Raw genomic sequence first — 246,595 nt, forward strand, 5'->3', positions numbered from 1 at the left:
TTCTTCACCCAGAGAGTGGTCAGTCTGTGGAATTCGTTACCACGGGAAATAGTTGCGGCCAAAACATTGTGGGGCAATTCTCCCAGCCGGGAGACTCTAGTGGAGGCCATTTCGTGGGCTCCCCGCTGGGCACCACGGCCTCCGCGTGTCTCCGGCAGCCAGATTTCCGGCAGTGTCAGCTCCACGCCGGAAATCAACGAAGGAGCTGCGTAATGTATGCAGGCCTTCATTTTAATAGAATTTAAATGCCATTAGCAGGCTCAGGACTGCAATCTCCAGGCCCGCGAGGGTCTCTCCCCCAACCCCCTCCCCCCCCCAACCAGGGGTATTTCACTCTAGACTCTAGCGGGGTTTACTGTAGCTCCCCACTTGCAGAAAGCTAGCAGCCCAACTCACTGAAGTGAACGGGGGGCAATCAAGACCCCCCCAGAAGCTTCAGAGGATGAGATGGATCATCCATGTGGCACAGTGGTTAGCACTGCTGCCTCACAACGCCAAGGATCCAGGTTCAATTCCAGCCTTGGGTGACTGTATGGAGTTTGCACATTCTCTCTGCGTCAGTGTGGGTTTCCTCCGGATGCTCGGGTTTCCTCCCACAGTCCAAAGATGTGCAGGTTAGGTGGATTGGCCATACTAAGTTGCCCTTTGGTATCCAAAGATTTGCAGGTTAGATCAAATAGCCATGGGAAATGTGTGGAGTTACAGGAATAGGGCGGGGGAGAGAGCTTAGATAAGGTACTCTGTCAGAGTGTTGGTGCAGACTCAATGGGCTGAATGACCTCCTTCTGCATTGCGAGGATTCTATGATTCTATTATTTCTGACTGAAGATGGTTGTAAATGCTTTATCCATGTCTTTTGCATTAATGTGCTGGGGTTTGCATCATTGAGGATGGAAATATTAATGAAGTCCCATTTGTTCACTATTCGCAACTGGAAAACAGAACTTTGATCTGATCCATTGGTCAGAGGATTGTTTAGCTTGTCTATAACATGCTGCTCCTGCTGGTTAGTATGCATTTAGTCAGTCCTACGTTGCAATTCATTTTATCCACCTTCAATCTCCTATAATTAACATCAGTTACTGTTTTCTATTTTTATTTTGCTGCCAATGCTCCCCAAAATTCCCCCTTCCATCTTCTGACCTATCCCTGGGTGGCTGCAGCCCTCTGTCCTCGTGTGCAAGCCGAGCTCTCACAGGGGTCTGGAACAATGGAGGATGGAGCAACTGCTGCCGCACTCACCTGACAACCAGGTGTGTGCACTGTCTAAGCAGTAAGGAAATCAGGCTGATTTTATTCCACCTCCCTAAGCCCTTCTTGCCAAGTTCAATTTTAGCTCTCTGCTACAAACCCGGCTGAGATTAGCTGACATCATCAAGACTCTCAGGAAGGAGAATTTCTGTTGTGTATGTGCTCTCCGCACGCAGGGTCGGCGCAGTGGTGTCAAAATCCCGTGTGAATCGGAAAGCACGGTCCACTCTGGCGTGAACGCGATTTCCGATTTCCATTGGCCCCCCCCCCGATGACATAATCCGATTCACGGCCATAATGGGAAAGAATCTGGGCGGCACGGTAGCACAGTGGTTAGCACCGCTGCTTCACAGCTCCAGGGACCTGGGTTCGATTCCCGGCTTGGGTCACTGTCTGTGTGGAGTTTGCACATTCTCCTCGTGTCTGCGTGGGTTTCCTCCGGGTGCTCCGGTTTCCTCCCACAGTCCAAAGATGTGCGGGTTAGGTTGATTGGCCAGGTTAAAAATTGCCCCTTAGAGTCCTGAGATGCGTAAGTTAGAGGGATTCGCGGGTAAATATGTGGGGGTAGGGCCTGGGATTGTGGTCGGTGCAGACTCGATGGGCCGAATGGCCTCCTTCTGCACTGTAGGGTTTCTATGATTCTATGAATCTGATTTTAATACATTTTAATAAATTTGAATATGATTAAATCATCCCCTCATCAAATTATCCCCCTCATTCACGATATATTCAAACCTCACTGATGTAACGTCACGTCAGTGAGGTTCTCGACAGGTTTTTTAAAATGTAACCGTGCAATTGCAACTGATATTCTCTGGCTCTGATTTGCAAATGGAAAGGAGTCAATGGCTAAAATAGATGGACTCAAGCTGCAGTGATAGTCCTCTGTCAAAGTGGCACCAGCATTAGGCAACCATTACGGGCATGTTAACAGCAGATGATTCCAATTAAAAATGGCCCTGTTCAATTGTAAAAGAAAGCCAGGATACGTAACCACATTGTGAAATAGAAACTATTGCGGGAGACATATCTGGTTGGTTTGTGGTAATGTCAGTACCAGAACTGTTAGGAAATTTGTTAGGAAATTATGATAAAATGGAAAAATAAAGAATCCAGCCATTGCAAATGTGTTTTGGTTGTTGTGTGGTTAAAGAAAAACAAGCTATTTTAAAGTGAAAATTGTAGTAAAAACAGGTTGGTGGAACTAGTTTTTTTGATATGCACATTAGCCTAGCAACACTATAAACAAGTGATTACCTAAAGCAAGATGGTGACAATGAGAATACAGTGTCAAAAGTTTAAGTAAAGCTGGTAAAATTTCAAAAGAGAAGATGGGGTGAATTTCACGCTTGCATTCTAAAAGGTGAATTAACGTAATAAAGGTAATTAAGAGTGAATTCTGTAATGTTAGTGTGCCTTTAAGAATTTTTTTTTTAATCATGTTCTCTGCAGCTTTGGTTTTTTCGTTGTTGCCGAACTGCTAGAAGTCCTTTGATCGCTGCTTCAATAGTTCAACTGGAGTTTTGTTTGTTTTTACTCTGGGCCTCAGGTGCTATCTGGGATCTTTTTAGGACCCTGCATTGTTCGGGGGAAGAATGATTGACAGGTCAGGTGAATGGAGCTCTTTCTTGGCTGTTGTTTTAGTCTGGAAGATGTTTGGACATCAGACTAAAAAACAGTGTTTCTCTTTCTCTCCCTGGGATTGTAAATTCAGCTGGCTAGCTAAAAGCAGGTTGCATGGCCTTCCTGGAGTGAAAGTTTTGCTGTTGATGGTTTGCTAGCTAGTACCTCGAGTCTCTCTCTCTCTCTCTCCCCCTCCCTGGTGTTTTGGGAAGTTGTTCTGACTTCAAGCTTGCCTGTGTGTGTGTGTGTGTAAAGCGAACTACAGCATCCAACCAAAAGACTAAGTTCCAGCGTCATGTGAGTATTTGAATTTTCTGTGCTAAGCCTGTGGCAAGGGTTTTGTTTATGGGATTTGTTTGGTTGGAACGGTATTTAGCTGTTAAAATTTATACAATATCATGGTTGTTTTTTCTTGTTTGAAATTGGTGTAAGGTATTGCTGTATGTTAATTGTATTCTTAAATAAACTTTGATGCTAAAAGCTCCCTAGTGGGTCAGTTGAATCATACCTGAAGTGAAACATCTCATGCTTCCCTTAGCCAAATTCAAATTGCAAAACTTATGATCCAAATGGGCTTCATGAAACGCTTTGGAGTTTCTGACCTGAATTATAATACGTCTAAGAAGGTTAGTTCAGATAAGGGAAAAACAGTACATCAGACGCAAGTTCACCCTATGTAAGGGAGCTGTTTTGAAACCGCAGTCCACAGCAGCAAGTTGTGTCCACTCCCAACAAACTGGAGAAAGCCTGTCTCTATCCTAAATCAGAAGCAACCCCAAAATATCTAAGTGCCTGGTGTGGTATCTATTGCTGGATTTTTCTTATATTTTTCAAACATACGGGATGTTGTTAGGGAAGGTTAAGCACTGTGGTTGGAAAATAGAGGGACTTGGAACTGGGTAATTTTAAAGATACATTATATAGCCATTAAATGTATTTCTGGTTTACTTTCTTGTGTGTTTTAATGTTCAATAAACATTTATTTTGTTTCAAATCATCACAAAAATGTCTGGGACATCCTTCACTGGTCTTCACATCTTTGCTCACATTATACCAAGTTGCAAGACACAGTTGCGAGCAGGCATTCCAAGCTTCCCTTCTGGAATTTGGAATACCATACAGTTTAACATCAGCTGTGCTCTTAACAGATTGTCATGGTGATCTATCCAGCTCATTGAAATTAATAACATTATTCTAATATAGCTGTTTTCCATTTTCTAAAAAAAACCCTAAATGAAAACCTATGTTTTTTTAGCAAGGATCAAATGCTTCATTAATCTGATGGAACAAGTTAACTGATGTCATTTTGACATATCGAGTGGAATTTTCCCGAGAAAACCGGTGCGATTCGCATTGGCAGCTCTGGCGTGAATCAGGTTGCCTTCTTCCTGCACATAGTCAATTGTTGAGAGAGGGGTAAGTTCTGCACCAAGTGGGTGAGGTCTAATCATGCCAGCAAGCCCAACTTCGCTGGGACTGGGCACTGTTTTTAAGGGTGCCCTGACCTCAAAGTGAACTTGAAGACCCTCCCTCCCTCCCCCCACGGACATTAGGACCACCCTCCCTCATTGAAGGTATTTTTCCACCTCCCCCCCCACCTTCCCCGGAGGGTGATCGCCAGCCTGATCTCTCCCACTCCCATGTAGATTGCCAGCATCGGGATATTTGGGCCCTCCAAACGGGTCCCCCTTCAAGCCCTCCCAACGCAGCTTCAACGCGATCTTCACCAGATGCAACGCAGCCGGAAAATTGCCCCCAGCGTAAATTGGTAAACTTGGATTTTTGTCCTAGATTTTAGACAACTCGACTTTTGAACTATGCAAAATATTATTGAAACCAAGCAGCCAGGTTAAGCAGTGAGCTCTCACTGCCAACAAGAAATGATGATTTCATAAATGATATGCAGCTAATTTTGGAATTAAGTTGGCGTTTAAGTGTGCAGCTTGTAAGCTGTTAGCTTGCATTTTTAAACCTTCTGTACAGCTCCTGGAACTCACCATTCGGTGAAGCGTAGCAATTTCCAAATGAATGGTTTAAATGATCTTCAATTAGACATAATTTCCTGTCATCTGATTTGTAATGTACCTGGTTTGACAGGAAAATGGCATGCCTTGTAAATATAAATTATGATAAACTAGTGTAAACAATGGGCAGAAGATGGGTGTTGCCAAGGTACACGTAACTATACAGGATACGGTTGTTAAATTGCTGTGACTTTTATCTGCAGCCTATTATCTTCTGACCTTTATGTGTGCATGTAGCACAATGAGGCAAGTTCAGGAGGAGGTGGCCTAGTGGTATTATCGCTACGCTATTAATCCAGAAGCTCAGCTAATGTTCTGGGGAGCCGGGTTCAAATCCCGCTACAGCAGATGGTGGAAGTTGAATTCAATAAAAAAAATCTGGAATTAAGAATCTACTGATGACCATAAAACCATTGTCAATTGTCAGAAAAACCAATCTGGTCATTTGGGGAAGGAAATCTGCCATCCTTACCTGGTCTGGCCTACATGTGACTCCAGAGCCACAGCAATGTGATTGACTTTCAACTGCCCTCCAAGGGAAACTAGGGATGGGCAATAAATGCTGGCCAGCCAGTGATGTCCATGTCCCATGAATGAATAAGGCAATTGGAAAACCCAGGGCAAAGGTTACATATTGGCTTGCAATCTTCCACCAAGAGGCAATCAGTGTTGGATTATCACTCTGCTCCAACTTTTCAACACCCGATGGTACTCTGCATTTCTGACCAGGTCTTCCAAGCCCAGCTTCTTCAAGCGTACAGGCTAGGAAGGAACTACATCCAATTCTGTAGCATCAGGAGGAAGATAAGCCAAACCTTCTTTTTATGACATTAGCAACGCAAAAGTATGTTTAAAGGCCCACCATTAATGTTAGCGAGTGAGTGACTGGGCAGCATGGTGGAGTGGATAGAGTAGGTGAGGTAAGTAGGTTAAAGAAAGGTTGAACAAGTTGGGCCTAAACCTTTTGGAGTTTTGACGATTGAGAGGTGATCTTATTGAAACATTTGAAATCCTGAGGGGATTTGACAGGGCAGATAGTGGGACGAAGTTTCCACTCATGGAGGAGACTAGAATAGTTTAAGAATAAGAGGTCTCCCTTTTAAGACTGAGATGAGGAGACATTTTTTTCTCTTGAGGGTTGTTAGTCTGTGGAATTCTCTTTGCCAGAGAGCAGTGGAGGTTGGGTTATTGAATATATTCAAGACAGAGTTAGACAGATTTTTGATAGACAAGGGGTCATCAAGGATAATGGGGGAGAGACTGACAGGAAAGTGAAGTTAAGACACAACCAGATCAGTCGTGATCCTATTGAATGGCGAGGCAGGCTGAATAGCCTACTCCAGCTCCTAAATCCTATGTCCCAATGTTTCCTTATAAATAAGTAGGTTGGCAGATGGGTGAAGTGGTAGGTGGGTATGGTAATAGGTAGGGTGGCAAGTGGATAGGATGCTAGATGGATAGGGTGGCAGGTGAGTGAGGTGGTAGGTGGTTAGGGTGGCAGACAGGCAGGGTGACGGGTAGGTGAATAGGATGGAAGGCAGGTGAGCTGGTAGTTGGATGGGGTGGCAGATGAGTCCGGTGGCAGGTGGGAATGGTGACAGTTGAGTGGTAGGTGGGCAGGATGGTAGGTGGGGAGGGACACTAAGCCACATCAGGAAATACTGCAGCAGGACATCGATGGGCTGGCAGAATGAGCTGATATGAGGCAGATGGAATTTCAATGCTGTGAGATGATGTATTTGGCACAAGGGTTAGGGAGCGGTACTGTAGACTTAATGGCACAGTACTAAAGAATGTGCAGGGAAACAAGGACCTAGAAATTCACATAGCTAGATCTCAGAAGGTAGTGGGGCATGTCAAGAAAGTAGATAGCAAAGCAATGGGATCTTGTGCTTCATATAGAGAGGGATTAAGGACAAAAATAAACAAGTTATGCTGAATCTTTAAAAAGAGCTGGTTGGACCACTACTGATATATTTTGTCCAGTTCTGATTACTGATCTTTTGATTTGATTTATTATTGTCACATGTATTGTATCCCATGCGCTCTGCAGACAAAGCATACTGTTCATAGAGTACATGTGGGAGAAGGAAAGGAGAGGGCACAGAATCTGAAGGAATGATGTGAATGTCTTTGAAAGGGTACAGAGGAGGTTGACCAAACTTGCTCCAGGGAGGAGAGAATTTAGCCACAAGGTTAGATTGGAGGATTGTTCTCCTTGGAGAAAAGAGAGTTGAAGGGAGATCAGATAGAAGTGTACAAGAACATGTCAGGTTTAGGTAAGGTAGACAAAGCAAATCAGTTCCTATTAGTTGATGGTAGGTGGGGTAGGAGACACAGATTTAAAGTTTTGGACACGATACTGGGGGGATGTGAGGAAGAATTTTTTTACGTGGTGAGAGGTAATGAACAAATGGAAGCAGAGATAATCAATGATTCTGAAAGGAGATTGGATGGACCTCTGAGGGAATCAGGGATAATGGGCTTATTGCTCTACAGAGAGCCCACATGGACCCAACGGGTCGAATGGCCTCCTGCTGAGCTGTATTGATTTTCTGACTCTGACTATATATCAGGAGAAATGACCAAAAACTTGGTCAAAGAGATAGGCATTAAGGAGCAACTTAGAGAAGAAGAGAGAGAAGGAGAGGCACGGTAGCACAGTGGTTAGCACTGCTGCTTCACAGCTCCAGGGTCCCGGGTTCGATTCCCGGCTCGGGTCACTGTCTGTGTGGAGTTTGCACATTCTCCTCGTGTCTGCGTGGGTTTCCTCCGGGTGCTCCGGTTTCCTCCCACAGTCCAAAGATGTGCGGGTTAGGTTGATTGGCCAGGTTAAAAATTGTCCCTTAGAGTCCTGAGATGCATAGGTTAGAGGGATTAGCGGGTAAATATGTGGGGGTAGGGCCTGGGTGGGATTGTGGTCGGTGCAGACTCGATGGGCCGAATGGCCTCCTTCTGCACTGTAGGGTTTCTATGATTTCTATGATTCTATGAGAGATTTCAAGAGGAAATTCCAGAGTTTAGCAAACTCCACAGTATCAACTAAGGGCGTAGACTGTAGATTAAAAGGAGAAAGTGTGAGATGGGGTACAAACTTCATGTTTAGGTTTTAAAAAGATCCATTCTTCGTATTTGGCTTCAGGGCAGCATTTCTAAGTTGAAGAATCTGTGTCCAGTAAATGGAAAATCTAGGCCCGGGATTTTCCGCTCCTGTTCATGTGGGTTTTGTTTGGCAATGAAAGCTTCCAGATGTCCATAGGATATGGACATTAAAGTGACCAGGGCACTTCAAAGGTTTCACAGTGAACAGACAGGAATGAATATTCTGAACTGGAATCTGCCGGAAATCAGCATGCTAAGAGTGATCGCCACCTTTCTCAGGGCTAGAAGTGGCAGTCCAGCCACGAGATCTCCAGCCACGAGATCCGCATCCCAGGGAATTGTCATAAGGTCAACCCCTGCCTCACCCCACCCCCCAGCTCAAGCCCCAAGTCCTTAGGGGGACACTTCCTCTGAAACCTGGCAGCGGCAGAGGGGAACATGGGCACAGCAAATATCTCCTTGCCACCCCCCGTTGGAGTCCAAAGTGCAAAGTCAGAGTGTCATTACCAGGGTGTCAGTACCATGATGCCTGGGGGCAGTGCAAGCTTGGCACTGCAAAGGGCCAGGAGCCTGAAGGGGGAGCTGAAGTGGGTGGGGCCTAAGGGGACCCCACCTCGGAGTATCTCTCTTGCAGAGGTGGTGGTCGGATCACCCTTATGTCTGCGTGGTGTTGGTGGGGTGGGTGGTTCTTTCAGTGGTGGGGGGAGAAGGTGCCCCTCTGTGCTGAGGAGTTGGGGGTGTTCCCCTTGTCAGCGGGGATCACCATGTCAGTTGTGGGAGAGGGGGGGTGTGCCTGTCTCCCGATCTCTCTACAACCAGGCTGGTCAGGGTGTTTTGCGGCATACATAAATTTAAATGGTTATGATGGGTGAATCCCACCGGACAGTCACTGCTAACGCCAGGGACAAACACTCCGGTTATCCCACTGGCAGGAGCACTTAGAGTGCAGACCTGAGAGTCACGTCCATTGGAGGTGGTCAGTATTGATCAATGAGAATAATTCTAAGGCTGAAATGCTACGATGTGTATTGAATGACTAAATTGGAACAGGCTTTTGATAGTGCGAGGAAAAGGGTTTAGAGCAGAAAATGGTCCATGTTTTAAAAATGTTAAATGAAAGGCACAAATTGTGTGGATATTTGAGAAACTCACTGGAAGTGCGATTGCAGGGCTAAAGCTGAATACAACATTAGTATGGCTGAAGTGAGGTGAATAGTGCCTGTTTTTTTCCATATAGAGTAGTTGATATGTGAAGTTGGCTCTCCTCTTAATTAAAATAATACCACGTTGATTAAGTTATTTAAGATTCCAGATGGGAAGAACTGAGTGTTTTACATATCTGCACAAAAAACTGATCAACTAACATGAGCCCAGGTTCATCCCATGGATCTCCTTTTTCTCTGCAGGATTTATAGTAGTCATTTTCCCCCTTTATCTCTCTTCAAAATAATTTATTCATCCACTTAGGGTCATATCTGTGCTCCCTGGGCTTGTCCTGCTTGTCCAGTATAATAACTCCAGGAGTCAGCTGTAAAGGAACAGAGCTTTATTGCACAAAATAAAGTAAAGTAAAGCAAAACCACAAGCCTGTGGTGAAGACAAACAAGTCCCAATACATCAATGGACCCACTCAGGGGCCTGCTTTATAAAGGGCTCGGTATACGAGTTCCACTTGATAAGGTAATTACCAATCACCAGGGAGTTTGTATTCTATGAGTCCTACAGGGAAGTCTGTCAGTGATTCCCTATGTAAGTCCTCGAGGTTATCACATCCAGTATTATTTTTCAAAGATACTTAATTTGTCTTTTCCTGGAATACTGATGAAACGTTTCTCCTGTCTGTTTGTTTTAATCCTTTTGAGCTTGGTCTTTTTAAATTTATAAACCTGGCTTCTTATCTTTGACACGCCTGAATTCCAAATCATGGAAGTTAATAATGTTGACGTCACTGTTCTGTAAAAAATGTACTGTACTTGATCTCGCAAATTGGAAATATTCTTTAAATGGCCTCTTTGTGCACATTTTTTTTTGTCTCTGCCTTCACCAATTTTGTATTTGTTCTTTTCTTGGATCTTATAATATCTTATCAAAAAATAGTCTGTACAGTTACTTTCATTTGGACACGTCACAAATGAATCACCAGTACCTTAACTCCCACACTTTCATTACCTGGGACTACAAGTTAGAAACTGGAAACCTCCTCTGCAGATTAAAGAACAGGAATGTTGTATTCTAATGAGACTGTCAGTACTAAACCAGCGTTCTGAAGGATGGAAATGTAAGAGCACTCCAGGCATGTTTACCTGGCAACCAGGAAGAGGCAAAATAATAAATGTTGATGTACTAAGCTGTACTGGAAATCCATTAATTAATGTGGTCTACTTGCATTTTATTACGTCTTTAACCTCTTGTTGTTTCAGAGGTTACATTATGGATTTCAGTTAACTTGAAATTCAATCAGTGATGAAGTTGTTAAAGGATATCAGGTCTCAAGGACTCTGATATGATCACCTGCCTACCTTTGAAAATGACTGCCCTGGAAATGTCTAGCACAACCCAGTAAGGCCAAAATGGTCTTACATGTCCGTGTGCATAGAATCATAGAATCCCTACAATGCAGAAGGAGGCCTGTCAGTCCATTGAGTTTGCACCCACTGTCCCACAAAGCATCATAGCCAGGCCCTATCTCCATAACCCCACACAATTACCCCACTAATCCCCCTGACCTACACATCTTGGGACACCAAGGGGCAATTTTGGCATGGTCAATCAACCTAAACTGCATGTCTTTGTACCGTGGGAGGAAATTGGAGCACCCGGAGGAAACCCCGTACACAGGGAGAATGTGCAAAGTCCACACAGTCACCCTAGGCCGGAATTGAACCCGGATCCCTGGTGCTGTGAGGCAGCAGTGCTAACCACTGTGCCACCATACTGTCCTCTCTTGTCATTTTAGTTGCCACATCAAGGGTTACATCAAGAGTTTCCATCAACTTGAAATTCAAACAAATGTACTTGTAGTTTACCTTAAAGATGCTTCTGGGTAAACTAGTATAGTGTCTCACCTCATTTCATTTCCTGAAAGCATTCACATAATACACAGCTTCATTGGGTACAAGCAACTCCATGAGATTGCATCTGAATAGCATATGGTCGCAGAAAACTTGGTGGTGAGAATCAGCAGGCTATTCAACTACAGAGGGCATCATGTCCTGAGTCCTGTAATAGTTTGTATCTGAAAGTCACAAGCCTGCCCTTTTGACAATTTCCTCTTGTTAGGGATGAGGGGTCGAAGCTATCGTGTTTTTCTTTTCACTGATCAGCACTGCGTACAATGATAAAACCGCCAGCTTTCCTCTGGCAGAAATCAACCAACTTCCCATCGGGTAGGCTAAAAATTGAATTTGGTTCCACCCTCCTTTATCGCAACATGGAAAATCACCTCCCCTTCCCCTGCCACTCACTTCCCTAAACACCAGGCGAGGGGACAGTTGACCTGCCCCCAGTGGACCTGCCTCCATAAGACCATAAGACATAGGAGCAGAATTAGGCCATTCAGCCCATCAAATCTGCTCTGCCATTCAATCATGGCTGGTAAGTTTCTCATCCCCATTTTCTTGCCTTTTCCCCGTAAGCTTTGATTCCTTTACCAATCAAGAACCAAACTATCTCTGTCTTAAACACACTCAATGCCCTGGCCTCCACATCCTCCTGTGGCAATGAATTCCATAGATTCACCACCCTCTGGCTGAAGAAATTCCTCCTCATCTCGGATCTAAAGGGTTGTCCCTTTACTCTGAGGCTGTGCCCTTGGATCCTAGTCTCTCCTACAAATGGAAACATCCTTACAGACATTTGCCATTGCCACACAGAGACCAGGTGGTGGTAGGAATTGCAAATGCAAGCTAGTCATCCTGGGGATTGTCATTACTCAGATTCTCTCTCTGCCCTCTGATTTCCCAAAGTGAATAGTTTTGCAAATTAATTATACAGAATTCAAACAAGCTGGCTTACCTTCTGCATGCCAAGGACACCCAATTATCTGATTAGTCACATCACATTGGCTATTCACTGCACGTTTCTGGCCAATCATCAGAGTCAAAAAGGTTTTTCTGTTCCCACTCCTGCTAATAGGGTTCTAAAATATTATCCATGGTGGAGATGGAGGAGAGAAGTGCGAGACGTTCGTTAGCCAAGGGAGCACAACAGTTGCCTGGCTAAATCAGAATAAAGTACAACATGACAGCTGCAGTTTGGGACCACCTTATAGAGTCATCGGCTGGAATTTTACCACCCCGCCCACCGCGGGAATCGGAGCAGGCAAGGGGCAGAGAATGGAAAGATCCGTTGACCTCAGATGGGATTTTACAGTTCCGGGGCGAGCGAGGCCGTAAAATCCCACCCATAGATTCATAGAGATATACAGCACAGAAACAGGCCCTTCACTCCAAATCGACCAGGTTTCCGAAATTGAACTAGTCCCATTTGCCTGCATTTGGCCCATATCCCACTAAACCCTTCCTATGTAATATGATCAGGAGAAAAGCCTCATAAACATCTAGCTATCTCTGCGGGGAAGATTGATGAGTCATTTTGTCATAGAGTCATAGAGGTTTACAGCATTGAAACAGGCCCTTCGGCCCAACTTGTCCATGCCGCCCTTATTTTTCTTTAAAAACCCCTAAGCTAATCCCAATTGCCCGTATTTGGCCCATATCCCTCTATACCCATCGTACCCATGTAACTATCTAAATGCTTTTTAGAATTTTAGAATTATAGAAACCCTACAGTACAGAAAGAGGCCATTCGGCCCATCAAGTCTGCACCGACCACAATCCCACCCAGGCCCTACCCCCATATCCTACATATTTTACCCACTAATCCCTCTAACCTACACATCTCAGGACACTAAGGGGCAATTTAAGCATGGCCAATCAACCTAACCCGCACATCTTTGGAATGTGGGAGGAAACCGGAGCATCTGGAGGAAACCCACGCAGACACGAGGAGAATGTGCAAACTCCACACAGACAGTGACCTAAGCCGGGAATCGAACCCAGGTCCCTGGAGCTGTGAAGCAGCAGTGCTAACCACTGTGCTACTGTGCCGCCCTATCTTTTTAAAAGATAAAATTGTACCCGCCTCTACTACTACCTCTGGCAGCTTGTTCCAGACACTCAACTCCCTCTGTGTGAAAAAATTGCCCCGCTGGACACTTTTTTATCTCTCCCCTCTCACCTTAAACCTATGCCCTCTAGTTTTAGACTCCCCTACCTTTGGGAAAAGATATTGACTATCTACCTTATCTATGCCCCTCATTATTTGATAGATCTCTGTAAGGTCACCCCCCAACCTCCTACACTCCAGAGAGAAAAGTCCTAGTCTATTCAGCCTCTCCTTATAACTCAATCCATCAAGTCCCGGTAGCATCCTAGTAAATCTTCCCTGCACGCTTTCTAGTTTAATAATAACCTTTCTAAAATAGGGTGACCAGAATTGCACACAGTATTCCAAGTGTGGCCTTACCAATGTCTTGTACAACTTCAACAAGATGTCCCAACTCCTGTATTCAATGTTCTGACCAATGAAACCAAGCATGCCAAATGCCTTCTTCACCACTCTGTCCACCTGTGACTCCACTTTCAAGGAGTTATGAACATGTACCTCTAGATCTCTTTGTTCTGTAACTCTCCCCAACACCCTACCATTAACTGAGTAAGTCCTGCCCTGGTTCAATCTACCAAAATGCATCACCTCGCATTTGTCTAAATTAAACTCCATCTGCCATTCGTCAGCCCACTGGCCCAATTGATCAAGATGCAATTGGAGATAACTGTCCACTATCCCACCAGTCTTGGTGTCATCTGCAAACTTACTAACCATGCCCCCTATATTCTCATCCAAATCATTAATATAAATGACAAATAACAATGGACCCAGCACTGATCCCTGAGACACACCGCTGGTCACAGGCCTCCAGTTTTTGTCTTTAAAAGTAATACTTGTTGCAAAAATATTTCCATTTTGTGTAAGATCAATAGGTCAGTTAAACTCTCCTGTGCCCTTGGGAAGTGCCAAAATTGGATTGGAGCTGGAGCAGGAGACCCCAGTGCTGTGCATCAACTCTGTTTAAGCAGAGACAGTGCTCAATTTTCCCTGGTGATATCGACTAAGATTCTAGGAAATAAAACCTGTGACTCAAAAGGGTTAGTTCTCAACCCTACAAACTAGGGTGGGCAGAGAAGGTTGCCCATCCATGGTAGAACACGTGTAATTTCCATCCCATTGGCAGTCAATCCAGTTTTCCAGATCAGTGCCTTGGCAGCAGAATTGAAAATGACATTGACTCCTAGACCAGATACATCAGTGATGTTTCAAGTAGATCAGTGTAGTTCTAAAAGGCAACTTGTATTTTCACGTAAAAATCTTGAATTGTTAGTAATACCACAACAGGTAAATGAAATGAAACTTTGATTCACTCTGATAATATGAACAAGGATGAGGATATTCTGGGATGGGGGAAGAAGAAGAAGTTTTGAGAAAACTTGCATGGTTCATTCCTTCTCTCTTACTTGTGTTCAGAAGATCAGATTGAGAGCAAGATCCAGCATAGGTCGCATGTCTGCTTTATAAAGATCAGTCTTGTGAGAACTCTGAACAGCTGGAAATTACCTTTGTTTTCCTTTGAAAGGACATCCAATGATTAAAAGGAGTTGATGATAAGAAATGTTGCTAATGGCTGATTTTGAATAATCTATTTACAAAGTCAGCAATGATAAAAATATATGCAAGAGGGAGTTGACTTGATCCCATTGGGCATTACAGAAAAATAAATTGCTTGCTGACATGGTCTGGTGTAAAATATAAGGCCTTGGTTTCGGTAAATGCAAACAAGGGACCATTGCAAGACTTTACACTTGTTTTGATTCTCCAAAACAATGGTTAAAAAGTGTAAAGGTGGCCATATTTATGTAATTTTGGGGCCCACCTATTAGTCCACCTTAAATTTTGCAATTCAGAGATTCAAGCTCATTTAACAAAAAGCCTGCTTCAAGTAACAGAACGGTAACTTTGCAATTCACTTGTGTAAGTGTATTGCAAGATCAACTGGAGACTAAGAGGATTTTAAGCTGAAGTTCAGAAACTGCCTGGCTGTGACGCATCACCGGCAGGCAGTTGGGCGACAGAATTTACCAGGGTAATCTGTGTGAAATACCAAAATGGCTGGCAATACTGCTGGAAGGAACTCCAAATGTATATGTGGGAAGACCCAGGCCCACATGTAGCAGAAGCACCTTCTGTATGTAACAGAGAGGCGATGCAGGGCTGCCACATTCTCTGTAAAGCTATCCTTGTGCTCTGTGCATCATCACATTGTGTCATGAACAATTAATGTAATCTTTATTCAGTACTAAAGCTTCACAGGGCACACACACATACAGCTTGCTGTAGACTTCAGAGATAAATATTTGTGTCGATCAGAATTGCATTTGCGGTGATTTTCTTTCACTTGTCCATTTATTTTGTAAATTGGTCAGACTCTTAAATACTTTTCTGGCTTCTCCTTCCGAGGTCTTTTGCTATTCTGCTGAATTAGTGGAGCCCTGGTTCTGTGGAAGAAACCAGAGTTGTCAAGGTGCCAGAGCTGCGTGTTTTCACATCTCCTGCCTGCCTGCCTGCTGCAGTCTGTGCCTTCTTGCATATTGTGAAGGCAGCTTCTCTAGCAGAAGGAGAACAGCACGGGGAGCCCAGACAGGAAAGGATATTGTTCAGGGGGAACTGCAGCAGATCCTGAAGAGCAGTGAGGAGAATCATCAGCATGGGAGCAGCTCATGGCAAAAAGGTACAGTCTTTTGTTCTTCATCTTAATTTAACTGTCTGCGTGATGAAAAGAGGGGTCAGAACTGTTGGCAGCTCATAAAACATTAGTAGCTTAGTCCCATATTTTATATGCTGAGTGTGAATAATTGCCTGTATTAAAGTTCAGTGCCAGCAGTTAAGAAGAAGTGATATGTATAGAACTGATTACTGTCTGAAAAAAGAGAAATAAGTTATGGCTTGCATTGCTTTAAATGCATTCTGTTCATATTCCTTCAATGTTATTTGAAGGAATATGAAGTTTACCATTCAAAATGTACATTTATTTTCCTGATCTATTTATTTCCCCATACTTTTATCTTATTTCCTGGTTTTGTGCAATGTACCAGATTTGATACAGTACATTGTATGGTAATCTGGAACAGTAAAGGCAGTAGGTGTCAAAAACCTTTGGTTAGAATATTAATAATCTAACATTGAACCAGTACTTGCAACTCTGATCTTACTAGCATAGATCTCGCTACAGTAGAGCTTCCCACAATGTTGCAATTGCTTAAGACAGTGAATTGCTGAACGATAAGGGCAGGAAGATCTTGCTGAGACAGTTGCTGTCCATTGGGCCAGCGGTAAGGATGTTATAGTTCTCCACAGGGTGGACCAGATAGACCAATGTTCTCTTTTGGATCACAATCCAGTGATCTTTTCTGGAGTTCTGATGTTGGCTAAGCACAGTACAGGTAGTCCAGGACACTCACACTCCAGGAGTGGGATTTTCCGACTGCGTTCGCCCCAAAGCCGGAAAATCTCACCTGAGGTCAACGGACCTTTGCATGGTCCTTGTCCCGCCCGCTATGATTCCCGTGGTGGGCGGCATGGGAAAATTCCAAAGCAGGAGAGGATGATTGGATCAGGTACTATGGTTCGTGTATATGAAACTGTTCCCAGCAAAGAATTAATGCTTTCAGAGGAAGGGAAAGGGATAACTGGCAGAGAAAAAAAAAATCCTGCTCCTTCTTTGTCTCATTCAAATAATTTGAAGAGTGCTACATGGGCCAGGAATCCTGCACCCCCCCCCCCCCCCCCAACTCCTTTTCTGGTGGGTTCCCCAGCGGTGTGGCTGGCGAACAATGCAAACGGTCATTGACTTTCACGGGACAGGAAATCCCTCGACCCACCAATGGCGAGTCGCCTCCACTACTGGAAAACCTACCATGGTGGTGAGGGAAGGGGTTGGTAAATCAGAAAATCCCAGCTATAGTTTTTGATACCTTTTCTGAGTGACTGTTCTTCCTGTCTAATCGTAAATGGTGAGTCTTGCAATGGTCATGAAACTATAGTAGAGCGTTGCATCCATGTTTGCCTGAAGTCAACTTTCCCTCAAAGGTCATTAGATAACAATAAGGAATGTCCATGTTTACTGTTTTCACTTCTTTGGGTTGAATCTAATGGCCCTGTCTGTCAGGCTAGCTGAGATCAATGAATTCAACACACAATAGAATGAACATTTGATCTTCTTGGGAGGTTATACCCATCAGGAAAGACTGAACAGGCCGAATTATTTTCTCTAGAAAACAGGGGGCTGAGGTGGGAGCTAATAGAGATCTTTAAGATTCTGATTTGATTGAGTAGATGTAGAAATTATGTTTGCACTTGTAGTTGCAAACAGAACGAAACGCCATGAATGTAAGATTGTCACTAATAACTCTAATAATTGGGGGAGGCGATGGCCTAGTAGTATTATCACTCGACTATTAATCCAGAAACTCAGCTCATGTTTTGCGGACCAGGGTTCAAATCAAATGGAAGGAATTTGAATTCAATAAAAAAATATCTGGAATTAAGAATCTACTGATGACCATGAAACCATTGTCAATTGTCGGAAAAACTCATCTTGTTCACTAATGCCCTTTAAGGAAGGAAATCTGCGTCCTTACCTTTTTCTGGCCTATAGGTGACTCCAGAACCACAATAATGTGGTTGACTGTCACCTGCCCTCCCAGGGTAACTAGGGATGGGCAATAAATGCTGGCCAGCCAGCATGTCCCACGAATACATTTTTAAAGATTTCCAGGGAAATATCTTTACCCATATGGCTAGAATGTGGAACCTGCTACCAGTTTCATTGCTCCTTCAGTAAATCGGATTTAGAATCCCATAGAAACCCTACAGTGCAGAAGCAGGCCATTAGGCCCATCGAGTCTGCACCGACCACAATCCCACACAGGCCCTATCCCCGTAACCCCATGTATTTACCCTTCTTATCCCCTGATACTAAGGAGCAATTGAGCATGGCCTAATCTTGCTACCACAAGAAGAAATTGATGCACATTCAGGATTCAACGCTCCTAGAGTTATGAATTCAGCATATTCCAAGACTCAGTGTGAGCAATTCCATGGTTAATCAACCAGTATATAAAAAATGCGGCGAAATTCCTCCATTGCCAAATTGCTGAAACCTGGATGTGCCTCTCTAAGGCCATCAAATATGATTTTTAAAAGACAGAAGAGCTATAGGTTCATTGCTGGCAAACTGGGTTAAAATACTGTCTTTCACCTCTGAGATTTTGGTTTAAATCAAGCCCACAAGTGCGTATAAAAGTTTCCTTTCTCGGTCAGCTGTGGAGCATCTTAAGTGAAATGAGTCTGGACAGTTTCATTCCAGTTACTAGTGGGCATGGCTCCACAATGTGAAACCAACTGTAGCTTGCCAAATTGGTGTCCTAATTCAGAGAGGCTCCAGTAGTGGCTCCGAGAAACTGAGGCATCACAACTGCTGCAATCTGAGTCTAGAATTACAGAACTTGTTACGGCTCGTAAAAGAAGCTTTGCTCTGCTCATGTGCTATTCAGCCTCTGATTTGTGAATGTTTGATGCTGACATTGTCTCATTAGCAAGACCGATATTCTTCATTTTGATGATCACAAACATTTAGCAAAAATATACACCAAATTTTTAATATAAACTAAATTGCATTCTACTATTTCAGCTTTCTCCAGAAATACCAAAAACTCGGTGTAGCACTGGTCCCGTAGATATCTGAATAAATAAAAGCGAAATACTGCGGATGCTGGAATCTGAAACAAAAACAGAAAATGCTGGAAAATCTCAGTAGGTCTGACAGCATTGGTGGAGAGAGAACAGAGCTAACGTTTCATGTCTGGATGACCTTTCGTCAGAGCTCCAAAGGGTCATCCAGACTCGAAACATTGGCTCTATTCTCTCTCCACCAATGCTGTGTCAGACCTGCTGAGATTTTCCAGCATTTTCTGTTTTTGCCGTAGATGTCCTCTTTCTAATTGTCTCTCTGTGAAGCATCTTGTGACACTCCTCAATGTTAGTGGCGCTATACAAATGTACCTTGTGCTTGTAAGTTGTGTTAACAATGGTACAGATGCTCTTAACTCCAAAATGATTGAATTTAGGCCTAATTCATTTTGGTGAATTAAACCCGTGAATTGATTTAACCCCTTCCCGCCACCCCCCCCCACACAGCTCCCCACCACACCCCCCCCTCCCCCCACTCCACAACATGCCCAACGAGAATATTAAAATGGAAACAGAGTAATGGCAGCTCAATGGCACACTCACCTCAAACAGTATTTTAACTTCTGGGTCTTGGGAGGATGCAGGCATGTTCAGTGCTTGGTGCCAACCTAATCAGTGGCACCAGTCACTCTCCAGGCTCGATGAGGAAACCTATGGCTTTCCCTGTTCTGGACATCCCTCCCATCTTGCCATTGCCTCCACAACCCCACTCTCCAAACTTACCTTTGCTGGGGACCATTCCTTAAGCCCATGGCAATGGTCTCCTGTCATATTTTCGTGCTCTGGCACATGGCACCACATAATGGATGCTGGATCCAGGTGGAAGCTAGGCCTCACTTAGTTCAAAAATTCCCTCAGTGAGCAGGGTTGAGCTTGACTCACTGACTCCTCACTTGCCCTTGCCTTCAGTGAAATAGGGGCTCTGAATTCTATTGTTTTGAGAATGAGTCCGTCAGAACCCAATTGATAATTCTTTAGAGTCTTTATCTGCTGCTGAATAAATCCCGAAAGGAAAATGTGCTCTGGAGAAAGGGCAGAGTGGTGACGAATTGCGCAACTCTTTCAAAGAGCTGGCACAGACACGGAGGGCCGAATGATCACCTTCAATATTGCATCTTTATTACAAATTAAGATGATTATTCTTCTAGGCAAGGGATGAGACTAGCAGTTGTTCAATTCAGTTATTTGCAACATGCAACCATTGACATAATTTAGACCAGTTTTCAAATGTTTTCCAAGGCACCACTGAAGGCATGTAAGCCTTTGAGAATTTCCTGACTCATATCAGTTCTGGTGAGAATGTGACAGATGTTCGCAGGCCTCCTGTGAAGCCGGCTGTTGAGAGGTGCAGCTCAGGTCTCCATGTATGTTTTGTCATTGTGGTAAAGCCCACAATCGACGGATGAAAGCAATAACTCAGTGGGAAACAAAGGCACGGCCTGTTTCTCGATCTCTTGTGCAGGAATGGGCAATGAAAACCTTTAACTGGAATGTAAAATGGGATTTAAACTTAAAGTTCATTGGATAACCAGGAGGGAGTTAAAGGAAGTAATGGAATCAGAGGTCAGATGATGTGTGTATATTAGTCAAGATTTGTTCCTGTGCTTTGAGGTAATCCAAACCCCATGACTACATTGCTGCTTTTAGCTTCCTCCTACTTAGCCACCTTTTCACTGAAAGATGTAAATCCGTTGAGACTCTGAACTACACAGTAGAAGAGGAAAACATTAAAGACAAAATTGAAAGTAATTTTTAACTCAAAATAAGAATCTAACAATTGAGGAATATTTGTGCCAAGGAACTGTTAACATTTTTTGATCAGTACATTATTGTATTAGCCAATTGTCCCACAGTATAAGCTTACAAATGTTTCATATTCACTGTAATTTGACTGGTAGAGAATGAATCATGTGTACAAGTATGTTAGCGCACTGACCCTCTGCTATTATTGTAATATTACTACTGACTCATCCCAGGTAATCAGGATAGTGCATGAGATCAATCTCATAAACATTTTTAAGAGTGATGCATATTCTAAATTTTAATCAACAGCAAAATGTGAAGTGTCCTTTTTCTTCAATGTTCTTCTGTAACTCGGCAACAGATTACAACTCTGCACCCTCCATTACTCTGTCCTCTCCATTACCCTGCCCATTACTCTGCACCCTCCATTACTCTGCTCATTACACTGCACCCTCCATTACTCTGCTCATTACACTGCACCCTCCATTACTCTGCTCATTACACTGCACCCTCCATTACTCTGCCCTGTCCATTACTCTGTCCTCTCCATTACCCTGGGCGGCACGGTAGCACAGTGGTTAGCACTGCTGCTTCACAGCTCCAGGGACCTGGGTTCGATTCCCGGCTTGGGTCACTGTCTGTGCGGAGTTTGCACCTTCTCCTCGTGTCTGCATGGGTTTTCTCCAGGTGCTCCGGTTTCCTCCCACAGTCCAAAGATGTGCGGGTTAGGTTGATTGGCCGTGCTAAAATTGCCCCTTAGAGTCCTGAGATGCGTAGGTTAGAGGAATTAGTGGGTAAATATGAAGGAATATGGGGGAAGGGCCTGGGTGGGATTGTGGTCGGTGCAGACTCGATGGGCCGAATGGCCTCTTTCTGTGCTGTAGGGTTTCTATGATTTCTATGATTACACTGCACCCTCCATTACTCTGCTCATTACTCTGCCCTCTGAAGTACTCTGCCCTCTCCATTACTCTGCTCTCTCCATTTCCCTGCCCATTACTATGCACCCTCCCATTGCCCTGCTCCCTCCTTTGCCCTGCTACATCCATTGCTGCTCCCTCCATTGCTGCTCCCTCTATTGCCGTTCTCCCTCCCATTGCCCTGCTCCCTCCATTGCTGCTCCCCCCATTGCCCTGTTCCCCCCATTGCCCTGTTCCCCCCATTGCCCTGTTCCCCCCATTGCCCTGCTCCTCCATTGCCCTGCTCCCCCCATTGCCCTGCTCCCCCCATTGCCCTGTTCCCCCCATTGCCCTGTTCCCCCCATTGCCCTGTTCCCCCCATTGCCCTGCTCCTCCATTGCCCTGCTCCCCCCATTGCCCTGTTCCTCCATTGCCCTGCTCCCCCCATTGCCCTGCTCCTCCATTGCCCTGTTCCCTCCATTGCCCTGCTCCCTCCATTGCTGCTCCCTCCATTGCCCTGCACCCTCTATTGCTGCTCCCTCCATTGCCCTGCTCCCTCCATTGCCCTGCTCCTCCATTGCTGCTCCCTCCATTGCTGCTCCCTCCATTGCTGCTCCCTCCATTGCCCTGCTCCCTCCATTGCTGCTCCCTCCATTGCCCTGCTCCTCCATTGCTGCTCCCTCCATTGCTGCTCCCTCCATTGCCCTGCACCCTCTATTGCTGCTCCCTCCATTGCCCTGCTCCCTCCATTGCCCTGCTCCTCCATTGCTGCTCCCTCCATTGCTGCTCCCTCCATTGCTGCTCCCTCCATTGCCCTGCTCCCTCCATTGCTGCTCCCTCCATTGCCCTGCTCCTCCATTGCTGCTCCCTCCATTGCTGCTCCCTCCATTGCTGCTTCCTCCATTGCCCTGCTCCCTCCATTGCTGCTCCCTCCATTGCTGCTCCCTCCATTGCTGCTCCCTCCATTGCTGCTCCCTCCATTGCTGCTCCCTCCATTTCTGCTCCCTCCATTGCCCAGCTGCCTCCATTGCGGCTCCCTCCATTGTGGCTCCCTCCATTGCTGCTCCCTCCATTGCTGCTCCCTCCATTGCCCTGCTCCCTCCATTGCAGCTCCCTCCATTGCCCTGCTCCCTCCATTGCCCTGCTCCCTCCATTGCTGCTCCCTCCATTGCCCTGCTCCCTCCATTGCTGCTCCCTCCATTGCTGCTCCCTCCATTGCTGCTCCCTCCATTGCTGCTCCGTCCATTGCTGCTCCCTCCATTGCCCTGCTCCCTCCATTGCTGCTCCCTCCATTGCTGCTCCCTCCATTGCTGCTCCGTCCATTGCTGCTCCCTCCATTGCCCTGCTCCCTCCATTGCCCTGCTCCCTCCATTGCCCTGCTCCCTCCATTGCCCTGCTCCCTCCATTGCTGCTCCCTCCATTGCTGCTCCCTCCATTGCTGCTCCCTCCATTGCTGCTCCCTCCATTGCTGCTCCGTCCATTGCTGCTCCCTCCATTGCCCTGCTCCCTCCATTGCTGCTCCCTCCATTGCTGCTCCCTCCATTGCTGCTCCCTCCATTGCTGCTCCGTCCATTACTGCTCCCTCCATTGCCCTGCTCCCTCCATTGCTGCTCCCTCCATTGCTGCTCCCTCCATTGCTGCTCCCTCCATTGCTGCTCCCTCCATTGCTGCTCCCTCCATTGCCCTGCTCCCTCCATTGCTGCTCCCTCCATTGCTGCTCCCTCCATTGCTGCTCCCTCCATTGCCCTGCTCCCTCCATTGCTGCTCCCTCCATTGCTGCTCCCTCCATTGCTGCTCCCTCCGTTGCTGCTCCCTCCGTTGCAGCTCCCTCCATTGCAGCTCCCTCCATTGCCCTGCTCCCTCCATTGCTGCTCCCTCCATTGCCCTGCTCCCTCCATTGCCCTGCTCCCTCCATTGCTGCTCCCTCCATTGCTGCTCCCTCCATTGCTGCTCCCTCCGTTGCTGCTCCCTCCGTTGCAGCTCCCTCCATTGCAGCTCCCTCCATTGCCCTGCTCCCTCCATTGCTGCTCCCTCCATTGCCCTGCTCCCTCCATTGCCCTGCTCCCTCCATTGCTGCTCCCTCCATTGCTGCTCCCTCCATTGCTGCTCCCTCCATTGCTGCTCCCTCCATTGCCCTGCTCCCTCCATTGCTGCTCCCTCCATTGCCCTGCTCCCTCCATTGCCCTGCTCCCTCCATTGCTGCTCCCTCCATTGCCCTGCTCCCTCCATTGCCCTGCTCCCTCCATTGCTGCTCCCTCCATTGCTGCTCCCTCCATTGCTGCTCCCTCCATTGCTGCTCCCTCCATTGCCCTGCTCCCTCCATTGCTGCTCCCTCCATTGCCCTGCTCCCTCCATTGCCCTGCTCCCTCCATTGCTGCTCCCTCCATTGCCCTGCTCCCTCCATTGCCCTGCTCCCTCCATTGCTGCTCCCTCCATTGCTGCTCCCTCCATTGCTGCTCCCTCCATTGCTGCTCCCTCCATTGCCCTGCTCCCTCCATTGCCCTGCTCCCTCCATTGCTGCTCCCTCCATTGCTGCTCCCTCCATTGCCCTGCTCCCTCCATTGCCCTGCTCCCTCCACCTCCCCAATAGATCCACCCTGCCCCCTTTACCTCACCAGCAGCTCAGAAGTGCTCCCTCCACCTCAGCAAATGTTTCTATCCATTTCTTTACATAAATATCAGCTCCAACACCTCCTGGAGAATTCTGAATTTCAGAGACTTTGTTCTGAAATTCTGATCTGAAATTACAGTCGCTATTTTCATGAAAGCTACTTTCAGGATTTATCATGCATCGGTCTGTGTATTCAGACTAAATCTGAATTCATAAATAAGGCCAGACCAATTACATTCATAACTATTAAATGCTCACTTTCACTTCCTGAAGTGAATCAGATATTACCCAATCTTGAATTGAAAATAAGGCTTTATAAATGATCAAGAAGGATAACATTAAGTTGTCTATTCTCTGCTCCTCCCATGGGAGGCACAGAACCTGTGTCAGGTTTGTTATTTCATCTGCCCCACCAGTGTTATTGTGCAAAGGAAAGGAATTTGAAGGTGATTTTAATCAGTACTTTCACTGTAATAGGAGCTGCATCTGAACTTCAAGTGTAATCAGGTCTTTCGATGCAAGGCCCAATTGCTTCAGTTTCTGTACAAGAACAGACTAAAGCTAACCTGAGAATGTACTTTGTTGAGCAATGTGAATCTTTAATGCAAACATTGTGTTCCTGGTCTGCTGTACTTGCAGGCACTGTAACAGGTAGACATTCAATCTGAAAAAATGAATAATAGGTTTGAAATTATGTTCAGAGGATAAAACACTAGAACTCCACTTAAGAGTATTACTGCAGACTTTGATTTAATTGCCTTAAAAAATGTCTAAGATGAAATACTGAACAAAAAGCACATCTAACAAGTTAATCCTTTCTCGATGGCACAGGCAATTAGTATTCTTTCTACTGTTACAGAAGGGGAACTTGTACAATATAAAAATATTGTTCTCCCATTTAAAGTATAACCAAATGTCAAAGACAATGGGATAGCTATATTGAGAGATGAATAAGATGGGATGTAAACAGTTTTTAAAAATTACATTGGAATGTAATTTTAATAATAGGCCCAGAGCTTTGCAATCCGCACCAAACGGAACAAGCAATAGATTAATATATGATGGGGAAATGCAACTTCAAAAATGGATATACCGCTGATGCGCTATCAATAAGGCGAAAGACTACCGATATGCCAATATGAGTGTAGGCTTTTATTCACAACAGAATCAGGAGCAGATCCCAACAAATAACCGACCTGGACTGAACAAGGGGGAGGAGACAGCCACCTTTATACTAGGTGCTGAGGGGAGGAACCAAACTGGAAGGGGATGTGTCCAGGTATGACAAGCACACACAACGGTGGTCCATATAGGACAAAGGCACAACTGAGGTCCACCACATTCACCCCTTCCTTTTAAAAAAACAACACGGGGGTGAAGCGGAAACAATATTACAAGTCCAGACAAACCGGTGGCTTGATCCGCCGTCGCGATCGTCGTAATGCAGGTCGCAGAGTCGTCCGAGCAGGGAGCGATGTCGGCCCAGGCTCCGTACAGTGAGCGTCGAGAGAAGGCGCTGGGTGGTGTGAAGCGGACCGATCCGTCGTCCCGTCCAGTCGTCGGGTACTGCGTGGCGACGGCTCCGGCGACTCAAGCGAGCTGTACATAGGGGCGAGAGGAGTGAGCAGTGGCCCTGGTGGCGTATGGGGAACAGTGGGAACCGGAGCTGGGGGGTGGGGGGCTGCAACAGGCTCTGGGCACACTACATTGGAGACAGGGACTGAGGGAGGAAGAGGCGTAGCAGTCTCCGAATGGACGACACCAGGGACCGTGGGGTGGAAGGACGTGGTGACCTCCGGGGCACCCGCGGGTGCCAAGTCACGGACAGAAACCGTGTCCTCCCGCCCATCAGGGTACGCTACGTAAGCATATTGGGGATTAGCGTGGAGCAGTTGGACCTCCTCGACCAAGGGATCTGCCTTATGGGTCCGGGCATGCTTCCGAAGCAGGACGGGTCCCGGGGACATCAGCCAATCCGGGAGCGAAGTACCCGAGGAGGACTTCCTGGGAAACGAAAACATCCGCTCGTGAGGGGTCGTATTGGTCGCTGTGCACAAGAGTGACCTAATGGAATGTAATGCGTCCGGAAGAACGTCTTGCCAATGGCTGACTGGAAGGCCCCTAGACCGTAACGCTAATAGAACGGCCTTCCAGACGGTTGCGTTCTCCCGCTCTACTTGACCATTGCCCCTGGGGTTATAGCTAGTGGTGCGGCTGGAGGCAACGCCTTTGGCGAGCAGGTACTGCCTCAGCTCGTCACTCATGAAAGAGGACCCACGGTCGCTATGAATATAGGCTGGGAAGCCGAACAGGGTGAAGAGCTTGTTCAGGGTCCGAATCACTGTAGCCGTGGTCATGTCCGAGCAGGGGAAGGCAAAAGGGAAACATGAGTATTCGTCAATGATATTCAGGAAATAAACATTGCGGTTAGAGGAGGGGAGGGGGCCTTTAAAATCAACGCTAAGGCGCTCGAACGCGCGAGTGGCCTTTACAAGGTGCGCCCTACCTGGCCGGTAGAACTGCGGTTTGCACTCAGCACAGACCCTGCATTGCCTGGTAATCGTCCGGACTTCCTCAAGGGAGAAGGGCAGGTTACGGGACTTGACAAAATGGAAAAATCTGGTGACACCCGGGTGACAGAGGTCGTTATGGAGGGACTGTAGCTGGTCTAGTTGGGCACTGGCACGTGATCCACGGGACAGGGCGTCTGGGGGCTCATTGAGCTTCCCGGGCCGGTACATGATGTCATATCTGTAGGTGGAGAGCTCAATCCTCCACCGCAAGGTCTTGTCATTCTTAATCTTGCCCTTTTGCCTGGTGTTAAACAGGAAGGCAACTGACCGCTGGTCCGTAATTAAGGTGAATCGTTGGCCCGCGAGATAATGGCGCCAGTGCCGGACGGCTTCCACGATGGCCTGGGCCTCCTTCTCGACCGAGGAGTGTCGAATCTCAGGGCCTTGTAAGGTCCGGGAAAAGAAGGCCACCGGACGGCCCCTCTGGTTAAGGGTGGCAGCTAGGGCAAAGTCAGACGCATCACTTTCCACTTGGAATGGGATGGATTCGTCCACAGCATGCATCGCGGCCTTCGCGATGTCCGCTTTGATGTCGTCGAAGGCCCGACGGGCCTCCTCCGCCAGGGGAAAAGAGGTCGATTTTAGGAGCGGACGGGCTTTATCCGCGTAACGGGGAACCCACTGGGCATAATAGGAGAAGAAGCCCAGGCACCTCCTCAGTGCTTTGAGGGTAGTAGGGAGGGGAAGCTGCATAAGGGGACGCATACGGGCTGGATCGGGACCAAGGACACCATTTTCTATCACGTACCCAAGGATGGCGAGGCGGCGTGTCCGGAAAACACTTCGCCTCATTATATGTGAGGTCCAGGAGAGTGGCCGTACGAAGGAATTTTTGTAGGTTGGCATCATGATCCTGCAGGTCATGGCCGCAGATGGTGACGTTATCCAGATACGGGAAAGTGGCCCGTAGTCCGTGCTGGTCCACCATTTGATCCATGGCCCGTTGGAAGACTGAGACCCCATTGGTGACACCAAAGGGGACTCGGAGGAATTGGTAGAGGCGGCCATCCGCCTCAAAGGCAGTATATGGGCGATCCTCCGAGCGGATAGGGAGCTGCTGGTAAGCCGATTTCAAATCGATCGTTGAAAAAACCCTATAGTGTGCGATGTGGTTGACTATGTCCGCGATATGGGGAAGAGGATACGCATCTAGTTGGGTATACCTATTTATGGTCTGGCTGTAGTCAATCACCATGCAGTGTTTCTCCCCCGATTTAACTACGACCAATTGCGCCCTCCAGGGGCTGGTGCTGGCCTGGATAATCCCTTCCCGGAGCAGCCGTTGTACCTCGGACCGAATGAAGGCCCGGTCATCCGCACTATAGCGTCTACTCTTGGTGGCTATAGGCCTACAATCCGGGGTGAGGTTATCAAATAACGGGGGGGGGGTGATCTTGAGGGTCGAGAGACTGCAGGTGGTGCGCGAGGGGCGCTGCTGTGACGGCGCCTTGCAGACGGAAAGCGGGGGTTAAGGGCCATCATACTGCAGGGTGACGCTCCTATGATGGCTGAGGAAATCTAACCCCAGCAGTACAGCTGCGCAGAGTCGCGGCAGCATGAGGAGCCGAAAACGCTCGTAGGCTGTGCCCTGTACCGTTAGTGTCACCAAACAGCACCCGAGGACCTCCACCGAGTGGGAATTCGAGGCCATGGAGATGGTCTGGCTCCAGGGTCGCACAGGAAGGGCATATTGACGCACTGTGCGAGGGTGTATAAAACTTTCTGTGCTCCCACAGTCAAACAGGCAGTTTTCTGCATAACCATTTACCTTGATCTCCATTATGGACTTGGAGAGTTGATGTGGCTGCGACTGGTCCAAGCAAATCGATGCCACTGTTGAATTAAAGAAGAATCCATCTTCGTCGCCGTCTGATGACGTCACGGATGAAGCTTCCTGCTCAGCTCGCCTTGATGCCAGTCTCAAAGATGGCGACTCCCGCACTTCCGGTGACTGCATCAAAGATGGCGATTCACGCGCAGCCGCCGCCTGCATCAAAGATGGCCACGCCCTCGGAGCACACATGGCTCCACGAGTCTTCGGAAGCGGCTTTGCTCGGCAGACTTTAACAAAGTGGCCTAGCTTACCGCATCCGGAGCAAATCGCGTCCTTTGCCGGGCAGTGACGCCAAGGGTGCTTAGGTAGGCCACAAAAGTAACATTTGGACCCTGCTGGAGCAGCCGTCGCAGTGGAGCCCTCGGTGGAACAGGATCCCAGGTAAGACCCGAGATTATGGGAGGCTGCTTCTAACGTTTCAGCCATCGTGGCCGTTTTCCGGAGGTCTAGGTCATCTTGTTCCAGCAGACGCTGCTGGATGTATGTAGACTCAATGCCCGCAACGTAGGCGTCGCGGATCAGATCCTCCATGTTCTGAGCTGCTGAAACAGCCTTACAGTCACATGCTCGGGCGAGGACTCGCAGGGCGCGCAGAAATTGGGCGCACGATTCTCCTGGCTGCCGCTTGCGGGTAGTTAGGAGGTGTCTGGCGTAAACCACGTTAGGGCTCTTTCGGAACTGCCCTTTTAGGAGTTTGATAGCGTCCGCGTAAGTAGCAGCGTCCCGGAAGATTCCATAGACAGTTTCGCTTACCCGGGCGCGGAGCACGTGGAGTTTAGCAGCGTCGGTGTCGATGGCCGTAGCGGTGTCGATGAATGCTTCGAAGCAGTCCAACCAATGATCAAATTTATCAGAGGCTCCAACCTCTTGAGGGTCTAATGCTAACTTGTCGGGTTTTAGAAACTGCTCCATACTAGTAACTGTTGTGAATAAAATTGATGCGCTATCAATAAGGCGAAAGACTACCGATATGCCAATATAAGTGTAGGCTTTTATTCACAACAGAATCAGGAGCAGATCCCAACAAATAACCGACCTGGACTGAACAAGGGGGAGGAGACAGCCACCTTTATACTAGGTGCTGAGGGGAGGACCCAAACTGGAAGGGGATGTGTCCAGGTATGACAAGCACACACAACGGTGGTCCATATAGGACAAAGGCACAACTGAGGTCCACCACAACCGCTGTGTTCAAACATAATAATGTCAAACATAATGCAGAACTGTTGCGGCAAGGGGTGAGAATTTTCCCAGAAATCAGTAAAGGCCGATGGCTGGCTGGCGGGCAAAGCAGCATTGAAGCCACCAATAGCAGTGGTGGCTTTCTCCACTGTATGGTGCAGCACTTAGAAAAAATGGCTTGAAGTTACGTGTTCCATGAGGGCGGCCTCTGATTCATAGCATCTTAGCCAGCCAAGGGTTGGGGTGCCATTTTAACAGGCTGCCCCAACACAGAGAGAACAAACCAGTTCACCATGGAACCACCCCCGCACCCCCCCCCCCCCCCCGCCCCCCCACCCTCCCCCAAGCTGGAATGTCTTGGCACAGTAACCAGCACTGTCCCCTGGCATTACCCTGGCACTGCCTGGGTAGTGCCTAGGCAATGCCAAGGGGTGTTAGGGGGCAGTGCCCAGATAATGCCAGGGCATTACCTTCTCCTCCCCCTGAGTGCTGCACTCGCCTCAGCTCCCCTGGAACGTCTGCTCACCAGGTGTACACCTTGGGAGACCAGTCATGATTCACGCTGTTCTCGTGGCACGCCACTGCAGATGGATTACTGTATGACCAGATAGTAAGGGTTTTTTTAAAAATCTACATCTGGTGCCCTGTCAATTAAAGCAGTCCAGCCGACCTACTCGTTAACACTCATTGACTGCTTAAGTATATTTCTTTTCATGTTTAAAGAGCCGGTAATTTAAAAAAACATAAGATCATGGCACTTAAACAGACCTTATCCACACTTCAAGAACATTTACTTCTACTCTATCTATTTGTGACTTGCACATTGCAGATAAAGCCCCTTCCAACAGCTATAATGGGGTCTGTTTGAACTCAATATTAGGTTCAAATAATCTTGCTGATTTGGGTTTTCCTTTCTGTGTGAATCATAACCCAGCTCCCTCTCCCTGCCAGAAAATAACTGGATCTGTCAAAAATAGGGGGCGAGATTCCTGCCTCAGAGTCCTGCCTTCTCCTTTTAATGGTCCGCAGAGTCTTCCCTACTCTGTGAAAATCCAGCCCATAGTGTTGATGTTATTGGACTCGCATTCCAGAAGCCAAGATTATTGACATGAATTAAAATTCCACGATGACAGCGGAGGGATTTAAATTCGGTTAGCAAAATAAATCTAGATGGAAAAGCGAGTATCAATAATGGTGCCCATATAACTACTGGATTGTCTCAAAAACCCATCTGGTTCACTGATGTCCTTTAGTGAAGGAAATCTGCCGTCCTTACCTGGTCTGGCCTACATATGAGTCCAGACCCAAGCGCAATGAAGTGGCCTGGCCAGGCATTCATTTATATTCAGGAAAGTGACTCACCAGCATTTTCTTGAGGGTAATTAAGGATGGGAAATAAATGCTAGGTTTTCCAGTGACACCCACATCCTCTGAATAAAATATATATCTAATTACGATCAAAGATCCAACAATTCATACCTCAATAGGAAAAATTCTGATAGTTTTAATGTTTTGGAGTAAAATCACTGTTGACAAAAGGTTGGACATTATCTTTCCAGTTGGGAAAATGCTACAATGGGAGCGATTTTGAGCCCACACTCTCCATGTGCGGGACTGCCGGCAGGGGCTTAAGATCCGGTGAACCCGGAAATGCTGGTGAGATCACAATTTCCAATTTTCGCCACCCTCTCACCAGCAACATAATCGATTCGCACCATACTGGATTACTAGTCCAGCAACCTGATCTACATTCATTTAAATAAATTTAAATATAATTAACCAACCCCCTTGCCAGACTTGCTCCCCCCTCACTAAATTTTCATCCCACACTAACGTCACATCGGCGAGGTTTACAACATGTTCACCCAGACGTGAACCAGTCGTGGGGGTCCCTCCAGGGCACAAAAGTCGGTATAACCCCCAGTGGAGAGGGGCATGGCCAGCTGTGTCCTGGCAATGCCCCCGGCACTGCTCCCTGCAGTGCCTATTGGACAGTGCCAACCAGGAAGTGCTAGGGGTGGGCCCTCGGGAGAGCCTCAGATATGGGGACTCATTTATTTTTGGGGGATGCCAGCAATGTTCGGGGGACTTTTAGACTTTTCAACTTTAAATTCCAGCTTTTTATTTGATTCAAATTTCATCATCTGCGATGCTGGGATACAAACCTGGCTCCAAGTTCTCTGATATATAGCTCAAAGTTTGCATTCCCAATGACAGAGGCAGTGGCTTGGTGGTACTGTTGCTGGGCCAGTAATCCAGAGACCAAGGGTATTCCTCTGGGGGCCCAGGTTTGAATCCCACCATGGCAGATGGTGAAATTTGAATTCAATTAAAAAGAAATCTGGAATTAAAAGTCTAATGATGACCATGAAACCATTGTTGATTGTTGTAAAAATCCATCTGGTTCACTAATGTCCTTTAGGGAAGGAATTCTGCCGTCCTTGCCTGGTCTGGCCTTAATGTGACTCCAGAGCCACCCACAGCAATGTGGTTGACTCTTAACCGTCCTCTGAAATGGTAATTAGGGGTGGGCAAAAAATGTTGGCCCAGCCAGTGACACCCACATCCCATAAAAGAATTTTTAAAAATTGAGGGTAGTCAATAGAAGCGGTATCATAGTTGAGAACCAAAAGGTCATTAACACCTACAAAGTTGGACTCCAATGGGATTCATCATCAGCAGGACAAGAGGAATATTGGGAAACCCACTGACAGAGAAGGAAAGAAGACTCAGAATTAAAAGAAGAAACATCAGCCCAGATTCTGCTGTCACACTCACCGTTATAGAGTCAACTTCAGCAACCGCACCTACATAAACACAGAAATCATGAAGTTGCTGTTTGAATAGGAATTCTCCTCGACAGGCTTCGTTCAATCAGTACCTCACCAAGAGACTAGATTATAATACATGCAAAGGTGTGAAGTTGCTGTAGTTGAATAATAGATACCTAATGAACATGCCAGAAAATGTTAGGGTTTTTTCCATACTAGAAAGAGCTTTTTTTAAATTAATTTTGTGGGACATGGGTGTCGCTGGCTGGCCAGAAATTATTGCCCATCCCTAGTTGCCCTTGGAGGGCAGTTGAGAGTCAACCACATTGCTGTGACTCTGGAGTCACATGTAGACCAGACCAAGTAAAGAAGGTAGATTTCCTTCCCTAAAGGACATTCGTAAACCAGATGGGTTTTTCCGACAATTGACAACATTTTCATGGTCATCAGTAGATTCTTAATTCCAGATATTTTTTATTGAATTCAATTTCCACCATCTGCTGTACTGGGATTTGAACCCCAGTTCCCAGAACATTAGCTGAGTTTCTGGATTAATAGTCCAGCGATAATACCACTAGGCCATCACCTCCCCCTAAAGAGTGAATTTTTAACAGCACATTCATTCTTAAATACAGCCAAACACTTCTCAAGCACTGAAATTTAATTTGTACAAATATGGAGTTCCATTCCTTCAGATTTTGATTATTGTTGGTGTAGTTGAAAATTCTGATTAATTCTAAATATCCAACATAAGGATAATTAGCAGCTAACATTTTAATATGTGGTTTGAGAATAATACAAAATATCTAAGTAACATCTTAATGTCTCTAAGAAATGTTTTTAACATGCCATTAAAATGAAAGATGTCAGCACAAGTCAGGCACAAATAATGCAACAAAGTAAATTACCAATGCATACCTAAGCCGGGGAAAATAAGTCCAATAGATAAAGGTGCCTTCAATAGAACCGGTTTAAATTGGTTAGAGAAAATGCTGAATCATAAGAAGCCATTTTTTAGGAGAGAACTTCTGTAAAACAGACTGACTAACAACAATGTTATATTTGAAGGTGTCAGAGAATTATTGATTGAAAGACATGCCATCAGTAGAGTGACAGATCAGTGAATGAATAAAATTGCTGTTAATTAAGTGCTGGGCAGATTAATCCGATAAAAAAAGTATAACTATTCTATTTTTTTGCATGAAATCGGAGATTTTTTGTGAAAGCCTGCTAGCTCATTAGCTGTGTAGGTGGAACTATTGATCTCCCATTTTGGCCAAAATGAGATTTGTCTTGTCCTAATTGTATGTTTGTCTGAATATTGTTAAGTTGTAATGTTTATGATTCTAACATTTCAATGTTTTAATAAAAACTAATTTAATTGAAGAATTTCATTGAACTGAATAAACTTTTTTTTGCATTTGTGAAATGAAATGTTTAATGATAAGTTTAATGATAAGTATCTGACTTGAGTTATTGGGGTGTAAAGGTATAGAAAGAAAATTGAGTTAAGAAGTTTGGGTTAAAATATGTTCATTCTGTCTTTAATGTCAAACAATATTAAAAGGTTCATGTTAGCTTGATGCAGTGCATATTACCTTTAAGTGGTGCTCTCCACTCACAATATTGGTTGTGTTAACATATTTAGCCAATAAACACTGTGGTTAATGCTGGCTTGAAAGTTGGCCTGTTGTGTATTACAATTAAATGGAGTGGATTAGTCACAAATCGTGATCCCGCGCTTGTTGAATTTAGCGCCCACAGTGTTTGAATCAGGAAGTTTGAGTAAGAATAGGAAACTCAATGCCAAATTCTGTACAGAATGTAAAAAAAAGGAAAGAAAGTTGGTTTTAAGAGATACATAAAGGAGAATAAAAAGTATAAATTAAAAATTACATTTTTCCCCTATCCCCAACTGTTGTGGGAAATTCATTTAGATGGCCTGATTAATTTAAAGCCTACACAATAATGCTGATGACCATTACATCAAAATGCTTGATGCATTGGGAAGCCTGCAAGAAAATTGGTAGTTAATGCAAAGGAGTAGGGAGCAGTCCCGTAACACCTTGGCATGGAGCTTTGTACAGAGCTTGGAAGTGGTGGCCACTTCTGTTCACATATATATGGATTCTACCATGATGCAGCATCTAATGACTGATGTTGGAGATTCCATTGTGGCAAAAGCAGCAGCCACCAAAGTCTGAGAAGAAGAAGTAGAAGTAGAAGCTCACATTACTACCATGCAAAGTCTTCCCCAAGCACAAGCATTCATAATAAGGAAGATGAATTAATGGCATAAATGGAGTTAAATATGTTAAATTTAATCGCTGTTACAGAGAGATGGTTACAAGGTGACAAAGGTTGGGAAACAAATATTCCAGGTTCTGCAACATTTCAGAAAGATAGAAGAGGAAAGCAGGAGGGATAGCCCTGATAGTAAACAAATATAATAAGAACAGTAGTGAGAAAGGATCTTGGCTCAGAAGATCAGGAAGTAGAATAAGTACAGTGGAGATTAGAAATAATAAGAATGAAGAACAAAGAAAATTACAGCACAGGAACAGGCCCTTCGGCCTTCCAAGCCTGCACCGACCATGCTGCCCAACTTAACTAAAACTCCCTACCCTTCCGGGGACCATATCCCTCTATTCCCATCTCATTCATGCACTTGTCAAGACGCCCCTTAAAAGTCACTACCGTATCCACTTCCACTAGCTCCCCCGGCAACGAGTTCCAGGCACCCACCACTCTCTGTGTAAAACATCTGCCTCGTACATCTCTTTTAAACCTTGCCCCTCACACCTTAAACCTATGCCCCCTAGAAATTGACTCTTCCACCCTGGGAAAAAGCTTAGAACCATAGCAAATTACAGCTCAGAAACAGGCCTTTTGGCCCTTCTTGTCTGTGCCGAACCATTTTATGCCTAGTCCCACTGACCTGCACTTGGACCATATCCCTCCACACCCCTCTCATCCATAAACCCGTCCAAGTTTTTCTTAAATGTTAAAAGCATTTACCACTTTATCCGGCAGCTCATTCCACACTCCCACCACTCTCTGCGTGAAGAAGCCCCCCCTAATATTCCCTTTAAACTTTTCTCCTTTCACCCTTAACCCATGCCCTCTGGTTACATTTTCCTCCAAATCATTTATATATATTACAAACAGCAAAGGTCCCAGCACTGATCCCTGAGGGACACCACTTGTCACAGCCCTCCATTCAGAAATGCACCCGTCCACTGCTACCCTCTGTCTTCTTTGACCGAGCCAGTTTTGTATCCACCTTGCCAGCTCACCTGTGATCCCATGCGACTTCACCTTCTGCACCAGTCTGCCATGAGGGACCTTGTCAAAGGCCTTACTGAAGTCCATGTAGACAACATCCACTGCCCTACCCTCATCAATCATCTTCGTCACTTCCTCGAAAAACTCGATAAGAGTAAGAAAACAATGGTGGGAGTAGTTAATACGCCTCCCAATAGTGGTTGTACCTGAAAGAGTATTAAGTAGAAAATGATTGGAACTCACAACAGAGGCAATGTAAATAATCACCAGGGGCTTTAATCTTCCTATGAATTGGACAAATGAAATTGGCAAAGGCAGTCTGGAAAATGAGTTTGTAGAATGTTTTAGTGACAGTTTCCTAGGACAATCTGTGGTGGGTCCAATTAGGGATAAAGTTATCTTAAACCTTGTGTAACAAGGCAAGTTTAATCAGTAATCTCTGGGAGAAAAATGATCAATTAAAATTAAATTTCATGTTAACTTTGAAAGCCACATTCTCCAGTCCCAAACAAAATCTTAAACTTAAATAAGGCTAATTACATAGGTATGAGAGGAGTGCTGGCTAGGGTTGATTGGGTAAATTAACTAAAAGATATGATAATGAAAAGCAGGAAAACAAAAAGAAACAATTCAAAATGTTCAACGAAAGTACATTCCATCAAAATAAAAGCAAATTACTGTGGATGTTGGAAAAATGCTGCTCAGATAAGAAGTCATAAGGACTCGGAACATTGGGTGGGATTCTCCAACCGTACACGCCCGTGAACAGAGATTAGGCTGAGTGCCAAATTCTCTGTCCACTCTGGAAGTGGCAGCGGGACATGAATGGCCAGAGAATTCCGGCCGTTAACTCTGTTTCTCTCGTCATAGATGCTGCCAGACCTGCCGAGTCTTTCCAGCATTTTCTGTTTTTATTTCACATTCCATCAAAAACTTGGGATACATCTCATCTGGGCCTGGGGATATATCCACCTTTAAGCCTGCCAGGAAGGAGTCTAATACCTCCTCCATCCCAATGCTAATTTGTTCAATTATATCACAGCCACCCCTCTCCCTGATTTCTATACCTACATCTCCATAGTGAACCACATGCAAAAAACTCATTTAAAAACTCACCTATGTCTTCCAGTTCGACACACAGATTGACAACAATTATGTACATTAGCACTTTTGTTCACTTCTGGAGGCCTTTGTTGACAAATATTTGCTGCCATAGTCTGTAGAAGGCCCGACTGATCCAATGTTGGATCTCCTCGTCAAAGATGATCTTTTGAAAGAGGGGGTTACCATGGTATCGGAAGTGCTCAACATATTTCAGACTCTTTCTGTCAAAGGAAATGGGAGGTGGATATTTGGCTGACTGGGTGTGGGATGATATATGATTTTGTTTTGGCAACAGGGCAATTTTCTGGTATGGAGAATTGAAGAGATTTAGAGAGGCTTGCAAATCTGGTGCAGAGTGGGCAACAATACTTTGATGGACTGGACATTGTGTCCAGATAGCCAAGAGACATGCTTCTTCCAAATTCAATGGGAGGGTCGAGGGACAAATGCTTGTGTCCTTTTTGAAGCCAATTCCACAAGCTTCCAGTTAAAACTCCAGCTCAATCAATTTCAATGGACTGCACACTGTCCAGATGGCTAATAAGCATCTGACCCACCCCCATACCAGCTCTTGTTTTCTCAACTCTCGAATAGCCAGCTGTCAAGGGAAGGACAAAGAAAACACTTCAAAGACACTCTGAAACTCTTGTTGAAGCAAAGCAGTATGGACATTAATGTTCTGGGAGGAGTTTGCTTGCCAACCACTCAAAACGATAGCAAGTTGTCCATCAGGCTGCTTTGTGCTTTGAGTCACAACATCTTAATGATGAAGCAGAATGGTGACAGAGAAAAGGAAAGAAAAGGAAGCAAATCCTGCACTCCGGATCCCACTATCTCATGGGACATCCTACCCCATACGACCAAAGATCTGTGGATCAATGATTGGGCTGTTTGGTCATATGAAGACCCATGGCAGACATCATCCTTGAATCAAAGGATGTGCCCAACGAATGATTCAGCATAATTTCCCTACTTTCGTACTCAGTACCTCTATTTATGAATCCCATATACTATGCTAACTATGCTCTCAATAGGTCTTGTTGCCTTTAAAGATCTGCACACATGGACCTCAAGGTCCATCTGTCCCTGCATTCTTTAGGCCTATGTCATTGAGTCTATACTAGTGTTAATCTGACTGACTTGTAGTTACTCGGAATGTCCTTACACCCTTGAGCAAGGCTTCATTTGCCATTTTCAAATCCTCCAGACTTGCCCTATATCTGGGGAAGATTATGTCATAGAGTCATAGAGGTTTACAGCATGGAAACAGACCCTTCAGCCCAACTTGTTCATGCTGCCCAGTTTTTACCACTAAGTTAGTCCCAATTGCCTGCATTTAGCCCATATCATTTGTCACTTGATAGCACTGTCAACAACAGCTTCCATCGTTTTACTGATAACTGAGAATAGGCTGACGGAATGTTAATCGGCTAGGCTGTATTTCTCCTGAGCTTTGTGGACACAACATATTTGGGCAATTTTTCATATTGTCAGATAGGTGCCAATGTTGTGCTGGAACAGGTTGCCTGAGGGCACATCTAGTTCTGCAGCATAAATCTTTAAGCATTACAGCCACAGCACCACTACCAGGATGTTTTTGTAGCCCAGAGGCTTTGCTGCATCCAGTAAATATTAAACTTAACCATTCAAATACAGTCTGCAAACTCTAGAATTTCAGAAATACAGAAATTGAATGGAAATACCGAAGCTTAAATCCAGTTGAACTGGCCAGAATCCTACTGGAGCAAATACATACATTGGGCAGGATTTTCCAGCTGCGCTCGCCCCAAAACCGGAAAATCCCGCCTGAGGTCATGGGCCTTTGCATGGTCTGCCCCTCCACCCCCCCCCCCCCAACCCCCCATCTGCTACAATTCCCGTGGGCGGGCGGGATGGGAAATGACCAAATGAAAGGCTTTGAAAACTAGACAATACCATAAATCGTCACTGAAAGTTGTGTTCCTGAAAATCACAACTTTAAGTGAAGCAACTTTAAGTGAATTGTAGGTTTCTAACCTACCCTTTTTTGATTTGATTTGATTTATTATTTTGTCGTTCCTTGCAGTCTTGGGCAGAGCAGGAGCCATACCAAGCTGTGATACAACCAGAAAGAATGCTTGAGTTAGGTTCCTTCAGACATTTCTTGTCCGGGAAAACCAAGGTGAAATACTGTCCTGTGCACGTGCAGCACTGTGCGTTCCTCGCTGAAATAACTTGAAAATTAAAATAAACCACTAAATATGAAAGAAATGGTGTATAAATTTAAATTAGGTAACACTCACTCTGGTGAGTGTTCGGCGGTCCCTCAGAATTGAGGATGACTCCAGTTGGGTGGGATCCCAATAGGGGCAGCACGGTGGCACAGTGGTTAGCACTGCTGCTTCACGGGACCCGGATTCGATTCCCGGCTTGGGTCACTGTGTGTGCAGTTTGCACATTCTCCCCATGTCTGTGTGGCTTTCCTCTGGGTGCTCTGGTTTCCTCCCATAGTCTGGAAGACAATCCAGTTAGGTGCATTGGCCATGCTAAATTCTCCCTCAGTGTACAGGCGCTGCAGTATGGCAACTAGGGGATTTTCACAGTAACTTCATTGCAGTGTTAATGTAAGCCTACTTGTGACAAATAAATAAACTTTAATTTTTATTTTACTTTCTGAGATAGCTGAGCAGTCCAGTTTGTGGTCTGCAGACTCTGCCACCTGTGGGGCAGGTATTGCTCGGAGGGTGGGTTGAATGAGGTGTTTGACGGTTTTTGTACCTTCTCCACCACCTTGACTTTACCCCTGCATGTTCCCAACAAAGTTGCGCTGCAGTTTGGTGCCTTCCCGAATGAACCTTTCCCCATTTTGGTTTGTCACCATAAGTAAATGGGAATGTTTACTCTCCTCCGGGATGGTTTGCGGACACCCCTAAAGCATTTCATTGAAGGCGGCTATGTTTGGCTGGCACCTCCATGCTCTCTCTCATTGGCTTTAAAATGGCCGCTCTGCCTCAGCTGCTGCAGGGTTGGACAAGGGGTGGACTGGTGCTCCAAAATTAATCAGAACATTGCCCAGTCAAGCTCCTGAAAGGTAAGTACTTTCACACAAATGAGTCCCGAGATGTGGAAAGTAATTTTACCTGTACGCAATAACAAATGCTGTGCCTCTCCCTCAAAGACTTTAAAATGGCCTCTCTGCTTCATCCGGTGTAAAGTTCCCCACACAGCAGGCACACCTGGGCTTCAAATTTAATATCAGCTTGCAGAGTCAAGAAATGGGCCTTTCCTTCACAGAATTGAACAGCTCAGGTTTCAACTTCAGGGTGATTTGCAAAAGAGGCAAATATGATGTGAAGAAAAAAAATTCTCACAGCGAGTCATTGGAGTCTGCAACGCACTGCCTGGAAATGTGATGGAAGCAGGTCACATCGAGGCATTCAAGAGGGCATTCGATGATAATTTAAATAGGAACAATGTGAAGGGGTACAGGAGTGGCACTAAGTGTGGTAAACCACTGTTAGCTTATTACCTGTATATGTGACATGCCTGGACACATCCCTGCTGACCCTACCCGAGATTCCTCCCTCCCCTGGTCCAGGTATAAAGGCGACTGCTCTCCACCTTCAATTACGACATGTTATACCGGCCCGGGAAGCTCAATGAGCCCCCAGACGCCCTGTCCCGGAGAATATGTGCCAGCGCACAAATAGACCAATTGCAGACTCTCCACAACGACCTCTGCCACCCGGGGGTCACCAGGTTTTTTCACTTCATTAAAGCCCGTCACCTGCCCTACTCCATTGAGGAAGTCAGGTCTATAACCAGACACTGCCAGGTCTGCGCAGAGTGCAAGCCGCACTTCTATCGGCCAGACAGAACACACCTCATAAAAGCCACCCGCCCTTTCGAACGCCTAAGCGTTGACTTCAAAGGCCCCCTCCCCTCTTCTGACCGCAACATATACTTCCTCAATGTCATTGATGAATATTCACGTTTCCCCCTTCGCTATTCCCTGGCCGGATATGACCTTGGCCACGGTCGTCAGGGCCCTGCACAGCCTCTTCACCCTGTTCGGTTTCCCTAGCTATATCCATAGCGACCGGGGATCCTCCTTTATGAGTGATGAGCTGCGACAGTACCTGCTCTCCAAAGGCATAGCCTCGAATAGGACCACCAGCTACAACCCCAGGGGGAACGGACAGGTAGAGAGGGAGAACGCGACAGTCTGGAAGGCCGTTTTACTAGCTCTGAGATCTAAAGGTCTTCCAGTCACCCGCTGGCAAGAGGTCCTCCCTGATGCACTACACTCGATTAGATCACTCCTTTGCACAGCTACCAATGCTACCCCTCATGAAAGAATGTTTGTTTTCCCCAGAAAGTCCTCCTCGGGGACCTCACTACCGTCGTGGCTGACGTCCCCAGGCCCTGTCCTGCTCCAGAAGCATGTGAGGGCCCATAAGTCGGACCCCCTGGTCGAAAGGGTCCAACTCCTCCACACCAACCCCCAATACGCCTATGTGGCGTATCCCAACGGGCGGGAGGACACGGTCTCTGTTCGAGACCTGGCACCCGCAGGTGCCCCAGGGACCACTACGACCCACAACCCCACCCCCCAACCCCCAACATTGTCCATACAGCACCAGGGCCACAGCACGCTCCCCTAGACCCCGTATACAACACGCCTGAGCCCCAGGAGCCGCCACCACGCACCCGACAATCTGAAGGGACTACAGACGACTCGAGCGACTACGACCTGGCGCCTGAACCAACACCACGGCCACCACAACTGGCACTACAGCGGTCGAAGCGGCAGATCAAGCTCCCAGAGAGACTAAATTTGTAATTCTGTAAATATCATTCCACCCACCTCACCCCCGCCGGACTCTTTTTTAAACAGGGGGTGAATGTGGTAAACCACTGTTAGCTTATTACCTGTATATGTGACATGCCTGTACACATCCCTGCCGGCCCTACCCGAGACTCCCCCCCCCGGTCCAGGTATAAAGGCGACTGCTCCCCACCCCCCTGCCTCAGTCTGGACCAGTTCATCGGCATGGGTGTGCTCCAAGTCTTTTGCTAATAAAAGCCTATTTGTTCTTGCATAAAAACTAGTCTTTGCTCGATTGATGGTGCATCACTAAGTCATAATGCTTGTTTTGAGAGCCAGTGCAGACATGATGGGCTGAATGGCTTCCTTCTGTGGCACAATTAGCACCTGACATCAAAACACCACAAAACAAGAATGTGAAACAATTGCAACATCACAAAACAACACAATGACACAAGGCAGCACAGAGCAATGGCAGCGACACAAGACAACTTGGGTCAGAATGTTACATTCCTGCACCAGTGGGTTTTAGGCTGAAGAGGGAGAGTGTGGAATTGAAGGGATGTGATTCCCTCGGGGTTTCTGCCGACCCTGACCGCACAGTGATTTTATACAGGGCCGGGACGCCCACCTTTGCTCCAATTGAGGTCCTTAAGTGGCCAATTAAAGGCCACATTATGGCTGCTTTCCACACAGTGACAATTTATAGGCTGGTGGGAAGTTTGAATATCCGTGAGGGAAGCCCAAATACAACAAAGATATATCTCCTGGTGGGGGTGCTCCTCCATCAGAAGCCCCTTTCAGACAACTCCCTCCTGAAGGTCTGGTGCCTCCAGACCTCCCTCCCCCGTGGCTCTCCCCTAAAACCCCGATCATCCCCTCACTCTCCCCAAGGCCTTTCCTACTCTCCCCACCCTACGATGCCTCGAACTTACCTGAGCCTCTGGTTCCTGGGCTTAGGTGGGGATTTTTCTATGGGCGCGAATAGTGACATGGGCACAAAATCCTGCAAGACCTCCAAACCTCGGGGGCAAGATCTTGTGGCGCGATTGTTCCCACTTCTCTGCCATTGACGCAATGAGATTCCCATCCAGAAAGGTCATGAACCTTATTTAAATAAATTATCATATCATTAAGAAGTTTCCCTGATGTATGGTCCTCCCTCGCCAGCGAGGTTTACAATCGGTTTGTAAAAATGGGAACCAGATGAGGGGAACCCACTGGGGGCGCACAGGTAAGTACAGCCCCAGGGGGAGTGGAAGATGGCCATGACTGGGCAGTACCCTGGCACTGTCCCCTGGCACCCTGGTATAACTCCCTGGTGTTGCCTGCTGCCAAGTTTTCTCACCTCAGCCAGCACTATGTGTAATGAGAAATTCCACCCTCAGTCTGCTGTCGTCTGCTTGAACCTCCTCTTCTGTCCATTGCGGCACTGTCACTGCAGGGACTGGACAGCTGCTGGCCAATCAGAATGGGCAGCTGGTCTCTAAGGCGGGGCTTCCTTCTGAGTGAAGCAAGTCCTGCCCGCAGCCAATCAACATCCTCTGGACTGTGGAGCAGTCGGAGTCGGCAGGAATGTGTTCTCCACTGACCCTTTGGAGGGCGGGAAACAAGACCCCCCCCCCCCCCCCCCCCACCACCCAACTGAAAAATTCAGGCCATAAAATCGGAACTGAATATGTAAGTCAGGAATTCCAACCCAAAAAATGGCACAACTTTAAACCGAAGCAACTTAAAGCGGGGAGCTTGCAGTGTTCACTGGATTAGAGGTTGTAAGAGAGGAAGCAAGAGTTGTGTTCAATATTTTGTCAAGGTTTCAGAGTGGAGATAGCGCAAGAGTATTTTCACCGGTAAATCCATAGGTAATAGAAAGACTTAAATTTGCCATTGGACCCAGAAGGAAAACAGGAAGATTAGAAACTGTCGCTTCATAGAAATTATCACCAATAGTTACTGAGGTTAACATGCAATATTTAAGAAGGAACTGGAAAAACATTGAGAAATATTAAAGGTGCAGAGAAATTGGATCACAGTAGCTGGCTTTGATGCAGAGCAAGTGCTGGCAAAGGCACAATGAGCGATAGAGTTTCCTTTCGTGTTGAGATTTCTGTGTGGGTGAGACACGATGCAATAACTGACTGATAGAATGTCAAAGGAATTCTGCCACAATGCAGTATTTCAGAGAAGTTAATGTCCATGGTAACGCCACAGCAAATTAAAAATGCAGCACAATGTCCGATAATAGAACCAAGACCATCATTTTGTTCAGACATGCTGGTTATTTGCTCGCAGACTTACTGATATGATTTGCTGGTGGGAAATTATTACCTCAGGACTCATAATGACCACGGTGAACTGCAAATAATGTAATCTCTGGCCTGTGTATTTATATGCAGCCAATTAGTTCATAGTGCCTTCAAGTGTCAAAGTGATGGGGTGAATTTATTAATATTAAACATACAAATCATTCCCCCTTTGGGAGGAATGTACCGTACTTTTCAACTACAACCAGGATAATTATTACTGAACTTATCTGGTTGGTTAAGACTAAAATATAAGGTGGATTTTCCTCGATGCACGTACATGTCAGAACCACTTCACCAGCCAGCAGGCAGACCGATTCCTTTGCCACACATGACACTCGGTTGGGGTGCTCCGACACCTCCATCCGATGTTCTCCTGCTTCTTGCAGCTTCCCTAGCAGCTCGTGGCTGCTGTGTCCCAGAGTCTAATCATCCTCTTCCCTAGAAGTCTTCCAAGTGTCAGTGTGCTTGGCTGACCTTTCTGTGGACTTGTGTCCATGCAGTGACCACCGGAATGTGAGACACAGCCTGGATTATATCAACTACCCACCGAGGTGTGTGTCTCTGCGCTGGTGAAGGATGCGGCTGACTGCTGTGATGCCGCTACAGGTGCAGTTTCTTCCTCCTCCCCAACGTCCTTGGTCCTCTCTAATGTCTTGCACATGTAAGAGAGAGAGAAGAGGGTGAGTGACTGCGTGATCTGCCTCCAACATGGAGGAACGCATGACCCTCAGGTTTCTATGTGGCTACATTTTGAATGGATCCTCACCGGAGTGAGGCTGCCTGCCAACCTCTCCATCCACACATCCCTGGTCTGGTTCCTCCCAGTTACAGCTGGGCTGCCCACCCCTCAACCTCAGTGAGGTTCTAGAGTGTCAGACCAGCCTCCTCCCTCCTCCTCTGTCTTCCGGTGCTTCACCTTGTCTGCGTAAAGAGGGAAGATGAGGTTGAGAGCAATTGGGTTTCCGGTATCTTTCTCATGCTTCCAGTCTTACTAATAACCCACTGAAATGTGTGTGCCAGGTGATTGTCTGGAAGGTTTCTGGGGCAGCAGCCTGTACAAAGGTGAGCCTATGCACATAGGGAGATAACGCTCAAAGAAACATTTCATTAGAGGAGCTTGCTGGTGTCCGCAATGCCTAACCCCCCCTCCCCCCACCTCCCCCCAACCAGCTCAGACCCCCAAACCCTTCCAGACAGCATCTGAGTTCTGTGTGTGGAAGGGTCAGGGACTTGCAGAGGCCCCTCCACCTATGGATTAGATGGACTGCCGCGCGGATATGAGCCATCACCACATAATGTTGAGTAGCTCCTTCATACATGGGATGCATGGATGCTGCTCTTGCCACTGAGGCCCATGTCCTCTCTACCATTCTGTGAGAGTCACTTACCCTGACAGAGCAAATGAGGTCATTTGTGTGTTTGCTACGTGCAGGGCAGTCCTCTGGTGGAGGCCCTGCTCACTGACTTCAGGAGACTTCCTCCAATGCTCGGTTCGTGTGACGGCTCGCCCTCCTGGCCTCCTGCATTAAGCAGTGTTTTGAAAGACGTGTCACTGAATCTGGAGGCCCGAGCTCCCTATGATCAGCGAGCGGGTCATCCCCTCCCTTCAACAGTGGCTAACTGCAATATCTGGGCACCTTTTAAATATGGTGCCTGGATATGATGGCGTGGCATGCACCATCCAGCCCACACCACCACAAAATATCCCCGACTGCATAATTAATTAAACCGGCAGCGTGCAATTTGGTGCAAATTCCCACCAGCCTCTGAGGCTGGAAACACTCCCGGTTTCCAGCTCCCGTCACAGGACTTTGTCCCAGAGTGGGAAATTCGGCCTGTGGCCTACTCCACAGTATTGTCTGAAAACACTGCAGCCTGGTGCATCGCCACAAAACAGAAAGCTCATTAAGACCCTTCAATTAGAAAAGAAAGCTGCAAATGCCAGCAATCTGAAGTAAGGACACAAAAGGCTGGACACATTACAGCAGGGCCATCTGTGTTCGAGGATTGCCGCATATTTCAGGTGTAACCCTTCATATTTCAGTTTTGATTAATGATTACATTCAAAACATCAACTTGTCTTTTCTGTCTCGAGATGCCAACATATTTCCAATGTGTCTCCAGAATGTCTCACTAATACCACTCGCTTGTCAATGTCCTAAAGCATTAGTCTGCTTTTGTGAACATTCTGCATCAATGCATGCTAACAGCTGCCACTGTCACAGAAAGGAAATGGGAATTGCCATTACAAGCTGCAGAGAAGGACAAGGGGGGAGAACACAAATTTTAAAATGCCAGGAATGTGAGTTCAATACTAATCTAACCACGGGGCTCAACGAATGTCCATAAACAGGCCAATAGAGCTCAGCTTTAAAACACACCATTTAACATCTCAGTACAGGCAGGAGATTGGACTTTGTTCTTGAGCTTTGGCAGTCCGGTGTAAAAGGCTATAGCTCAAAGATTGTACCGAATGTCGTCAATTCTGATTAATAAGAACATAAGAACCTAAGAACTAGGAGTAGGAGTGGGCCATCTGGCCCCTCGAGCCTGCTCCGCCATTCAATAAGATCATGGCTGATCTTTTCATGGATTCAGCTCCACTTACCCACCTGTTCACCATAACCCTTAATTCCTTTACTGTTCAAAAAATTATCTATCCTTGTCTTAAAAACATTCAATGAGGTAGCCTCAACTGCTTCACAGGGCAGGAAATTCCACAGATTCACAACCATTTGGTTGAAGAAGTTCCTCCTCAACTCAGTCCTAAATCTGCCTTCCCCTTATTTTGAGGCCATGCCCCCTAGTTCTAATTTCATCTGCCAATGAAAACAACCTCCCGGCTTCTATTTTGTCTATTCCCTTCATAATCTTACATGTTTCTGTAAGATTTCCCCTCACTCTTCTGAATTCCAATGAGAATAGTCCCAGTCTCTCCTCATAAGCCAACCCTCTCAACTCCGGAATCAACCTAGTGAATCTCCTCTGCACCCCCTCCAGTGTCAGTGCATCCCTTCTCAAGTAAGGAGACCAAAACTGTACACAGTACTCCAGGTGATGCCTCACCAGCACTTTATACAGCTGCAACATAACCTCCATTTTTAAACTCTATCCCTCCAGCAATGAAGGACAAATGAAGGATAATGATTCATCTATTCCAAGACTTCAATTCACGCTTGCTCTTCAGATAGTCAAAATTCGTTTCTGTGTGCTTTGAAGAGCCAGTAGTGACTTTGGCCTGGATGTTACTAAGGATGATAAAGTTACAACCCAGCTGATAATTTTCTGTTGCTAACAGGTAAACAGTTAACCGGGTAAGCATGTTTCTATCCAGAGGCTAATGCTCGTCCCCAATAAGGGACAAGATAGAATATTTGGGTGAGTAAATTCCCTGTCTGGTTGTTATTTTCTTCCCTGTTGAGCTCTGCCTGGGGGACAATTTTCACTTGGAAGGGATGATGATTTATTCACTAACTCTGGAGTGGATACTGACAGCCGAGTTGGTGAGGCTGGTGAGAGTATCCGAAAAAGACATTGTTCATATTACAGTTGCAAAGATTCCCAGAACCTATCACAATGCTATGGTCAGATTGATTCCGTCAGGAAGATAGATTTGATAGCACAGTGGTTAGTACTGCTGCCTCACAGCACCAGGGACCCAGGTTCAATTCCCGGCCTGGGTCACTGTGTGGAGTCTGCATCTTCTCCCCTGTGTGGGTTTCCTCCGGGTGCTCTGGTTTCCCCCCACATTCTGAAAGACGTGCTGGTCCGGTGCATTGACCTGAACAGGTGCTGGACTGTGGTGACTAGGGGGATTTCACGGTAACTTCATTGCAGTGTTAATGTAAGCCTTACTTGTGAATAATAAATAAACTTTTTACTTCAAAAGATTTATAGGACATATTTTAACCAGTGCACGCACTAGGTGAATCTGTTCACCTGACCTGCTGCCCAGATACTCTTTGAACAGACAGGCGGCCTTAGTTTACAATCTTACTTGGTAATTCAAACCTTCCCTCAGTTCCACGATAAAGTGATAACCCCGATACTCTGCTCAAGATCTGTAGTCGGCTTGAAGCCATAAACTTCTGCTTTCGAGATGAGAGTGCCATCATTTTGCTAAGCTGACACTCAGTTTCATTAAGATATATATATGGGACCCTTGTATCAGCTATATCTCTCCCAACTTCAGGGAGACTAATCACAGCAGCCAGTTCATTCAGAGGTCAGTGGGGCCCCTGGGGAAGGTGGGGCCTACACAAGATTGCTCTGCTGTTGGCTCCTCCATCATCACACTGGCGTTTTCACCTTCGCTAGCAATTTTCTGATGTGTGTTTTGAGATGGGGTGAATTGTAAGCTTCCTCTGAAGGTATTCTGCCAATTTTCAGTAAAAACATATTCTGTTCTCATCAAGATATGCACAGGATAGTGCCAGTATGTATAAAATATCATCCTAATCTGAGGCAATGGGCTGGAGCCATTCCAGACAATATCCAAATGTAAGGTAGCTACCTCAAACATCCAAATTTGAAGTCAATGAATATTAAATATTTTGTCATGTTAGTCTAAAATGTACCTCAGGGGATTGCAGTGTTAAAACTTTCACAGTTGATGTGTTTTGTCACCTATATTTAAATCTTGACTAAAGCTAACTATGTGCCTCTGGCACTTGATGGAATATTTTTACTACCAACATTAGTGGTAATTCCGAAGAGCTCAACACATCAGAAGGAGAGTTGTTCCTAGCACAGACCTATACGCATCACACTTCAGGCATCAACTTGGCTGTTTCAATCACCGTTTGGTGACTGCATTAGAATCATAGAATCCCTACAGTGCAGAAGGAGGCCACTCGGCCCAAGGATGCCCATACTGACAACAATCCCACCCAGGCCCCACTCCCACAACCCCAACCATTTACCCCACTAATCCCCCCGACACTAAGGGGCAATTCCGCACGGCCAATCCACCCAATGTGCACATCTTTGGACTATGGGAGGAAACCAGATCTTAAGGTTACCCCTGCTCCACCAGTGATTGGACACATTAATGTTATGGCATATTTGAAAGTTGTAACCTGGCATCTTCATATTTTGTAGTTTGGGAAAATGTTGGGACGGGGACGGTGGAGTCAGATGAACTTGCTGTGATTCAGTCTTCGCAAAGGCCTCGTGCATTATGGGTTTTTTCCTCCTTATGAAGGAGGAAAGCTCCTTAGATTTGCCGTTGATTCTTCCCAGCCCGCGGCGCTGCTCTAGCAGCGGGGCAGGAGACATCAATGGAGGCCGTTTCGCAGGCTTCCCGCTGGGCGCCCGGATCTCCACAGACTCTAGCCCAACCTTTATAGTGTCATCAGCTCTGAGCCAGAAATCGGAGCAGAGCTGATTTCAATATTTAAATTTGATTTTGCATCCAATGAGAGGGCCCGGGACTGAAGTCTCCGGGCCTGCTAGCATCTCCCCCGCACCCCCTGCCCCCTGCCAGGAGTGGTTCCCTCCAGCGGAGGCTTACAACAGCTCCCCACTAGCGAAGAACAAGCGGCTGATCCCGCTGAAAGGAAGAGAGGCCATTGACGCTCTCCCAGGATGGCGAGGGAAGCATGGGTGCACCCTGGGCAGTGCCAGCCTGACCCCCTGACACTGTCCAAGGGGTAAAGTGGCAATGCCCAAGGGGGTACCTTGACACTTCCCACCGGACATTGGGCAGTGCCAAGGGGCATGGTGGGAGGGGGTTTTGGGTCTGCCGGAGGGGGGGGCTGGACTACCAGAGGTGGGTTGGGGATCGGGGCTGGCCAGAGGTGGGGACATTGGGGCTGGCCCAGAGAGGTCCGAGAGGCCAGTTATCGGGTGATGGAGGAGTCGGTAGGCCAGCGACGCGGGGTCGCGGGGCTGACCAGCGATCGGGAAGCTGGCAATGCGGGGTTGCTGCGCCTCTCCAATGGGAATAGGCCCCGCCCACTGATTTTCAGAGGCAATCCCTCTAGGACGCTCAGCACTGCTCAGAGTGTGGGAGATTCATTCTCATGTCTGCGTGGGTTTCCTCCGGGTGCTCCGGTTTCCTCCTACAGTCCAAAGATGTGCGGGTTAGGTTGATTGACCATGATAAATTTCCCCTTAGTCCAGAGTAAATTAGCAGGGTAAAAATGTGGGGTTACGAGGATAGGGCCTGGGTGGGATTGCAGCCTGTGCAGGCTCGATAGGCCGAAAGGCCTCTTGCTGCGCTGTTGGGATTCTACGATGATTCTATGATGATTAACCCTGTAATGAATATAAGATAGATATTGTAAATAGTTTTAACTTTCTGACCTTGTATCGTAAAGTTTATCTTTGTTTGTTGAAAACCTTGGGAATATTGTGGCTTTATTCACTGAGCAAGTGTCGTAAATCCCAAACTTTGTCCTTAACAGATTGTACCAACAACTTTGGGGCTAAAGATCATAACAACCTAAAGAAAATCACGCAAAAAAACCCAGCGGGAGTCACTCCTGTTTTCACGCGAATTGGGGACTTCGAATTTTTTTGGGTGAATCCCGGCCCATAATTCTTCAAACAGCAACAAGTCACAATCAAACTGGTATGGAATCTCAAACAAAAACAGAAAATGCTGGGAAATTTCAGCAGGCTTGACAGCATCTGCGGAGAGATAATAGAGCCAACACTTCCAGTCTGGATGACTCTTCATCAGAGCGGTATTCAACATTTCAATTAAAAAGTAGACAGACCAATTTGACTCAAAATATTTAATATCCACAAGCGGGCCTGCTGTATAATTAAGGGTAATCCTATTAAAGTGAGGTGGCGTTTGAGGTCTTAGTGGCTGAACTGCAATTAACTCAATGCTTCCTTAAGTGACATGTACAGAAATAAGTCACTTTTCAAGAAACAAGGACCTAGAAGAGACTCCCATACTGCCTTTGAAATATTACTTAATGTATGTTCTGCTTTATTCATCTTCCTCTTTCACCAGTGCCACTGTTCTCACAAGCACTCTCTCACTGTCTTCCCCCCAGTCCAGCTTCCACAAATATTAGTACCAACACCAACAACCTTTACTCAATAGCTTGTATAATAGGCTGGGTTTAGTATAGCCTTTCACAGTGGGAAACATGGCGGCCAAGTCCCCTGCCCTGTGTCAGTCTTGGGGTGGGATTTGGGACCTGTTCTATGGCCTACCCATGGTGGAGATAGTGGCACTGTGGATTGAACCTGTCACCGGGCAGAGAACTGAAGACAAAATAATGAACACTCCTGCGTTATTATGCTACAGCAGACCCAGAGGATTATCTTGTCTGTCTGAGGTAATGTCCCTCACTTCAACTGAACATCAAATTCAACATTAGTATTATTTCACAAGATTAATCCATGTAACCAGGATTTGTTAAAGCTTTAGGTTGTTATGATCTTTAGCCCCAAAGTTGTTGGTACAATCTGTTAGGGACAAAGTTTGGGATTTACGACACTTGCTCATTGAATGAAGCCACAATATTCCAAAGGTTTTCAACAAACAAAGATAAACTTTACTATACAAGGTCAGAAAGATAAAACAATTTACAATATCTATCTTATATTCATTTCAGAGTTAATCATCATATAATCATCGTAGAATCCCAACAGCGCAGAAAGAGGCCTTTCGGCCTATCGAGCCTGCACAGGCTGCAATCCCACCCAGGCCCTATCCTCGTAACCCCACATTTTTACCCTGCTAATTTACTCTGGACTAAGGGGAAATTTATCATGGTCAATCGACCTAACCCTACATAACCCAGACTGTAGGAGGAAACCGGAGCACCCGGAGGAAACCCACGCAGACATGGGGAGAATATGCAAAGTCCACACAGACAGTGACCTGAGGCCGGAATTGAACCCGGGTTCTTGGCGCTGTGAGGCAGCAGTGCTAACCACTGTGCTACCGTGCCGCCCAAAATAGCATTGGTTCCACCATGGCTCGATCCCAGGACTTTCTGCGTGTAAAGCAGATGTGATAACATCTACACCATGGAACCAGATACGCAGATGTGAGGTACATGTGAATTAGCAGGTAAACTGTGGTCAAACACTTCACTTTGCATAATAAATGATAGATGCGACCAAAACAGATTCCACAGATTTCTCAACAATTCACTCAGACATCAGTGACACTGTCCATCAAGAATCTCACTGAAATTCTGTCTCTCTCACGAGGGATTTCAAACTTCATCTTTGAAAATCTCACCTTGGAATTCTCTCCAGAAGTCACTCCAACTCAGACAGCTTCCACAACGGCCCACCTTGCAGCCTTTCAATCTCGTCTACTGAGATTCCGTTCCCCTGGATACCCAAGTCTATACTCAAGCACCAACTCACAAGCAAAGTTTCAGAGTAGAACACTGCACCACCAAAGAGGGTACCTTTGCCCCAATGACCCAAAGCACCAACCTCCGGCTGCCCTTCTTGGATCTTCCAGGCTAATCCTGAGTCTTCTTCAATTCCCAAACTCAGATGACAACAATAACGGCCTACCTTGCGGGGTTACAATCTCATCTCCCAAGGTTCTGTTCCCCTGGATTATCAAATATGCACCCATGCATCAACTCACAAACACAACTTCAGATCTTCAGCCACGCCAAGCAGGACACCACTGCTCCAAAGGAGTATCTTTGCCCCAGTGGCCTGCAGCATAGAGTCACCAATCTTCAGCTGCCTTCTTCCCTCAAAGCCTGTTTCTCTGCTCCTCTCTTTTCCCTAAACTATACCAAGAGCTGTTTCTGCACCCTTTCCCTGTTCCCTACCTGAAACTTTCTTTTGGGACCTCTCCCTGCCCCCTGTCTCCTGCCTAGGACATTTGCCGGCAATGCGGTTCTGGGTCACCTGACCCAGCTTTCCTCTCTCTTTACATGCAGACACATAGGGCGGGATTACCCTGCCTTGCTTGCCCCGAAACTGTAGGAAGGATGTGAACCATTAGAGAGAATGCAGAAAAAAATCACGCGATGCATTCCAGGGATGAGAAACTTCAGTTGTACAGAAAGATTGGAGAAGTTGGGACTGTTCTCCTTGGAGAGGAGAAGGTTTAGAGGAGATTTGATAGAGATGTTCAAAATCTTGAGGGATCTGGTCAGAGTGATAGGGAAAAACTGTTCCCATTGATGGAAGGTTCAAGAACCAGAGGTAACAAATTTAGGTAGTTAGCAAAAAAAGCAATGACGATATGAGGAAAAACTTTCACACAGCAAGTGATTAGGAACTGGAATGCACTATTTGAGAGTTTAGTGCAGTCAGCTTCAACTGAGGCTTTCAAAAGAGAATTCGTTCATGATCTGATTCAGCAAAAAGTGTATTGCGACAGGGGAAAGGCAGGGGACTGGCATTAGATGAATTGCTGAGGGCCAGCACAGACACAATGGGCTGAATGGCATCCTGCTGACCTGTAACCATTCAGTGACCGGGATTTTCCACCCCACACGCAGTGGGTTTTCCAATGGTGGAGGCAGCTCACCATTGTTCACTGGCAAGATCTTCCATTCCTGCCAAAGTCAATGGCCATTTGCATTGCTCGCCGGCCAAACCACCAGGGAACATGCCCCAGGGGAGAAGGGGTCACCTTTGACAGGACTCAAAGATCCCATCAGCAGGAAGTGCTGGAAAATCCCAGCTTTTATGTTACTTATGATCATCTTCAAATATTGCATTTGAGATTGGACTTCAAGATAACACCCTTGACAGATTTGAGTCATCAAACGTGTATCCTAGAATTTCAAGCTGGAATCGGAATATGTCCTTACTGGCTCCGTACAGACATGACTGCATCACCAGCTCCTTGTTAATTGCCATGTCTACTTTTCCTTAAATTTATTGGCAGTTCATGCTGATGTGACTGTAATTCGAAATGCATTTTCAAATGCAAACCTCCACCATGATTTTGTCTTAAATGAAGGTTTTTACTGCAATTGAAATGAACAACTTTTTTTAAAAAAAACTTTACGTGTTTATTACTTATTGGGACAATTAAAAACCCCTTTGGTTGTTGCCAATAAACAGTCAGCATAGATATCTTGCCAGCAACTTTAATAAAGCATCTGAATTTCCCACTGTTTGCTGAATGCTTTAATTGATTATTAAAGTGCACAAATAGTTGCTTTTTTTTGCAGTAATCCAATTCTATCCTGTCACACAACATTAGTTTGAACGATGTCAAAGAAGATTCTAGTGTGCACCAGGCTGACAATTTATTTTCTGTGCTTACAGACTGCCAACTCGCAATGGCTTTAACTATTTTTAGACAAGTATCTTTAGTGGTCATAAAAGAATGTGAAATTAACTCTGGTTTCCTCCAACTTGCAAAACTGACGGAGCAACACTCCTCACTCTTGCCAATTTATTCTTCCTTTTCTCTCTCAAAGCCAATGACTCCTTTCTGACATATGGCACTGTAGACACCAGCGATCCTCCTGGCATCTCATTCCACTGGTCATTTATTCACAGGTGAGCCTTGCCAGCAGTTGTTGGAAAGCTCTTTAAGTGCAGGGAAGCATCACAGTCGCCCCAAATGTTTCTTTAGCTGACATCCAGAAGCTTGTAGCTCTAGAAGGGATAATTGAATAAAGATTGGCAACTGGAATCCTGGCCTATTCTCATACCCATTTTAACTCAAACGGGCCAACCAATGTGAGATCTGGCCAGGGATCAAATTTAGAACTTTCCTGGTCTGTATGGCGCAGAAATGTATTGGAAAAACATGCCAAGTATTGGGCACCACTCTGACCAACTTATGCACAAGGAACTCACAGCAATCTTTCAAATAAGGTGCCAGTACTTCAAAGACCCAGGGACAGAAATTTGTAGCTGCCTGGTTTTGTGCCTGAAGCAATGCAGACATAACATGCGAAAACTGAGAGGCCATAGGCTGCCCTGAAATTGGGCTTTGGGCATCATGTCAATAGCATAGGCAAGCTTCAGACACCTGCTATCCCTCTACTGGCACCTCACCAATCTCCTGGTCAAATCTTCCTCTCCCAGTGACCACAACATCTGCCTGAGGCTGCTCTGAAATGCCTTCACTTTGAAGATCTTGATGATGCAACAGTTGAAATGCTCCGTTTGTGTTTGCAAGTTCCACATGTATAGATAATGTATTCTTTTCTCTACTATCCGTGCTTCCCTACCTTTCAGGAGTCACGGTGCGAGGCTTTGTACATGATGTTATTCGTTAATGGAACACAAGGGTCACTGGCAAAACCAGCATCTATTGTCCATCCTCAACTGGCCTTGAGAAGGTGAGGCTGAGCTGCTTTCTCGAGCCACTGTAATCCATGTACATGCGCCCATCATGCTTCTGGAAGGAAGTTCAGGGATTTTCACCCAGTGACAGTGAAGGGACAGTGATGTAATTACAAGACAGGATGATGGGAGGGAACCTGCAGGTTGTGGTGTTTCAGTGTGTCTGCTCCCCTTGTCATTCTGGCAGATAGAGGATATGAGTTTAAAAGGTGCTGTCAAAACAGGCTCCATGTGTTGCTGCAGTACATGTTGTAGATAATACACAATGCTGCCATTGCTGTACAGGTAGTGAAGGAAATTAATATTTAAGGTGATGGAAGATGTGCTAATCAAGCAGGTTGCTTAGTCCTGGATGGCGTTGAGCTATGGGTATTGTTGTAGTTGCGCTCATCCAGGCAAGTGGAGATTATTCCTTGCCCTCCTGATCCATGCGTTGTAGATGGTGGACAGGCTTTTGGGAGTTTCCAGCCTCTGACCTGCTCTTGTAGCCACAGTATTTACATAGTTGGTACAGTTTAAGTTTCTGATTAATGGTAACCCAGAATGTGGATGATGGGGGATTCAATGGTGATAATGTTGAATGTCAAGGCGAGGTGGTTGGATTCTCTTTTGATGGAGGTGATTGACAGAAATGGTACATGCCACTTATTATCCCAAGCCTGAATGTTGTCCACAGGTGGTTGCATACAGGCATGGACTGTTTCAGTACATGAGGAGTTGCAATGGTCATGAACTATGTGCAAACATCAGCAAACATCATCGCTGGAATTTCCTTCCAAACAGCACTGTGGGTGTGTCTACACCAGATGGAAAGCAGCAGTTCACCTTTTCAAGGACAATTAGGGATGGTTAATAAATGCTGATCTAGCCAATGACACCCACATCATTTGAATGAATAAATTTTTAAAATCCCCACTTCTAATATTATGTTGGTGGGAAAGCTATTGATGAAGCAACTGAAGATGGTTGCACCTTGGGCATTCGCCTGACAAACATCTTCTACAGTGTCCAGGGTTAAGATGATATACTTCCAAAAGCCACAATATCTTCCTTTCTGCTAGGTATGACTCCAACCAGTGGAGAGTTTTACCCCTGATTTCCATTGACTTCAATTTTACCAGGGCTCCTTGCTGGCATGTTCTGGTCAAATGCTGGCTCAATGTCAAGGGCATTCACCCTTACCTGACCTCCTGATAAATGCAAATTACTGCGGATGCTGGAATCTGAAACCAAAACAGGAAATGCTGGAAAATCTCAGCAGGTCTGACGGCATCTGTAAGGAGAGAGAATAGAGCCAACGTTTCGAGTCTGGATGACCCTTCATCACAGCTGACCTCCTGAGTTCAGCTCCTTTCTCTGGGTTTGGAACAAGGCTGCGATAAGGTCCAGGAGTTGAATAGCTCTGCTGGAACTAATGTTGAATATCAGTGAGAAAGCTGTTGCTGTGCAAGTGCTGCTTAATCACACTGTCGATGACACTTTTATTTTGCTGATGTGAGGTGATTGATGGAGTGATGATTGGCCAAATTGGGCTTGTCTTGATTTTTCGGATAGGACATACCTGGGCACCTTTCCACATTTTCAGCTAAATGCCAGAAATGTCACTGCACTGGAACAACTTGGCTAGGTGCCTACCTAATTCTACAGTACCAATCTTCAGTTCTACCACTAGGATGTTGTCGGGTTTTCTGTATGAATGCTTTCAACAGTTTCTTCAAATAAATCAGTTTGGCTGAAGACTGGTATCAGTGATGTTGGGAACTCAGAAAGCTGAGATGGATCATCCACTCAGCACTCTGGCTGACGATGGTTGGTTGTAAAGGCTTCAGCTTTGTCATTTGCAATGATATGCCCCATCACCGAGGATGCAATGTGTGGAGCCTCCTCTGTGTAACATGTTCTAGTATCCACCACCATTCATGATTGGATGTGGCGGTACTTTGATCTGACCTGTTGGTTTGGGATCTCTTCGCTCTGTCTATTGCGTGCTGTTTCTGGTGTTTGGCATGCATGTAGTCCTGTCAAGATGGTATCTCACTTTTAGGTATGCCTGGTGCTGCTCCTGGTATGCCCTGCTACACTCCTTACTGAACCAGGGCTGATCCTCTGGCTAGGTGGTAATGGTGAATGGTGGTGAAGGATATGCCAGGCCATGATAGGGGTTGAATACATTTGATGATGGGCCACTTGCCTCATGGATGTCCAATTTTGAGCTGAATCTATCCCATTTAGCATGGTGGTAGTATCACACAGCACAATGGAGGGAATCCTCAGTGTGAAGATGGAACTTCTTCACACAAGGTCTGTACGGTGGCCACTCCTACCAGTACTGTCAGAGACAGGTGTGTCTGTGTCAGGTAGATTGGTGAGGGTGAGGTCAAGGTCAGGTAGGATTTTCCCTCTTGTTGGTTCCCCCCCCAACCGGCTGTGGGCCCAGTCTGGCAGATACGTCCTTCAGGACTCGGCCAGCTCAGTGAGTAGTTGTGTGATCAAGCTATGGTGGAGCTGAAGTGACATTTCTCATTCACCAATAAAATCTGGGAAACTTCAATATTTTACCTCTGGGAGCCAATAGAGGGCTGAACCGTAAGAGTTGGTGAGTTGGTTCCAACATGGATTGATTCCCCGCCACACTGCCGGCGGCATTTCTGATTGAATCTTATGCCTAATTAATTAAAATGTTATTCACACGAGAATCACGTCATTTTCACGGCATGCTCTCACTGATTCACCCACCCCGCCACCACTTAATCACGGCAATCACTGGGGAGAGCTCCATAGAAATGGCTCCCCAGCACCTGTTGCACATCTATCCCAGGGGATGGCAGTCAAGAAGTCCGCACCTCGCTTTTTGGATGAAGCCCTGACCAGACTGTTTGGTAGGTGTGCAGAAGAAGCGAGATGTACTCTACCCCCACTGCAGGACAAAGTCTTCCAGCCAGGTAACCACCCCCACCTGCAATGCAATGGCAACCCTTGTGAGTGCCAGCTCACTGCAAAAGAGGATGGGACAGCAGTGCCGAAAGAAGATGAACAATCTTCTTCATTTAGCCAGGGTATGTGAACCACTTCCAGTCTCTCTGTGGACCCCCTCTCACACCGCTTCCACCTCCAACTCCATCTCTCACCCAGCCACCTCAGGGGTTGCCAACACCGGGATGAGGCCCTCTTCCCACCTCTTACAATCACCATGTTCTCCTCCAACTAGCTTCCATGATCCTCAAATTCCAGCTCCCACTCGAGTCCCACACCTGCCCCATTTCTTCACTATCTTCCCCGTGATAAGTGCTTTAAAAAAAGGCTAAAAACATGCTTTCAACAATCAAACAACATACGGGGAAACTACAGATTTAAATCTGCTTTGTACATCACCTGTGTTGTTAAAGGTGCAATGAAAGGAGCTGTGGGAAAGGCAACTGTTCCACTGGTTCTGAGAGCAAGGACTATCATCAATATACTAGTGCGGCACGGTGGCACAGTGGTTAACACTGCTGCTTCACAGCTCCAGGGACCTGGGTTCGATTCCTGGCTCGGGTCACTGTCTGTGTGGAGTTTGCACATTCTCCTCGTGTCTGGGTGGGTTTCCTCCGGGTGCTCCGGTTTCCTCCCACAGTCCAAAGATGTGCGGGTTAAGTTGATTGGCCATGCTAAAATTGCCCCTTAGTGTCCTGGGATGCATTGATTAGAGGGCTTAGCGGGTAAAATATGTAGGGATATGGGGGTAGGGCCTGGGTGGGATTGTGGTCGGTGCAGACTCAATGGGCCGAATGGCCTCTTTCTGTACTGTAGGGTTTCTATGATTTCTATGATACTGTTGAAGTTGCCTTCTCATCTAACTGATGCTGTATCAAACCTAAAGTGCACGAGGAACATAGGAACAGGAATACGTCAGGCAGTATTTCAAACCTCTTCTGCCAAATGTTGATGTCAGGTGATGAAAGTAGAACAAATTTTTTTTATTGTTCTGACAACTGTCACAATTCGTTTCAAAAAGACTTTTTCCACCTCCTTCCTTTCCCAAAAAATGTTTCACCAGAAACTTCTGAAGATTGAATGTTCGTTCCATAAACACTCATTTTTATGGCCTTGCTGTAACTTTCGATCACAGAAAGAAATAACAAAAGAAATTGTCATCTTGATAGTTCAAGCTGGATACACAGAAGCTAATGATTCCGGATTGTCCAGTTTCCATCATTCCCCGCAATGGGACCATTATCCCAGTTCCATAACATGCTGTAATTATATTTCATGTTTACGGCTGCAGCTGCAGATCCAAAAATAATTTATTACAGGAAGTGTCTGCTCAACTAAATCTAAAATTATGCAAGTGTAACAAAATTATGTTTTATTTCTATGCCCTTAGTTAAATAATGTTTATGGAGTCATGTACCAGATACTAACAGCAGTGGTGAATTGGATAAATCAGAAGCACTGAATGTAGCTTTCTAAAGGTCATGAGTTCCGCATAAAACTAAATTAAGATATTTTCACAGATAAATGCCTCAATGTCACAAATCTCCTGATACTACGTTGCATGATACAATCAGAACAACACAAATGGGATCAGAGAACTCTCAATTTTAGTACAAAGGCTAATGGATCACTCGAATTTTGGGAAAGGCCTGATGTTTGGCCTTCTATATTTGTATCCGCACTATTTATTCCAGGATCTTGCCAAGCACTGTTATTTTTCTTCACAAAAGGTTCTTCTGTAAAGTTGCCTCGATCTTTTCTCAGATTACACCTCCTTAAAGAAGGTAATTGGAGCCGTAATGGATTGATTGAAAACAACAGGAAGCTCTGTGTGTTACTCTGCCTTTCCTCGAAGTAGCCTAACTGATCGACTTTCAAGTGAAGGTTGTGTAAGCCTGTGTACGACTGCATTATGATGTATCCTTACACCCAGTAAAGAAAGCATTAGCAAAATTGAAGAACCGATTGTTATTTGCCTATATGTAGCTGAATTCTGTTTTACTGAGGCCAGGACTCCAATTGAACAAAGGGAACTTGAAATAAAAACATTAAACACTTTAATTCTCAGCAGGTTAGGCAGCATCTGCAGATAGAGAAGCATAATTGCTTCAAGGAAACAATAGGGAGTGAAGCAACAGTGAATTATATACAAACATATGAATTAGCAGCAGGAGTAGGACATTCGGCCCCTCAATCCTGTTCCGCCATTCAATAAGATCACGGATGACCTGATTATGGCCTCACCTTCGTACCTACTCCATATGTCTTTTGACTCCCTTGTTAGTCAAGAATCTATCTTCCTCTGCCTTAAAATTATTCAGTGACCCTGTCGATACCACTCTCTAGGCTCACAACCCTCAGAGAGAAAAGAAAATTCTCCTCATCTCCATCCTAAATGGGAGAACCGTTATTTTTAAACTGTGTTCCCGAGTTCTGGTCTCTCCCACAAGGGGAAATATCTCCTCGGCATCCACTCTGTCATGTCCTCTCATGATCTTTTATGTTTCAATGAGACCACCTCTCATTCTTCTAAATTCCAATGAGTTCAGGCCCAGCCTGTCCAGCCACTCCTCATAAGCTAATAAGGTAATGAAATAATGACAAAGGAAAGCATATATGTTGCCTGACCTCATGAGTGTTTCCAGCTTTTTCTGTTCATATTTAGGACTCCAGCTGGATATATTCTGAGCAATTCAGATTTGGTATGAAAACATAATTTGCTTTAGATCTTCTATTCACTATAGAGGAAGGTCTCACTGCTTTTCCCTGTGTACATATATGAAATTTAAAATACTCAAACTGCTGAACATTGAACACTATTGTGACACAAGCTTTTGGAGCACTGCTCCTTCATCAGGTGACTCACCTGAAGAAGGGGCAGCGCTCCGAAAGCTCGTGATTCCAAATAAACCTGTTGGACTTTAACCTAGTGTTGTGAGATTTCTTACTGTGCCTAGCCCAGTCTAACACCGGCATCTCCACATCATTATTGTGACACAGGCAGCAACCAGCTTTTTCTGGGAGCCTTTGGAACATTTGATTGAGATGATCTCCAAAAATGAACTTGTTTTTTTGGATATGAACCCATCAAACTACCTTTTTTTAAAATTAATTTTGCACTCCAAAACCAATGCCAGTGCACAATCATTAAGCTTCCTTATGGAACCTAGAGGAAAGTCTCACCTCGAGCAGCTCCAAACCACCAGGTAATTGAACACCCAGGGCAATGATAAATCAGACTCGTAACTCATTAAAGTGGCACAGCGTCTGAAGACTCGCATTAGACTATGAAATGGTGTATCAGGGAGTTATTAGACTGATATGGAACAGATTGCAAGTATTACAATAACAAAGTACTTACAGCACCATTCAGCCCAACAGGTCTATTCCAGTGTTGATGGTCCACAAATTCCTCCTTCCAGCCCCTTCCATCTAATCCCCATAAACACATCCTTCCATTCTTTTCTCCCTCGTGTGCTTATCTAATTTTGTCTTAAATGCTTTTTCGCCAGGCCTTAACTACTCCTTGTGGAAGTGAGCGCCACATTTTAACCACTCTCTGGGTGAAGCAGTTCCTGCTGATTCTTTTAATTAGGGCCAATAGTCCCACTGAGGCATGGTGAAGATGGACAATGTCTCTATGGCCAGGATTTTATGCTTCGCTGAAGCGGGTTCTGGGGCGATGGTGGGGGGGCTGTAAAATTGCATGGATAGGATTCCCTCCGGCATCCCACCCACCCCAACCGTGAGCCAAAAGAAAAGCGGCAGAACACGAAGAAAAGGGGACATGTCCTCTCTCTGTCCGACCCCAAAAACCTGACTCAACTTCACAGTGCAGGGGCACAGCCTCTGGTGGGAATCTGGCCCTTTCCATTGTTAAGGCCCTTAAGTAGGCACTTTATAGCCAATCAAGGGCTTTTTCCCCCCCAGCCTCAATTCTGAGGCTGGCAGGCACCAGGTCAGAGCAGGGTGGGAATCTAGAAAATGAATGAATCCCCATCGCAGACAGGAAAACGGCAGGGGCCTTAATCTCAAGGCCCCGTCAGATTTGGGGCACCTTCCTTTCCAGGATCTGGGAGCTCTAGCCCTTTCTTCCCCACCTGACCTACCTCCCAACACCTAGATCTCCCCCTAGTATTTGTTTGAGTAATTAGACCTATGCATGGCTTCCTTCTTTTTATAACACAAATAACAATAGATTTCTCTGCCTGCAAAGCAGTGTACTATATTCTTAAGCTTTCCACAATGTTGACTTTTCTAGTGTTGCCAAGTATAATGAACAAGTTATCACACAATCAACGATATGTCACAAATGGAGGTCATGCAGCCCATTATGTTGGCTTGTTGAAAGAGTTATCCAATTCACCCCAGACCCTTGAGCACTGCAATATTTCCACTTCAGATATTCATCCAATCCCCTTTTGAATTTATGCAAATGTTGGCTCACAAAGCTGAATTCGCAAAGGAGTTGCGATTTGTGCCCCCAGACTATCGTGGTGTGGTAGGGTTTAAAGGGGCGTTACCCAAAGGCCATGTGATGGGGCCAGAGCCTATGTGCCGAGGCGGGAAGCTGAGCGAGGGCGCATACCCAGGTCGAGGAGATGCCAGAGTTGGAGCCAGGGAGGAGAGTTGTTCAGCCATGTTGTTACTTCAGTCTGATCTTTTCTATATAAAATGATATGCTGTTGGCAATAAAGCCTTTGTCAATTTAAGCCACATCAAGTTGGCCTCGATCTATTACATGTGGATATTTCCCTTACATCTTAATCATTTGCTGGTTGTCATTCTACACCTTGATACTTGTGACTGCTGTACCTGCCACGCTGTTGCTTATTTCAAACATATATTATTTGCACTAAACTATTATGTTAAATTAGATAGTATTTTTCATGTAGATGCCACATTAAGTAAATTGATCTGTCGGCCATTGTCAGAATTGGGACAGATACCCCATTTTTTGGATTCAGCTAATGGGCTGTATTGTTCATCTCATTTACATTACCTTCGTAAAATTGCTGACCTTTAAAGATTTCCCTGAGTTCTATTCAAATCAAATGAGTGAGACAGATATTTTTTAAATGTGTAACAGATAACACATGAGCCGGGATTTTACGACCTCACTCGGGCGAGGCTTGTAAAATCCTGCACGAGGCCAACGGAGAATTCCGTTCTGCAAGCCCGGAATCGGGGTGGGCGTGGCGGTAAAATTCCAGCCTATTACATAGAGTGAGATGCCAGTAATTATTTGGTATGTTATTTTAAATAGGAACAGGTAACTACATACTGGATTTGGAAACTTGTTTCACGTTTGCAAACAGCAGTAGGAAGGTAAATGTTTATTGAATTGAAGAGTGATGTAACTAAGTAAATTCCATGAGATGCAAAACTGCTGCAAGAAACCACATTTCTAGACCTCCTTTCCTTCTCTCCCTTCCCCTCCCCTCCATGTGGGTAGACACTAATTTGCACCATGTTTCACAGACCAGAACAACACAGAAGTTTCACTCAACTGAGACCATAGAATCTTCCATCAGTTAGAGTTTGTGAAAGTGAAAATGTGATTACTGGACATGTTTCCATGTTCCTTAGACTTGTTGCCTGTATTTTGTTGTAAAGGTTCTGTAAGTGTTAGAGGTGATAGGCATTTGGCCTTCCGGATTTTGGAAGATTTAATTCTAGTGTGTCCAGAGGTCTCTCCTATACAATGTGCAACCTGACATGTTGAATTCAGTCACATGATCTTGTTTGTGTTCTACTTTTTCAATTCCCACCATTCAATCCATGACCAGAAAAATATTTAGCCACAAACGTAATGATCTTGCATCAATGACTGGAAACATAATTCGGGACTATTAAAATGAATGTTTACCAAAGAGGAAGAGATGGGACAGTGTCGTGGGGTGGTTGTGGAAAGGAGGGAGAATAGGGGAAGCTGCTATTCACATATTGTTGGAAATGTCTCGCACATGACTCGCTGTTAAGATAATGACAGAAAACAAGTTTACATATTATATCCCTGGGACATTCCAAAACTTATTACAGCTACTTTTGCATCACATTTGGTGTTATGTAGGAAGAGACAAACCAAAACTGATTGAAATCCGAATCCTTATAGTATGGCTTGGTAGATAGGTGTCAAAACTTTGCTCATTGATAAAATATGATGACTCTATCGATTCTGTAGTATGTTTGTTCCGAGGGTATTCACAATATAGAATTCTGTAATGCAGAATCACCCTAATAAGACCTGTTGCCTTATCTCTCTCCCCTTCCTTTAAGATGCTTCTTAGAACTGATCTTATTGCAAAACATTCGAACATCTGTCCCAATATATCATGATATAGCTGGATGGAAAATGTTGTCTGATAACACATTTGAGATGTTATACTATGTTAGATTCTCTGTATAAATGTAGGTTCTTGCCTGTTGGTAGACTTCAAGATGAAGACATCAGGCTTGAGTTGAATTTTCTATAATGGTCTGGAACTTTGGATCTTTCCAAAGTTTAGTAATATTTATATCAGCAGCTCGGGTTGAGGTGGAGGCAAAAAGGCAGACCAAGACTGATAGTATGAAATAGAGAATAAGAGGCAGCCTCCGTGGTTGCTGGGGGAAGGATAACAATTCATAGCTAGAAGCCAAATGTGGGAATAACTCTGACAGGAAATACAAAATATGATTTTTTTAAATTCTAATTTCAATAAATATCAATGCTTTACTTGGTCAAGTGGCACTCTTGGTGGCAGAGTTCAGAAGAGAGAAATTTAATTAAAGATGGTAGGCCAAAATGTTGTCTGATTTCAAGAAGAAATTAAATATAGCTCTTGGGGCTAAAGAGATCAAGGGATATGGGGGAAAGGGGGGATCAGGATATTGAATTCAATGATCAGCCATCATCAAAATGAATAGCGAAGCAGGATTGAAGGGCCGAATGGCCTACTCCTGCTTGTAGTTCCTATGTTTCTATAGCAGTGGTTGTTGGCTATGCTCACAGCTGTAGCTTGTGGAGTGGGTTAATGGTTTGAGTTGGTGGCAGGACAGCAGATAACCAATGGAGCTCATATAAAGGGAGGAAAAGCCAGCCCAAGGCAACAGCTGGGAAGGCTGAAAAGCAGGATAAGGAGCATCAATAGGCTGGGAACTCACATGAGTGGAGATCAGCAATGGTTGACAAATAAATTCTCTGGTAAATGCTTTAGATTTCCAGGCCAATGTTTCCGTCCTTTCACGAAGGAACAGGTCACGTAGTAAAGTCATCTCAGTAATATTACATTGCTGTATATAAACTGATAAATAATAGAAATTGCATGGATTTCCTTACTTCCATTGAGTACCATGAAATGAATTGTTGATAGTAGAGATTGAGGTCATGGAGGGCTTGAGGATTCCTGGAGAGAAAAATGTATCATCTCTTCAGGACAAAAGATGTTACTGAAGGAGCTTGAATGTGGTTCAAAGATCAAACGATGTAGAATATAGAGGTACCTATTCAAGACACTGCACTCTGGGTAAGCAATTCCATTTTCTTTATCGACTTGTCAATAACCAGCTGCTCTTTGTGCGGCTGAAGTCAGATCACAATTTACACAATGTCCCATTTAGTCCAGTTGAGTATTCAGAGACATTGATCTCTTATCAAATAAAGTTAATGTGGACTTCCATTTGTGCTCAGGCAATAAACCCGGTGGTCTAATGACAGATATAATCCCCATTTCCACTATTGATCTTACAGAGGGTTCATCCATGTTACATTCTGGTTGAGCTCAAAGATGAACTGATTATTCAGACTGGTTAACACAAGTTTGATAGTTCCTGAAATCAAAAGTTGAAAAGATATTTGTGCTTCTACCTAATGTAAATCTTGTTCATTTTCTAGACATAGTCTGTATATTGGGAGGATAGTCGCGTATGCAGATGCTGTTTCTCACGTCTTCTTATGTGTACGTGCTTTCTCCTGACCACTTCACACATTCCTCAAAGTTACTCATTTTGCACCGCTGATAGGGTTTTTAAAATCTTATAGTATTGGTTTGAATAATTAGGCCAACACATATCTTCCTTCGTTTTATAACATAAACAGCAATAGATTTCTCTGCCTGCCAAGCAGTTTTCTTAAGCATTCCACACTGTCAATTCGAAAAGGATTCTGAATGCAGAACTAAATCCTCATGATAGGAGGCAGTAGAAGCTGTAAATGAAAATATTTACATAGCGCAGGGATCTGAAGTGTGAAATGGAGAGCAGGGCTGGATTATCTAACGGTGCCTTTCGGGCAAGCGTATTGGATTTCTGATTACCTTGCTTTGAATATTCATTATAGGATCATGGGCTGGACAACAGATTACAAAGGCAGGATTTTCTCTTGAAGTTAGATCTGCATTAATTTGACATTAATTTAGTTTGGGAAGATCTCAAATCTATACTCTCCAATCATGTGTTAACGACTGCTGTGCATTTTGAGATGGTTATATTTTAAGCTGTCTCCTTTAACTCCGGATCAGATGGAATAGTTTGGAGTTTGGTGTGTGATTTCCTACAGAGCCTACCTGGAGACAAGTCCATGTGGCCTTATGCTAAATCTGTCTGGAGACAAGCCCATGTGAGCTGGTTGCATGGAGACAATGGCCTAGGTTGAAACGTATTGAAAGTAAGGTGCAAGCTTTAACACCTGGACATAAAAGAGAAAGCTGCTGTTCTTACTGTGTAGAGACTCACAGACTCTCAGCACTCAATTTTTTTGCCTCTAGATCTTTCCAGGGAGTACCTGGGGACCTGTGCAGCATTTCACAGTTGGCAAAGCATCAATGCAAAGCATCATCAAAATGAGAAAGAACTAGAGAGACGGAGAATTTTAGAGAGGGAATTGCAGAGCTTTGGGCCTAGACTGATGAAGGTATGGCTGCCAATTGTGGAACAATTAAAATAAGGGATGTGCAAGGGATCAGAATCAAGGAGTGCAGAGATCTCAGAGGATCGCAGGGCTAGAATTCCAGTAGCATTAGTAAAGAAAAATTACAGATCCAATAGTCATAAGAGTTTCATAGCACAGAAAAAGGCCCTCCAGCCCATCGTGTCTGCACCTATCAAACACCTATCTATTCTATTCGCATTTTCCAGCACTTGGTCCGTAGCCTTGCATGCTATAGCGCTTCAAGTGCTCATCTAAACGCTCTTCAATGTTGTGAGGGTTCCCGCCTCTACCGACTCTATCTGTTGCAGTTCAAATGAGAGATTCATGGGAAGATTTCCCATGTCATTTGCTGAGCTGTCCTTGGGTATTGTATAAGGAGAATGCGATGATCTCTATGATCTGCGAAAGCTGTGCTGTGAGAGAAAGGCTTGGCCTGTGAGTCTAAATCCGGCAGCCCCATCACAAACAATGGATGAAAATTAAAAACAATAAACTGTCAACTCTTGGCATGAAATTCTCTTTGTGCATTGTAAGAATGAGGCATGTGATACTGTTGGATGAAAGACAACTAAATAACATCAGTCAAGTAATTGACATTAGGTGCAAAATTGGACAAAAATGTTACACATTTCCAACTTTAGCTTGCCTTTTTCTAAGCTTCATAGAAAGAGAGAAACACAGAAAGTAGGAGCAGGAGTAGGTCCTTCGGCCCTTCGAGCCTGTTCCGCCATTCATTATGATCATAGTTGATCATCAAATTCAATAACCTGTTCCTACCTTCCCCTCATATCTTTTGATTCCTTCGCCCCAAGAACTGTATCTAACTTCTTGTTGAAAACATACAATGTTTTGGCCTCAGCTATTTTCCGTGGTGGAGAATTCCAAAGGCTTACCCCTCTCTGGATGAAGAAATTTCTCCTCATCTCAGTCCTAAATGATTTACCCCGTATCCTTCGACTGTGACCCCTGGTTCTGGACTCCCTGTCATCGGGAACATCCTGCTTGCATCTCCCCTGTCTAATCCTGTTGGAATTTTAAACCTGAAAATATTTCCTGGACTAGTCAAATCTGACTGACATATTCTCTATGTAGCAAACAGTTCTGTTCACTGAGTCTACTTACTGGCCACTGACCTATATGTCTCGCACATTTCAGGGGGCTTTTCACCATTTTGCCTCAGAAAGGAATGAGGGGCTGAGGTGGGGCGAATGTTACATTTAAAGGACAGCACATTCTCCCAAGTTTAAGGTTACTCAGGCTAGTCCTAAAATCCTCAGTACTGTCTCAGCTAAAGTCAATTAGCCAACACACATCTTAATCTGTAAGGTTCGATTAACAGGGCAAAAGATAATAGTTATGTTTCTGTTATGTGAACAGTTAGAAATCCTGATTATGAAATAAAGAGTTTTTCTTCCCAGTTCCCAGTAGATGATGGGATAGTATAGCCAGTAGAGGAATACTGCCACTTTCCAATCAGCCACCCATTATCCTCCTTGTCCCATCTTCAGTTCCATTGACTTCAACAGAGCTGAACATCAAGCAGGGAGTTTTAATGGTGGCCGGTGTGATTCAAACCATTCAGGATGACCTGGTGAGTCCACAATTAATGGTTCCATCACAGCAGTGCTGTATGTTTTATAACTTGGAGCTATGCAGAGATAACACTGGTTTCTATGTGTTTAACAGATTTTATTTACTGTACAGTGGCACAGTGATTAGCACTATCACCTCATAGCTCCAGGGATCCAGGTTCAATTCCCGGCTTGGGTCACTTGGGTTAAGTGCGGAGTCTGCATGTTTTTCCCGTGTCTGTGTGGATTTCCTCTGGGTGCTCCGATTTCCTCCCACAGTCTGAAAGACGTGCTGGTTAGATGCATTGGCCATGCTAAATTCTCCCTCAGTGTACCCGAACAGGCACAGGAGTGTGGCGACTAGAGGATTTTCACAATAACTTCACTGCAGTGTTTGTGTAAGCCTACTTGTGACACTAATGAATTAAACTATGAACTAAACTGTGTTACTCTCGGTATACATAAACAGGCGTCGGAGTGTGGCGACAAGGGAACTTTGTTAGGTGCGTTGGCTAAGCTAAATTCTCCCTCATTGTACCCAAACAGGAACCGGAGTGTAGCGACTAGGAGATTTTCACAATAACTTCATTGCAGTGCTAATGTAAGCCTCCTTGTGACTAATAAATACATTTTAAACTTTATTTTAAAATGTCTGCTCCATCCTGCAGCTCCAGCTGCCAGCTCTTTGTACAGTTTGCTTAATTTTCTCTGAGTCTACACCCAGACTTAACTAATCAAGCGCAGTGAGCTTCAACAGTAAACAAACTCAAAGAATCAAACAGAACAATTGAACACTATGAGCAGTTTAAACCATGAGATGGATTTTGAATTCTGAGTCAGGAAGCCGCCTGACGGTTTTGTGTCCTCACCCCCACCTTGTGACTTTCTCAAGGACACCACAGTTTCTAAATGTAAATGTCCTGTTGACCCAGAGTAGTGTTCAGTGCTCGATTGGCTGCTGTGAAAGTGGCCTGGATGCAGGATACAGTCACCGAGGACTGAGTGGCTGCCAGGATTGGGCCGGCCGCTTGCTGTGGAGATGGCTGCTTAGGGTAAAATACAGGGCCAGGCTGGGGCTGCCAGGGATAGGGGGCAGGGCCAAGGGCACGAGAAAGATTTGATTTGATTTATTATTGTCACATGTATTAGTATACAGTGAAAAGTATCCTTTCTTGCATGCTATACAGACAAGGCATACCGTTCTAGAGAAGGAAAGGAGAAAGTGCAGAATGTATTGTTACAGTCATAGCTAGGGTGTCGAGAAAGATCAACCTAGTGCGAGGTAGGTCCATTCAAAAGTCTGATGGCAGCAGCAAAGAAGCTGTTCTTGAATCGGTTGGTATGTGTCCTCAGGCCTTTGTATCTTTTTGTCGCCGGAAGAAGGTGGAAGAGAGTATGTCCGGAGTACGTGGGGTCCTTGATTATGCTGGCTGCTTTCCCGAGGCAGCGGGAAGTGTAGACAGAGTCAATGGATGGGAGACTGGTTTGCGTGATGGACTGGGCTTCATTCATGATCCTTGGTAAAGAACAAGACTGAGAACGGACTGGGGAAGATTGAAGGGCACGAGACTCAGAGCAGAGTGGGGATAAAAGGGTGCGAGACCGAGTGAGACTGAAAGTGGAGAGGATCAAAGGGTGCAAGAAAGGGTGGGACTGAGAGTAGGAACTGGGAGGATCAAAAGTGCGAGACTGAGAGAGGAGTGGGGATAAAAGGTGGGAGAAAGAGCGAGCCTGAGAGATGAAGGATTAGTTGGTGAGTATTTTACTTGATTTCCTCATTTATCTTTTAAATAATAGTGCAATTTGTTAGTAACTGTAAGGTTTTCTTCACAATTAATTTTCTATAATAGCAGTAATTAAGCTTATCAGGTGCAGTATGATTTATTCACTAAAATAAACAAAGATAAATAAATAGAAATAAACAAAAATAAAATAAAAACCTAAAACCCAAATCAGTGCAATTAAGAAATGTGTAACTTTAGTTGTAGTTTGATAAGCACGGTAAATTGTAATATACCTAAGGTAAGCATAAATATTTTTTTGTTTCCCATTTGTAGTTGATGACAGTTTTATTATTATATATTAATTAAGCATTTTCTGTACTCATTATGGAATACTCAGTGTGTATCAAATGTATTTAATCTTATTCATGGGATCATGATTAGTAAACAAGTCCGATTTTAACCTTGCTGCCACTAAGATGAAGGAGGGCCACTCATGTAGCTCACACGAGCCAAGGTTGCGCAGCACTGATCTATGTAAATATTGACTGGTTTGACTAAAACAAACATTAGGATCATTCTTCGTTAAGTTTCTCATTCCTTTGAAGTGACAGAATCTGTATGTGGAAATGAATTGATCCCAGCGCTCAAATATATTTAAGATGGGGAGGATGGGGGGGATAATTCTGGCCTTTATCTTCTGAAAGTCCCGAACTGGTCTAACGTTTGTGAAAAGTGAAGAACTCCAGGCTACACGGCATTTTTATGACTCGACTTCCCCACCCCCATCACGTGAAGCTGGAGAAAGTCAAAATGTCAAGTAGATGGAAAATGCCACAAGATTGATTTGCGATAATGATGGAAATAGCATTATAAAATGTTAAAGTCATTTTAAAAAGCTTCTGTTTTTTTAAAGATGCTGAAGGTGAGGTGGAAGATGGTACAATAATGAAAGCTTAAAATTCTCTCTGTTGCTGCATTACAATGTTACAAAAGGCACATAAGATAAAATACCTGAAAATAATTTCAAACGGATAACACGTGCATGTTATGCCATTTTTACTTGCTTATGATAAATTCTTTTGCATAATTTATCAGAAGGTGCTACAACATCCAAATAATAAAAGAGCTTTCCTTTTAAGGGTATATATTGAATTGCGCAATCAGGGCTAATCAGTCTAATTCCCTGATTAAAATGGAAAAAAGCTTATGGATTTAACTCTGCTGATAGTTAAGTGCCTGAATGAGCATTAGTTCAGTAGGTGGTGCGAAGTTGGTTTGGGGGAGCGGTTAGAGGGCACAGGAAGTTTATTTCTATCTGAGGTGAGCATACAAAAGTCAGGGGGGTTGACTACAGAGTGAATAATGGCCAGCATTGGGATGTGGGGAGGACTGTGGCACCATGACAAGGTTGAGACAGACAAGTGGATATTCTTGTTATTCAGGATGAATAGAATCATGATTGCACTTGATCCAAGGTATTACTCATGCACACATCATAACCTGAACCGTCCAAAAATAACTTGAGTTCAGATCCACTTTGTAATTGGATGCATAAATTAGCTTATGGATAAAGTGCAAATAAATAGGGTTCTGACAGGGGTTACCTTTGAATGAGAATTCGTAACTCTTCGACCACTTTTGGTAGAAGGTTTAAATTTAGTGTTTGACTAACGACTGCCACTGCCATTCTGCCTAGTCTCCTTTGTTGTTGGTGCCTTTCCCCCTAATTTTCCACCTGCCCACAGATGCCACCACCCTGATAACGTGCTGTTTTTAAATGTTTATGAGTGATCAGATTTCTGCGTGGACTGTGTATTCAAGGTGTAGGAACAAGTAAACATTCAGTGCACATAAATATTTTACCTGCAACCAATGATTTGAATTTGTAACAGAGTAAATGCTCTACTCTCATTCAAAAGGTACAAAAATGGAATTTGGATTATTGTAATCTTTCAAAACTTCATAATCTTTACTATCAGATTAATGTATCTCTTTAAGTCTTGCATGAAGACATTTCAAAATATGCACATTGTGCTGCCTACTTGTCCCAATAGTCAAAGAAAATATTTCAATGTCTTTAGTTCTCTTACTACAATCCTGCTAGTCAGCTGCATACTGCCAGACACAGTGGGATCAATTTAATAGGTGCAATAGTGGCTCTGCCTACTGGCCAGGGAGCTGGTGGCCACCCCACTGTGGCCATTTCCGGGAAGCCCAAAGTGATTAAACCCCAATCTGGCAATTACCTGTCCACTATTGGGCCTCTGGAGGTGAGGATCCCGCCTCCAAGAGCTGCCAGCCAATCAAAGAGCCGGTAACATTTCAGACCCAGAAATACAATGGCTGCTGCTGGAACTGTAGTTGGCCTCGGAGAAGAAGTGACCATGGAGGCCCTGGAATCCAGCTAGGTAGGGTTGGGATAAGCCAGACTGGCTCTGCGAAGGTGCTCAGTTTGGCAGATTGGGGGCACCGTTGTCATTGGCAGGTCCTTCCTTTGGGCACAGGAGAAGGCCCCTCCCATCCACCAGCAGGCAGGCCTGCCAAAGTATACCTGGTGGTCTTCCCACATGGCATGCCCCCACTTCTGCCTCTCGCCAGTGGTAGAACACCAGTGATGGCAGTTTGAAGCCTCATCTGGCCCTTAATTGGGCAATTTAGAGCCTCAATTGACCTATGGAGCAGAAAGGCTGACCTCAACCTACCCCTGACTTAATTAAGGGAATCAATAATGTAATGAGTTCTCCATCTTGTGCCTTCCTCGCCGATTAAATGACCCCTGCCACCTCAACCACTTCCAGGTCAAATGCTATTAAATTCTGCCTGGTATATCTCCATTTTCTGAAAGTACTGATTGGAATTCACAGGCTGCTGCATCATTTAACCTGTGCCAAAACCATCAATTCAATACGTTTCCAAGGAAATTGTAGTCTATGTATTTACTGTGCAAACAAAACGGGCTCCATCATTTGCATCTTAGTGGTTGCTCTTGAGCAATGAAACCAACCAGATGTGTTCCAAAAATGTAATCAGATTTCTCTCTAATGTAGGCCACATTTGACCACATAGCAATTGTAATTGGATGGTCGTGGATGAAGGAAATATAGAATCATAGAATAGAATCATAAAAGCCCGACAGTACAGAAAGAGGCCAATCGAGTCTGTGCCGACCACAATCACACAGGCCCTATTCCTGTAACCCCAAGCATTTACCCTGCAAATCCCCCTGACACTAGGGTCAATTTAGCATGGGCCAATCAACCTAACCCACATATCTTTGGACTGTGGGAGGAAACCAGAGCACCCACAGGAAACCCACGCAGACATGGGGAGAATGTGCAAACTCCACACACACAGTGACCCGAAGCTGGAATTGAACCTGGCACCCTGGCACTGTGATGCAGCAGTGCTAACCACTGTGCCATCATGCCGCCCCATAAACTTGAAAGCTGCCCAAAGACTGGTCCTCAGCGATAATTAACCTAAATACAGCAAAGTGCATGACTGATAGGGTAAGGAGGTAGGCCCCAGTCTGCCTCAGTGGAATGCAGATCAAATCTTGTGAATCTGATCCACATGCTAGCTGTCTAACCAACTGAGCTAACCATCCCCCAAATATAATTATTGCTTACGGTAAACATCGAAGCAATGCGCAAGACTATCGAAGATTATATTCTTGACTACCTTCTCTTATTACTCCAGCTCTCCAGGGTTTTCAAACCAGATGTTGCTATTAGGGATATTTACAGCTGGTCATCTGGAGAAAAAGAAACGGATAAAATGAGGGAAGAAAGGTGGAAAAATAGTTTGCCGAAATTAATAAGAAATAAAAATTGGAATGTGAGTGCTTTCCGCTAACGTCCCTTTACTTTCAATTTCTTTTCACACTAGATATTTTATAAAATTAACTTCACTTGCTGTGGCTGTTAATGATATATTATCTGTATTTTTTTTAAGATTAGGAGTTTTCTTCCCTTTGGGAGAGGATGGAAATATTTGGTGCAGTGGATTATCTCACAATCTGGTCATCTTTAGGCCCTGGGTTCTAGCCACACTGGAGACAACATGGTCTGCTTTCTCATGACTCTAAAGAGTGAATTTTCCCGTTCCGCCCACCACAGGAATTGTAGCAGGCGAGGGGCGGACCATGCAACGGTCCATTGACCTCGGATGGGATTTTCCGGTTTCGGGGTGAGCGCAGCTGGAAAATCCCACCCTAAGTGACCTGGTTATGACTGATCTAAATCTTTGGCAGCAATCTCTCCAAATTAAATCCTAGACAGCAATAATGGCAATATTGAGAGAGATACAAGGAGGAATGGCGTACAATCTGAAAATGTCATGATGTTGCAATAGATATTGGGATTAAAACCCACTGATTCAACCTGAATGGATTGCCACATTGGATCCAAAATTCAGATCTTCTGAAAGCATGATGCGGATATTGAGACTGTCCTGCTGACCAAGAGATTGGTTTTCCGACACTGCCAGGCTTTTTTTCCTGTATCATTCTGTAATAGAACCATAGAACCATAGAAAATTACAGCTCCGAAACAGGCCTTTTGGCCCTTCTTGTCTGTGCCGAACCATTTTATGCCTAGTCCCACTGACCTGCACTTGGACCATATCCCTCCACACCCCTCTCATCCATGAACCCGTCCAAGTTTTTCTTAAATGTTAACTTTATCCGGCAGCTCATTCCACACTCCCACCACTCTCTGCGTGAAGAAGCCCCCCTAACATTCCCTTTAAACTTTTCTCCTTTCACCCTTAACCCATGCCCTCTGGTTTTTTTCTCCCCTAGCCTCAGTGGAAAAAGCCTGCTTGCATTCACTCTATCTATACCCATCAAAATTTTATACACCTCTATCAAATCTCCCCTCAATCTTCTACGCTCCAGGGAATAAAGTCCCAACCTATTCAATCTCTCTCTGTAACTCAGCTTCTCAAGTCCCGGCAACATCCTTGTGAACCTTCTCTGCACTCTTTCAATCTTATTTACATCCTTCCTGTAACTAGGTGACCAAAACTGTATACAATACTCCAAATTTGGCCTCACCAATGCCTTATATAACCATACCATAACACTCCAACTTTTATACTCGATACTCCGATTTATAAAGGCCAATGTACCAAAGGCACTCTTTATGACCCTATCCACCTGTGACGTCACTTTTAGGGAATTCTGTACCTGTATTCCCAGATCCCTCTGTTCAACTGCACTCTTCAAAGTCCTACCATTTACCCTGTACGTTCTTCTTTGGTTTGTCCTTCCAAAGTGCAATATCTCACACTTGTCTGCGTTAAATTCCATTTGCCATTTTTCAGCCCATTTTTCTAGTTGGTCCAAATCCCTCTGCAAGCTTTGAAAATCTTCCTCACTGTCCACTACACCTCCAATCTTTGTATCATCAGCAAACTTGCTGATCCAATTTACCACATTATCATCCAGATCATTGATATAGATGACAAACAACAATGGGCCCAACACCAATGTGTTAGTATTGGGCACATAACCCCACTAACAAGCAATTATGCCAAAACCACCAGTCAGCCTAAAATAACTCCTCAGAGGCCGGTGTCCCTTCACCAGATTCCCTTTATTTACAAACGTGTCTCCACTCCTAGGAGTGTTTCAGGTACAAAGTCAGAATCCAGAGTGCTGGTGGACCTGACACTCCTCATAATATACACAGGTGAAATTCCCTGATTGGGCAGGCAACCATTACCTCAATCAGGGAGCTCATACTCAAAGAGGCCAACCTCATGGGCCTCATTAAGGTCATTATACAGCCCGTATTTGCCGGCACATATTTCAGAGAAAGCTTTATAGTCATTTATTGTGAGCTTACTAAGTTATTATAAATGTTGATGATGGTGGAACGTTGATAAGTATAGAAAAAGACAGATTCTTGGTCGAAAATCAGGTAGTGAAATAAAATGAACAAGGTTATATACGGGTTGTTGATAGTGTTAGACAAGAAATGGTGGAAAGAGGCAGGAACCAATTACACCTGTTTCTGTGGTGTAGATTCTACGGCTCAATTATCTGGATTTCTGGATACAGGTTGCTGTGGCATAACGTGCATTACCGTTAAAGCAGTGTATCTTAAACTACTATCAATTATCACTCCCTTGAGACAGGATCTTGTGTGTTAGTCCCATGATTTGCAGACAATCTGCAAGTAGCAGTGATAGAAGTTAGATGTATAACATTCAGCTCCCAGTGAACATTATCTTTAGTCTTGCCTTCAAATAAGGAACCCGCATTGCTGTGTCACCAATCCTTGTGTATGATTGTATATTTATATCGAAAAGAAGTAAAATGTAACCTGGTGCGTTAGTATTGGGCCGGGTGGCATCCTGGTTCTGGAAGATTTGACTGAGTAGAATACCTCAACCTCTTCACGGCAAACAGAAAAAGTTTGGTATGAAAGTCAAACAACCAAGTGAAAAAAACACTTGTTCAAATCTGGGAAAGCTTAATTAGTCAAAGTCTAACTGCTACAAAGTTTAAGTGGGAACAGAAATTAAACAGCAGACTGCAGGTGGTCTAACTCTAAGTAGAACTCCACAGGCAGGAGAATTCATTGCCGCTGAGGCTAAGTATGGCAGGTTTGGCTGAAATGAAGAGATCCATCCACTAATAACTCATAACAGCTAAAAGGTTATTTTTCAGAAAGCTTTTTTCATTGTTTAATTTGCCCTTTGAAGCAAGCAGCTCCATTTTGTGCCAAAATTACTATTTTGTGAGTGGAGCTTAGAGTTAAATTGGGAAAGGTCAGAAAGATCTTAACTTCACCACCATTGCAACAAGCAGTAACCTGCTAAGGCAGTGGCTACCTGATAAAACAATTGCGACTTCATGACAGCTGAGCTAGTTGACTGAATAATCGAGCTTGTGGTAACATCTACCCCAATGGAAATGTTCCAAAACGACCTCTTGGACCAACACAAAGATTACATCTTGGAAGCACTATGCAAGATGGCGAGAAGTATGAAGCCATACTAATGGGTAGACAGGATCGACAGGCTATACATAATTCATCCACTATTGGCATGATGGCCAATATGGACAAGCCTAGTAAGCAATGCGGGCAGCATGGTGCCACACACGCACCCAGTAAATGCCCAGCTTTTAATGTTGTATGTAAGGAATGAAGCAACAGAGGACATTGGAAGCAGCAGTGTGGAAAGAAAAGACCAAAACAAATGGCTCAACATGATGAGGTCAGTCAGGTTCAGCTTTCCAACCAACTAAGAGCATGTACCAAACAATGTCAAGAGAAGATCCATGAAACGTCTGGCCAAGATATATGGTCAGGTGATGAGGCGACCAGAACACCAATACACGCAGTGAGTGACATTCAGCACAGTGAGCACCAAAGAATATATTGGCAGAGTGGTGCTGAGCCATGGCAGAATGCCACTGTCTAGGTTATGTATCCACAGCTGCTGAGTCAGCATAACCTAAATGCAAAACTGGACATCGGTCCAGGTGCAAACATTCCTCCGCTTAGCATACTGTAATGTATGCGCTCTCAGGAATGGGCAAGTGATGATTCAACCAACCAACACCAAACTCACCACATACAATATTCAGACATTCTAGACCCGAGATCCATTACACTCAATGTTGCTACAAAAACTCAACCTGGTTACTCTCCAATTTTTATATTGTGGGCACCACAAGGCCAGTGTTCTTTGGGGCTTACTGACATGCAAGAACATGTCCTGATCACCATCCATGGTATTGTCAGGACAATGATAAAGACCAGAGCCCACGTGGAGCACTATTGGCAACCACTGTGACTGCACTGGCAGATGATCACCTAACACAGCAATGCAGGTCATCAGCCAACCAACCACATGAGACTGTGTGAGCCAAGTGGATTCCAAAAGTGTACACTTCATCGTCGAGTGAAATCCATTCAGAATTACTCTTTGGCAGACAAGTGCGGACAAACCTCCCCCATCATCACTCACCGATACTTCCAGGAGTACATGATGCTTTACTTATAAAACAGGGGAAGATGAAAGATGCCCATGACTGGCATGCGGGTAATGAATTATCCAACCTGAACATCGGACAGAGAGTTTGATTCCAATACCCAACTGAGTTCCAGCAGAAATCATCAGAATATGCCCAGAACCAAGATCATAGCGAGTTCAAAAAGCAAATGGCACAACAATGCAGTGAGACAGATGGCAAATCAGAATAAAACCAAAAATAGCAAGCAGTCCTATAGCAACTAGAACATATACAAGATAAACAAATCAGCCATAACCAGCACTCTGAAAACATATAGCAGCCTCCAGCAACCACCGCAACTAAAGCAGGATGAATAAGCAAACCTCTGGATTTGTTCAGGGGTCTGTATATGTATATCATTGTTAAAGTACATTCAGGCACACTGTCATTTTGCTTTGCTGTCATGCAGTCTGATTCTTTGAGGGTAAAGTTAGAGGTAGAAAAAAAGAGGATGTTGTAAACTGATGTGCATGTATCTTAGGGAGCATATCTTAACCTAAAACATAGAACATAGAACAGTACAGCACAGAACAGGCCCTTCGGCCCACGATGTTGTGCCGAGCTTTATCTGAAACCAAGATCAAGATATCCCACTCCCTATCATCCTGGTGTGCTCCATGTGCCTATCCAATAACCGCTTAAATGTTCCTAAAGTGTCTGACTCCACTATCACTGCAGGCAGTCCATTTCACACCCCAACCACTCTCTGCGTAAAGAACCTACCTCTGATATCCTTCCTATATCTCCCACCATGAACCCTATAGTTATGCCCCCTTGTAATAGCTCCATCCACCCGAGGAAATAGTCTTTGAACGTTCACTCTATCTATCCCCTTCATCATTTTATAAACCTCTATTAAGTCTCCCCTCAGCCTCCTCCGTTCCAGAGAGAACAACCCTAGCTCCCTCAACCTTTCCTCATAAGACCTACCCTCCAAACCAGGCAGCATCCTGGTAAATCTCCTCTGCACTCTTTCCAGCGCTTCCACATCCTTCTTATAGTGAGGTGACCAGAACTGCACACAATATTCCAAATGTGGTCTCACCAAGGTCCTGTACAGTTGCAGCATAACCCCACGGCTCTTAAACTCCAACCCCCTGTTAATAAAAGCTAACACACTATAGGCCTTCTTCACCGCTCTATCCACTTGAGTGGATATGGACCCCAAGATCTCTCTGTTCCTCCACAGTCTTCAGAACCCTACCTTTGACCCTGTAATCCACATTTAAATTAGTCCTACCAAAATGAATCACCTCACATTTATCAGGGTTAAACTCCATTTGCTATTTTTCAGCCCAGCTTTGCATCCTATCTATGTCTCTTTGCAGCCTACAACAGCCCTCCACCTCATCCACTACTCCACCAATCTTGGTGTCATCAGCAAATTTACTGATCCACCCTTCAGCCCCCTCCTCTAAGTCATTAATAAAAATCACAAAGAGCAGAGGACCAAGCACTGATCTGAAGTCATTGATCTACTTTCTTAAAATGAATTTTGAGGATGCTTGACCAACATTTATTGCCCATCTCCGGTTAACCTTGAGAAGGGGCTTGAGGGCAGCGAGGAAAGCATGGTTTGGAGGATTGAGGGGATGATTCCATGGGTGTAGCAGAGGGATTGGAACAAAAAATGGGATTGAGGAAACAGATGTTCAGATTGGGTCAGTAATCCTGAGGCGAGAGGTGCCAATTGTGGATAGGGAGGCTTGTTAATGTGAGGGCGAGGGGTGAATGGGATGGAGAAACATTCATGGTAATCCTGGGTCACAAGTAGTGCTGAGAAAGCACATGTTTCTTCCACGCAGCAATCCTCACCTCCATTTAGCTGCCTGGTTTCCCAAGGCCTGGCCTAACCAGCCAGAATTACAACTAGAAAAATGATCAAATCTGAGGCATGCAGCCTTCGTAAAATCTTGAAATGACCCAGGCTTCTTCTCCAAGGCTCAGGGCACCCTTTCCCTCCATCCCAGCTTGATTTAAATCTTGCATGAATTTTTTGCATGGAACTTTAAGGAATGTTGAAAATATATGGAATGATAAAGTATCATGTTAATTGATTGCATTGCTGTCTTGTGTAGAAGTTTGAGTTTAAAGTTTGTGGGCGGCATGGTGGCACAGTGGTGAGCACTGCTGGCTCACAGCACCAGGGACCCGGGTTCAATTCTGGCCTTGGGTCACTGTCTGTGTGAAGTTTGCACATTCTCCCCGTGTCTGCATGGATTTCTTCCGGGGGTTCTGGTTTCCTCCCACAGTCCAAAGATGTGTAGATTAGGTTGATTGGCCATGCTAAATTGCCCCTTAATGTCAGGGGGATTAGCTGGGTACACATGTGGGGTTACAGGGCCTGGGTAGGATTGTTGTTGGTACAGGCTCGATGGGCCGAATGGCCTCCTTCTGTACCGTAGGGATTGTATTCTATGTGACCTGCAGCTGAGATGAAGGGCAGAATCTCTGATAACGATATGGGAGCAGAGGTGGGCAGACACATAATTTTGTGCCATCAACTGATACGCTGGTTTGTCAACATCGTTGTCAGTGATTTCGCTTGGGAGAGAAGGTTGACAAGACCTGGCAATGCACCTGGTCCAATTCAATGGCCAATTAAGCTTAACAAGATTATCAGTTCATAAAGGGCCAGCGTAGAAGTGTTGGATTCCAATAGCTGGTGACCGAGGACAATACTTTGGTCCTTGGTCAACAGTTTATGAAGTACTCTGCGAGGCCCTTACCCGCTGTAAATCTGCCCGCATTCCGGGGAGACCTCACACATTTCCAACACATGACCTGTTAAGTAGCCACATCACCCCGATATCACGTGACCACTGGGCTATATCTTTCCTGTGTAGGTTGGAATCTCCACATCATAGGTTGGAACAACCAGTGTGTGTGAACAAGTTATAAAACAAGAGTCTAAAAAGATGATTAAACATAAAGTCGGAGGAAATCCATGGGTGGCACAGTGGTTAGCACTGCTGCCTCACAGCTCCAGAAACTCGGGTTCGATTCCCGGCTTGGGTCACTGTCTGTGCAGAGTCTGCACGTTCTCCCCATGTCTGCGTGGGTTTCCTCCATGTGCTCCGGTTTCCTCCCACAGTCTGAAAGACATGCTGGTTAAGTGCATTGGCCATGCTAAATTCTGCCTCAGTGTACCCAAACAGGCGCCGAAGTGTGGCAACACAGTAACTTCATTGCAGTGTTAATGCAAGCCTACTTGTGACACCAATAAATGAACTTTAAATTTTTTTTAAAAGAGTTAAATGACTGTACAGCAATGTATATGGTGTCCATAATAAAACAGGGAAGCTGCAGACTATCATGGGAGGGACCAGACATATTAGGGATTACTGAGACATGGCTACAGAAAAATCAGGTCTGGGAATTAATCATTGCAGAGTATAACATTTTGAAAAGATAGAGAGAGAAACAGGGAAGTGGAGTTACTGTACTTATTCACGATAATGTAAGGGCAGTAGAACAAAGGGACATAGCTATCAGTAAAACCAAACATAATCCATATAGATAGAGATTTTAAAAAAAGGATTGGGGTGTAAGTGTCGAATACAGATCCTATAATGGTGATCGGGAAGTGGAGGAAGAAATGTGCAAATTAGGGAATTAAATAAAAATTTCGAATAATAATCATGGGGGATTTTAACTATCCTGATATTAATTGGATGGAAGAGGTATGTAAGGGGGATGAGGGAATGGAATTCCTATAATGTGTACAAGATTCTTTTCTAACCCAATATGTAAAAAGCCCAACCTGGGAGAATTTGCTATTGGATCTAGTAACAGGGAATGAGCCAGATCAGATAAGAGAAGTAAAAGTAATGGAACATCTGGACAATAGTGACCATAATATAATACACTTTAAGATCATAATAGATAAGGACATGAAATCAGGTTTAATAAATTGGAGAAGAGCTGATTTTGAGGGATTGAGAATAGAACTTGGGAAAATAAATTAAGCAACAATATTAGCATGTAATGATGTAGAACAAAAATGGGTAATGTTTAAAATGGCATTCAACATATTGTAGAAAGCAAATAGCCCACTAAAACTAAATATCAATGAGACTCCATCGATACAAAAAGACCTGGAGAGCTATTGAGGGTTAGAAAAGAGGCATGCATAAAGTACATAGACAGCAGAGAGATGAATGACTGGAGAGGACATGAAGGGATTAGGAGAGAAATTTAAAAAATTAGGAAGCCAAATAAGAATTATGAAATTAAAACATCAAGGGATATTAAAAACGAAGCAAAATATTTTACAGGCACATCAACAAAAAGGAAGGCTGAAATTGGAATAGACCCATTAAGGGTTTGACAGGATATTATCACATGATGAGATGAGCAATGAGATAAACTGCATTCAAATTAAAAAGGACTTGTGTCAAATAAACTAAACTGGATCAAAGAAGATAAATCTCCTGACCCATATGGATTGCATCTACACATTTTAAAAGAGAGGAAACAGCAGATTTACTACACATATTTAATGATTCATCCAAAAAATCGCTGTGCCAGAGGCCTGGTGGTTAGTAGTTTAATTGCTATACATGAGCAAGAGGGCAGACTATGTTGAGGGACTTATCGAGCTGTCATATCGGTGGTTATAAAAATAATGGAATCCTCACTAAAGGGGAGAAAAGAAATATATCTAGAAATGAGAATCATAATAATGAATAGTCAGCATGGATTTCAAAAGGGAAAATTTTGCTTGATCAACCTTATTTAATTTTTGAGGAGTTAACAAGAGTGAGTAGACAATGGTAATGAAGTAGGCGTAACTTGTCTGGATTTTCAAAAGACCTTTGATGAGGTGCCCCTTAAGAGGCTAATGAATAAGATCAGAGAATGTAGAGTCAGGGCACAAGTGGCTGAATTGGTTACTAGTTGGTTTGCAGACAAAAGCAGAGTGTGACAGTAAAGGATATTCCATTCGAAGCAGAAGGTGTTGCACTTGGACCTGCCCTGGGAATACTGCTGTTCACAACTTCCATCAACAATTTGGATTTTGGAATCAAAAACATCATTTCTAAATTTGTGGATGACACCAAATTGGATAGTGATACTGAGGAGGATTACAACAAGTTACAGGAGGACATCAGTAAACTTGCAGAATGGACAAATAATTGACAAATGAAGTTCAGCACAGACAATTGCAAAATAGTACATTCTGGAAGGAAGAATACGGAGGTCATTTATTAGTTGGTAAGTTTTAGTCTGGGTGGGGTAGAGGAACAAGGAGATCTCAGATACAAAGTTGCAGACGGGAATGGAAAATCTGGTGGGCCAGCCAAAAGTCCAATGACTTTCAGTGACATCAGAAAATCCCAACATGGGTGAAGCCAGAAAATCCCACCCTAAATACAGAATCATAGAATTCTTACAGTGCAGAAGGGGGCCATTCGGCCCCTCGAGTCTGCACTGACTCTCCGACAGAGCATCTTACCCAGGCCCACCCACTGCCCTATCCCCATAACCCCGCACATTTACCCCACTAACCCCCTAACCTACACTTAGGGGCAATTTGGCATGGCCAATCCTCCTAACTTGCACATCTTTGTGGCGCCACGGGTTAGCAAGGCCATTAAAAAGAAAACCAATTAAGCACTAAGCTTTATTTCTAGAGGAGTTAGAATGGTAATGCAGTAATAGGAAATTTATGCTAAACCTATCTCTAAACTTCAGAGACGACACTTTGAGTACTGTGACAGTTCTGATTACTATATTATGAAAAGGATAGAGAGACACTAGAGTGGCTGTGGAGAAGATTTACTAGGGTGATGCTTGGGTATTCATATCAGGAAAGGATGGACAGACCTTTGCCGGAATTTTACCGGCACACCCACCCTGGAATCAGCGGGCGAGGCTCGCAGAACGGCATTCTCCGTTGGCCTTGGGCGGGATCTTACAAGTCTCGGGCGGGTGAGGCAGTAAAATTCCGGCGTTTGTCTCTTTTCTCTTGAAAAGAGCAGGCTGAGGGGTGACCTGATAGAGGTCTTTAAAGTTCTGAAAGGTTTTAATAGAACGGATAGAGAGAAAAAATCTCAATTTCTGGAATTGAGCATAACCAGAGGCCATCAACATAAAATAATCATCAAGGAATCCAATAGAAAATTCAGAATATTTTTTTTAAATCCCAGCAATGGTGAGAATATGGAACTCACTATCACAGGAAATGACTGAGATGAATAGTTATAGATACATTCAAGGAGAAGCTGGACGAGCATATCAGGGAGAGGAGAATCAAGTTTTATAATTGCAGGCTTAGATGAGAAAACATGCAAGAAGGCTCAGGTGGAGCATAAACACTGGCATGCACTGGTTGGACTGAATGGCCTGTTTCTGTGCCATGTATCTGATGTAATCCTATCTATCAGTTGACTCATTATTACTTGGCTTGCATACAGAAACACACCTCTCATTATTTGTCTGTGGCGCAGAGATAAGCTCAGAGAAAGATCATAGCACAGCGAGGATAGGTTTGGATTTGCATATTGTTGTCAACAGCACACACACCCCCTGACAATGTTCTGAAATATTTTATTTACACGAGAAGTAAAATTGTGACTTGTTAATCAGTTATGGCTTATCCATTTATGAATCTTATTATATGTCACATATGGCCCAAACCAAGTGGAATTCTAATGTTGTTGCTGCATCACCGACAATGACACAGTAAATCTCCCAGTTCACCAGCAGAGAGTGGTGTTTGCAAAGCCAAAGGCTGAAATCTATCCTGGGTTTGATGTGAAAGCCACATCATGGACTGTGCTAACCTCCTCTTGGGCATCTAAAGTGTACGGAAATCCCTGATGGATACAACAGTTCTGAACTTTCAAGCATTCTGCATTCTCTTACTGTGCCTCTGGCAGGATTGGAATTCAGCAGAGCTGTAGCAGAAGGTTATAAACCTCTGTGTAGGCCGTTTGAGTCAAACAGCCTGGTTTTGTGCCTTTGATGAGTAAATTATATTACAAGTCACTGTTACAAAGTAGGTGAACAGCCAGGCATTGAAAAGAACCGGAAATTGGATCAGGAATTGGCTAGCGGATAGGAAACAGAGGGTGGTGGTTGATAGTAAATATTCATCATGGAGTGCGGTTACAAGTGGTGTACCTCAGGGATCTGTTTTGGGGCCACTGCTGTTTGTAATATTTATTAATGATCTGGATGAGGGTATAGTTGGGTGGATTAGCAAATTTGCTGATGACACCAAAGTCGGTGGTGTGGTAGACAGTGAGGAAGGGTGTCGTAGTTTGCAGGAAGACTTAGACAGGTTGCAAAGTTGGGCCGAGAGGTGGCGGATGGAGTTTAATGCGGAGAAGTGTGAGGTAATTCACTTTGGTAGGAATAACAGATGTGTTGAGTATAGGGCTAACGGGAGGACTTTGAATAGTGTGGAGGAGCAGAGGGATCTAGGTGTATGTGTGCATAGATCCCTGAAAGTTGGGAATCAAGTAGATAAGGTTGTTAAGAAGGCATATGGTGTCTTGGCGTTTATTGGTAGGGGGATTGAATTTAGGAGTCGTAGCGTTATGTTGCAACTGTACACAACTCTGGTGCGGCCGCACTTGGAGTACTGTGTGCAGTTCTGGTCCCCACATTACAGGAAGGATGTGGAGGCTTTGGAGAGGGTGCAGAGGAGGTTTACCAGGATGTTGCCTGGTATGGAGGGGAGATCCTATGAGGAGAGGCTGAGGGATTTGGGATTGTTTTCGCTGGAAAGGCGGCGGCTAAGAGGGGATCTTATTGAAACATATAAGATGATTAGAGGTTTAGATAGGGTGGATAGTGATAGCCTTTTTCCTCTGATGGAGAAATCCAGCACGAGGGGGCATGGCTTTAAATTGAGGGGGGGTAGTTATAGAACCGATGTCAGGGGTAGGTTCTTTACCCAGAGGGTGGTGAGGGATTGGAATGCCCTGCCAGCATCAGTAGTAAATGCGCCTAGTTTGGGGGCGTTTAAGAGATCCGTAGATAGGTTCATGGACGAAAAGAAATTGGTTTAGGTTGGAGGGTCACAGTTTTTTTTTTTAACTGGTCGGTGCAACATCGTGGGCCGAAGGGCCTGTTCTGCGCTGTAATGTTCTATGTTCTATGTTCTAGAACGTAAATGGCACAATACACAGAAAATGCTGGAAATTCTTGGCGATCTTGCAGCATCACTGAATAGAGGAAAACACGATGACCATTTCAGGTCTGACGACTTTCCATCAAAACTGATGAAAGTCATCGGCCTCAAATTTTGAGCCACACTTTCAAAAGGCCAATGGCAGTGGGGTGGGGGGGAGACCAGAGGTGAATGCTGGATAAGGTCTGGCAGCATCTGTGGAGAGAGAAACAGACGTAATGTTTCAAGTCTATATAACCCTTCTACAGAACTGTAGAGGGGTAGAAATAGAGTCACAGAAATATACAGCACGGAAACAGGTCCTTCGGCCCAACTCGTCCATGTCAACCAGGTTTCCTAGACTGAACTAGTCCCATTTGTCTGTGTTTGGCCCATATCCCTGTAAACTGTTCCCCTCCATTAATTGTCCAAATGTTGTAAACGTTTAAACGTTGTAACCTGCCTCTACCACCTCCTCTGGCAGCTCATTCCATATATGCACCAGCCATTGTGTGAAAAAGTTGCCCCTCAGGTCCCTTTTAAATCTTTCCCCTCTCACCTTAAACCCATGTCCTCTAGTTTTGAACTCCCCTACTCTGGGGAAAATATTTTGGGTACTCATCTTATCTATGCCTCTTATGATTTTATAAATCTCTATAAGGTCACGCCTCAACTTCCTACGCCCCAGGGAAAAAAATCCCAGCGCATCCAGCCTCTCCTTTTAATTCAAACCTTCCAGTCCTGGTAACATTCTTGTAAATCTTTTTTGCACGCTTTCCAGTTTAATAACATCCTTCCTAAAGCAGGATGACCAGAATTGTATACAGTATTCCAAGTGTGGCCTTACCAATGTCTTGTACTGTTGTAACGTAGCGTCACAACTCCTGTACTCACCGCCCTGTCTACCTGCGATGCCATTTTCAAGGAACTATGTACCTGCACCCCTGGGTCTCCCTGTTCGACAACACTCCCCAGGACCCTGTGTAACTGTGTAAATCCTGCCCTGGTTTGCCTTACCAAAATACAACACCTCACATTTATCTGAATTAAATCCCATCTGCCATTCCTTGGCCCATCGTCCCAGTTGATCAAGATCCTGTTGTAGTCTTAGAATGTATGAATTATATAGTTGGAGAGTTGGGTGATAGAGATGGGACAGAATGTAAGGACAGGGGTAGCAAAGGAGAGATTGACAAAGGTGCCATGGACATAAGACAAACCACCTAACTTTGTGTCATCTGCAAATTTGGAAATATTTATTTTGGTCTCCAAGTCATTGATATACATTGTGAACAACTAGAGCCCGAGTACTGATAGTCCCCCAATTGTCACCATTGCGAATGGCCCGTTCATGCCTACATTCTGTTTTCTACATGTTAACCAATCTTTAATGCTTGCCAGTATCAGAGAAATCATAGAAACCCTACAGTACAGAAAGAGGCCATTCGGCCCATCAAGTCTGCACCGACCACAATCCCACCTAGGCCCTACCCCCATATCCCTACATATTTACCCACTAATCCCTCTAACCTACGCATCTCAGGACACTAAGGGCAATTTTTAGCATGGCCAATCAACCTAACCCGCACATCTTTGGACTGTGGGAGGAAACCGGAGCACCCGGAGGAAACCCACGCAGACACGAGGAGAATGTGCAAACTCCACACAGACAGTTACCCAAGCCGGGAATCGAACCCAGGTCCCTGGAGCTGTGAAGCAGCGGTGCTAACCACTGTGCTACCGTGCCGCCCAATAAAGTATATTACCTCCTAACCCATGTGCTTTAATTTTGCTGACCAACCTCCTGTGAGGGACAACATCTTCTGAAAATCCAAGTATATTACATCCACTGATGCCCCCTTATCAATTCTGTTAGACCACACCCGGAGTACTGTGCACAGCTCTGGACTTATTACCTAAGGAAGGACATACCTGTCCTGGAGGTGATGCTGCAACGTTTCACTGGATTAATTCCTGGAATTAGAGGGTTTTCTTGTGAGGAGTGGCTGAGCTGAATGGGCCAAACCTCTCAGCGGTTTAAAAGAATGAAATGTGATCTCATTGAAAAATATAAAATTCTGAGATAGTGGATGCTCTGTTTGTAATTTTCCAAAATTCCCTCGATTCTGGAACGATCCCATCAGATTGGAAAATAATGACTATAACTCCTCTATTCAAGAAAGGAGGGAGACAGCAAGCAAGCTAGTTACATTCTGTCACATGGCAAATAATAGAATGTATTATTAGGAGGCTATTACAGGGAGCAGGTGGGCACTTAGAAAATCTGAATACAATCAGACAGCGGCAACATGATTTTGTGAAAGGGGAATTCTGTTTGACTAATATATCAAAGTTCTTTGAGGAAATAATAAGCAAGATGCATAAAGGGGAACCTGTAGATGTGGTGTACTTGGATTTCCAAAAGGCATTTCGTAAGATGCCACACTGAAGGTTACTACTGAAAATCAGAGTATGTTGTTAATGGATAACTATTACGATCCTTGGCCAGACCACAGGACATTGGTAGAGATCCAGCAGGGGACCAATAACGTTTTGTTTAAAAATATACAAAGGTTGAGATTTAAGACACCTGCTTTTGAAATAAAGCCACAGGATTCCACATGTTTTGAATAAAAGCAAACTTTATGTCCAAGTTCAGAAAGATAAAACAATTTACAATATGTACCTTAGATACTCCAACATTCACAACTGCACATATCATATTATGAAGTTACTAAAGTTTAACCAAAACAAAAGTCAATACATGTATCAAGTAGGATTAGCAGGATTCAAACAGCACAGAATTATCAGAGGTAATTATGTATTTCGTCTTGGCAAAGAATGGTTCATTCAAGTCCACAGCCTAATTGTCGTCCTTTTCATTAGCTGTAGAGGGGGAGGCAGTAGCGTTGTGGTATTGTCACTGGACTAGTAATTCAGAAATAACCCAGGGTAATTAATGCTCTTGGGACCTAGGTTGGAATCCCACCACTGCAGATGGTGAAATTTGAATTCAGTAAAATCTGGAATTAAAAGTCTAATGATGACCATGAAACCATTGATGATTGTTGTACAAACCCATCTGGTTCACTACTGCTCTGGAGGGAAGAGAATCTGCCACCCTTACCTGGTCTGGCCTACATGTGACTCCAAATCCATAGTAATGTGGTTGACTTTTAAAGTGCCCTCTGAAGTGGCTGAGCAAGCCAATCAATTCAAGGGCAATTAGGGATGGGCAACAAATGCTGACTCAGCCAATGTGCTCATGACTCTTTTCATGACAAAGTTCTAACAGTTCATCAGTCTTGGTTTTTAGTTCCGCATTCAACCGACAGATTCTGATTCACCAGCAATTCGTTTTCCTGTTCAATACATCAGAGGCTTCTGATGCTTGAAGTTCATCAAGTTTCAACTGAAGATCTATCTTTGTCAAATTTGTTTCAATGAGTTTATCATTTAGACATTTCAAGTCCTCATTCTACATCCTGTGACCAACACTCCAGCATTCTCACCAGCTTTCATTTTTCACAAGCAAACTCGTTTCTCGCGTGTGAGAGTTGGTTCTCTAACACTGATCAGTCTTTCCTTCAACTGCTTATTATCGGCACCAAGTTACTCGTGGTTGGTCACAGTAATTTTTCGGAGTTTGGTAAGATCAGCATGATCAAGTATCTGCTACAATACAGTCATCACCAGGTTACTATCTCCACTAGCCAAATCATTACCAATAAAACATTTACCCCTTCCATAGGTCATCAAAGAACAATTCCCACTGTAGCAATTTCATTTACTAAGTCACTTCATAAATTTAATTTACACAAGGACATAGGTTCATAAGTTTCATAACTATCTCCTATTAATATCTTTTCCTTTATCAATCTATCCCATGCACTTTAATTTTACATGCTAATTTCTAATGTGGGACTTTGTTGAAAACCTTCTGAAAGTTCAAACAAACCACATCCACTGGCTCCCTCTCATGAACTCTACTAGTTACATCCTCAAAGAATAGTGGTATCATAGAATTCCTACAGTGCAGAAGGAGGCCATTCAGCCCATCGACTCTGCACCAACCACAATCCCACCCAGCCCCTACTCCCATAGCCCCACATATTTATCATGCTCTTCCCCTTGATGCTAAGGGGCAATTTAGCATGGCCAATCGACCTAACTCGCACATCTTTGGACTGTGGGAGGAAACCGGAGCACCCGGAGGAAACCCACGCAGACACGAGGAGAACGTCAGACTCTGCACAGACAGTGACCCAAGCCGGGAATCGAACCCAGGTCCCTGGAGCTGTGAAGCAGCAGTGCTAACCACTGTGCCACCATTTGTCAAGCATTATTTCCCTTTCGTAAATCTATGCTGACTCTATCCAATTCTACCCCTGTTTACCAACAGCTCTATTATAAAATCTTTCCTTCAGTTCCTCCCTCTCACTAAACCCTGTGTTCCCCAATATTTCTGATATGTTATTTGAGTTCTCCTTTGTGATTTGTTCTTGTTGGCCTGTGCAAACACGATGGGCCGAATGTCCTCTTTTTGCGCTGTAAAATTCTATGGCCGGAATTCTCCCGTTATGCACGCCCCATCGCTACTACCGGCAAGGATGGAGAATTTGGTGCTCAGCCAAATCTTCATTCACTGCAGTGGGACGGGAGAATCCCGGCTGGAAGCAAGGTCAGAGAATCCGTCCCTATGACTCTATATCTGAAGCGCTGTGTACATTTTGGGCTCCTTACTTAACAAGGATATAATTGCATTGGAAGCAGTTCAGAGAAGGTCACTCAACTGAAACCTGGGATGAAGGGGTTATCTGATGTGGACAGGTTGGGCCTGTATCCATTAGTGTTTAGAAAAATGAGAGATGACCTTATTGTAACATGTAAGATCCTGGGGGACTTGGCAGGGTAAATGTCAAGAGGATTGTGGTAAACCACCGTTAGCTTATTGCCTGTGTGTGTAACATGCCTGGACACATCCCTGCCGGCCCTGCCCGGGACTCCTCCCCCCCCTGGTCCAGGTATAAAGGCGACTGCTCCCCACCCCCCTGCCTCAGTCTGGACCAGTTCATCGGCATGGGTGTGCTCCAAGTCTTTTGCTAATAAAAGCCTATTTGTTCTTGCATACAAACTAGTCTTTGCTCGATTGATGGTGCATCAAGGATGTTTCCCCTTATAGGAGAGTCCAGAACTAGGGGGCACAGTTTAAAAAAAGGGGCCTGTGGAATTCTCTTCCGCTGAAAGCAGTGGAGATTGGGTTACTGAATATTTTTAAGGCAAAGTTGGATAGACTCTTAATTAACAAGGGAGTCAAAGATTAGAAGAGTAGACAGGAAGGTAGTGTTGATGCCACAATCAAATCAGCCATGATCTTATCAAATAACAGAGCAGGCTTGAGGGGCCCAATGGCCTACTCGTGCTCCTAATTGATATGTTGGTATGAGTGACTTTCTCCTTTTTCTAGGGAGTCTGGAACGAGAACCAGGATACAAAGTTTCAGGATGATGATTTCATACTGAAATCTCGAGCAACTTCTTCCCTCAAGACGATTGTGAATCTTTGGACTTCTCTTTCACAAAGAGCTGTGGATCTTTAAGTTGTTGAATGTATTCAAAGCAGATACCTATAGATTCTTGTTCTCTAATGGAATCAAAGGACATGGGAATTGGATGGGGAAGTGGGAATGAGGCCCAAGATCAAGGGGCGGTATGACCTACTCCAGCTCAGTTCATCTGAGCCTGCACATGGGGTCTCAGTGAAATACAAAATGACATCCCTGACAATGCAGCATTCCCTCGGTACTGCAGCAAAAGTCAACTAGGGTCAAAGTCTTGGGGAAACAACTGGATTCAACTCTATGCTGCAATGCAGCCTGTTATGGACAGCTTTAACACGCAATCAAAATTCAGAGTTGAGTGAATTTTAACAATTTGAACTGTGGTAAACATGAAAAATTAAGTTTGAGTTTTCCTTTTTGACAAGCAAATTCCTGGGAGGCAATTCTCCCAAAAAATTCAAAGTGCTGAATTTGCGTGAAAATTAGTAATACAATTGGCTCCCGCCAATTTTTTTAGCAGGATTTCCAGAATGAATCTCTGACCACTCTATGCACTGCAGAGTGCCCTAGCAGAATCCCCTCTGGAAATCATGGGATGGGGCCTATTCCCGCTGGAGAGGCCACTGCGCATTCGCTGATCTGTCAACGTGGAGATAGGCACATGAGCAGTGGCCCCGCACTGCCAGCCTCCCAACTGCTGGCCAGTCCTGCGACCCCCTCATCGCTGCCCCTCCAACCCCCACTACCCACCCACCCCCCCCCCCCCCCCCCCCCCCCCCCCACCCGCCGATCACTGGCCTCCCGGACCTCTCCGGGCAAGCCCCAATGTCCCCCACCCACCACCAGCCCTGATCTTCTCTCCCTAACCACACCCCCTCCACTGGAGGTCCCACCCTCCCACCCAGCAGTCCCCATCACCCCCTTCCCTCCCTCCCCCACCAATCCCTGCGCAGAGTGGCAGCTGGTTCCCTCCCCACCAATAGCCCCCCATAGGCCCTGCCCCCTTGGCACTGCCCGATGACCGATGTGCAGTGCCATGGTGCCCCTTGCGCAGTGCCGGGGGCCAGGCTGGCACAACCCAAGGGGCACCTCCCCCTTACCCCCAACCTCCTGGCGGGCCTCTATGGCCTCTATTCCCTCCAGTGGAGTCAGGCCGCCTGTTCCCCTTTAGTGGGGAGCTGTTGTAAACCCTGCTGGAGGGAACCACTCCTGGCGAGGATGGGGAGGCTAGCAGGCTTGGAGACTTCAGTCCCGGGCCCACTAATTGGATGCAAAATCAAATTTAAATATTGAAATCAGCTCCATGTCGATTTCCTGATTACTCCAACAAAACATAGCCGCGGAGATACACATAGGCCGTGGCGCCCAGCGGGGAGCCAGCTAAACGGCCTCCGCTAATGTCTCCTGGAGCATTGCACTACTAGAGCAGCACAGCAGGCTGGGAGAATGGCCCCCTGACGTTTCAGTATCTTGGAAAGCTGACTATGACCAAAGCAATTGAAGTATCTGTTCCAATGGTCTTTCATTTTCTGCTCCACTGTGCAGCATGCTTCTTGTCCAGTCAGGCGGAATTAATTTCTTGTGTTAAATGGTAAGCCGAGAATAGCCAAGTAATAGGATACTTCAGACTGCTTGAACTTACAGGACTGAGTGTTCAAAATGTATTAAGCCTTTTTATGTCTTTGTCACCATGCTGAATAAAAATGATTGACCGAAAGGTTAATGAGATGATACAAGATGATGCGAGTTTGAAAGCATTAATGTGTGAAGAGGTAAGATTCACAAGATCATGGGATTATTAAAGAAATTCTAAACCAAACATTGACGATTGAGGCAGCGCTTAATGTAATATTAAGAAGCAGTGTATTCGATTATACAGCATCATTCCCATTTCGTTTACAGTAATTTTTTTTTAAATGCTCAATTCATTAGTATGTTTTACAGCTATAGAAATTGGAATTCTAATCAGCTTAAGTTCAGCAAGGTTACAGGATAGACCAATGTTTTCTAAACTGAGATGCTGCCTCCAAGGTGTGTGAAAGACAAATTGGTTGTGGGTACAATAAAGTTGGACAAATTTGAAAGGTTCATTTTCTTCTCTTTGACTTTCACAGTTTGGTTAAAATTGCAGATGCGGAATGAAGTGTTTAGTTCTATTGATGTGGAATCGGGATAGAGTGACAATGGAACAGGAAAGATCAGCTTTGTGATAAGGTGCAAGAGCCAGAAGTGTTCCGTTCATTCTTTGTATCAGACAGTATCTATTCATAAAATCCAACAACTCATATTTTTACACGTGAAAAATGTTTCTCTTCATTTTAATCTGTTGCGTGAACTGGACTGTCAGGAGACTTTATTTAATAAACCGGATTTATTTTCCATTATTTGAGACATGCAGTAATATGACCTCCTATCAAAGAGAATCTGGAGTCCAAGGTGCTCTGCATTATATCTAATGACTTCTATCTGCAATGTAAGGGAAGTATTGTTCATCCACTTTCTCCCAAATTATTGTGCACCTAAGGTCATGTTTCAGCTAATGGAAAACACGGACTTGACTGTCGAGGTGTCTGTTGCACTAGCCTGAGAAGTAGCATTGGGAAGAGCTTGAATTCTAATAGACACCCAATGTAAGCATTATAATTGGCTTATATGATGATCCTTTGGTTCTGATGAAGGGTCATCTGGACTCAAAACATTGGTTCTATTCTCTCCCCACAGATGCTGTCAGACCTGCAGAGATTTTCCAGCATTTTCTGTTTTTGTTTCAGATTCCAGCATCCGCAGTATTTTGCTTTTATCTAGCTTCATAATCCACTGAAACCACCTTGACATACCTAAGCCAGAGTACAGTCATAACCACAGCACTGAAGAATGGTGACATGCCTATGACAACAACACAGATTACTCCAGAACCTTTAACATAACAAATAAAGTCCCAAAATGCTTCATCGGAGGGTTTGCAGGACAGGTGACCAAAAGCTTGGTCATAGAATTAGATTTTAAGCAGCATCTTAAAGAGAGGTAGAGAGACTGGGAGAAATAGAGAGAGAATTTTGATGCTTGCTGCCGAGACCATTGAAGGTGCAGCCATTAATGGTGTGGCAAAGGAAATTAGGATGCACAAGCACCCAGAATTAGAGAAAGGTAAAAATCTTAAACAGTTGTAAGAATAGAGGAGGTGACAGAGATAGGCAGAGGCATGATCATGGAGGGACTTGAACTCAAGGATGAGTATCTTAAATCTGAGATATTGCTGGACTGGGAGCCAGTCTGTGTTGGTCAAAGAGCATAGTGGGGTGATGGGTGAATGAGGCAGGATGCAAGATGAAATTGGGGCAGCAGAGTTACACTGACACTACCATTGGTGCAGAAGTCTCCATCTGCCTATCACTCCCTTCTTCCCATTTCTCATCTTGACCCCAGGCTTAATGTTAAACATTCAGGCTCACACGAGGTGGTGCCAACTCCAAATGCACAGAGAGTTGCAGTGGCTGACAGCAAAGAGCCCTGCCACACCTAACACCTAACACATTTTCTGAAACTTGGAAACTAGTCTTCAGATCCAATCCATTCGCCTGTAAGATCACCGATGGATGCTGTAAAAGAACACTAACAACCTCACAAAAATATCAAACTCGCACAAGCAGCCACTGTAATAGACACATATCGTTATAGGCATTTTTATATATACATTATACCACTTGTTGGTGTAGTTGTGGCTGTTCTCCAGCATGAGGCCAGTGGCTAAAGGTAGTGACAGACAGGACGCAATCATAGCCTGTATGAAGTGATGGGAAAGGAATGTTAACAAATGGGAATGGTGCCAGGTTGTCTGGGATAGGGAGTGAAAAGCATGAATAGAACTATTTGTGGAGTATATCAGAAAGAGATAAGAAAGTGAAGGCTATGTCTGACAGATTGGGTTACTATCGCTGAACAGAGATTGATGGCATTGCACAAATGTGCGAAAGGATCATCACTTGATGTGGTTACATAACAGGCACAACACGTTTATATGTTTATTAGAGGTAGCTAGGATGTGATTTTCTAATGGCACAATGTGAAGAAAATTTAACTCTCCCCAAAGTAGGACACCTAAAGTTCTGAAGGACTGCAATCTAGGTTTGTTCCAGTTAGCTTAAGAAGTCAAGACAATCATTCACATCAACTCCACAACCAGCTCAAATCTTTAACTCACTCATGCTCCAACAAATGTACCAAAACCTCAACCTAATGGGAAATGCCAACAACAACTCCCTCCAGCTGATGTGTCTGAAAGTGGCTGGACATGTTCAGAAAGCTGTTTAAAATAACATATAGGAGCCTTGGATTTGTAAATAAGAGGCATAGAATACAAAAGCTCGGAAGCTATGCTTTAGCTGAGCTGTAACAAGTGAATATTGTGCTCAATTCTAGGCACCACACTTTATGAACGGTGTCAAGGCTTGAAGTGGATTCAGAGGAGAATCGATTAGAATGGAGCCAAGGTGAGAGACTCCAGTAATGTGAAGAAACTAGAAAAGCTGGGATTGTTCTCTTCAGGGCAGAGAATGTTTTAGGTGACGTTTTAATAGAGGTATTTGAAGTTATGAAAGATTGTAATAGGGTAAATAAGAAAAAACTGTTTCCACTGGCAGGAGTGTCAGTAAGCAGAGGACACTGTAAAGTAAAGTTTATTTATTAATCACAAATAAGGCTTACATTAACATTGCAATGCAGTCACTGTGAAATTCCCCTAGACGCCACAGTCCAGCGCTTGTTCGGGTCAATGCACCTACCCAGCACATATTTCAGAATGTGGGAGGAAACCAGAGCACCCAGAGGAAACCCACACAGACACGAGGAGAACGTGCAAACTCCACACAAACAGTGACCCAAGCCAGGAATCGAACTCAGGTCCCTGTGGCAGCAATGCTAACCACTGTGCCACCGTGCCACCCTTTTTGGTCTAAGATGATTGGCAAAATAACCATAGGGAGATGAACAGCTCAAGGTGAATTTGTTGGAATTAGAAATTCCCATATGGACAAACTTGCCAGAATGAACTGTTTCAAATTGCTAAAAATTGGTGCTCTGGAGGCCACACTTTATTTTGGGGAAGAAATCACACAACCAGAAATTGAAGATGACGTTTTTGCTCTGGCTTTCAATGTAAGTTAGTTCTTTTTAAAGAATTTTTCAAGATATATTGGGGGACTGAATTTTCAGGTTCCCCAGAGATGGGAACAGGGGCGAAGGGACCCTGAAATACCAGCGCCAAAGGTGTCCCTGCTTCAAGGTGCCAATCCCTGTGTCAGCAATGATCACTGGTGCAGGTAAGAATAGGACAGAAATTCTGCGGCCATTCCCATTATGGCCAATTAAGATATTTACAAGTTTATTACAAGCTTATGGATGTGAAAGAGTGGGATATTTAAAGGGGCAGACAGGTTGTCAGTTTCAGAACAGCTAAATGGAAGTAGGTACACAGTGGGGAACCAGTCATGGCTATCCCAATGGCAACACTTAGCCCCATGAGTGGATCAATAGGGCAAAGTGGGTCTGGGCACTTGGTACAGGAATACCCTTGATGAAGGGAGAATGGACACTTAACGCCTGTGCTTTGAACGTGATTGGCACCCCTTGCTATCACCAGGGCAGAAGAGGAGGGGGCAAGGCTGCCAATTGGGCAGCCAACTGCCCAGAAGGTAGGCTCCAATTGACATTGAAGGCATGACTATCAGATTCTGGGCCTCAATGAGGCTGCCCAATGGCGATGAGGGGCAACACCCTTCGCAGGAAAGGCAGAACTTTGGGTATCAGGTGGTAATGGAGAGAAGGAAGGGCAGGAAGGGAATGGAAGCCAAACCCTCAACCGATCACTGAGAATGGAGCTACCTTGAGATGATAGAGGAACCAGTGCTGTGGGAGACAGCCACTCTCCAGACAGATGGTCACAGATTGTCCTCTCAATGAGAAAACCTCACACCTTGCATTCATGGCACAGGTCACCCTGTCTTGCCTGTAGCTGTCAAAGTCACTGTGGGCTTGAACCTCTTCACTTGTGCTTCCATCTAAAGGTCAACCAAGGACCTTAGTTGCATGTCAAAATGACTGCACACCACTGCATCTCGCTGGTCTCTGATATCCTCTTTGCCAGAGCTGGAGAGCACATTCATTTAATGTCAGATGCAAACTCAGGGATAGCTTTCACCATTTAGCTTCACCTCCTGGGCTGGATTCACATTATCCTTATTTTACCTTACAGCCTCTAGTTATGCTCTTCCCCAACAAGAGGAAAAATTGCCTCTGTCCAATCCATCAAAATCTTTCATTATTTGAAAAACCTCTGACAGGTCACCCCTCAGCCTTCTCTCAAAAGAAAAGGGACACAATCTGTCAATCTTTTCCTGATATGTGCTCCCACACATTCCTAGTCAATCTTGTAAATCCTCTCTGCACCCTTTCTACTGCCTTTTTACATTATGGGACCAGAACGGCACTCAGTATTCTAAATGTGACCTAACTAAGGTTCGATACAGGATTAGCAAAACTTCCCTACTTTTCAAATCTGTCCCTCTGGAAATAAAGCCCAGTGCTTGGTTTCTGTTTTTTTTATGATGTGGAGATGCCGGCGTTGGACTGGGGTGGGCGCAGTAAGAAGTCTCACAACACCGGGTTAAAGTCCAACAGGTTTATTTGGTAGCATGAGATTTCGGAGCGCTGCCCCTCACTCACCTTTATCAGTCACCTGATGAAGGGGCAGCGCTCTGAAAACTCATGCTACCAAAAACCTGTTGGACTTTAACCTGGTGTTGTGAGACTTCTTACTGTTTTTTTATGGCCTTGCTAACCTGTGGCACAACTTTTCGTGATCGATATATTTGTACTCCGAGATCCCTTTGTTTCTCTACCCCACCCAGACTCGCACCTTGCAAGTAATAAGTGACCTCCTTATTCTTCCTACCAAAATGTACTGCTCACTTCATCTGACTCATCTCCATTCCTGTTCACACTTGCTCTCGGTAAACCAGCTCCACATCAATTGAGGGCTCATCCCTGTAAAAATCCGAATTTTAGTCAGGTTCCCACTGGAAGCAGGTTTCTGACCTAAAAACAGACAGTTCCTGTCCACGGAAAATTCAGTTCCATGTGTTTGCAAAGTGGAATGAACCATTTTCATTAGACTTCCTTTGACTGTAGACAGTATTCAACAACTTGCTGTGAGTCATCATTCCCTGCTACTGCTATGAATGTGTTTAATTTTGTCTTTTGACATCTGCACAATGGGTCACAGTAGACAAGTATTTCTATGCACTATTTCATTTCATGTGTGTTAATAATTTATCACTTTGTCCCATAATCAGCAGAAGTATTTTTCAGCCAGGACATTAACATGATGGTATTAAATGTCCTTTTGTATATTCTTTACTATCCAAGATCAATTCAGAGAAATTATAGTCTTCAAATCTCTATCACAGTTTGGTTTGCATGCAAGTGCGACCTTTGCAATGGACCGAAGCTATACTGGTTTCGGTGGTCAGACTGAGGAAAGGTTTGTTCTGACCACTTTACATCCAACATGGAATCTGTACTTTGATCCAGTTAGACTGAGCTTGGTATTATTGACACATGTAAATCATCCCAAAATCTTTTTGAGGAACATTTGCCTAGAATTTTGATCGCTGTCAAAAATGGTGGGCAAGGGGGTAGACCTCATGCTGTACACATCTGTTCACATGTTCCCAGGCAGCACATCAAATCTGTGCTGGGATTCATTAAACTGATTCAAACGTGGAGCCAACTTTACGCTGTTCCTTGGCTGCAATCCAGTTTGGGGGGGCCTAATATCAGGCAACTCTGACACCACTTAAAGGCAGCAAGCACCTCTTAAGAGTTTAAACAGAGGGACACTTTGGCTGCAGCCAGGAGGCAATGCTTATGAAAAGAGAAACAAAATCTGCAGATCAAGGGCAGCACGGTGGCACAGCGATTAGCATTGCTGCCTCACAACGCCGGGGACCCGGGTTCAATTCCCAGTTTGGGTGACTGTTTGTGTGGAGTCTGCATGTTCTTCCTGTGCCTACGTGTGTTTTGTCCCACAGTTTGGTGGTTAGGTGCATTAGCTATGCTAAATTCTCCCTCAGTGTACCCAAACAGGCACCGGAGTGTGGCGACTAGGGGATTTTCACAGTAACCTAATTGCAGTGTTAATGTAAGCCTACTTGTAGCACTAAAAAATAAACTAAACACTCCAGGTTGTTCAGTGCAGCTTTGGACGCCCTGATTCAGGAAGTGGGCAGGAAGAAGATCCTGTTCCCAGAAGACAAAATGCCCTCCAAATAATACCTCCAGTGCCAGTGGGAGGAGGTCAGTACCAGGTGCTTAGTTCTCAAGACAATCTGACTCCATATACTTGGTGGTGTATTTCCCATTCATGGTGGTTGCGTGCACAAGACCAGCTGTATTGGATACTTTTGTACTTTACTTGTGAGACAGATCCTCAAAACTCATTGATGCTTGTGGCATTTGCAAATAAGAGACGGTAACTTACATGGAATGGCAATAACAGTCGGGTAGCTGCTTCACTCCTAGTGACTTACACTGAAACGTAGCTGCGCCTTTCTCAGCTTCTGACCCAAGCTGGGTGAGAAGGATGCAGTGCCATGGGTTCCTGAGCCCTTGTCAAGGACAGCTGAGTCAGATGGCATGCCCCCTTTTAAACAGCACCATTCGAGATGGTGGTGGGAGGATGGTCTAGGGTGGGGTGGGGATTTTGGCGCAGGGGGGCAGGGTCGGCAGTTGGGGTGTTGGGGGGATTCCATGGAGTGTCACAGGTTGGGGGGATCCCAAGGGGAGATTGGGGGGTTGGTCGTGGCTTGTTGGGGTGGTGGTGTGTGGGAATCAGTGTTAAAGTTACCCAGGCTTTAGGAATAGCTTTAATTCTTCTAACCTTTTCTGGGTAACAATTGTTGTAAGACGGTCAGAACCATCTGAGGTTTGTGATTAAAATCAGGGTTTTGGATGGTTCCCAATTCAGGGAAAGCGCCCAGTGGAAGTTTGAACTTGGCAGGCAATTGCCATGCAATCCTTATGTGGGATCTCCAGAGTTGAAGGGGTGAGTCCCCCAGCACATCGTTGGGGTCATAACAGCCTCTGGTCATAACAGCCTGGAGATTGGAAATCATTGGCTAATGTGTCTTATACCTTTACGGTGGTGTGGTGAACCATCGTTGGTTCCCACTGGATAGTACTGAGCCAGGGTCTGGCCAGTACTACAAGTATATATATATGTTGCTGTTGGGGTTAGGGATGGGTTGTTCTACTTGTTGCTGTTGGGGTTAGGGTTAGGCTGTTACACCTTGTATTATAGTTATTGTGGTACATCCCAGTCGGGCTCCGCCTCCTGGGAGAGGTATAAAGGTCTCTGCTCTGTCTGGGACCCCTCAGTCTGGGATCGTGTATATAATTAGTAGCTGCATTGTTACAGCAAATAAAAGCCTTTATTTCCTGAGCATCAAGCCTCGTGTGTGATAACGCGCATCAGGTGGCACCGTGGTTAGCACTGCTACCTCACAGTGCCAGAGAGCAGGGTTCAATTTCTGGCTTGGGTCACTGTCTGTGCGGAGTTTGCATGTTCTCCACATGTTTGCGTGGGCTTCTTTCCACATTCCGAAAGACGTGCTGGTTAGGTGCTTGGCCATGCAAAATTCTCCCTCAGTGTACTCAAACAGGCGCCAGAGTGTGATGACTCGGGGATTTGCACAGTGACATCATTGCAGTGTTAATGTAAGCCTACTTGTGACATTAATAAATAAACTTTAAACTTAAAATTTTAAACAGAAAAGCTGCGGTACAATATTACCATTCAGTGAGTTTGTAGATTTTTACTTGGAAAACTGTATTAACATACGTTTCCTCAAGTGTGTTTATTGACTGAGCTAAATACAAAAGATGATAGGGCTATCACCACAATTATATCACTCAGTTTTGAATGTCACATGTGCTGCATCAACCTGCCTGTTCACATTCCAGAAACTGATGGAATTGTTGTATATTTCCCGGTTCTCCAGGAATTTTGGATATCTAGTGCTTCCTAATAGTCCTACAAAAACCCAGCATCAGAAACATGAACTTCAATGACATGCCTCATTCAGTGGCCATTCATTTATTTACTTATGATTCCCACTATGCTGTAGCACTAACCATCCAATTCAATCACCAAGTGAGATGGAAGAGTATGGTTTCAGTTCGATGAAAAACAAGCACTAGTGCCAATAATGTTAAGGGAGCTGGAGACAGGGAAATGCCTTGTGAAAGGGAGCAGTGTCTGGCTAAGTATTGCCTAGCAACCACTCAAGTTGACACAATAACCCCACATAGGAAAATGGAACAATACAAAAGCTCTTTTGTTTATGTAGTTCAAGTTTTGCAGTGTTGCTATGAATTACGTAGCAATTCTTTAAGACTAAAAGGAACTTTCTTTTCAACTCTGCATTTGTATTGGCTATCTTGCTGTTTTCTTGGTCCCAGAAATAGTTTAGCATGCCCTAGGCTACTTCCAATAGCAACAGCGCCAATGTGACAGCCACTCAACTCTAGAATGACAAGCGTGCAGTGACGGCTAGACTGGTGCGACAACATGTCCAGACACTTAAATTCAGTGCATTTGAGATTCTGACAATGCAGATACCTTTCAAACGGAATAATTTGATTTCATCAGTTGCAAAACGTGGACATCACGACAATTTACTCATCAAAGCAGGGTCTCCACAAAGAGGATCGCAGGAACATTGAACACCCAAAGTGAAATAGTTGTTTTTGCCTGGTTTTTCCAGCATAATTTGCCTGAAGTCAGCCAAATCAGCACAAAAGCTTGAGAAACTTCAAACATAAATTATGTTCAGTGCAAGATTGAATTTCCGAGATCTTCTGTATTGGTTTTTTAAAAATATCATATTGGAAGCCAATTCTACCCACAGAACTGGCCGTGCCCCCAGATCAAGTTAATCACCTTGATTAAGATGGGGGGTGGGATGGGGGAGGAGGTGGGGTGGGGGAGGAGGTGGGGGGGAGGTGGAATCCTGTCCATTCAATTCTACGCTCCTCCCCACCTCAGAACTGCCTTCAGGGGAGCAAAATATTCTGCCCCTTGTCTAGCTACTATATTGTTGGCTACTGGACCAACCAAATAAAGTAATGTGTTAACCTGTTCAGCCTCTGTCTTTTTATCTAGACCTGAAACAGCCATGTATTGAAGGAATCTCTTTCTCCAACGTCCCCAGTTTTGCGACTCGCCTCGTGTTTGGATGAGTCTAAACTGGTCAGTGAGGTAGATTTTTGATTCATGGCCATTTAAATTGGGTATAGTTTGAAATGTTGGCATTGCTTCTTCTCAGTGAAGTTTCCTGCACTTTTCAGTTTTGGTGGGCTCTGGCAGTAATGGTGTTCATAGAACCCATAGAATCCCTGCAGTGCAGAAGGAGGCCATTTGGCCCATCGAGTCTGTACCAACCACAGTCCCATTCAGGCTCTATTCCCGTAACCCCATATATTTGCCCTGCTAATCCCCCTAACACTAGGGTCAATTTAGCATGGCCAATCAACCTAACTCGCACATCTTTGGACTGCGAGAGGAAACCGGAGCACCCAGAGGAAACCCACGCAGACACGGGGAAAATGTGCACACTCCACACAGACAGTGACCCAAACCGGGAATCGAACCCAGGTCCCTGGCGCTGTGAGGCAGCAGTGCTAACCGCTGTGCCACCGTGCCGCCCCAAATAATTTCTGCATTTTAACATTTTCAACAGCGACATTCTGCCTCGACATTTCTGAGTCTTCCCCACAGTATCGAAGTATTTTCAGGTCATGAAACCATTGACGAATGGCTTCTTTTTGGGTTATTTACTGCCAATTATTTGTTTGATTGTATTTTGTTTGAATTGGAGCGTGCTTGGCTGCCATGTATGTAGTCAGGCACCGACACAGAGCTCTGGTCACAGTGCGTTTTAAAATGGCAACTCTGACTGCTGTTGATTTAAAAGCTTCTTTAAGCCCATTCTCACCAAGAATGTAAGTTGTCTAGCTCGCCCCTGTCAGCTCTTCTGACTCTGCACTCTTTGGGTTTTGAAGCTGATCTTCCATGGGATTCAACTGAGTTTTCTGCTGCAGTTGAAGTTTTATTTCTGCCTTCCACTTCCAATTCTGCTTCTGAGTTTTTCTCTGTTTAAAGTTTACTTGTTAGTGTCACAGGTAAGCTTACATTAACACTGCATTGAAGTTACTGTGAAAATCCCCTCGTCGCCACACACCGGCGCCTGTTCGAGTACACGGAGGGAGAATTTAGCATGGCCAATGCACGTAGACATGGGGGGAACGTGCAGACTTTGCACAGGCAGTGACTCAAACCGGGAATCGAACCCCGGTCCCTGGCACTGTGAGGCAGCAGTGCTAACCACTGTGCCGGCCTCTGGTGATCACCTTCTGTGTTCCTTCACTTTTCATCAGGTCTGAATGCTGCTTTTTCAGTCTTCCGGGATTTACATTTTACCTCCAGTTTCTGTGAGGTTCTTAGCTTGTTCTAATAGCTGTCACCATGTTGTAAGACATGTGCAGTTTGGTAGGTCCCACAAAGAGCTTCTGAGTCTTGTATAGTTCAGCAGTAAGTGTTTATTAATTACTTGTCATGATATACATACATATAGTATAATGTCTAAGCAAGGAGCTGTCTCCATGCTTGCCTCTACATATGTCTCTGTCAAGTACAGGACTGTCCTCTAGATTCAGGTCACGTTGTTCCTTACATCACAGTGTGAGGGTTCCATACCCAATTCTATGTTAATTCCTTCTATCCCAGACCCTGATACCACAAAGAATGCTTTTAAAATGAAGCTGCTTTTTAAATACAAGGGCAATAATGCCACCATTTTGATATGGTTTCTGCTCTGTCTAAGACTGCAAGAAAGTACAAAGTGTCGTGAACGAAGCCCATCACTCAAACTAGCCTCCCAACCATTGACACTGTCTCCACTTCCAGCTGCCTCAGAAAAACAGCCAGCATAACAAAGGACTCCACGCACTCTGGACATACTCTCTTCCACCTTCTTCTGGCGGGAAAAAGATACAAAATTCTGAGATCACACACCAACGAACTCAAAAACAGCTTCTTCCCTGCTGCCATCAGACTTTTGAATGGAACTACCTTGCATTAAGTTGATCTTTCTCTACACCCTTGCTATGACTACATTCTGCACTTTCTCATTTCCTTCTCTCTGTAAGGTATTCTTTTTCTGTGTCGCATGAAAGAAACAAAACTTTTCACTGTATAAAGTTTATTTATTAGTCACAAGTAAGGCTTATATTAACACTGCAATGAAATTACTGTGAAATTTCCCTAGTCGCCACACTCTGGCGCCTGTTCAGGTCAATGCACATCTTTCAGACTGTGGGAGGAAACCGGAGCACCCGGAGGAAACCCACGCAAACATGGGGAGAACATGCAAACTCCACACAGACAGTGACCCAAGCCGGGAATTGAACCCAGGTCTCTGGCGCTGTGAGACAGCAGTGCTAACCACTGTGCCACCGTGCCGCCCTATACTAATACATGTGACAATAATAAATCAAATCAAATCACCATTTAATAATTTATTTAAATACTAAATGTTTAACTAAGATACTGACTACTGTACATCAATGAAACTAATAAATGTTTGTGTCTAATTTTTTAAGACTCATTTTCAACTGTTGAAAATTGGGTGATGCACAGATGATGGCCTAGGCACTTTTGCTAAAAATGCTTTTTTTTGTGCTATACCTATGTTCAACAATATTAACAAAGGTTATCACTCTTAATGATATCAATTCATTTTTTAATGCAAGGAAACCATGTCATTCCAAAATGCTGCCTGATCACAATGGCTCACAGAGGATTTTACATTCAATTAGATGCTAATGAGTTTGAGTGGAAACATGAGCAAAAAATTCAATTAAAAATTGGCCAAGCTAAAAATTGTGTGCAGTTCTGGTCACCTCACTATAAGAAGGATGTGGAAGCGCTGGAAAGAGTGCAGAGGAGATTTACCAGGATGCTGCCTGGTTTGGAGGGTAGGTCTTATGAGGAAAGGTTGAGGGAGCTAGGGCTGTTCTCTCTGGAGCGGAGGAGGCTGAGGGGAGACTTAATAGAGGTTTATAAAATGATGAAGGGGATAGATAGAGTGAACGTTCAAATACTATTTCCTCGGGTGGATGGAGCTATTACAAGGGGGCATAACTATAGGGTTCGTGGTGGGAGATACAGGAAGGATATCAGAGGTAGGTTCTTTACGCAGAGAGTGGTTGGGGTGTGGAATGGACTGCCTGCAGTGATAGTGGAGTCAGACACTTTAGGAACATTTAAGCGGTTATTGGATAGGCACATGGAGCACACCAGGATGATAGGGAGTGGGATAGCTTGATCTTGGTTTCAGATAAAGCTCGGCACAACATTGTGGGCCGAAGGGCCTGTTCTGTGCTGTACTGTTCTATAAAAAAATGAGTGCAATTTTCAGCACAATTTGCAATTGGATTGCAGATTGTACCCAAGCAGAAAATCTACCCCTTTCGCATTGGTTTTCCACCAGCTGTTGAACTTGGAAATGTTCAACGGACGTAATATTTTGGATCATTTATGGATGAGAGGATTTTAATCTGGGTTGTACTTAACTTTAATATTGCTGAAAAGAGGGTCATGTTCAAAATTTTGAGATACTTTGCTTTCCAAGGTAATTTGACATAGACTGGGCACTTTTCAGGTTCAAATGTGGTGGCCTTTGGCCCATTTGCCAGTTTGCACAATACACAGTAAACAATAATCTGATCAAGATACTCATTGCCCCACATGATAGCTTTGGTGCATTTTATTTCTGCATGAGGCTTGTAAGGTGAGCAAATGTGGGTGGTAAGGTGGCATAGTGGTTAGCCCAGCTGCCTCACAGCGCCAGAGACCCGGGTTCGATTCCCGGCTTGGGTTACTGTCTGTGTGGAATTCGTACATTCTCCCCACGTCTGTGTGGGTTCCTCTGGTTTCCTCCCACAGTCCAAAGATGTGCGGGTTAGGTTGATTGGCCAAGCTAAATTGCCCCTCAGTGTCAGGGGGACTAGCTGGGGTAAATGCATGGGGTTATGGGGATAGGGCCTGGGTGGGATTGTGGTCGGTGCAGACTTGATGGGCTGAATGGTTTACTTCTGCACTGTAAGATTCTATGATTCTATAAATGGTTCACCTTGTAAACAGGGCCCTAGCCATTTTTGAACGACAGGTTTAGCAAGTTGTTTCAAGTTACTATTATGCAGTGGATACACATGTCTGCTGTTAGATGTGGTTCTGTAATGGGGCAACATTTGCTGAGTGATCCTGTTTGTACTAATAGTTACACTAACAAACCAATTTAAGATTTGAATCAGTTGAGCTTGGCTTACTAAGAGTGACATATAGAACAAAGAAAATTACAGCACAGGAACAGGCCCTTCGGCTCTCCAAGCCTGCACCGACCATGCTGCCCGACTTAACTAAAACCTCCTACCCTTCCGGAGACCATATCCCTCTATTCCCATCCTATTCATGTACTTGTCAAGACGCCCCTTAAAAGTCACTACCTTATCCGCTTCCACTAACTCCCCCGGCAACGAGTTCCAGGCACCCACCACTCTTTGTGTAAAACATCTGCCTCGTACTTCTCCTTTAAACCTTGCCCCTCGCACCTTAAACCTATGCCCCCTAGTAATTGACTCTTCCACCCTGGGAAAAAGCTTCTGACGATCCATTCTGTCCATGCCTCTCATAATCTTGTAGACTTCAAAGAAACCCTACAGTGCAGAAAGAGGCCATTTAGCCCATCGAGTCTGCACCGACCACAATCCCACCCAGGCCCTACCCCCATATCCCTACATATTTTACCCGCTAATCCCTCTAATCTATGCATCCCAGGACACTAAGGGGCAATTTTTTTAGCATGGCCAATCAACCTAACCCGCACATCTTTGGACTGTGGGAGGAAACCGGAGCACCCGGAGGAAACCCACGCTGACACAAGGAGAATGTGCAAACCCCACACAGACAGTGACCCAAGCCGGGAATCGAACCCAGGTCCCTGGAGCTGTGAAGCACCAGTGCTAACCACTGTGCTACCGTGCCGCCCTTCTATTAGGTCTCCCCTCAACCTCGCTCCAGTGAGAACAAACCAAATTTCTCTAACCTCGCCTCATAGCTAATGCCCTCCATACCAGGCAACATCCTGGTAAATCTTTTTTGTACCCTCTCCAAAGCCTCCACATCCTTCTGGTAGTCTGGCAACCAGAATTGAACACTATATTCTAAGTGCTGCCTAACTAAGGTTCTATAAAGCTGCAACATGACTTGCCAATTTTTAAACTCAATACCCCGGCCGATGAAGGCAAGCATGCCGTATGCCTTCTTGACTACCTTCTCTACCTGCATTGCTACTTTCAGTAACCTGTGTACCTGTACACCTAGATCCCTTTGCCTATCAATACTCCTAAGGGTTCTGCCATTTACTGTATATTTCCTATCTGTATTAGACCTTCCAAAATGCATTACTTCACATTTGTCTGGATTAAACTCCATCTGCCATCTCTCCGCCCAAGTCCCCAACTGATCTATATCCTGCTGTATCTTCTGATGGTCCTCATCGCTATCCGCAAATCCATGAACCTTTGTGTCATCCGCAAACTTACTAATCAATCCAGTTACACTTTCCTCCAAATCATTTATATATATTACAAACAGCAAAGGTCCCAGCACTGATCCCTGGGGAACACCACTTGTCACAGCCCTCCATTCAGAAACACACCCTTCTACTGCTACCCTCTGTCTTCTTTGACTGAGTAAGAAGTCTCACAACACCAGGTTACAGGCCGGCATCTCCACATCATGACTACCATCGACATCGCAAACTGCCGGCTCCAACTTTAACCTGGTGTTGTGAGACTTCTTACTGTGCTTACCCCAGTCCAACGCCGGCATCTCCACATCATGACTTCTTTGACTGAGCCAGTTATGTATCCACCTTGCTAGCTCACCTCTGATCCCATGCGACTTCACCTTCTGCACCAGTCTACCATGAGAGACCTTGTCAAAGGCCTTACTGAAGTCCATGTAGACAACATCTACTGCCCTACCCTCAGCAATCACCTTCGTGATGAAAAACTCAATCATGTTTGTGAGACACGACTTCCCTTTCACAAAACCATGTTGCCTCTCACTAATACGTCCACTTATTTCCAAGTGGGAATAAATCCTGTCTCGAAGAATCCTCTCCAACAATTTCCCTACCACTGATGTAAGGCTCACTGGCCTGTAATTACCTGGATTATTCTTGCTACCCTTCTTAAACAAAGGAACAACATTGGCTATTCTCCAATCGTCTGGGATCTCCCCTGTAGCCAGTGAGGATACAAAGATTTCTCTCAAGGCCCCAGCAATTTCCTCCCTTGCCTCTCTCAGTATTCTGGGGTATATCCCATCAGGCCCTGGGGACTTGTCTACCTTAATGTTTCTCAAGAACCCCAGTATCTCCTCCTTTTTGATCTCAACATGACTCAAACTATCTACACATCCTTTCCCAGACTCATCATCCACCAAGTCCTTCTCTTTGGTGAATACTGACACAAAGTATTCATTTAATACCTCACCCATTTCCTCTGGCTCCACACATAGATTCCCTCCCTTGTCCTTGAGTGGGCCAACCCTCTCCCTGGCTATCCTCTTGCTCTTTATATATGTATAAAAAGACTTGGGATTTTCCTTAATCCTGCTGGCCAATGCTTTTTCATGACCCCTTTTAGCCCTTCTTACTCCTTGCTTAAGTTTCTTTCTACTTTCCTTGTAATCCACACTTGCTTCGTGTGTTCCCAGCCTCCTAGCTTTGACAAATGCTTCCGTTTCCTCTTTGACTAGGCTCACAATATCACTTGTTATCCAAGGTTCCCAAAACTTTCCATACTTATCCTTCATCCTTACAGGAATGTGCCTGTCCTGAATCCCTAAAACACTTACACTTGAAAGCCTCCCACATGCCAGATGTTGATTTGCCCTCAAACATCTGCCCCCAATCTACATTCTTCAGTTCCTGCCTAATATTGTTGTAATTAGCCTTCCCCCAGTTTAGCACCTTAACTTGAGGACTACACTTATCTTTATCCATCAGTACCTCATAGCTTACTGAATTGTGGTCACTGTTCCTGAACTGCTCCCCTACTGAAACATCGACCACCTGGCCGGGCTCATTCCCCAATACCAGGTCCAGTATGGCCCTGTCCCCAGTTGGACTATCTACATACTGTTTTAGGAAGCCCTCCTGGAAGCTCCTTACAAACTCTGCCCATCCATGCCCCTAGCACTAAGTGAGTCCCAGTCAATATAGGGGAAATTAAAATCTCCCACCACAACAACCCTGTTACTTTTACACCTTGCCAAAATCTGCCTACATATCTGTTCCTCAATCTCCTGCTGGCAGTTGGGTGGCCTATAGTAAACCCCCAACATTGTGACTACACCTTTCCTATTCCTGAGCTCTACCCATATTGCCTCGCTGTATGAGCCCTCCGAGGTGTCCTCCCAGAGTACAGCTCCTCGACACCAGATCTTCTGCTTCCCACTTCTTGGTAAATGTTGCTGGTCCAACTTCTCCCAGAATGCACCAGTGAAGTCCCTCAGCCACTTCTACCAGATTCGTACCAAGGACCCATTCTCTGTAAGCATAAGGAATATGTTCAAGCATTTCACCTTCTTTTGAAGTGCCCAGGAGTTTGGGAAGCCTATTGTTCCCTGTTGCTTTCTGCCAATCAGAGTTAACTTGCCAACCAATCAGCACCCTTTTCTCCTATAGTATAAATTGTTGTGATAATTTAAAATTTGGCATTCTTGCATTTGTCCTGATGAGTGCAAGACCAAAAGCTTCAGCAACATGTTTCTCTTTTCAGCACTATTGAAATGAGGTATCTGTTGCTAATTCAGATTCCTTCCTCTTTGCTACATCTTGTTCAAAGCCAATGATCAGTGATGATAAGCAGACGACATAGGCCTTGCATTTTTAAGTCTGCAATTTAGCCACTTGTTCCGTATTTTTCAAAACAAAAACTGCACACAGCCATCTAAAACTCTTTGCTCTCAAGACAAATCCACTACAGTTGCTATCTACCAGCTACACGTGCACAATGCTGATGAGAAAATAAGCCCAATAATTTTGGAGGAAGAACACGTGGGAGGTAAATTATTTGACTTTCATTTGAAGTGTGTAGACCTTGAATTATTCTAAAGAGACACAGAATAAAGCTAACTGAACCAACCATCTCTCTATCTACCCAGAACAAAATGTTAATTCAACTTGTACGATGATTTTCTCAAAACGGGAAATCAAGATCAGGTGGCAGTTTTTGTGAGTACTTGTACAGCATTGGTAGTGATTCCTTCAATAGCAATGAAACAGATGTGTTCTGTTCAGTAGTATAACTATACTGTAAACTTACCATCTGGATTATATGGCCTGATACATATCACATACATATTTCTAATAAATACACCAGGAAGGAATGAATTTAATTTAAGAACATCTATAGTTGTTCCCTTTCCATATTTTAGTGGATGCGATCTCAGTGCACAAACAAAGTGAACAATTGAACAATTGTCATATCTTCTACATTGTTGATTGTGATGAAGACAATCCTGATTAAGTTTCTTGTCATAATCACAAGAGGCATGAGTTCATTTTCCAAGCTTGCTCTTCTGGCAAGTAACCTGACCCACTCATATACATCTCAGAAAGTCATGAGCACATTTCATCACTGCTGTTCTGCGGGGGGAGTCATTCTATATTTTTCATTCAAGTTGAAGAATTCTCTTAACTGGAGCAGAAACTGCTGAAAATATTACATATTTGGCAGAATAGAAGTGGCAAAAAAAATTTAAATTACATTTTCGCTTTTTGGGGAGAAAATAAATTTAGTTCCCAAAAATCAACTCAGCCAAAATACCAATATATATATGCACATCCATCAATATTTTTCACTTTTTTTTCTTGCAGAAAGAATATTCTTTACAATCCAAGTCACAAAGTGAAAATAGACAACATATACTGAATGGCTCGGGTAAGCTCTCATTCTTAGTTATATTAAATCCAACTGGAACAAAAATATATAAGTGCAAATATTCAGACCGATTTTGGATCCAGATTAGAAATTATAACGAAATTAGATTAAATTAAGTGAAACACATCCAGATAACAGCTGTCTAGAATTCAACTGATTGGCTGTAGCAGGATATACCTACTAAGAACCAGTGGGGACCCCTTCAAGATATCGTATCGAACCACAAATAATCAAGGGGATGTTTGAATAACTTAACAATCGATATGCAAGTTGACAATATTGTAGTTCAAAATACACAACTTCAAAGCAAACAATACATTTAAGTGTGGAATTTGCGTGTCGCTGTTTCCGTAACTTCACGAAAACTGCAGGTTACCCACATAATGGGGGCCTGCTCCATTGTTCTGCAGAGAGGGGGGCAGCTCTGAGTGAGTCCCAAGCCAAACAGAGAACTTACACAAAGGCTGGAATTTTACTGCCTCGCCCGCCACGGGAATCGGAGCCGGTGAGGGGCAGACCATGGAAAAGTCTGTTGACCTCGGGCGGGATTTTACGGTTTTGGGACGAGCTAGGACGTAAAATCCCGCCCAAAATGTCTATCTGTACTCAACTGGTAGCTTCAATCTTGTCCTATTTTTAAACATGCAGGAAGGAAGGACATCTGTTAATGCTTGAGCAAACAATGGAGAAAGTTTGATGTATATCATTCCAGCTTTACATTGTACCTTTCCAAAGGCATAGGGTATTAGCCAGTTGGCCAGTGCTTGGCCAATTTTTGAAAGTTATGTCAGAAACAAGGCTACTTATGCACAATTAGGGTATTGTAACTGCAGCCATCACCAAATGTCGACTAATATCCAACCCCCTTCATTATCATCATATCAGTGCTATAGCATTCATGCTATAACATTCCTCAGCATATATGTGAATTCCAAAGAGCACAACATTCACCCTCCAACTCTATTGGAGGGTCTTGTAAGCTAGCCATGCTTAAACATCTCTTGCACGACTTTTCATCAATTAAGTTATTTCTTCTTTTTTAATACTTAGGACAACCAGAAAATTGACTGAAATCACTGGGATTAATTTGCAATAACATTTCTCCTTTCAATTTGTAGACAAGAAGATCAGAACATTTTTGTCTATTGTTTTACGTGATGACTTGCAGTATTTCATTTTCAAGGAAACAGCTTTCAAAGCTCATGTAATTCTGAAACAGTTTTTGGGGATGATGTAAAATCTGAAAATAGTTCATAATCCCACTATTTCCAACATAGATCTTCTCTAATAAAATTAATAACCAAAGCATAAGCTTTGGTCAGTCCTGCAGTGAACCATGGATGCTGACTGCACATGAGGTGACGTGTCCAGACAGATCTTATAGAATTAATCTCATTCCTCCGCTTTCTCCCCATTTTCTTCTGCTTCAGCTAGGAAGACTTATTATGTCTCTCCATTATCATATTCATCATCAAAGCCATACAATAAGGTATCATCTCACCGAGTGCTACAGTCATTGTAAAGATGTGCTGGTTAGGTGCATTGGCCATGCTAAATTCTCCCTCAGTGTACCCAAACAGGCATCGGAGTGTGGCAACTAGGGGATTTTCACAGTAACTTCATTGCAGTGTTAATGTAAGCCTACTTGTGTCTAGTAAATAAACTTTAAAACTTTAAGTTGGATAGAACAGGACTTGGAAGTTTCTGCTGTGGTTAGAATCATTAATATAGCTTTGGCACTGCCTCATACATCCACATTCCACAAGCTCAATGAGAGCTTCAGGTGCTTCAGATACAAGTTAGTACATGGCTCTGAATTTGTCAATTTTGTCTTGCTGCAGTGCTAATGTAAGCTGTGTGTGAGGATTCAGTATGCCTTCCAAAACACATGCGGTGTAGTTCACTGTAGAAAGCTGCAATAGAAGAGTACCAAGTGTTGGTGGTTGTTTACTGCATACGTTTCTTTTCTTGAAAAAATCCTACTTTTGACACTTGCCTTGCTATCCTTACTATCGATTTCTATGCATACGTCTCACATACACATTCAATTTTATTCACCCAAAAGAGTGAAAGAGTTTAAAAGTTAACATTTCCCAGAGAAGGTGGTGCTGGGACTTCTTGGTGGCACAGTGGTTAGCACTGCTGTCTCACAGTACCAGGGACACGGGTTCGATTCCTGGCTTGGGCCACTGTCTGTGCAGAGTCTGCACGTTCTCCCCATGTCTGCATGGGTTTCCTCCGGGTGCTCAACTTCCTCCCATAGTCTGAAAGATGTGCTGGTTCAGCGCATTGGCTATGCTAAATTCTCCCTCAGTGTACCCGAACAGGTGCGGAGTGTGGCGTCTAGGGGATTTTCACAGTAACTTCATTGCAGTGTTAATGTGGCAGTAATAAATAAACTTTAAACTTGAACTGATGCCATCCAAGTGATGAAAGTGCAGTTAAGTAGAGAGGTCCAAGGTTTTTGACCCATCAGTGAAGGAATAGCAACGTATGCCCAAGTCAGGATCTTGTGTGATGTGGCGGGGAACTCAGAGGTAATGTTGTTCCAGTTCTCCTGCTACCTTCTTCCTTCTAGATGCTGGAGGTGCTGATGAAGCAGCCATACAGGTTGCTGTGGAATATCCTGTAAATATTGCACATTGCAACATGGTGCATCGACAGTAGAGCTGATGGGTCTTAATGAATTAATGGATGAGGTTCTTCTGGTCATGCAGACTGCTTCTTCCTGAAAGGTGTTGAGCTTGATAAGTAACGTTGCAGCTGCACCCATCCGAACAAGTGACCAGTATTCCACCACATTCCTGATTTATGACTTGTATGTGTTATAGAGTCATAGAGGTTTACAGCATGGAAACAGGCCCTTCGGCCCAACTTGTCCATGCCGCCCTTTTTTTTAAACCCCTAAGCTAATCCCAATTGCCCGCATTTGCCCCTTATCTCTCTATGCCCATCTTACCCATGTAACTGTCTAAATGCATTTTAAAAGACAAAATTGTACCCGCCTCTACTACTACCTCTGGCAGCTTGTTCCAGACACTTACCACCCTCTGTGTGAAAAAATTGCCCCTCTGGACACTTTTGTATCTCTCCCCTCTCACCTTAAACCTATGCCCTCTAGTTTTAGACTCCCCTACCTTTGGGAAAAGATATTGACTATCTAGCTGATCTATGTTTCCAAAGCCTTGTCAACACAAACAAAAGCAGTGCATTCTATTTGTGTACTAAATAATGTGTCGGTGTAAATGACCTAGGAACACTTGTTAAAATCCTTTAATTTGGATTCAGACATATCGTTATTTCTATGTATATAGGGGTGCATGTATGTGGTCCCAGGGCTTACACAGAGGTGTATTGTTTGAATTGATGTGGTAGGCTATTTATGAAAACAATGACACTAAAAGCAGGTGCACAGGAGCATGCAGTTTCTGCATCCATCACTCACATTGCGCAAACCAGAACGATCTTAACTATTTAAAGGATTTTTTTCTTCTGCTCTCTGTTGATTTTCCCATAACGTTAGGGAAGGACAGAAAATCTACTCCCAACTAACTTCTGGGCACACCTTGACACATACCTGAATGACTTTGTCCTTAGCTTTTCCTGCTGTCATGTCTGGAATGCCCATGCCACTCACTACCATCACCTTATATCCTGGCTGAGATTGGCATTTCAAATGTAGGGATCATTAAAATAAATCTTCTTGTTAATTGCTGTCAATAAATTATTGCATCTTTTCAGATTGATGAATTGGTTGAAAATAAAACCAATTTTTTTCCTTAATCTAACCTGAAATTATCCAAATTTCATCTGGTCTTCAAGGATCCTTTGATATCTGATTTTGATTTGATTTAATTTATTATTGTCACATGTATTAGTATACAGTGAAAAGTATTGTTTCTGCACGCTATACAGACAAAGCATACCGTTCATAGAAAAGGAAATGAGAAAGTGCAGAATGTAGTGTTACAGTTATAGCTAGGGTGTAGGGAAAGATCAACTTAATGCAAGGTGGTCCATTCAAAAGTCTGATGGCAGCAGGGAAGAAGCTGCTCTTGAATTGGTTGGTACATGACCTCAGACTTTTGTATCTTTTTCCCAACAGAAGGCGGCGGAAGAGAGAATGTCTGGAGAGCGTGGGGTCCTTAAGTATTGTGGCTGCTTTGCCGAGGTAACGGGAAGAGTAGACAGAGTCAATGGATGGGACGTTGGCTTACATGATAGATTGGGCTACATTCACGACCTTTTGTAGTTTCTTGCAGTCCTGGATAGAGCAGGAGCCATACCAAGCTGTGATACAACCAGAAAGAATGCTTTCTATAGTGCATCTGTAAAAGTTGGTGACAGTCGTAGCTGACATACCAAATTTCCTGAGTCTGCACATCATTGTCAATGATACAGATCATGGTCATTTATGATATGCATGCTGCATATATTTTTTATCTTACAACATGCATAACTAATGTGCTTTTCTTGTGCATGAAGTGAATTTTGTTGTTAGAAGAGATTGAAGGTCAATGGATCAAACTTCAATAAATTAATGCTCTGGCACTTCACCATCTATTTTTAAGCAGAATTTGCAGGACAATACTGGTGTTTGCAATGCCTTTACAAGCCCATTGATAATTTTGTATGTATGCCAAATGTGAAAGTATGCAAACAGAATCCCCACTAAAGCAAATTGCAACATGAACTGTGTATGCAAAAGTGGGTTGTCATTTTGTTTACCTGTGTTTTTTTTTATTAGTCACTACTTTGTTTTCTTCAGCCTTAATGCTGTCCCAAGAGAAAATTGATGTCTTTCAAATTTACCCAGAGCTTTGTGGTTTCCAATTTTTCCCTCCTGATGTTCTCACTGTTCTGTTGTCAAATGTTGAAACTGAAAAATGTAAAAATATCTGGGTTTATAAATGTAAATAAACATTTAAAAATCTAAACTAGGTCTGATGGGGTGTGCATGATACCAATCGTGGATGACTGATGACTGCAGAAAATGGCAAGACTAGTAATTTATGCTAGCGTGGGAGTTTGCTCCAAACACTCCCTTGAATTCATGAGTGGTAACTCTGTCATTCTGCTGCTAATAACATTGGAGAAATGTGTCTCCACCTGCAGAGAAGCAAGCCAACCTCAGTCAACTTTGAACGTGAGAAACAATCTTAATTCCCTCGTGCCTTCCTGGCGAAGATGAAATAATTTCACAGTCAAAGTTGTTTTATGGACAGGCTCAATTCTTGAAGCTGCTCTTCTAACTGAGCACGGGCCGCAAGACCCCTGTTTCTGACGAGTAGCATATACAGGGTTCCACTCATAACAGATTGCTTCAGTTATCTCCCATGGGAAGATGGGTGACATCATAGCAATCCAGCTAAATTCTAAAAAGAAATTCCTGAGTCATCTCCAGATCTAAATAAGGAAGATGTAAAAATCATTATCCAACACTCACAGAGTACATATCTCCATTACACAGTCGATAAATTGTCCAGCATTTATCGACTGAACCTTGTGTTCACATGGTGCATGCAATATAGGAAATTTCTATTGGAAAAAAGTAGAGGAAAAAGATACAAAAGTCTGAAATCACTCAAGAAATTTCTTCCCTGCTGCAGATGCATTATAGAAAGCATTCTTTCTGGTTGTATCACAGCTTGGCTCCTGCTCTGCCCAAGACCGCAAGGAACTACAAAAGGTCGTGAATGTAGCCCAATCCATCACGCAAACCAGCCTCCCATCCATTGACTCTGTCTACACTTCCCACTGCCTCGGCAAAGCAGCCAAATAATTAAGGACCCCACGCACCCAAGAAATTCTCTCTTCCACCTTCTTCCTTCGGGAAAAAGATACAAAAGTCTGAGGTCACGTACCAACCGACTCAAGAACAGCTTCTTCCCTGCTGCTGTCAGACTTTTGAATGGACTTACCTTGCATTAAGTTAATCTTTCTCTACACCCTAGCTATGACTGTAACATTACATTCTGCACTCTCTCGTTTCCTTCTCTATGAATGGTATGTTTTGTCTGTATAGCGTGCAAGAAACAATACTTTTCACAGTATGTTAGTACATGTGACAATAATAAATCAAATTCATATTCAAATTCAAATCAGACTTTTGAACGGATCTACCATATATTTGCTGATCTTTCTATACACCGTATCAGTGACTGCAACAATATATTCTGCACCCTCTCCTTTCCTCCTCCCCTATGAACAAAATGGTATGTTTTGTCTGTATAGCATGCAAGAAACTATACTTTTCACTGTATCCTAATAAATGTAACAATAATAACTCAAATCAAATGGGGAGAGATGAGGGCACATAGCTATGGTGGCATAATTAAAAGAGGAAGCCATTAGCTTCTTTGAAAAGCTGTATTTTAACATTTTTAAAGTTGGGAAAGGGGTTTGAGGATACAATTCCAGGGTTGGGAGATTGGGAAGATGAACGGTATACCAGAGCTGGAAAAACAGAGGGTGTGCTCTTGGGCACAGAGTTGCCAGAGGTTGCTGTGGTTGGGAAGTCAACAATTCATCACAGAAATAATATGATGTGGAGATACCGGCGTTGGACTGGGATGGGCACAGTAAGAAGTCTCACAACACCAGGTTAAAGTCCAACAGGTTTAATTGGTACCATGAGAATAATAAGCAAACAATATGCCATTGATTCAATACCGTTCATATCCCAGAAGGAGATACTGCGATGTTCCAAAGTGACTTCTCAGATTCAAAGCTATCAATGATAAATTTTAAAAGGATATATTTAATTTCATTTTGTTGCATTTTATATGCCATTGCCTGACAGTTTTACAAACACAGAAAATGCTGGAAAATCTCAGCAGGTCTGACAGCATCTGTGGGGAGAGAATAATTCTCTGAGATTGCTGAGACCTGCTGAGATTTTCCAGCGTTTTCTGTTTTTGTTTCAGGTGCCAGCATCCGTAGTATTTTGCTTTTATCTTAGTTTTACAAATGATATGGAGATGCTGGCGTTGGACTGGGGTGGGCACAGTGAGAAGTCTCACAACACCAGGGTGAAGTCCAACAGGTTTATTTGGAATCACGAGCTTTTGGAGCGCTGCTCTTTCGGAAGATGAATGGTATACCAGAGCTGGAAAAACAGAGGGTGCGAGCTTGGGCACAGAGTTGCCAGAGGTTGCTGTGATTGGGAAGCCAACAATTCATCACAAATAATAAGCAAGCAATATGCCGTTGATTCAATACTTTCCATATCCCTGGAAGGAGATACTGCAACGTTCTAAAGTGACTTCTCAGATTCAAAACTTCTGAGCAGCCCTCTGAAAGCTCCTGATTCCAAATAAACCTGCTGGACTTTAACCTGGTGTTGTGAGACTTCTTACTAGTTTTACAAACGCATTTGGCCTCAGTAATACCCACTTCCGAAACATGTCTGTAGCAATAAGGAAGTGGCTGATTCGTGAATCTGAATGAAGCTAATGGCAAACAGCAGTTTGTTCACCTGTCACTTTCCACCACTCATCAACATTGCACGTGGCTCGGGTCAATTTCATGCCAAACTCCCGCCCACACAGCACTCTCAATGGACAGAGCGTTTAATGGACTTTCCAATTGGAAAGTTGCCAGAGACTTACGTGCAAACTTTCATTGGTTATTTTGATTATAGATCTTGTGCGTGCAGATGTGACCTGCCTCTTAACATGTTTTATTTACTCTCACTACAATAGTCAGTGACTTAAATTGTTACATTTCACTTATTTTGAATGAAGCAACAGAGATCTGTACATGTTGATGAAACAATGCAAGATTATTTTGTGGTGAATTCCAGGCCACTGAATTTAAATAGTCACGCACATTTCATCAGGTAATTTGTTTTATTGTATCTTGATTGAATACAATCGATGCCTGTTCGTTCAACTGTTACACAAAACGTTTCCGTTTACTGCAATGCTGTTTCCCGTAGAATCCGATAACACAGGGAAATGCCATTCGGTCGGCGTTAGCTTTTTTCTGTCCAATTTAGTTCCAATGTCATTCTGATAACCTTGCACATTAGATATTGCCAAGTACAAAGTTCGTGTGGAATCTGATTTCAACTCCCTTACAGGTAGCGTGTTCTAGATCTTAATTCTTTGAAAAAATTCTCCTCATCTTCCCTCTTGGTTCTTTTGTCAATTATTTTCAATCTAAGGCCTTTGGATAATTGACCCACTTGCCACAAGAAATGGGGCAACTAGAGAGAAACAATGAAACCCCTCATAATTCTGAATACCTCTATTGGGTCTCCCTTTAACTTGCTTTGTTCTAGGAAAATAATCCAAGCTCCTCCAACTTTGCGACAATTGACCACTCGTAATATCTAGCCAAACCTCAGTACCCACTCTGATCTTGCAAGCTGCTTGAAATCAGTAGGTGTAAGCCATTTGGGCTTTTGAGCCTGCTTTGCTATTCAGCAGGATCCTGGCTATTATCTACCCTAACTGCACGTGTGCTTACATTACCTTTTCTATCTCTTCATACCCAAAAATCTATCAATGTGTGCTTGAATATGCTCAATGACCAAGCATCCACAGCTCCCTGGTGTAAAGAATTCCAAGGATTCACAACCCTTTGAATTAAGAAATTTCTTCTCATCTCAATCCTAAATGGCTGACCCCTTATTTTGAGACTCTGACCCGGTGTTCTAGATTCCCCAGCCAGAGGAAACATTTTCTCAGCATTTACCCTGACAAGCCCATTTTGTACAATTGAGATTATAATGCTTCTCCATGCTGTTACTGCATCACTTGCCCACATTATATTGTATCTGCCATGCGTCTGTCCATTTTACTAGTCTATGTCACCCTGAGGTCTGCTACTACCATGGTTAGCGCTGCTGCCTCACAGGGCCAGGGACCGGGGTTCAATTCCAGCCTTGGGTGAGTGTGTGGGGTTTGCATGTGTCCGCATGCATTTCCTCCCATAGTCCAAAGATGTGCAAGTTAGATGCTAAATTGCCCATTGGTGTCTCAAGATGTGTAAGTTAGAGGGATCAGTGGGGTAAATTTGTGGGATTACAGGGATAAGGCCTGGCTAAGATGCTCTACTGGAGAGTCTTTGCTGACTTGATGGGCTGAATGTCCTCCTCCTACACTGTAGGGTTTCTATGATACCATGCTCACTTATTTATGATATTACATTGCCAAGTTTTGTATCATCTGCAAAATTTAAAATTGTACTTCCTGCAAGTCTCAGTTGTCTTTATATATAGCAGAAGATTGAGCCTAAGACTGACTTCAGGACCTTGCTACATATTTCTTGCCATCCAAAAATATCTGTTCTCCATTACTCTGTCTCCTATCTTTTGTACACAAGTTACCATTGTCCTTTTAATATCACGTTTCTTTTGAGGTTCTTTATCAATGCATTTTTAAAGTCAGTATATATATCTGCACAACTATCTTGAATCCTTTCTACAACTTCATTAAATTACTCAATCAGATTAGTCAGATTCAATTTGTCTTTAATCAATCAATTTGTGTTGGCTATAAATGAAAACAGAAAATGCTGGAAAGACTCAGCAGGTCGAGCAGGATCTGTGGCATTAATGTTTTGAGTCCATATGACTCTTCCTCCGAGTTGTGTTCTGTGTATCTGTGCTGGCTGTCCAGCATCTCTAAATAAGCTTCAATCATCACCATCAACAAACCAGAATGCATTGCAACTGACCAGGTGAATTATTAACTTTGAGTGATGCTAACCTATTTAGCATCTCTGTACCTGTTCCAATGTCATTCTGATAACCTTGCATATTAGATATTGCCAAGTACAAAGTTCGTGTTTTTATCCTGCCCAATCCAATATCTCAAACTCCCATCCTATATTCCAATATTGCCTCTGTCTTCACAAAATAAAGCATTTATTCAGCACCTCAGTAATGCCTTAAGTCTCTATAAGAACATCTCCTTTTTATTATTTTGGTGCCATGCAGGCTCCATTCCATGCTCCCCTCTGAATCACAGGGTTGCTGGTTCCAGTGTCAATACAAGGCACAAAAATCAAGGCTGACATTTCAGGGCAGTACTGATGGAGGTGCCATCTACTGGATGAGATGCTAAACAGTGTCCCCATCTGTTCTGGTTGTAAAATATCCCACGGTACTATTCAAGGAAGAACCGGGAAGTTATCCCTTGTATCCTGGCCAATATTTGTCTTTCAAACAACCTTACAATGAACTGTTTATCTGGTTATTATCACGTTGAAATTTGGCTGCCATATTTCCTACATTATAACAGTGTCTACACTTCAGAACATATTTCATTGTCTGTAAAGCACTGAGACATCTGGTAGTTGTGAAAAGTGCTATATAAATGTAACTTTTTTTTGGGGGGGGTGGTTTTTAATTGACCTCACCACTCCTTAAAATATATATTTACTTTCTGTATTTGCAAATTATTTTTGGGCTCCTTTTATTTCTGTTATCTGCTAATATTTTCTCTTATTCTCTCTCTTTGCCCTTGTATCCATTTTCACTCTTGTTCTGACGAAGGGTCATCCAGACTCAAAACATTGGCTCTATTCTCTCTCCACAGATGCTGTCAGACCTGCTGAGATTTTCCAGCATTTTCTGTTTTTGTTTCAGATTCCAGCATCCACAGTATTTTGCCTTGATTTCACTCTTGTTCTGTCTGGTTTTTAATTATCTATTCTGTGCCAGAGTTTTGAGAGAGAATATTTGCTGCAGTGATATTCGTTGGCTGCACCACTTTGGAGTCATGTGTGCTGCAGAATAATCTAATTCCTTTTGCCACAAATTGTGATATAAGTTTGGTATGATCAGGGAGCCCAACAAACTAACTGGTAATCATCTCCAAAATCAAGTAAAAACAATATTTTGTATTTCATCAGGATAGCCCAGTACAAGATTCCGGTTTAGTGGTTAAACTTCTTAAGGGCGATGTTAAAGTTTTGAAGCTTTATTGTAAACACATCCCTGTTGTCACAGAAACCAAAAAACAGTGTTTCTGTTGTTCCCCAAAGAGAGGCAATAGCAGCATGCTGGCTTTTTAAGAGGTTTCTATCTTCATTCACTGACTGGAGAATGAAGGCTATTTAATTAGAATCATACAGCGCAGAAATCCAAAGATGTGTGGGTTAGGTTGATTGGCCATGCTATATTGCCCCTTAGTGTCAGGGGGATTAGGAGGGTAAATATGTGGGATTATGGGGGTAGGACCTGGGTGGGATTGTTGTCGGTGCAGGTTCAATGGGCCAAATGGCCTCCTTCTGCACTGTAGATTCTATGAAAGAGATCGTTCAGCCCATTGTGCATATGTTGGCTCTTTGAAGTAGCTATCCAATTTGACCATTCCTTACTTTTACCCCACAAGCCCTGCAAATAATATCCCTTCAAACATTTGTTCAATTCCCTTTTTGAAACTTATTATTGAATCTGTATTAGTAGAAAGTACAAGTGACAAACCCATCATAAGTCATATTTTATGAAAACAGTGGAGAAGAACTAGAGTTTAGTGAATAAAAACAGTAAATGATGGATCAACTCAACTTGCCTGGAGGCCATCTGCGGAGGGAGAAACAGAGTTAACGTTTCGAGTCCATATAACTTTCTTCTGCAGAACAATTGTGTAGAAGAGTCGCATGCACTTGAAATGTCAAGAAGCTCAACTTGTTAATGATTTGGACTTTGGAATCAAAGACATAATTTGTAAATTTGCAGCTGACACCAAATTGGAGGGGATAGTGACACTGAGGAGGACTGCAGCAAATTACAGGAGGATATCACTTAACTTGCAGAAAGGACAAATAATTAACAAGTGACGTTCAATGCAAAAAATGTGAGGTAGGACATTTTGGAAGGATGTAAGAATTTGGTAGGATGTAAGAATAGGGAGGTCACTTATTACTTGAAAGGGGATCTTGGAGTCCAATTACACCAATCATTGAAAGTTGTACCATAGCTTAGCAAGGCTTTATTTTTTAAAAAAAACAAGAATGAGGCTTTATTTCTGGAGGGATAGACTTGAAAAGTAGGGATAGTTTACTAAACCTGTATCGAACCTTGGTCAGAACAAACTGCACTGTGTGCAGTTCTGGTTGCCATATTGTAAACAGAGGCACTGGGGATGGTGCAGAGAATGTTTATAAGGATTATATCAAAAATACTTGGGTACTCATATCAAGAAATGATTGACAGGGTGTGGGAGGTCATAAGGTCACATCTGTGCCGGTCAGAGATAAACCACTCAACTATTCTAGCCCCTGCACTCTTGTGCAGCAGACCTACCCATAGTGCCATGAAGATAGATGGCTGCCACTACTTTCCCCTGTACAGTCATCTCCGCCAACAGTATCCAAAATGGTATATCTGTTGGAAAGGGGATGGCCAAGGGGACTCCTACACTACATGCCTTCCTCGACTCTGCCTGGTGGTCACCCATGCCCTTTCTGCCTGTTCAATCTTCACCTGCTGTGTGATCACCTCACTGAACGTGCTATCCACGACTTGTTCAGCATCACAGATGCTCCACAGTGAGTCCACCCTCAGCTTCAGTTGGACATACTTCCTGCACATGTGGTCACCAGGGACAACTGAAGCTTCCATGATTTGCCACATAGCACAGGAGAAGCATATCACGTTTGTGAGCTCTCCTGCCATGAATACTCTTAACCCCTTATTTACACCTCTTTCTTCAACTAAAAAAATGCTTACATAAGAATGCTATCAACTTACCTCCCTTAAGTTAACTTTACTTCCCTTGCCCTACTTAGCCTACTTATATTACTTTATTATAATGACCCTGACTTCACTTATTTATGTTGTCTCTCAGTTAATCTCTTTTTCCAAAAAGGAAACACACACCTCCCTCCCATGCTTACCAAACTGCCACTTTCTGCTCATTGCACACTCTTGTGCTGGTTGCACAGAGGCTTTTCTTCATACTCCGGTGTTGGAGAAGAAGGCTGAGGGATAACCTAATAACATCGAAAAAGGTTTTCTTAGCGTGGATACAGAGAAAATGTTCATTTTTGGGGAGAAGAGCTTAACTAGAGGCCATCAACATGAGATAATCACCAAGAAATCCAATAGGGAATTCAGAAGCAATTTCTTTACCCATAGAGTGGTGAGAGTATAGAATTGAAGTGGTTGATTAGATTCATTGACATATGTTTTGGGATAGAGTGAAAAGTATTGTTTCTTGTGCGCTATACAGACAAAGCATTCCGTTCATAGAGTACATAGAGGAGAAGGAAAGGAGAGGGTACAGATTGTAGTGTTATAGTCATAGGTAGTATAGATGCATTTAAGAGGAGGGAAGACAAAAATATGAGGGCGAAGGGACTAGATGGCAGACTTAGATAAGAAAAGCTGGGAAGTGGCTTGAGTTGAGCTGGCATGGATGAGTTGGGCCGAATGGCCTGTTTTGTGCCATATATCGTATGCAATCTTATGTAACAGCTAGGGCTGTTCTCTCTGGAGCGGAGGAGGCTGAGGGGAGACTTAATAGAGGTGTATAAAATGATGAAGGGGATAGATAGAGTGAACGTTCAAATACTATTTCCTCGGGTGGATGGAGCTATTACAAGGGGGCATAACTATAGGGTTCGTGGTGGGAGATACAGGAAGGATATCAGAGGTAGGTTCTTTACGCAGAGAGTGGTTGGGGTGTGGAATGGACTGCCTGCAGTGATAGTGGAGTCAGACACTTTAGGAACATTTAAGCGGTTATTGGATAGGCACATGGAGCACACCAGGATGATAGGGAGTGGGATAGCTTGATCTTGGTTTCAGATAAAGCTCGGCACAACATCGTGGGCCGAAGGGCCTGTTCTGTGCTGTACTGTTCTATGTTCTATGTAAGCCATTTACTCACCCAGACAGCATACAGCTGTCTCAAAACTGGGCCCTTGTTGTCGTCAAAGTATTCAGGGTGACCTACTGGTATCTGCTTCACCTCCATAGGTTCACTCTACAAAAACAAGAATTTCAGTCTGTCAACAGCAGCCTTCTGTTACGTTGCCATGAGGTTTGACCAGCCAACAGTGGGATGGGGGTAGATGCTAGAGGCTGAATGTCACAGCTGTGGAGTCAGCCAGATGACTCCAATTCCTTTGAGCTCACCAGAAAATTTAATTTAAAAAGGAAACGTACCTCGCGTTTATCTTTTGGTGACTGCAGGAGCCTCTGAAGAATCCTGAATGGGCAGGCCTATACCTGCACCAAGTTATCAGATCAAAGTTCACAAAGGGGTCCTTCAATAAGTATTCAATCTCTCTCAAACATATTTAAATGGGTAAACACCTAGCTTTGGAGTCGTGCCTGGGCTGCCCATTTAGTAGTGAGACCAATACATACGCTCTTTCAAAGCTAAATAGGAATGCTTTGTGCCTGTTTTGCACCCAAAATACACTCAGTTCATTTCATTTTCTACCCTATTGTCGTCTTCAAGCTCAGTGAAAGTTATTTGCTGGCCGTTAAATTCTGATAATCGTCATGCCACAAGTGTAAATGACCATCCATGAGATTGAGTTGGCAACTGGTGTTAGAATCATTTACAAGCAAGTGACGATTGCAGAACCTGCCTAATTCCTACCACTTGTCATTGGCTTTGTTCAATTTTGCCTCCTTTGGCAAAACCCAGGCAGCTGAAACCAAAGTCCCATTTGTTGTCAACTACAGAATTACCTGAGTCAACTGTTACATGAGTAGATATTGACTTTCATTTATTTTTACACAGTGCTTTAGATTTTTACTCTTTCAGTGAGCCAAATAATCAAATACTGCAATTCAGACAAACTAATGTGTTGTGGTGAGGATATATCAATAAAACAGCTGTGAGAATGGGCAGTAACTATCCAGGTGGGGGAAATAGAATCATTCTGCAGAGAACCAAAAGTAACTTGAGATTCTGGTGCTTGTCGTTATATGTTTTATTTTTTTCTGTTTCTCCCATTTCTCGACTGCTTTCCCAGCGTGGCTTTTTTTTTGTTGCATCCTGTCATTTCCTTCCTCTCTTCCTGCTGTGTTATTTAACTTCTTTCTCCGACTTGTCTGTCTCCTTAACCCGTGCTTGTCATTTTTAATTTCCTGTTTGTATCGAACTTCTTCAGTGATTTGGAGATTGAGTGCCCCAAAGACAGAGTTAGCTGAATGGTTCCCCCCAGCCCCAGCAATATGTGCTGGATTTCAGATGGCTGCGGCACAGTGTCTCAGCTCTTAAGGAGGGAGATGGGCGATTGACACCTGGGGTCACCAAAGAGAAAGAAGAAAACCATTCCATCGCAAGATGCGGGCTGCAATCCAATGAAGACCAAATTAGGAAGCCAGGTTTTCAAACGATGCAAGATTCCGGTTCAACCAATACTAATAATTCCTGGAACATCCCAGGAAACTCCAAACATCTTTTTAAAGTAATGCTGTTAAATTGTCACTTGTGGAAGTCATTTGAAACCGAGCAATCTAATGGAAGAATATGTTAGTTAAAGAAACGGTGGCACTGTGGTTAGCACTGCTGCCTCACAGCTCCAGGGACCTGGGTTCAATTCTGGCCTTGGGTGACTGTCTGTATGGAGTTTGCACATTCTCCCCATGTCTGTGTGTGTTTCCTCTGGCAGCCTAACGGCTTTCTTGGACACACGCATCTCCATTAAGGACGGTCACCTCAGCACCTCACTGTACCGCAAGCCCACGGATAACCTCACAATGCTCCACTTCTCCAGCTTTCACCCTAAACACGTTAAAGAAGCCATCCCCTACGGACAAGCCCTCCACATACACAGGATCTGCTCAGATGAGGAGAATCGCAACAGACACCTCCAGATGCAGAAAGATGCCCTCATAAAAACAGAATATGGCGCTCGACTCATCGATCGACAGTTCCGACGCGCCACAGCGAAAAACCGCACCGACCTCCTCAGAAGACAAACACGGGACACGGTGGACAGAGTACCCTTCGTCGTCCAGTACTTCCCCGGAGCGGAGAAGCTACGGCATCTCCTCCAGAGCCTTCAACATGTCATTGATGAAGACGAACATCTCGCCAAGGCCATCCCCACACCCCCACTTCTTGCCTTCAAACAACCGCACAACCTCAAACAGACCATTGTCCGCAGCAAACTACCCAGCCTTCAGGAGAACAGTGACCGCGATACCACAGCAACCTCTGCAAGACGTGCCGGATCATCTCACGTGAGAACACCATCTACCAGGTACACGGTACCTACTCTTGCAACTCTGTCAACGTTATCTACCTGATACGCTGCAGGAAAGGATGTCCCGAGGCATGGTACATTGGGGAAACCATGCAGGCGCTACGACAACGGATGAATGAACACCGCTCGACAATCACCAGGCAAGACTGTTCTGTTCCTGTGGCGGAGCACTTCAGCAGTCACGGGCATTCAGCCTCTGATCTTCGGGTAAGCGTTCTCCAAGGCGGCCTTCACGACACACGACAGCGCAGAGTCGCTGAGCAGAAACTGATAGCCAAGTTCCGCACACATGAGGACGGCCCAAACCGGGATCTTGGGTTTATGTCACACTATCAGTAACTCCCACAGCTTGCTTCCTGGACTTGCAGAATCTCACTGGCTGTCCTGTCTGGAGACAATACACATCTCTTTAACCTATGCTTAATGCTCCCTCCACTCACATTGTCTGTATCATTAAGACCTGGTTGGCTGTAGAGATTCGCATTCTAATTAGTATACTGTAACTTAATTTTGTGTCTCTGTATGCCCTGTTTGAGAGCAGGTATCCACTCCATCTGGCGAAGGAGCAGCTCTCTGAAAGCTAATGGCATTTGCTACCAAATAAACCCGTTGGACTTTAACCTGGTGTTGTTAAAACTCTTACTGAGCCTAACGGGGTGCAGGGTAGGTGGACTGGCTGCGCTAGTGTCCCAAAGTGTGTAGGCTAGATGGATTAACCATGGTAAATGTGTGGGGTTACAGGGATAGGATGGAGGAGAGAGGACTTGGTTAAGATATTCTAATAGAGAGTCGATGCAGCCTCTGAGCCAAATGGCCTCTTCTGCACTGTAGGGATTCTGAGAAAAAGGGTCAGCACGGAGACACGGTGGTTAGTGCTGCTGCCTCACAGCATCAGGGACCCGGGTCCAATACCCAGCTTGGTCTCTGGCCAGTCTGCACGTTCTCCCCGTGTCTGTGGGTTTCCTCCCACTGTCCGAAAGACGTGCTGGTTAGGTGCATTGGCCATGATAAATTCTCCCTCAGTGTACCCAAACAGGTGCTGGAGTGTGGCAATTGGGGATTTTCACAGTAACTTCATTGCAGTGTTAATGTAAGCCTACTTGTGACACGAATAAATGAACTTTAAGACAGTGTGGTCCATAAAGCCTGCAGGAAAATAAAACTGGTTCTTGGATACATAATGTATCCTTTTTACAAAATACACTTGTATTCTGAAGTGAAATGGTGCAAGCTTTCACTCCCATTGCTATCAGCATTACGAAATCCAGAAGAAGCTAGCCTCCTTTGGGCTGCCTTGGAGCGGGCAGTAGGGGAGGCTGGAGCTATGTAGCAACATGTATCACGTGAGGGATCTTTCACGTCTTCAGTGACACAGAAGTTGAGCGTTGGGGAGAGGGCTGGAGTGAGTGTCCCAGAGAGCTGGAAACCATCAGGCATCTAACTTCTCCGAGTCAGTAGTTTGGGAGAGAGACGGAGCAGATCATTCAGCAAATTTTATAAAAAAGGACGACTCCAAATCACAGAGAATGTGGAACCAGGCGAGGGCTTCGGCTGGATTTCCCCGGGGGATGTTAGTTAAATCAGGTAAGACACACAAGCAGCGTGGAGGTGAGGATGGGCTAGTTTTTCACTCTTGTGTGAAAATAATTCACTGAATATTACTTTTCCCAGCTGGAGCATTCTTCGTAAATAAGCAAATTTGTTTTCTTCGACTGAAGTTTAAGGAATTGGTTGAACTTTTTAAGGATCACGAACAGTGCACAAATATTTATAGAAGTGAGTGGTTAAACCTGTACTGCGGAATGCCATTTTATGATGTAATTTACTTTGCAGTATCTCGTACACAAATAAGAAATGATTCTGATGTGTATTAAAAAGTGCAAACCCCACAGACTGTCTATTTCTAGACATGAAAGGGGAAACTTGTCTTTTTGTTGTCTTGCTGGCTTTGGATGAAAGCGACTGCATTCATTCCTATTCCCCAGTGGACACTGGGGACAGAAGCTCCTGCTGGCAGGACTGTATGTCAAGGCAACACCTTACAGTTAGTGCTTGTTTGCTCCCAGGCTGAATGACAAGGGAAACAAGTCTTAACATTGATTTGTGCCTGTGCGAGGGGCAGCTTCGGCTGCACTTGGAGAGGCTGTGTACATAAAAGTATAAAGCTGCTTTTCAGTGACCATGGCAACCCCCATGTTACATAAATGAGAACATAAGCATTTTTAGGGAAAATTGCACAAATAAGGAATTGAAGCGATGCTTTGTGGCCACATTTTCTGTTCTGAATCGAAGGTAGTTGAATTATCAGTGTGTGTGTGTGTATATATATATATATATATATGCTTATTGCATTTGTTTTCAAGCAAATGTGGGCAAATTGCAAACTCCATGACCATGTGACACTTGGAGAAAAAGCTCAACTTTATACAAAGCTTATTTTTGTGTGTGTTAACACAGCAATTGGATAATGGTGAATTAAGCAATGCATATTCATGAGGCGTAATCTGCTTTTAATTTCATTGAAGTGGAACGGTTCACACAGTTACCTGAATTGTCTCCGATAGCATCTCGGAGCCAAATGTTTGTCATTTGATGGGGAGTATCATTGCATGAACGGGCAAAATTGAGCTGGGGGAGAGTCAATTTAGCACTTTTTCTTTGTGTGGACCTAACGTCAGTTTAGTTATCAATCATCTCCAATTTGTTTTACGTTTTCACAAATTGGAAGGGCTCTGAGATGAGAGAGTGAGCGAGCGCCCATCCGATTTTCTTAATTGCTTACCTCTTTGCCCAAGAGATCCTTGGCAATGATGTGAATCCCTGGCAAAAGCTTGCTAGTTACTATGGTAATGAGCGATTTTGTTTTGTGTCCTCCCAGACTAAAATCCCTTTTAGTTAATAATGCGTATGTTTAATATCAATTCGACCACAGGACAGATATTAGTTTTAAGAGATTGTGGCCTGAAATTTCCCACAAGAGTCACAATCCGGAGATTTCACCCGAAGCGATGCCTATTCCATTCTCTGTCTGCCAAGTTACACTTGAATTTCCCGCACATCTTATTAATAGACACCCAATTGCAAAACTGAGCACATATCATGGAAAATAATAAACTCACGACATCACAGAACTGTCACACTGCAGAAGGAGGCCATTCAGCTCACCGTCTCTGCACCAGCTCTCCAAACAAGCATCATGATTGAGTGCCATTCCCCTGCCTTTTCCCTGTACCCCTAGTCATAGCTTGGGTATAGAGAAAGATCAACTTAATGCAAGGTAGGTCCATTCAAAAGTCTGATGGCAACAGGGAAGAAGCTGTTTTTGAGCCAGTAAGTACGTGTCCTCAGACTTTTGTATCTTTTTCCCAACGGAAGAAGGTGGAAGAGAGAATGTCTGGGGTGCGGGGGGGGGTCTTTGATTATGTTGGCTGTTTTTCCGAGGCAACGGGAAGTGTAGACACTGTCAATGTATGGGAGGCTGGTTTGACTGATGGACTGGGCTTCATTCACAACCCTTTGTAGTTTCTTGCAGTCTTGGGCAGAGCAGGAGCCATACCAAGCTGTGATACAACCAGAAAGAATGCTTTCTATGGTGCATCTGTGGAAGTTGGTGAGAATCATAGCTTACATGCCAAATTTCCTTAATCTCCTGAAAAAGTAGAGGCATTGATGGGCTTTCTTAGCTGTAGTATCCGCATGGAGGGACCAGGACAGGTTGTTGGTGATCTGGACACCTAAAAACCTGAAGCTCTCGACCATTTCTAATTCATTCCTGTTGATGTAGGCATAGAACATTACAGCGCAGTACAGGCCCTTCATCCCTCGATGTTGTGCCAACCTATGAAGCCAATCTAAAGCCCATCCAACCTACACTATTCCAATATCATCCATATGTTTATCCAATGACCATTTAAATGTCCTTAATGTTGGTGAGTCCACTACTGCTGCAGGCAGGTCATTCCATGCCCTTACTACTCTGAGTAAAGAACCTACCTCTGACATCTGTCCTATATCTCTCACCCCTCAATTTAAAGCTATGTCCCCTCATGTTAGCCATCACCATCCGAGGAAAAAGGCTCTCACTGTCTACCCTATCTAATCCTCTGATCATCTTATATGCCTCTATTAAGTCACCTCTTAACCTTCTTCTCTTTAATGAAAACAGCCTCAAGTCCCTCAGCCTTTCCTCATAAGACCTTCCCACCATACCAGGCAACATCCTAGTAAATCTCCTTTGCACCCTTTCCAATGTTTCCACATCAAACCCAAACAAAAAGTGCTGATAAATGTGTTCACAGTCACTCCTGACCTTCAACCCACTAATCAGAAGGTAAGGTTTCTCTCTCTCCGGCTCTGACATTTTTCAGCGTTAGAATTGAATAAAGTCAGCGAGGTTGACTTTTGGAAGCAGTATTTCTTTGAGTAGTAGTTCTTTGAGAAGGTGACCAAAGAGGTGGATGAGGGTAAAGCGGTTGATGTGGAGTAAATGGATTTCAGTAAAATGTTTGATAAGGTTCCCCACGGGAAGCTATTGCAGAAGATACGGAGGCATGGGATTGAGGGTGATTTAGCGGTATGGATCAGGAATTGGCTAGCTGTAAGAAGACAGAGGGTGATGGTTGATGGGAAATGTTCATCCTGGAGTTCAGTTACTAGTGGTGTACCGCAAGGATCTGTTTTGGGGCCACTGCTGTTTGTCATTTTTATAAATGACCTGGATGAGGGCGTAGAAGGATGGGTTAGTAAATTTGCGGATGACACTAAAGTCGGTGGAGTTGTGGACAGTGCGGAAGGTTGTTGCAGGTTACAGAGGGACATAGATAAGCTGCAGAGCTGGGCTGAGAGGTGGCAAATGGAGTTCAATGCGGTAAAGTGTGAGGTGATTCACTTTGGAAGGAGTAACAGGAATGCAGAGTCCTGGGCTAATGGTAAGATACTTGGTAGTGTGGATGAACACAGAGATCTCGGTGTCCATGTGCATAAATCCCTGAAAGTTGGCACCCAGGTTGATAGGGTTGTTAAGAAGGCGTACAGAGTGTTCGCTTTTATTGGTAGAGGGATTGAGTTTCGGAGCCATGAGGTCATGTTGCAGCTGTACAAAACTCTGGTGCGGCCGCACTTGGAGTCTTCTGTCTTCTTACCGCTAGCCAATTTCTGATCCATACCGCTAAATCACCCTCAATCCCATGCCTCCGTATCTTCTGCAATAGCTTACCGTGGGGAACCTTATCAAACACTTTACTGAAATTCATATACATCACATCAACTGCTTTACCCTTATCCACCTCTTTGGTCACGTTCTCAAAGAACCCAATAAGGTTTGTGAGGCACGACCTACCCTTCACAAAACCGTGTTGACTATCCCTAATCAAATTATTCCTTTCTAGATTATTATAAATCCTATCTCTTATAATCCTTTCCAAAACTTTGCCCACAACAGAAGTAAGGCTCACTGGTCTATAATTACCAGGGTTGTCTCTACTCTCCTTGAACAAGGGGACAACATTTGCTATCCTCCAGTCTTCTGGCACTATTCCTGTAGACAATGACGACATAAAGATCAAAGCCAAAGGCTCTGCAATCTCCTCCCTAGCCTCCCAGAGAATCCTAGGATAAATCCCATCCGGCCCAGGGGACTTATCTATTTTCACACTTTCCAGAATTGCTAACACCACCTCCTTATGAACCTCAATCCCGTCTAGTCTAATAGCCTGTATCTCAGTATTCTCCTCGACAACATTGTCTTTTTCCTGTGTGAATACTGACGAAAAATATTCATTTAGCGCCTCTCCTATCTCTTCGGACTCCACGCACAACTTTCCACTACTGTCCTTGACTGGCCCTAACCTTACCCTAGTCATTCTTTTATTCCTGACATACCTATAGAAAGCTTTAGGATTTTCCTTGATCCTATGTGCCAAAGACTTCTCATGTCCCCTCCTGGCTCTTCTCAGCTCTCTCTTTAGGACCTTCCTGGCTAACTTGTAACTCTCAAGCGCCCTAACTGAGCCTTCACGTCTCATCTTTACATAAGTCTCCTTCTTCCTCTTCACAAGAGATTCAACTTCTTTAATATAAACCACAGTTCCCTCGCTCGACCACTTCATCCCTGCCTGACAGGTACATACTTGTCAAGGACACGCAGTAGCTGTTCCTTGAACAAGCTCCACATTTCAATTGTGCCCATCCCCTGCATTTTCCTTCCACATCCTATGCATCCTAAATCTCGACTAATCGCATCATAATTTCCTTTCCCCCAGCTATAACTCTTGTCCTGCAATATATATCTATCCCTTTCCATCACTAAAGTAAACATAACCAAATTGTGGTCACTATCACCAAAGTGTTCCCCTACCTCCAAATCTAACACCTGGCCTGGTTCATTACCCAGTACCAAATCCAATGTGGCTTCGCCTCTTGTTGGCCTATCTACATACTGGGTCAGGAAACCCTCCTGCACACATTGGAGAAAAACTGACCCATCTAAAGTACTCGAACTATAGCTTTTCCAGTCAATATTTGTAAAGTTAAAGTCACTCACCTGAAGAAGGGGCTAAGAGCTCCGAAAGCTTGTGTGGCTTTTGCTACCAAATAAACCTGTTGGACTTTAACCTGGTGTTGTTAAACTTCTTACTGTGTTTACCCCAGTCCAACGCCGGCATCTCCACATCATGACTTTCGCTCCTATCCAGAATCATCTTTGCAATCCTTTCCTCTACATCTCTGGAACTTTTCGGAGGCCTATAGAAAACTCTCAACAGGGTGACTCTCCTTTCCTGTTTCTAACCTCAGCCCATACTACCTCAGTAGATGAATCCTCATCAAACGTCCTTTCTGCCACCGTAATACTGTCCTTGACTAACAATGCCACACCTCCCCCTCTTTTACCATCTTCCCTGATCTTACTGAAACATCTAAACCCCAGAACCTGCAACAACCATTCCTGCCCTTGCTCTATCCATGTCTCCGAAATGGCCACAACATCGAAGTCCCAGGTACCAACCCATGCTGCAAGTTCACCCACCTTATTCCGGATGCTCCTGGCGTTGAAGTAGACACACTTCAAACCACCTTCCTGCCTGCCGGTACACTCCTGCGACCTTGAAACCTTATCCATGACCTCACTACTCTCAACCTCCTGTACACTGGAGCTACAATTCAGGTTTCCATCCCCCTGCTGAATTAGTTTAAACCCTCCCGAAGAGCATTAGCAAATTTCCCCCCCAGGATATTGGTACCCCTCTGGTTCAGGTGTAGACCATCCCGTTTGTAGAGGTCCCACCCCAGAATGACCCTCAATTATCCAGGTATCTGAATCCCTCCCTCCTGCACCATCCCTGTAGCCACGTGTTCAACTGCTCTCTCTCCCTATTCCTCTCCTCGCTAGCACGTGGCACGGGTAACAAACCAGAGATAACAACTCTGTTTGTTCTAGCTCTAAGCTTCCACCCTAACTCCCTGAATTTCAGCCTTCCATCCCCACCCCTTTTCCTACCTATGTCTTTGGTGCCTGTGTGGACCACGACTTGGGGCTGGTCCCCCTCCCCCTTAAGGATCCCGAAAACACGATTCAAGACATCACGGACCCTGGCACCTGGGAGGCAACACACCAACCGTGAGTCCCTCTCGTTACCACAGAATCTCCTATCTGTCCCCCTAACTATGGAGTCCCCAATGACTAATGCTCTACTCCTTTCCCCCCTTCCCTTCTGAGCAACAGGGGCAGACTCTGTGCCAGAGACCTGTACCCCCCCCCCTCGCTGCACTGACTGCTTCTTACCCCTTCTAACAGTCACCCAAGTATCTTCATTTCTAGGAGTAACTACCTCCCTGTAGCTTTTATCTATAACTGTCTCTGCCTCCCGAAAGATCCTGAGTTCATCCAGTTCCAGATCCAGATCCCTAACACGGTCTTCAAGGAGCTGGAATTGGGTGCACTTCCTGCAGGTGTACATGGGCATGCTTCCTGAAGTATATGACTATCTCCTCCATTTTGTTGATATTGAGGAAGAGATTATTGCTGTCACACCAGTTCACCAGATTCTCTATCTCTTTCCTATACTCTGTCTTGTCATTGTTTAAGACCCAACCCACAACGGTGGTGTCATCAGCAAACTTAAAAACTTGAATATTTTTTTAAAAAATTGAACTCCTTGCTGTACGCCAATCTAACTAGAAAATAGATTTGTGTTTTTAAATAAGTTATCTTCAGTAACTTAAAATTGGATTACTTTCGGGTTCGGGGATGCAATGACACTGATATTAAATTGCTTATTTTTTTATGATTTTAGCTATATTAATCAAACTTTAAGTCACAATTCCTAAATATGTCAGGGAATATTTCTTAAAGAAAGCATGTATTTTGTTTTTGAATTGCTGCCTGATTAAGCTGGTTCATGGCAGATTTTGTGTCCAATAAGATTGAGCGGAAAATTGGGGGCCACTTTTCCAAATGGCTACCATTTTGGGGGCCTGTTGAGGAACACTGATCAGAGGAGCTTTGTTTTTTTTTAAATTGTTTAGCGTGACTTGCATTGATGCCACTCAAATGAACAGTGAAGACAAAGCACTCAAAGAAATCGCAGTGGCCCATTAGAGAAATAACCTTGTTCCTGGATACACCTGAAAATCTGGTCGCAAATCTGAGTGTCTCCCTGGGCAAGTGGAATTGCAGGAATCTGGTATAAGAGGCTCTCCAACTTGGGCGGGGCCATGACAACAAGTGGGAATGTATTCAGGTGGAGAGATAGTCGATTGTAAAATGTTTGAGTTGACTTGGATGTATTGTTCTTACAGGCATAACTTGTGCCCAAATTTCCACAATTGTTTAGTTCACAAAAAATATCAGGCTGAGTGCCCTTGGAAATTTGGATAACTTTTCAAAATGAAGCATCATTGCTGCGAACAGTTAGAATAAGGTAACATTGATCAAAAATTAAATGTAGTCGTAGAGTTTTACAGCACAAAATGAGGCCCTTCAGTCCATTGTGTCTGCAGGGAAATACCGTAGATGTTGGAGTACAAGTTGACCTATGAAGCCTTAAAATCCCTCCAATATGGGCGATCAACTTGCACAGTAAACATAAAAGTAAGCTGCCACCGTGGGTGGTCGGCATGTCATGAGCATCTGATGCAAAGGTAAGGTAAAGCCACCATAGTCCCAGATGACCATAGGTGGTGATTTAACCTGAGAATCATCACACCTCAGGCAAGGGGCAAGGTTGAGAAGGTGGGCCTTCATGAATAACCTCAGCTGGTATGGGAATTGAACCTGCACTGTTGGCATCGCTCCACATCACAAACCAGCCATCCAACCAAATGAGCTAACCAACCCTCATGATGCAAAGAGTAGACATGTCTTAAAATCCTGCGGTTCTTCGCAACACAAATATCACCTATTTCATGCCTTGCGTCCTTTTGTAAGTAAACTATGCATTTGTGGGATGAAAGATTGAAGCTGCCTAGAACTGCAAGGACAGCATGTTGTGGCTGATATTGTGACTAGTTTGCTGAGTGTATGCAAAACATTAATTTTGTGGCCGGAAAGATGGGATCATCTTATTCATCAGATCACTATTTGAGACGTAATAAGCATGATGCCACTACAGAATAATTACATGTAGCTGCCAAATCTTCAGTTTCCAGCTGGACATTGCAAATATTAAACTTATTCAACTGATCCCCTGATCTGGGAATTAAACTATCCTTACCCACAATAACTTCAGCCTGAATTCACAGGTTAGAGCGTTACTGGAAGAAGAAAACATCCATGAAACCTTTAAAATTGCCATACAGACACTGCTGCATTTTTGTTGCCATGTGTTCCTCCTCTGTGTCTTCACAGGATACTTTAGATTCCTGAAGGATGAGACCTGCATGAGGCACAAAAGCTGGCAGTATTAGCATGCGGCAGGATGTGTGTAATCTTAAATGCATAATAAGACATACACTTACCACGCCCAAGCACAGGGTCATGAATTACATCCTTAGCCTTCATTCACTAGCCCCAGGAATCCATGTAGGGGCCTTAAGGTTTTCATTAACTGCAGCAATTGCCGGTGCTCCCTCTAAATTTTCTGCACTGCACAGGCTACTAATTCCTCTGAGGGCTACTTTTTTAACCTATGGGTTGCTTGCATTTTACAAGACACTGAACTTTCCCAAAGTTGAAGATGGCCTGTTTATTTCAATGCGCAGTACATTCCAGATTGCTGCAAAACCATGTACACATGCACCGGCCCATTCCCCCTCTTCCCCAGAAGACTGCTTTCCCCTCTAGTCGTAATATAGCTCCCCTTCAATGGCTCACATTATACTTTCACCCTCGTGCATTCCGATCTACCTCTTAATTGTCCTTTTTATTTTCCTCCTTTACTCCAACCGGCGATCTATGTCAAAGTTCATGGGGCCTGGAGGACAGGCGCCTGTGGCACTTCAACACCCGTCTGTCCACGAAGGCTGACAATATTGGTAGATGGGTCTTGGAATTTTCTTAGCAATTTAATCCTTCCTTTTAGTTTGCTTTTAAACTATTCAAAACAGACTGAGTGGAGCTTTTTATTCAATCGTGGGACATGGGCGTCACTGGCTGGCCAGCATTTATTGCCCATCCCTTATTGCCCTTGAGAAGGTGGTGGTGAGCTGCCTTCTTGAAACGCTGCAGTCCATATGTTATGGGTTGCCGTTAGGGAGGGAATTTCAGGATTTTGACCCAGTGACTGAAGGAACGGCAGTATATTTCCAAGTCAGGATGGTGAGTGGCTTGGAGGGAACTTGCAGGTGGTGGTATTCCCATGTATCCGTTGCCCTTGTCCTTCGAGGTGAAAGTGGTCGTGGGTTTAGAAGGTGCTGTTTAAGGATCTTTGAATTTTTTTACAGTGACAATTTGATGCTGCTGAGTTGGATATGTACTAAAGGATGATGGTTCTAATTGAGGCTTATAAATGTTGCAGGTTGCCATTACTATCACTCTGCACCTTCCGAACTGGCTGTAAATGATGTAAAAGTAGGTTGAAATCAGGAGCAAAGCAAAATCTTTGGCCTTTTCCAAGTAGCAGAGGTACATCCACAGCTTGTTCACTCACAATGATGCTTTTAGTGTAAAAGGAAAGCAAAGAGAAATGGTTGGTGAAATTATACAGTTTGTCCTGCTGAGTGTGTGGAGTGAGTTGTAAGTCACCATGATGTTGACTATAACGCTACGTCAGCCTGTGAGAGCCAATACATAATTAACATTGGTGGGAGTAGATGTGCAGGCAGACTCTGCCTCCTCTGCCTTGTGCCATTTGGTGTCAAGGGCACTCTTTCCTGTGAGGAAGAAGGAAGTGGGTTAGTGAGAGTCTGTAGGTGTACAGTGCATTCCTGTTGTGGTTAAATGGCTGGTGTGTATTGTGCCACATAGGACTGGGGGAATCGGCCAGTCAGTAAGATCATGGCTGATTTGGTTGTGGTCTCAAATCCACTTTCCTATTTGCTCTGGCCCCCATAACTCTTGACTCCCTTGTCTATCAAATATCCGCCCAACTCTGCCTAATGACCCACCCTACACTGCTTTCTGAGGAAGACAATTCCACATGCTAACAACCTTTTGAGAAAGAAAATCTCTTCTGACCTCTTTCTTAAATGATAGACGTTCTATTCTTAAAATGTGGTAGGTGCCTTATTCTTAAAATGTATCCCTCTGGTTCTGGTCTCTCCCACAAGTGGAAACATCCTGCAGTAACTACCCTGCCAGATCCCCTCAGGATCCTATATGCTTCAATAAGATCACCTCTCCTTCCAAATTCATGAAGTGTGGACTAGAATAATGGTAAGCATCAGAGTCTGGGAAGAAGGAGGATTAATTAATTTTGGTGCAATGATTGTTGAAGAGTGAAAGAAAGTGAGGGAGGCGAGTCTTGTGTTTAGTGAGTCTGAGGTGGTGGAGGTGTGAATAGAGAATAAGAGAATAGTATTGTTACCATGACAGCTCAGATGAGGTCATTGAACTTTCAGCTTTGCAATCCTATCCTGAGAGCTAAGATCCCTGGCAATGATTATCTCTGCAATGTCTTCCCACTGGCAGTGGGAATGTTGCTTAGAGAGCTTTCTGCCTTCTGGGGTAAGAGGGTGCCTTCCACCCCAAGCCTGCAGAGCACCATCAGAAAGCTTGGTGCCCTCTCGGTTCTTGCTGTGGCATTTTCAGTGTACAGAATTTGATCTCTGGTATCTGTAGCTTGAGGACAGCTCTGGTGCTGGCTGCCTTTAAATGGCATTGGAGACCCAATGATAGGCCACTAACAGGCGTACAGACAGCAAATAGGCCATGGAGCACTGGCTGCATGCCTGACTCATGATGGTAACAGGCAGGAAGCATGAATAATACATGATGACGGGAACGACGCTAACATCCCCATTTTCAGGTTCAATCAAGTTTTTTGGCCAATGTGTTTTCAAACAGGTGTCATCAAAAGGCTTTGGCAACCTTTTCATTTTGGATCAAAAAATTTTGAGGAAGTGGTTTCAACTGATTTTCCTGAGCTATAGAAAGTGACAGAAAAATCACTCCAAATGATTTTTTTCTATTGAAGGCATATAGAAGTTAGGGGAGGCAGTGGCGCAGTGATATTGTCGCTGGACTAGTAATCCAGAGATCCAGGGTAATGCTATGGGGACTTGGGTTTGAATCTCACTGTGACAGATGGTGAAATTTGAATTTGATTTTTTTTAAAATCTGGAATTAAAAGTCTAACGATGACCATGAAATCATTGTCAGTTGTAGTAAAAACCCATCTGGTTCACTAATGTTCCATGAACGAATAAAAGAAATTGGGATGTGATGTAAATGTCTGTTCTTCTGAGGCGTCACCATTCGTAAGTATTTTAGCCAGCTATGAAAATGCAGTTATGTCTCCCATGCACTAAAGCTAATTAGAGGGATCATGTCCCAAAGAGATACTGTCTAAATGGAATTGTGTTTTGCTTTGCCAGCATAAATTGCATTGAAACATCATTGCATTTGTGTGCATAAAATCATCATGCGAAGATGATGCATTGTTTCATCTTGCTTCTTCCTCACTCACTCCCCTCGTTTGCTACTCTTTATTTCTCCATCTCCTTTTAAATAAGTTCTCAGGATCTCGGTCTAATCATAGTGCGCGTGTGCAGGGATAGATGCAATTGTTTGTGATTATTCAGTCTGCTGGATAAGATCCTAATCAATTACCAGGTTACGGTCACTATATTGTTTTGTTTGGCTGTTACTGAACGAAATGTATGTAACAAAGGTGGGGTTTAGAATTGAGTATTTTTAGCTAACCCATGTGAGCTATTGTGGTACTCAAACCTTTATATAATTAGCTGCAACAATACCTAGGAATGTACAAGACGTATCAGCCCATCCACTCAAACAGCCACTTTCTCCACTATTGTGGCTGCAGTGTGTGCAGGATGCCAAAAGTTACCAAGTCTTCAATGAGGAATGGTAACACATGCCCTGGTTGAGATGGTGTGTAACTTGATGGAGAACTTGGAGATGATGGTTTACCTGCTACTTTTGTCCTTCTAAGTGACCGAGGCTGCAGGTTTAGCAGCACATTTGTGCTTCTGATTTTTTTTTAAAAAGTGGATTTAATTTAAGCTTAACAGGAGATAGAAAACCACACACTCCTGGCAAAAGACATAAAACTTCTTCTGAGTGCAGCTTGATCGAAGACGATTCATCTGATCATAAATGTACCCGAGGTGCATTGAGACCCTGCCACAAGTTCAAGCATTTTCATAGAAATCATAGAAACCCTACAGTGCAGAAAGAGGCCATTTGGCCCATCGTGTCTGCACCGACCACAATCCCACCCAGGCCCTATCCCCATATCCCTACATATTTACCCGCTAATCCCTCTAACCTACACATCTCAGGACACTAAGGGACAATTTTAGCATGGCCAATCAATCTAATCTGCACATCTTTGGACTGTGGGAGGAAACCGGAGCACCCGGAGGAAACCCACACAGACATGGGGAGAATGTGCAAACTCCACACAGACAGTCACCCAAGCCAGGAATCGAACCCAGGTCCCTGGAGCTGTGAAGCAGCAGTGCTAACTACTGTACTACCGTGCCGCCCATTTTGCATCCATCACCTTGGAAAATTCGAGTGGTTATAACGGGCAGATGCAAATGCATGCTTAAAATGATCGCTTCCAAGAAACTACAGGCTCAGAAAAGGTGAGAAAAAGCAAACAAAACCAAGAATTTTTTTTTTGATACAACTAGAAAAAAGCTTTTGAATATGTATAAATTTTCAAGAATTAAGGTTTTCAATTCAAAAATCTTTCCTAAATCCCTTTATAAAAGGGTCTGTGCTTTAAAAATGAATGGTAGTACCCCTGCTGCTGCTTAGGAGGAATTAGCAAGCATTGAACATTGATTTGGATCTTCCACTCTTTGCCTCCCCTGCAACTTGGTGTGAGGATGTGGAGATGCCAGCGTTGGACTGGGGTAAATACAGTAAGAGTTTTAACAACAACAGGTTAAAGTCCAACAGGTTTATTTGGTAGCAAATACCATTAGCTTTCGGAGCGCTGCTCCTTCGTCAGATGGACCTGGTTGGCTGTAGAGATTTGCATTCTAATCAGTATTCTGTAACTTGATTTTGTGTCTCTGTGCCCTGTTTGAGAGCAGATTTCCGCTCCATCTGACGAAGGAGCAGCGCTCCGAAAGCTAATGGTATTTGCTACCAAATAAACCTGTTGGACTTTAACCTGGTGTTGTTAAAACTGTTACTTGGTGTGAGGGCAGGAGGAGGCCATCAGGCCTTACTAGCTTATTCTGTCAATCAGTGAGAACATGGCCTATTCCAACTCCATCCACTTGACTTTGTTCTATAACCTTGTACAGGCTTGTCCATCAAATATCTAATGGTGCTTTTAAAATTTAAATTATTAATTAAGCTAGCATCTATTGTTTTTTTTTGAGACAGTCCCCGCTCTTGGTGCGAAAAAGTGTTTCCTAACTTATCTCTTGAATGGTCTGACTCTGATTTTAAGCTTATGATCCCATGTGCTATACCCCCCTAAAGAAAAAGTTTCTCTTTATCTATCTTAGTCATTCTGTTCAAGATCTTTACATTTGCCCCCTTACCCTTTTATGTTCCAGAAAATGCACACCTTTCCTTCTAATTTAACACTTGGAGCCTGAGAAAAGTCATGATGAATCTGTGCAACTCTCTTTCCAAGGCCAATATATGTTTTCTTAGGTGTGGTAGACCATACTCCAGATGTGGTTTAATCAGGACTTTGTCCTGTTGCATCTAAACTCCCTCTCTTTTTACATTCCTACCCTCCAGTTAACATTCGTCAGCCCTAATTTTCCTTCACCACTTTTGATTATTCTTTGTACCTGATGAGTATGTTTTAGTGATAAGTGTACAAGGACCCGGTAATCTCTTGGACTGCCGCCATTCGAAAACTAATTGAACCTGTCCTCTCTTGGTCCGAAATGGATGAAGTTACGGACTCCCCGATGATTTCCCAGGTCTCCTAAGGGTGCCAGGACAGAACCAAAGTGAGTTATCTTTTTTTCAATAAAGCAGCCTTCTATCAATAACGTTTTACAATCTGGTGTAAATGTGAAAGCACCAAGTTCACTGGTGATTCTTACACCTGAGGCTCACAGGTGTAGCGAGTACTCAGAGCATTGTGGTTTCAGTTAACCTATTATGAGTGAAAGCATATCATTGTCAATAATGTTATTGCCCAACAAGGCAATCGTGTTCGAGCCTTACTAATCTGCAGGGCTGCAGATTTCAAACGCTTTCGTGGGGGAAAGTCAGGTACACCCCGTAATTTTTTAAAAAAGACACTTTTTTTAGTATTTTTTTAAAGAGACACTTATAAAGTTCATGGGCTCTCCCTGACTTTTAAAGCTACAGACCCTCAAAACTGTTCATATTCACTTAGTGTCGTCGGACTCACTACTTTAGGTTTAAAATCTATTCCCATTACTAAATAAAAATAGGATTATTTGTTGAATTGGACTTGAAATCAGTCTTGCCTTGGATCTAAATCATTGCCTGGATGATCCTCTGACAGCACTGTTCCTCAGTGCTGCCCTTTCCAGCGACGGATTGTACCACCCATCCTTCACTAAATAAACATTATTGTTGAAAGGTTCAGTATGACTAATAATAACTAAACCATGAAGTGCCAAACCTCCAAATCAAATACCTTTTGAAAGGTAGTGCCAGATTATACTGTTTCAGGGTGATGCATCTTCCGAAGAACTGGTCATTCCGGTATTGAGCATATTAAGCAGTTGAAAGCATTTACCTGCAACAATTCTACTGAACTGATTTACAGGAATGGAAACATATTTGCAAAACAAAAAGGCTATATCCATTTCTGAGTATTTTCGTAACACTCCTTCCACTCATTCTTACCCAATCACTTTTCTCCTCCCTCTTCTACTTGCACCCGTACTGTGACTGTATCATTTCATAATTAACTCACTTATGGGCTGTGGACACTGTTGGCTGGACCAGCATTTATTGCCCATCCCTATTTGCCCTTGAAGCTGGTAGTGAGCTGCTATCCTGAACTGCTACAATCCACGTGGTGTAGGTCCATCCCCAGTGCTGTTAGGAAGGGAGTTCCAGGATTTTGACCCAGCGACCGTGAAGGGATGACGATATATTTCCAAGTCAGGATTTTGAGTGGCTTGGAGGGGACCATGGAGAAGGTGGTGTTCCCATACATCTGCCCTTCTCCTTCTCGGTGGTAGAGTTTGCAGGTTTGGTGGATGCTGTTGAAGGAGCCTTGGTGAGTTGCTGCTGTGCATCTTGTACATGCTGGTGCGTGTTGGTGGTGGATGAGATGCCAATCAAGTGGTTGTTCATATGCAACTATTTTTTTTAATCATTCTCTTGTTTTTATTTTACCTTTTTTGTGTGTTTATACAGCTATCACTCTGTCGCTGTGTGAGGGTTCAGAAATTGTCATCTTATGGTTGTACAAACTTGGTTGGGCCAAATTCTGTTCTGAGGGGGGTCAGGAATTTGGAGCCTGGGCCTCTGATAAGGCGAGAATAAACTGAGGAAGAGTTGCATCTTCTGGCTGCATTATTTGATATTGCTGTGTTGTCTGTATTTATTACATATATATTGGTGTATGGGAATCGAACAGGAAGTGGAATTGAGACCACCACCAGATCAGCCACAATCTTATCGAATGGCAGAGCAGGCTCGATAGGCTGAATGGCCTACACCTGCTCCTAAGACCTATGCTCATATATATTCTGCCTTCTATTACTGATGTGTGTTTGTACTTGAATTATTGTGAAAATGAAATCTCTGAAATGGCTATAAGGTGAACAAGGCTGGGACTTAAATATTCAAGGGTATTTGACATTTCATATGGATTGGTAGCTCAGAAAGGTACATCTGTAAGTTAGAGTTGCGATGGGTGTAGTACTGAGAGATGATCTTCATTCAGAAGATCAAGATGTAGAATCAGTTTGGGTAGAGATACCTAAGGAAAGAAGTCACTGGTCGAAGAAGCTTATAGGTTCCCTAATAGTAGATACACTGCAGCACAGGGTTTAGAAGAAGAAATAAAATAACTTGTATGAAAGATGCAATACTGAGTGATCTTAATCTTCATAAAGATTGGACAAATCAGATTGGCAAAGTTAACCTGGAAGATGTGTTCATAGTGTATTTGGGAAATGTAGACAATGAGTTCCATTTAAATTTGGAACATAAACGGATGGCCTTTTTTCCAAAGCTACACCAGATAGCCTGTAAATCAAAGGAGAGTAGGGAACTAAAGTTTTCATTTTGTTCTCTCGGGGCACAGACCACATAGACACCAGACAGGACATTTGATTCAAGGTAGTCAATCTAATTGGCTAATTCCTGGATGCAGATATTAGGATAGATCAAATGTCATATGTGGCCTGTTCCCCAATATTTTGTGAGCAGGAAACTTTCTAATTTTGTCCACTTTCACTTTTGGAGTGTATTAACAAATCTCATTGTTGTGCTTTCCATGTCTGCAGCCACCTTTTTATGAATTTAATTCAGGTGTTATGCAAACTTAATTCATTATTAGCTAAGTTTACCTTCATAACATCTTGATGTAACTTACCACAATATTTGTTTTCTGGATTCACAGACTGTGTGGTTAGAAATGGGCACCAAAAAGATTATGGCTGGAATCCTAGGGCTATTCACGCCGGCGGGAGTTTCTGGTCCTGCTGCAGTGAATGAAGATTTGGTGCCAAATTTTCCATCCTCGCTGTAGTGGCAGCAGGGCATGAACTGCCAATATGATCGCGTCCAATTGTTGGATCAACTGAAACCCTTGAACATTGGGAAGACTGAAACTTACCATCCTTTGTGTCTGTTAATAGTTTTATCCCTGGCTGAAATAAATTGTTCACAGTTCTGCCAACTTGTTTGATCTGTCTGACTCAGATCATCACCATCAGAAGACCACTTCCGAACACATTCTGCTTCTGACCCTACCAAATCTGTGAATATCTTCACCACCCCAGAATGTGCTTTAGGAAGACAGTAGCTCTAAAATCAGAAGTGAAAAGGATTTTGTTGAATTTGGCAGAGTTCTGTTGATTACAATATACAAGTATTTAACTGAAAAATATTGCGGTTGAGTGATTTTCAGGGGGGGGAAGACATACATTTTTATAGCACTTTTTACAACCACCAGACGTCTCAAGTGTTTTACACTCAATGAAGGATTTTTTTAAAAGTGTAGTCACTGTTGTAAAGTTGGAAACACAGAAGCCAATATGCGCACAAGCAGCAAAGTGATAATGACCAGATAATCTGTTTTTGTCATGTTGATTGAGGGATAAATATTGGCCAGGACATTTGGGATAACTCCCCCGCTTTTCTTTGAAATAGTGCCAGGGGACCTTTTACAATCACCTGAACAGGTAAATAGAACCTCAGGTCATCTTATCTGACAGACAGTGACAAATACAGTGCTTCCTCAGTACAAGACAGGAGTGTCAGCTCTGACGAAGGGTCATCCAGACTCGAAACGTTGGCTCTATTCTCTCTCCACAGATGCTGTCAGACCTGCTGAGATTTTCCAGCATTTTCTGTTTTTGTTTCAGGAGTGTCAGCCTTGATTTTTATACTCAAGCTCTGGGTGGTATTTGAACCCTGCACCTTTTGATTCAGAGGCAAGGGTGTGCTACCAACTGAGCCATAGCTGACATTGTATAGTAAGGGTACAATATACTATTCTCAAAGTCTGCAAAATTCAGTTCAATTTAATTAACTTGCAATAGACTATGTTCTCTGTAGGTTGACGGACCTACAAGTGGACGATAGGGAATCTAATCAGTTTAATAATGCGGTTGATATTTAAGAAATAAATGTGTAGAGACTGAGTAAGTACATAAATTAGGTAATGATGCACCAGTACTGGCATAAAAAGGCTCTGAAAAAACACATTTTTGTTTTGATTTTTGCTTTGTGATAATTACAGGGGAAAACTTGTGGTTAGTGAGTTCAGTATTGCCATGCAAATTGCATTGTAAGGAAAAGCATCCATTAAGCCAAAGGCACAGCTTTCTTCTTGCAGATAGAAGCACTCTTGACATGCTCAACACTAAAACACCATAATGGAGAATGTTGAAACATCTGGCAAGTGCGATCGAGGGGTGGTGGGGGGGGATGGTTGTCAATCTCCCAAGTGAGTACTAATAACATAACATAACTTAAATAAGTAAACACTGTCAAAGTGCTTGTGAAATCCAATGTGAAGTTGTACTTTAAACTGTTGACATTTGGGTGATCTGTGAGGCTGTGCTCATGATTCTGACACGCATACAGAGAGAATGCTAAACAGCTGGAAAATGTCAAATGTTAGTTTGGAATTTAAACGTAAGTAAATGCGAAAACACCTCCTCAGCTGCCGTACGTTTTCCATCTTGATTACATTCTCAAGTTTGCATCACAGGATGTCAGCGTTATTTACATGTGAAGTGCTGCATATTATAATTAAATGGAAGGCAGAACCTAAACTGCAGGTAGAGAATTCTCTCTCACTCTATTGCGCACTCTCTCTCTCTGGTTGTCTTGTGACTGGTATTGGGTTTCAGGTTGTGTTTATTTTAAGAATGTTGTGAACAAATCACTTTGTGCTTAATTTGTTATGCAATTTCAATCACCACAAACTATTTTAAAAGCCACAAAGTTCCTTTCCAGCCCATGTTCCACACTCCAAAATCAGCAGACAAACTTGGTCCATATGCTGAAACTACCTGGGATGGCACAGTGGTTAGCACTGCTGCCTCAAAGCACCAGGGACCTGGGTTCAATTCCCGTCTTGGGTCAGTGTCTGTGGAGTCTGCGCGTTCTCCCGTGTCTGAGTGGGTTTCCTCCATGTGCTCTGGTCTCCCCCCACAGGCCGAAAGACATGCAGGTTAGGTGGATTGGCCATGCTAAATTCTCCCTCAGTGTATCCGAACAGGCGGCGGAGCGTGGCGACTAGGGAATTTTCACAGTAACTTCATTGCAGTGTTAATGTAAGCCTACTTGTGACACTAATAAATAAACTAAACTACATAACAAAGGCCTTTTTTTAAGCAGTCCCCAACTTTCAAAATCCATCTAATTTCTTTCTGTGGTGAAATCCCAAAATGAAGGAAATTCCGGGTTGATTGGTCAGCGTCTGTGAACAGGGAAAGGGCAGTAAACATTTCACCCCTGCCCTTTCATCGAGTGAAAATTCTAATGGAAGGTTATCGACCTGAAACATTCTGCTTCTCTCTCCACATACGCTGCTGGATCGACTGACTATTTCAATCATTTTTACTAGAACAAATTTATCCTTTTTACTTTCCATATCCTCCTGTCCCCACTCTCAAACTAGATGTTGACTCCAGCCTGGGCCCATGTCCCCGTGTGTCTCCCCACCCTCCAGCAATTGGCAGTGGGGAGTCCCACGTTGGATCCCTGTTGTGAGGATGTACAGGCATCACTGCCATGGTTGCTGCTGAATCCAGGTGATGGTAGGAATGGGAAGGTTATGAGGTCGGTCAGCGATTTCACAGGTTCAATTCCGGTCTCCGGTCACTGTCTGTGTGGAGTTCTCCCCATGCCTATGTGGGTTTCCTCCGGATGCTTCAGTTTTCTCCCACACTGCAATGATGTGCGGTTAGGTTGACTGACTGGCCATGCTAAATTGCCCCTCAGGGTAAATACATGGGGTTACAGGGATAGGGCCTGAGTGGCATTATTGCCGGTGCTGGCTTGATGGGCTGAATGGCCTCCTTCTGCATTGTAGGAGTTTCTTGATTCCTTGACTGCCCAAAGCAGTATTGAGTTCTTGAGTGTTCCTCAGGTGAAGTGTTCTCTCCAGGGAAAAACAACAGACCTCTACCTCGAGTCCTGGGTGTACAAAAAAATCAGAAACTAGATGTCGAAGCCTTCAGTTTAATTATGAAATACGTGACCTTGGCACAAATTTGGCTGCTTTATTCTGGGGAACTGTTCTGAATGAATTTCTGTAACAATTCAGAAGAAAACGCTTCAAACTCACTCTGAACCTCGCCTTAAAGCACGGCAGCATTGATATTAATGATGGGTAAAAGCAACCTGGCAATCAAGCTGCGTTGTGCTTTGAACCACAATGTCTTCATGATGAGGCGGAGCAGTGGCAGAGAGAAGGAACGAAAAGGAAGCAAATCCTGCACTCCGGATCCCACTACCTCATAAGATGTCCTGTCCCGTGTGCAGTGCTGGATTTAGGCATAAGCTAAACAAGCTACAGCTTAGGGCCTCACAAAATTTCAGAAGGTTTACAATGAAGAGAACATTTAAGAGCGGATACCAGAAAAGAAAAAGAAAGCACCAGCTTGAAGAGCAACTCAAAAAAATTACCAAAATCTATGAGAGAGATCAAGCCAGCCAAATGATAAATATATAATCAGTAAATGCATTCATTTGAAAATAATTTGTATTTTTCACTTTAAATACCTTGCTATTAAATAATTAAAAGGCATAATTATGTTTTCAATTTTTTTGTGGCGACCCAAGGTCCTGTTTTGGTACGCATCTTTGTGAGACCTTTTGGTGTAACTTTTTAACAAGGGGCCTCCAAGCTTTATATAGCTTAGGGCCTCAGCAAGTCTAAATCTGGCACAGCCATGTGCTCAAAGACCTGTCAGTCGAGAACAAGCCTGTTTAGTCACATAAAGACCCATGGCATCAACTGTAAACCCCTCACCTACCCTCAGTAACTTTTCACCTCTTTGTTGATTCTTTTGCCAATCTAACTCTCATTGCAAGGGGTCAACTTGTCAGAAATCTGGGGCTCTGTCTAAATGTTGTAAATGACTGAGGTCAGACCATTGTCCAGATTTGTGGGTGCAGTGATAGTGAAGATGGAACCAAAGTATACAAAGTGAAATAACTTGGTTATTCAGTTTGATGAGAGCTGTTTTATTCTTCAACATAGACAAGAACAGTTGTTGAATGTGATGGAAGGCTTGGATTGTTTCTTGACATTATTTGGAAACTGCTGGGATTAGAAATAGCGTGGCCCATTTCTGCCAGCATTTTTTTCTTGTCTGTACATGCAGTTGGCAAAATGGCACCACGTGTTTCCGATCATGTCTTTTGAGAAATGTACGAATGATGAATGTTTCTGAGATCAAAGCAATAACAACTCTGCTTTCCTTATGTTAAGCATTCTAAAAAGGTAGCAGTGCATAAACTTCAGAATCTGTTTTTGTAAATATTCCTGATGTCCTTCGATGGGCTGTCCTGCTTTCAGGGAAAAAGCCTCTGATACTAAAACTAGAGAGCAATTCCTGCACTGACCACATTGACATCTTAATCACTCAGTTCTTCCTATTCCTCTCCATGCAAACTGTTGTTTGGCCTTTCGCCAGGAGCCACACTCATCTGCCAGAGGTCAAAGAGTGCATTTTTCCCTTTGGCATTGGAACATTTTCGATCATCACAGCGCCAGGGATCCTGGTTCAATTCCGGCCCTGGGTGACTGTGTGTGCGCGCGTGGAGTTTGCACATTCTCCCCATGTCTGCGTGGGTTTCCTCCCACAGTCCAAAACTGTGCAGGGTAGATGGATTGGCCACACTAAAATTTCCCCTTAGTACCCCAAGATGTGTAGGTTAGATGGATTGGCCATGAGAAATGTGTGGGGTTATAGGGAGAGGGCCCGGATAAGATACTCTGTCAGAGAGTTGGTGCAGACTCGATGGGCTGAATGGCCTCTACTGCACTAAGGATTCTACGAGATTCCGAACAGTGTGATGGTTCTCCATTCTGCACTCACTGTCATCTGCACCCACCCCTCTACCCCTTCTTTCACGACTGTGCTGTGAAATAGTCCGACTTCCTCCCCCTGCACATTCTCAAATTCTAAAATGCTAGTATAGAGATTAGCACTTGGTGTGAGTGCAGCCAGTGGTGCTGGCAGCTTTGATGTTACTTGCTGCATTGGCTATATTTTGCTGCTTTCTGTCCCATTATCTGAAGTATATCTGAGTGCTTGATTACGCTTTGTCAGTTCACCATTGCTTTTGTAAGTAATGAAGTAGAAGGTTCTTTGTGTGGCAGCAGTGAGTAATTAATTGCTCTGGAGGATAAGAACAAGTTGGTCTACAACTCCGACATTTCTTTCACAGGATTATGCTGTCTGTCTCCATGTTGATGTAGATCAGCATGCTTCATTCAGTGGTTGTCAGGGGTTTCCTTGTGTTTCTGTTTGTCAATTCCATCGCCTATCTCTATCAAAATGATACTTAAACATTACAAATTCGTAATGAACTGTTACATCATTCATGGTCCAAATGCAACGAGACCTCTCAAATTAAAAAGAAACCTCACTATGATATCTTCTCACAATTGAGTGTGAGCACAAGCTAAGTGTGCCTTTAATTCAGGTATTGCAAACATAATTATAATCAGATTTTAAAAATGTGAATTCATCATACAATAGGTGCTGTGGCAATCGGTTTCTCAAGGAGCAGTGATATGCTTGACAATTGACTTTCTCACAACCTGGAAACTGGTTGGTAGATTGTCCTCTGCTCCTAAATGGTTAGTTTTGTTTCTCATACAATGGAGCAGCACAGTGGTTAGCACTGCTGCCTCGTAGCGCCCGGGTTTGAATCCCGGCTTGGGTCACTGTCAGTGCGGAGTCTGCACGTTCTCCCCGTGTCTGCGTGGGTCCCCCCGAGTGCTCCGGTTTCCTCCCACACTCCAAAGATGTGCTGGTTCGGTGTATTGGCCATGCTAAATTCTCCCTCCATGTACCCAAACAGGCGCTAGAGTGGCGACATGGGGATTTTCACACAATTACTTCAGTAAGCTTACTTGTGACAGTAATAAATAAACTTAAACAATGCTGTCCATAAAAATTAATGTTTTGGGATTTTTATCTCTTTTTGGCCCAATAGAAATTTTTTAGTATAATAATTTTAAAGTCAGATTCAGTTTACAAAAGGTTCATTCCCACAGAGAGAGGCCATTCAGGACACTAAATACGATTGCTTTGGTATGAAGTACCAGACCACCCTGGTTACAAAGGTCTGTTTATTTTTACATGTCATTTTGAATTATCAAGAAACAGGAATTTATTAACTTTGTTCAAATAATGGGCTTCTTAGAAAAGTTGGAAGCCAATGGAATAAAAGGACAGCGTTGGCTTGGATACAAAGTTGGTGGAGTGACAGGAAGCAGAGTAGTGGTGCGAATAGTTGTTCTTCAGATTGGATGAAATTGTATTGTGGTGTCCCCCAGGGATCAGTGCTAGGGCCACTGCTTTTTTTGATCGATATTAATAACTCGAACGTGCGCGTGCGCGCAGGGAACAGTGTTTCACTAATTGCAGATGACACAAAATGAGTATGCAGAAGGATATTGATAAACTTCCAAGAGGATAAATTTAGACAGGTTGGTGGAATGGGTAGACAGATGGCAGATGAAATTTAATGCAAAGTGATTCATTCTGGTAGGAAGAACGAGGGAGGCAATATAAATTTAAAGGATACAATTCCAAAGGGCATGTAGGTGGGCTTTGCAATTGGAGGCAACAGAATACAAAAGCAAGGAAGTTCTGATGAACCTTTACAAAAATACTGGTTTGGCCTTTCTGGACACCACACAACAGAAAAGATGTGATGGCTTCAGTGAGGATACAGAAAACATTTACAGGATTCTTTCCCTTTGTAGGATGTGGGTGTTAATGGCATTTGTTGCCCATCCCTAATTGCCTTGAACTGAGTGGCTTGCTAGGCCGTTTCAGGTGGCGGTTAGGAATCAACCACATTGTTGTGGGTCTGTAGTCACATGGATGGCAGAGATGGTTGAGAGGCGTTCATCGTAGAATCCCAACAGTGCAGGAGGAGGCTATACGGCCCATTGAGTCTGCACTGACAACAATCCAACCCAGGCCCATTCCCCATAACCCCACATATTCAAGAGGGACTAAACATAGTAGGGAGAGAGAAACTGGCCCGTGGCGGAAGGATCAAGATCTAGAGGAGACAGTTTTTAGGTGATTGGCAAATGAGCCAGAAATGACATGAGGGGAAAGCTTTATACGCAGCATGTAGTTATGAACTGGAATGCACAGTCAGAAAGGCTGGTAGAGGCGGATTCAATTGTGGCATTCAGAATAGAATCAGTAAGCACATGCAGGGAACATATTTGCAGAGCTAGGGGGATAGAGCAATGGAGTCAAATTAAATTGCTATTGCAGAGGATTGGCACAGGCTTGATGGGCTGAATTACCCCCTGTGCTGTAACAATTTTACAATTCTGTAAATAGCTATTGAATCCTGATGGTTTTCGTTCATTATATCCATAGGAGGAGGTAACTGACCATACAAGTGTCAAGTTTCCACACAAAGGGAATGTTTCATCATTAAAGGCTTTAGCTTTGTCCAGTTAAAAGAATAATCCCAATCACACAATTGCACTTGGACCTGCACCATAGTGGGAAGGGGTCAGGACACTTTGACCTCTCTCCCGGTGTCCCAGAGTCAGGGAGGGTCCTCGGGCACCTAAAGAGAGGAGTGCCGGTTAGGCACCCAGGATATCCTCCCAGGTCACTCTAAGGGTACCCTGAGGCTTTGTAGAGTTCCATTTAGCTCCTTGATTGTTTGATCCTCCTTCTTTGTTCACATGGTTCTGAGGATAAGATGGCCATTAAGACCAACCACACAAACTTAATGGATTCTTGCTTGAATGAGCTCATTGATAAAGAAGCACAGCTAGTTCATTGTGCATTAGGCTGTCAACTCCACCACTTAGCTGGTCCTGTTCTCCATGGTTTGAGTTGATTTCATTCAGTCCAAAATAGTTGTGCTGAACTCCTCTTCCTTGATGCCCTGAGACCTCGCTCATATTGGTGGGAGGGTTGGAGGCTAAATGTGATTCCGGAAAGTTGGTCTTCATGAGTGATCATGAAATGAAATGTGGTTCCCAACATAGCTCAACCCACCTTTAATCTGTCTGAGAACAAAGTTACAAACCAATTTTCCACTGGGGGGGGAGACCTACTCTTTCATTCCCACTGAATGTTGTGCCCCACCCTCCCTACCATTCCCATCATTGGCAAGGGAGGAAAATTCCACCCAAAATTTCACATTCAAACCACTGTTGACAGGAATTGTTTTGGAGAAACAGTCTTTGTGCTAACACGTACTGGTTGTAAGTCCTGCTCTTTGCAGCAGAGTGGGAAAGCACAAAGTGACCTTTCTATAAAGCTCTGACGATACGACAACTTTTATCCGAGGATTAACCTGACAGCCAATGGGCCACTTGGGAAATGCCAGAAACAAGTTGCCGAATTAGTTTTAAAGACATAAGGGAATAATGGTGTCAGTTGTAATCTTGCCTATGTTTAAAAATGGAGAATATTGTTTACAAGAAATATATTTTTACACCTCAGTACAAATAGTGGGTCGATTCTCACCCACCCCGCCCATTGGGATAGGTCCAAGTGGAGGGTTCACGTGCTGTGTAGGCTCGCACCCCATTTCCAATGAATTTGGGCACCTAAAGAGAGCCTGCTGCAGGGGCTTAATTTGAATGTCAGAGTCAGGATCTGAAGTCACCCTTGGGGTGCGCACATAATTTTAAATGCGCACTCAACTCAGGAATGCACAAAAGCAGGTAGGAAGCTGTGGGGCATTGTCTTGTAGTATCATAGAAAAAACTTTATACACCCACACCCTGACCCTGATTACTGACAGAGTAATTTTAACATTGGCTGATGACTTAAAGTGGGCAATATTTATTCAGCTGCCTGAGAGGTTTGCCTCCAATTTTTCCTTTCTGATATTGTTACTCCCTGGTTGTCTGAGACCTTGCACTGCTTAATCCAAATGTGTGTGCCACAAACAAGGACTGCATTTGGAACATGCAGATAAACTCACCAGCCCCAGAAAATATAAAGGGTCCTCCACTAACCCAGATACTTTATCATTGCAGCCTTGGCCTCATCTTCAATATGGCAGCATTTTTGCCCACCATAAAGATGTTGCCTTGATCACACACAATGTTTTGGCCAATTTTTTGGCCTTATGACAATTGGTACATATGTGGTTGGATCCCTGCCTTCTATTGAGATATCTACCAAGAGGACATGTGTTGCAACGTGTCCTGTTGGCTATAACAGCATTCCATGGCCAATGGTCACTGTGAAGTGGTTTCTTGTTGTCAGATATCGAGGAGGTTGGTTGGTTCTGAGATGAACTTTGAAACTGGAACAGGTTCAGTACTTTGGCTGCTTGATGACTTGCAGCTGGTTTCAGAGTCTGGTTCTCAGACTAGCTGACCACCGATGGTTCTTAAATTCAAAGATGGCCCAGCCTTTCTCTGATTAGTGTTCTTCTGCAGTCTCCCCAGGTTTCTTCTGGGTCTTGGAATAATAAAGAATCTCCATATCAGAAGCCAATTCCGGTCACATGACCAATAGCCATTGTCTAACCAGAATAGCTTAAAGCTGGCAGACCATTTATATCAGAGATAGATGGTGGTCTTTCACACTTGTGGATAACCAGTATCATTGGCTTTCTTCTGTTAAATTGCAAAACTGGAGGCAGTTTACTCAAAGCGCAGTGGTAAGTGTGAATTCCACAAGTAGCATTACTCCTGGTATGTTCATTCCAGGGAAAGATCCTCACTCATGGTTATTGAATTCAGAACTTTCTGGAAGCTTGATAGTCTGTGTCGAATAAACAAAGGTCACCTGAACCCTTGGCAGTCACCTTGACAGTTCTTTATTAGCCATTTTAAACAAATAAAAGAGAGTTCCAGGAGCTTCCATACAAGCTCAGTTCACGAGTGAAGTTAGGAGTATGATGTGCCTTTATTGGGCATGATACTGGCAGACAATTGTGTGGGAAGGACCATTGTTAGGATTGTAATGATGTACAATGGTCCATCCCTTTCTAAGTCTATGTATATTTAGGAGCTTGTTGGATGTTTTTCCCTGACAATATTAACACAATCACCTTTCGTTTAGCCTCCATGTACTCTGAAAGACACAGCAATCCCTCGGAGATCAGAAGTCTCATGGCAGAACCCGATTATTTTGACGATAACCCTGAGCTTATCAAGCCCAAGAAGCTCCTTAATCCTGTCAAAGCTTCCAAGAGTCACCAAGAACTGCATCGAGAACTCCTCATGAACCAGAAGCGGTAAGCAAACTGTCACTCATAATCTTTTTGGCTCAGCAAGACATTTTATGAAACTCTCTAAAATGATGGAGTCTAACATAGCACCAAGTAGGCTTACAGATGTTGGATAATGTATTGTTGGGAATTTTTTTTTTGAGACAAACATTCCAAGTTGCAGATCTGCCCAGGAATTTGTGTAATTCCATTGTGATCCTTTTCAATGGAACTTAAGATTTTATGTTTGTGTTGTACAACTTGTCTTTTTGACAGGTGCTCATTGACCTCGAATAACCTTTGACCTCTGATCTCTTTCATTTTATTACAGAATCTTGCAAAATATATTGTAAATGCTCTGATAAAGTTTAATGTGAAAACAATTGCAAAGTTGAACAATAAAAATAAATTCTTTTATGTAATACGGTACGGTAATACGGGGCGGCACGGTAGCACAGTGGTTAGCACTGCTGCTTCACAGCTCCAGGGTCCCGGGTTCGATTCCCGGCTCGGGTCACTGTCTGTGTGGAGTTTGCACATTCTCCTCGTGTCTGCGTGGGTTTCCTCCAGGTGCTCCGGTTTCCTCCCACAGTCCAAAGATGTGCGGGTTAGGTTGATTGGCCAGGTTAAAAATTGCCCCTGAGAGTCCTGAGATGCGCAGGTTAGCGGGATTAGCGGGTAAAATATGTGGGGGTAGGGCCTGGTTGGGATTGTGGTCGGTGCAGACTCGATGGGCCAAATGGCCTCCTTCTGCACTGTAGGGTTTCTATGATTCTTCTATGATACAAGTAAAATATTGGGAATATTTAAAATATTTGTTTTTGCCTTTCCTGGTTTTGATTCATGGTGTAGTATACATGGGATTTTTAAAATCCTTTCACAGAGGGGTAAGCAGCACTGGCATGGCCAACATGTTGTTCATCCCTAATTATCCTTGAGAAGATGGTGGTGAGCAGCTGCCTTGAACTGCTGCAGTCCATGTGGAACAGGTACACCCACAGTGTAAGGCAGTCCCAGGATCTTGATCCCGTGTCAATGAAGGAAGGGAAGTATGGTTCCAAGTTAGGATGCTGTGTGGCTTGGAGGGCAACAGTGTTCCCATGCATCTGTTGCCCTTGTCCTTTGAAGTGATAGAGGTCAGAGGTTTGGAAAGTGCTGTCAAAGGAGCCTTGGCGAGTTCCTGCAATGCATCTTCTAGATGGCACACACTACTACCACTGCATGCTAGCAGTAGAGGAAGTAAATATTTAAGATAGTGCTGATCAAGCAGGCTGCTTTGTCCTGGATGGTGTCGAGCTTCTCGAGTGTTATTAGAGTCACACACATCCAGGCAATTTGATGTGTGCTTTGGGGACTCCAGAGATGTTACGCACCACAGAATTCCCAGCCTCCTTCCTGCTCTTATAGTCACAGCTTTTACATGGCTAGTCCAGCTCAGTTCAATTTCTGGTGTGTGACTCAATTGTTATGCCCCAGCCCCAAATGTTGTCTAGGTTTTGCTGCATGTTGGCATGGACTGCTTCAGTATCTGAGGAATTGTGAATGATGCTGAACATTGTGATTGTACAATGAACATCCCCACTTCTGACCTGATGATGGAGGAAAGGTCGGTGGGCAGAACTGCAGAGCTTTGATCTGATCAATTGGTTGTTGGGATTGTTTTGCTCTGCCCCATTGCATGCTGCATATGCTGTTTAGCGTACAAGTAGTCCTGAGTTGTAGCCTCACCAGGTTGACGCCTCATTTTCAGATATGCCTGGTGCTGCCCCTTGTTGTAAGGTGTGAGGTCTTATTAAGCTATTCATAGTTTTGGATAGTTCAACAGTATTTATTAATTACTAGAAACTATATACATAGGTACAGTGAAGGTCCAAGCCAGGAGCTGTCTCCATGCTTGCTTCTATACATGGCTCTGTCCCACACTGTGCGCCCTGAGGTGTGGGTCAGGTGCTCCCTTACATCACTGTGTGGGTGGCATTGCACTTAGTCCCACAGTAACCCTTTGTGTGCCAGACCCTTATACTACACTCCAGACATAGCCAGTTGCACTCTTCTTTGAACCAGTATTGATTCCCTGGCTTGATGGCAATGGTAGAATCAAGGATACGTTGGCCATGAGGATACAGATTGTGGTTAGATACCATTCTTTTACTACTGATGGCCCTCAGCGCCTCATGGAAGTCCAGTTTTGAGCTACGATCTGTTCTGAATCTATCCCATTTGGGAGGGTGGTGATGCTGCACAACATGTGAAGATGGGACTTTATGTCAAGTATTGTGTGGTGATCACTGCTACCTATCCTTCCATGGGCTGATGCATCTGTGACAGGTAGATTGGTGAGGATGAGGTCAAGTTGGTTTTTCCTCTTGTTTGTTCCTTTGCTAACTGTGCCAGATGCAGTTTGGCAGGTATGTCCTTCAGGACTCAGCGAGCTCAGTCAGTAGTGGTGCTACTGAGCCATTCTTAGTAATAGAAATTGAAGATGGCCACCCTGATTACATTCTGTGCTCTGTGCTTCCTCCAAGTGATGTCCAACATGATTTGTCAGCTGAGGAAAGGCTGTAGGTTGGATAGAAACTAGAAGCATGAGGTAGGCCATTCAGCCCTTTGAGCCTGCTCCGCCATTCATTTTGATCATGGCTCATCATCGAATTCAATATCCTGATCCCGAGAGAGAAACTGCTTCCGCTGGGTGTGTGGGATAAGGGGGCATAACCTTAAAAATCAGAACCAAGCCATTCTGGAGAAAAGTTGAAATGAGGAAATACTACTTCACGTATGTGGTGGGAGAAGTGTGGCAGTTTCTAAACATGGTAATTGTTCGTAGGATTTGTAATTTTGTGATCGATAAATGTTTGCTTGGCAAGAATGTAAAACGACATGGAATCAGGGCAGGCAGATGGAGTTAGGATACAGGTCAGATATGTTTCTTTGGTGCAATAATGGCTGAATGGCCCACTGCTGTTCCTATGTTACAATGTCCTACTGTCTTTATAATTCAATTATTGATCATGCTCAGGTAGATACGTGTTAGCCATAGTGACAGCACATCCAGTTTGCCGAGGCTGACATTTTGGTAAAACAGGATTGACTGGTACACTGAGGGTGGTCATGATGTGGAGATGCCAGCATTGGACTGGGGTAGACACGGTAAGGAGTTTAACAACACCAGGTTAAAGTCCAACAGGTTTATTTGGCAGCAAATGCCACTAGCTTTCGGGGCGCTGCCCCTTCGTCAGGTGGAGTGGAGATCTGCTCACAAACAGGGCATACAGAGACACAAACTCAATTTGCAGAATAATGATTGGAATGCAGTCCTTACAGATAATCAAGTCTTAAAGGTACAAACAATGTGAGTGGAGAGAGCATTAAGCACAGGTTAAAGAGATGTGTATTGTCTCCAGACAGGACAGCTAGTGAGAGTTTGCAAGTCCAGGCAAGTTGTGGGGGTTACAGATAGTGTGACATGAACCCAAGATCCCGGTTGAGGCCGTCCTCATGTGTGCGGAACTTGGCTATCAGTTTCTGCTCAGCGACTCTGCGCTGTCGTGTGTCGTGAAGGCCGCCTTGGGGAACGCTTACGCGAAGATCAGATCTTTCTTCGTGTAAGCGTTCCCCAAGGCAGCCTTCACGACAACGCAGAGTCGCTGAGCAGAAACTGATAGCCAAGTTCCGCACACATGAGGACGGCCTCAACCGGGATCTTGGGTTCATGTCACACTATCTGTAGCCCCCACAACTTGCCTGGACTTGCAGAATCTCACTAGCTGTCCTGTCTGGAGACAATACACATCTCTTTAACCAGTGTTTAATGCTCTCTCCACTCACATTGTTTGTACCTTTAAGACTTGATTATCTGTAAGGACTACATTCCAATCATTATTCTGCAAATTGAGTTTGTGTCTCTGTGCCCTGTTTGTGAGCAGATCTCCACTCCACCTGACGAAGGAGCAGCGCTCCGAAAGCTAGTGGCATTTGCTACCAAATAAACCTGTTGGACTTTAACCTGGTGTTGTTAAACTTCTTACACTGAGGGTGGCACAGTGCTTAGAGATGCTGTCACTCAGCGCCAGGGACCCGGGTTCGATTTCCGGCTTGGGTCACTGTCTGCAGAGTCTGCACGTTCTCCCGTGTCTGCGTGGGTTTCCTCCATGTGCTGCAGTCTCCTCCCACTGTCGGAAAGACAAGCTAGTTAGGTGCATTGGCCATGCTAAATTCTCCCTCGGTGTACCCGAACAGGCGTCGGAGTGTGGATTTTCACAGCAACTTCATTGCAATGTTAATGTAAGCCTTCTTGTAACACTAATAAATAAATGTTAAACTTTTCAGCTCCAATATTTCAGTATCCTGCAAGCAGCATTTTCCTCAAGTGCAGACGTCAATTTTCACCAAGGTGACAAATCATATACCTGTCACCTCGGGAGACATTTTGCAGAAATGAGTCACTTACATAGGAGAGAGCTTTGGGTTGAAGTGTGGCTTGAAGAGACAAGGCCAGAAAAGTGCCTAGGAAACTGAGGAATATTGCTTCAAATAAATATCCCAACATCAACGAGCTAGAGTTAAGTATGATCAGTTTGTGCTTGTTTTCCAGTGAATTCACTTAGGATCACATAATGAGTATGGATCTTATCTATTCTGCTTAATTCCATGTCTGCTTGTTATGCTGATTTGCTCCTATTTATTTTTGGCTACGAAATTTTCATTAATGTAAAGCTTGAGTAGTCCTTGGCTTTTTGAGCCACAGGATGACTGGGTCGTTGGAATAAAGTGACGTTGGAATAAAATGATCTTGGAATGGAGTTTATGTTCACCATTGCTCCAATGTTGAGACCAAGGCACTATCAGAATTCTGTGCATTAAGACTGTGCCACCATCATCTGGAGAGAAACCTCCTTTTTGACCAGAGATGCACTTTTTCTATTCAGCTGTGAAACACCAGAGTGCTCAAGTGCCTGAGTTACGCATGGAACTAACTCTTGCCTGCTTCACTGTGTGCCAAAATCATTAACATCCAAAATAAACATGACCCATTTTGTTAATTACTGAGAGTCTGTAATCTGAGTTAGATGATTGGAAATCCCTCCTCTACTCTACTTTAATGAAACTCAAGGGTATGTGTGGACTTCAGAGGCGGCTAGAGATCAGATTGGCAGATCCTTAAATAGAGATTAATGAGAAAATACAGTTCAAAGTGATTTAATAGATTGAACTGTCAAAAGTTTACTTTGGGTCACGGTATTACAAGGTTATTTTGTTTCCCATTTTAAGCAGTGACCGAAGTTTGAACATTTTTTTGTTTAAAATCCTGGAAGTGGTTGTTATTAAATGTGTTTTTACTTTTGCTGGGATGTGTACTTTGTATCTTCACCTCTTCCCTTTTACTTTTAGAGTTTTGGCTTTATGATTAACAGGAGCCCAGGGGAAAAATAGCTAAATTGCACAAGTTCTTGTGGTTGTTTTCAGAATAAGCCTCTGTACTTCAGCAGTGTGTGAGAGTGGGATCTTATTTTAAGTCTTGTTTCTTCAACTCCTGACAAAACTAACCTTTTTATATCAGAGGGAAAAAAGTGACCTCTTAAGTTGCACTAGTCACTGTATTTTAAGCATCTTGATAGAATGCCTGGTACACTGGTATACAGTGGCACCTTGGTTTTTGACTAAATACTGCTGCTACAAAGCTTTGTCGATGGTATATCTACATTACACAGTGCATTAGTGAACACAGCCAGTTAGAGTATTCCGATTTTCGTCTGTATTGTGAGTAGGCTAATAAAGAGGGAGGAGGGGAAAAAAAATCTTGGCATTGAATTGAGTCAATGCCTTTTTTCCCCTTGGGACTTTTTAATTTTCTGTGCTTCTCAGCATACTACTAAATTCCCCAAGGCAGGTCAGTTATGGTATGTGCTGCCACTCCCCACACAAGAATGTCACCAATGTTTCCATTTCATGCATCACTTCTATCAAAGCTGACTACCAATAGCTGTTTTTACCCCAGTCAACTCCTGAGTAGGCACCATTTAACACTGGGTAAACTCAGCAGGATCAAATACATCTACATGGTTAAAAATCAGACCAATTTTACGGGAGGCCGGCGTGTGCTTTAATCCAACTGAACTGTCCTATGTGGCTGCTGCATGTTTTACCATTAGACTGATTAATCCATACGAGAAGGATCAACATTGGCTGCGTTTTATAGAACCAGTTAGTGCAACGTCCTACCAAATACTGTCGGCTTCCAAATAAAAGAACAAACTCTAGGATTACTCGGTGAGTCTTGCCGTTCAGTAGTGACGCCACAGAGACCAGGAAACTTTCACATTTAATGCTTGCTTTCTACTGAGTTAGTTGATCCCAGTAAGAAGTCTCACAACACCAGGTTAAAGTCCAGCAGGTTTATTTGGTAGCAAAAGCCACTAGCTTTCGGAGCGCTGCTCCTTCATCAGGTAAGTGGGAGTTCTGTTCACAAACAGGGCATATAAAGACACAAATTCAATTTACAAAATCTCCACATAGTTGATCCCAGACAGGATCATTAGTGGGTATGCTTTGATTAGTTTCTCTGCCTTTGATTAGAAAGGGAAATTGAGCCTTTCTCCCCACGCTCACTCAACACTTTGCATCCATTGGATGAGGACAGGATTGGACACATCTGTGATGACCCTGCAGTCGAATAGCCTACCTATAATTATCACAGCTTATTTGACAAATGAGAGGTTGTATTTGAAATTGTGTGCTGCTTGTGTGTGATTATGTTCCACATGGATGGGGTTATTTAATCTCTTTCTTTTTATTGGAGTGAGAGCACAAAGTGTTCATTTGCAGAAATAATAACTGGGAAGGATTATACCATCTTGATGGAAAAATACCAGATAAAATTTAATGCAGGCAAGTACTAAAGTACTCCACATTGGCAGATAAAATAAGTGACACACTTGTTCTATGAATGGGACTGAAATAGCTATAAATGGAGTTTAAAGAGACCTAAAGAACCTTAAACTCAGTGTTACAATCCAGAGCAGCAATCAACAAAGGCAATAAAATATTGAATCATACAGCTAAAATCATAGTACAAGGCAAAGGAAGCATGATCAAATGGTACAGTGCATTTAGCAGACTGCATCTTGAATACCATGATGGACGGTCGAGTCCTGGAAATGCAGCTGATCCTTGGTGTCAAAGTCCTGAGTTATTAAGAAGCATGGAAAAATTGCTTCTTTTCGGGCTTGATACCACGTGTCTGAGATGTGATCTCACAGAGGTATGCAAGATATTAAATGATGTGGAAATCGAAAATATTACATTGAGAGCAGAACAAGAGGATATGGATTCAAACAAGTAAATTACAAATTTATGGCTAATGTCAGCAGATTCTAGACATGAAGAATGATAATTGGAATGAATTCCAGATGGAGTAATATAGGCAAAAACTCCTGGATTCATTTCAGAAAGAATTGGATGTCGCAGTGTCTTTTGAACAGAATAACCTTTCTCATCCATTACTATCTTATGACTAGGTGTTTGTGTAACTAAAAAGGGGGAGGTTTAAATAACAAAATTTATTAACATGTTACGTTAAACCATAGAATCCCTACGGTGCAGAAGGAGGCCATTCAGCACATTGAGTCTGCACCGACTCCTCAAAAGAGCATCTTACCCAGGCCCACCCCCTATCCCTGTAACTCCATGCAATTACCATGGCTAATCCACCTAACCCGCACATCTTTGGACTGTGGGAGGAAACCGGAGCACCCAGAGGAAACACACACAGACACGGAGAACGTGCAAACTCCACACAGACAGTGACCCAAGGCCGGAATCGAACCCGGGTCCCTGACACTATGAGGCAGCAGCGCTAACCACTGTGCCACTCGAGGAATTCTTTTATTAACGATGAATTCTGTTTTGGAGGTACTCAGTGCAAAATGAAAGTTGCAATTTAACTCAATTTTGTCCTAAAATTGGAGTCTTTTTTGGTGCTTGATTATTTAAAAATCCATCCATGGGCTCAATAGAAAAATCTGTTTATTTATGAGCCTGCTAGGAAGATCTTCTGATATCATAATTTGCATTTTTTTACAGATTACAGAGCGTTTATCTCTAAATATGCAGGAAGGATTTGTTTGACAGATTTTTAACTTGTTTTAATCTCTGGTTTGCTGAGCCAAATGCCTAATTTCTTCCCATTTACTCAATTATAATGTGGTCTACTCAGTGAGATCATTTCAATGATAAATAATTGTTTGATTATAGATGGCACAGTGGTTAGCACTGCTGCCTTGCAGCACCAGGGATCCAGGTTCAATTCCGGCCTTGGGTCACTGTCTGTGTGGAGTTTGCACTTTCTCCCCGTGTCTGCGTGGGTTTCCTCCGGGTGCTCTGGTTTCATCCCACAGTCCAAAGATGTGCGGGTTAGGTTGATTGGCCATGCTAAATGACCCTAGTGTCAGGGGGATTAACAGTGTAAATGTGTGGGGTTATGGGAATAGGGCCTGGGTGGGATTGTGGCCTGTACAGACTCGATGGGCCAAACGGCCTCCTTCTGTACTGTAGTAATTCTATGATTCTTATGATAAATTAGTGAGGTGGGGGGGGAGGGAAGAGGAAAGCGAGAGAGCAGGATTATCCAACCTGAAGACCTGGAAGCCACATATCCTCTGAACTCTGACAATCCAGCCTTCAACTTCCTTCAAACTCAATAATTTGGATTTTCGAGGCCTGAAGGTTTAGAAAGGGCTGTTATTGGTTAAATCCTAAAATGGAACGCCAAAATCTGTTGACGTCAGCAATTTGGGATATTCAAATTAACAGGAAGATTGATTTATAAATTAAATTATATTTATTCCTTGTAGCTTCATGGTACACCTCAAAGTTGGAGACCCTTTGTGTGGAGGAAGGAACGATGACACGTTCAGGAGCACAATATACATGCATAACAGCCACTTTTTAGCAAGTTACTGGAGAATGTTCTGCATCCTCACGCAGGACCCCTGTAAAAGAGTCATTGTAAGAAGTCTCACAACCAGGTTAAAGTCCAACAGGTTTATTTGGTAGCACAAGCCACTAGCTTTCGGAGCGCTGCTCCTTCGTCAGGTAAGTGGCCTGATGAAAGAGCAGCGCTCCGAAAGCTAGTGGCTTGTGCTACCAAATAAACCTGTTGGACTTTAACCTGGTGTTGTGAGACTTCTTACTGTGCTTACCCCAGTCCAACGCCGGCATCTCGACATCAAAGAGTCATTGGCCAAAATTCTTTAACCTCGCCCATGGCTGGGATTCCCCAGTCCCGCTGCAGTGAATGGAGTTTTGACTGGCCACCAAATTCTCCGTTCTCATTGGCAGCGGTGGTGGGGCAAAAGAGATCGGAGAATCCCAGGCCTCTATCTACAGAATGGGAGGGGGGAAGAGAAAAGGATGAGGAATTAAAATAAAATTTGACGGCTAATCATTCACTTTCTAATAATAGTCAGCCGTTTATGCAGACTAAAATCATGCTGGTGGTGGCCGGACAGTGAAGAGTGTTCCCTTCTGCAGTGGATGGGAGCCTGCCTTTCCTAACTCCACAACAAATAATCTGTCAATCCAAATATGCTTTCTATTTGCAGCACTGTGCAAATAGAAGCAATGGGCATCTTTCAGTGTTGCATAAACATGCTGTGAATATTTCTCATTCCTCTTTTACCCTTTTGTCCATTTTGTTGCCTTTGTAACTAGTGCCCCTAAAAGGAAGCTGATCCCCCTCAGCTCACTGTTCTCCTCCAACTCTAATCTTGATGGTTTTAGAGCCGTGTTCAGCATCATGGCCAATATTATCAGCCCAGCCAGTTCCTTCAAACTGAGAAAACAAATCCTTCAAAGAACCTAATGACGTTCTTGCCATTACCCTTCAGGTTTATGCCTGCAAATTTGAGATGCACAACGTTTTGAGAAAATAGTCTGCATAACCTATCACTCCCTTTCTGTTTTGACCATAGTTCTACACTGATCCTGCTGGTGACGTTGCTGAGCTGCAAGTCAATTTTCAGTTGCACCATCAGCAGAAAGTTGATTGTAAAGGATGATAAAAGTTACAACATGGAGGGCAGCCATTCAGCCCATCATGCTTCTACTAGAGCTACATCTTCAACTGGCACTGACTATTCCAGCGCCATTTCCCTCACCCTTTCTTGCATCCTTTTTCAAATACTTAGCGATTAGGTGGGAAACTGATCAGTGGCTTAAGTGCATCATTGGAAGAATGGTGTGGGAATATAAAATCAGAAGAACAAGAAGCTGGAGTGGGCCATTTGACAGTTCTAGTCTGCCTCGCCATTTGATAAGATCGTGGCTGCTGCTCTTATCCCTCAATTCCACTGGGAAAACTGGAGCTGTTCCACTGGGACAGACTCCACTTGAACCAGACTTGTCCCAGTTTCCTGGTGAATTAACTAGGAAGGTAAATAGAAACTAGCAGCAGGAGTAGGCCATTCAGCCCTTCGAGCCTGCTCCACCATTCATTTTGATCATGGCTGATTATCGAATTTGATATCCTGATTTTTTTTTTCCCCCCTTCCTCCCCCATAATCCCTCGATCTCTTTAGCCCCAAGATCTATATCTAATTTCTTCTTGAAATCAGACAACGCTTTAGCCTCAACTACATTCTGTGGTAGTGAATTCCACACATTCACCACCCTCTGGTTAAAGAAATTTCTCCTCACCTCAGTTCTAAAACTCAAACTATGACCCCGAGTTCCGGACTCCCCCATCATTGGGAACATTCTTTTTGAATCTACCCTATCTAACCCTGTTAGAAGTTTGTAAGTTTCTATGAGATCCCCTGATACTCTTCTAAAGTCCAGTGAAAATAATCCTAACCGACTTTGTCTCTCCTCATATGACAGACCTGCCATCCCAGGAATCAGTCTGGTAAACCTTCGCTGTACTCCCTCTATAGCAAGGACATCCTTCCTCCAATAAGGACACCAAAACTGCACACAATACTCTAGGTATGGCCTCACCAACACACTATACAATTGCAGCAAACATCCCGATCCCTATACTTAAATCCTCTTGCTATGAAGGCCAGCATACCATTTGCCTTCTTTACTGCCTGCTGTACCTGCGTGCTTACGTTCAGCAACTGATGCACATGGACACCAAAGTCTCGCTGAGTATCCACCTCTCTCAATTTACACCCCTTAAAGTAATAATCTGTCTTCCTATTATTGCTACCAAAGTGGATAACCTCACATTTATCCACATTATACTGCAGATGCCCACACACTCTGTCCAAATCACGCTGAAGAATCTATGCATCTTCCTCACAGCTCATCTTCCCACCCACTTTTGTATCATTTGCAAATTTGGGGATGATACATTCAGTTCCCTCTTCCCTGCGGAACTCCACTAGTCACTGACTGCCAATCAGAAAAAGACCCATTTATGCCATCTCTTTGCTTCCTATCTGCTAACCAGCTTTCTATCCATCTAGGACGTTACCTGCAATCCCAAGTGCTTTAACTTTACATAGTAGTGTGTTATGTGAGACCTTGTCAAAAGCCTTCTGAAAGTCTAAATAAACCACATCCACTGGTTCTCCTTGGTCAACTTTGCTCATTACATCCTCAAAGAATTCCAATAGATTTATCAAGCATGATTTCCCTTTTATAAATCAATGCTGACTTTGTCTGATTATAGTCCAAATGCTGAGTTATGAAATCCTTGATAATGGACTTTAGCAACTTCCCCAGTAACAACATTAGACTCAGTGGTCTAAAGTTCCCTATTTTCTCTCTACCTCCCTTTTTTTAATGCCTCCACTTGGGGGAGCCCTTTCAGTCCTTGAGTGCGATGAGTCTGTTCTCTGGATTTGTAGTGTGAAGTGATCTCATTGAAATGTATAAAATTCTTAGTAGGCTTGACTGGGTAGATGGTGAGAGATATTTCCCTTGGCTGGAGAACCTAGAACTAATAGTCAAAGACTTGGGAGAATGGGTAGGCAATTTAGATTTGAGATTAGGAGAAACCTCTTCACTGAGTGTTATGAAGCTTTGGAATTCTCCATATCAGAGGATTGTGGTTGCTCAGTTGGACTATATTTAAAATTGATATTGAGGTAGCATGGCCCCTTTAATGGGCAATCCTTCGCAGGTCATATGACCAGGCCAGAACCAATGCAGCAAGGTCATACAAAGCTGGGCCTATTGGGAGAGAGGACGTGCATCCCAGCGCCTGGGAGGCTGCAGTTGGAGTCAGGGTGTTGTTAGTAGACCTGTATAGTTGTGCTGTAAACCCTTTTGTTTTATATAGTTCTTCTCAATCGATAAATTCTTTAGTTTGTTACTTGCCACTTCGAGTGGCCTTGAGTTATTACGGATATCTATAGATTCTTGGGCATCAAGGGATAATGTGGGAAAGTGTAGCTGATACACGAGTTTAGTTATGATCTTATCTTCAATGGTGGAGCAAGCTCCTGTTTCCTTTCTGCTTATAAAAATGATCCCATTTCAGAATATATCCATTAGCCTGAATGTTATGCTGCTGTTCTCCATTAAACATTGTTAATATTTTTAGGAGCCTTGTGCCCGATCCAGGTTACTTTCCTGAGTAGAGCTGGTTAAGCACGTCTTTGTCTTTGCCCCTGTTCATCGATCCATTTACAGGTTAATAAATCTCAAACATCGAGCAGGCTGATGTCCAAATTGGGGTGAAAGATTCAGCTGATGTTCAGTTGATAAAATACTGAATTAGTAACTGCGGACCTCTCTGGCAAATAAACAATACCCTGGCAGACCATGTAACTCTGACTGCAAAATACAAAACAAGAAATAAAATTGGCAGAATTCAAATAATATCAAAGATAAGTATGGTCCGACTTGCAAAGTCTGTATTGAAAATAATGATTTCAAAACTTCTCATGGCTGGAAAACAAATTTGAGAAGAAAAGTCTGTGTAAAATTAGACAATGTTTCTATTTGCCTTAGTTTGGCAGCTGTATGGCAAAGCAGATATTTACTCAACGGACATTGATATGGGAATTTCATAATAGCCAAACTGGAACAAGGGCTGAACCAATATGATATCTTTACAATAGACAAAGTTGCAATCAGAACAGAAACTGAACAGCAACACATGGGAGATCATTTTGGAAGAGGGCTTACTTTTCACAAAGATAAAAACATTGTAGATGCTGGAACTCTGAAATCAAGGCAGAAAGAAATGTTGGAAGTATTCAGCATGTCAAGGCAGTACATGTGGAGAGAAACATCGATTGAACGTTTCCAGGTTCTTTTTGTTTCAGCAGACTGGAAAAGGCTAGAGAGGTGATCAGATTTAAGCAAGTACAGAGGCAGGGAAAGTGGTGGTGGAGGGGTGGAAAGAACAAAAGAGGATTAGTAATAGATAAAGGCAAATTACTGTGGATGCTGGAATCTGAAACAAAAACAGAAAATGCAGGAAAATCTCAGTGGACCTGACAACATCTGTAGAGAGAGAATAGACATGATGTGGAGGTGCCGGCGTTGGACTGGGGTAAGCACAGTAAGAAGTCTCACAACACCAGGTTAAAGTCCAACAGGTTTATTTGGTAGCACAAGCCACAAGCTTTCGGAGCACTGCCCCTTCATCAGGTGAGTGGGAGTTGTGTTCACAAATAGGGCATATATAGACACAAACTCAATTTACAAGATAATGGTTGGAATGCAAGTCTTTACAGGTGATTAAGTCTTAAAGGTACAGACAATGTGAGTGCAGAGAGGGTTAAGCACAGGTTAAAGAGATGTGTATTGTCTCCAGCCAGGACAGTTAGTGAGATTTTGCAAGCCCAGGCAAGTCGTGGGGGTTACAGATAGTGTGACATGAACCCAAGATCCCGGTTGAGGCCGTCCTCGTGTGCGGAACTTGGCTATCAGTTTCTGCTCAGCGACTCTGCGTTGTCGTGTGTTGTGAAGGCCGCCTTGGAGAACGCTTACCCGAAGATCAGAGGCTGAATGCCTGTGACTGCTGAAGAGTTCCCCAACAGGAAGAGAACACTCCTGCCTGGTGAATCGAGCCAGTGTTTCACATCAGGAAGACCCTTCACAGAGCTGCTGAAATTTTCCAGCATTTTCAGGATTAGTAATAGGGTGGAAAGCAGGTGGGATTAAATGCCAAAAAGAGGTGATGGTGAAAGGCAGAAGACTGTGCTAATTGGATAAGTTTTTTTAAAAAAATGGGTGTCGAGGAGATGTGAATAGCTGCAGCAAAATATCAGAAGAGGGAGAAGGTTTGGGAAGTCTGACGAGAGGAGAGGTCCCTGTGGCCTGGAACTGCGACAAATGAAAGGCCGGTGGATCCCAGGAGTGCCGCCCACCTTGCCAGCCATGTACTGATACGGAATTCCCACTCCTTTGCACCTGTTACTAGTGACTATGGTACAGCTATTTCCATTGCCAGCACCTGCTATTCATGAGAAAGTAGGAAGCTTAGTGAAGGTTTAAGGTTGTTAAATTTGACTGTAAAGTACAGGGGATATAGTTTTTTCCCCAATAACTTTCCAAAGGTCCCCTGTTTTTTAGAAGTTATTAAATTCATACCAAGTTATTGTTCCACTCATGCAGACCGTTCTTCATTATTTTTGTCCAAGTAGATTTCCTTCATGTATGATTTGGGTACATAGACTATCAACAATTTCTATCAGAGACTTCACAACTGATAAATTGATTGGTGTCCTACAAATCTTGGTGTTTTCCATTCAATTGCAAGTACGGTAGTACAAATTAAACCTATTGGGACAGTCACCTACTCAATTTGTCCTTTATGTCAAGTTCATTCATCATTTGGGATAATGGTGTTGGATATCTCCAATTAGCTTTAAGATGTTCCAAAGCAAGGGACAAGATCTGGACAAGGCTACTGCGTTTTACTATGTAGCAGAGGTCACAACATAGCAATAATTTGCGAGGACATGGGGTAAGGATAGTTGCAGCATTGATGCAATGCACTCCCCATGTCAAATAGTCTCTTGACACAAAATCAGATAACTTTGGAAAAGGTACCAGGCAAATATTGAGCATTACGGTTTTGTAGGTACTGCAGAGGATTAATCGTGGGGCCATTTGACATTTGGTGATATGAATATGCCATTCAAATTGTAGTCATCCTTTGTTTCAGGTGCATGCATCAAAAATAATTCTGACAACCAGTCTCATTCTAAGTATAATAATCCTATGTAACACAAAATGCACATTTAAGTCAAAGTGGATACAAGACAATTGATAATTAACAATCTACATGGCATCAAAAGATATCACTTTGTGATTCCTAAACCACATTGGCTTTATTCCCTCTCCACAGATGCTGTCAGACCTGCTGAGATTTTCCGCCATTTTCTGTTTTTGTTTCAGCTTCCAGCATCCACAGTATTTTGCTTTTATCTACTAAATATTGATCCTTTTCGGTAGCAAGCTTTACATTCCTGTTATATAGAACATAGAACAGTACAGCACAGAACAGGCCCTTCGGCCCACGATGTTGTGCCGAGCTTTATCTGAAACCAAGATCAAGCTATCCCACTCCCTATCATCCTGGTGTGCTCCATGTGCCTATCCAATAACCGCTTAAATGTTCCTAAAGTGTCTGACTCCACTATCACTGCAGGCAGTCCATTTCACACCCCAACCACTCTCTGCGTAAAGAACCTACCTCTGATATCCTTCCTGTATCTCCCACCACGAACCCTATAGTTATGCCCCCTTGTAATAGCTCCATCCACCCGAGGAAATAGTCTTTGAACGTTCACTCTATCTATCCCCTTCATCATTTTATAAACCTCTATTAAGTCTCCCCTCAGCCTCCTCCGCTCCAGAGAGAACAGCCCTAGCTCCCTCAACCTTTCCTCATAAGACCTACCCTCCAAACCAGGCAGCATCCTGGTAAATCTCCTCTGCACTCTTTCCAGCGCTTCCACATCCTTCCTATAGTGAGGTGACCAGAACTGCACACAATACTCCAAATGTGGTCTCACCAAGGTCCTGTACAGTTGCAGCATAACCCCACGGCTCTTAAACTCCAACCCCCTGTTAATAAAAGCTAACACACTATAGGCCTTCTTCACAGCTCTATCCACTTGAGTGGCAACCTTTAGAGATCTGTGGATATGAACCCCAAGATCTCTCTGTTCCTCCACAGTCTTCAGAACCCTACCTTTGACCCTGTAATCCACATTTAAATTAGTCCTACCAAAATGAATCACCTCACATTTATCAGGATTAAACTCCATTTGCCATTTTTCAGCCCAGCTTTGCATCCTATCTATGTCTCTTTGCAGCCTACAACACCCCTCCACCTCATCCACTACTCCACCAATCTTGGTGTCATCAGCAAATTTACTGATCCACCCTTCAGCCCCCTCCTCTAAGTCATTAATAAAAATCACAAAGAGCAGAGGACCAAGCACTGATCCCTGCGGCACTCCGCTAGCAACCTGCCTCCAATCCGAAAATTTTCCATCGACCACCACCCTCTGTCTTCGATCAGACAGCCAGTTACCTATCCAATCGGCCAACTTTCCCTCTATCCCACACCTCCTCACTTTCATCATAAGCCGACCATGGGGGACCTTATCAAAGGCCTTACTAAAATCCATGGATACAGGCTATGTTATACAGGCTAAATAGTTTGTTAACAGCTGATTAAAGGAATTTCTGACTTACCACTGTCTGCCAGAGGTTTGTTCAAATGTTGCAGCATTTTAGCTTGTGTATTTTGTACTTCCCAGTGGTAGGGGGATGGCTCAATAGTGCCTGTGGTTGCACTGTTTCTGGATGAGGCAGTGGATGATCATTTGTGTGTTTTCCTTCATGTGTTTGTAAGCCAAATCTAGATTAATTATAATTTAAGAATTTGTGATACATTAATTTTACTATACAAGTTGTGTAATCATTATTTGAGCATCATCCCTCTGACTCTCACTCCCACCTGCACCATACATTTCTGCACTTAGGGGGATCTGGGACTCCAGATTCTCCACATGTGTAGCTAACTCCTGCAAAAAGAATATACTGGGAGTGAAATTTGTCTTGACTTTCCATGGATAAAACCACTGGAGATTTGAGAGCTAATGTAATCTTTCCTTGTGTTTCTCTTGCAGTGGTGTGAGTTCTGAAAACAAGCCAGAACTACAACGAGTGCTGGAATACAGGCGGAGAGATCAGCTGATTCGACAAAGAAAGGAGGAAGAAGAGGCACGCAAAATGAAATCGCCTTTTGAACTTCAGCTCCTGAAAAGGCAGCAAAGATTAGAGCAGGTTAGAATGAGCAGATGTTCTGGAGAATTTTGTTTGTTCAGTAATATCTGTTATCGCATGCTCATTCTCCAGACTGCTTGTTCAAAGTTAGGCTATGTGACTTTTTTTAAGCTGGAAAGCTGTATCAGTCTCATCAGGAAAACTAATTAATGTTATATTTCTGTGAGTAAATTGCATTGCTTTAGTATTACCCCAAGAAATCTAACTTGCCTAGTAATATATTGGCATGCCATGTTGATGGAACAGAATTGAATGTAAAAAATGATTTAGAAACTGTTTAAAACTAGCCAGATGGGCCACAAATGTTATTAATTGAACAAATCCAAAAAACTTGTTCAAAGACTTTTTTCCCCACCTACCCGACACTCTAGCCCCAGTCTTCACAATCCTCTGTCTTTCCTCCAAATTCTATTTGGTGCTCCTCTGCTCCAGGGCAGCACCTCCATCGCTACGATACAAGAGAAAGCAAAGGGGATAGAGACACAAGTGGAGAGACATATATTGGCACAGAGAGATTGGAGTGGGAGAGAAAAAAAATGAAATAAAGAGCAAGAAAAAAGATCGCTAGCAAGTGAATTGAGGAGGAACTTCTTCACCCAAAAGGTTGTGAGTCTGTGGAATTTTCTGCCCAGTGAAGCTGTTGAGGCTACCTCGTTGAATGTTTTTAAGGCAAACATAGATTTTTGAACAGTAAGGAATTAAGGGTTTTTGTGAGTGGGTGGTTAAGTGGAGCTGAGTCCATGAAAAGATCTGCCATGATCTTATTGAATGGCAGAGCAGGCTCGAGGAGCCAGATGGCCTACTTCTGCTCCTAGTTTTTAACTTCTTATGATATGTTTGCCAATTCGAGTATTTAATTGTTTACATGCCTTGGGTGGAATTTTGTGATGGTGGGGGCAGGGCAGGAAATGTAATGATCCATTCAGAAGTCGCTTGATTTTGGCAGGACATGAAGATCCTGCCGGTGGGAAGGTCTGTAAAATTCTGCCCAAAGACTCTAAAAGGATACAGGCACACAAGTTTCCCTGAGTTTTTACAAAAAAAAAGTCTTTATTGGAATTAACCTGCCAACAATAATAAAAACATTCCAATTTTCATGCACGCACACACCCACTCAAAGCTCACATTCATATCAATGTACAAATTAGGAGCAGGAATAGGTCACTCAGCCTTTGAGCCTACTCCACCATTGAGTAATGATGTGGACATGCCTGTGTTGGACTGGTGTGGGCACAGTAAGAAGTTTCAATATCAGGTTAAAGTCCAACAGGTTTATTTGGAATTACGAGCTTTCGGAGCGCTGCTCCTTCTGTGATCATTCAGTAAGATCATGATCGATTGGACGGTAACCCACCCCACATTCCTACCTATTCCCAGTAACGTTTCTCTGTCAAACAATAGGCAGGGCTCAAAACTTGCAAGTTGGATTGAAAGAGCGAGGGGGGACCCACACGGTCTTGCTTCTTCACCATCTGATTTGCTTGTGCGCTAGTCTGCAGAGAAAATAGGTATTTAAACACTTACGTCATTTTTAATTAGTGGTTTCCAGCCAGTAAATTCATGACGTCATTTTTCTTTCTTGTGAAGCATGAAACCCCAGTATAAGTTGAGGAGTGGGGCAACCAGCAGGGACCAGGAAGTGCAGGTTGGCAGCAAGTAACAGCAGCCAGGATGATACATGCACCAATAATGCATATGCGGAATCTTTGTCCCAGTTCACCGGTAGGAGAACCTGGGAGACTGGAAACTCTTGACTCAATCCAAAAAGATTGCAATTCCAGTTTAATCAGTTGCAAAAGCTCATCCAGTCACTGCAGCTTTTGCAGGTTAGGTGCTTGCTTGAAAGAAAACATCAAGAGATTGTTGATATTTTTGGCAACTAGCCAAAAGTAGAAAATGCAACAAATACATTGATTAGAATGTTCATTAGCACCTTTTTTTCATGGATATTTTCAACTAAGTTTATTAAATTTGAAAAAATAGTCCATCTCCTAGAGATTGTTCATATTGGCGTTTGTTCCCCAGGTTGGCCTCGGTTGAAGGGTGTACTAGAATCATTCAACAGCTTTCATAATTGACTGCAACTTTTTAAATACCATATCCCATAGATATGGTCACGCCTAGTGCAGTGGCGTTTTAACAGTTCAAAAGTAGAATGAATTTGCCTTATAATGCAGTTCACAACCATGCTTTTTACAGTTGGCCATAATAGGACTCGAACTCTCAATTCAAATGCCTCATGCCCATAGTTTGAAAAAAATAGTTCTTCAGAAAAAGTGATCAAACGTTGATTTGATAGAGGTATTCAGATTCACGAGAGGTCTGAACAAAGTAGATAGAAAGAAACCATTACCATTGGTGGAAAAATGCAAAACAGAATTGGCAAAAGAAGCAATGGCAACATGAGGAAAACCTTTGTCCACATGGCATAAGTTTAGGATCTGGAATGTACTGCCCGTGTATATGATCAATTGGGGCTATCAAAAGGGAATTGGATTGTTATCTGAACAGGGGAAAAAAAGCAGGGCTATGGGAGAAGGCTGGGGAGTGGCATTAGATATATTAACACTTCAAGGGCGAGCACAGACGCAATGGGACAAATGGCCTTCTTCCATGCTGTAATCAACCGTGATCAATTATTCTGATTTAGCAACAATATTCACTCCCTGAAATATTGGCCAAGGTATAAAATCATAAGCGTGGTGAAAATTAAAGAGGATTGTTACAGTTTAAAGTTTATTTATTAGTGTCACAAGTAGGCTTACATTAACACTGCAATGAAGTTACTGGGAAAATCCCCCAGTTGCCACACTCTGGCACCTGTTCAGGTACACTGAGGGAGAATTTAGCATAGCCAATGCACCTAACCAGCACGTCTTTCAAACTGTGGGAGGAAACTGGAGCACCCGGAGGAAACCCACACGGACACGGGGAGAACGTGCAAACTCCACACGGACAGTGACCCAAGCCGGGAATCGAATCAGGTCCCTGGTGCTGTGAGGCAGCAGTGCTAACCACTGTGTCACCATGCCACCCCAATTAAAATCAAATTAAATTGAAAGAATATTGAATATTTTTCATTTAAATTGCGGGGAAAAAATAAACTTGGTAGTTTTGGATTATGAGCAGGGGGTGATGCAGTCTGTTCTGGGAAATTTTCCAGTGTTCCCAATGGGTTAATAATGTTTAAAGTGAACAAAGAACAATACAGCACGGGAACAGGCCCTTCAGCCCTTCAAGCCTGCGCCGCTCATGTGCCCAACTAGACCATTTGTTTGTATCCCTCTATTCCCAGTCTGTTCATGTGGCTATCTAGATAAGTCTTAAACGATCCCAGCGTGTCCGCCTCAATCACCTTGCTTGGCAGTGCATTCCAGGCCCCCACCACCCTCTGTGTAAAATACGTCCCCCTAACATCTGTGTTGAACCTTGCCCCCCTCACCTTGAACCCATGACCCCTTGTGATCGTCACCTCCAACCTGGGAAAAAGCTTCCCACTGTTCACCCTATCTATGACCTTCATAATTTTATACACCTCTATTAGGTTGCCCCTCATCCTCCAGGGAGAACAACCCCAGTTTACCCAATCTCTCCTCATAGCTAAGACCCTCCATACCAGGCAACATCCTGGTAAACCTTTTCTGTACTCTCTCCAAAAGCCTCCACGTCCTCCTGGTAGTGTGGCGACCAGAACTGGATGCAGTATTCCAAATGTGGTCTGACCAACGTTCTATACAGCTGCAACATCATATGCCAACTTTTATATTCAATGCCCCGTCCAATAAAGGCAAGCATGCCATATGCCTTCTTGACCACCCTCTCCACCTGTGCTGCCACCTTTAAGGATTTGTAGACTTGTACACCCAGGTCCCTCTGTGTGTCTATACTCCTGATGGTTCTGCCATTTATTGTATAGCTCCCCCTTACATTAGATCTACTGAAATGCATCACTTTGCATTTATCTGGATTAAATTCCATCTGCCATTTCTCCGCCCAATGTTCCAGCCTATCTATATCCTGCTGTATTCTCTGACAATGTTCATCACTATCCGCAACTCCAGCAATCTTTGTGTCATCCGCAAACTTACTGATCACACCAGCTACATCTTCCTCCAAATCATTTATATATATCACAAACAGCAGAGGTCCCAGTACAGAGCCCTGCGGAACACCGCTAGTCACAGACCTCCATCCGGAAAAAGACCCCTCCACTGTTACCCTCTGTCTTCTATGGCTAAGCCAGTTCTCCACCCATTTAGCTAGCTCACCTTTTATCCCTGTGAGATTTGACCTTTTGCACCAGCCTACCATGAGGGACCTTGTCAAACGCTTTACTAAAATCCATATAGACGACATCCACGGCCCTTCCCTCGTCAATCGTTTTTGTCACCTCCTCAAAAAACTCAACCAAATTTGTGAGGCATGACCTCCCTTGTACAAAACCATGCTGTCTATCGCTAATGAGATTATTCAGTTCTAAATGTGCATATATCCTATCTCTAAGAATCTTCTCCAACAATTTCCCTACCATGGACGTCAAGCTCACCGGCCTATAATTACCCGGGTTATCCTTGCTACCCTTCTTAAATAACGGGACCACATTTGCTATCCTCCAATCCTCTGGGAGCTCACCTGTGTCCAGTGAAGAGACAAAGATTTCTGTTAGAGGCCCAGCAATTTCATCTCTTGCCTCCCTGAGGAGTCTAGGATAGATGCCATCTGGCCCTGGGGATTTGTCTGTCTTAATGTTTCCTAAAAACCCTAACACTTCCTCCCTTGTAATTGAGATTTTTTCTAATGGGTCAACACATCTCTCTGAGACACTACCAGTCAACATGTCCCTCTCCTTTGTGAATACTGATGCAAAGTATTCGTTTAGGATCTCTCCTACTTCCTTTGGTTCTAAGCATAATTCCCCTCCTTTGTCCCTGAGAGGTCCGATTCTTTCCCTAACAACCCTCTTGTTCCTAGAATGTATAAAATGCCTTAGGATTCTCCTTAATCCTGTCTGCCAAGGACATTTCGTGACCCCTTTTTGCCCTTCTAACTCCCTGTTTGAGTTCTTTTCTACTTTCTCTGTATTCCTCCAGTGCTCCATCTGTTTTTAGCTGCCTGGACCTCATGTATGCCTCTTTTTTCTTTTTGATTAGACCCACAATTTCACTGGTTATCCACGGCTCCCGAATCCTACCTTTCCTATCCTTCCTCTTTACAGGCACATGCCTGTCCTGCAGTCCTATCAACTGCTCCTTAAAAGACTCCCACATGCCAGCTGTGGATTTACCCTCAAAGAGCCTCTCCCAATCAACAGCCACCAAATCCTGCCTAATCCGGCTGTAGTTAGCCTTTCCCCCCAATTCAGCACCTTACCCATAGGACAACACTCATCTTTTTCCATTACTATCCTAAAGTTTACAGAATTGTGGTCACTATTTGCCACATGTTCCCCTACTGAAACTTTGATGACCTGACCGGGCTCATTCCCCAGTACTAGGTCCAGTATAGTCCCCTCTCTAGTTGGACTGTCAGCATATTGTTCCAAAGAACCTTGCTGTACGCATTTTATAAATTCTTCCCCGTCCAGGCCCCCAGCCCTAAGCGATTTCCAGTCTATGTGAGGGAAATTAAAGTCTCCCACTACAACAACCCTATTTTTTCTGCACCTGTCCAGAATCTCCTTACATATCCATTCCCGTGGGCTGTTGGGAGGTCTGTAGTATACCCCCAGCATAGTGACTGCGCCCTTCCTGTTTCTGAGCTCCACCCACAGTGACTCGTTACCTGACCCTTCCAAATTGTCCACCCTCTGTACCGCTGTAATATGCTCCCTAACCAGCATTGCTACTCCCCCACCTCTCCTAGCCCCTTCTCTATCTTGCCTAAAATACTTATACCCCGGAATATTCACTTATTTTTATTAGTGTCACAAGTAGGCTTACACTAATACTGCAATGATGTTACTGTGAAAATAATGTCAGCAAATCATTAACAATCCATTAATTCCTGATTTGGTACTGGCACAGTCGTTAATCTGACGTACAACTTTGGTACCAACTGTAATAACACTTTACAATTCCTGTGGTCCAATTGCAGCAAGTTCAAGCCAAGACATGCAAGAAAACCATAATAATTTTTACACAATGTTGTCTTGCAGTTGGAACGAGAACAGGAGAGGAGTGGCGAGGAACAGGAGAATGCCCCTGAATTCATCAAAGTCAAAGAAAACTTGCGGCGAACCTCTACTTTCAGTGCAGAAAAGAAAGCTGGGTAGTATTGAGCCCTCCTGTCCCAGCTGAATTTAACTGGTGGGTTAAACTTGGCACCAGTTCTACTTGACTGATTTGCTATGCCATCGCTATAGAGTTCATTTAATGTTCTTGTCTTTCTTCAGAGAATAATGAAATATGAAATGTTATTCAGCTGTGAATGATGGCTAGTCTTTTCCTGACGTAAAGAATGTTTGTTCCATGGGCACCTGCCAAATCTGGTCATTTGGTGAAAACACAAAAGTGCTATTTTACAGTGAAGATGCCAGTTTGGAGAACGGCACGGATAATAGGAATCCTATGAAGCTGGAAGGTGACTTTACTAATAGCGGAGTGCAAGTGATCTATCAACACTGTAAATTCATTACTCCCTGCTAAAACTGCTGACGTGAGCTGCATTGAGTTAATTATATTCTTGCAAACATTGCATGTGATGATGCAATGCACATAAATAACGTTTCATAATTAGAGTTTTATGCAAAGGTTCATCCACCTAAATAACATCAACTGAGATTCTGCAGTCATGACACTTAACTATTTAATGAGAACACAACAAAATGTTCTCTTTAACAGGATGAAATGGTGACATCGTCATGTTACGTTATTGGAGTTTGTCATCAAAACAAGCCTTTTGCCTGTCTTGTAGTTTGACCAGATTTTATGACTTGTATGTCTTGGTTTCTTGGTACAACTATATTTGAATTAAAAATGTTGCTAATGGAAGATTACATCATTGTAAATGCTGCATATATATTTTAATATTAATCTTGAGCTCCAGATCAAAACAGTAAAATAAATGGTTCATTGTAGTATTTTATGGATATATCATTTGTATGGACACGCATACAGCCGTCAGCTAAATTAACGAGAATCTGCCGGGAAGATTCGGAGCTGTGAGCTGCTAATTTTTAGAGATTGAGTTTAGAACAACACAATGTATTCTGGAAAAATATACCATGATTCTCAATGGAATAATCGTTACACGTGTATGGGTTAAAGTAATAAATAGGGTCTACACAATTATAACTTTTACAGTAAACAGAGAAACAACTGACCTACACACTTTGGAAACATGTGTTTTCCTGACAACATATTTAACTTTAGACTAATTTTAATTCTGACATTACTATCATAAGTTATTATCTCCATAGATGTCATCAATGTTGTCTTAACATATTACGCCTTAGAAAATCACAGAAAATAGCCTTACAGAATGTACAGAATTCCATGGAGTTAGCACAAGAAATATATTAACTTTGACCTTAAACCAGTAATCATTAAAAATCAGTGCTCAAGTGATTAATTGGTGCAGCATTTTTATATTCATATCCCTATGTTATATTTCACAGTACTGATTTCATTTCTGGTAAGAAGTAGTGTCAGGTCATGGAAACTATACTTACTGTTTTAAAAAAAACTCATCAGTTGGTTATGAATGTAACCCTGAAATCCTTTTAAATATATCTGAGTTTGGGTCACTCTTCGCTTTGCTCTCTGTATTAGATTCACTGGGTAATAAATTGAAAGGATTTCTTGTATTTTACTTGAACAGAATTGTGAAAAAAAAGTTCAACTTAGCTTACACTGTTAATAGTTTGCATTGTTTATAATGGTAACAGCTATCTGTATATGTTTTGGGAATGTTGCCTTTGAGATGTTGCTGAATAGGTATTGACTGTTGGGTAAGTTGTACCTATCACATCACTATATGAAACAATGGTTACATGTGTCTGATAGAATATGTCTCACAGCACTAACCTTGGAATGGAGTTTATTTTCTCTCACTGTTACTCATTTTTTGAGGAATTGTTACTTTTTTGTGTATATAAACATGCATATAAAATTCAAGTCAGTCTGTGATTATAAATACCCAGTGTAATTATCAATAACAGGAAAAGGGGGTAATGTATTCCGCTGTACTTTTGCCATCATAGGTTTGTGTCATTGTAACTTATAACTTTGAAATAAAACATACATATTTTACTTTGTGGAAAATTCTGGTACATAAATTGTGCAGGCTTTGCACTGTTTTTCAAATATTGCAATTACTGTATTGTTTGTGGAGGCTTATATATTCCAAACAAATTGCTGTTTTCGATTACAAACACCTTATGAGATTTTACAGAACTTCGAGCTGATGAAGAAGATTTTCCATCATTCAGCACCTAATCATATCCTGGGGTCAATCCAAATGATTTAACAGCCAATGAATTACATTTTGAACTATAATAATTAATGCAATAGCCAGTATGCACACAGCAAGGTACCAAAAAAACAGCAAATAACCAATAAATCTATTTTTAAAGTTCTATGAGCAGTGCCATGCGAACTTTTACTATAGAGGCAGATGGCGCATTGACTTAAGTTCTTAACTGAAAGAAGGCACCCTGAGAATGCAGCATTCCCTCAGAACGGCATTAAGATTGTGCTGTAGTTCAACAGAGGAAGTGAAACTCAGTCTTCTAACTATTTGTTTGTATATTTCAAAGCAATCTTATTGAAATCAATTTTAGCTCACTGAGCAATGTTACATTAATACAGGGCCACCTAACAAAGTTTAAAGTGAATTGTTTATAAATCATAATAGAATACTTTAAAGATGATACAAAATAGTTGATTTTGCTAATCTTGTATGCATTCCTTTTACTAAGTTGTCAGTTTTCCATTGGCAGTAAGTACAGAAATTACAGTCCAAACAGCAGCTGTTTGAAATAAATAAAGATTGTCTGGAAGATCGTCAGGGGATACTAGAGGTAATGGTGAGGGAACAGGAAGAGAAGCCATTGCAAGTAGTGTTTTGATTACAGTTAATTACATAAGACTAGAACCAGATGAGTGCACTCCTAGCCAGTTGGATAACATTCGAGGGATGCAGTGGTTAACCATGTCAAAAACACTCAAGTTGTGTGGGTTAGGTTGATTGGCCATGCCAGAAGTGTCAGGGGGTTAGCGGGGTGAATATGTGGGAATAGGGCCTGGCTGGGATTGTTGTACATGCTAGCTCGATAGGCCGAATGGCCTCCTGACGCACTGTATCATTCTGCATGAGATGGGTCCTAGGAAAAGGGCTGATAGTTTACCTTTTGTCAGTCACAAAGGATGTTGTTTGCTGATTTGGTACTGTGGCCGATGTTGAAAACTGATTAATTCGAGGGATTTGAGACGTGTTCATAGAATCCCTACAGTACAGGAGGCCATTCGGCCCATCGAGTCTGTACCAACAACAATCCCACCGAGGCCCTATTCCTGTAACCCCACACATTTTACCCTGCTAATCCCCCTGACACTAGGGTCAATTTAGAATGGCCAATCAACCTAACCCGTACATCTTTGGACTGGGAGGAAACCGGAGCACCCGGAGGAAACCCACGCAGACACGGGGAGAATGTGCAAACTCCACACAGCCAGTGAACCAAGGCCAGAATTGAACCCGGGTCCCTGGCGCTGTGAGCCAGCAGTGCTAACCATTGTGCCACCGTGCTGCCCATCTTTCGCACATTTCTGGCATAGCCTGTGTGAAACTCCGTGCTGGGAAGGGCACTTGTGTGGGCTTTTCATGTGTGCTCGAAGTATGCCTTCTTACCAGGTTATGACGTCAAATAGCTGTATTAACTTGGAACATGCAAATCCACTCGACATATTTGAATTTTGCTCACTAAAGAACAGTCCTACGTTTGGCAGGAGAAATGCACCGTGGTCATTTAAACTGACCTCTGCTATTGCAAGCATTCTGGAAGTACTTTGGAGTGCTTTAGGAGGTGTTGTGGTGGACGAGTTGCTGGATTTGTCAAGAATGTTGCTGCAAGCTTAGAGAGATAAGAATCATAGAAACCCTACAGTGCAGAAAGAGGCCATTGGGCCCATCGAGTCTGCACCGACCACAATCCCACCTCGGCCCTCCCCCCACATCCCCACATATTTACCTGCTAATCCCTCTAACCTATGCATCTCAGGACACTAAGGGGCAATTTTAGCATAGCCAATCGACCTAACCCGCACATCTTTGGACTGTGGGAGGAAACCGGAGCACCCAGAGGAAACCCACGCAGACACGAGGAGAATGTGCAAACTCCACACAGACAGTGACCCAAGCCGGGAATCGAACCCAGGTCCCTGCGAGCTGTGAAGCAGCAGTGCTAACCACTGTGCTACCGTGCTGCCTCTCAGAGGACAGAGGATATGATGATCTTTCTCCACCAAGACTGCAACAAATATGGGCCTGCAGTGACAGTCCATCTGGATCTGCTGTACTGCAGAGACGCAATGCCCACCAAGTTGGAACCAGGCTCCTCTATGCTCCTTGACGGTTTGTCTGGCAGCACAGTTGGTTGCACCCTTATTCTCATGTTCTCCTGAATATCATTCCAACAAAGTCCTCATTTGATCCCACTGGAGCAGAACTTATCTGCGACCTTGCCCTCCTGCGATCAGCCATAGATTATCCTTTACCCCGCTTTGGTTGAAGTCCACTTGTGTCCATGTGACTCACCATGTGCTGATCCCAACCCCAACCAGCCGAATGGTATGAGCAGTCCCAGTATCTGACTTGGTGGCTGAACAAGTCAGGCCAAGTGACGGGGTTGGGGGAGGGGATCAAAGGTTTATTTATTTAAAATCAACTTTCATCACAGCTAAGGGCTGAACTGGGGTAAAGTTTTAAAAATGATTAAAAATAGCAAAGTAGAACAACAATGAGCAGGGGTATCAGAAAGGGAAAGTTGGGATGTGTGGAAAGCAGCACTTTGATTGTCACACCAGCTGCAGCTTGTACATCATGTCAGACACCAGGATGAGGGTGAGTTGGCAGTTGGGAAGAGGCATAAATCAAGATCATACAGTTATCTGCAATGTTCTCAGCATCGATGGGCTGTGGGCCAGCAGTGCAGAACCCAAGGAGTACCATCTCTCTCAGACTCAAATTGTCCCTCACTTGTTTTGCTCTGCTCATGGCTGTTATAGGTAACCTTATCCTGTTGGAGAGAGAGATTTGGATGATGTGCCTGGCATAGTAGGAGAGAAATCGTGGGCCCTGGTGCTTCTCTGGTTTCCAGCTTGTTTCCATTGGTAGAGTGACCCTTGTTTGAAATCTATGAGCAGAATCAGCTTCATAGTTAAAAGATTAGTCCCATTTTTGCCGAGCTTGAACCTGATGAAAACGTGAGATTGACTGTGCAAACACCTGCTCTTTCAGACACTTTATTAGCTGCCTAAAATCAAAATCAGTTTCTTTAGCAAAATGAAACAACACAATCAATCTGGCAGTCAAAAGCACAGAAAAACAAAGGCGAGACAAGAGAACGAAGCTGAGCAAAAAGACAGTTTGTCATTTTATTTTTAGAAGTTCAAAGTTTTTATTAATCATCCAAAAGTATGGGTGAATTATCTACTGACTTGACAATTTCCAGAGATACCACATTGACTGCAAAAGTTGAACAAGTGGACTCTGAAATTACAACGGAACTACAAGGTGTTACTGATTCTGTTGGGGAGGGAAGAAATCTACCCTGAAGACATTGCCTTATGGCCAAAATATGTCTCACTGGGTATGGTAAAACATTTTGTACTAAATAAACTGAAAACCATAGGTAATATGGAAAATTTGAGAAAAGAGATTTTGAAGTTGAAGGCTGAATGCAGGTTAGAAATCTTCATCAGTTCCATTCTCTGGGGGTGAAGAGAAATGGGATGACTGAAATTAGAAATTGGTTGATTTCTTTCGGAAAGCTCTAAGGCAGTCTGCTGTTGTTTGCAAATTATTCCCTGACCCTGACCCTAGTAAAGGGAATCAAACATTCATCAACAAGGACTTCAATTGGAGAAATGGTTTAAGAGATTTTGCTGATACTAAACTTCCAAAGCGCATATTAAAGCTACGTGTGCATTCATTCAAAGATGTAAATTATCTGGAAGAATTGATTCTGCATTATCGGCTCAGTTTGAAAAAGAGTGTTCTTGTTGGAGGAAAATGCTGAGATGTGTTTTGATTTGTTTTATTATTGTCACATGTATTGGTATACAGTGAAAAGTATTGTTTCTTGCGCGCTATTCAGACAAAGCATACCATTCATAGAGAAGGAAAGGAGAGAGTGCAGAATGTGGTGTGACAATCATAACTAGGGTGTAGAGAAAGATCAACTTAGTGTGAGGTAGGTCCATTCAAAAATCTGATGTTGTTGATGATGTCTGTTGTTGCCATGATCAAACTGCTATCTTCTTTGGGACTACCTCTAAGAGCACATGATGAGTCATCATTGTCAAATCGAAAAGGTAATATTTTTATCTTGCTTTGAATATCTCAGTGAATTTGATGAGCTTCTCAAAGAGCCTTTTGAAAAGTTGTCAATACTGTAGCTCAGGGAAGACCAACTTTTCAATCCACCAGACCTATGAATACTTTACTCTAATAGCAGAGTGGCTGAGAAACCAATTCATGAATGAAGTTAAAGATGCCAAATACTATTCCATAATAGTTGATTCAACACCAGCTGTGAGTCATGTGGAACAATTAACAGTAATTTTAACATATGTGATCAGCAGTGGTGAACTTGTAGAGCAACTTCTTTGTTTTGTCCAGCTAAAATCACACCTGCTGAATGTCTGAAGACAAATGTTTTAGAAATCATTGAAAATTTAGGTTTGAACATCAAAAATTGTTGTGGGCAGAGCTTCAATAATGCAATAAATATGGCAGGAAAATATTCAGGTCTACAAGCAAGACTGAACAATGTAAGCCGCTGCGCATTATTCATCCCATGTTCCAGTCATTCCTTGAATTTAATCTGCAATGCTGCAGCCAAATCCTGTGAGGTGCTATACATTTTTTTGACTTTGTTCAAAGCCAAGTATGCCTTTCTTTCGTTTTCCACACATCGGTGGAATATATTACAATCAAATGGAAAACATTTGACAGTGAAAAAAATTCATGACACCAGGTGGTCTGCTCGTGCAGATACTGTTTTGGCTTTGAAAATGTCCTTCGATGATATAAAGGAAATCTTATTAGACATAGCCAAATCAAATTCAAAAAAACCATGTGTGAAACTAAAGCAACATCCTCAGGAGAGAAGTTTGAAAGGTGCAATATTGCTGTTTTTATTCTTTTGTTGAACCGTTTACTTCAAAGAATTAATGTCAGCAGACTGCTGCAAAATATTGATACAAATTTATTTATTTAGTTAAAATTTTATCATGGAAGTTGAAAATGATTGCAGCTAGATGGAAGCAAAAGCACTAACGCTAACAACAAATATAGGCTCCTCTGATATCAGATGAGAAGCGTATAAGACATAGGAAGTTATTTCTCAGTGAAACTAGAGACAATGAAATCATTTTAAAACAGGAAAGAGAAGATCATCATTGAGACTGTCAACGCTATTTGTGACACTCTAATGGTGAAATTGCAGAGTAGAAGTGAATCTTTGAAGAAAACTGTTGATTTATTTTGTGTGCTTTTTGACAGAGTCATAGAGTCAGAGGTTTACAGCATGGAAACAGGCCCTTCGGCCCAACTTGTCCATGCTGCCCCTTTTTTTAGCCCCTAAGCTCGTCCCAATTGCCCGCGTTTGGCCCATATCCCTCTATACCCATCTTACCCATGTAACTGTCTAAACACTTTTTATGAGACAAAATTGTACCCGCCTCTACTACTACCTCTGGCAGCTTGTTCCAGATACTCACCACCCTCGGTGTGAAAATATTGCTCCTCTGGACACTTTTGTATCACTCCCCTATCACCTTAAACCTATGCCTTCTAGTTTCAGACTCCCCTACCTTTGGGAAAAGATTGACTATCTAGCTGATCTATGCCCCTCATTACTTTATAGCCCTCTATAAGATCACCCCTAAGCCTCCTACACTCCAGAGAAAAAAGTCCCAGTCTATCCAGCCTCAAACCATCAAGTCCTGGTAGCATCCTAGTAAATCTTTTCTGCACTCTTTCTAGTTTAATAATATCATTTCTATGATAGGGTGACAAGAACTGTACACAGTATTCCAAGTGTGGCCTTACCAATGTCTAGCACAACTTCAATAAGACGTCCCAACTCCTGTATTCAATGTTCTGACCAATTAAATCAAGCATGCCAAAAACCTTCTTCACCACTCTGTCCACCTGTGACTCCACTTTCAAGGAGCTATGAACCTGTACCCCTGGATCTCTTAGTTCTGTAACTCTCCCCAATGCCCTACCATTAACTGAGTAAGTCCTGCCCTGTTTCGATTGACCAAAATGCATCACCTCGCATTTATCTAAATTAAATTCCATCTGCCATTCGTCAGCCCACTGCCAATTGATCAAGATCCTGTTGCAATCCTAGAAAACCTTCTTCACTGTCCACTATGCCACCAATCTTGGTGTCAAATGCAAACTTACAAACCCAGGTTGAGAGGTACGGATGAAAATGCTAAAAATCATTGCAGTAAGAACTTAAGTGAGTTCTACCAGGACATAGGCACAAATCTTTTTGAAGATGAGGTGAAATGATTCATTCATTTTATCGTTAATGATGAACTCTGTGCTTCGTGATCACCAGCTGATTTGCACAGACTTGTATCTGATGGTTTGCAGGCAATCCTTCTAATGTGGAAACCATTCTGAAAATACTTTTAACAATACCTGTCATAAATGTTTCCTTGAAAGTTCTTTATCTGTTTGAAAAGTTAAAAATTATTTGTGAAGTATGGTGACTCAGGAACATTTGACAAGTTCACAATATTGAGAATTGAAAGTGCGTCTTTACAAGATATTACCTATGATCGTGTAATTGATTATTTTGTAAAGGAAAAGTGTAGAAAAAAAGCTATCTAAATTGCCATGTCAACAAGGGATGAAGTAAGGAAATCTTAAAAAGCTGTCCTTCTTCCATATTCTCTTGTTTAAATTCTGTTTTTCAAAATGACCATTGCTGAGGTGATATAATGGCTGAAGCTGGTCACATGCTGGTGGCTCTAGTCAACATCACTCTCAAGACTGGACTTCTTAAAGTCTCTCGGACAAATAACGGAATCCTGCCAGACAAAGCCACCTGATATTGGACTTGGACTAATTGGACTCCACTCACGTGAATTTATAACAATAACTTTTTTGATTTTGTAAGAGGAAGTTCACTTTTATTTTTGGAGACTCTGTGAAATATACTGAACAGCAGTGTATGTATCTTGTTGATTGGAGTATTTGCTCCTGCACTGGCTCATTCTGAAGAAATCCTAACTGTGATGCATGATTCCTTTTAAATAAAGAGTTGCTAGGCAATGTTTTTACTAGCTGTACTGCAGTGATGTTATTGGCTGATTTTTCCATCTCGTTGCTCATCAGCAAGTTTCACGTTTGCTTGTCTCAAATCTCATATCGCAATATTAACCATCTTTACCGTCATTCTGACAAGAGGTGGACTTGGATTTCAGCAAGGCAATTATTCGCACAGGCACGTTTTTGCAGGTGAAAAAGCAGCGATCAAATTATGTATTTTTGTGACTAGTGCTTTTGTGTTTTGCAGGGCAAGGGTGGGGAGCAGTGAGGTTGGGGATGAGGGTGCAGAAATTAAGGTGAGCACAAGGCCTCACTAATTGTAAATCTGCCTATGGGTGTCTGTGTCAGATTCTGGGCATTGTGCTTTAAAGAGCATGGGAAGGTTTTAGAGAGGGGGCAGAATAGATTTATGGAAATGATGCCAGGGATGGGGGCTTCAGTTATGTGAATAGATTGGAGAAGTTGGGGTTGTTCTCTTGAGAGAAGAGTTGAGTGGCGATTTGACAGAGATGTTTATTGATTTGATTTATTTATTTGATTTTCACATATATTGGGATACAGTGAAAAGTATTATTTCTATAGACAAAGCATACTGTTCATAGAGTACATAGGGGAGAAGGAAAGGAGAGGGTGCAGAATATAGTGTTACAGTCACAGATAGGGTGTAGAGAAAGATCAGTTTAATATGTGGTAGGTCCATTCAAAAGCCTGATGGCAGCAGGGAAGAAGCTGTTCTTGAGTTGGTTGGTACGCGATCACAGGCTTTTGTATATTTTTCCCGACAAAAGAAAATATGTCCGGGATTCATGGGGTCCTTGATTATGCTAGCTGTTTTTCCGAGGCAGTGGGAAGTGTAGTAGAACATCGTTTTAGAAATAATCCAGCCACACTATTTTCATCTAACACCAACATTTGCTATGAGAGAGAAACACAAGGTTTGCATATTGGTCGTTAACTTGGCATCTTTTAATGGACAGCAGTTCAACACATGAGGTACCATTAAAAACAGCATGAAACTGTGAAAACAATTGATCTACCAACAAAATATTGATTACAACACAGGTCAATGCTCATGATCATGAACACTAGTCAATGACGAGAGGCTGTTCAAAAACAGATAGGACGATACTGTTCCCATTGACTGAAGCGTTGAGAATCAGCAGCGACAGATTTAAGGTGAATGTCAATGATGTGGAGATACCGGTGTTGGACTAGGGTTGTCAAGATGAGAGGCCAGATGGACCCCAGGTTATAGTCCAACAGGTTTATTTGAAATCACAAGCTTTCAGAGCGCTGCTCCTTCACCTGACGAAGAAACAGTGCTCAGAAAGCTTGCGATTTTAAATAAACCTGTTGGCCTATAACCTGGTGTCGTACGACGTTTCAACATCTTCAATGGTGACAGGAGGGAAAAAAAACTTCTTTATACAGCCAGGGCTCAGGAACTGGAAATCACCACCCAACTGAGGACAAGATTCAATCCTGGCTTTCAAATGGGAATTTTACACAAGCATTTCCAATCACTCCAACAGTAAAGAATGGTCATATTTACATTTTCCCTAAGATCAAAATTTATTATGACTTATGATTTGAAATGACAAAGTTGGCAGCGGGCTGTGCTGGAAAAGGTAAGGCGCACCTGGAATCCACATCTGGAAAAGGTAAGGCAGTACTAAGTCCAGAAGGGAAGGAGGCAACTTGTTAACACAGCAGCGGGCTCAGATTGACAGCAGCCACAGCCAATCAGCACAGCGACAGTGGGAGCAGGCACCAATCAGCGGGCGGCAGGGGCGGGCTCTCAGCGTTGCCCGGGCCAGAGTTCCAAAGGGCAGCAGCGCGCGCGATGGCGTCGTTAGCTTTCGACAGCGGCTCGCGCCCAACCGTTAACCCCGACATCGCGAGCGAGCGGGGGGATCCCACTTTCCCGCTCGAGAAACTGGTCAACCTGCTGGACGGCGGAGCGGGTCGCACCCGCACCAGGAGGGCTGTCGGTGAGTCCCGATCAGGGAACGTCCGCGGTCAAACCGACAGTTGCATGGCCAGAGTGTGTCCGTTTAAACCGGGGGCTGCGTGGCCAGAGTGTGTCCGGTCAAACCAGGGGCTGCATGGTCAGAGTGTCCGGTTAAACCGGGGCTGCATGGTCAGAGAGTGTCCGGTCAAACCAGGGGTTGCATGGTCAGAGTGTGTCCGGTCAAACCGGGGGCTGCATGGTCAGAGAGTGCCAATTTCACAATTACAGGATTTAATCCAAAACACTGAATAGACCTGAACTTTTCAGTTAAAGCCTCTAATTTGCCAGCTTGTCCCAAATCCAGTCTGGCAAAAACTCCCTTAACTAGATATTGGGAAGATTGACACAGTTGTCCTCTGTCCCCTCACTCCTGTCCCCTCGTCACCTCTCTCTGGAAGCTGTCTGCAATCTAACCAAATTGCTCCTAACCTTTATAGCCCTATTTAACCGCAACATGATAAGACCGCCTATTTTACTGGTTCCCAAACTGGGGTCCATGAACCAGTAAGACGTTTAACAACACCAGGTTAAAGTCCAACAGGTTTATTTGGTAGCAAAAGCCACACAAGCTTTCGGAGCTCTTAGCCCCTTCTTCAGGTGAGTGGGAATTCTGTTCACAAACAGAGCTTATAAAGACACAGACTCAAATTACATGAATAATGCTTGGAATGCGAATACTTACAACTAATCAAGTCTTTAAGAAACGAAACAATGTGAGTGGAGAGAGCATCAAGACAGGCTAAAAAGATGTGTATTGTCTCCAGACAAGACAGCCAGTGAAACTCTGCAGGTCCACGCAACTGTGGGAGTTACAAATAGTGTGACATGAACCCAATATCCCGGTTGAGGCCGTCCTCGTGTGTGCGGAACTTGGCTATCAGTTTCTGCTCAGCGACTCTGCGCTGTCGTGTGTCGCGAAGGCCGCCTTGGAGAACGCTTACCCGAATATCAGAGGCCGAATGCCCATGACCGCTGAAGTGATATTCGGGTAAGCGTTCTCCAAGGCGGCCTTCGCGACACACGACAGCGCAGAGTCGCTGAGCAGAAACTGATAGCCAAGTTCCGCACACACGAGGACGGCCTCAACCGGGATATTGGGTTCATGTCACACTATTTGTAACTCCCACAGTTGCGTGGACCTGCAGAGTTTCACTGGCTGTCTTGTCTGGAGACAATACACATCTTTTTAGCCTGTCTTGATGCTCTCTCCACTCACATTGTTTCGTTTCTTAAAGACTTGATTAGTTGTAAGTATTCGCATTCCAAGCATTATTCATGTAATTTGAGTCTGTGTCTTTATAAGCTCTGTTTGTGAACAGAATTCCCACTCACCTGAAGAAGGGGCTAAGAGCTCCGAAAGCTTGTGTGGCTTTTGCTACCAAATAAACCTGTTGGACTTTAACCTGGTGTTGTTAAACGTCTTACTGTGTTTACCCCAGTCCAACGCCGGCATCTCCACATCATGACGTCCATGAACCACCCAGGTGCCGTGGTCAACAGTAAGGGAGTGAATGACAGCTGCAGGTGTGGCCCGCACAGCTTGTGCTCTTGTTCCCTGTGCTCTTGTTCCCTGTGCTCTGTTCTCCAGGCTTGATGTGGAGATGCCGGCGTTGGACTGGGGTAAACACAGTAAGAAGTCTCACAACACCAGGTTAAAGTCCAACAGGTTTATCTGTCAGGCTTGAAAGCAGGCATTTGTATCTTGCTGATATTTGTGAAACTCTATATGCAGCACCTTCGTATGATGACTACTATATAGTATAACTTAGATTGGGAAGGGAGTCTGTGATTATCAATCCATTTGAAAAGGGTTCGTTCAATTAAACATAGAAACTAGGAGTAGCAGGAGTAGGCTATTTGGCCCTTCGAGCCTGCTCCGTCATCTTTATCATGGCTGATCATCGAATTCAATATCCTGATCCCCTCTTCCTGCCATATGCCTGCTGTGATAGTGGAATCGGACACTTTAGGAACTTTCAAGCGGTTATTGGATAGGCACATGGAGCACACTAGAATGATAGGGAGTGGGATAGCTTGATCTTGGTTTCGGAAAAGGTTTGGCACAACATCGTGGGCCGAAGAGCCTGTACTGTGCTGTACTGTTCTATGAATCTATGAATCCCTGATCCCTTTAGCCCCAAGAGCTATATCTAATTTCTTGAAATCACTCAACGTTTTGGCCTCAACTACATTCTGTGGTAGTGAATTCCACACATTCACCACCCTCTGGGTGAAGAAATTTCCCCTCGCCTCAGTTCTAAAAGGTTTACCCCTTATCCTCAAACTATGACCCCTATGATTAAAGTTTGAGAACCACTGGCCTATTTCAATCTCCATAACATCCACCGACCTTGCTAAATCACTCATCAATACCTTTGCTAATTCCCAACTTGATTGTTCCAGTTTTAAAAAATATTTTTTACTCCATCCTTAAAATTACAAAGCCAATGCTCAGAGTGGAGCAGGCAAATCCAAATCCATCCCTTGCTTGCTCCAAAAACCAAATTCAAATTAAATCCACTCGAGGTTTCTTCAAGAGACAAACAAGATCCAAGCTGTCTGACCAGTCTTCCATATTCTTCTGTCTGTAAGCCTGAGTCATCCAAAGTTTTGCTGTCCCTTTGTTAATCACACCATTAACTCATGTTAACTATGTTAATTGTGTTTCACTGAAGTTATGAGCATTTGCGGACTGAAAAATGTGCATTATAAGCAAACGATTCCTCAACTGCTGAGCACACTTCCATGTCTCCAAGTGGCAGGGATTGCAATCTAGGTAAAATGATGTTAATAAGGTTATTCTACAGACCATCTATTAAGGGAAGTGGAGGAAAACTCTGTAAGCTATCTTAACTACCCCCAAACAACTGGCATAAAGAGGGATAAGAGTTTTTACAATGTATTCAGGACACCTTTCATAGCCAGTATATAAGGAGCACAAGAAATGAATCAGATGAACACAAGAAATTGGAACAGGAGTGAACCATATGCTCTGCTATTCAGTACAACCATGGCTGATCTCAGTCAGCTCCACTTTTCTGCCCGCACCCTGTGATCCTTTTGTTCCCTAATGACCAACTATCCTTCTGTTTAGCTGGTGGAACTAATAATGGGAAATGAATCAGAACAAATAACGGATTGAAGCTTAACAGAACATACAAAATTTTAATTGGCAATGCAAGTTGAAGATAAAGGTTGGAAAAACATAAGTAAGGCAAAAAATGTAGTCGATTAGGGGAAAGAAGCAGATTTTGAGGAGACGAGAACAAAACTAGGGCCAAGAAATGGGAAAAAGATTGAAAAACAATCAGTGGGAACTATTTTTGTTTAAAGTGATCAACAAATTTTAGGAGAAATACATTCCACTAAAAAGCCAAAGAGCAAACTAGCCAATAATGAAACACCATGGATGAATAAAATGGTAGGGACAGAATTGAATCTAAAGAAGGCATACACTGAAAACATGGACAATAAAGGAGGAAATGGCAAAGGGAATACAAAGAGGTTAGGAAATAAATAAAATGAACAAATAGGAAGACAGAGAAACTACAAAATTATGTTATGAAGTATTATGAAAAGAAATAGTGAAATATCCTACAGGTGCATAAATAGCAGAAGGTAAAGCAGGATAGGGATGGGCCACTAAATGATGTACAAGATAAACTCACCAGTAATGGGGCAAAATGACAAAAGTATTAGAACCATTGAATCCCTACAATGCAGAAATAGGCCCAGCAAGCTTGCAGCAACTCTGAAAGAACATCCCACCCAGGCCCTCCCCTCTGTTCCATCTCCGTAACCCCACACGTTTACTACGGCTAATCCACCAAACCTACATGTCTTTGGACTGTGGGAGGAAACCGACGCAGGCACAGGGAGAATGTGCAAATTCCACACAGCCAGCCACCCAAGTCCAGAATTGAAACCAGGTCCCTGGCGCCATGAGGTATTAGATCATTACTTTTCCTCTATTTTTATCAGGGAGACTAACAAGGTGGACATTTTTGATTTGATTTGATTTATTATTGTCACATGTATTAACATACAGTGAAAAATATTGTTTCTTGCGCTATACAGACAAAATATACCGTTCATAGAGAAGGAAATGAGAGAGTGCAGAATGTAGTGTTACAGTCATAGCTAGGGTGTAGAGAAAGATCAACTTAATGCAAGGTAAGTCCATTCAAAAGTCTGACAGCAGCAGGAAAGAAGCTGTTCTTGAGTCGGTTGGTACATGACCTCAGACTTTTGTATCTTTTTCCCGAAGGAAGAAGGTGGAAGAGAGAATGTCCGGGGTGCATGGGGTTCTTAATTATGCTGGCTGCTTTGCTGAGGCAGCGGGAAGTATAGACAGAGTCAATGGATGGGAGGCTGGTTTGCGTGATGGATTGTGCTACATTCACAACCTTTTGTAGTTCCTTGCGGTCTTGGGCAGAGCAGGAGTCATACCAAGACATGACTTTAGGAGAAGAAATCATAAAAGATACAAGGACGTTTAAAATAGAAAGGGGAATATAATTGATATATTAATAAAAACCTAGAGACAGTGAAGCCCAGGGTCTGAGTGGATTATATCCAGGCATACTAAAAGAGGCCGGGGAACAGATAGTAGCATTACTATTGTATTTCATCCTGCAAAGCTATAGAATCCTACACTGCAGGAGGTCATTTGTCCTATTGAGTCAGCACCGACCACAGCCCCACCCAAGCCCTATCCCCATGCATTTACTCTGTTTAGTACCCCTGACATTAAGGGGCAATTTAGCATAGCCAATCAACCTAACCTGCAAACGTTGGACTATGGGAGGAAACTGGAGCACCCGGAGGAAACCCATGCAGACACAGGGAGAATGTGCAAACTCCACACAGACAGTGACCCAAGGCTGGAATTGAACCCGGGTTCCCGGCGTGTGAGGCAGCAGTGTTAACCACTGTGCCACCATGCCGCCAGGACAGCATGTTAAGTCTTTCTAGCAGTTGATAACTTTACCAACATATAAGCTAAATAAACAACTTAATAAACAAAAGTAAGCAAAATGCTGTGGATGCTGGAATCTGAAACAAACCGGAGAATGCTGGAAAAGGTCAGCAGGACAGATGCTGCCAGATTTGCTGAGCTTTTCCAGCATTCTCTGTTTTGTTTCAAATAAACAACTTGTCCTTTAGAACAGACTTTAGTAACTGGCATAGTCTTCTGCATTTATTCTGGTCCTCTGTTAAAAGTACAATTGCCAATCAGAACATCCTCCAGTTGTTTTTAGAGGCATCTACCTATTTGACTGTTTATGTATAATATTGAATACTTTCCTGCTCCTGCTCAAATGACCAGTATGCCCAGGCTGAAATTACCTGAAGGTGCAGGCACATTGGTTAATGAAGCTTTAATTTTGTTTGAGAAGTGAAAGCTGCAAGATTAATCAAGTTTAGTCAGAATACTTCATCTCCTGATTGGAAACAATATTACACAATTTCTTTTGCTTATTTAAGTATGGAATGTTATTATAGATGAGAAAAAATAACTTGTTTTCAATTTTTGTTTAAAGTTCGGAAAAGTATGAGGTTTCAATTCTTGGAGTATGGGAACTGCTTGAGCTAAACAGCTGCTGGAGGAGTGGAGGCTAGGGAAGAAAGGGAGGAGGGTGCAATAAACAATATAAAATATATTCCACAATTTTGGGGCTTTATGTATAATGAGTAATTCAGTATCCGTTTTGAACTTTACAGGAATTGATATGTTAATCAAAAATTTAAATATATTTTACTTACAATATTTTTCTTTGTTTTGTCAGACCATCTTGTCAATTCTGATGCTGTTTTCAACGAAGAAAATGTGTATTTCTTGACGCAGACTGAGCGATATGAAGCAGCTGTAAAAAGAGCTGTGCATCTTCGGCAGAAGATGAAGAAATTGGGCTGGACTGATGATGGGCCGGAGATAGAGTTTGCTTTTAGGTATTGCTTTTAAACAAAAAATGCCAATGTGTTCTTTGTAAGAGCCCTTTTACAGAAATTGTACTTTTCTCCTTCCCCAAGTGTATCACCCACAGTAAGAAATCTACTATCAGGCCTGCACAAGCTATGCATTGAAACAGGCCCACGGGAAGTACATGAGGTATTTGGACCCAAATATTCATATCTCGCTGTGGAAAAATTCCAGTCAGACACTGCTGAATAGAATCATAGCTAATATCAAAAATAAACCATATGGTAGAGTCTACAAGTTCAAAGACATTTATCAACACATTGAAGCATAGTTGCCATTCAATTTAAGGTCGAAGTGAGAATGTTGCTTAAAATATAAATGTATTCTTTTTAAGAACACTAAACCAATGGTGTATGGCAAGGTTCCATTTACTGAAAGACAGACCATAAAAGAATCAAGCTGTTTGACACTCAGTAATAGGCTACAATCTCAAGCCCTTATCTGCAGAGCGTGATGCTAGAGTCAACAGGTGGGAGTTATTGAGCTGGTTTAGCATCCGGGTCTTACTGAGGTCATTCATAAAGCAGGTCTTCATATATATACACTCAGGCATCCACTTTCATCTCTTCAGTTTATACACATCAGGTAATGGGCAACTTGATAATTTCTTTAAACACAGTTTCAGATGAGTCTGGTGTTTCTTTTATTCATTCGTGGGACATGGGCATCGCTGGCTGGCCAGCATTTATTGCCCACCCCTAGTTGCCCTTCGAGGGCAGTTGAGAGTCAACCACATTGCTGTGGGTCTGGGGTCACATGGAGGCCAGACCGGGTAAGGACGGCAGATTTCCTTCTCTAAAGGACATTAGTGAACCAGATGGGTTTTCTGACAATCGACAATGGTTTCACAGTCATCAGTAGATTCTTAATTCCAAATATTTTTTTGTTTTATTGAATTCAAATTCTATCTGTCTTTAGGGCCCTAGGAGGAAATGTGGCCTTTGGAGTCCACAATGGAGTCTTTATACCAACAATCACAGAACTGGGAACAGATGCACAGATTGCAAAGTGGGTTCCACTGGCTAAGGATTACCAGATTATTGGAACTTACGCTCAAACGGAGCTAGGCCATGGCAAGTGGACAATTTGATATACTTGAACACTGTTTACCAACACAATTTTATATTGCACCTTTGATTTAAGCTTTATAATTTTACAAAATCAAATTGCAGGGCACTTCACTGTTAAAATTTTAGTAAAAAAGTCAGCTGCTAAGTGAAACTTTGGGCTTCAGCATACTATGATTCAAAGCAGAGGTAGCAGTTTCTATTGTGAATTCCACACTATGAATTCTGATCTTGATTATGCAAGCAATTAATTACATTCACATTGGCTCCTTTTTGAAAGTGATGATTAACAAACAGATTGAAATTAAATTGTAAATTCATTAATTAGTAGTCTGCACCAGTAGCTGGTATCTAGCTGGTTCATAAATATTCATTATAATTGAGGTAGTTGGATATTATTCCGTTTCAATTGGATAAACATAGCTTTCAGTTCAGGATATTTAGTATGATCAGCACCTCTGTTGAGCAGTGTAACAAGCTTTACTGAACTCAGCAGTGCTGCTGAACCTGAGACAAGCATATTAACTGAACCTGAAATTTGTCTGTTTAAGTGATAACAACCAATAAGACTTTATGACAGTAAGGTAGTCAACCTTTTGTTTCCGACTGTGATCTCTTAAACTTTCCACATCATGTACCTGCTGTTTATTTTAAGGCACGTACCTTCGTGGACTAGAGACAACGGCAACCTTTGACGCTTTCAGCCAGGATTTCATCCTCAACACACCAGAAACATCCTCGATAAAATGGTGGCCTGGTGACTGTAAGCCTCTGAGATATCAATCTCACTAGACTTATAAGTTATTTATTTCTACCTATTTTTATACTTGACCATCGAATTACTTCGAGTAGAAACTTTAAGAAAATTAACATACATTGTACTCCAATAATTTTTTACATGAATGGGTTGTGAGATATTCCATGTTTTACAGCCTTACAGGTGCTACATAATTGCAAGATGTTGATATATGATAGGCTGGACCTTGTTGGAGCGGGGTGTCTCTCAATGCACGCTCTTAAATTAGATCTTTTTCTGCACACTTTATCATAATAGAATTTTACATCATTATTTGCTGAAAGTGCAAACTGATAATGGTGAGATGATGGAAAGAGGGTCTCTTGGAGCTTAGTGAATGACAGAATCAGTAGTGCATTTAACCAGTAAGATTTAAGTATTAAGAAAGGAATAATGAAGGAGAGTGAAATGGAATCAAATCTGGTACAGAAGAGAAAAAGGGTGGATTCAGAGAGAGAATAGAACCATAGAAAATTACAGCTCAGAAACGGGCCTTTTGGCCCTTCTTGTCTGTGCCGAACCATTTTATGCCTAGTCCCACTGACCTGCACTTGGACCATATCCCTCCACACCCCTCTCATCCATGAACCCGTCCAAGTTTTTCTTAAATGTTAAAAGTGACCCCGCATTTACCACTTTATCCGGCAGCTCATTCCACACTCCCGCCACTCTCTGCATGAAGAAGCCCCCCCCTAATATTCCCTTTAAACTTTTCTCCTTTCACCCTTAACCCATGCCCTCTGGTTTTTTTCTCCCCTAGCCTCAGTGGAAAAAGCCTGCTTGCATTCACTCTATCTATACCCATCAAAATCTTATACACCTCTATCAAATCTCCCCTCAATCTTCTACGCTCCAGGGAATAAAGTCCCAACCTATTCAATCTCTCTCTGTAACTCAGCTTCTCAAGTCCCGGCAACATCCTTGTGAACCTTCTCTGCACTCTTTCAATCTTATTTACATCCTTCCTGTAACTAGGTGACCAAAACTGTACACAATACTCCAAACTCGGCCTCACCAATGCCTTATATAACCTTACCATAACACTCCAACTTTTATACTCGATACTCTGATTTATAAAGGCCAATGTACCAAAGGCACTCTTTACGACCCTATCCACCTGTGACGCCACTTTTAGGGAATTCTGTACCTGTATTTCCAGATCCCTCTGTTCAACTGCACTCTTCAAAGTCCTACCATTTACCCTGTACGTTCTTCTTTGGTTTGTCCTTCCAAAGTGCAATATCTCACACTTGTCTGCGTTAAATTCCATTTGCCATTTTTCAGCCCATTTTTCTAGTTGGTCCAAATCCCTCTGCAAGCTTTGAAAACCTTCCTCACTGTCCCTAGAATAGGTAGGAAAAATAAGAGAAAAAATGAATCTCTCAGCAACAATTTCAAACACAAGGACGCATTAAATTGTTCTCTTTCTGGGCCAGAGAAATTGGCATTATCTGTTATCAACCTTAGTTAAAAGAATATTTATGCTTTAACTAGTGGACACAACTTTCCATGGTGAGAGTAATGGTCAATTGATGGGTAAATACAGCAAGTTCTTAAAAGGAACAGGAAAGCTCAGGGTGAAGCAAACCATGTTGAGCAAATTGACCAGTTTGGAGGATAAATATCAATGATCTATTCATTTGAAAAGTCTTCATGCAGTCTGTGTTTTCTACTCTCAGTGGGTAGGTCAGCGAATCATGCTGTGGTCTTGGCTCAGCTATATATCCAAGGAATGTGCCATGGAATGCATGCATTTATCGTTCAGATTCGCAGTCTGGTGGACCATTCTGCTTTGCCAGGTAATATGCTGCAGGTTTTAATTTCCTTTTAAAAGGCTCTTCAGCAATAAAGCCTGTTGTTTTGTTCTGAGAAGGGTGGGTTATAATGAACACTATTGTGATTGTTATGCTGATATGTATGGAACCATATAACATGCATACCACTTAAAATTTGTATAAGTAGGGGACACAGGCACAAAGTTGTGTACTCCTTGTTCCATGCCCAATACTGCGGTTGATATTTTGAATTAAACAAGAATATTGCTGCTCCTTGATTGTGATGTGGGAAATTCTTTTAGGTGGCCTGATTAATTTAAATTCTTTTCATTAAACATTTCATTTCACAAGGGCAAAAAAAAGTTTATTCAGTTCAATGAAATTCTTCAATTAAACTAGTTTTTATTAAAACATTGAAATGTTAGAATCAAAAGCATTACAAATTAACAATATTCAAGCAAACATACAATTAGGACAAGGCAAATGGGAGATCAGTGGTACTACCTACACAGTTAATGAGCTGGCAGGCTTTCACAAAAGATCTCAGATTTCATGCCAAAGAGCAGAATTGGTTATAGTTTTCGTTATCAGATTATACAGCCCAGCACTTAATTAAGAGCAATTTCATTCATTCACTGTTCCGTCAATCTAACAATGGCATGTCCTTCAATTAATCATATTTTGACACCTTCAAATATTGATCTGTCATTCGTCTGCCCGTTTTATGGAAGTTCTCTCCCAAAAATGGCTTCTTAGATTCAGCATTTCTCTAACTAGTTTAAGCTCTAATACCAAAAGACACCTTTATCTTTTGGTATTATCACCTGGCCTGGGTAATTTACTTTGTTGCATAATTTGTGCCTGACTTGTGCTGGTATCTTTCATGAATACATCTTTCATTTTACTGGCATGTTACAAATTCATTTCTTAGAGACATTATTAAGATGTTACTTAAATATTTTGTATTATTTTCAAACCATATATTAAAACATTAGCTGCTAATTATCCTCATGTTGGGTATTTAGAATTAATCAGAATTCTCAACTACAATAGGAAGTGCTTGTTGGACCAAATGAGGCCATTTTCTCATCAGCACAGCTGCATATTTGAGTGTAAACAAAATAAATCTGAATACTTATTAAAATTTGGTTGGTGAGAACAAACATTGTTCTAAATCTATGACTAAAATAGCCCCTTAACGTGCACAGAATTTTAACTGCCAAGGAGATTTGAGTGCGAGTGGGGAAGAGGGGTTAAAACCCCAAAATAATGGCATCAGGTTGGGAACCCGACTTATCCCACTCACTTCCGGGTTTAACCTGGTTGGTTTGCAAACGAGCAGGAAATCCCTGGTGATCTGTCAGGTAAATAATAAAAATATGTAAATTCCCAATTAACTCAGGATTTAACTCATAATTCTGGCTTTAACAGCCAGCATGTCGATTTCTGGAGTGGTGTGGAAATTTGCCAGGGTCAAGGCAAAGTGGAGTTGAGGGGTGGGGGGAGTCACGCTCTCTTTATATGCACCAGTTGCCAAAAGGTAAGTTTAAAATTCCAGTTTGTGTGTTAGGTACGTTGCTGAGGTCATGGGGAGAATTAGGTTCAGTGAACGTGTGAATACCCAACCTGATTCTCCCTATGACCTCAGCAACCACAACCACCTCTCCCCCAACCCCCCCCAACCGATATACTATTTTACCCACCTACCCACTTTCCTACCTGAAATGGCCTAGCAATCTATTTGGCTGCATTGTGTTCAAGAAGGTGGATGGACCACAACTTTCACAAGGACAGTTAGGACTGAGCAATAAATGCTGGCCTTGCCAACAATGTCCATGCCCCACAAATGTTTAAAAATAAATAAACACATGCTATGGCTAATGTATTATTAAAATTTGGTTCCAGGTGTCAAAATTGGAGACATTGGTCCAAAGATGGCATTTGAACATGTTGACAATGGATATTTAATGTTGCAAAATGTTCACATTCCCAGGGAGAACATGCTAAGCAGATACAGTGAGGTAAACAATTAAAGTTCTTAGCATAATTCTTAATTGGAGTTCTCTGTTTTTTAAAAACATTTGTATGTGGGATGTGATTGTTATTGGCAAGACCAGCATTTATAACTCATCTCTAATTGCCCTTGGAAGGTGGTGGTAAGTCACTTTCTGGAATTGCTGCATTACATATGGTGTGGGCACACCCATGGTGCTATTGGGAAAAGGTTTCTTCATACTTAAAAGTCTACATTATTAATTATCTTTCTAAAAATAAAAATGTGTAATGTATTCCTGTAAGAGCAGATTATTCTGCAAATATATTTCTTAAAAACAAAGTAAAATGAACAATTTATATATTTACAAAATGAATTACAGGCTATCTAGGTAGAAGGAAAATCCATGAATGCAGAAAATCTCCAAATAAAAATGGAAAATACTTTAGAAGAAACCTTGGCAAGTGGGTGCAATGCATCTTGAATATAGGACACACTACCACCATGGTGTGAAGGGTGTGCATGCTTAAGGTGGCTAATGGGCTGCTAATTAAGTTGACTGATTTGTTCTGGACCGGGTTAAGTTAAAGTTTATTTATTAGTGTCACAAGTAGGCTTACATTAACATGGAAATGAAGTTACTATGAAAATCCCCTAGTCGCCACACTGGCACCTGTTCAGGTAAACCCAGGGAGAATTTAGCATGACCAATGCACTTAACCACCTTATCTTTCGGACTGTGGGAGGAAACCAGAACACCCGGAGGAAACCCACGCAGACATGGGGAAAACTTGCAGATTCCACACAGACAGTGACCCAAACTGGGGTCGAACCCGGGTCCCTGGCGCTGTGAGGCAGCAGTGCTAACCACTGAATGTTGTAGCTGCGTCTCTTCAGGCAAGTCGAGGTTATGCCACCCCTACTCCTGACTTGTGCCTGGAGGTGAACCAATCTCCTCAATATCCAGCCTCTGACCTCCCCTACTAACCAAAGCACTGATGTGGGTCGTCCATTTGAGTTTCAGGTCATTGTAGCAACCCAGCATATTGATGTAGGGAGATTTCACATTGCTATAGAATGCCATGGGAGAGTTGGTTAGACTGTTTTCTTGTGAGAAGTGAATGATAGAGTGCTATTCTTCTGAACCTGCAGAAATAGTAAGGTCATCAATTCATGCTCTGCACATGATAAAAACAGCTTTACCTTTCAGTTCCACATGAAATACCAGTCCTGTCTTGCAGAATGTAAATAACTCGTAGGTTTCATCTTGCAGTATAATGTTCTCTATAGTTATAATTCAGGTCAGAAACTCAAGCGTTTTATGAAGCTCACCTGGATCATAAGTTTTGCAATTTGTTTTTGGCTAGGGTGAGCATGAGATGTTTCACTTCAGGTATGATTCAACTGACCCACTAGGGAGCTTTTATCAAACAAAGTTTATTTAAGAGTATAGCTAACATGTATATAAAGAAAATTAGCAATAACTTTTACAAACAAGAAAAAAAGCATGATATTGTATAACCCTTGACAAATATATGAAATGTTCCAATCAAACAAACTTTCTGATTCAAAACCCTTGCCACAGGTTTAGCACAGAAAATACGAATGCTCACTTGATGCTGGAACTTAGTCCTTTGGTTGCATGCTGCAGTTCTCTTGAGACACAGGCACACAAGCTTGAAGTCACAACAACTTCCCAAAACACCAGGGAGAGAGAGAGAAGCTATAGGTACTACCTAGTAAACCACCAACAGCAGAATTTTCACTCCAGGAAGGCAAGAAGCCTTGCTTCCAGCTAACAGCAGAATTTCCACTATCAGAGAGAGAGAGAAACACTGCTTTTCAGTGTGATGTCCACCCCCTTCTAAAGTAAAACTACAGCCAACAGCTAAACTGAAAATGAAACCTTGAATTCATGAGGAAAAAATACTGTCCAAAACACATGACCTGCCAACCAGTCTCCCTCCTAACAATGCAGGGTAATAAAAGAAATGCCAGAGTAAAAAGTAACAAAATCTCATTTAAACCATTGAAGTAGCAATAAAAAGGCTTCCAGCAGATAGCCTAGCAACAATGAAACCAAAAGGCCTACTTACAACTGCAGAGAACATAATGATTTTTAAAAAAAATTCTTAAAGGTACACTAATGTCACACTATTGATTGTTCCTTGTGCTTACTGAATTAGAAATATCAGCTTTGCATTAATGCCTGTTGCCATTCTAGGTTACTTCAGACGGCAGCTATATTAAACAAGGATCTGACAGAATCAATTACATCTCTATGGTGCTTACTCGAGTGAGGATAATATCAAGAGCAATTGTGCCTAATCTTTCTAAAGCCTGTGTTATTGCTATCCGATACTCTGCGGTGAGACGTCAATCAAAATTAAAGGCTGGGTACGTCCAGAGACAGAATGTGGTGTGATTTAATAAATATTGTGATGTGGGTTTACTGATATGTTGATTGTTAAAATGTTTTTGCTGCTGCTGATTTTACTTCCAAACTAAAAGTAGCATTACTATAGCAACATGGGCAAATTTTTGACCTGATAGTTATTTTGAATGAACATACAGGGTAAGTGATGGTGTGAGGGGGAGGGTTTCAGATTCATGGGACATTATGACCAGTTCTGGGGGAGGTGGGACCAGTACAGACTGGATGGGTTGCACCTGGGCAAGACCGGAACTGATGTTCTAGGAGGGAGTATTTGCTAGAGTGGTTGGGGAGGATTTAAACTAATATGGCAGGGGGGTGGGAACCATGCATGGAGTCGGAGAGGGAATCAAGGAACAGAACAAAAGACAGGGGAATAGGAAAAGTATGAGAGTAAACTTGCAGGAAACATCAAAACTTTTACAGTCGGTTTTTAGTTATGTGAAGAGAAAAAGATTGGTGAAGACAAATATAGGTCCCTTACAGTCAGAATTAGGGGAATTTATAATGGGGACCGAAGAAAGTGGCTGACCAACTAAATACATACTTTGGTTCTGTCTTCACAAAGGAGGACACAAATAACATATCAGAAATGTTGGGGAACATGGTTTAGTGAGAGAGAGGAACTGAAGGAAATCAATATTAGTAGGGAAATGATATTGGGGAAATTGATGGGATTGAAGGCCAATAAATCCCCAGGGCCTGATAATCTAATCTAAGAGCACCTAAGGAAGTGGCCTCAGAAATAGTGGATGCATTGGTGGTCACCTGAGATTCTATAGACTCGGGAACAGTTCCGATAGATTGGAGAGTAGCTAATGCAATTCCACTATTTAAAAAAGGGAGGTGGAGAGAAAGCAGGGAATTGTAGACCAGTAAGCCTGACATTGGTAGCGGGGAAAATTCTAGACTCCCTTATCAAAGATTTTATAGCACAGCACTTGGAAAATGGTAGAATTGGACAAAGTCAGCATGGACTTAAGAAAGGGAAATAATGCTTGACGAATCTACTGGAATTCTTTGAGGATGTAACTAGTAGAGTTGATGAGGGGAAGCCAGTGGATGTGGGTTATTTGGACTTTCAAAAGGCTGTCAAAAGTTCCACATAAGAGATTAACATGTAAAATTAAAGCACATGGGATTGGGGTAATGTATTGAGATGGATAGAAACTATTTGGCAGACAGGAAACAAAGAGTAGGAATAAATGAGTCTTTTTCTGAATGGCAAGCAATAACTTGTGGTGTACCATAGGGAATGGTGCTAGGACCCCAGCTATTCACTATCTATTAATCATTTAGATGATGGAAATAAATGTAATATCAAAGTTTTCAGATGACACAAAGCTGGGTGGGAGGATGAGCTGTGAGGAGGATGCAGTGATGTTTCATTGTGATTTGGACAAGCTGAATGGGCAAATACGTGGCAGATGCAGTGTAACATGGATAAAAGTGAGGTCATCCACTTTTGTAGCAAAAACAGAACAGCAGATTATTATATGAATAGCTATAACTTGAGGGGAATGTGCAATGAGACCTGGGTATCCTTGTACACCAGTTGTTGAAGGTAAGTATGAAGGCAGTAAGAAAGGCAAAAGGTATGTTGGTCTTCCTGCAGTTATACAGGGTCTTGGTGAGTCCACACCTGGAATATTGTGTGTAGTTTGAGTCTCCTTATTATCTGAGGCAATATGACCTATGGAGATCCATCAAAGATGCCAAAAGACAGTACTGGACCAAGCTAGAGTCCCAGGCTAGCCACACAGACTCCCACCAACTATGGCAAAGTCAGCAAGACCTAACAGGCTATAAGATGAAGGCATGTAGAATCGCCAGCAGCAATGCACCCCTCCTGATGAGCTCAACACATTCTATGCCCGTTTGAGCAAGAGGTCAGCGAGAGCACGCCCTCCACCCAGGAAGCCTCAGCCGAACCCGTATTTGAGGTCACCTTCACAGATGTCAGACCAGCCTTCTCAAAAGTCAACCCATGGAAAGCAACTGGCCCAATGGGGTACCTGGATGAGCGTGGACCAGCTGGCAGGGGTATTCTCCGACATCTTTAACCCCTCTTTGCACCAATTTGAGGTCCCTTTCTGCTTCAAAAAGATGACCATCATCCCTGTACCAAAGAAAAGCCAGGTAGCGTGTCTTAATGACTATCCGGTGACTCTGATATACATCATTATGAAGTGCTTCGAAAGGTTAGTCATGCCACGAATCAATTCCGGCCTCCCAGATTACCTGGATCCACTACAGTTTGCCTATTGCCGCAACAGGTCCGCAGCAGACACCATCTCCCTGGCCTTACACTCAACCCTGGAACACCTGGATAACAAAGCCACCTATGTCAGACTCCTATTTATAGACTACACTCAACCTTCAACAACATTATTGGGACAAAATTCCTCTCCAAACTCTGTGGCCTAGGGCTTGGCTCTCCCTCTGCGACTGGATCCTAACTAGACTTCCTAACCCACAGACCGCAATCAGGAAGGATAGGCAGCAACACCACCTCCATGATCATCCTCAGATGCGTACAGAGTGGCCAAAAATAGTGGAGAATTAGTGGATTGGGAAAGCTTTAAAGAAAAACAAAGAACGACTAAGAAAGCGATTAAGAAAGGAAAGATAGATTATGAAACTAAACTAGCCCAAAATATAAAAAATGATAGTAAAAGTTTTTACAAGTATATAAAAAGGAATAGAGTGGCTAGAGTGAATGTTGAACCCTTGGAAGATGAGAGGGGGGATTTAATAGTGGAAAACGAGGAAATGGCTGAGACTTTAAATAAGTTCTTTGTGTCGGTCTTCACGGTGGAAGACACAAATAGTTTGCCGAATATTAGAGATCGAGAGTTGGTGGGAGGGGAGGTCCTTAATACAATTACTGTTACTAAGGAGGTGGTGCTTGGTAGACTAATAGGACTGAAGGTAGACAAGTCCCCGGGCCCGGATGGAATGCATCCCAGGGTGCTGAAAGAAATGGCTGAGGTAATAGCAGATGCGTTAGTAGTAATTTATCAAAATTCGCTGGACTCTGGGGTAGTGCCGGCTGACTGGAAAACAGCTACTGTTACGCCGCTGTTTAAAAAAGGAAGTAGACAAAAGGCGGGTAACTACAGGCCGGTTAGCTTAACGTCCGTAGTTGGGAAGATGCTAGAGTCCATTATTAAAGAGGAAATAACAGAACACCTGAATAAGAATGGTTCGATCAAGCAGACGCAGCATGGATTCATGAAGGGAAAGTCGTGTTTGACGAATCTACTGGACTTTTATGAAGATGTCACTAGTGCGGTTGACAGAGGGGAACCGGTGGATGTGGTGTTTTTAGATTTCCAGAAGGCGTTCGATAAGGTGCCTCACAAAAGGTTGCTGCAGAAGATTGGGGTACACGGAGTTAGGGGTAAGGTGTTGGCGTGGATTGGGGATTGGCTATCTAACAGGAAGCAGAGAGTTGGGATAAATGGGTGCTTTTCTGGTTGGCAGTTGGTGACCAGTGGCGTGCCGCAGGGATCGGTGCTGGGGCCTCAATTGTTTACCATTTACATAGATGATCTGGAGGAGGGGACTGAATCTAGGGTATTCTAGTTTGCTGATGACACGAAGGTGAGTGGGAAAGCGAATTGCGTGGAGGACGTGGAAAGTCTGCAGAGAGATTTGGATAGGCTGAGCGAGTGGGCGAGGATCTGGCAGATGGAATATAACGTTAGCAAATGTGAGGTTATCCACTTTGGAAGAAATAATAGTAAATTGGAATATTATTTAAATGGAGAAAAATTACATCGTGCGACTGTGCAGAGGGACCCTGGGGGTCCTTGTGCACGAATCGCAAAAGCTCAGTCTGCAGGTGCAGCAGGTGATCAAGAAGGCGAATGGAATGTTGGCCTTTATCGCGAGGGGGATAGAATATAAAAGCAGGGAGGTCTTGCTGCAACTGTACAAGGCACTGGTGAGGCCGCAACTGGAGTACTGTGTGCAGTTTTGGTCCCCTTATTTGCGAAAGGATATATTGGCCTTGGAGGGAGTGCAGAGAAGGTTCACCAGGTTGATACCGGAGATGAGGGGTGTAGCTTATGAGGAGAGATTAAACAGATTGGGTCTGTACTCGTTGGAGTTTAGAAGGATGAGGGGTGATCTTATAGAGACATATAAGATAATGAAGGGGCTGGATAGGGTAGAGGTGGAGAGATTCTTTCCACTTAGAAGGGAAACCAGAACTAGAGGGCACAGCCTCAAAATAAGGGGGGGCCGGTTCAGAACAGAGTTGAGGGGGAACTTCTTCTCTCAGAGGGTAGTGAATCTCTGGAATTCTCTGCCCATTGAAGTGGTGGAGGCTTCCTCGTTGAATATGTTTAAATCACGGGTAGATAGTTTTCTGATCGATAAGGGAATTAGGGGTTATGGGGAGCAGGCGGGTAAGTGGAACTGATTCGCTTCAGATCAGCCATGATCTTGTTGAATGGCGGGGCAGGCTCGAAGGGCCAGATGGCCTACTCCTGCTCCTATTTCTTATGTTATGTCCTGATTCCTCCAGGACAAGTTGGTGATCTGGACATCTAGAAACTTGAAACTCTTGACCACTTCCACTTCATCCCCATTACTGTGGCCAGGGGCATGTCCTCCACTACGCTTCCTGAAGTCAATGACTATCTGTTTCATTTTGTTGACATTGAGGTAGAGATTATTGTCGTCCCACCATTTCACCAGATTCGCTATCTCCTTCCTGTACTCTCATCATTGTTTGAGATCCGACCTACTATGGTGGTGTCGTCAGCAAACTTGAAAATCGAATTGGAGGGGAATTTGACCAAACAATCATGGGTGTATAAGGGGTATAGTAAGGGGCTGAGGTCACAACTTTGTGGGACACCAATGTTGAGGATAATCGTGGAGGACTAGACAGGGTAGATGCAGGAAGAATGTTCCCAATGGTGGGGGAGTCCAGAACCAAGGATCGTAGTCTAAGAATATGGGGTTAACCTTTTAGGACTGAGATGAGAAATTTATTCAACCTGAGAGTAGTAAGCCTGTGGAATTCACTAGCAAAGAAAGTAATTGAGGCCAAAACATTGTATGTTCTCAAGAAGAAGTTAGGTATGGCACTTGGTGTGAAGGAGATCAAAGGACATGGGGGAAAGGCAGGATCAGGTGATTAAGTTGGATGATCATAATGAATGGCAGAGCTGTCTTGAATGGCCTACTCCCCTTATTTTCAATGTAAGTCTCTTTACAGAAGTGTTGATCACACCTGAAGAAAGTAAGAATTTTTAAGACCAGAAAAAGTCATGACGTTCAACAAATTCATTATTTGGCTGATTGATCAACCCACTTACATGCTTTCTCAATATATCCCTTCATCGCTTCTTTCCTGAAATGCATGTAACTGTCTTGATGCCAGTTACTGTATGCTTTTTCCTTAAAAACTTTTTTCTGGTACCATGCTACCCACCAAGTGGAAAACAATTCACCTGGCATTCTTTCTTGCTCCTAATTTCTTTATTTTGATCTAGGGTGCTCTTGCATTTGAAACATTATCGGAAATGAACACTATGGCTAAATCATTTTCACCTGTCATTTCTGTAATATAGAGAGCTTTAATTACAATTACACTCATTCTCTTTTTCCAAAAGGAAATAAATACAATTTTTGTAACCATTCCTAATATCTCATATTCCTAATGCAGTTTTCTTGGTTAGCCCATCTTTATACCATTTCATAGGCTGTAAAACCCTCCAATTTCAAATGAAACCTGGATACTACACCAGATGTGGTGAGACCAATATCTTATAGTAGTCTGTCTACACTGCTCCATCTCTGCTAATACTTGTACTTTTTTTTTTCCTCGTTGCAGCCAAGTTAAATAATGTTCACATTAGCAATACAACGACAAACTGAATTGTCACACTATTATGCTTAAAGGGAATTTGTTCAAGTGAGGGTAACATCTAACAAAAATCAAGCTAAGTCAAACATAAACCAGTTAAAATGGCAGATAATATCGGGACTGATTCTATTTTCTGTTTCTATAGCTCTTGGGGCTAAAGGGATATGGAGGAAATGTGGGATCAGGGTATTGAATTTGATGATCAGCCATGATCAAAATGAATGGTGGAGCAGGCTCAAAGGGATGAATGGCCTACTCCTGCTTCTATTATCTATATTTCTAACTTGTGTATTAACATTTCAGCTTTGATTTTGAAGTTGTGATCTGTCCTTAGTGAAATGGAAGCAAAGATTTTAGACTACCTGACCCAGCAACAGAAACTTCTACCTCAACTAGCAACAGCTTTTGCCTTTCATTTCATGTCCTCATCCTTGGAAACCTTTTGCAACCAAGTAAAAGTACAGATCAAAACCAAGGGAGATGTCTCTTTGCTGCCTGAGGTAAGATAATTTGTCTTGTTGCTCTACAGGCCGAGCAGCGTTTTCTCTGAACAATAAAGTGAATTGAAACAATTGCATCTGTAATACTGCCATTTAAAATAATTGGTTAAAAAATTACAAGCTATGCCACAATTTATCTTCTGCTGTACATATTATCTGTGGTGATTTCCTAAGAAATTGCTCATGGTGTGTCTGCTGCAGATGTGCTGTTTTATGTCATGTAATACAAACATACAAGTTCTGAGCAGGGATAGGCCATTGCTGCGTGATTTGATCGTGACTGAGATGATTGTCAGCCATGCCAAATGGCTGACATTTGTCATTCTATTTTTCTGTCTCACCCCTATAACCTTCGACCCCCCCCCTCCCCATTTTTAATAAAGAACCTATCAAATTCAACCTTTAAAATAATCAAGAACGCTACCTCCATTGCTTTCTGGGGAAAATGATTCTATACATAAATGATCCTGTGAGAAGGTTCACCAGGTTGATACCGGGGATGAGGGGTATAGATTATGAGGAGAGATTGAGCAGATTAGGTTTAGAAGGCTGAGGGGTGATCTTATAGAGGCATATAAGATAATGAAGGGGCTGGATAGGGTAGAAGTGGAGAGATTCTTTCCACTTAGAAAGGAAACCAGAACTAGAGGGCACAGCCTCAAAATAAAGGGGGGTCAGTTTAGGACAGAGTTGAGGAGGAACTTCTTCTCTCAGAGGGTGGTGAATCTCTGGAATTCTCTGCCCACTGAAGTGGTGGAGGCTACCTCGTTGAATATGTTTAAGTCACGGATAGATGGATTTCTGATCGGTAGGGGAATTAAGGGTTATGGGGAGCAGGCGGGTAAGTGGAACTGATTCACTTCAGATCAGCCATGATCTTATTGAATGGCGGGGCAGACTCGAGGGGCTAGATGGCCTACTCCTGCTCCTATTTCTTATGTTCTTAAAATGTCTCCCCATCTCAGCCTTAATTGGGAGACCCTTTTCTTTAAAACTGTGTCTTCTAGTCCTAGTCTCTCCCAGAAGGGGAAACACCTCTGTGTCCGCCCTGTCAAGCTCACTCAGAATCTTGTATGTTTTAATAAAATCATTCTCATTCTTCTAAACTCCAATGGTTACGGCATACAATATATCACCAGTGTTTGTGGCTTATGGTGACTCGAAATATGTGAAATAGCAATTTTGCTCCAACTAATATGGGAGGGTTGGTGGTGCTTTAATATAACACAAAAAACTTCAAAGTGGATTGTGTGCTCAAGTCCTGGAATGGAACTTGAAATCTGCGACTTTCCGATTTGGAGGATGGAATTATTGCACTGAACCCAAACGGACATTAGTAATAAAAGTTTTGGAGAATATTTGAAAAGAATACATAATGCATTCATTTCAACATGTTAACAGCATTTCTGGGTAAAGTAAAACAGGCTTAAATTTGCTGTGATGTGTCAAGCAGCTCAATTTTGCTTGTTAGAGAAATTATGTTTTTTTTCAGATACATGATTGGAACTTCACAAAGTTGAAATCATTTCAGTTTAGTGGTTTAGGCTCAGTTCCCTAAAGGACACATCATTGACCACACAGAAAAGGTGAAAGCTTAATGTTTGGAAGTGTTTAATTGTATCAGTCTTCATCTCCCAATGTGATGGACAGGATGCAGAGACTAGCTGATCAACTGATTCCTTTGGAAATTCATATGAAATTCTGTAGGTAGTTTAATTAAGAAACTTGCAATATTATAAATTCAAGATCTGGAAAGATCACCAGTAACTTTAATTTCAGAATGTTATGATGTACAGATCTAATCTGGCTCACTTTTTATTTATTTGTCCTTTTTTTTCCTTTTGACTGCATCTCAGAGTCTTTGACCTTTTCCTTGAGATTTAATTAAAAACAAAACTTGAATATTTTAAGAGTTCTCGGATGGGCTTTGGCTCATATGATTTTAGTTGTGTTCTCAATATCATGGGCAAAAAACCTCCTATATCTTAAAATCTGCTGAGGCAGTTAAGTTGTGTCAGAAGTTGAATCACCTCTTTCTGTCTAATTTGCAGTATTCCAGACTGAACTATTTCTTTCTTGGATTTAAGATTACCATTTGTAAAATGATTGTTCTTAATCTGAACGTATAATCCAGTGTGTAACGAAAACACAGAAAGATACCTTTTCATTTAAATTCATTTATTACATTTCAGATGTGGTAATTAAGATGGCAACTGCAGCAGTGAATTTGCCGTGTGTTTCTGAAAGACATTGATCATGAGAGAAAACCTTAAATGAGCATTTCATGTTTAAATGCAGAAAAATATTGATTTCCATTAACACATCTGCCAGTAAATCTAATATTGCTCACGATCTCATTCTAGAATATCTGAGACTTGCAGTAAAAATGCTAGAGATGTTCAAAATCATGAAGAGTTTAGACAGGTTAGATGGAGGGAAACTCTTCCCATTTGTGGAAGGGTCGAGAAACAGAAGATACCAATTTTGGATGCAGGCAAAAGAAGTAAAGATGACATGAGGAAAGACTTGCACAGTGTAATTAGGATCTGGAATGCGCTGCCTGAGAGTGTGATGGAGGCATTTCTAAATGTGGCTTTCGAAAGGCAATTGAATAATTATCTGAGGAGAAAAAGTTTGCAGGGCTCCGCGGAAAGTGGGGGGAGGCATGGGACTATTCAAGTTTCCCTTGCAGAGAGCTGACACAGACACGACAGGCTGAATGACATCCTTCTGTGCTGTAACCATTCTGTAATTCTAAATACTGTCCATATGTAGAATCAGTGCTCAAATTAAGGAGGATCCTAAGCTTTTAGTAACAACTATCCTGTCAGACTAGCATAGGAAGAAGTTAAAGTGATGTCCTGCAGGGGTCAGTACTTGTTTGTAAACTAGTTCTGCTTTATAGGAATGACATAGAGACTCAGAGACAAAATGGCACAAAAGGAGCCCATTCTGGCCCTCTGTAGAACAATCCAGTCAATCCTATTCCTTCACTATCTCCATAGCTCTGCAGGTTCATTTCCCTTAAATGCGCATTCAATTTCACTTTGAAATTATTGATCATTTCTGCTTCCAACGTCCACGTAGACACCAAGTTCCGGGTCATTACTACTCACGGGACTAGCTTAGGGGTTAAAATAAAGGGGCGGCATGGACAAGTTGGGCCGAAGGGCCTGTTTCCATGCTGTAAACCTCTATGACTTTAAGCTCTTCCACATTTCCCTGCTGCACCACTTGCCATAACCTTAAATTCCTTGTCCTTTTACCATCAGCTTTATTTTTGTCTACCTTATTTAAACTTGTCATAATTTTGTACCATGTATCAACTCAAATTTGTTTTTTTAAAATTAATGTCACAAGTAGGCTTACATTAACATTCAATCTTTAACACACCCCTCAATCTGTTGTGCTCCGGGAACAGCTCCAGCTTCTCCAACCTAACATGTAACTAAAATCCCTCATTCCTTGAACCTTCCTGCTGAATCTACTCTGCACCATCTGATAGACCCTCACATCATTCCTAAAGGGTAATGATCAGATCTGGACACAGTGCTCTAGTTGTGGCCTAACCAGAGCTTTATAAAGGTTCAGCATAACTTCCCTCCTTTTACTCGGTAAGAAGTCTCACAACACCAGGTTAAAGTCCAACAGGTTTATTTGAAACCAATTAGTGATTCCAAATAAACCTGTTGGATTTTAACCTGGTGTTGTGAGACTTCTTAGAGTTCTGACCCCAGTCCAACGCCGGCATCTCCACCTCATGGCCTTTTATACTCAACACCCATATTTATGAAGCCCAAAATTCCATATGGTTTGCTAACCACACAGTCAAATGTCCTGCCGCATTCATGATCTATGCATATGGACCTCCAGCGATTAGAACTCTGATGCAGAAACAAATTAAACGTTACTTTTTTGGTACTTTTTTGCAAATTTGTACAAATGAGAGAGGATGCAGTTAAGTCTTTTCAGAAGGATTTGAGTCAGTAATGCAATTGGCCAGACAAATGATAAATTCAAGTTTCTAATATTGCAGCATAAAGTCTTACTAATGGAAGTAGGTGCCATGTAAATATAATGGAAATTGAAAGACAATTAGGAGATGGAGATTTGGAAGGTGATCTAGGAGTAATAATAGATCAAGCACTTCTGAATTGAATTGAAACAAATGTTGGGATAGAAAGACAGAACATGACTATAAAACATATGATGATGCACTGGTCAAACTGCGTGCTTCCATTCTGGTCACCATCCTACAAAAAGGATGCATGCCATTGGGAGAAGATAGAGGGTACAATATGTGATCATTTTAATATGTCTGTTATGAAATTAAACCTGTGTCCTCATACATACCATATGATTAACAGTTATCTCTTTGTTATAACATGGGAGCTGAAATGCTTAAGACATTACTCTGAAAGGATGAAAACCCCATGACACTAGGCTAGTGTATACTCAATACACTAATAATCAGATTACTTGCTGCTAAAATTATATGCAAAAAAGAGACACAGCCAAACACGCAGAACAACAATGAAAATAACTTGGGATTTACATGCTGTCTTCACTGTACAACAATAAACAGGCAGCATGGTGGCACAATGGTTAGCACTGCTGCTTCACAGCACCAGGGACCTGGGGTCAATTCCCAGCTTGGGTCACTGTCTGTGTGGAGTCTGCATGTTCGCCCCGTGTCAGCATGGGTTTCCTCTGGGTGCTCCGGTTTCCTCCCACAGTCCAAAGACGTGCTGGTTAGGTGCATTGGCCATGCTAAATTCTCCCTCAGTGTACCCAAACAGGTGCCGAGTGTGGCGACTAGGGAATTTTCACAGTAACTTCATTGCAGTATTACTGTAAGCCTACTTGTAACACTAATAAATAAACTTTATCCCAGATAAATGGAAATTAGTTGAGGTGGCTGAATGTCTTAAAAGCGGAGACAGGGTGGGGAAGTTTAATGTGCATTGCAGTACCTAAGACCCATACAGCTAAAGGGACTGCTGTCAGAGTCTGACAGAAGGAGAATACACCATAGTAGTCCAAGTTCCTGAGGGTTGTAGCCTGTAGGTTAGGGAGGAGTGAGGCACGAGAGGGAATTAGACACGAGCATGAAAATTAAAAACTGGAGCTCATCAGGGACATGAGCCAATGCAAATCAGTAAGGTCAGTGTTAGACCTGGTACAGGATACGATATAAGCAGCAGCGTTTGGTTGAACTATGCAGTGGAGAATGAGATACCAGCCAGTCGAGTTTTATGAACAGTTGAGTTTGGAGGGGATAAAGAAATCGGTGAGGTTTTCGACAGCATGTGGTCTGAGACAGGGGCAGAGGTGGATGATATAAACTGAAAGTGGTCTATCCTGAACAACTTGTCTCTCAAATATCGTCATTAAAACAAATGATTTGGTCACTAATCTTTGTTCCTGGGATTTTATTTTACATAAATTGGCTGCTGCATTTCCTTATATTACTGTACTTTAAGTAATCCATGGTCTGTGACCCATTGGCTGAGAGATTAAATATTGGCCAAAAAAATACTTTCATGGGAAATGAAAACTGCTAATGTGGAATCCACCAACACTTGTCCAACTCTTAATTTCTCTGCAGCTCCATGCCTTGTCTGCAGGCCTGAAAGCAATCATCTCCGACAACTGCAGTGCTGGAGTCGAGCTGTGTCGCAGGGCTTGTGGTGGCCATGGTTACTCAATGCTGAGTGGTTTACCCTCTCTTTACACTCTGGTGGTAGCTTCCTGTACGTACGAAGGAGAAAACACTGTAATGCAATTGCAAACTGCAAGGTATGAGTGGAAACCGACTGTAAATATTTTGAGATTACTCTATAAGTCTGTGTCAAATAGAATCCCTACAGTACAGAAGGAGGCCATCCGGCCCATTGAATCTGCACCGACCACAGTCCCAATCAGACCCTATTCTTGTAACCCCACACATTTACCTTGCTAATCCCCCTGACACTTGGGTCAATTTAGCATGGCCAATCAACCTAATCTAGTATCTATTTATGTTGTGTCTGAAAGCATACAAATCTATAGAGAAATATATTAAATATTTAACAGCACAACTGTTGTAATTTGGAAGATTAGGTACCTTTGACATTCCAACCCACTGCATTTACAGTGTGCTGTACCATAGTTGGCCATATATATATCATGTAGAGATGCCGGCGTTGGACTGGGGTAAACACAGTAAGAGTTTTAACAACACCAGGTTAAAGTCCAACAGGTTTATTTGGTAGCAAAAGCCATTAGCTTTCGGAGCGCTGCTCCTTCGTCAGATGGAGTGGAAATCTTTTCACTGGATCCACTGGAGTGGATTTCCACTCCATCTGACGAAGGAGCAGCGCTCTGAAAGCTAATGGCATTTGCTACCAAATAAACCTGTTGGACTTTAACCTAGTGTTGTTAAAACTCTTACTGCATATATACATCACCCAGAGGAATAAACTTGCATCAACCCTTCAGTTCTTTATTCCATAAATTCTGGGTCAAATTATTCTGCAGTTGCAGCTCCAATCTATGCACAAGATTTCCTGCTTGCTTCTGCATCAGACTAGCATTCAGGATACTCTTCACTCCTCAGAACCTGCTGTTGAAATCTCGGTAACAGTCCAAACTCCAAGATTCCCTCTATTGACACCACAATCTCGGCCCAGTTCCAAGATCAGTGCCTTCAATCCAATCTTAGCTGTTGACAAGTTAGATTTTTGAGTCTGGCTTGGCCCCCACAGAAACCAAATAAAATTATAGGAAATGATGGACTTTCCAAATTGCTGTCTAGTAATGCTCAATTTCTGCTAGTGCAAATCTTAATGTTGACAGTAATTTATAAACTACAGTAAATCAAATACTGTCTCTGGTAGTGTAGTATTTGTGATTTCTTTTAACTTGAATGGATGAGGGCCTTAAATAGATTTCTCAAGTGGAGTTAGCTGTTTAAACATCTTAGCTATGTAATGCAAATAGTTAAAGCTAACTATTGTTGAAAGAATTTATGCAACTACCAGAGTATTTGTTAAATTTTATTCTCCTATTTTGGACCATAAAGAACTTGCAATACAATAATAACAAAAATCTGGGCACCAGAGATAAATTAACTTTGGAAATATATTTAATATACAAATTATTATAAGCATGCAAATACATTTGTTATACTCGCAATTAGGATAGCCATTTGGGACTAAGAGCTATACCGTCAATGATAGTTTATGATGAAGCAAAGAACACATGACTCCATCTTATATATTTTATTGAGATATGCCTATTTTGGTTGCAGAATATGATGCAATCATAGCACAATATGATATTCTTTTGTCTAAGCCTGAAAAAACAATTCACTGAAGTTTTGCATTTTGAATGGCCTGTCCTTGGTGTAAAATTATTGTTATCATGCACCATTGCTTCTCATTTTATCTAGCCTCAGTACTTTTCCATCAAACAACTAAATGTGAGGTCATCCATTTTGGTAGGAATAACAGCAAAATGGACTATTATTTCAATGATAAAAAATTGCAGCATGCTGTTGTGCAGAGGGATCTGGTTGTCCTTGTGCAGGAATCTCAAGGAGTTGGTTTGCAGGTACAGCAGGTAATTAAGAAGGCAAATGGAATTTTGTCCTTCATTGCTAGAGGGATGGAGTTTAAAAACAGCGAGGTTATGTTGCAGTTGTATAAGGTGCTGGTGAGGCCACACCTGAAGTACTGTGTACAATTTTGGTCTCCTTACTTGAGTAAGGATATACTGGCACTGGAGGGGGTGCAGAGGAGATTCACTAGGTTGATTCTGGAATTGAGAGGGTTGGCTTATGAGGAGAGACTGAGTACACTGGGACTGTACTCATTGGAATTCAGAAGAATGAGGGAGATCTTATAGAAACATATAAGATTATGAAAGGAATGGATAAGATAGAAGCAGGGAAGTTGTTTCCACTGGCGGGTGAAACTAGAACTAGGGGGCATAGCCTCAAAATAAGGGGGAGCAGATTTAGGACTATGTTGAGGAGGAACTTCATTCACACAAAGGGTTGTGAATCTGGAATTCCCTGCCCAGTGAAGCAGTTGAGGCTACCTCATTGAATGTTTTTAAGACAAGAATAGATAAATTTTTGAACAGTAAAGGAATTAAGGGTTATGGTGAGTGGGAGGGTAAGTGGAGCTGAGTCCACAAAAAGATCAGCCATGATCTTATTGAATGGCGGAGCAGGCTCGAGGGGCCAGATGGCCTACTCCTGCTCCTAGTTCTTATGTTCTTAACTATATTAATCCTAACTACCCTAATTTCCTCCTCTAGGCATTTTACAAGCTTTACAGATAGTAACATATGCTAACTATCCCATAGTACTCTAGATATGTCAAGTTGTCAACTTATCATGTTTTATGTTTCCTCATGCTCTGGTGGTGGGGCACAGATTGATGGAGGAATGCTAAGTAAAGATCAGGAACAGGGAAGAAGAGAAATCAGCTGAGCCATTGCTTTTTTAGTAGTGGAATTCCACATTGTGGAATTTTGGAGACATAGAATTAGGTTACCTCTCCAACCTGTCAGCTATAGAATGGTGACCAGAAGAAAGTACAGAGGAATTTCAAAGGGGTATAATTATTTTAAAGCTTTTTCTAAATAAACTGCTGAAGTAAAATCTATTAAATAAGGGAAGATATTACAACATAACAGTAACTGTTAAGAACTCTAGACCAAATGGCTCCTGTGCCAGTACTCTATAACTAAATTCACAAGTTTAATACAGCCTTTGGGTGGCACTCCTCTTTTTCAACCTGGACTTATGAAATCACCCCTAAGTGGAAGGTTGATTTTTGACATGCTGGAACTGATGTAATTTTTCTTCTCTACTTAGGTTTCTAATGAAGTGCCTTACTAGAGTAGATTGTGGTCAGCCTTTGCCCCAGTCTGTCTCTTATCTGTCTGAACCCATCACTCTTCATTGTTCTGCGAAGGAGAAAAGTGATTTCCTCAAGCCATTCATGTATGTAGAGTCATACAAACGGAGGGCACACAGGTCAGTAATAATGCTGTTGTGTGACTGAAATTCCTCCATGAAAAACCCCAGAAATTACAGAGTAGAAAGTGGATTCGGGGAAACAACCTTAACCAAGCTAGAAAATTGTAACACAAACTTTCTAAAATGATTTTTTGAACATAAATTTCTTTAAAGATGGATTCTGCAAGTATCTAAAAAAAATTCCACAAATGTTACAAGGAAGTAACATTCATTCCACACAAGTACCATGCAAAGACCATCATCGACATGAGAGAATCTCACCATCTCCCCAAGACATTCAAAACATTACCACCCTCATTATCAACATCCTTGGGTTTATCGTTGACCGGAAACTTAACTGGACTAGCCATATAAATACTCTGGCTACAAGAGCGAGTCAGAGCTAAAAATTATACGGCAAGTAGCTTACCTTACTCCACAAAGTCTATTTACCACCTAAAAGGCAAGAATCAAGAGCATAATAGAATACTGTTCACTTGCTTGGATGAGTGCGGCTCCAACAAGACTTGAGAAGATTGACACTATCCAGGATAAAGCAGCCTTTTTGTAATCAGCACCCCATCCACCACCTTAAACATTCACTTCCTCCACCACAAATATACAATTGTTCATTGTGTGCCATATAGAAAATGCACTTTAGCAACTTATCAAGGTTCCTTCAACAGCACTTTTCCAAATCCATGACCTCTGCCATCTAGATAGACAAGAATAGCAGAAGCATGTGAATACTTCAGCAAGCTCTCTTTAAGCCACACTATTCTTGGAATGGTGACTTGGAATGATATCATCATTCCTTGGCCGTCTTCCTAATAGCATTATAGATGTACCCACACCTGATGAACTGCAGCAGTGAATGTGGCTCACCACCACTTTTTCGAGGACAGTTGGGAACGAGCAACAAATGCTGACCTTGCAAGCAACACTTGCATCCCATGAAAGAATTATTAAAAACTAGAAACTCTTGTTCTTTCTGCTGCCAAAGGCTTAAAGTGCTCATATGGCATTATTTTGTCCAATATTTTAGCCATTTTATTTCCCAGTATAGTAATTAAATATTCAGGTGACCTTCAGGTCTACATTGGGAGGCAGAAATCTTTGCACATCAGCAATCCTGAAGAACATCAGGAAAGATAAAGTTGTGTGGCCATTTAAATTTAAGTGATTCCACTTTGGGGCATACATTTGTTTGTTGGTTTAGTAATCAGCAAAACCCAATAACTGGTAAGAAACTGGCCAAATGGACAGTGCAACATTACACCCAAACCTTATGTTTGATAACAATTGCATAAGGTTGCTTCAGGGAAGTTGGCTTACTTGCTATTCTGAATACTCCCCAAGGTAACAGTGTAATTTCCTTGTAGGAGATTGTGACAAAAGGAGGAGGAAGAGTTAGTATCAAAGAGTTCTAGGCATTAGAGCACATGCTGGACATTTATACATGTATTTTACGGACACAGCCTGCAGTGCCAGGTCCTCGTGTTGTAGTGTAATTCAGACTGCAGTCTGACTACACCTATGGATTTCAGCAGAAACTTGTATTTTATCTTGTATTCTTTCATCCATGAAATTGGACACTTCAAAACCAATCCTCATCACTAATATGAAATAGATTTGCTGATCGATAGGAACTTGTCATGAGGTGTCTTATCATATACGTTATTAAGCGCCTGTGAATGTTTTACAACCTTTTTTGAAACTTTTCTCAGCTATTCCTGCTTTGTTAAAAGCCTTAAATGCTTTATGTAAAGCTGTTTTTTTTCTGATGTAGCAGATAATACTTGACTAATTTGCTTTTGGAAAAATGAAAAAAAAACTGAAGAAAAATATTTCAAACATAAATTAATAATCAATATTGAAACATATTTAAAAACAAAAGAAAGAATTACAAAATGTTCCTCTAAGAGCTCCATCAATCATAGTTTCCCTTATTCCATATTCCAAAGTAAATAAGTGAACTTCAAGTTCTCTTCTGACCAAGTTGGATGCAAAATCTAAATATTATAATATATAAATGAAGTTACGACTCAGTTTGGCAAGACTTTAAGTGGATCTGAAGGGCCTTGTGGTTAACCGCAATTGGCATAGATCTAGTTGCATGAATCTTAGCCATAATTTATTTAGTCTCCCAATGCCTGCTTTAGTCCTGTTGACAGATCCTTGGATCTGAAAAATGATCTTATGTGGAATGTAGAAAGCCATTGACAACAAACGAGTAGCTGAAAACACTAATTGGGAAAGCTGGATGTTGTTTTCAACACAAAAGGCAGCATTGTGGTGACCTCTGTGAATTAAGTATGAAGGTTAAGGAGAATTTGAGGAGTGATTCAGTTGGAACAGGGAGCAAGAAGGCCAAGCCACATCAAGGAGAAATGACAATGATGGACCATTCTCAGTCAGAATTGCAAAATAAACAAAATAGTGATTGTGATTGGGCAGTGATTAACAGAAAACAAACTAACCCACTGTGATAGAACACATGCCAGATACTATGGATAGTGAAAACAGATATACAGTGTTGAGGGACAATGGTGGCACTTTACTAATGATTCATTAGATTATAGACTGACCAAATAAAGGTGTCTTCTGAGATCTACAAAATCTAATGACTTATTGAAAATATTCATAATTCAGCACAATTAATGTAATCCCAGGATCAGGTACCTTATCCAATTGAAGTGTCCATAATCTACTTAATACTTTTGTTATGACAAAACTTTCCAAGCAGCTATCCTGAAAGATCCAAATTATTCTATCAATTGGTCAAATTTGCAGATGTTAAGACAGAAGTCAATGAAGTATACAAATAATTCCAAAAGACCTTGTAACATTTTCTATAGGGTGGAAATTTTCTGATGAAATTGAATACATATAAAAGTAAGATGCATTCACATAGATTTTCTACTATTCTCCCAGTGCAATTTGGGAAATGGTTGTTCATGATTTTCTGTCCATTACAGTAAAATAGAAAATCTACTTAAACTTGATGAATGGCGTTGAACTAGCCAGGAAACAGCTTTATAACATCAGGCAGTGATAATAAGATCAGTACAGGCAACATCTAATTATTGCAAAGCAGTAATTATCAAAGTAAACAGAATAATAAATTATATTGCCAATACAAGTCGGATGCAATTGTGCTGAAACTGTACAAGGCTCCAGTCAAGCCCAGTGCTGAATCATGCATTTATTTCTAATTACCAGGACATAAGATAAAGTTTTGAGGCCTGGAGGAGGCACAGAAGAATGATCTGAAAATATTTGCACAATATAAAGATCCCACCCACTCAACTTTTACAATTTATTATTACAGCTGGGAGTTTTAATTTTCAGAGTATTGCTCACCATCGGGAAAGAAAAAAGGCTTGAATTTATATAACAACTTTCACAACCTCAGGATGTCCCAAAGTGCTTTACCACGAATGAATCACTTTTGAAGTGTTGTCACTGTTACAGCCGCCAATTTGCACACAGCAATATGATAATGAACAGATAATCTGTTTAGTAATGTTAGTGGAGAAATAACAATTGGCCAGGACACCAGGAGAGTTCCTCTGCTTAACCTGATAAGGCCTCAGTTTTAACATCTCACTCAAAAGATGACACTGCCAACAGTGCATCACTCTGTTGATACTGCACTGGAGTTTTAGCTCATACTATGTTGTAAAAGTTTCTGGAGTGAGATCAACGACTTTCTGTCTGAGCCAGAGATGACAATGAAGTGAGTTTCCAATTATGGACATGATAGTGACGACACCCTATGTGAATCCCTTCTTAGGACACCCATACTATAAATTAGAATTCATGTTATTGGAATTAAATCTTCATTCGGCTAATAGGGGATAACATGAATCCTCATATTCTAGGCTAACGTGAAGGGAACATGTTTGGAATTTCTTCTTCTGAAGAAAATCAACTCTGAGCTACTATATTGTAGGCATAATTAACTTTTGAATTAGTTTTTATTATAAAATGCTAGTCCATCTATTTTTTCATGTCTACATTTTATCCCATTTGTTTAATTGTGATATAAGGCACATCTATTTAATGTTATTCAGGGTGCTAGGCACTCAGAATCCTTCCCTAAATAATTTAAATAAATGCAATAACTTGAATGTCAATATCGTAAAACCAGCCTCCCATCCGTTGACTCTGTCTACACTTCCCGCTGCCTCGGCAAAACAGCCAGCATAATTAAGGATCCCACACACCCCAGACATTTTCTCTTCCATCTTCTTCTGTCGGGAAAAAGATACAAAAGTCTGAGGTCACATACCAACTGACTCAAGAACAGCTTCTTCTCTGCTGCCATCAGACTTTTGAATGGACCTATCTTGCATTAAGTTGATCTTTTTCTACCGCCTAGCTATGACTGTAACACTACATTCTGCACTCTCTCGTTTCCTTCTCTATGAATGGTATGCTTGTCTGTATAGCATGCAAGAAACAATACTTTTCACTATGTTAATACATATGACAAAAATCAAATCGTATTTAGTAGAGCAGAAATCACTTCTTTGATGTAATGAATCCATACCCTCCACAATACACTTTAAATAATATCTCGTGAAGAATCAATTTGTATCTTAATTAAGCTGCTTTTCAGCTTACTTTTGTGATCTATCTCTTTCAGGCTGATTAAGGATGCCGGGATCAAGTTGCAGTCTCTCCTTCAGTCTGGAGTTGAGCAATATGTTGCCTGGAATAGCACTTCTGTGCAGCTTGCAAGGGCTGCTGTTGTAAGATTATAGTTTAGATGTTCTCATTTCCTTGTTCAAGAAATAGACATTAATTCATCCATAATTATCTTGCAGTTAGATTTCCTTTTGAATCACTTATTTTTCTTGCATAATAATGGAATAATAAATTTTCTTTTCTACTTGTTGGATGCTGATGTCTCTAGCTAGGCCAGCATTATTGCCCATCATTAATTGCGCTTGAACTAAGTGCATTTCAGAGGGCATTTTTGAGAGTCAACTGCATTACTATAGATCTGGAGTCACATGTAGGCTAGACCAGGTAAGGATGACCGATTCCATTCCCTAAAAGGACATTTGTGAACCAGATGGGTCTTTACAGCAATGGTTTCCATCTTTAGACTTTTAATTCCAGATTTTTTTTTGAATTCAAATTTCACCATCTGTTGTGGTGAGATTTGAACCCAGGTCCCCAGAGCATTACCCTGGGTTTCTGATTTAGTCCAGCAACAATACCACTGTGCCACTACCAGCAACAGCTTTATTTATGACACTTGTATCACAAATTGATTTCACATGGCAGAATAAGAGAACTTTAAAAAAAACGTGTTGGAGTATGAGAGGGAAAATCACCAATAATCAGAACCTTGATTTGTTCAGCAAAAAGAAATGTACATTTCGATTTCATGCATGGGATGATCCCATTGATGACACTGGAGGAAATTCCCGAAGCAGATTAATTGATGCATGAAGTTTCAAAAAATGTATGAATGGTTTACTTCCTGATAACATGGGTAGTTTAGATTTGGACTACAAATAACCAAATCAATGCTGTTTTGCTACATAGCATCATATTATACCATCAAGCTTCATAATTTTTTCAACTTAAGATTCCACATCAGTGTCTTCTCATTTCTGTTTTTACATTTTGTGTTGATTTTATATCAGTATGAGGAGGCATTGAAGAAAAACATATAGCTTGGAACAAGAAAATTAATTCAGCTCAACAAACTTGTCTAGCACGAGATGCATCCAAAGAATTCTCTTTCTTTCTGTCAAACTTGATATTCCTTTATTGAAAATTCCTGCTTTTCAACTGGATCTTCCAGCACTTTCCTGGTAAAATGATTTTTTGTACACAAATCCCCTGGATCTATGCATTAGCAAAGGAATGAACTGCAATAGAACTAGTTCACCCAACCCTTTGTAGGGAGGAAATATATAATCCATTTTCAGGGTTCAGGGGCTCTGTTTTATCTATACGTGTTTTCTTTGATTTTTTTTTCAGGCTCACTGCCATTATATAGTTGTGAAGAACTTTGTTGAGAAAATGGAAGGATTAAAGTTTGAGCCTGAAATTCAGCAAGTGATCAAAATGTTGTGCGATCTTTACGCGTTGACTGGCATTCTGGATAATGCTGGAGATTTCTTATATGATGGTTTTATGACTGGAAAACAGCTAGACTTGGTGACCGCCTGTCAACTGGATCTTCTAGCTCTTGTCCGGTAAAATGATTTCTTGTGCACAAAGAATTTAAATGAGGAAAAATATTTGATTGCATCTGGTGCATTGTGCAATCTTCAATTAATAAGAATGAAAGATGAAGCAAAAAGTTGCTAACAATTGCAGAGCAGATTTTGTTATCGTAAACTACAATCATCTGTTTTTGAATGCGAATGATCAGATCTATTTTTCAGAACAATATGCAGAATATACCTTTTGCATCATCTCCTGTCTTAGAGCATGCTCAACAAATTGCTGCTAACTTAGTACTGCTGCAAGTACGATCAACGATTTCGTTCTGATGCATGCTTTATATTTGATAATTGAAAATGTTTAATGAATATTGCAAGATACAAAAATGTTATAAAAACAGTTCAGTATATGAGTTTAAAAATTTCTAGACAGTCCACTTGAAAACTGTTTGATCCAAAGCCTAAATTAGCTGGAATCTTATTAGTTGTATGTACAGTAGTAAAGTTTATTGGAAAAGCCAAGGATTTTAGCTTCAGTTTAATTTCATGTCTAACACTGCAAGTTACATTCACTTTCTAGAACAGATCTCTAGGTCAGAAAATCAAAATGTTGGCAAACTCACTTTGGAAAGAAAATAGTAGCACAAGCAGAACTTCTGCTCCCCTAGCCAAACTCTTCCAGTACAGTTAGAACACTGGCATCTACCCAACAATGTGGAAAATTGCCCAGGTATGTCCTGTACACACAAAGCAGGACAAATCCAACCCGGCCAATTACCACCCAATCAGTCTACTCTCGATCACCAGTAAAGTAATGGAAGGGGTTATCAACAGTGCTGTCAAGCAGTACCTGCTCAGCAATAATCTGCTCAGTGATGCCCAGTTTGGGTTTCGCCAGGGTCACTCAGCTCCTGACCTCATTACAGCCTGGGTTCAAACATGGACAAAAGAGCTGAATTCCAGAGGTGAGGTGAGAGTGACAGCCCTTGACATCAAGGCCGCATTCGACTGAGTGTGGCATCAAGGAGCCCTAGCGAAACTGGAATCAGTGAGTATCAGAGGGCAAATTCTCTGCTGGTTGGAGTCATACCTGGCACATAGGAAGACAGTTGTGGTTGTGGAGGGTCAGTCATCTCAGCCCCACGACATCTCCGCAGGAGTCCCTCAGGGTAGTGTCCTAGGCCCAACAATCTTCAGCTGCTTCATCAATGATCTTCCCTCCATCATAAGGTCAGAAGTGGGGATGTTCGCCGATGATTGTGCAATGTTCACCACCATTCGCGATTCCTCAGATAATGAAGCAGTCCATGTTCAACTGCAACAAGATTTGGACAGTATCCAGGCTTGGGCTGACAAGTGGCAAATAACATTCGTGCCACACAAATGCCAGGCAATGACCATCACCAATAAGAGACACTCTAACCACCGCCCCTTAACATTCAATGGTGTAACCATCACTGTCAACATCGTTGGGGTTACTATTGACCAGAAACTCAACTGGACTCACCACATAAACACAGTGGCTACAAGAGCAGGTCAGAGGCTAGGAATACTGCGGCGAGTAACTCACCTCCTGACTCCCCAGAGCCTATCCACCATCTACAAGGCACAAGTCAGGAGTGTAATGGAATACTCCCCACTTGCCTGGATGGGTGCAGCTCCAACAACACTCAAGAAGCTTGACACCATCCAGGACAAAGCAGCCCACTTGACTGGCACCACATCTACAAACATTCAATCCCTCCACCACTGACACTCAGTAGCAGCAGTGTGTACTATCTACAAGATGCACTGCAGCAATTCACCAAATTCCTTAGACAGCACCTTCCAAACCCATGACCGCTTCCATCTGGCACCACATCTACAAACATTCAATCCCTCCACCACTGACACTCAGTAGCAGCAGTGTGTACTATCTACAAGATGCACTGCAGCAATTCACCAAATTCCTTAGACAGCACCTTCCAAACCCATGACCGCTTCCATCTAGAAGGATAAGGGCAGCAGATAAATGGGAACACCACCACCTGCAAGTTCCCCTCCCAGCCACTCACCATTCTGACTTGGAAATAGATCGCCATTCCTTCGTAGTCACTGGATCAAAATCCTGGAATTCCCTCCCTGACGGCATTGTGGGTCAACCCACGAACATAGACTGCAGCAATTCAAGAAGGAAATCATAGAAACCCTACAGTACAGAAAGAGGCCATTCGGCCCATCGAGTCTGCACCGACCACAATCCCACCTAGGCCCTACTCCCATATCCCTACATATTTAACCAACTAATCCCTCTAACCTATGCATCTCAGGACACTAAGGGCAATTTTTTTTTTAGCATGGCCAATCAACCTAACCCGCACATCTTTGGACTGTGGGAGGAAACCGGAGCACCCGGAGGAAACCCACGCAGACACGAGGAGAATGTGCAAACTCCACACAGACAGTGACCCAAGCCGGGAATCGAACCCAGGTCCCTGGAGCTGTGAAGCAGCAGTGCTAACCACTGTGCTACTGTGCCGCCCGAAGGAGCTCACCAGCACCTTCTCAAGGGCAACGAGGGCATCGTCGGCTGGCCATCATTTATTGCCCATCCCATGTCCCACGAATGCATAAAAAGAAAAGTTAAGTTGTTGTATTATAGCTTATAGTAAGCCACAGAAATGGAATTCCAGACCTCAGACTGTAGTGAGCAATACCAATTGACAAGCTGTATTCCTAATATACATACAATGAATATATACAACTGTTTCTTACAAAAAATACTGTCTTTAGGAAGAATGCTGTCTCAATAACGGATGCGTTTGATTATCCTGACAAACAGCTGAATTCTGCTATTGGCAACTATGATGGCTATGTTTACGAACGCCTCTACGAATGGGCTCAGAAAGCTCCCACAAATGCAAAGGTACTTCAAGCTTCATTTGTTGGTAACTGTAGGACATACAGCATTCTCAGTGATGTTGCCTGGGAAGATTTCCTTTGAGCACTAACTGTAGTGAAATACGAGAAATCCGCTTCTTTTCCCAATCTCCCCTCACACTGCTGGCCTAGCCAATCACCTTCAAATCCCAAGAACATTTTCTTTTTAAATGTAATTTAATCCTCTGGTTTCTGAGAGTATAAAATTTAAAATATAAACTGCTACACTTACTAGAGGAAGGAACTTTGCATCTGGTAACTTGGGACTTTTGTACTATTTGTGTAAACCATGAAACGACTAACCAACATTAACTTAAGTTATTGAATACAAACGTTAACTGCCGATTTCACTCTGCATTTCCCCGCTAAAAATAGAGAAAGGGATTAAATCAAATTGGCCCAAGACAAATCTGATATAAGTTCTACTTCAAAATTTACATTATCTTGTCCAAACAGTGACATTTACTTTTTTTCCAGGCCCATGTTTATATAGGTATGACATAAATTAAGCTAATTTTATAAATGCGTAAGCGTTGACCACTAACAGCAAATTGTAAAGTCAGGTACATTCTTCTTGCAATTCCCCCTTTCGCTTTTGGCAAGTGCACATCTAAATACCCGGTTTGTACTGCTGGTGAGCCCAAATAATTACATAATATAGAGTATGTGGATTGGTAAGTTCTCCCCTCATCCCATAATATCCATTGAATGCCAGTTCAGACACCAGCCTTGTGACTAACACTATACATGCTGATTTGTATTTTCAAAGTCAGTATGAAAGAGAAAGAACGTGCATCTACATAATGTCTCATGCTGACGTGTTAAAGGTGCTTTACAGCCAATGAAATATTTTTGAAGCACAATCCTATCTGCTTATCTGGGCACATGCAGAAGCCAAGTTGTGCATACAAGTCCCATGAACAGCAACAAAATTAATTATCAGTTAGTTCGTTCTGATTGCACGTGTACAAGGGATAGATTGTGACTGGGATATTAGCAGAACTCTCCAATTTTATCCACTGGGCACTGGTTTTATGTCTCATTTGAAATATTGCACCTAACAGTGCAGCACTTCGTCAGCACTGTGCTACTATCACCTTAGATTATGTACTTAAGACTTGGGGTCAGGCTTGAATACATTGGTTAGTAATGCTGCCTCACAGCGCCAGGGACCTGGGTTCAATTCCCAGCTTGGGGTCACTGTGTGGAGTCTGCAAGTTCTCCCTGTGTCTGCGTGGGTTTCCTTTGGGTGCTCCGGTTTCCTCCCACAGTCCGAAAGATGTGCTGGTTAGATGCATTGGCTATGCTGAATTCCACCTTTGTGTACCTGAACAGGCACCGAAGCATGGCAACTAGAGGATTTCACAGTAACTTAATTCCAGTGTTAATATAAGCCCAAGTGTGATGCTAATAAACTGAACTCAAGACATTGAATCAGTTGGAGAGCTACCGCTGAGCTAAGGCTTATATTAACAAAAGGGAGAGAATTTGCAAGGCTAATGGAAAAGAGCCAATGAGTGGGATTAATAGCTTTCATTGATCAGGTATGGTGGGTTGAAAGTCACTACCTGTGCTGTATCATTCTATGGTTCAGTAAGGTTTTGCACTGAATTCCACTGAGTTACTTTCCCACTGCTAATGAGATATTTCCCACATCCTTTTCCTTTCTTGCATTCTTATCAGCCAGAGCAAATTACTTTTTATTTGCACAACCATAAATGAAATTCCAAATTATGTTGAACAGTAGATGGGATCAGCCAGGACATTTGCAGAAGGGAGAATTGAGAGATTTGATGGTGGTGCTCAAAATCATGAGAGGCCAGGACAACGTGGCTAGAGAGCAACTGTTCCTATTGGTGGAAGGATCCTGAATCAGAGGATGCTAATTTGAGGTGATTGGTGAAAGAAGCAACATGAGAATTTTTTTTTACACAGCGAGTGGTAAGGATCTGGAATGTACTACCTGATGGTATAGTTGAGACAGATTTAACCATAGCTTTTAAAAGGGAATTGGATAATTATCTAAAGAGAAAAGACTTGCAGGGCGAGAGGGAATGGTGAAGGAGTGGGCCTAGCCAAGTTGCTCTTGCAGAGCCAGCATGGACATATTGGATTTTATGATTCAAGATTCACAAAGGTTGTTCCAAAACAACCTTCAGTCTTCAGGTATATCCGTCAAGTAACATGGCAATCCAGCACTACCTGCAAGGGGTGGTGCTCAGGGTGCATTTTGATCATCACAGGGATACAGAACAATTTTTCAAGAATGTGCAATACTTGTGAGACGTTAGCATCACCTCATATTAAGTGTCACTGCTACATGTTTTTGTTCCTGCGTATATTGTACTTAAATGTAATAAAAGCTGCTACACATTCAACCGTATAAACTAGTTTCATGTGATTTTGCTCTCTGGATATGCATTTAAAATATTTTGATTTGTCATGTATTCATATACAGTAAAAAGTATTGTTTTTTGTGCACTATACTGAGCATACCATACAGTGAAGGAGAGAGTGCAGAATGTAGTGTTATAGTCATAGCTAGGGTGTAGAGAAAGATAACCTTAATGCGAGGTAGGTCCATTCAAAAGTCTGATGGCAGCAAGGAAGCTGTTGTTCTTGAGTCGGTTGGTACGTGTCCTCAGACTTTTGCACCTTTTTCCTGATGGAAGGTGGGAGTTTGTCCGGGTGCAGAGATTAAGATGTAGCAATTCTTTTAATTTACAGTGGCCAACATTTAAATAGTTTACTGATTTTGTTTCCACAGGTAAATCACGCATACGAAAAATACCTGAAGTCTCATTTTCAATTAGCACAATCCAAACTGTAATACTGTTCTGCATTGTTCTGCTAATTTTAGTGGTTAAAGCTATGCAAACAGCATGGAATACTAATCATAAATGGCAACAGGGACTATTAACAGCCAGATTTATTCACAAAAATTCAAGTATAATGCAAAAATCAGTAATTGATCTAAGGTTCAATGTTAATGTTTAACTTGTTTACAGATTGAATGTACTAATTTTAAACCTCAGTGCCTGGACTATTGCATTTATATATTCAGCAAATTACGGATATAAATGTATTATTTTGTGCTTAAAATTTTGCAAAATATTTTCTGCATCTGGACATTTTGCTAATGTCAGCCTTTATGAAAGAAACCCAGGAAGATGCTTTTTTTCCCATTACCAACAATATGTTTGAGAACTAAATATAACATTTAAGGCATATGGTTGCATTTCTCCCCCATCCCTATCAAATCTTCTCACCTGCATTTTATACTGGGTTATAGTTGCAGATACACTCGTCTTTTTGAAATATATTTGCAGACTGGAAAGATAGAATTCAAATTCTCCGATGGATTTAACAAAATTTCATTTGGTGAAATTCTAATCCTGCAAATGTATGTCAGATTGTTGATCAAAATGCCCAACCAACACTTGGGAGAGCGGATTCCTCATGCATGAGAGAACCATACAACAGACACTATCTGGATTGCATTGTAGAAATTTAAAACAGCACATCCTAAAATCAAAGAGGCAGCAGAACAGAAATTCATGATCCAATAATAAGGACAAAGTTACTTTTAGAACTATTTGGTTAATGTCGAGAACTAAAATGTCAATTCAATACTATATTAGGCGAGTTCTCAGTTTCAAATGTAATTGCAGAATTACTGTTTCTTCATGTGGGTTTACCTACACCTCAAGGATTGCAGCAGTTCAAGAAGGTAGCTCACACCTAGGGATGGGCAATAAATACTGGCCTCACCAGTGATGTTCACAACTATAGAATTCCTACAGTGCAGCAAGAGGTCACCTGGCCCATCGAGTCTGCATCAAATCAGGGGGAGGTGGTGGCGAAGTGCTGAAACCAGAAGTAGGGGGCATGGCCTCAAAGAGGAAGCAGATTTAGGACTGAGTTGAGGAGGAACTTCTTCACCCAGAAGGTTGTGAATCTGTGGAATTCCCTGCCCAGCTAAGCAGTTGAGGCTACCTCATTGAATGTTTTTACAAGGGTAGATACAGTGAAGGAATTAAGGGTTATGGTAAATGGGCAGGTAAGTGGAGCTGAGTCCACGAAAAAATCAGCCATGATCTTACTGAAGGGCAAAACGGACTGAGGGGGCCAGATGCCCTACTCCTGCTCCTAGTTCTTATGACTCCAAAAGAGCATCCTATCCAGATCCTTCCCTCCGCAATATCATTAAGGGGCAATTTTTAGGATTGCCAATTCCATTAATTAATTAAAAGAAATGTAAATCCCATTCAGTTCAAAATTCCAAACTTTATCAAATAAATTAGTTTGAATAATACTGCTTCACCTAAAAGAATAAATGAATTTACAACCCACTCTGCTCAGTAAAATTGCTGGTGGTGATAAATCTTCATTCAGAGTCTTTATCAGTCTTAAAATGACATTGGCTGTTATTTAAGGGTGAACTTAGCATCTTTTGTTTGCAACAAAAATTCTCAATTATTGTGGTCATGTGTGAATAAAATTACCCATCTTGGCTATACAATGCAGGTAATGACAAAAGGCTCATTAAATCTCAATGCTACAAAGGTTTACTCATGTAATGCAAAATAAATATAAACACATCTCTCTGTATAGTTTCTGTAGAATCATCAACTCAAATTAAAACTGTCACATTGCACAACTTGAATGTGAACTGTTTCTGAAAGCATTTTTGATTCTTAAAGCTTCAGTTAAAGAAAATGGAACATATGGTCTGATTCTGCACTGGAGCTAAAGGTGACCAGTTTGAATGCTGTAAAATTGAGAATTTTGCAAAGGTCAAACATGTTAAACTTGTATGAGTATCATATAAAATCTCCCAAATTTAAAAAGTCAGCTTGTTATATTAATTTTAAATACATATTACTGATCAGGTAGATTTTATACATCAAAATATTTAATTATACCACAAGAAACATGCACAAAGACTAGATTTTGATATATTCTAACATTTATTTCATAAGTACATGTAGGGAACAAACAAGGAAAGGCTACATCAATTTCACGTATTTTCCATAAATTTAAATCTATTATACTGTTAAAAAGTTAATCATAAAACTTCAAAAGGAATCTTACACATTTAATACTTCAACATCATTTGGTTACAGTATGCATAGGAATACTTTGCTATTTTACAAAATGTAACTTTACAATAGAAGTTGTAGAACTTAGAAATCAATACATGGTTACCTGGGTATTCAATTAAACTGTGCCATATAGTGATCCATTACAGTCCATCATGTGGTTACATGGTTTAGCATTGTAAAGATAGTCAATCTTCAATTTTTCGTGCCAGTCTACAAAAGGTCCAGTTGTGTTCCACAGTGTTCTCATTTGCTCTTTCACTCATATGATGTACCCTCGTCATTTTGATGGTAAAACCTTGCTTTGCAATGTATTCCATCAGATGAACACGAAGAGACACCTCCTGGTGATAATCACAGGGTCCGAATGTGAAGGACACCTGGAAGTCTCTGGTATCCATCATGTGTTTATTCCATTTTGTGAAGTGGTTTGAGATACCCTCCAGCAGCGAGTGAACTTTAGTAGTTATAGTCAGTTGTGTGATTATAACAGCTACTGGATTTGAATATTTGGAAAGCTTGCGGGTGCTGGACAGTTCCACCACCTCCTCAAATGTATCTAAGGAGTAAAGGGGCTTGGGGTCATTCAGATAGTGAATCAAAGGCTCTATCTGATAAAAATCAGCCTCTTTTCTCAGGAGGTCGATTTCTTTGAAGCCATGAGGTAATGTTAGAGCTGCAGTCCTTAAAAAATTCAAGATGTATCTGAAGAGAGGTCCATCTCTATCAATGAAATAGTTTCCTTGAGAGTCTTTGGCAGTGGGAAAATCTCCCCTAAACATTACTCCTAACATGGAGTCTGGATATCTAGTTAACGTAGATATTGATGTTGAATACAAGTGTCCTCCTACATTAAGGGTGACTGGATCAGCCATCTGAAATGAAAAAAACTGGGACATGAATAGTTATCCCACAAATGCTTTGTCCCTATTATATTCTAACAGTCAGACTGAACTGTCGTACCTAATTTATATAAAACTGAAACCTTTTTCAATGTGTTTAATTTATTCAACCCTCAAACGATATTTTGCTGGAATAAAAATCTCTTACCCACACAATTTAGGGAATCTGTGGTGTAACGGACGTCCCAAGAACAAAGAACGGCTAATATTGAAATTCCAACCATGGGACGCAACAAATTCACATTAAATACATCATTCTCTACCCAAACGCCGAATACAAATTCGTATTTTAAAGTTGTTTTTTCCACATCCAAACTCAAATATTAGTATGTACTATGCTCTCAAGACTGACAGACACAATTAGATCACTGAAACATACTATATTTGTTTAACATGCATGAGGTTACTTATGGAAAAATAATGTACCAGGGCATTAAAATGTCCATAAAAACAATACTGTGGAAATCTGAAACATAAACAACGTTCAGGCATATTCATCAATACAAATCATGTGTTCTTTTCTTCACTTTATCTCATCTTTAAACAAGACTGCTAAAGCCGAATGGGTGGGTAAACATTAATATACAATGCAAAATGAATCCATTTGCTACAATAGCTCCCTGGTTCAGGCATTGGGGGCCGGAAGGGGGGGTTGGTTCTTGGAGAGGAGTCTTTCAGATGTGAAACCAGCCTGTGTTTCCCAATCTGTTTTCCCTCCTGACATGAGCTCAAACATAAGACTGGGTGGGCGCTGAGGCAGCGGCAGGGACAAGGCTGCCCGCCTCTCGGCGTTACTGGCGGCAGCCACAGCCTCGGGAAGGTCAGTGTTCAGCGTCGGCCGGTCGAACAGGCGCCACGCAGCACCTCCGGCTCGATCCCGAAACCAAGCCCCGGGTCTCTCCGGCCACAGCGCGGCCCACTACTCCACACACATTCATCCACCCATCCCCGCGCGCGCCAACGAGAGGCAATCCTCAGTCAGAGTGAGGGCAGCCCCCGCCGCCCTGGCCTCACCGCCTGGCCCCAGTCTCCATTATCCATCCGCTCCACTCTCTCCGATCCAAAGCTCAGCACTCTTCCCCCTGCAGGGAGATCGATCTCTCCAAGCGCCAGCTTCGTGCGCATACGCAGGCGGCGAGCATGCGCACTGGGGAAAGAGCGAAGTGTGCCATTTTGAACTGGGCGCCGCCATCTTTGATAAAGGCAGCGCGGATTCACTTGAGAGAAACAATAAAAGCAGCAATTTGCGGGAGGTTCATCTGACAAAGGTTGTGGGTTTAAGGAAGGAAATCCAGAGATATTCAAGGGAATTTCAGATTTTAAAATATATTCTTGACACCCAAGTTTAATTTATAGCCCTGAAGTATTGCCCGAATGGCTCAGAAGCCTTCCAGACGCATCAATGGGACTAGTACAATGAATGGTCTAATATTTAAATTATTAAGGTAATTGGGCTCAAAAAGCCTGGGAAAACTGAATTAAAAGCTGGCCACCATACAAGTAGCAGACGGCAAACTGCAACAATATGCTTTCCAGATATCCAAGCAATTAAAAAACTATATTAACTTGGCTGCATTGAGAAGGCTACATCACTGAAGGATAGTGCAGATATTTACAGGTGCTAATAGCATATGCTCTTTTGCATTTAGCAAACTAAAATAAAACAATACTAGAAACATTATAATTATAACAGGCGATTGAAAGAACCTCAACGAGAAACTCTAAATACAATGTCATACCGTTATCTGTAGTTGTCTGATCTCAGACAAGCAACTGGCGAATGTGTAGAGTATATCAGTTTTACATCTACCAGATGATTTCATCCTGTTGCTTTGGTGATCCACTCATCCAAACGAGAAGCCTGCTCGAGTGCTTCTGAACCTGAATAAATTATAATATATTATTTCCTCTGCTTTCAAACCCAGGCATATAATTTAGAAACAAGATAAATATTAAGAAGTGCATTGAAATGTAATTGTAAACTAAGATTTAGATTTGAATATACTGCTGCTACATAGGAATGTAGGACTTAGGAGCAGGAGTAGGCCATTCTGTCCTTTGCCCCTGCTCCACCATTCAGTAAGGTCATGGCTGATCTGGCGATGGTCTCAACACCACTTTGCCATCTGCTCACTCCCCCATCCGCCTCACCCCCAATAACCCTTGACTCCCCAGTCTATTAAAAATCTGCCTTGAATAAAATTAATGAGCCAGTCTCCACTGTTCTCTGCATTGTGAATTAAATTGAAGAGAATTCCACATACTAACTAAAAACAAAATCTCCTAGTTATACGACTCAATGGAACACTGGTCTCAGCACAGTTCAGGTGAAGCCCATCCCAGTGATGCAGTTCCCACGACAACAGGATTATCCCCTTCCACTGCAAATTGCTCTCCAGCCCTGAGCAATGTCCTGAACCTTGCCAGCATGTCGGCAACACAACTATTTGGATTTACCCTCTTAACTGCAGAGAACTATGTCAATCCCTGTGACTATATTGTCCCCCTCCTGCTCCATTCTTATTAACCTCTGTCCCCACTCGTCTACCCTGCAACTCCCCATTCACCCCCCATAAGCTGCAAGAACTTCAAATGCATCAGACAATTGCAAGGGCTGAGGCTCCTCCACATTTGCATTTTCTATGCCCTTACCGGTCTCATTTGCAGCCACATCCTGTTGTCCCTGACCATTGACCAAATCAGAAGACTCTAACCTAAGGGGTTTGACCACCTTCTGGTACAAAATGTTCAGGTCACTTTCCCCCTTCCCGATGTATTGCAGTGTCTGCAGCTCCGTCTCCAGCTCAATTACACAGAGCCAAAGCTCCTCAAGCACTTACTACAGAAGTGTTTGCCCTGGGTCACACTGGTGTCCAGGAACTCTGACATTCTGCAGTTGCACCACATCACCTGCCCGACTATCTTCATTATCATCATAGAATCCCTACAGTGCAGAAGCAGGCCGTTTAACCCATCGAGGCTGCATCAACTCTCCGAAGGAGCATCTTACCCAGACCCTATCCCCATAATCTCACGTATTAACCCTGCTAATTTCCCTAACCTACACATTTTGGGACAGCTTGGCCAATCAACCTAATCTGCACATTTTACGACATTTTTCAGATATTAGAAGCATTGTGCTAGACACTTACAACGGTTGTTGTACACGGACGGGCCACTAACAATTCCTTGTGCTTGACAATTTAATTTCAATTAATTTGTACTGTATTTGTCCTGAATTCCCAAATCAAGGGTATTGTTGTACAATTCAAACTCAGACACCAAATAACTGGAAATTTCCAATAATTGGTAGGTGAGGGATTGCTATGCTGAGTTCCTACTGTATGGTAAAACTGAAATGTATAAATTCAGTCATTAGTGGTACCATGGAATAATACTTTGCTTCAATTTCTAAATCTGAAACCGGAACGTTGCATTCACACCGTTACCAATGCACCCAAAATTGTTTTTTCTACTTCTTCAGGTTTGCAGGTTATATCTTCATAATGGAAGATATAACCTACAAATAATTTATCAAATTACAAGGTAGCTTTTGCCAATATTTACCAACTTGTACATCAAGGGAATCTAGAAAATCCACAGAAGTGCAAGTTCCCTTTTTGCATGGAAGAAAGACTTCATCCCTCAAATCCTAGCTGCATCTGCGCACTAAGGTGGTGATAAGACAGTAGAGACCTGTCTTTTCTCTTTACAGAAAGTTTGGAAGGAAATTCTGAATTTACGGCTGAGGCAATGTTTGCAATGGTGGAGCATTGAAAACCAGGATGTGAGAAAGACTAGAATTAGAGGAATGGAGATATCTTAGAGGATTATATGGTTGAAGGAGGTTACAAAGCTGGAATGTGGCTTGAAAACAAGGATAATGATTCAAACAAGGATAATAATTCAAATATTGAGACTTCTCTGGACCAAGAGATGTTATAGGTCACTGAGCACAGGGATGCTGCGTGAATGTGACTTTATGTGAGTTAGGTGAGTGGCCACAGAAATTTATATGAACTAAAATTTCTGGATGATGAAAGTGGGAACTCACGCAGGAGGGCCAGGCCAAAATCCAGGAACTCATTCACTAACAGCACTGTGGGTATACCTACAGCGGTTCAAGAAGGCAGCTCACCACCACCTTCTCATGAACAACTAGGGATGGGCAATAAATGCTGGCCCAGCCGGCAACACCCGCATCCCATGAATGAATAGATAAAATAATAGATTTAGAAATGATATAGTCAACACATTTCCTTAGAGCTCCTGCACCTCAAAATTTGCCATGACACCACTGACTAGAAGATCCCACTGTGTTCAGCAGTTGCTGATACAGGGATCCCTGTTGTAAGTGTGGAGTCATTTCTGAAATCGAGGAGGATGCAGCTACTGAGGAGGATCTCGACCCCGGATTGATGAGTTTGCCTTTTGCAATTGCTCACCCAGATTCTTCACTCACCGAAGATCCAAGTGCCAAACTAAGACATTCCTTCAGGATCCAGAAGCCTCCTGACCGACTGAATTTGTGATGAGTTGTTCCTGGGGTGTCCCTGATGTCTTGTGGAGTTGTGCATGCCTATGTTTAATGACGTTCCTTTTATTCATAGGTGAACTCAGGAGTTTGTGCCGGGGGGGGGGGGGTTGGAAAGAGTGTGGTAACATGGTCCCCTTTAAGGGGTGATCCCTGAGGGTCACATGATCCGCAGGACCCTGTGGAGAGGCAACATGGGAAGCTGAGCTATCGGGTGCAAGGGCGTATGTTCTAGGTCAGGGAAGAATCTTAGTTGGAGCCAGGGAGGGAGACGTAGGCATGCATTACAGTTCTGTCAGAGCATTATTTGTACATAACATAAATATTGTGGGGAATAAACCCTCTATAACTTCAAGCCACAATGAGTCACCTTTGAAGTTATTACAGTAACTTTATTCAATAAAGATAATATGGCAGGGGAAAGATAGTTGAGGGTGCAGGCAGGAATTTCTGCAATTTTCAGGTGTAAAGAAAGGTTTCAAAAATAAAGTTATTTCAATAAATAGTCAGAAAATAGCCTCAAAAATAATTATTTCACAAAGTATAAGACATTGGCAAGATTGCATGTATAGACACCAGATACAGCTGAAGTTTACTAAAACCACAACTGAATGGCAAAAGTGCATTGGAAAAAAATGAATGATTAGGTGGCATCCCCATGGTAAAGCTTTATAAGTTATGTTGGTGGTCAAAATAGCCAGATAGGGCCTTTGAAAGAATTAACATGGTGGTCAGGATTGGTGAGTAGGGTATGTAAATATATATGTTTTGTATTTATTTTCATTAGTGAAGCTCATACAGTGCCAAATATAAATGCTATTGATATTGACTTCTTCACTGAAAATTTATAAATGGCCTTAGCTTGGTTTGAGGCACTGAGGATTGATCAGGTTGGACCTGAACAAAGAACAAGAACATAGAACATAGAACATAGAACATTACAGCGCAGAACAGGCCCTTCGGCCCACGATGTTGCACCGACCAGTTAAAAAAAAAACTGTGACCCTCCAACCTAAACCAATTTCTTTTCGTCCATGAACCTATCTACGGATCTCTTAAACGCCCCCAAACTAGGCGCATTTACTACTGATGCTGGCAGGGCATTCCAATCCCTCACCACCCTCTGGGTAAAGAACCTACCCCTGACATCGGTTCTATAACTACCCCCCCTCAATTTAAAGCCATGCCCCCTCGTGCTGGATTTCTCCATCAGAGGAAAAAGGCTATCACTATCCACCCTATCTAAACCTCTAATCATCTTATATGTTTCAATAAGATCCCCTCTTAGCCGCCGCCTTTCCAGCGAAAACAATCCCAAATCCCTCAGCCTCTCCTCATAGGATCTCCCCTCCATACCAGGCAACATCCTGGTAAACCTCCTCTGCACCCTCTCCAAAGCCTCCACATCCTTCCTGTAATGTGGGGACCAGAACTGCACACAGTACTCCAAGTGCGGCCGCACCAGAGTTGTGTACAGTTGCAACATAACGCTACGACTCCTAAATTCAATCCCCCTACCAATAAACGCCAAGACACCATATGCCTTCTTAACAACCTTATCTACTTGATTCCCAACTTTCAGGGATCTATGCACACATACACCTAGATCCCTCTGCTCCTCCACACTATTCAAAGTCCTCCCGTTAGCCCTATACTCAACACATCTGTTATTCCTACCAAAGTGAATTACCTCACACTTCTCCGCATTAAACTCCATCCGCCACCTCTCGGCCCAACTTTGCAACCTGTCTAAGTCTTCCTGCAAACTACGACACCCTTCCTCACTGTCTACCACACCACCGACTTTGGTGTCATCAGCAAATTTGCTAATCCACCCAACTATACCCTCATCCAGATCATTAATAAATATTACAAACAGCAGTGGCCCCAAAACAGATCCCTGAGGTACACCACTTGTAACCGCACTCCATGATGAATATTTACTATCAACCACCACCCTCTGTTTCCTATCCGCTAGCCAATTCCTGATCCAATTTCCTAGATCACCCCCAATCCCATACATCTGCATTTTCTGCAGAAGCCTACCATGGTGAACCTTATCAAACGCCTTACTAAAATCCATATATACCACGTCCACTGCCTTGCCCCCATCCACCTCCTTGGTCACTTTCTCAAAAAACTCAATAAGGTTAGTAAGGCACGACCTACCTGCCACAAAACCATGCTGACTATCACCTATCAATTCATTACTCTCCAAATAACTATAAATCCTATCCCTTATAATTTTTTCCAACATCTTGCCGACAACAGAAGTGAGACTCACCGGTCTATAATTCCCGGGGAAGTCTCTGTTCCCCTTCTTAAACAATGGGACAACATTCGCTAACCTCCAATCTTCTGGTACTATACCAGAGGCCAACGACGACCTGAAGATCAGAGCCAGAGGCTCTGCAATCACTTCTCTTGCCTCCCAGAGAATCCTTGGATAAATCCCATCCAGACCAGGGGATTTATCTATTTTCAGACCCTCCAGAATATCCTGCACATCCTCCTTATCAACTGTAATACTGTCTATTCTACTCCCTTGCAACCCAGTGTCCTCCTCAGCTATATTCATGTCCCCTTGCGTGAACACCGAAGAGAAATATTGGTTCAATGCTTCACCAATCTCCTCCGGTTCCACACATAACTTCCCTCTGCCATCTATAACTGGCCCTAAACTTGCCCTAACCAACCTTCTGTTCTTGACATACCTATAGAACGCCTTAGGATTCTCTTTAACCCTATCCGCCAAAGTCTTCTCATGTCCCCTTTTAGCCCTTCTAAGCTCGCTCTTCAACTCCCTCTTAGCCAATCTAAAGCTTTCTAGTGCACTACCCGAGTGCTCACGTCTCATCCGAACATAAGCCTCCTTTTTCTTTTTAACCAACAAAGAAACTTTTTTGGTGCACCACGGTTCCCTAGCCCTACCAATTCCTCCTTGCCTGACAGGGACATACCTATCACAGACTCGCAGTAGCTGCTCCTTGAAAAAACTCCACATGTCGGACGTTCCCAGTCCCTGTAATCTCCTAGTCCAACCTATGTTTCCTAATTCTCTCCTAATAGCCTCATAATTACCCTTCCCCCAGCTAAAACCACTGGCCCGAGGTTCATGCCTATCCCTTTCCATCACTAAGGTGAACGTAACCGAATTGTGGTCACTATCACCAAAATGCACACCAACTTCCAAGTCTAGCACCTGGTCTGGCTCATTTCCCAGCACCAGATCCAATATAGCCTCACCTCTAGTTGGCCTGTCTACATACTGAGTCAAAAAACCTTCCTGCACGCTTTGAACAAAAACTGACCCCTCTAACGAGCTAGAGCTATAACAATTCCAGTCAATATTAGTCAAGTTAAAAGAACAATACAGCACAGGAACAGGCCCTTCGGCCCTCCAAGCCCGCGCCGCTCCCCGGTCCAGGACCGAACCCCGAATCCAGGATCCCCGCCCAACTCTCCAGCCTATCCACATACCAACATCCCATCCACCGAGCTGTCCCTCACAGCCACGATGCCTCGCTCATCACAACCCATTAACTCACCCCCACACCCCCATTCCAGACCATGTGATCTCCAGGGAGAGGCGAAAACCCAGAGTGAAAACCCCAGGGCCAATATGGGGGAAAAAAAATCTGGGAAATTCCTCTCCGACCCCCTGAGGCGATCGAAACGAGTCCAGGAGATCACAATGGCCCTGATCGGAAAATGCTTCCCAACCCTAGTCATTTCCACTTCCACGAACACCATATGAATTCCCTGCCCCCGAGACAGGTTCCCAACTATCCGCAGTCTCGCTCTGTACTGGCACCAGCAAGATGATCATAGAATGAAGCCTTGAAACGAGAAACAAGGAACAATTAGCCCGCGCCGCTCCCTGGTCCAAACTAGACCACTCTTTTGTATCCCTCCATTCCCACTCCGTTCATATAGCTGTCTAGATAAGTCTTAAACGTTCCCAGTGTGTCCGCCTCCACCACCTTGCCCGGCAACACATTCCAGGCCCCCACGACCCTCTGTGTGAAATATGTCCTTCTGATATCTGTGTTAAACCTCCCCCCCTTCACCTTGAACCTATGACCCCTCGTGAACGTCACCACCGACCCGGGGAAAAGCTTCCCACCGTTCACCCTATCTATGCCTTTCATAATTTTATACACCTCTATTAAGTCTCCCCTCATCCTCCGTCTTTCCAAGGAGAACAACCCCAGTTTCCCCAATCTCTCCTCATAACCAAGCCCCTCCATACCAGGCAACATCCTGGTAAACCTCCTCTGTACTCTCTCCAAAGCCTCCACGTCCTTCTGGTATTCCAAATGCGGCCGAACCAACGTTCTATACATCTGCAACATCAGACCCCAACTCTTATACTCTATGCCCCGTCCTATAAAGGCAAGCATGCCATATGCCTTCTTCACCACCTTCTCCACCTGTGACGTCACCTTCAAAGATCTGTGGACTTGCACACCCAGGTCCCTCTGCGTCTCTACACCCTTTATGGTTCTTCCATTTATCGTGTAACTCCTCCCTACATTATTCCTACCAAAATGCATCACTTCGCATTTATCAGGATTGAACTCCATCTGCCATTTCCTTGCCCAAATTTCCAGCCTATCTATATCCTTCTGTAGCCTCTGACAATGTTCCTCACTATCTGCAAGTCCTGCCAGTTTTGTGTCGTCCGCAAACTTACTGATCACCCCAGTTACTCCTTCTTCCAGATCATTTATATAAATCACAAACAGCAGAGGACCTGATAACATTTGACTTCAAATGCTGTAGAAAATCAGAGAGTTACTATGCGAGCTATTTAACTTTGTGATCTGGACTAGTCTGAATTGACTGGAGAGAGAGAGCTCAATGCATGAATGCTTGTCCAGATGTAACAAGACCCACTCATTAACAGGAACATAGGAGCAAGCATGGGCCATTCAGCCCCTTAAGCTTGTCCTGCTATTATGGTTACTCTGTATCTTAACAGAGTATCTAAACTGCTCAGTTTTGCTCCCTATCCTACAAGTAAAGCTCTGTAATTTATGTTTTTTAGATTTAAATTACATAATTAAACTTGCATAATGAATTTCTAGCCATCTAACAATCTAATGATTCATGGTTTAAAATAAAATAAACTCATCTGATGAAGAGGCAGTGCTCTGAAAGCTTGTGTTACCAAATAAATCTGTTGGACTTTAACCTGGTGTTGTGAGACTTCTCACTTAAAATAAAATGCCAGCCAGCACTAATAGTTTTCACTTAAAAAAATAGTTTTACTGACAGTTAGGAACTCAAATGATAAGACATAGGAAAAGAAAGTAATACAATATTGAGAAATGATATGACCAAAACATTTTCTTAGACCTCCTACACTTCAAAATTTCCCACTACACCACTGGTACATGGGTGTGAGAGCTCAAGTGTGAGGGGGAAGAGAGAGTTTGTGCAAAGAGTGGGGGGGAAGAGTGTGCAAAGGGTGGGGGGAAGTGTGTCTGTAAGAGGTGAGGGGAGGGAGCTTGTGCAAGAGGTGGAGATGAGGAGAGAGCGTGTACTGTGAGAGGTGGGGGAAACGTGGGGGGAGTGGGAGAGTATGTGAGGAAGAGGGGTGTGTGCTATGAGGGGT

At 43.1% G+C, this 246,595-nt stretch overlaps 3 protein-coding genes across 7 annotated transcripts; 2 read left to right on the plus strand and 1 right to left on the minus strand.

The window, feature by feature from the left end:
- Positions 1-112,190: 112,190 nt before the first annotated feature.
- LOC144491562 (actin-associated protein FAM107A-like) lies at positions 112,191-182,610 on the plus strand. Of its 5 annotated transcripts, XM_078209543.1 has the most exons (5): positions 129,736-130,023; positions 156,952-157,126; positions 174,205-174,361; positions 180,516-180,666; positions 180,753-182,610. In XM_078209543.1, exons 1-4 carry the CDS (start codon positions 129,966-129,968, stop codon positions 180,630-180,632), a joined length of 507 nt encoding a protein of 168 aa, XP_078065669.1. In that variant the 5' UTR covers positions 129,736-129,965; the 3' UTR covers positions 180,633-180,666; positions 180,753-182,610. The 5 variants fall into 5 exon arrangements, with proteins under 5 accessions (XP_078065670.1, XP_078065669.1, XP_078065667.1 ...); XM_078209544.1 differs by lacking the exon at positions 129,736-130,023 and adding an exon at positions 112,191-112,254 and having other exon boundaries at positions 180,516-182,610; XM_078209541.1 differs by having other exon boundaries at positions 129,743-130,023; positions 180,516-182,610.
- A 9,049-nt stretch (positions 182,611-191,659) lies between these two features.
- On the plus strand, positions 191,660-235,101 carry LOC144491564 (peroxisomal acyl-coenzyme A oxidase 2-like). Its single transcript, XM_078209546.1, has 14 exons — positions 191,660-191,865; positions 197,675-197,837; positions 198,787-198,941; positions 199,591-199,698; positions 201,411-201,530; positions 203,412-203,527; positions 205,724-205,896; positions 212,152-212,317; positions 217,926-218,116; positions 221,184-221,345; positions 225,979-226,084; positions 227,331-227,548; positions 230,291-230,423; positions 233,205-235,101. The coding sequence occupies exons 1-14, from the start codon at positions 191,718-191,720 to the stop codon at positions 233,265-233,267; spliced, it is 2,022 nt and encodes a 673-aa protein (XP_078065672.1). The 5' UTR covers positions 191,660-191,717; the 3' UTR covers positions 233,268-235,101.
- A 15-nt stretch (positions 235,102-235,116) lies between these two features.
- Positions 235,117-237,560, minus strand: kctd6a (potassium channel tetramerization domain containing 6a). Its single transcript, XM_078209547.1, has 2 exons — positions 237,456-237,560; positions 235,117-236,414 (listed from the first exon to the last, which is right to left on the minus strand). Exons 1-2 carry the CDS (start codon positions 237,480-237,482, stop codon positions 235,728-235,730), a joined length of 714 nt encoding a protein of 237 aa, XP_078065673.1. The 5' UTR covers positions 237,483-237,560; the 3' UTR covers positions 235,117-235,727.
- Positions 237,561-246,595: the final 9,035 nt, after the last annotated feature.

Source organism: Mustelus asterias, chromosome 3 (assembly GCF_964213995.1).
Source record: "Mustelus asterias chromosome 3, sMusAst1.hap1.1, whole genome shotgun sequence".
NCBI classification, from domain to species: domain Eukaryota; kingdom Metazoa; phylum Chordata; class Chondrichthyes; order Carcharhiniformes; family Triakidae; genus Mustelus; species Mustelus asterias.

Bases quoted from the DNA above. Each gene is read 5' to 3' on its own strand.
- LOC144491562 (XM_078209543.1), top strand. From the start codon at position 129,966: ATGTGGAACCAGGCGAGGGCTTCGGCTGGATTTCCCCGGGGGATGTTA. The intron at 130,024-156,951 runs GTAAGACACACA...CCTTTCGTTTAG, and splicing joins GGGGATGTTAGTTAAATCAG to CCTCCATGTACTCTGAAAGA. The intron at 157,127-174,204 runs GTAAGCAAACTG...TTTCTCTTGCAG, and splicing joins CTCCTCATGAACCAGAAGCG to TGGTGTGAGTTCTGAAAACA.
- LOC144491564 (XM_078209546.1), top strand. From the start codon at position 191,718: ATGGCGTCGTTAGCTTTCGACAGCGGCTCGCGCCCAACCGTTAACCCC. The intron at 218,117-221,183 runs GTATGAGTGGAA...TTCTCTACTTAG, and splicing joins ATGCAATTGCAAACTGCAAG to GTTTCTAATGAAGTGCCTTA. The intron at 230,424-233,204 runs GTACTTCAAGCT...TTGTTTCCACAG, and splicing joins AAGCTCCCACAAATGCAAAG to GTAAATCACGCATACGAAAA.
- kctd6a (XM_078209547.1), bottom strand. From the start codon at position 237,482: ATGGATAATGGAGACTGGGGCCAGGCG. The intron at 236,415-237,455 runs GTGAGGCCAGGG...TTTTCATTTCAG, and splicing joins ATGGAGACTGGGGCCAGGCG to ATGGCTGATCCAGTCACCCT.